At 38.2% G+C, this 288,358-nt stretch overlaps 1 protein-coding gene across 3 annotated transcripts; it reads right to left on the reverse strand.

Annotated features, from left to right (window-relative positions):
- Positions 1–19,632: 19,632 nt before the first annotated feature.
- On the reverse strand, positions 19,633–225,431 carry pik3r3b (phosphoinositide-3-kinase, regulatory subunit 3b (gamma)). 3 transcript variants are annotated; one of them, XM_079841717.1, is made up of 16 exons: positions 225,202–225,431; positions 224,002–224,894; positions 142,299–142,394; positions 141,712–141,789; positions 118,364–118,495; positions 111,524–111,725; positions 107,457–107,542; positions 28,677–28,788; positions 26,447–26,545; positions 26,176–26,356; positions 25,510–25,635; positions 25,171–25,313; positions 24,911–25,087; positions 24,746–24,820; positions 24,486–24,656; positions 19,633–23,822 (listed from the first exon to the last, which is right to left on the reverse strand). In XM_079841717.1, the coding sequence occupies exons 2-16, from the start codon at positions 224,318–224,320 to the stop codon at positions 23,621–23,623; spliced, it is 2,199 nt and encodes a 732-aa protein (XP_079697843.1). In that variant the 5' UTR covers positions 224,321–224,894; positions 225,202–225,431; the 3' UTR covers positions 19,633–23,620. The 3 variants fall into 3 exon arrangements, with proteins under 3 accessions (XP_079697843.1, XP_079697844.1, XP_079697845.1); XM_079841718.1 differs by lacking the exons at positions 107,457–107,542; positions 111,524–111,725; positions 118,364–118,495; ... (2 more) ...; positions 224,002–224,894; positions 225,202–225,431 and adding an exon at positions 36,187–36,657; XM_079841719.1 differs by lacking the exons at positions 107,457–107,542; positions 111,524–111,725; positions 118,364–118,495; ... (2 more) ...; positions 224,002–224,894; positions 225,202–225,431 and adding an exon at positions 32,871–33,039.
- Between the last annotated feature and the right edge of the window lie 62,927 nt (positions 225,432–288,358).

A 288,358-nucleotide genomic window follows, 5' to 3' on the forward strand; every position in this document is an offset into this window, starting at 1 on the left:
GAACGGTGTCTATCTTACATTAGCTTTGTGACAGTTTCATTTAACCTACTTTTTCTCTTCCTGTCTGGTGTAGAACACAGAATGATAATTTTTTTTATGCAGATAGGAACTTCAAAAAGCACATAAAAAGTACCATAAAAGTATGATAAAGTAGTTTGTATGACTTGTGTGCTTTATTATTTAGTCTTCTGAATCACACAATAGATTTGTGTGACATTTTTCACTGATATCCACTTGTGACAAGGATTGCATTTCCCAAAAGCATCATAGAGAACATTGGTGTCAATGGTTTTTATGATCGGTTTGGTCTTACATTGAGTCGAGAACTGGATCAGTCTGATTTGTGAATGAATCAGTAAAACTAGTTTTGTGAACTAAATTTATTCAAAAGAGCAATTTGTTCACAAATCGGACATCGCTATTTTTTTCACGAATACTCCAAAATGAGCTAGGACAGATGACACATGTCCAGATATGCAACGAATAACCATCTAAATTTTGGAACTGTTCCACACTGTTATCCTATGGCTTCACAAGAGACTCAAGTTGTTTGGATCACTTTTATGGTGTATTTTGGGTCTTAATAGAGATCCAAGTATAGTCCTCATTCACCTTCCTTATATTAAAGAAATTCTCTTTTTGTGTTCCAAGGAAGAAATAAAATCTTATATGTTGTATCCTGAAGTACCCTCTTTAAACATGAGTCAGAGTAATAGACTGGACAAGACAGCCCCAGCTTTCACCTCCTAACCCAGGAGGACAGAAAAAACATGGGGCCAAGACTAGAGCCCTGGTGTACTCCATTAAAGAGAAAGCTAATCCATTGGCCTGGATTTGAGTGGATCTTACCCGGGAACATCCTTGGTCCCGCTAACATAATCCGTACTAAACACAGAGCTCACTAACACTCATAGGACACCTGCTGTTCAACATACAGCCAATAGAGTACAGGCAGGATGATAGCATGCAAACTGATTCTCATTCTCTATCTGGAATGGAGTTGGGCAAGTGGGATGGCAGCAGTTTGGAAATTTTACACAAGTGAGAAACAGAAAAGCAAAGGAGGGAAGAGAAGGAATTGATTGAGTGTCTGGCAAGATGGTCTGGATTCTTCTAGCTATCCATGTCTGGTGCTTGCATAACTTCATCCTTGTGCTTGCATGCAAACAATACTAATTTAAACCAGCATTTCGCGCATATCGTTTTCAGAGTGAGAATTTGCAGATATTGATATCAATAGTGAAACCTCTTCTTAATGGGGCATTTTTCTGAGGAAAAATTGACAATTGTAACATTTAACAGTCTAAACTGGAAATGATCAGGCTTCAATTTTTGTTGAATGGTCATGAGAAATTACAGGCAGGTCATATGTCTCATAAGCATGCAATAGACAAACTTAGCTTGTCACCACATTGTGCGTGTCTATGTGTGTGGTACATGTGCTGTTAAGTGGGTTTCTGAGCTCTAGCTGGGACTAAACATGGGCGCCCATCAAGTTCCAGACCCGGGGTGAAAAAGAGCAGGAAATTTGGAAGCACATAGTGGAGAAAATAGTTTATGTCACTCCAGGATTCTGGAGAAAGTCTTCTCACGGCAGTGGAAAATAGAAGTGGAGGTTTTTTCAGGTGATTAATGATCAGACGCCTGCTCTCTCTCGCTCTCTGACTCTGTGTATATGTATCTATCTATCTATCTATCTATCTATCTATCTATCTATCTATCTATCTATCTATCTATCTATCTATCTATCTATCTATCTATCTATCTATCTATCTATCTATCTATCTATCTATCTATCTATCTATCTATCTATCTATCTATCTATCTATCTATCTATCTATCTATCTATCTATCTATCTATCTATCTATCTATCTATCTATCTATATATAGTTGGTCACGCAAACAGTGGCTAAATCAAAACTATGGGTCACATGTAAGAAAAATCCCAATCTTAATCCAATCTCAGTGGTTTCTCTTTGTATAGCTTTATATTTGTACTGTATGTCAATAATTGCCACATTTGTTTGTTTTTATTTATCCTAAAGAAAGTTCTTTTCCACTGCTTTAAAAAACAATATTGGCATAAAACAAAGGAGGGCAGAAGGACATTTAATCACCGGATTGCATATAGATAGGAAATTGGTAAACAGGGAATATTAGTCGAACAATATTGACATGAAAAAGAGAAAACCACTCACTGCTTTTGGCTGGTTTAATAATCTTAAATAAGCTATCTAAATCGGAATATAAACACAAAATTGGGCTTATTTTAATTGCATGCTTTCTCCTCACTCAATCAATCTCTGACAGTATTTATCTTTCGTTTCCATTAATCATTCAGGATAGAGAAACAGTTTACTTTTTCAACGTTAAAGCATAGCTTAAAATCTTCCATTGGTTGGATAAAATGGATAGCCCTACCCTGCCTATATTTTGGGACGTCTGCCTTTACATGCACATGAACTTTAATGACATCCCATTCTTAATCCATAGGGTTTAATACAGAGTTTCACCCTTTGCAGCTATAACAGCTTCAACTCTTCTGGGAAGGCTTTCCACAAGGTTTAGGGAATTTTTGACCATTCTTCTAGAAGTGCATTTGTGAGGTCAGGCACTAATGTTGGACGAGAAGGCCTGGCTCACAGTCTCCACTCTAATTCATCCCAAATGTATTCTATCGGGGTAAGGTCAGGACTCTGTGAAGGCCAGTCAAGTTCCTCCACTCCAAATTCGCTCATCCATGTCTTTATGGACCTTGCTTTGTGCACTGGTGCGCAGTCATGTTGGAACAGGAAGGGGCCATCCCCAAACTGTTCCCTCAAAATTGGGAGCATGAAGTTGTCCAAAATGTTTTGGTATGCTGAAGCATTAAGAGTTCCTTTCACTGGAACTAAGGGGCCAAGCCCAACCCCTGAAAAACAACCCCACATCATATGCCCCCACCTCCACCAAGCTTTACACTTTACACAATGCAGTCAGGCAAGTACCGTTCTCCTGGCAACTGCCAAACCCAGACTCGTCCATCGGGTTGCCAGACAGTCAACCAGTGTCGGCATGCTTTACACCACTGCATCCGACGCTTTGGTGATGTAAGGCTTGGATGCAGCTGCTCGGCCATGGAAACACATTCCATGAAGCTCTCTACGCACCGTTCTTGAGCTAATCTGAAGGCCACACAAAGTTTGGAGGTCTGTAACTATTGACTCTACAGAAAGTTGGCGACTTCTGTGCACTGTGCACCTCAGCATGCGCTGACACCGCTTTGTGATATTACATGGCCTACCACTTCATGGCTGAGTTGCTGTTGTTCCCAATTGCTTCCACTTTGTTATAATACCACTAACAGTTGACTCTGGAATATTTAGTAGTGAGGAAATTTCACGAATGGACTTATTGCACAGGTGGCAACCTATCACGGCTTGAATTCACTGAGCTCCTGAGAGCAACCCATTCTTTCACAAATGTTTGTAGAAGCGTCTGCATGCCTTGGTGCTTGATTTTATACACCTGTCCCAATACTTTTTAGCAATATAGTGTATATTAGAAATGCACAGATTTGGCCAATAATCGGTATCAGCCGATAAAAGCAATTATTTTCACCATCAGCCAATTTTTTTTTTTGCCAATGCCTTTCATCCAATAATCTCACAGAGCTTTGTGCTCTGTTACAGATAAGAAACAAAGTCTCAGCTTTTAAATTCTGTCCCTTTTATCCCGAAATTTAAACAATAAATGGTTTTGGTGTTCTTGACAGATAGTTCTAGTGCCTCAGTTCAAGTGGCTTTTTATATCCAAAAATATATATACAGCACCTTTAATTTTTTTCCCCCTCAAACCATCTTGCAAGCTGTGTGTTTCACACCACTGATCTACACAATCCATTATCAATACAGCACATATCCAATTACACATGATATCATTCAGACACACACAAACAAATTTGATTGGACAAATTTAGGAAATGGCTGAGCAACCCATTTGATGCTAATGCATGCACACACACAAATGGAGAACCCAATGGCAGTTACAGAGAGCGGCATTGTGCTGCTATCAGGTGTTGGCGTGACCTAGGCGTGTGATAAGAGCAGGAGTGCCCAGCTGACTGAATGTGTGGGGTCAGCTGAGCTCTTCAATGGGCTCCGGCTCCAACCAACACAGCCACTCTCCACTGCTGTATGGAGCCTTTCAGCTCACCCCGCTCCACTTACAGACCCCTCTGCTGGGCTTCTGGCCCAGAGGATCGACCCGGGTTCATCCGGAGATGTGTAACCGGTGATTCAGCAGGCGCAGACAGTGAAGCCTTTTGTCTCTGTTTGCATTCCCTTTCTGCGTCTCTCTCACTCTCACACAGACACACAATAGTGATCCAGTCATATGGCTAAGACTGCAAACACTGTGACAAAGAAAAAATCTCGTAAACCACTCTGTCCCTTGCCTCTTGTTTGATGATGTTTGCATTATGTGTTTGCACAATGTGTGTCTTTGTTGATGAAACTGATATTTAGTCTGTTTCTCCTCCATCCTGCTCCTTGTTTCCAGAATAACTCTAAAACTAGTTGAAGAAAAATATCCCTCTTTCATTTTTCTTTGCTTTCCATCAGAATAGGCCTGCTAACTGGAGGGTCTAAAAATACTCATGGAGGTCTGGCTTTTATGTATGTGTGTACACCAAGCTATAATTAGTTTGAGTGAAGGAAAGGTAGTGTTACTTGATGGGGTGGGGTCCACCATTAGGGAGTGATGGAGTGGGGGAGCTAGAACGAGCTGTCGATTGACACGCACACACTCACTTGCATACTTGTATATGCCCTAGCTTCCATGGAGTCATGTACAAACACAGATATCTGATGTCTTATCATATGCCTTCAAACTTTGGATGCTCTTAAATACATGTAGACAGTGATGTATGACAGAACACACACACACACACACACACACACACACACACACACATCCAAAAGTTTTAATTGAATCAATAGTCTAAATTATTTTAAATACATTCTCTGTAAATACTCACTGGACAGCAAATATTACTGATCTATGTTCTTGAATTTTACTATTATATAAACCATATTATATATTAACCATGTACTCGCCAAGGGGGGGAAGTTGGTTCGATTCTAAGGGCCCACGCACTTTTGGTGCCCCCAGAGATCGGTTTTATTAGTAAGCCTAGTAGTAATGTAATAAAAATTATAAATGTATAATCTACCAAAGAGTTACAAATAAAACGAAATTATGGAAATTATTACAGCAAAATCCTGCAAAATTCTCCACTCATGAACCGCTCATGCTCACCAGTAAAACTATGTTCGCTCAAATCTGCTCCGACAGGAAATTTCTCTGTACTGTAAGCTATTATAATTGTACCCATTAAGAAAATGTATTTACTTTCATATTTATCTTTAAATATTAGAATGTTATTTTTTGAAAGTTCTGTCGTTTTCAACATAAGTCTGTTTCCCGAAACCATAGTTACAACGAACATTCGCAAACAGCAACGCAATCTTGTGTGGTTGCAACGCGACCTGTGGTTAGAAGCATAGTTTCTTGTTTGCATGACATGTGGACTTAGCAAGCTGACATTTAATAAAATTTTATTTCATATCTATATATTTTAATACGTACAAATGTCATTTATGTCTTTTAGTTTGTCAAGAGACCTTTTTTGAAGAGTGTGCATGTGCGGATGTTCTCTAGTACGTAAGAACGAGCCTATATGAATCTGGAAATAAAGCAAAATAACTGAGAAAAATAAGAATTAGTGCTCAGGTGCCATGTCCAATTTATAGCAAAAAAATCTAGCATGAATTCGATCTCAAAATAATTCATTAAAAGCAGTTATTACTCCACCACCTGCGTGACATCATTAACCAACGTGGTTGAACGACAGATTTACGGCAATACGGTTTCACAACGAAACAGTTGTGACTAGCGAGTTGATTTCTTCAATGACGAAACGTACTATGGTAGTTAAGCAGTGAGTTACGTCGTTGTACGGGAAACGCACCCCAGCATGAGTAAGATAGGACACATCATATGCGCAATATGTCAGAAGACATGGAGCGGGTCAGAAATTATTTTGACCACTTCATTAAGTTATGGTTTGTAGAAAGTCTTTCTTTAAAGTGAATTTCCTTTGTATAAATTGTATCTTATTTTGAATCAATGTCTCATCAACCAGTTGCCTGGACTTAATAAAAAATAAGCAAATATAGCAGAAAATATAATTGTGAAAAAAATAATTTTCTCTAGTATATACAATATATATATATATATATATATATTTATGTAATTAAATTAATAAAAGTACTTAGTTGACGAATGGCTTAAATGAATAACGAGTATAGAAAAAACTTTAGTCTGGGGCAGCCTATTTGAGTATTCTCTTATGTTATACTATATGATAATTTTCATAAATCACATTATACACACACACACACACACACACGCACACGCACACGCACACACACACACACACACACACACATATTAGATTTCGTCTAAAGGTTCATTAAACAAAATTATATAATTTGTCTGTATGAGCAAAAGTACACATCCTTCTAAATGTAAAACTGTGAGGATATTTCAAGTAAATTTCCCCTTACCGTTATGTTTGTCTTACCCTGCCCTTATTTATTGTTCCATTCCTTCACTGCCATTTCCCTTATTTTGTTAGCGCTTTTGGTCTAAGGAAAATTCCTAAAGCGACATCTCTGTGTCTTCCATTAGTGTATCACAGAGGAAAGTTCGTGTAACTGCTGTTGACTCTTTAAAATGCACCTTATGTTGCAGTGTTAAATCTGAAGTCAGTTTTTCCTTTATAGTGAGGTGAATTTGTGCCTCATTGTGTGACATTTAGCAACACCATGAAATGTCATGCTATACATTATAATATAATATGACCGAGTTTAATGCTAATATGTTATTTCTGACGTCTTTAAATGTCTGTCAGACTTTTAAAAACCAAACACTGCCAATATGACATTTTGATGATGCTTTTACACTCACACACACACACACGCGCACACGCGCGCACGCGCATGCACGCACACACGCACGCACGCATACACGCACGCACGCACGCACGCACACACACACACACACACACATATGGGGTTTCATGTTTTATGGGGACACTCCATAGACATAATGTACAAACTGTATATTCTGTCCCCTAACACTATATATATATATATATATTTATGCTTTATGGCATTATTTGTCAAGTACCTCAATTTTTGCAACATTTCACCAGTAAAATACAGTACATAGTAGTACAAAACAGTAATTTAATGTCATATATAAAATCTAATAGTTAAAATTGTATATGATTTTGTCTTTGCACATGTTCACACATTCTGTTTCATGTGTCAGTGTACAGCACTCAGCAGTGTGTAAATACCTGAACTAATCTCCAGTCACACTGTTCGCACGTCCTTTCACATTGCTGCAGTCCAGCTAGTGAAAGCATAGACAGCCAGGTCTTAACATTAAATAAACATTCATTAAACCATTGAAATAGGAGCTGCACATCTGCTGCAGAGTTCTCATAATGTTGTGGCTTTCCTGTCCACTTCAGCCACCACCGGGAAAACTGGAGCTTATTTCAAACATGCGGTCTGGGTCGTAGCATCCAAAAAACAGGCTATGGCTTAAACAAATACTCCAGAGTTTCTTTAACCTGAGCACAGGGTGGACAAACATAGCCGTTAAAGTGTAACAGTCCTTCCCCCCGGTCCAAAAGAACACTAGCCCTCATTCAGAAACTGCCCAGTGCACCGCAAGCCAACATCACAGAACTTAAATAGACACAGGGTTAAAAGGAGGCCATTGAAAGGGACCTGTAGGTCACTGCTATATTTATAAACATTACTTTGCAGATTCTTTAGTGGCCTGACCACATATCCTGTAATTTAACCCTCTTTCACACACCCAGCACCACCCTTATGTAAACACTGTCACAGAGGATAGTGCTCCACTTTCCACCCAAGAGTCAGGTGACAGGTACAGTCTTGAGAACAAACGTGTACTGCTTTCATAAAAAGGCTGTTAAGAAATCATTCTGAACATCTCTTCTAGTTCTCATACCAATTTATGGAGCAGAGACCTCCTGTTACATTTTGTACAAAACTGAGTGCTAAATTTTAAACCTACATAGTACCACGTTTTTGTCAATCAAAAATAACAATTTTGATGTAGAAAGTCCTACACTACCACTACAAAGTTTGGGCTAAGTAAATTTTGTTTTTTAAAGATAAAGAATGCTGAAATAGATTCTAACAATAATAAAAACATGTTTCTTGAGAAACAAATCAGCATATTAGACTATTGTATAATGTGACACTGAAGATTGAAAGATTCGCCATCTCAGGAATAAATAACATTTATTCTATAAATGTAATATATATATTATTAAATAACATATAATACTGTAATAACACTATTACACTAATAACAATAATATTATAGTTTTTACTGTATATGATTGATGAGCATAAGAGACTTTTTATCAACAACAAAAAATGTTATATGTACATTTACATTTTTGCTTTTAACTTCAGCTTAAAGCTGCTGTCCGTAACTTTTTTTGTGTTCAAGATTTACACAAAATATATAATGAGAATGTACAACATGAATCCATTTTCCAAACTGTGCTTTTGTCTTACCCTGAATCATTATGGTACACTTATAGTAAGTGTTTATATTGGGACTATTTCAGACCGGTCTGGTAGGAACCGCTGCAGAGGAGCACAGTCCCTGCGTGACTCGCCATAGACATAAACAGAGAGAAGTAGCTCCGGCTACAATGTTCTTCCGCAAGATGCATACAGTTCTGTTTATTAACCGCTAGAGTGCAAAAAGTTACAGACTGCAGCTTTAACTTGATAAAATGAATACATAAAATATACACCGATCAGGCATAACATTATGATGATATTGTGTTGGTTCCCCTTTTGCTGCCAAAACAGCCCTGACCCGTCGAGGCATGGACTTCACTAGACCCCTGAAGGTGTGCTGTGGTATCTGGCACCAAGATGTTAGCAGCAGATCCTTTAAGTCCACTGTCCTTGGACCACTTTTGATAGATACTGACCACTGCAGACCGGGAACACCCCACAAAAGCTGCAGTTTTGGAGATGCTCTGACCCAGTCGTCTAGTCAACACAATTTGGCCCTTGTCAAACTCGCTCAAATCCTTACCCTTGCCAATTTTTCCTGCTTCTAACACATCAACTTGTTCACAAAATGTGAACAAAAATGTGAACTTGTGAACAAAATGTTCCCTTTCTGCCTAATATATCCCACCCTCTAACAGGTGCCGTGATGAAGAGATAATCAGTGTTATTCACTTCACCTAATGTTATGCCTAATCTGTATATAAAAGCAAACTTTTCTTTAACACATTTTCTTTTCTTCATAAAAAAAACACAAAAAAAAACATTGCCAGACCCACCCCATGACCCCATAGGTCTTAACTAAACATGTAAGCATGTGATTATTCTTCCTTTTATTGGAGGTATATGCAAAGCTTGGCTCTCTTCTCTGCTTTTCCACCTTCCTCCACTGCTGCCAACATATGTAGCTCCTCTGCCAACACAAACATCCACCTTTCCCTTCTACTCTCTTTCTACACCCCCTTTACACACTCTCTTTCTCTGTTTTTCTTAACCAGTCTCTTTTCAGTGGATTCTTGGTTCATCAACATCCAACTCCAGAACCTGATGAAGTGTATATGAGAGAATATACAGTATGTGTGCCTGTAGAAATATTGCAGCAAAGATGATCAATACTAGCCAGCATACACTTTCCCATCAGAATCATAGGAATAGGTCTTACAATTAAAGTTTTGTCAGCATTTACTCACAAGTTGTGGGCCTTGTGGCCAAGTCCCCATTGACTTTCATTACATGGAAAAGAGCAACCTAGATATTCTTCATAAATTACCCCCCCCCCCCCCACAAAAGAAAGAAACTGCTAGTTTTGGAATGACATAAAAGTGAGTAAATTAAAAAAAAGTATGTTTTGAGTGAACTACTCCTTGTAATGTCTTTCAACAGAAAATGTGTGCCATTTTGGCCAGTATTACCCTGAGTGCTGATGACTCACGAGCACAGCTTTAGTTACACGGCATTTTATTAGCATTTTACTGATGCTAATGTCTGTAAAGTTTGACTGCACTCAGTCACATCACCAGTGAGTCATTTTCGTTTTATGAACACACATTAATCAGAAGTCAGGCCTTGTGTGTGATAGCTGACAGGACACGGGGGTCTGCATCCCATCAAGCAAGGTTCAGAACAGACCTTTCTCTGAAGGTTGTCTGTCTGGAGCTGGAAAGATCCTTGTCATGATGTTGGAGAGATATGAGAGCTATAGGTGAAGAGGCTTCAGATGATTACTGCTATCTGGCAGACAGTGTCTTCTCTCTTAGCTGGGAGTAGCCGAGACCTTGGGCTGCCAGAACAGTCTGACACATGTCACCTGTACTTCCTGACTGCAGAGTCAGCAGCTCCCCCCTCAATGGAGCTCACTTCTGGGGAAACAGACTGAATGGATCATCTGTGAGGATGCCAAAAATATAGTTAAACGAAAACAGTTTTATAGAAACTATCATTATAGAAACTAGCATCCAACCTCTGAGCGGGGAAAGCGGACTCACTAGTTTTGAGGAAAAAGTTTTCGGAATAGTTCTGCTCATTTTATCACTTTCTGTGCACTATTTATTATCTATAGTAGGCTTACTAGGCAAGCTACTTTAAAACTAGCTTGCTATGCTATTCAAGCAAATCATGATTTCACTAGCTAAAATACAAGCTTCTATTGTAGTTAGCTACACTACAAGGGAGGGCAAGATACTCTTAATCAGTTAATTTATGGCTTTGTGAACTGCTTGGATGAGAATGTATTGAACTTTCTTCAATGAGAGATAGAAAGAGAGCGTCAGATGAAAATTTGCAATGTAGAATTTTGTTGCGCTACACTCTGAAAAACATTGTATAGGGTAAAACAGCTTGTCACTGGGACAGTACCCTTTAAAGGACATCTTTGTACCTTTTTTACTATGAAAAGGTTCATAGTAGTACCTTAAGATACATATTGCTACTCTAAGGTACTAACATGCACCTTTTAAGGGTGAAAAAGGTACAAAGATGTCGGGTACTGCCTCAGTGACAAGCTGTTGTACCCCTAAAGGTAAAGTGTTTTTTTTTTTTTATCTGCGAGTGTACAATGGCTTGTTACTGGGGGAAAAAAAACTATTTTAACAGCATTGTCTTTTAAATTTAGTTAAAGTTTTAGTAATTTAGTTAGTTATATATATATATATTTACTTTAAAGCTTTAATTAATTTTAGCTTTAGTTTTTGCAATTTTAGTACTTTAAACAAGGCATTTAAGTTAAGTTAAGTTTGTTTTATCTAATATTTATATTTTATTTTAACTTTTAATTTTATATTTTAATTATATTTATTTCAATTATCGATTTTTAGTCGTTTTCTTGAACTACTTTCACTACTGCAAAATATAATTAAGTTAGTAGTGTCTGCAGTTAGCTAGGCTAGTCTCCTACATCATTTTGCGCATACCCATGCATTTTGTAGGCAGTATTTTCAGCAAACGAGTCAGCACAACCAAAGGAGGGATGTGGAGAAATACAGTTTCTCCTGTGCCAGGTATTTGAAGCGCTCACAGGGAAATGTGATAGGATTGGCAGCGAATTCCAAAACCCATAACCTGTCAGAGAAAGGAAGTCATTGAATGGTCATAGCAGCTTCACACACTGTCTTTATACAGTCCACATCTGCCTCGGCCTGGCACCAAAACAAAGTCAACATTTAATTTGAAATGAAGGAAACTTTGTATGAATATGAAATAATGGAATGAGCAAGAAATGGAAAACTATGAATTTTTTTCATTAGGACTGACTGTTGCTTGTACATAGAGAGAAAGAGAGAGATCTAATGTGCGCCCATTAGGTAAAAGGATGATGCAATGACTAATAAGATAATTGAGTTATTTGATTGCAATCAGCAGGAAGCTATTTGGAAGGCTTGATAGATGATCACTTTATACAAAATATGGACATTTCCAAGGTGACTAAACTGGTTATCTGCACCGTTCTGATCCAATTTAATCATGGTGACATTTTAAAGGATGTCTTCATCCTCTTCAAGGGTCTGAACATGCTTACCTCCAATCAACAAACCAAGGACAAGCATTGTTTGAAGCTCTATCCCACTGGAAAATTGTACAAAAGTCGGGCTGTTTTAGGGACCGTTTACGCGACAGTTTTCAACTAAAAACGTAAATGTTTTTTTTTTTTATACGTTTCGGCTGTTCATTTACACGACAATGGCCCTTTGGTGGCCTGATAATGAAAACTTTTGAAAACGATACCATTTACAAAACGTGAATTTGTGAAAATGGTCATGTGTTCAGTTCGCATAGTGTTTCTTTACAAAGTGACATCGGCATCTACTGGCCTGACATGCATAATAAATACAAATTTTAGTTGTTTTCACAGATCCGTTTGAACAGGGATCGTTTTGAGTGTTGTCTTCTTACCTAAAAAACGCAAAGGAAAAACGTTTCCGTTTTTAGAACGATGTTGCCTAAACGTACCCTTAGAGAAAGAGAGAGAGAGAAAGAGGAAACCAAGGTGAGTTTATGACTTATGAAATAGTAACATCTTACTGTCTTTATAAAGTCATCCCCATAAGACTGCAATTCTTGCATTGTTACTGTGATATTTTGTTTTCATGCATTTTTTAAAAATAAATGTAACAACTTTAATGTAGAATTGAATCAACATTAATAAAGCTCCAATAAAATGAAAATGAACCATGAAAATAACACAAAATAGAGTTTTCCTGTTAAGTTCATATGTAATGAGACAAAGGCAAATATGACAATTTTAATGGACACGTCTAGAAAATCTCACCAGGGGCTCTTTCTCTTGCAGTTCGTTTGGATAGTGTTGTGATTTTTGTGGTAACCTCAGCTGACTCATCCGCATGTGAATAAGATGGGACTTTTCGACTTGGGAATATTCAAAGAGGACGTGAAGGCAGGGTAAGTGCCCAAAGCGATGGCCTGTTGATAGGTGAGATGACTCAAATGTGTCCCGGCATAATTTCTGACAGAACTGGGAAAAAAATGCTTTGGTGGCATTTTTAAAGGTTACAGTTGTGAAAGGCGATCATTTCTTTAAAGCGATCAAATCTACACAACTGAAGTAGCACAGGGAGACAAAAAAAAAAAAACTTCATGAGTTCAGCAAAACAATCAAATCACAGATTAATATCTGGGGTGAGGTCTGAGGGAAACTTCACCTTTTAATAACTGAAACTATCAACTCATGATATTATCGAACAACACGACTTGGAGGCTATTGATTTTGCTATTATTGTGTTTTCTGAAGTTCTAGCAAGGTGACACAAACTCCATCCCTCCCAATGACCCCACGCTCCCACTGGACGAGTGCAGTTGATAAAGGACGTAAAGATCAGCTGCCCCTTGGCCTTTATAGATTAACGAATATGAGCTGTCAGCACCTCTCATCTCCATTTCCAATGATTTACGTCAAGTTTAATGAGCCTGCCAGGGCCAGATAACACACTCACAATGACTTCTGGGTCTGCTGTATGCATTATGCACACTGTCCATTCTAGCAGCTATGCTCATGTGCAAAATCACTTCTTATAAAAATCGAACTGTATATATTGTAGGGCATTACCGTTTTAGATGAGAGCATCTGCTAAATGTACTATATTTAAATGATGAGGTTGTGCAATATGCAGAGAACCCGAAAAGCCAACAAAGCCTCTTGTTTTCATAGTATTTCAAGTAGCTTCTGAACAAATCCAGAGATTGTATCAGGTCACATAGTGAAGATTATCCATGCATCTGGACAGATACCTTGAATTTGATGTTTATGTTTATCATTAATTACAGCTGCGTTTAATGTGATACACGTCTTAGCACAGAGTGTATCACAGTGCTGACTGATAAAGACTTGGCTCAGAGGACTTAGCCAAAGCTTAGCCCTTGATCCAGAGTCATGAGCAGGTCAGAACAGTCTGGACATACATGAAGGCCAAATGAATAATATCCAGGAATCCAGGAATAATATCAAACTCTCTCTACCAAAACAATTTCAGGTTTCCACAGCCCACTGATTCTTCAGAAATGGGACAAAATGGTTTTTACCTGGCATTAGTGTTGAAAATAGGCATATTTACTTTAAAATTAATATGAGATTATTCAGTTAGACTTTATTTTAAGGTGTAGCTGTTATAGTGTAATTATACAAATAAGTACTGAGATATTAATTAAAGGATTAGTTGACTTTTAAATAAACTTTTGCTGATAATTTACTCACCCCCATGTCATCCAAGATGTCCATGTCTTTCTTTCTGCAGTCGAAAAGAAATTAAGGTTTTGGATGAAAACAATCCAGGGTTTTTCTCCATATAATGGACTTCAGTGGGCTACAAACGGTTCAAGGTCCAAATGACAGTTTCAGTGCAGCTTCAAAGGGCTTTAAACGATACCAAACGACACCAGACGATGAATAAGGGTCTTATCTAGCGAAACGATCAGTTTCTGCGAGAAACCGAGCAGTATTTATGCTATTATTTTACCTCTTAACAGAGGAACGCGATCGTCTCTGAGCTCCGCCATCACTTCCGGAGAGTGAGGTCAAATTAGATCGTGGTCATAGATGTATATGTAGATGCCTCATTAGCGACTGCACGGATCAGTAGAATGAGGCATCTACTATCAATATATCTATAACCACGATCGAATTTTACCTCACTCTCCGGAAGTGATGGCAGAGCTCAGAGACGATCGCGTTCCTCTGTTAAGAGGTAAAATAATAGCATAAATACTGCTCGGTTTCTCGCAGAAACTGATCATTTCGCTAGATAAGACCCTTATTCATCGTCTGGTGAATAGTGTTTGGTATCGTTTAAAGCCCTTTGAAGCTACACTGAAACTGTCATTTGGACCTTGAACCGTTTGTAGCCCACTGAAGTCCATTATATGGAGAAAAACCTTGGATTGTTTTCATCCAAAACCTTAATTTCTTTTCGACTGCAGAAAGAAAGACATGGACATCTTGGATGACATGGGGGTGAGTAAATTATCAGCAAAAGTTTATTTAAAAGTGAACTAATCCTTTAACAACATGTATTGACTATATAATAAGGGTTAGGGTTTGGTTTAGGATTAGTTGCTTGTAGTTATGTATAATATAATGGTATTACTAAGTACATGTAAGATGTGTAACAGGGACACTGACAAATTAATTGTTACTGATTATTCTTAAAGTAAAATTCTTAATAAATTAGCCCATGATTTAATCACCCTCAAGCCATCCTAGGTGTATATGACATTCTTCTTTCAGACGAATATAATCTGAGTTCTATTAAAACCTTTCCTGGCTAATCCAAGCATTAGAATGGTAGCCCGAAATTTGAAGCCCAAAAAAGCGCATCCATCCATTATAAAAGTAATCCACACTGCTCCGGGTGGTTATTAAAGGCCTTCTGAACCGAACTGATGGGTTTTTTGTAAGAAAAATATCCATATTTAACATGTTATAAAGTAATATAGCTTCCACCAGACCGTCTTCCGTATTCAATTTACGAAGAAAGTGTAATGCCTCTCGCAGTTCAAAACACTTGCACATCAGATGTCATATGTCGCGACAATTATGTTTTTTTTCGTAAGTTGAATACGGAAGGTGTCGGAAGCTAGATATTTGACTTCATAACATGTTATATATGGATATTTTTCTTACACAAACAAATTGCCTATCAATGATATCATAGCCACGTTACCCTTGATTTCCGGTTTTGTAGAAACCATGGAATTACCAAAGACACTTTAATATATTATGTGTTTTATTAGACAGGTGAGCAACTGTTTGGATACATGTGCCGACAGAAAACAAATCATTGTTCTATAGCTCAAAACAGACATATTGTTTAAATCTTGTCACTGCCATTTATAAAGCTTGGATTAGGATTAGCCGATTGTATTTGTCTGAAAAAAGAATGTCATATACACCTAGGATGGCTTGAGGGTGAGTAAAGCGTGGGGTAATTTTCATTTTTGGGTGATCTATCCCTTTAACACAAAAGTATTTTATATATGTTTAATTACATTGACTTTATCCCTTTACTCTTTACCCGTCCTCGGACCATAATTCAATGCGTGACATATAGATTCAAATATATATTAAACTTAAAGCAAAAATGTGTGTATCTTTAAAAGAAAATGTGTCCTGACAAAATGAGGAGGTTCATTTTAAAATATGCCTCGTATAACAGGTTTCACAGCTGTGTCCCTATACTTTTTGTCAACACTGGCTGATATTTTTGAATCAGGCAATATTAAAGCCAGTTTACAGCCTGAGGGTCCTTGACAAGGTTATACAGGCTCTGGTGAGGGTCATGTGTTTTTTTTAGGTATTTAAGTTTATATTTTTTATTTCTGCCAACACCCACTAGTTAAGAAATTGTTTTGGACATTTAGTTAATTGTCCAAATTTGAAATAGTTTTTATTATTAGCTGATAACACCATAAAACTGAACTAAAATGTGACATGCATATTATGCTTAGTCAACACCATAAACTGACGATATAGACTGTTGGTGGAAACAACTGAATAGATGAATCTGAAAATCAGTTTGAAACCATCATGTTGTCTCAATTAAGGTAAATAGATGATTGGTCAATATGTAAAATATTTGACATAACTCCACTTATGTATCTGTATCTGTTAATCCGATATAGGCCTATACATATTAGTTTTTTTTTTTAAACACTAAACCCCATTCTCTGAACCAAATGCTTAGTGGTTTAAACTAAAACAAACAAACATATTTGTCAAATAATTCACTAATTTGGCAAAACCTTAAACGAGTTCAGGTAGTTAGACACCATTTGCAATCCTCATGCACTCGTTCTGCAAAGCTCTAAACACATTCTCACTCATTAAAACACATTTCGCACTGTGATGCATGTGTTGGAAAACGGTAAACACAAGCGGCAAAAGTTAAACACAACTAAAACACAGTTCTCATCACAATGACACACAACAACTCTTATTGCAGTGATTATTATGTTTTTAGCACATTAATTGCCACCGCTGAATCCAGACCTTAAATTCAATGAACATCTGAAATAATGGAAATAAATGTTGTGATCTTGTATTATGTAAGAGTCAAGCAGTCCATAATCTCCAGCACATCCCAAAGACTTTCAAATAATTTAAGGTCAGGACTGAAAAAGATTCTTCACGCTCCCTCCCAACCATTCTTTCACAATTTTAGCCTGATGAATGTTGACTCCTGGAATATAGCCATGATGTGTCTTCCTACATGGTCGTTTAAGAACTGCAATGCTACACACTCCATCAATTAGGGTTAGAAGAACTGTTGCCAAACATATAACATGCTAGGAACATAATAATCACTGCAATAATGACAGTCATTGACTCTCAAGCATTTGTCTATTTAAATCCAAACCAACTTTTTTGGCCAGAACATTTTTTCATGCTCGCTGGATGCCGTGTTCTCCATTTTTTGATGTAGTGTCCAATGAATGAACTGTAGCGTTTATATATTGACTGACTATGTGTATGATCTGAAAGCTTTGTTCGATTTTGAGAACAGGCGAAACGGTTTTGAGGCACCTGTTTTATTTTGCCAGAAGATTTGGCTTTGTGTTGTTAATGTTGTGAGAAAAAGAGTGAAGGTTTCAAGAAATGTGTCTTAGCAATTGTGAAAAACTGCTCTAATTCATCCCAAATGTGTTCTATCGGGTTGAGGTCAGGACTCTGTGAAGGCCAGTCAAGTTCCTCCACACCAAACTCACTCATCCATGTCTTTATGGACCTTGCTTTGTGCACTGGTGCGCAGTCATGTTGGAACAGGAAGGGGCCATCCCCAAACTGTTCCCACAAAGTTGGGAGCATGAAATTGTCCAAAATGTCTTGGTATGCTGAAGCATTAAGGGTTCCTTTCACTGGAACTAAGGGGCCAAGCCCAACCCCTGAAAAACAACCCCACACCATAATCCCCCTTCCAACAAAGTTTACACTTGGCACAATGCAGTCAGGCAAGTACCGTTCTCCTGGCAACCGTCAAACCCATCCATTGCATTGCCTGATTCGTCACTCCGGAGAACACGTCTCCACTGCTCTAGCGTCCAGTGTCTGCATGCTTTACACCACTGCATCTGACGCTTTGCATTGTACTTGTAATGTAAGGCTTGAATGCAGCTACTCGACCATGGAAACCCATTCCATGAAGCTCTTGACACACTGTTCTTGAGCTAATATTAAGGCCACACAAAGTTTGGATTGCTTCCACTTTGTTATAATACCACTAACAGTTGACCGTGGAATATTTAGTAGTGAGGAAATTTCACGAATGGACTTATTGCACAGGTGAAAAACGTATCACGGTACCACGCTTGAATTCACTGAGCTCCTGAGAGCAACCCATTCTTTCACAAATGTTTGTAGAAGCGTCTGCATGCCTAGGTGCTTGATTTTATACACCTTTGGCCATGGAAGTGATTGGAACACCTCAATTCAATTATTTTATATATATATAATCTTTTTTTTGTTTATTTTTTTATAGCTTGTTTTAACAATTTAGATATCAAATGTGCAGCCTTAAACCACAGAAGAGAGTTTAAGTAATTTACACATTTCAAATGATAAATAATGATAAAATACATTTAAAATATTACTACTATAGGCTATAAACAATAAAAAGAACCTGCTGATCCCACAAACTAGAAAGATAGGCAGAGATAGAGATTTTGAACAAAATATTTTCTTTATTCTGCAAGAGAACTGAATATCGTGGAGTTCCATTGAGTATATACATGAGTTCACCTCATAACAAATGGAGAGTCTACAACCAATACAAACTATTGAAACAGATACAAGAAAATGCGTTGTGGTGGAAACCGTAACTGAATAATACCGACAGGTCTGAAGCGACAATGATATTCAAATACTGAGAGAGAGGATTTCTGACATCTATAACAGATAACAGTGTCTCATGCCCTTTTGTGCCATTACTTGTCTGAAGAAGACATGAAACACTTGTTATAGAAGGATATTTCAACCGGAGCTGAAGCAACATGTTTATTTTCATTGCGGTATGTTACTTGGACATCGAGGGCCCATGGCTTATTGCTCAAGCTGAGTCTATAAAAGTACAGAGATGAAAACACTGCTGGTGTCAAGGAAATATTTCGACTTATGCAGAATAAAGTGTGTATTCGGAGTGTGACAAAGAAAACATAGTAGCTTAAAGGTATCGATGAGATGCATTTATGCGTTACTGAGTCGGTAGGTTGTGCAAACGGTACAGAACACGCTGTTGTCTATTGCTTCAGCTCCTCGGTCTCAGTTTTTGTAAACATCATTCTGCTTTTAGTCACTGCAACAAAGGGCTCCAAATTATGTCATGTGAAAAAGCAGTCTTTTCTCAGAAGCGATATTAAAATTTATATTCGACTACACCATAAACAGACAATTAACAGTTTTTGTTCCACATCTTTTTTTAGTTTTACTTTTTTTGTTTCTTTATTTCTTTTTTTACACAAAACAACAGTCAAGAGTACCAAAGAAGCATGCTGGGTTTTACGTATGTCAAAGTGGGAAGGAGAGTGTTTTTTTTTTCTTTCTTTTTTTTGTGAAAACTTTTTTTTTTTAATAAGAAATGTGCTGGATATCATGGTGGGAGAGCTGTGGTAAGAACACAAAAGACTCCCAATCATATTCAAACCTGACTGCAAATAAAACTTTGCAGAACTGCACAGAGGGGGCAATAGCCAGAGCTAGTTAACAGTCCGGAAAAAAACATAGCCAGCTCTTCTAGTCATAACACCTGCTTTGTATCGAGTCTACGAGTCAAATAAGGTTGTTTTGGTTTATGTCTAAACCCTCCGAGCTTTTGATGCAATGCACTGTTGATTTTGTCAGCTTGTTCTAATGTGTGAGCTTCCCCCATTCCCACTTCAATACAAAAAAAGCACTCTAATAAATGTCTCTCATACGATTTCCCAATGCAATGCTTTTCGTGTCCCTGAAAACTTCCGGAAGGAAAAAGAAAAACAGAAGATTTCTTGCTTTCTATAGTAGGAACAAAAAAGCCAACAAACCCCACTGCTTTATGCCCTGAAGAGAATGACAATCACTTTTTTTTCTCTTAAAAACAAAACAAAAAAACATTTCTATGGTATAGGGTTGTCTATTTTCGTTATATGAGTTTTACAAAACAGAAAGAAAAAGCAACAATGACTCCAGCTGGAGTCAAGACTATTCTGTAAATAAAAGAGGCATAGAAACACTTGATTTTGGTGACTTCAGAGGTGGTTTAGTGACCAAACAGACAAGTTAATGACAAGGAAAAACTGATGGCACACACACAAAAATAAAGTATACCTTTTACAAATAGTGAGTGCAAAAATGAACAGCTTTAGGCCAGTCGGTTCACTTTGAGACTTAACAAAACTACATTTAATTTCAGTAAACAAATTGTCATCAGTTTTTAAATGGCAAAAAAAAAAAAGTACCCCCAGCCAATCCACAGTGAACCCTTAAATATATGGACAGTAATACAGACATTGTTATTTTACCAGACAAGCGAGGGGCTAGCGATAGCAAAACAAAAACTAAGACACAAAATTAAGTTTGCTTGAAAGCAAGGCAATCGAAAAACAAGGGAAGAAGATTATGCATCTCTTCAAAACTAGTACTACGCAAGAAAATAAAACAAACGAAACTTAAATCTTTGGTCTCAATGCTTGGGAAAACACTAATAAAAAAAACAAAGTTCTTCAATCAATGTCAGGTACGAACATGGCGTGAATTGTCTAACATAAAATAAGCTTGTGACCAGTCTAGTAAATAACTCTAATACTTTCAAATATGATGTGTGCTATATTGGACTCCAATAATCAGTCATATTTGAGCTCTGTGAACATAAATAAACCCCTTTACTTTCAACAAAACACACAAGATGAGTTCCAGTCTTAGATTAAAATGTTCACACGCGTTTTATACTCAATCCATTCATGCCATAAAAGGGATTTCCTGTGTATTAATAAATGCATCTATGTATTATTAAAAGACATTCAATGGTGAGTGATGCAAGAGTTCAAGTAATAGACAGGGGCCCCCTCAGGGGCCCAGCTTCAATCAAACAAACAAACAAACAACAAAACATGAATCTGAACCTCAAAACATTTGGAGTATAGAATAAAATGAAGAAAATAAAGTTGGATCTATGCTATAGAACACAGTAACCCAAAACTTTCCATAGAAAAGATGGCAACACCAAAGCTGCAAAGACGCATTCGCAAACGGCCGCGCGCACACACAACCAAAATCAAGCAGATGATCTGCTGAGGTTAGCGTGTTCCGAATGGTGAACGAGTTCATCGATGGTAGAGCACACAAGACAAGAGAGTCCTGCCAAGGACACCCAATCAACCCCCCAATAACATCCAAGCAACTGAAATGAATAGCGGATGGGAAAAACCTCCACCAGTTGCCCTGTCTGCATGTGGTTTTCATTAGGACTGTCGGTTGGAAGTTCATCTCAACAGCTGATCTGAACTGAATGCTCTTTCTGTTTAGGCCCATCATCATTAAACTCACCCACTAACCAGTTTTCTTTCTCAAATAACACAGTGAACACTTTATAAACGAACAACAACATGGTCTCATGAGAAACTATAACAATTTTTTGCCCTGGCATTTTCATTTGAATTTGTACGATTTGATTCACATGGAGAAATAAAAGCACCAACCATCAATTGGCGCCAAGCAGATTGTACGAAAACGTACGAATGAGATTGTACAAATTCGCTGCAATGCGTCAAAACATAAAATAGTTACGAAACGCCATTTTTTGACAAATAACGTCATTTTTAAGTTCATTTTCAGTATATACTACTTTTTGTGGTTTAAAAATGTAGCATGCTGTGCATTGAGGGGTTCGAGTTGGGTAGTTGCAGTGATTCCCACTGGCTGTCTGTGCTGGTCAATGGCCTGAAAAACGAACGTCTGCTGTAGCTCTTGCAACATATGACCAAATAGTAAAAAGGGGGAAACTGTGAGAGCAAAAGAAAAACAACAGTGTTGAAATTCTCAACTGGACACCTGCATGCCAGAACCCCAACAAGAAACAGGAAGTGACATAACGGACGTACCGACAGTGAATATTGTGCATATAGCTGTGAATATATTTTCATAAAGGTTTTATTGTGCGACATTAAAACCAACAGGCAGCCAAACAATGAAAAGTGTACTCTCTCTTTTCTGATACAGAACGAGTCAACCTGCTAAAAAAAAAAGAAAAAGAGAAGCACTAGGCAATAAAGGGGATTTTTTTTTTAAGAATTCTTCAAGTGATTATCGCTTTTTGATGCAACTGAGAGCAGTTTGTGTTTCTCTCTGACAGACCACTTCTCTACCATCAAAAGCTGGATTGCACTTTTTCTTCAAGTTACGTCCTAAAGCACATCTGCTCTAACGCTTCTCCCGCTTACTTTTTCTTGAACACATGTCTGACAGTTACACAAATCCAGTTGTTCTAGACCAGACATTAAGCATTAAGATGCCACATTAGTTAAAAACCACACATTAATAATTGTTCTTTCAAATTTGGTGTACAAACGTGCAGCGGTCATATTTCTATATAAGTGCTTTATGTCGCCTGTGTCTGTGCATGCGATTTTGGCTCTTAAAAGGACACAGATGCAATCTATTTTGTGTAGTTTGCAAACAATGTGTATTGCGTATCTTTCCACTTAATTAATAGAAGCCAAATTTACGGAAAAAAAAGTCCTCCCCATGCCAACTTTGGTCTCTGCACTGAACTGTAACAATCTTAACTGCTTAGAAAGGATAACATTTTTATCCAGCCAAACAGAAAACAAGGTCAAAAAAATAAACACCTCTAAGGTTAGTGTTAAAACAAGCTTTTCTTTTTAAGACTACAACACATTTTCACTTGTGCCCTCCCAAACTATCCCACAATCCCTCGTTCAGCAGCAGTCACTGTGAGAACACTCTGGAAAGTGTCAGTCGTCTGTTTGCTACATAGATTTTGCCTTTTTTAAACATAGAGAGAGATGGAGAAATTTAAACAAACTAAATCTTTTTCCTGCCTTACATTTAGTTAAGTACGCAAAGACAATACAAAGAAACAAAAGACAAAAAAGGAAAGGATGTGAGAAAAGAGATGCAGGAAGATAAAAAAAAAAAAGCTTAAGCTAAAAGCTAAAATGGAGCATGTAAAAAGTCCCAGCTGGAGTTTAGGTAGCAGCGCGGGTCACCTGAAACTCGCCTCCTCTGCTTCCTTTTGCTTTTTTTTCACATTCACAAACATTTAAATCTTCCTTGTGCAAATCAAGCAGTCTTTAGAAAGAATGCCCTCCAAATTGTTCTTGTAAAAATATATAACTCCAAGGTGGCTGACGTGTGTGTTGCAGCAAGTGTTTCTTTTTGTTAGTATGGTTTCTTGTTCAGAACACCCTCCCATGAGTCTAGAGTTTATTTTTTTGGGGGGGCGAGTCTTCATCTCCGGGGGCCTGAGGGCATCTGTGCATACACTGGGTACGCCAGCCGCACGTTGAGCGAGTCGTTGTGCTGGATCAGTGAGGTCTGGTGGTAGTGCAGGACCAAGTCTTTCAGAGTGCTGTACAAGTTGTAGGGCTCTGCGAAACCGTAGCCGCGGGGTGTGCTGTAGATGACGCAGTGCTTCACCTCGCCGTCCACACTACAGACAGAAACATGAGAGAGCTCATTATCAAGGTGATTCTGAAGCAGAATCTGACCTCAGACAAAGATAAAAGGCAATCCGTTTGCTCAATGACAAGCAAAGTTAATAACGCTTTAAAGGTGACTGATTCAGCCTTGCAGAACATAATCAAATGGGATCAATACATTGATGTGGGAAAGGGTACAGCCTTAAGAAATATTAAGTAAGATCTCGTTTTATTTATGCTAACTTTTTATAGGTAGAAACAGTGGAGATGAGATGGGAAATTATCGGGGACAGAGAATAGAAATACGAGACCAGATTTGAACCTGCATGTTAGGTCACCATTATAACAACAGACTGAACAGACCTGTATACCTCTATGGTAGGTGGAGGCAAAAAAGAGAGACTGAAACGGCCTTAATAAATGTAAAAAAAAGGTTTGGTCTGTTACAGTTTAACGCAAGTTAACAGGTTGTATATAATCGAATATAAACTATACCATTTTAGGGAGTAAAACTCGTATATTGACTTGAAAAATATTAATTCAAATAATAAAAATGATAAATGTTTTTAAAAACCTATGACATGGAGGTAAGGTCACATTTTGTAGATGCACAAATAAATCATGTTGTTTCGCTGCCATAACTCTCCCTTTACTATTCATCTAAAGATACTCACACAACAGAGCAGGCGTAACAGCCCTTCTTGCTGCTCTCGCGGATGAGGAAGGCTCCATCTGGTTTGCCGAGTAGCAAGTCCTCCGCCTGCGTTCGGTTCAGGTCCCCTACAAACCAGCTCTTCTCATCGTAATGTGGCAAATTCTCATCCTCCTCACTGACAAAGTAGGTGCTGTGATTACGAGAGGAAATGTGTTAGATGCTATGACGGAGCCAGTCATTTACTAAACCTGCGATGTCAAATTTAAAAGTTTAACTTACTCATCCGTGTTCTCGTTTTTGATCCCCAGCCAATCGTTTATTCGTTTCTGTCGAACCCCTTTATGATTGAGCCAACTGCATGAGAAAGAAGCAACGGAGCGTTTATACATGGAGGAAAACTGTCCACTCAAACAGGCTAATGGTGACAAAAGGAAGGTTTCTTACACAAGGTACTGATCTCTAATCTTTCGGAGCTGAATGAGATCTGGCTTTAAGCTGTTCATTTTCTTGTCCGTCTCCCTGTTGTCCAAAGCCTGCGTTTTCAGGTCCTGTTCAAGCCGGGTCTTACTGTCGTGAATCTCTCCTAAACGGGATTTGAGCTTCTCGTAGTTCATCATGATTCTGAGAAAGAAACAAGAACCGCTTGTAAACGCGTAGAACAAGGCTACCGACCGGAGCGCTCTTAATTTTTTGACTTTGCGTACCTCTCAATCTCTTTGTCGTTGCCCTCTCTGCGGAATCTCTCAATGTATTCTTTACTGTAGCGTTCCTGTGTGTGACATTGTTCTTCAAAAATTTTAATGGTCTCGTTGAAGGCCTCTATTGCAGTACGTTTCATCTGGATCTCCTGCAATCAAATGAAAAATAAATCAATGTATGTGATGTGACCTCAAAAGGGCTGCGCCTCTTAATAGACTTGGTTAATTGGTCAATGGGCTTCTGCAACAGACTAAATTGTGTCCACGTTGTACATGTGGCGTGCAGTGCTGGAGCAAATGGGTCGGTTGTCTATCGATCAGATAATGATGTTCTAAGAGGCTTACCTGTGAGGTTTTCGTGTGCTCCTCATAGAGTCTGTCATATTCTTTACTCTTCTCCTGATATTGATTGTGATATTCCTGGAGTTTCCTCCCCACTGCATCAATGTTGTCCTCTTTCACCAGCTGATCCTGAGAGAGCGAGAGTAAATGCATTGTTATCGATATGAATTGCAGAGCGGAGAAAAGTGCGGTGGGAAAAAGGACTGCTTGCAGCAACATACAGTAGGTTTTGCTTACAAAGTGAAAGCCATTTTTCAGGAATTTTCTTCCAGGAATCATTAATAAAAATCTTGGAATCTGTAAGTGCCTCTCGAGGGCTTACATTTGTGGAACCCCCTAAATAATGAGCACCTGTGTGTATGAGAAAGATACCGGGAGGGCGAGGGAGGAAGGGGGAAACAAATAAATGCCTGGATGGCCTTTCGACATTGTGGATGTGTGCAATTATTTAGGAGGTGCGCTGCTGTGGCAATAAACAAAGTAATATTTCATGCCAAAAGCATCCTGCTGCCTCTGCAGTTTCACTCACAACAAGCTGCACAATTCATTCAGCAAACATGCTCTTTAGGACCGGAGTGAGGGAGGGTGAGGTGGGAGGACAAAGAGGTAAAAGGAAAGGCAGGGAGGCTGTTAATATGATACCCCCGCCCATAACCTAAACCCATTTACCTGCTGAAAGCGGGAGACCGGATACATGAGCTTAACGTCCAGTTTGGTGTTGTACTGGGCCAGTGACTCGTGCCTGTAGTGACTGATGAGCTCCACTACTGAACCAAACGTGAGCGGGTCTGAGAAACCGTACTTCCCATCTCGGTGGTAGATCTTTATTAGCTTATTGTTTCCACCTTTCCTGCAGGGAAAAAAGGATTGCGTTGGACCACGGATCAATAAAGCACAAATGAGAGGCTTTGAAGAAGCTTTCTAAAATATTCTGCGTTACCTTAGCGTTAGCGTGTAATCTCCCTGCATCTTGGTCGAGGCGTCCCGTACCAGGAAAGTACCATCAGGCATGTCTCTCAGTTTGTCGTTCACCTCTTCCCTGCACAGAAAAGATGGAGAAAGAAAAGAGTGAGTGGTGCAAATACTCCACACATCAAATCTTGCTCTTGGTAATTAGTAATTACAGTTAAAATAAATTCCTTGTACTTCACTCTTCGAAAAACGCTGACACACACAAACAAAATTGTTTTTCCTTTTTCTTTGCCTGGCTGTATTTGGTCTGGCAGAGGGCAAAGGCATGGTCTGTGACCATGCTGTCTGCCTCAGCCGTCTGGGAGAGAGTGAGACATCTTTGAACAGTTTAACTGTTGACCCCGTCCTGCACGCCCACATGTACACTGATGCCTCTAGCTCTTGTCTAGAAATCAGACAGTCTGCCGCTTTAAAAGTGCCTCCAGACGACCAGCGGCTGAAGCGGAGGAGCTGTCAGGCTTCAAAGGCTTTCCTGCTTTTTTAGTCGGTCTGGGAGGAACGTCACACCCCTCGACTTTCAGATCTCCTCCCATTCTCCCGACAGCCAACAACCTAGTCATGCTGGAGCTCAGCTGACCCTGGCTCTCAGGAGGGGGTATATTTAGCCTAGTTTGGGCTGCTGAGGTAAGGAGCCTTTGACTAAGCAATGCTCCCACCTTTCTGTGGGAGGAGACATCTCTAACCTCCTGCACTGGGAGCTGTGGGAATCAGGTACATTTTTAGGCTGCAGTGTATCAGCAAGTTCACTGTTAAGGGGAGATGCCCTATTTTAGTAACATGTTTGGATTTGATAAGCTTTCGATTATTTTAGCAATCAGATCAACATAAAATTACATCCACAAGCATTTTCTCTTCCGTCATGTGACATTTCAAATGAAATGCTGTGGGATGTGTTTTTGCATTTAAAAAAACAGCTGGATGGAGGAGATACTTGCACAATAACCTTGCCTTAATTTTAATAAACCCTATGATTAAGGAATTATTAAGACAAACATATCATTGGAATAACATGCACAGATGAATTGTGCACAATAAGATCAGGAAATAAATAGTACATATTCTAAATAGAGACCATAAACTCAAGCATAGAAGAAATCAAAACCAAGACAGGTTTGATGATGATTAACATGGCTGAGAAGAACCATTACTACGTACTCAACTGAAACGGCCAGTTGTTCTAAATCTAAACTGTCATAAGTCAAAATCTTCCAAAACACTACCACTGCACAGAATATTGTATCATGTTCCAGTTAAGAACATTTTTACAGGATAAAAAAAAACAACCAAAATCTAGTATAATAGTGCAGTTTAACTGGATTTTAACACACATTATTCAATGTGTCATAATGCTGTCCACATTTGAAATGTAATGGTCAGCATCACTTTGCTTTGGCATTCAACTTTATTTGATGCCTAGAGTGACTAGTTAGTCTTTGATTCTTAAACTAGTAAATCACTGAGGACAGATTTGAGGCGAAGCTAAAAGAAGCTCTAGTTTATCTGGGAAGGCACTGTGCGAGTTAAAGGATAGCAAGACTTCAGAGATCGGTGAGCCCGTGAGCATCTCTGCAGAATTTCTACTCTCTCAACATCAAACGAGTCTAAAGCTGGTCACTAAGCAGCAGACTAATCTGCAAAAACCTGAGAGTTTTATGGGTTGTGTTGGAAACTGGCCAGACCGCTAGACATTTTGGAGATTTGGGCTCTTCTATCCCTCCCCTTAAGTAATGGCAACTAAACCAATCCCTCTCTTTTTTCTACTCCCTGCATCTCTCCCTCCTTTTCATTGCCTTTTTGCTTTTGTACAGCTGTGGCAAAGTGTGCATGCCTCCAGGATAAGTGAAAAAGTTTGCAGAGCAGTGCACAGTGGCCTTGTTAGAGATCCGACTGCTGAATGAGCAACAAGACATGCCAAAGCTGCATGTGAGACTCCACCTCAGGCTACCGACATGGAAGTTATCAGGTGGAGGGAATGGAAGACAAGGATCTGACATCTCCCGAGGAGCAAGAAGCATCCTGAGAACCCAGAGAGATTTTCATCTGATCTGCATGCCGTCTCATGACTATACAGGCCAACTACTGTATCACCTGACGTGTTCTACTATGAGCTAAACGCATGAGGAAAGATTTTCAGAGCAGAACAGGCAGAAATCCAATCAAGTGAGAAATGAAGTCAACTAGTGTCAAGTGACTCTTACCTTGATATGTCTCCCCAGTACCATTCTGCTTCTTGCAATGAGCCGCTGGCGGCTTCTTTCACACTGTTGCCGTTTACTGGTGTCATGGGTTTTGTTGGCTTGGGAGGAAGAGCTGCAGAAGAAATGAGAGAGATTTATCTTCAAGATAAGAATTAGAACAAAAAGTTGTGACCTAAACAGATGAAAACCTAATCTCCTTAGAGACTAAAGTAAGTGGACGTCTGTGTTAATGTATGGCTGTACATTATTCATTTAAAAGGGTTGGACACACGGCAGCAAAAAAGACAAGGATACAATAACCCTAGGCTCACTCTTTATCTAAAATACAGACTTATACACACACATAAAACATGACCTCATAAAACTATTCTCAATTTTCCCATAGAATGCCTTTCAATACACCTTGACGTCATCTGTAGACAAGTTTGTTTCGGAAAATGCAACAAATTCCACTGAAAATGCAAAAGATCAGTTTTCACGGAAAATGCAACAACAACATATTCCATTAGGCCCATGCGAAAGTGTAAACAAAAAACAAATGACCTTCTAAGCCAGTGGTGCTTTTGTGCTACTTGCTGAATCTGTAATGAACAAGTTCCTTTCCTTTGAGTGAAATGCTTCTTTGTTGATTGCAAATGCAAACAACAGCTGCCGCAACAGCACGCCGGAAAGCTAACGCTGATGTTGCTCTTGCCATCTTGTGGGTCAGGGGTCACCAGAATGTGCTGCTCAGCCACGCAGTGCATCACGATGCCCTCACTCTGAGAAATATTGCTGAGAGACTATGTGCTGTGCTACATGGTCACAGAATGCTTCATCACGTCTGATCTCCTGACGTGAATCTGTCAACCTTAGTAAGTCTAGTTTTGTCTCTAAGATAAAAAAGAAAGCTGAGAATGATGGTTAAATGACATGCAAATGGGGTGTTGAACCACGAAGCAAAATATTTAAATATTTTTAAAAAATTAAGCTACTTAAAACTAAGGATTTTCTTCAATAAAGCTGTTCTAAACAAGATGCTTGCGTGTTTGTGTGTGCAAGTGCTTCAGTGAAACCTGCAAATGCTCAGCCAGGTGCAAGCTGGCAAAGACTTACTAGTTTGAGACAAAAAACTGAAGGCTGCAACTCAGTCTGAAATGCACAAAGAAGCAGTGTTCAAGACCTCCACCTACCGCCAAGCCAAACTAACCTCCCCCTGACCTAGTTGAAACTAGCAACAGTGGCCTTGAAACCGCAACGTACCACTCTGTTCTCAATTCACAGGTTTATTCAGAAGGCTTTTAAGTGAAACCAAAGACATACTCAAAGAAAGAGGTAGCGACAACTTTTAAAAACTAGTTGACTGTTTAAGGAACACATGGCTCATGTAGAGTTAAGCAGGCTCATGATGAATTCAAATATGGTCACATCGTTATAACAGTCAAGTTTCTGTAAAAACAGTCACCCACCTGTCTTTGGCCTGGCAGAGACAAGGCTGCGTGAGAGCGGGTGTATATCTATGCCAGGACAGGGGAGGGGTCTATTGCATTAAGCAAAGCGGAAAGGCACGGATCAAGAGAGCCTACGGATGTCATAAAAGCCAGTGCAGATTCTATAATTCCCTGGACCCTTCTTAGGAAACTTCTATCTGGCATGTGAATGAAAAGAGGTGAGACTTAAGTGCAATACACCGGAGGTGAGTCACAGATATAAAAGCCCACAGGGACATGCAACGCACACTACAGCAAATGAATGAATCACTGCTGCTGGCGCACTGTGGAATGACCCACTGCTCTGCACGCAATTGGCCGCTTTAAAAAGAAATAATAATAATAATAAAGTCGTTAAAGATCAGAGAGAGTGTAAGACACTCTGGTGTTGGCACATTTCGGTATGTCACTGAAATCCAAAAAGGTTTCATGTACGATTTATTACTTCTCAACATTTGCAGAGTGAAGTTCTTTATAGTTTTTTTTTTTTTTTAAGTTTCGGTATGCGTGTTTGAATGGTTTTCTTTGAGAGTGTCATTAATTAAAAGCAGTGGCAGTTTTTGGAGTGAGAGAGCATAAGCGTAGTGAAAGTTAAAGGAGATCCAGGCACTGTGACAACTCCTCCCTCCATTGGCCCACAGGAAACACCTTAATCTGGTGGGGTGAGCAGCCTTAACCAGTCAAAGTGAAGCCAGCTTAACGGACACATCCCCACCCAAACTCTGCTCCTGCAGGTGTGCACACAAACACACCATTCCTACATTTCAGTTGGTCTGAGAGGAGATCGGCCAATGAACGTTACTTCAAAGAAAATGAACATATTTTCAAAGAAAAACTTATGGAAGCTTAAAATATGGCATAGTTTGTGCAGCATGGCATCTTACAAAGAGTCATTGGACGATGTAAAACCTTCTGTTCCCTCCACACCAACACAATAATCACCATATTAATATTACATTTGCAAATACCCACATGGCTCTCCTTCTCCACTCCCTAATGTAATTTAGATACACAATAAACTGAGATTCAATATCTCACTATTCAAGACTAACATGCGAGCTGAAAACACCCGCACAAACATTTTTCTATGAATATGTCTGAAGCGAATATTGTGGCCATATACATTTAATTTCGTCACAAAGCTTCTTTCAAGGCTACAGTAACAGCCAGCCACCAGAAAGGGAAATGACCCCCCTTTTTCTCGCTCACTCCTGCAGCAGTCAAAAGGCAGGTGCACAAGCCCGGCTGAAACCTTAAATTCCTGCCTACCAGTTTTCCCACTGTCAGCTCTTTCTGCAAGTGTGTGACCACCTTTGTCCTGCACACACACAGATTTATTTGTAAGCTACTGTTGGGGTGTGAGCACGGAAAGAACATGGAAACCGGAAGGAAAGAAGGCAAGAAAGAGACAGAGATGTGGCTAGGTGATCTCATTATGGAGGTCACCTCATGCGTGTTAGTGTCAGAGATATCGCAGCTGGGGGGCACACAATGGAAAGCCCACATAATCGCAGCTTGCAGTCGCTTTTAAAGCTACCATTCACCGATCCAAACTAGTTACAATCATGATTTACTGCAAACTTGAACAAAGGGGTCAATTTAAATGACAAAGGCAAAAGTATTTCTTTAAAATTTCTATAAAAGTAAACTAGCCAATCATGCTTCACAATGAATGCAAAACAAACTAGGTTTTAAAAAAAAAGATGTGTTTAATCATTTTGTAAGTCAACAGTAAACAGATATACCATTTTATTTTCTAAACTTGTAATGACAGATGAAAATGTAAATGTGAGAAAAAGAATGTGACCAGGATGTAGGATGGAAAGGATGAGAAAGAACGAGGAGGAGTGAGTGGCAATGCAACGCTGCGCAAGTCTGAACAAAGAAAACTATACATCCATAGGTGAAGCCTATGGCTATCGACGACCAAGCAGTCCATTGTTTAGGAAACAAACACAAACGGCAACGTGCTGCTCAAAGCATCATCTCAGGTTGTCATTGTTCTGCAGTTGTTTTTTGCACAGTAACAAAAAGACACGTTTAAACTTCTGGTTCTACAGGTGACATCTGATGGAACAACCGTACTTTGAAAGAGAACACAAACACGGACTGACACCAATACACACATAAAACAGTTTAGTTTAGGATTTGTATGTACAAATTAGGGGGTACATTAGCATGAGAAAAGACGTGTGGCTGAGAGTGATGACAGTGCCATTGAAGAGAGCAGCAGGCGTGGGCTGCCACGTCCCGATCCAGGGGGAATGAATTAAAAGTGTCACCAGGCACATGGGTGGTTTAAATAATCCGTCGGGGACAATCACATGTGAACCCATACGGGCTCGGTGCACATTTCATGATCCGCTAATTCTGTTCATTCATAATGAATAACTAAAAGACAACCTCTGCAGCTGACTTCTTACAACAGCCTCAAATCAATTTGACAAAACAAAAAATTACAAAACAAGAAAATGAGGTACAGCTATCAAGGATGACACGTTCTGGAAAATGCACTATTCTTGTTGAATGTTAATTCATGTTGACAAAAGCACATGTTTCCAGCCATAGAAGATCCAGGACACTTCCCACACAATAGAACAAACGCTAATTGTCATTGTGCTCCCCTGACAGTCTGCTCAGAGCATGAACAGACAGGAAAAAAGACTAAAGCAAAGAAAGCGACTGTGAAAAAAGCAGAAGAAAAGAAGAATAGTGTCTCCCTTACCGTCCTCCTCGGGATCCTTTTTGAGCTGCATGTATACAGCCTGCACTCAGCTGTCTGTGACAAGTCCTCTTATTCTCCCTCTCCCTCTCTCTCTCTCTCTCTCTCTCTCGCTCTCTCCCACTCGCTCTCTCTCCACCCTCGCTCGCTCGCTCGCTCGGCCTTTCAGACTAAAGCCAGAGGGAAAATCCCTGCTCCTAAATTCAGATGCTGCTGGCTTAACAAACCCTCTCAATGGAGAAGGCGGCAGCAGCCAATGAGAAAGCAGGAGGGGAGGTGGACACAACCATATGAGATGGAGAAAGAGAGAGCGGAAAGCTCTAGGGAATGATATCGGAGGGGGGAAGCGCTCCTCCCAGAGAAAGACAAGGCAAAGACGCTAACACACGCTGAGGCGAACACGAAACGGGACACATACACTGAAACCACTTCACAGCCGCATCGTTTGAATCAGATTACAAGATATTATTTTTTTAGCGTGTGTTTATATATAAATACAAACACACACATACATATATACATATATATATATATATATATATTTATTAAGACTATATACTATTTTTCATTATGTCTGACTGCCTATATAAAGAGAAATGTTTTCACATTCTGCTCTAAACATATATATATATATATACATACACGCGCATGCATACATACGTGTGCATGCATGTACGGAGAAATAGAAAAAGAAATAGAAGAATAGAAAATGCTGCTCTCACATTGTGCTAAAGAAAACTCTGCTTTCTCAACAGATTCATTTTCTGTGCACTTTTATGAATGAACAAGCTAAAATAAATGAAGGACTGAACAAGCTGAAAAGGCACAAAACAAAGAAAGAACCATGTATCAAGAGAGATACGGTGACATTTCCATCCCTTATGTCTCACGAATGCCCATTAAGGGATGTCAGAAGCTGACTTTCCCTTTGGTGTCGCTGCACTTTTGTTGTCCACCCAGAGCACACGGCTCCGGCAGCCTTTATTACACTCACACATCACTGGCCCTAAGAGACAGGGGCCAACTTTCCCCTGGGGGCAGCGTGGCACCTGTGCTCATTGGACACTGCAACGGAACAAAGCGGTCGCTTGCTCGTTTGCAGACGCACGCACATACAGGGCCGTACCTCTGAACCTTTCACATCTCAATTCAGCTGTAATAAATACTCTAATGAACATCTGCATGGGAACCTTGAGCAGTTTCTTTCCTTTCCCTCTCACCCTTACTAATCTAACCCATCTTCTCCCGGGCCACGCGGATTTCAGTGTCCCGCAGTGCCTCTGTAATGGCGTCTCGGAGATAAAGTGCCGCGAGTTGAGGAAGAAACAGATGATAAGTCAATGAGTGGCTATTGACACTACATGGGGACAAACGGACGGGTAGAAAAAAGGAGAGATCTGATAAACCTGTGTTCAGTGGCACAGAATGAAAGATAAGATTAATGTGTGGGTTGATCACACGGTGCTGTGCTCATTCATCCCCGTGGCAGAGCAATCGAAGTGCTATTCAACCCAGAATCCTGCTTGCCAGATCTGTTCAGTCCACCACAGCTCATTTTCTAGGAAATGAGGAGGTTAGGACCGAGTGTTAGGCTTTGTTCCTTTGAACAACGCAGAGAATGTCGTAAAAGTAAAAAAAAAAAGGATTAATTCTGCTCACTGTTGGAATTAGCCTGTATTTGGACCAAGATGTGGGTAGGTAAAGACAGCACCAGCTTCACAATCGACCTCCAAATGTTACAAACTGTTAAGGAACGTCCCACAAAATGTGTTTTGTGCTTTTGCATTAAACACAGTCTGCCTTAAAAAACATTTACAATGGTCTCACGGAAGTACAGCCTCATGCAAAACCGTCAAACCGTCTCTTTTCCCATTCCATTCACATTTCACGCCTCCAAAAGTGTCATCCGTCTCTTTATTGCAGGAATTAACGACATGAATTAACGACCCATTGTCAACTATGCCTGTGACTTCTGAATAGGATCCAGTTTCCAGTCTATGACATCATTGTTAATGGCAATAAAATGGTGTCAGCGCTTAATAAATGACACATGAATGGCACTGCATGTGAATAAGAAGTGCGGGGCACCAAAACTAACATTCAGAAAGTGAGGAAACTTACTCCAAAAGATCCATGAAGAGCTTTCACAAGGATTCGGTATATAATTCTGTAACTTCACTGGTCTACAAGTCCCTATCTGCTACAATGGCTAAAGAAAAGAGCACAGAGCAGGTCATGTATAACACCAATTAATGTGACAAACCAATTTAGAGAATGAGCATTTTGATCTCTCCACATTTTGCATATCAATACAATTTGTGGTGAGCCATGCAAAACGTCCAAATCTACTGAGGAAAAACTGACAGACTACAGCAGGACCTGTAACACAATCTCTCTAAAAAAAAAATTCATTTAACCATTTACAGGCCTAAATGACTTGCAGAACCAATATTACTGAATATATAGAGATATTTACACAAGTCCAAGAGATAATTAAACCAAAAGGACATATGCAAAATTACATCTTAGTCAACATTCACTGTATGACAAGAGATGCATAAAAAAGTGAATGGGGACTAAGGCTCATTCTTCACAACCCCTTATATTGTGTTCTACTTAAGAAAATAAAAAGTAATACAGATTTGGAACAACAAGAGAGTGAGTAAAGGACAGAACTTTAGTATTCAGATGAAATATTACTTTAAAATAAATGTATAGAGGGATGTAGACTGTTGCTTTCTCTTCAGGGAGAAATATTCTTTAATATGGCTCCTCTGTCTGAGTGAGAAGTCGTTTATCATGCATTTAAAACGCACACGATAATGTTAACGCAGACTGTGCATATCAAGTACGATTAAGGCATATTTAACTGACAACCTGACAGGAAAAGAATGGTTTTAAGATGGCGAAGATGGTTTTTGGTTAAGAACTAGAGGGGATTTTAAATGTCAGCCATACATGACTCATGGTACAGAACATTAAAATAAAATACAACAATGAAGAGGTGCTCCATTTGTCTAAGCAATGTCAGATAATGAGACTGTGTGTGTCAAATACGCTAAACGACATTCATTCATGGAACACAAAAGGAGCTATGCAGAATGACATCTCACTAACCATTCCCTTTCGATGTATGATAAAAAAAAGATACAATGAAAGTAAATGGTGACTGAGGCTGTCAGTACCTAGCATTTCCTTTTGTGCTTCGTGGAGAAAAAAAGTCATATAGGTTTGTAACAACATCAGAGTGAGGAAATAAGAATTTACATTATTGGAGTAAACCAAGCGTGTTGTTAGTTTAATTATGCTATATCTGTACCTGGCGGCTGGTCCATTTCAATGTAAAATATTAATTCAGTGGAATAGGGCATCATCACGTCCCTCCAGTCGTCATCTTCTTTCTCCGTATTCCACACTGTATTGTACATGTTCTGAGTCCTCTGGTGATCGACTAGGTTCTCATAAAATCAAATTTTTCAACACACGAATGAAGGAAACATAAAGGCTCGTATGACTGAACGGAGAGCTCAACTTTAACAGTCTGAATGCCTGCTTCAGAGTAACTGCGTGTCATGAAAGCTGTCAAAGCACCAGGCTTCACTCATCCGATATCACTTGATAAAGCATTTTTACATAAAAAAAATTATTTAACAGTCCGACAGAACAGAAAGTAGATACCAGCTCTACAATCCACCCCGTCCTACCATGACGAAACGGTAGTCTTCATTTCAATCAGCTCACCAGGTCTACCGGCCCTTTCACTTCATGAGGAAGAGTCCATTCGGCGCACACACAGCAAGGGGGGAACCCGTTCCCCAACGAAAACGCGTGGAACAAAGCACTCTTCCCGTGCTTACGTTTCAATGGGTAATTAATATAACACGTAATTAAAAATACGAAAAGACTGCGTTTATAATCATTTGTTCTCAATTGGTGTCACATGTGTAACGGTGTCGTTTCATTCACAAGTGACATCATTTTTCGCCACCCCTTCTCCGTTACGAAATGGACTCGCCTCAAAACGGATCACTGGCACTGTAGGTGCTGTGGAGCACGCACACTCCAGATTTGGGAGCCAATCAGAATGCCCTTCTCTTCCAACTAGTTGCCAAAGCCAGTTTGTACATTATTTGCAGCCGCGTGTTTCTCATGATCCAATAAACTTGTTCGAAGGGCGGAAGTCGACATCCTATTGGTCGAACCGTTACTAGGAGGTGCAAAACTGATGGAAAGAACAGTTCGAGTTGGAGGAAGTAATGATTTTGGTACTAAGCTGTAATAGGCACAGGTGGTAAGTAATGAAGTAAAAATACTTTGTTACTTTACTTAAGTATTTTTTTCGGGGATCTGTACTTTACTTGAGTATGTTTTATTTGCATTTACTTTCACTCTTACTCCACTACAATATTAAAGACAAAGTTTACTTTTTACTCCAATACATTTCCCCATGCCCGCTCCAAGTATTTATTACACTTGCTTTCCAAACCAACAAAAAACGTGGGTGCAGGAGAGAATCAAGCTAGTAAGCTGGTTCTCCCTGCATGCTGTCAATCGGTCATGGATGATCCAGTCGGGGCTTGATTTGGAAAAGCTGACTAGGTTTGCCACACTAACGTTAGCTCAGTGTTTCCCAAACTTTTTTCTTTCGCGGCACACTATGAAAGCATCGGTAACACTTTACAATACGTGTGCACTAATATGCATTAATTCATGCTTAACTAATGCACAGATAATCAAGAGTTAATGTATGACTCATGAAGAACTAAATCATTTATTAATGATTACTGCACCAGCAACTAATGAACATTATATATGATTAATAGGTTAAGTAATACATGAATTTCTATTAATTAAATATGACAATGTATTAATTCCCTAATAACATATTATATTAACTAATACATGTAAATTAATCTGTTAATTATCACAATGGGTCAAAGCCATGTATTTCAACTTCCAGTTGTCTGCTTTAATTAATCATTAGATAACGATTTGGATGAACAAAGGTTTCATTATGTCATGACTTCACTTGTTGATTCACATCACTATTAACTAATTGTTAAGTAATATGTCATTGTGGTTATGGCTTTTTAATTCATTTTAAATTAGTTAATAGTATCTTCCACATCTTCTGTTTGATGCAGCTAATGTTATGGAGCATGTCTATTTTAAGTTCAACCCCTATACTGTGTTAAGTTGCTTCATTGTCTCTTATGATTGCAAATCTAACAAATTCTTAATTTCAGTATCTAATCTTATAATTTGTTCAATTAAAGAATTGCATATCACTCCCAAAACAATTGATCTGCTTAATTATTGATATTTACAGTTAATTTGAATATTTACTTTTTACTTTCGGTACTTGAGTACGTTTTAAATTGGATACTTTTGTACTTTTACTCAAGTGATGTTTAAATGGAGGACTTTCTACTTTTACTGGAGTCATTTTTTATTTAGGTATAAATACTTTTACTCGAGTATAACTTTTGAGTACTTTTACCACCCCTGGTAATAGGCCTATGTAAAATATAGCTGCATGATTATTAGAGATATTGACACACTGTAACAATAAGTAGGCTATATTAGAAGCACCATTACAGTTGAAACAGCTGCTCATAAAAGTATATTATGGACATCTATGTTTGGACATACAAACTGGAATAAATCCTGGTGAATTATAAAATAAAATAGCTTACATTCTAATAATAAAGGAAAAGAACTAACCTTAACAAATATACTGTTTCAGTCATACACAAACACACTGACTTTGTGTGTGTATGTGTTGTTGGTCTATCTCTCCCTTAGGGGTGGCCAAATTCTTATTTCACGATGCTGTATCACGATAGTTATTTTATGTTATTTTATCTCAATTCTGTTATTAAAAATAAGAAAAAGGAAGCAAATAGGAATAATACAATATAACAAAAATGTGAATTAAAAAAAAAGTTTTTTAGGTACAATAGGTTTATTTAGAATTTGTACAGAAATGTAAGTCAAATATACAAAATAAAATATTGCATAGTCTTCACTGCTTGAATGAAATATAATATAATATAAATTCTGCTGTGTATCAGTTATTTTTCACTGATTATTGTGCTTATACTTATTGTGCTTTTTAACATCATCTTTTAAACATGCCCTCTAAGAGAGGTAGCTCTCTGTACTTTGGCAGTATATGCCGATCAGCACGAGCATACTGCCACGGAGTTCCTTTTCAGGATATATAACGCTTATAACAACAGCACGTCCTGACTTTATATTCTCATTTATGCATTTCAACACTCTGGAGTGTCAATAGTGCTATATTTACATACTGTGATATACATACATACCTATATATATATATACTCACCTAAAGGATTATTAGGAACACCATACTAATACTGTGTTTGACCCCCTTTCGCCTTCAGAACTGCCTTAATTCTACGTGGCATTGATTCAACAAGGTGCTGAAAGCATTCTTTAGAAATGTTGGCCCAAATTGATAGGATAGAATCTTGCAGTTGATGGAGATTTGTGGGATGCACATCCAGGGCATGAAGCTCCCGTTCCACCACATCCCAAAGATGCTCTATTGGGTAGAGATCTGGTGACTGTGGGGGCCATTTTAGTACAGTGAACTCATTGTCATGTTCAAGAAACCAATTTGAAATGATTTGAGCTTTGTGACATGGTGCATTATTCTGCTGGAAGTAGCCATCAGAGGATGGGTACATGGTGGTCATAAAGCAATGGACATGGTCAGAAACAATGCTCAGGTAGGCCGTGGCATTTAAACGATGCCCAATTGGCACTAAGGGGCCTAAAGTGTGCCAAGAAAACATCCCCACACCATAACACCACCACCACCAGCCTGCACAGTGGTAACAAGGCATGATGGATCCATGTTCTCATTCTGTTTACGCCAAATTCTGACTCTATACCATCTGAATGTCTCAAGAGAAATCGAGACTCCGTCTTCAACTGTCCAATTTTGGTGAGCTCGTGCAAATTGTAGCCACTTTTTCCTATTTGTAGTGGAGATGAGTGGTACCCGGTGGGGTCTTCTGCTGTTGTAGCCCATCCGCCTCAAGGTTGTGCGTGTTGTGGCTTCACAAATGCTTTGCTGCATACCTCGGTTGTAACGAGTGGTTATTTCAGTCAAAGTTGCTCTTCTATCAGCTTGAATCAGTCGGCCCATTCTCCTCTGACCTCTAGCATCAACAAGGCATTTTCGCCCACAGGACTGCCTTATACTGGATGTTTTTCCCTTTTCACACCATTCTTTGTAAACCCTAGAAATGGTTGTGCGTGAAAATCTCAGTAACTTGTAACAGTAACTCAGCAGATTGTGAAATCCTCAGACCGGCCCGTCTGGCACCAACAACCATGCCACGCTCAAAATTGCTTAAATCACCTTTCTTTTCCATTCTGACATTCAGTTTGGAGTTCAGGAGATTGTCTTGACCAGGACCACACCCCTAAATGCATTGAAGCAACTGCCATGTGATTGGTTGATTAGATAATTGCATTAATGAGAAATTGAACAGGTGTTCCTAATAATCCTTTAGGTGAGTGTATATATATATATATATATATATATATATATATATATATATATATATATATATATATATATATATATATATATATATATATATATATATATATATATATATATATATATATATATATAAATAAATATACACAATATAGTAAAATCAGTAACGATAGACTTTTTTACCGTGGTAATAACACGGTCATACTGCCCAGCCCTACTTCCTCTAAACATTAATTGTGCAAAAATGTAACCTGAATATTTTACTAATTGTTGCCTGTGGTTCAGGGTGTTCTTCTGTATGTACATCTCATTAATATAGCAATGGTTGGTGGTCTGCTTTAGGAACATTTATTTTGTGGATGGTAATCTGTCTTCCTGCACGCCTCTTTGTCAGGGGCGGCGTTTACATATGGCAGAGTATGGCAGTTGCCATACCCTGGCATTTAGACAAGCAGGGAAAATAAACGGCTTATGATGCTGCTCGGTAGTTCTGTTACAGCTTTGAAAAGCAAATTTAAACAGCCTAACGCCGTGTCCTAACCAGACACGATGGAAAAAGATTTTCAACAACAAACCAGACTCGACCCGAGATCAATCAATCGAAAATCACAGCCAATCAGAAGAGCGTGTGGGCGGGATCTCTGTAAGCGCATTGACTGCATTCGCAGTAAGTACAATGTCGAATTCCCAAATCGTACACAATTTTAGCATGATTAAAAATACATACTGAGTGACTGAAACATTTTTTTAAATCATAGAATACACATGTTTGTTCACCTTGACAGTTTGAACATAGTTGTTTCCTTCCTAATTTATTTTCAAGAGGTGAATTATCCATTGTTGCTTCCAGAAAGGCTATGTCAAAAAAGGTCACAAAAAATTATATTCAAACTCGCTTTAAATTCTTTTTACATTAAATAAAGCACATAATCTGCAATTGTCATACTTTGTATGTTGTTCCAGCCACAACGCAAATAAAAAACAGTAAAATAAATATTTTTATTTTCTCACGTGTCACGTTTGGTTAGGACAAAGTGAAGGCTTATATATATTTCAGTATTTGCATTGTTGTTAAGTCTATTTTCAAGTTCTTTTAGTGGATTTTTGTCCACATTTTGTTAAGATAATGTTATTATTTGGGAATGTCGTTGTTGTATGGCCAGAAAAGCTCATGCCATACCCTAGGTTTTTGTGAAACGCCGCCACTGCTCTTTGTGTCCCCCCTGTTCATCACACATGTGATCTATCCATCAAGATGGAGAATGTCTCTATGGCCAGGGCGAAAAAAAAAAAGGATCACAATGTTTGCATCTCTTTAATGAAGGACAGGGAGGACCCTCCAGATGGCCCGTGCCTGACAAAGGCCCTCCTTGTCAACTGTGTCAAACTTGCTTAATTGTCACTGTCTATGATTCAGTTCAGTACATGAGCAGATGGATCCAAAACAATGACAAGCAACCGAACAGCCACAGTAATCCATAAAAGCTGTGGGAAAATATTAATCATTTACACCCAATGCATAATGAACGAGTAATAAATGCCACAGGACTATTTAAATTACATCCATACGAGCTGTAAATTTAAGACTGATGCATTTATTTGAGGTCACTCTTTTTTTGTCTGGTTTGGACATGTGTTGCTAGTTGCCTCTGCAACACGGAGAAAGACACACGTGACCATGGGGATTTGAGCGTCAGAAAAGTGTGTGTGCCTTAGAAACCTTAGTGCACAACCAACTGCGGCTTGTTATTGGACCATGCCTGTCCTCTTATTGGACAGTGAGCTAAATGCTAACAGTGTTTCTATGGTATGTCTGCAGGGGATTCAGATTTGGCTGATCCAAGGTGTGTAAGTTACGAAGGGATAGAAATTGCCAACTATGTGTACTGCCAGTTAAATTAATCAGTAATAATCTATGAACTAAGACACAGTGAATGCCAACATTAAAAACCAAAAGTTTGATAGGTCCCAAAGTATTTGTTGTAAGTACATTCACACACATAAAAATTAATACAAATTCTGAGTTTTCTTTATCCGGCCTATCTACTGTGCTTTAAATAATACATTTGCAAACAAGGGTATAGAGAGCATTTGATTGGACAAATATCTTTGTATTGCAAAGAGTCATCACTATTTGTCCATATAAATTTAAAATATGTGCTAAAAGTGTTTTTTGTCACTGTTTAGGAGCAGCATAGTTAGCTTCAAAATGAAGGCTACAAAACTCTTGTGCTTATTTGCTTATGAAGCTTAGCTTGGTTCATGTATTTAGCTTTTGTACTGATTAGATTTAGGTGATGTTTCACACTATACCAGCAGGATTTATTATTTCACACACTTTTCTCTGATTACTTAGTTGAAATTCTCTTCCACATGGTTTGTGCATGTGAGCCCAAAAGGCAGGCATGACTAGCAGAAAGAGATTCTAATCTGCCTGACTACAAGACCCAGCTAAACAATGCCAAATCCTGTTGAAAGAATGAAGCAAAAAAGAAAAGCTAGGGGACTTTAAAGGTAAATCGATGACCTGTAGTTTTAAAGGACATTTTGATTACATGCTGAAATAAAAGTTGCCTGCTTGCTGAGTGACAATAGTCCGACTGTGCTGTGTCTGTATTGACTATGTAGCTTTGAGCATCTCATATTTTATCCGTGACTGTAACAACTAGAGTGGAAAGTACAATTTCAGTTCAAATGCAAATAGACGGCTTCATTGTTCCATATTTAACACAGACATAAGGGCGGCACTGGAGAGGCGCACAAAACCCAGAGCTATTGTGTGACCACTGGTGTGCATTATACATAATTCATAAAGGAGATGAAAGAAGCAATATCATTGTTCCCCAGCTGATATCATGGAGGGGGAAATTAATTTCAATCCACTGTAAATTACACACAGTGAGAGCGATCACCTTTTTCATTTTTTCTGCTGAGCTCATGAGAATCAGGCTGCTCTCTCTGTCACTGTCTCCCTGCCTAGAATAAGCCATAAGCTTTTCCTCTCAAAGCCAACTGAAAGAAAGGAGAAGAAGAGAACAACTAGATATGTTTCTCATGTAAAAATGAAAATTCTGTCATCATTTACTCCCTCATGTCATTCCAAACCTGTATGACTTTAGTTCTTCCATTGATTAAACACAAAAAGAGAATTATACTAGTCACTCTTTTCCATGTAGTTAGTCCCCATTGGAGCTGAAGCTTTTTTTTTTTTAAATAATGAAAAAGTACCCTAAAATGATCATAAAAGTGGTCCACATGGCTTGTGCGTTATATTCAAAGTCTTCTTAACAGTCGTCATACGATTGAAATCCATGTTATATTGAAAAAAGTGGCCAGGATATTATAATAATTAAAATTTTGTGTTCCACAAAAGAAAAGGAAAAACAACACGAGTAAGCAAAAAGCAAAATTTGGTGAACTATCCTTTTAGTGCTGCAGTCGGCAATGATAAATATAAACTATATATGACTAATTCACAAAGCTCATTACAGACCGGACACACATTATAGACACAGTAGTTCTTTATTATCGCATACACCTTCAAGCATGACTAGATATCAGTCTCTTTTATCCACAAGGCTGCACTAATGGGCGCACTCGGCAGAAGGAGTCATGTGTCTTGGATAATGTACGCTCTGATTCGAGTTAAACGATTAGGCATACTGTCTGGTATTTGTTCTCAGCTTTTTCTCATCCTGAATTGGCAGGATTTTCATGGGGTGCAAATATGCATAAATAACTAGTATGGCTGTGCTGGCGCATGCGCAATAGAGCAACCCGAAAATGACAACCGAGTGTTAATGACTCTGCAAAAAAAAGAGAGCAGCACACACCACCCGGCCCCCTGGCTTATTAGCTAGCAAAGGCAGAGGCAGCCTCCCTCCGTCTCCATTTCTGGGTGGCAGGCAGTCTGCGCTCCTGTGATGTCATCCTGCAATGTGAGCATCCCACTTGGACTGATGCAATACTCCGGTGACACTCGGTAACAAGCAGCCAGCGCCTGCCAATCCCCGCCCCCATGCCCCCTTCCTCGGTCTCATTGTCTTTCTCTGTCACTCTCCACCTCATGGCCACTTTTCCTACAGTCTTCTCAAGTTTTAATCAGCCTCTCTTTCACCTTTCTACCGTTCTCTCTATCTCTCTCTCTTCTCTCCTGGGTCTACTTTTCTTGTCATCCTTTTCTTTCCACACGCCTACTCCTCAGCTACCCTTCTCTCTGAACGGCCCTCTGGTTGTCATGGCATCAGGCACCATTGCTCAGCATTCTGCAGTTCAGCAGATAAAGAACGGCTGTTTAACTCTTACCCGTCTGAGCCAGAGCGGTCTGCAAGACACAAAGATAGAATATCAGCAGGCGTTATCCACATACCCTAGACTAATTAACAGCTTACGATGATGATTAAACAGTCCCTAAAACTAAATATCAGGGATGATAAGATGAAAAGCTCTGCAAACAGAACAGTAGAGAGTCGATCTTTGTTTTGAAGTTGCAATTAGCCCAGCCGCAGCATTTAAAACCACTGCAATAAAATGAGCCCATTGTTTTCTAGTACGACACCGGAGAAACCTGCTGGTTTTAATGGATATCTTTGCATTCTGTCATGAGACTGAAGTGGCTAAACAAGGTCTGCAACTATGAGAGAGTGTGTCAACTTGAGAAGCAAATAGATTAACCCTTTGCCATAATGGCAAGGCTGCACTTAGAAACCAAGTAATGAATGGACTCCATCAAAAGATTAGAGGCCGAACCTTGGGTGTGCCTCTTCAGGGTGGTTTGAGGTCTAGAAAGATGAAAATCCTCTTTCTGTTGTCTTATAGTGTCTTACCTACATCAATCTACTTGCTCATACTTTTGTCATTTTCCCAGCACTTCTGGAACTTCGTAAGCCAGTTTTGAGAACGAAAGAATTGGACCAGAATCTTCAATGATTGCATTTAATTCAAAAGAACAGCAAATCTTAAATAACTATAGGCCGCACATAATTTTTGTAGAGGAAAAAAAAACGGTTACCCTTTAACATTTGGTATATTTAGCAACTTTGCTGTGTTTATTGGATTTAGAGCCATTAACATACATTTTTAATGGCAAGAAATCTAATTCATGTGTACAGTTGACAAAAAATAAGATGCACGCTAAGAATCCGAACAAGATTCTCGATTCCCAACACCGTTGATAAATGAAGATTCGGTTTTGCCTGATGACAGCACTGAACTGTTTTTATTTTGGTGTAAAACATTACGTATGCAAGTTATAATGCATCCTCCTCCTGTGGTTTCAAAAAGGATGGGAGTCTCATTTGCATCTTTCCATTCTTTGTTTGGATGCAATTCAAATGCCTAGCAACCACAACCGTGGGAGTTGAAGGCAATCAGCAGTTGATACAATGACATGCGTGTGTCACTGCAGTTCAGTCTTCTATCAAGGGATGAAACAGACATCAGGTGCTGGTTATAATTGTAACTAAGAGCCAGGGGGAGAGAAGAGTAGTTTGATAGTTTGTTCACTTCAGCAAGAAATCTCATTGGAATGCGCACGTTTATCAGACAAAATTAATTACGCACACAACTTGTTACAATCAAGGGACGCATTAAAACCCTGAATCACTTACATTGAAGGGTCCTGAAATTATGTAATCCCGCTGGATTCGCACTTAATACAATAACACACCTCTAAAGACGTGGAAGGGATAACTTTAAGAGATCAAAAGTTTGATTAGTACAGTGGATCACAGAATGTTTAATCTCATATGCTTTAGCATTTATTAAAATGCACTATAAAATCAGTATAAAAAAACAGAAAGTTGTTGTGTCATGGTGTATATTTGATGCAGATACATACATGTATACATATATATATATATATATATATATATATATATATATATATATATATATATATATATATATATATATATATATATATATATATATATATATATATATATATATATATATATAGTAAATATATAAAGAAAATGTGCACCTACAAAGGAAAAACCGGGAGGATGAGTAACAAGGATACAAGAGGAATGCAGATAAAACAGATCTCTGTAGCCAAGAGTCAAGTACTTTTATACCAGTTTTATACCAAAGTCTAAGTATTGATATCAAAATGCATATATGATCAAAACCACATGCAAAGGCCCAGAAGCATAAACATATGTGTATGGGGGACTGGGAATAATATAAAACTTTTATATAGCTTTGCTCATTAATTATACAACATTAAGTTTGCCCAGTAGCCCAATATGGTTAATAATAATAATAATAAGTTTAATTTATATAACGCCTTTCCCAAGCTCAAGGACGCTTCACAATAACAGTAAATAACAAGCAGTTTACACATAGACGGACAGTGGACATTTGCCCAGTCCAAGTAATGAGCGATTGCAGTTGCAAATCGCACTACATTTGCAATACAACATGAAAAACAAAGGCAACAAACATTAATTACAGACAGCATGGTGGGCAGTTAGAGTAAAGATGCAACAGATTATTGGTAGTCAGTTAACATTGTGATTGTGTTATGTCAAGTTAACATTGTCATGACTGATAATACTGATTAAACAAATGTGTTTTGAGTTTACTTTTAAATTCATTTAATGTGGTTTTTGTCCTGAGAGCCAGGGGGAGAGAGTTCCATAGCTTAGGGGCTGTAACAAAGAAAGACCTGCCACCCATAGATGATAAGCGAAATCTCCGCTCACAGAGGAGTTCACAGCCAGAAGATCGGAGAGTTCGAGGGGGAATATAAGGAGAAAGTAATTCAGAGAGATAGGCTGGAGCAAGACCATTGAGTGACTTAAAGGTAAGCAGAAGAATTTTGTAAGTGATACGGGATAACACGGGTAGCCAGTGCAGTTTGAACAGAATTGGAGGGATATGGGCAGTTTTTTTAGTGTGAGTTAGTAGTCTTGCGGCTGAGTTTTGGATATATTGCAAACGTGAGATAGAGTGTGCTGGTAGTCCAGAAAAAAGAACATTACAGTAGTCGAGGCGAGATGTGATGAACGCGTGGACTAGTGCTTCAGCGTCTTTTGGGCTGACATAGGGGCGGAGTTTGGCAATACGGCGCAGATGAAAAAAGGACGCTTTACAAAGTTGACTAATGTAAGCGTCGAACGTCAGTGAAGGATCAAGAATGATACCCAAATTTTTGACAGTGGCAGATGGAATTATTGATGTAGCTTCAAGGTCAAGTCTGGGAATATCACTTACATTCTTTGTTAGAGATGGAGGGCCAATGATTAATATTTCTGTTTTAGTCAGATTCAGACTGAGAAAGTTGGAGTTGAGCCAGGTCTTTAACTCATTAACACATGATGATAGTGATGTGGTCTGGTAAATATAATCCGGTCGGCAAGCAGTATATATCTGGATATCGTCGGCATAGCAGTGATATTGAAAACCATGGCGGCGAATAATTTGTCCGAGAGGCAAAATGTAAATAATAAATAGTAACGGGCCAAGAACTGAACCCTGTGGAACACCTTGTTTGAGAGTGACAGTGGGAGATTTGTAATTGTGCATAGTGATGTAGTATTTCCTATCTGTTAGATAGGAGGAAAACCAGGATAATGCGGCCCCTGAGATACCAATCTCTGATAGGCGCATGAGTAGGACTTTATGACAGACAGTGTCAAAAGCTGAGCTGAGGTCGAGTAGTAGAAGTAAGGAAATGTTTCCCGAGTCACCAGCGAGTAAGAGGTCGTTGATAACCCTTGCTAATGCAGTTTCAGTACTGTGGTTTTGGCGAAAACCAGACTGAAATAAATCAAAACTATTGTTGAGAGATAGATATGACTGCAATTGGTTGGCAGAAATGCATACACTGGTAAATACAGTTGATGCTATCCATAGAAGGATTGATGTTTACAACATGCACATTCGTTAACTGAGACAATCATTTGGTAGAGGTCTTCACTTTGTCTTAAAGCAGCTGTAGGTTCTTATTTCCTTGCATTGTGGTCACGACAAAATAAAACTCTTTAATGATTATTTAATTATACCAAAAGTGGGTGGGACAAAATTCATCCTTTCAGTTATAATGCTTACTACAGTCCTACATACAGGCCATGGTTATCTGCATTAGACTGAAGTGTAAAAAAAACATTATATACACCGATCATGGATCGGGCACATGCTCATCACATGCTCAATTGGTTTGAGATCTGGGGAATTTGGAGGTCAAGTCAACACCTCAAACTCATTGTTGTGCTCCTCAAACCATTCCTGAACTATTTTTGTTTTGTGGCAGGGCACATTATCCTGCTGAAAGAGGCCACAGCCACCAGGGAATACCGTATTCCATGAAAGGGTGTACATGGTCTGCAACAATTGGGTAGGTGGTACGTGCCAAAGTAACATCCATGGATGGCAGGACCGAAGGTTTCCCAGCAGAACATTGCCCAAAGCGTCACACTGCCTCTGCCGGCTTGTCTACTTCCCATTTAGTGCATCCTGGTGCCATGTGTTCCCGACGCACACGCACCCGGCCATCCACGTGATGTAAAAGAAAACGTGATTCATCAGACCAGGCCATCTTCTTCCATTGCTCCGTGGTCCAGTTCTGATGCTCACGTGCCCACTGTTGGCGCTTTTGACAGTGAACAGGGGTCAGCATGGGCACCCTGACTGGTCTGCGGCTATGCAGTCCCATACGCAACAAACTGTTATGCACTGTGTATTCTGACACCTTTCTATCAGAACCAGCATTAACTTTTTTGATTTGAGCTACAGTAGTTTGTCTGTTTGATTGGACCACACAGGCCAGACTTCGCTCCCCACGTGCATCAATGAGCCTTGGCCACCCATGACCCTATTGCCGGTTCACCACTGTTTCTTTCTTGGACCACTTTTGATAGATACTGACCACTGCAGACCAGGAACACCCCACAAGAGCTGCAGTTTTGGAGATGCCCTGACCCAGTTGTCTAGCCATCACAATTTGGCCCTTGTCAAACTCGCTCAAATCCTTATGCTTGCCCATTTTTCCTGCTTCAACTTTTAGGATAAAATGTTCACTTGCTGCCTAATATATCCCAGCCACTAACAGGTGCCGTGATGAAGAGATACTCATAATGTTATGCCTGATCGGTGTATATGGTTATATAATTTTTTTTATTAAAAAAATTATTAGAAAGATGGTGGCAGAGTGGATAGCTTTGGCCATTGACAGAACAGCAGACAATCCACCCTAGCAGAGGAGATGTACAAGTAAGACACCATCTTGCAAGACACCATCACATTCACTGTACAAGCAAGACACCATCACATTCACCATCACACACGATGGAGCTGCGAGGCCAAACAGCCCTGTAACTGTAACGCTTGTGACTGCTAGGACTGGAAGAGCCAGGTGGATAAACAAGGATTCCATGAAATTCATAAACATGCTCTTGTGTTTGTCTCTCTCTCTCTTATACACACGTGCTGTAACACACACACACACACACACACACACACACACACACACACACACACACACACACACACACACACACACACACACACACACACACACACACACACACACACACACACACACACACACACACACACACACACACACACACACACACACACACACACACACACACACACACACACACACACACACACACACACACACACACACACACACACACACACACACACACACACACACACACACACACACAAATTTAGAAAAAAATTGTGTTTGTTTGCATAGTATGCAAATCCAGACTTCAACGCCACATACTGAGGACATGAAGCACTTCTGGGTAAAAGTAGAATAGTAACATAACAAAAGTCCCATTGACTAACATTAGTTAATGTATTAACTAACAATGTGCAATACACTTGTAACAGTATTTATTCATCTTTTTAAATGTTAGTTGCATTGCTGGCTCAGCAAAATACAGTTGTACAAATCTTAAAGGAATATTTGTGAACAACATGAAGCGCTAGTATGAGTTAATAGAAAATATGTTTGTAATACTTGTAAGTACTAAAGTATAGCAAGACATTAATTAATTGTGAAAAAAGCATACAATACAACAAGCAGCATTACATAGCAGCACAGCTTTTTACAGCTTAACAGCTTTACAGCAAAAGAGGTGAGAGGAGGTAAGGAAGAAAGATGAGGGCAAGATGAGTGGTGACAAGTGGGCAGAGTGAGATATGTGAAACGAAGTAAAGAGCCTGAAGTGACAGGCTGGATACACAGGCATAGAAACAGCCTTTGTGTTTTTAATGTTTTAAGACAACTCAAGGCTCCAAAGGGAGAAAAGGAAAATATAATGAAAGCAGCTTAAAACAGAGGATGAAGTAAGTGACTAACTGTGCATTTGAAACATGTTCAGACAAGCAGAAGGAGAAGACTACTAGAAAGGCCTATTTGAAATCAGCTGTGCTCTATTTTTTCAGCTAGGATGCATTAAATTGATCAGAAGTGACAGTAAAATCATTTATGTTATAAAAAAGTATATTTCAAATAAATACTATAATCCTGAACTTTGTTTTCATCAACAAATCCCTAAAAACTGCATCACAGGTTCCCCAAAAACATTAAACAGTTCACATAAATATAATCACATATTATAAATCACATATTATATATAATATAAAAAAGCATATTATAATGATTTCTGAAAGATTATCTGACACTGAACAATGGAATAACCGGCTGCTGAAAATTCAGCTTTACCACCACAGTAATAAATAACATTTTTAAAATATAATACAATTCAAAATGTAATACTATTTTACAATATTACTGTTTAAATAAATGCAACCTTGGTGAGCAAAAAAGACTTCTTTCAAAAAACATAAAAAAAATCTAGAACCAACCCTAAACTTTTGAACAGTAATGCCTATTGAAAATCGCAATTTTTCAGTAAATAATTCCCAGTTAATATTGTATTCACTGTGCCAGGTCAGTTTGACCGTATGCAACTATCTGACCATGCGCATGTAATCACAGGACACAACGCTCTCATCCAATGATGAGATCTATTTGTTCTAGCAGGTCCAGGAAAGTAGAGTGATTTACTTGTGATCGCTAAATTGAATTAGCCTGAATGAAAAAGGGGAATGGAGGACGACAAATAACAGAATGAAAGATTCACTTTTGTGCATGGACACAGTTACTGTGGTCAAAAGACAAGCCGTCTACGCATCTTACTGAGGACAAATGACATTATGTGTCTAAAATTGAGAAAATCATGCTAATATGCTTTGCTTTGCAGCATTATTCACAAACACAGAGCAGCTGTGAGACATGAGTTTTGGTGAATGTTCCCAAACCAGCTCTTGCAGTCCACCTCACATGAATTAGTAATTATAGCAGAAGTACATGATATCAGATTTACATCTGCGTTTAATCAAATTGTGATGTTTTTTATGAGATGGGTAACAAGAAGTGTAACTTTATCCATAATGCCTGGGCATGAATCCATATTCAGAGAAAGCAGAATAAAAGCCCAACTTATTTTGAAAAAAAAAAAAAAGACATACATGAAACAACTTTCTGTGCAGTTGTTTTTAAGACAACTTATGCTTCCAGTACTAGGCTTCATATCAATGTGTTGTTTTGATTTGACTCTGAAATGCAGAACTAGTATGCAAGAGTCAATTTGGTTTGACCCCTCAGTCCTTTTCTCTTTTGAGAGTTACGTGGATTTGGGTCTGGTGCAATGACATCACCTCAGAGCATGACAACTGACACCGCAGCTCTCATTGACCCAGTGCACTCTCGGCTTTGTTGACTGAGCAGCCAATCATTAGAGCACATCGTCAATTATTCAAGGTACTGCCATGTCACTTATCCTCCCTGATGAAGACGAATGGGGCCGTGGCTATATGGTACGAGATGACACTGGGGTCTGCTGAGGCCTGACATCAAGTGCTAAAGAGACGTACTCATGCGCTGAGAATCTTTAAGTGTCCTCTGTGATTTGACAATAAAGAAGACCCAAGCATGATACACTTAGATATACAGTACTTGGAACTGTGCAAATAAACAAAACAACCAACCAACCAAACAAACAACCAACCAACCAACCAACCAACCAACAAGACTCGTGAAGTACAGGGTCTGGCATTTACATGTGAAGCCATCATAAAAACTATCATGTAAATATTTTTGAAATAATCTACATAAGTATCTGCTAGAGTTCAGCTCTTTAGTGTTAGCTGGTCTATGATTATCCTAGCTTAAAGGCGCCGTATGTAACTTTTTCACTCTACTAAAGCATAAAAATACCATATGTTTGCAGATATTTAGGAAACATGCAAAGTTCACATACTCGTTTCTCTGAAAAACAATGCTACAGACAGTTATTCTACTTTCAAATGTGTGTTCCGTGTTGAAATGTCTGTTTTGGTCTGTGTGATTCCGCCAGCAGTCAATTTACCCAATAGTATTTCAACACCCCAGGTTGCTAGTTGGTGGAAAACACAGCTTATTGCAGCCATGGAAGCCAACAAACAAACTGGGTCTACCCGACATAAAAAGCCTTGGCATCCATCTAAAACTCTCTATGAACGGGAGCATATTAAAACACGGATAAATCAACTCATCAGCTTACATTGTAAGTCTCCTCGGCTTTCATTGTCAATTCACCAAAATTTGATTGAGAGGCGATCTGACCAATCATAATCCGCCATCCGCCATTTTTGTCAGCAGTCAAGAGAGTTTGTAGATTTACGTCGGTGCACTTGAACTTGAAAAACAGTGTATACTGATGTCTTTCCGCGGTTGAAACAACATTCCTTCTGAAGTTCATTCATGTTTATTTGATAATTAACTTGAAGGAAGAGATGATCGGTTCACGTGCAGCTTTAACTGAGGCGCTACAGCGACCTGTCACCATACATTAAAGAGCCACAAAACGTTATTTATTGTTTACATTTCTTTAAAAATTGACAAAATTTTAGAGTTGAGACTTTGTTTCATATTAAAAGTAACCTGCTCGGTCCTGTCAGTCAGTGCGTTGTCAGTATCCTCTTTGCACTGCAATGTATTTTCCACTGCGTGAGAGCATGATGTGTGGTGTGAGAGCGCGGTTTATCGGACATAGCAACAGTAACTAAATGGGGCAGGTCTTTGCGAACGGTCATTGCGCTCGTTCCTGTTGTGTGTCCTCAAGCTGGCAACCCACTTGAGCGTTGATTCCGAGGAGAAGGGGGCAGGGGAACAACTCTCTGCAATATTTTGAATTTGCAGTACCTATTTCGACCACTAACTGTCAATCTTAAATACTGCATGATGTGTAAAAAAGATATCAGTCAGAGCAGAGCACTACCTGGATGAACTCTCACATCTCCAGACTCTGGCAAACCAGACACCAAAACCACCATGGCAAGTCCCACTCATATGCTTCAAAAAGTTCTCTCTGCTTCCTGTGGTAAATATGGTGTGGCGAGAAACTAAATGAACTGTCAGAGAACAATGACACCTTTAGGGGTACAACAGCTTGTCACTGGGGTTGTACTCTTATCGATCCATTTAAAGTGTACTAATGTTCAGGATACAGACCAAGTGAGTAGATGAGTTTACTTGTTTGGCATGATGACGTACTGATGATTTTATATCATAAAATAAAATGTAAAAATATCTTGAGCTTGTGTTAACCACAGACCTTATTTCAGGCATCTAACCAAAAGACCATTCAAAAACTCAATGTCAGGATGATGAAAAAGGATGTGCTAGAATGCCAACTCATTTCTGGGTTGTCAATGCTCTCTATACACTATTTTTTACAGAAATTTGGGTGGTAACACTTTAGTTTAGGGTCCAATTCTTACTATGAACTAGTTGCTTATTAGCATGTATATTAATAGGATATTGACTGTTTATTAGTACCAATAAAGCACATAAATGCCTTTTTCTGCATGACTTTATTCTACATCCCTAATTCTACCCAATACCTAAACTTAACAACTACCTTACTAATTATTAATAAGCCATAATTAGGGGTTTATTGAGGAAAAAAAAATCATAGTTAATAGTTAGTTAATATTGAGAATTGGACCCTTATCTAAAGTGTGACCATTGGGGTTAGTAATATTTTTTTTCCCCAGCAAAGATGCACTGATCAAAAGTGACAGTAAAGGCATATCATGATACAAAATGCCTATTTAAAATAAATGCTGTTCTTCACAAAAATTATTTTCACATGGTTTTCACAAAAATATTAAGCAGCACAAAATGTTTCTTGAGCACTAAATCAGTATTAGAATCATTTTGAAGGATCATGTGACGTTGAAGACTGGAGTAATGGCTGCTAAAAATGCAGCTTTGCCAGCATGGGAATACATTACATTTAATTTTAAAATATATTAAAATAGAACAGTTATTTCAAATTGTTGTAATATTTCACAATATTTGATCAAATAAATGCAGCCTTGGTGAGCATTAGACTTTTTTCAAAAACATAAAATCCTACAGACACCAAATTTTGGAACGGTACTGTACTATTAGGAACTAGAGAGTATACTGAGACACAGCATTTGTTTATGATTTGAAAATTTGAACACATAAAATCTAACACTTAAAACTATAAATGGAAGCATTATAGAACTCAATCCATTTGGGATCTTTTTGAACTGAGACAACTGTGAACTCACTAATATTAAAATAATACCTTATAAGACAGATAGAAAATCAGGAAATGTTACAAGGGAAAAAGTCAAACTGAGAAGTGAGACAGAAGGATCAGCTAAAGATCCTCTGAGAGATCTTGCATAAGCTTGGGTGTTCAGGCTTGGAGATGTGGTTAGCCATAATGGGATTAATGGAGGAAAATCTGTGTGAATTAATCTGGCCTAACGAAGATAGAAGCTGAAAGATGCACTGTGATCCTCATCCAGCTGCCTAGCTGACTGCAGCACTTTTCAATCCACAGAACTCTTCCAATGGGAGTCAGGAACCACCATTCAACACATCACTACGCGTGGGTTAGTTTTAGTTTTATTCAACTGCACTAACTCAAACACAGAAATGAGTTGCAACGACTCGACTGGCTGTAAATTAATCACAGTTATGTAGCCTAACTGTGGGCTGTTTTTACAATTTCAGTCTGCATTTCATGCATAAATGAATTCAGAATAAATGAAAGTTTGAACTTTTAAACCGTAGACAACAAAATTAAGTTTCAAACAACAATTTAGAAATGCATAGCTTCTACAGTTGCTGTGGCAGTCACTGAACTAATTTGATACCGTTCCCGCATTTTAATCATTTTGTTTTAACATTATCTGGGTCAGGCTCTTCCTTTGGCTACATGCATATGCTTATGCATGTATGACTGGACCCAAAAATACCACACCCTACCTTGGGGGCTCTCGTCTGGTGAGATGGCCTATGGTGTCATCTGCTCTCTGCCCAGTGGGTATGAACAACCAGCATCTGCTGCATGTTAAACATTCACATGCACACTCATGCACATAAGCACGTACACATGTACACACTCAAACACACTGCTGAGAATACAACTTTCAAATCGGACCAGGTGGAACCATAAAGCGGCTCAGAACATTCTGGGATGTGACTATAAATCCTGTCAAAGATATGTAGTTCTCTTATGTTGATTTATTGAACTTACAAATTTAACTTAGTCCATTAAAACCTAATATTTGAAATATACATAACTTTCACAATAGTTTATTTTTTATAGCTTGAAATGTTTCTAACTTTTCTCTCTTTTTTTGTCGAAGGGGTCATGAATTGAGAAATCAACTTTCCCTTGAGCTTTTGATATATAAAAGGCCATGGTAATATAAGAATATCCTGTACGTTTCAAGGCCTTGTTCATCAAAGAAAAGCTTTTATTGACAGGCAGCTGGCTCAGCAAACGATCGATCTGCGAATGTTCTTCCCTGTGATGTCCGAAGAAGAAGAACACCTAATTCTGTAGCCCCGCCCACCGACTCGCGTCTGACATGTTACAGATAAATAACATAGGCCTACGTGGAGCTAAACCGGATCGAACTTCCAAGCAATAAACATGTCATATAAGATTCATTTTGGATTCCAATATTAGCAATGGATGTTGGAACTTTTTTTTTAAAGAAGATCAAGCTCATGTGAGTAAGACATTACGTGTTTGTTTGCCTCATTTAATTTGTAAACAAGAGACTGGATTTGCAGACAGGATAAGATTAAAAAACAATACTGTGCCTTCTATATTGGATCTGACAGGAATGATGCAACACACTTATGTGAGTAAAAAATGTTTTTTTATATGTGATAGTATTGCATTGTTACAGATCGTTTGATATCTACTGATTATGTGTAGACAGCCCGATCTGCCAGCGATTTGATTTCGCCCTGCAGCTCAGGATGGAAACCTGTACATTTTTCTATCCTGCTTCCATTACAAATTTGCAAGGACCAATCACAAACCGGCTTATCCACCTGGCGCGGTATTGACAGGTTTAACACGATGACGGATAGAGAAGCAACAGATCGTTGGTCTGATTGGTTGAAGGACTATCCAATTGACCTATCGGTAAGCCCCAACCCCCTTAGTTACTGTTGCTAACTCGGAATAAAATAAACGGAGTTGCTATATCTTACAATGACAGCTGTCATTGTGAAAACCTTATCCCAAGATGTTTTTGGACACAGAATGTAGCGTATACCCCGTCCGAATGATGGCCAAAATTTACTGATGGTTGATCAAGTTTATGTCATTTTTTACTCCAAAAAATCATCGTAAGAGCTGAACAAACAAAGTATAAGAAGTGCGCACTAACGTCTCATTCACAAACTATCTCTCTCCGTTGCATTACCATTAACATACACAGCAAATTACACAAAAACACTCATACAACTAACAGTAAACAAACATATACACAGAGCTTATGACTTTTCGGGGGTGCAGTTAATAACTGGTAAACTTTGTATCTGCAAAACAACTCCGATAAACTGCGTGCAAGCTCTCCCTTTCACTACTCGTAAACTATAATACCCATCAAAATAGGAGTCCTCCTTAGTAAGACAGATAATGTACACTTTAAACATATCTAAAATTAAATGAATTTACATTTAACCAGTTTAATATGGAGAGGCACTGAAATGTAGACCTTCGTGTTTTTGACCTACAGTGTTACATGACGTGAGAACGGTTAGTTATTTCGGTTTGTATGTTAGCAGGGACTTTAATCATAACTTAATGAGAGTATGACAAACAGAAAATCCTCTCAGGATCCCTGGAATGAGTGTTACAGTACCTCAGGCACGACATTTTAGCATTTTTGTAGTATAAACACCATCAAACCGATGAGAGCTTCGGATTTTCCAATGTTTCTCTATGGCGCTGAAACCTATAGATGTCCGAGTTCCAGTCCCAGCGCAACTGATACTCAACTGCCATAGGCACATCTGCGTTTGAGGGGCGGGGCTTACCGATAGGTCAATTGCGTATAGAGTAATTTGAACTATGCCCGTTGATCACGCCTCTTGTGCAGTAGAAAATACATAGCAGACTCCCCAGACTAATGTTCAATCTTAAAAGATTGAGCTTGGTCTGGTGATAGCCAGATAAGATGATGTGTCTAACTAAACATAACTTACCACGCTGACACAGGCTGGAGTATCCTTTGTATTTGAGGTGTTGTTGGTTCATTGTGCTGCGAATCGGGATCAGACTAGACCATGTATGGGCCAGGGCTCGCAATACCCGACGTCCCGGGGCTAATGTGTTTTCCAGTCGGGCTACCAAAATGTATCACTGGCCAGCCCAACAGGCTATCTTAAATAGTGAAATAATATTCCTTTCTTGATGTGCGTTGTTCACTCTCTTTACTTGATATTTGAAGGAAAAATAGGAAGTTTTGAAGATGCTTGTGCTTGTGTGTGTGTTAGTGATGCAGTTCGCTATTATATCCACCGATTGGGCGGGCCAAGTAATAAAAAATAACATTCCAGTTTATTGCGGGTGGATGAGAGATAAATCATTGTGTTTGTTTGATAAAGACATATTGCGAGACCTGTGGGCGAATTATTCCTGTTGCCGTTTTTCCAAACGTTTTCAAAACAATTAAAAACTGAGCGTTCCAGGAACTAGGCTCAAAACCAGAGTAGAAAATAGCCAATTACTTATTCATTATGTTTTCTGAATTTAAAAACCACGCGAATGTCATAAGTTGACCTCAGACAACAGTATAATAATAAAAAAAAGCCAGTTCATGACCCCTTTAAATATTTTGTAGTGTAATTATTTCAAATTATACAGTAAGTAGCTTCAAAGTAGCTTTACCTCCACTGTTTTATATACATATTGAGGGTCTAAAGAGCTGCTTATTATGTATATCAATAAGGCCTTGTTAGGGCAGGCCAGCTGGGAACCCACTTAGCTTCTGTTGTGCCCCCTTTGTTCGCGTGCAAGTGAATACATGTGTGTTGTGTGTCGGAGTAATGTGCTTGACATCTGCATGTCAACGGACTCTTTTAACACTAAGCTGAGTTGTCCATGTGTTGCATGTGTGAGATGCAAAATCAGATTAGATGCAATGCATATTTTTGGCACTATAGTGTATTTGAAGTGGCCAAATGCCATAATGAAATATTTGAAACACATTTTCCACTGAAAAGAGTACCAGTTCCCTCTTGATTTTCTTAATAAATGTTAAGACAATATTAGATTTTTTTCTCTGTGATTTACCTACACTGCATATCGTTATCCTGGGGCGGGTTTTTTTATTTTAACTTTTTATTTTTTTTTAGTTTGTTCTTCCAGAATCTTCCAGAAGATAAGATTTAAAAAAATTTAAGTGCAAAAACATAATTCATGCATTAGAGGGTTTCCACCGAAATAAGTTAAGGAACCTTTTTTTATAAGTTATATAAGAATAAACTAATTTTATTAGTCGAAATGACTTAAACATCCAAGTTAATTTGTACTAAAATGTAACTTTTTTAAAACTTATAACCCTTTTTTTTACAGAGTGAAGGCAAAATTACTATGTATTAAAAGACAACTGAGGCAGACATCAATGGACTAATCACAAAATATTGTTAAAAAAGTAAAAGAACCCAAGTAAAATACAAATAAAAAATTTACATTGTCTTATTTCCTGAAGAAAAGTTTTAAGAGTGGTCTACTTTTAACTTTTAACATTCAACACCTGATTTAGATTATGGTACAGCTCATGGAACAAGAGATGCTTCCAAGTGCTTACAAGGCAAGCGGATGAGGCTGCCATAGAGCGTATCTGCCAGGAGAAAAAGAACTTGAAGATCACTGAAAAATAGGCTTGACTCAGACATCTGGAGAGATGCTGACCTGAAAGTTAAACAAGGACTAGCTCACTAAAGTAGCAGATACTGGTGGTACACAAGTGCACTTTGTAGGTTTTAGACCTTTATGAATTAAGACAAGTTTGCATGCAGAACGTACTGTACTTCAATACAAACAGAAGTGCATAATCACTGGAAAAGGGATAAAGATAATAAAGATGTTTATGGTGGCTACACTGCCTTAAAATAAATTAGCGTTATGTGTTTGTATTGCATTAAAAATTAACTTGTCCAAAAAATAAAAAAAATATGAGAACGGTGCTTGTGTATGGGTTAATAAGAGGTGGTTGGCTCAACATTTTGTACATTTGTATTTTAACCAGAGTAGCTCATGGCTAACCTAATTACATAGTCTACTGAACATGTTGATGCTAATGACACTCACAGTTCTTGAATTATCACTCAGAGAGATTTTAATTTGAGCAATGCCGAAATAAATGACAGGGAACATTGCTTAGGCCCACTCCATTTTTTTCCCAGGGCATCCATCAGAAAGATAAGCCAGCAGGGTCTCCTCCTCATCTGTCTCTGTCCCAGTGACCCAGTCTTTAACCCATTCCCCCTATCATCACCCCATTAAAAGAGCTTGTGCGCTCAGAGGGTCCAAATCAGCCGACACACATGACAATTATGCATAAGGGACATCTTTCGTTGTGACATTAGCCAGAATGTAGGGAATCTCAAGAGTGAGTGATAGACATCAGGGCAGTGAAGGGTAGTGGGAAGGGAGTTTTGGGGATTAGATAGTGAGACATAATAAGAAGTTAGGAAGTGAAATATGTGCCAGAGATTGTTAAAATAAATGAAATAAATATGAATCAATGAAATAATTTTAATTGAATACATTCTGTCGCTATATGTACAAAAAAATCCTAAAGTTAGCTGTTAATAAATATAAACTCTGGAAGGATGTGTTGCAAGGCTAATGTTGTTTTCTGAATGTGATATAATTAAAGTAAAAGTATTATTTTGTATTTGACATTCAATATTTGCAACATTCACAAAGATCAATGTCTGTAACTGAAGCCTGGGATAAATCGTATTACAGTAATACACTCAGTCAGGCGGTCATGCACACATCAAGACATCTGTGCATCAAAGAAAACGTCAAACACCCCTTTCAATGGAAATTATGAGGATCACATACATGGTTTAACACGTTACATCAGCAGATCTTCAAATATGCCAATGTGCAGAAAGGCACGTAGCATTTATTCTCAGCCAAATAAAATGTAATGAGGCACAGCTTTGTATCACAGAGCCAGAAGCACATACAAGGAATTTTGAAATAGGACTATTACTATATACATGGTGATTGATCAGTTTATGAGAAATCCTGAGGACAGTGGAAGTAGTTGTTCTTCAAAGCCAGCATTGGGAAGCTGTAACAACTATATTTGGCTTATCGCTCGGACACAGGACACGATTTGGTCCAACAATAGCGTCATTATTTACACCCAGATGGAGAGGCCAATTGATAGGCGGAGTTGGATTTATGCTGTGAGCGTGAGGAGGGTTGACCTACACCCCTGACCTTCTCTCATCTGTCCCTGTGAGGGGGATTGATGTCTGGATGCACTAGTCCAACAATGGTAGACCTGGACACAAGAAGAGAGCCTCTGGGGGAGGGTGAAAGGAGAATGAGGTTCATCGGTGACAGCTGAGAAGGAAATAACCTCTGCTTTAGTGTGGTGATGTCTTTGTATTATTTCAGACTATCCATCATGAGCTATTGTAACCAAAGAGCATGATACTAGCAAAAGGTTATGAATTCTTTAGAATGACGGATCAAGAATTTTTCACATTTGCAATGGAAGAACATCATCATAAAGGGATAGTTCACCCCAAAATCAAAATGATGACTTCTTCAGAACCGAATGAAAGCCAATGGAGTCCAAAACATTGACTTTCATTGAATTTAACTTTTTTATTCATCCCTATCAACAACAGTGATCGGTTAGGGAAGCGTTCATGTACAGGGTCTTCATGCTCAAAAGACGAAGCATGGAAACAGGCCCCATAGATCAGACGGTTAGATGATGTTGTCAGTCATTGGTTGTCTAACTGACAATAAATAACCTCTTGTGGATCTACTCACTTTCCTCAGCTCGCTCAACAGGTAACTGCTACAATAAGTCCATGAAAGATACCCAGTTTATGATGAAGAATCCCCATCATCCCTTTCTCTCCACTTTCCCTGACATCTCAAGCCTTTCACTCACCTCACCAACTATATCTCCATTCTCATTCGTATTCCACCGTTTCATCAAAGGGATTCTTCATGATTCCATTCCTGCAAAATATGGGATACTTCTCCTTTTTGACTTAACCTGGTAAATCTCCTGGGTCCCTGCAGCTGCTGATATGCTCGCTAGGCTGTCTTGATGGACAAGGCCATCATTCTCTGTAATAGCCGTAGTAATCCACCAGATCAAACGCATACAATGGCAGCCTAGGGTCAATAATGCAAATCTGACAAGTTCTTGCACCATCCAAACACTGAAAACATTCAGATTATAGCTATATTTGATTAAACTCAAACATTGAAAGCCTGCTCATAACCGGAGTGAGCATGGTTAGAGTTCTTTTAAAAAGGAAGACAGGCATTTTGAATGGTGAATGGCAATTTGGATTAAGGAAAGAAATTATTCAAGAGCAAGACATATTGGACACAAGAAAGTGAAGAATCAGGGAACAGTATATTTTTAGATTCACTTGAACAGGCTGATCACATCTGCCTTGGTGTATTCCATCAATGGGTAATTGTTGCTTTGGACACTTTGGTGGACTAAAACCAAATGCTAGAGCAGCAGATCTGGCAGTGTGGGACAAACCAAATCTGCCTTGTCATCACTGCCATAATTTTCTTTGCAACGCTGCAAAAAGTAATCTATTTCTTTGCATTTGTGCCATCTGTTCCATATAACATGGAGACAAAGCTGGCATGCTCGAGGTACATGGATATTTCCCACATGTCATAGTTAGCTAAATGACCCAAAAATTTGATGATCCCTTTTAATCCCCCCACCCCCCTTTTTTTAAATATAAAAGGCAGCTATATTAAGACTCATTTATATTTTTAAAAACAAATAGTACGGTTGCTATTATAAAGACAACATTCATGTAATTGGTATTTTTTATCATTTTAATGCAGCCAAAATAAATAAATGGCAGTCATCAAACCCTCGACCATTGTACCATTGAATTGCCACAACACTTTTTTTTTTCAAGGATATTTTCATACATACATTCATATTTTAGCTTTTCATGCTCCCTAAAAAATGGGTTGGTCCACAATATGGACATGTGAGAGAATAATGAGTAGCACACTTTAGGAGTATGTGCATGTGGAGGCCTGAGGCAAAAATAATTGTGCCCGCTTAAGATATTGTGTTTAATCAAATATTTCTTTCAGGCTCCGTCAACTCTCTGACAGACCCTAGTTAAAATGTTTACATTTAATTTGATTGATGGTATGTTCAGCTCTGTTTTAAAACTGATATTTAACCTTGACCAACAGCACAGCTCAGAAAAGCAAGAGAAAGCTTTTTTTTTTCTCACAGAAAATAAGTCAGTATTTTCAACCTCCATATTTTGGCTGTTGTGCTCTGAGGCACAGTTCAAGTGAATCTATAATCAAAACACAAGCAGTTTCTGCAACAAAATCCAAAACTGAGGCAGTACCAATAGAAAATATTGGGAATCTTTCATGGGAACATTTTCATCCATGAGAAGTTCTATTATACTTCAATCCCTTCCAAACTCCCTTTTTCTCTAATTTTGCTCTACATATCATACTCAGTCATCATTGTCTCCCACACAGAACAACACAGCTGGTTATATGAGGTTGGACAGCGTCCCATGTCTCTTCTTGACCTCATTTAAACCCTCCTTCTTTCATAAGAGAGGAGTAACCAAACTTAGGTGTATATCCTTCATATCTGGTAGAGTTAATTAGCATTTCTTGTCTCGCCTAAATCCAAAGATAGAAAAACAGACTGGACTGGAAAAAATATAATGCATCATGTGAACCTACTTTATTGTTTCTCTTTGGCATTAATTTACCACTATTTCACACACATGACAGGTCAATTCAATGAGATATTTCTATGGGGACCCATTTCAAATTACATTATTCAATAGAGGGGGAAGAAAATGTTGCATTTGAGCCTGGAGGATAAAGTGACTGACATTAGAATGTAAATATTGCATTGATTTTTGAGACTCAACTTTGGCCCTTATAAAGAGTGCGCGCACGCACGCACGCAGACACACACACACACACGCACGCACGCATACACACACACACACACACAGGCTGACATTTCATGCTATTCAATCCACAGAATAAAAGCTTGAATGAGGGCTGAAATTCAAACAGAGAGAAAATCAAGTTGAAAGCAGTAAACCTTGGGCACACACGAACAACATCATTTGATGTGCTATAGGCCTTCCAGCTAAGTGGGTATTGAACACACAAAACACCTTTCTGCTCACACACAAAACACCTTTCTGCTCACACACACACACACACACACACACACACACACACACACACACACACACACACACACACACACACACACACGCACACGCACACGCACACGCACACGCACACGCACACGCACACACACACGCACACACACACGCACACACACACACGCATACACACACGCATACACACACGCATACACACACGCATACACACACACATACACACACACATACATACATACATACATACATACATACATACATACATACATACATACATACATACATACATACATACATACATACATACATACATACATACATACATACATACATACATACATACATACATATATATATTAGAGAGAGAGAGAGAGAGAGAGAGAGAGAGAGAGAGAGATTACTGTAATGTAAAATGAATATATTCTTAGAGATAATAGATAATATACATATATAATCTTAATATATTTTACAATGTAATTTATTCCTGTGATTGCAAAGCTGAATTTTTAGTAGCCATTAATTGCGTCTTTACTACATTTTTATTATTATCAATGTTGAAAACAGTTGTGCTGCTTAATATCTTTGTGGAATCTACATTTTTCCCCCTGGTATTCTTTGAGGAACAGAAAGTAATAATAATAAAAAGAAAAAAACCCCAGCAGCTATTGGAAATAGAAATCTTAACATTATGTCTCTACTGTCACTTATGCACTTATGCTAAAAAAAATTAATTTCAAGTATCATTGCATTACTACTGTTTGACCCTTAAAATAGTACACTATTAAATAAGCATTTGATCCCAGCAAATTAGCATTTTTTTGTTTCATATCGAGAGGTTTACTATTGTCAGCTTTAATAAACTTGGGTGATGCTTGTCTGATCTGACAAGAAACTTAGAGACTTTTTCAAAACTAGTATCTGAATTATATGTAAACTCAGGACTTGAAAGACATTGCATTAAGCATTGTGTAAATGGAGTTTCCCTTCACTAAAAATGCCATGTATACAAACCATGTGACAAAAGATAAGGGTTATCACCAGCTGCAGAACACATAATAACAATACACCAGCCATCACTGGACACATGACATTTCCCTATCAGATCAGATGAATGACCTCAAGTTGTTCTGTGGATGAAAACACTCATCTTGTCATTAAGGTTCCATGAGGGCAATTGGTACTACAGTTCTGTAAGGTGTGTGGCAGCTGGCCCTGATGGTGTCACATCACGTGCTCCACAAACATGTGCAGAGCAGCTGACGATTGCTTTCATTCACTGTTTTAACCTCTCAGTGTCTGAATTTTGTGGTTCACACCTGCTACAGAACAAGCATCACATTGGAAATCCTGATTTCAGTAAGTCTTGCCATTTTTGTGTGTGATATGCATCAGAATGTGGTCTGAGGATGAATTGCCTGAAGGTGACACTTAATCTTTGGATAGATTTGGTTTCAAGTATCATTCCAAAATATTTTTTTTCTCATAAACTTATCAATTATGAGAAGTATGTCAGGATGCTGTTTATTGATGTCATGAAACTCAAGATACTCCATACATGACCTTAGACCTTAGTTTATATAGTGGCATCTGATATCCTATCAGGTGGACCACAGGCATTCAAAATGGGAAATAACCTCATCAATATAGACTATAAAGACTGGCTGTTGCCCTGACCCTGGAGTGGACTCACTAATCATCTCGGATTGTCCTGCAACTAGATGATATAATTTGTTAATGACAGCTGAGTAACTGAGTACTCAGAAATAATAAGGACCATAAAGAGAAACAAGACAGTAGATCTGATAAAGTGGGGTTCCGAAATAAATAAAAATAAAAATGAAATAAAATAATAAAATGCTAAGTACTGCTAGCATAGTCCAATCCAATCCTTTCAAAAATTGATTTGTAATTTAACTTAACAGTATATATTGCACTGCCGACTGTTATTTACAGTACCAACTGTTTACATCTGTATTTTGCACCGTACTTCTAACTGTAATATGTAATCACTTTCCACTACACTTTTACACTTTTTTTCGGATAGCTTCTGTCCATAATTTATTGCACTACCTTAATCCACTACCATAATCCTCATTTTAGCCTAACATATCATTGTATACCTCTATCTGTAAAATTCTGTTTATAGTAATAGCCATCTGTATATTATATTATATTCATAGTACATATCCACCTGTAAATTCTGTTTATAGTAATAACCATCTGTATATTATTCACTGTACATATTCACCTGTAAATTCTGTTTATAGTAATAACCATCTTTCTATTTATAGATATATTTATATATATTCAGTACATATCCATGTCCTGCACTTATGCAAACGTTGTATATCCTGCACTTGCTGCTATTGCACTTCTGGTTAGACCTAAACTGCATTTCGTTGCCTTGTACTTGTACTTGTGTAATGACAATAAAGTTGAATCTAATCTAATCTAATAAGTAGACAGGTACATATTTAGATTTTTACAGGTAATGTGCAATTATGTGTCAGGTACACTTGGAAACATATGGTGCCAAAAGCTAGTTGTATTTATTGTTAGTTTAATAACTCATCTCAGAATTCACATACCTGATATTTATAACCCAAGGGATCAGAACACATGTCTGCTTTAAGTGTATTACAGCATTTACAGTAAGAGGTTTATATACAGCGAGCAGGCTTATAACTATTGAGTGTTTGTCCAGCACCCAGGAGAGATGAGAAGAGCAGTTCTAGATGCGCACTCTCTCTCTCTCTCTCTCTCTCTCTCTCTCTCTCTCTCTCTCTCTCTCTCACACACACTGGTAAGTGATAGCATGGGTAGTGCAGTATTACTATTATAAAACATACAGTAACAATGGACGTTTCTGCTCCTTCACATACGCACTCCCTCCTACTTGAAGGGGTCTTGACGTACCTTAACTTAATTTTAAAAGCTTACATACATACGCACAAGCCATAATTCACTCTCTTTCTCATACACACAACCTTCCAAGCTCATTATGTCTTTGGCGTCAGTACTCCATGTGGGTCACATCCCTTTGGCCCGAGAGACTTGTGGTCTGGTATGACGAGGCAGTGCTCATTTACCGCCTGGGGGAACAGTTGATGTTAGCCCCTCCCCCCTACATCTCAGGTTCAAACCGGGACACTGACCTAACTAACCCTTAATCAGCTTAAAGTGCGTCAGCCTTACTTTACCACTCACCCGATGTAAAGCTCACAGCCAGCGCAGACCTCAATCTCACGGCCCCATTCTCCCCCCCTCAGAGCACGAGTCTGAATCTTACATAACAGGGCAATTCTTCCCCAAAGCCCCCTCATACTGAGGAATTAGACCCCTGGAATGCATTAAAAGCCTTTGCTGAGAGCAATGAAAGACCTGCTGTATCCTCTGTTCAGAGAAAAGTAATTAGGTAGAATGAGTTTCATTTTTTTATTTATAGGCCATTAATCTTTCTGGAAAGTAGAGAGCGAGAGACAGGGAAATGATGTGCGATGAGATCAGTACATCTTTTAGGCCCGAATGTGAATGTCTGTGATAATCATGTGCACCACCAAAAATATGGGACCAAAATTTGGTCTGTGAATTGCAACTTTACATTACCATTCAAAAGTTTGGGTTCTGTGGGTCTTTTTTTTAAAGTAAAAAAAAGGGTTGTGCTGCTTAATATTTTTTTTCCATGATACATAAAACTGTCCGCATGGTTCAGAATGATAGTCTGTTTAACCCTTAAATGCATGAATGCTTCAGCAATCATTATATATTCGGGTCTTTAGCGACTGGGATCTATATCTAACACGAATGGACCTGTCGTGATAATATAAAACTCTCCTGGTATTAGAGTAACAATTACATAAGAATAAAATAAAGCATATTTTGTTATCATTTGGAACTCGGAAGGGTTCAGTTTGAGCAGATATTTTATACCGTCATCACTGTCCTCGCCAGAGCTCATTTACCAGTACATTTAGCATCTGGCTAGCATTCGCAATGTCAAACATATTCTCAAAACTATCATTTTCAACATCTCCAAAATCAATCATTTGATTGCTGATAACTTCTTTACCTGATCCACCATCAAGTGACAGTGACACTAATATTAGATTGCGTTCAGTACTTGCTCTCGCAGTAAATCACTGAGCCATTTCAAGTTTTGCTGATGATACTTCCTGTTCTTTTCTTTTCTGCCTGCAGTAATTATGAGTGAAACGTCACTTCATCATTGTGTATCAGACATTGCCACCTTGTGGAATAAATGTGAATTGTACTTATTCAGTCATCAAAGATTCAATTAGTATTGTTGTTGTGCAAAAAAATGAAACTGGAAAACAGGCATTCTTTTACAATTGTTTACTTTTTTTCTTGTTATAATGTTTATAATGAATTGATTGAGGAATACTAAGAAGGTTGATGTCTAACTTTAAAAAAATGAATCAAGTGGAGGGTAGTGAATGACGTCCTGGGTCACTCAAGACCTGAGGTATGCGTTTAAGGGTTAATGGCTGACAAGAAATATCTTTGGCTGGTAAAATTTCCCAATTCACACACCATTGGCAGGTGTGATAAAAACCCACTGTGCCAGAGCTCTGACAAATGACTGGCCTTTTCAAACAACACATAATAGTTCTAAATTGTTCTGCCTTAAAGGATAGTTCACCCATCATTTACTCACTCTAATCTTGTTCCAAACCTTTCCTTTTTCTTTCTTTATTTCTTTTTTGTCCATACAATGAGAGTCCAATGTTGTTTTGGACAAAAACATTCCTGTGTTCCACAGAAGAAGAAAAGGCATACCGGTTTGGAATTATATGAGGTTGAGTAAATGATGACAGTTTTCATTTAGTAGATAAGAAGTGATGAATCAGAATGAAGGGACTATAGGGACTCCTGCACAACATAATACCATAGCATGTAGGAGGCAGACAGCAAAGAGAGCAAGCCAGACGTCTCGAACCAAAACATCAAGGCTATATCGACTTAATCAAGGTCTCTGCTTGCTTCCAGCTTCAAATGAAAGAGGGGAAAAGAGGCTGGCTACTGGTTAGAGGGTAGTGGTAAGACATCCCTGGGCCTCTTCGCTGGAGCTTTCAGGGTTACGCTACAGGATTGAACACACCATTACAGACTATGTTAATGAAACTGACTCCTTCCAATGAGGGAAATGAGTAGTGGAGGGGGTAACAGCAACAGAACTTAAGGCTTTTGAAGTTTGCTCCAAAATCCATAACTAGCATTCAAGGAAACACACTAGGAGAGATCATGTTGCTTAAGCATTTAATAGACAAAGGGATTTTTTCATTGGCCTTAAAGGGGTGATGAATTGAGAAATTAACTTTCCTTTGATATAAGTTAATTGTGATATAAGAATATCCTGTAAGTTTCAGAGCTGAAAATGTCCTTGTTAGTCAAAGAAAAGCTTTTATTGACACCAGGCCCAGAAAACGAGGAATCTCAGAATATGTCGACCACTGACGTCAAAGAATGCAGAAGCACCGCCTCAAGCCCGCCCACCGACTCGTGGAGCTAAACGGGTCACGCTACCGAGCAATAAACATGCCGCTTCCAGCTCACGTGCGTAAGACATTGCGCGTTTGTCACAGGCTGGAGAAGGTGTTATTGGTTCATTCGTGGTCAGACTTGTAACGCCAGTACTCGCAAAGCCCGGGGCTAGGTGTTTTTCAGACGGGCTATCTTAAATAGTGAAATAACATTCCTTTCTTGTGTGCGTGCGTGTGTGTGTGTACGGTTTGCGGTTATATTCACTGATCGGGCGGGCCAAGTAATACAAATATAACATTCCAATCAATCGTGGGTGGATGAGAGATGAACCATTGTGTTTGTTTGATAAAGGCATTTTGCAAACCCTGTGAACGTTTCCCCTGATGCTTTCAAAACAATTTCCACATGTACGGAGGGAGCTGAAGCTCATTTAATATGCAAATTGTATCCAATCCTGGCTGTGGGCGTTTACTTCCAAGTCTTTAGTGCGGCATGCCCATCAAAACCAAGCGTTTTTCAGAGAGCCTCAAAACCATGGCAGAAAATAGCCTATTACTTATTCATTATGATGTTTTTGAAAGTAAAAACCACACGAACGTCATAAGTTGACCTCAGACAAAAGTATAAAAAAATGTAAAAAGCCAGTTCATGACACCTATAATGAAGTGGCATACCACGTCTGTGCCTCTGGTAATGAATTGACCACTATAGTACATTAAAGAGAGGTATAGATTCAATATGCATTGAATTCATTTTACCAATATGAGGTAACAAATAGCTACAGAACTAAAAAACATAAAACACATAGGACTAAACATGGTCAAATGAACCTAACTGAATGAAATAGATTGTTTCTGTTCCGTGAAGCCTCATTATACACAGCGTTAACCAAGCCAGTTTTCTAAAACAAAATAAGTTTGTCAAGATGTCACACAAGTGCCAGTTAGTGTCTGCAAAACTTCTCAAGTTATGGAGGAAATGACATTGATTAAAAAATGTCTGAAATTTCTGCCTCATTAGCACCGAATAGAATGCAAAATATCATGATTCTTTTAATGCTTCCCTGTCAGTCATTGGTCGACAAGCAGAAATAAAATAATATACTTCAGTAAAGGTTTCTGTGACACATACATATAAAATAAAATAAGATTTAATATCTTTATTGCAGCTGTCATATTAAACTGGAATAAAAGAAAGTATTTTAACATCCACAAAATGATACACTTCACCCTCACGAACTGTAATCATGGTGTGGTCAATGAGTAAGAACGATTATTCATTATTATAAAAGAATAGGACCCAGAGGTAAGGACAAGTCACACTAAAGGATGTGGCATGAAAGCATTAGACTGATGCTATAGGACATAGACCTCAACAATGATGATGATGCAGATGAACTACTTTACACAAACAGTGTGTCAAGGAGATTAGATCATACCAGTATGAAGAGATTATACTGGTTTCAAGAGATTACACAGAGTGGACTGATGAAAGAGCATGTTACACATCTGTATGTCGTAGTCAGCTTTACTGATGTTCAGTGACAAGGACAATGTAGGACTCCTGCATTGTACACACACATTGAAAGTATAGCCTATTACATGATATGTCTTGTAGCATTGTAAAGGCGCATTATACGGAGCTCACTCAAGGATCAAGGACGGAGAAGGAAATTCAGATGCACTATTGTGAAACAAGACTTCAGATTCGTGTTCGCATATACCTCAGAAAGCTCTCTGTGCATTTCAAAAGAATGTTAACATGGTAGGTCGCTTTTGTTTCCCACACAAACCAAAGCCTTCACTGAGGATGCAGGAATTAAGTTGAAAAGACGGGGTTTTCCTCTGTGCCTGGTTCAGAGGGAGGACACCTTCTTTTAGCGAGGCTTGAATTTCCCACAAAGCTCCATGGGTGTAATTTTGCAATGTAAATCCATTCATGGGAATACTTTATCCAGGAAAGTGATTGAGATATCCACCACACCAGCACAATGAGTGAATACTGTACTGAAGATGAACCTTAGCAGGGTAATGTCACCTGATCCTCTTCCTTTAATTCTAAACAGACAGAATGGTATACAAAAGTCTTTTTATACAAAATATACAAGCCAAGGACTGGTGGAGATGCAGCTATCTGGTCACCCTTTATAATATAATGTTTTAAAAAGAGGGGAAAAAAGCTTTTTTGCTCATTCAGAGCTTAACAAATTCATGATTAATGATATTTTATATTAAAAACATTATGAATTTTCAAGTATTGAAAAAATGTTAAAATTAACATTTAGAATTTGAGACGTGGCCTAGTTGGTAGTGTGGTGATGTTTGTGTGTGCAACTCAAATTAAAAGTTAAAATAAAACATATTAAACTAAATTTAAAAAGTAGTTTTTTTCCCATGATACATAAAACTGTCCCCATGGTTCAGAATGATACACTGTAAAAAATTTCAGGTCTCCAATTACAACCTCAAATCAGAAAAAGTTGGGACAGCATTAGGCTTGCTACGATAGTCGGTGTTGCCGGTGTTACCGGTGTCCAGACTCAACACCGGTTACATCACTTGCCCACCGTGCCACCGCCCACCATCTTTTTGATTTTTTTATAGTAATAAAATAATTTAGTTCAGTTAGAGAACAGACAATACAAATAAAAACTGAACGTATCTGCTTAATAAAGCAGGATCCGACCGTGAGTCTCGGCAGCGGCAGGAGTCATTCATCAGATTTAAGAGTGAGGAGCTGACTGAGATGATCGCGGAAGATTTGGTTTCAAAGCGAAACGTAAAAGCGGCTATTTAAGGGAGTTTGTCATTTGTTTTGTTGTTGTGTTTTTTATTAAAAATAATAGACTAATGAACCCATAATTCAAGCAACCGAATTGGCGCTAATTCAAAACCGAAAGTTAAATGTGCACGGCCGCACAGAGCGCGCATTGTTTACTTTCGCCTGGCTCCGCAGTGCGATCCTCCGCTACGCTGACTGCGCGCATTTATTTTTGCCGCGCGCACCCTCGCGCTCGTGCGGGCGCGTCGAGTATAAACGAGGCTTTACGGACGAACTGTTATTCATTCATGGCGTGCATCTCAATCATAGACTGATCAATGCTTGATCAGTGCCCTGACTACTGGACTAGGGAACTGATTGAGACGCACCCATGGCCTCACAGAGCGCGCATTTACAGACGAGCTGTAATTCACGGTGTGTGAATACGCAACACTGGCGCGTTTTCAGTTCAGAGCGGTCGTGTGCATGTTACTTTCGGTTAGATAGAATTATGATTTAAAAGCCTCCGCCGGTGATACCGGTATTACCGGTGTTGTCACACATCAATTAACCGGTGGGAAAATTTCCTCACCTTCACATCCCTAGACAGCATGGAAAACGCAAATAATACAAAAAATAAGTGATTTCTAAATTTACTTTGACTTGTATTTCATTGCAGACAATATGAACACAAAATATGTCATGTTTTGTCTGGTCAACTTCATGTCATTTGTAAATATGCATCCTTTCCTGTCATTCAGACCTGCAACACATTTCAAAAAAAGTTGGGACAGGAGCAATTTAGGGCTAGTAATGAGGTAAAATGGTTAAATAATGATGTGATTTGAAACAGTTGATGTCAACAGGTGACTGTAATTATGATTTGGTACAAAAGCAGCATCCAAGAAAGGTCTAATCCTTTAGGAGCAAAGATGGGCCGAGGATCGCCAGTTTGCCAACAAATAAGTGAGAAAATTATTGAAATGTTTAAAAACAATGTTCCTCAAAGAAATATAGGAAGAGATCTGGATATTTCACATTCAACAGTGCATAACATAATTAAAAAAATCAAGGAAGGAATTTCAGTGCATAAAGGACAAGGGCGCAAGCCTAAACTGAACAACCGTGATCTCCCTCAGGCAGCACTGCATCAAGAATCGTCATTCATCTATAAGCGATATCACCACATGGGCTCAGGACTACTTTGGCAAACCTTTGTCAAATACCACAATACGTAGTTACATCCACAAATGCCAGTTAAAACTGTAATGTGCCAAAAGGAAGCCCCATGTTAACAGTGTCCAGAAGCGCCGTCGACTTCTCTGGGCTCGGAGGCATCTGGGATGGACCATCACACAGTGGAAACGTGTCCTGCGGTCAGATGAATCAGTTTTTGAGGTATTTTTTGGGAGGAATGGACGCCGTGTGCTTCGGACCAAAGAAGAAAAGGATCATCCAGAATGTTACCAGCAACAAGTCCAAAAGCCAGGGTCTTTCATGGTATGGGGTTGTGTCAGTGCCCTTGGCAAAGGTAACTTGCACTTCTGTGAAGGCACCATTAATGCTGAAAAGTACATAGAGATTTTGGAGCATAATATGCTGCCTTCAAGAAGACATCTTTTCCAGGGACGTCCATGCATATTTCAACAAGACAATGCAAAACCACATTCTGCAAACATTACAAAGTCCTGGCTGCGGAGGAAGAGGGTTGCAACAAACTTCCCGCCTGCAGTCCCGACCTGTCTCCAATAGAGAATGTGTGGCACATTTTGAAGCGCAAAATGCGACAACAAAGACCCCGTACTGTTGCCCACCTTAAGACTTGTTTGCAGGAAGAATGGGACAAAATTACACCTGAAACACTTCATCACTTGGTATCTTCAGTCCCTAAACGTCTTTTAAGTGTTGTGAAAAGGAATGGCAACATTACAAAGTGGTAAATGCTTTACTGTCCCAACTTTTTTTGAAATGTGTTGCAGGTCTGAATGACAGGAAAGGATGCATATTTACAAATGAAATGAAGTTGACCAGACAAAACATGAAATATTTTTTGTTCATATTGTCTGCAATGAAATACAAGTCAAAGTAAATTTAGAAATCACTTCTTTTTTCTTTTTTTTTCGTTTTCCATACTGTCCCAACTTTTTCTGATTTGGGGTTGTAAAACATTTCTAGTGACTGATCACATCTAAATTTTTCAGTTGGCCAAATTGAATTTCTGTGAATTAAATTGCATCAATTCACAGAAATTCAATTTGGCCAACTGAAAATTTTTGATGTGACCAGTCACTAGAACATTTTTAATTGGAGAGGCCTGAAATGTTTTACAGTGTAGTTTGTTTAACCCTTAAATAAAGAAAGAACATGCTACATGAAAACACAACACAACATAGAACAGAACAGAACAGAGCAGAGCACACATATGCAGTTTGTTGGGTGTAGTAAATATTATCTACTTCAGAGCCAAGACAAAAGCCTGCAATAAAACCCAGACTGACCTCTGACCTTTGGCCAGGTTCTGTCAATTCAGAGCATCTCAGATGGTTTGGAAACTTGTGGGCAGAGTTCTCTTTTATCCCCAGATTGGATGCAGGTATTTCCATTCATGCAAGTGACAATGTTTACATACAAAACAAGCACCAACATTATTACAAATATTTAAAGGTGTGTTAAAGATGTGATTTATGTAAGACATAACTCTGCTAAAAACAGACAGACTTTTTGCTTTTGTTGCATCTGCTGTGTTTGGTATTCATGTGCCACCAGGTGAATAGATCAATACAAGGCTTCTATCAAATGAAGAGCCCTGTCAGTATCAGCTTGAAGTCTCTGGAGAGAGTGCTGGAGGTCAGATAGATGGAAAGAGGGAGGAGGGGAGCCATAGCTCTCAGCCAGACGTCTGGGCTCGCGTGAGAGGTTGGGACAGAAAGCACGCGATGGAATCCCTCGCCTGAAGTGCAACCACTCACAACATCTCTTTTTCTCGATCTCTCTGTCTCTCTCTCTCACTCACACACACACGTGAACACATTTTTACACACTGCACGGCAAGAACAAGTTGCGCTGGTTCACAGTGCAGCCTGTCAGACGCAGTGGCTTTGCTTGTCACTTTGGCATGATGGCTGCCGCTCTGGGACCTCCTGTCCAATGAATCCTTATGGTCCTGAACCCCTCCCAGCCCTGCTGTAGAGGGGTGTTGAACATGCACGCAAGCTGTGGTAAAAGACAGACGCTCCAGTGAAGCAGGAAATGCATATGTTTTCTCTACAGTGAGGATAGTGTCAGAAAATGTCCTGAGACAGTGTCTATCGAATGTGGTCCTGTCAAGGGACAAGACTAAAACAACATACATGTAGAAAATGCTTTAACTTCCCTTATGAAATCTATACGGTTTGCTTTTGACAACTGAATGAAAATTAGATGCAAATGCTATTAAATACGTACCCGTGACACATTAAAGCCAAGTGTACATTACCGTTAAGCCTCGTCTAGACAGACAATCTAGTGGTTGACCCATGTTAGCTGTGTACAGACTGTCAGCCTCTTTGCATAAATTGCAAGAAGAAGAAGAAGAAAAAAAAAAACGAATTTTGCATCATGTTCATTGCATCATTTTCATTTTAGGCAAAACATACCATTTTGTAATAGCACTATTAAAGGGGTGGTAGATTATGATTTTACTTTTTAACTTTAGTTAGTGTGTAATGTTGCTGTTTGAGCATAATCAACATCTGCAAAGTTACGATGCTCAAAGTTCAAAAGATAAGGGAAATATTTTATTTTAAAGAAATAGCTTTTTAAGGACTACCACAAACAACCGGTAGGGACTACAACAAGCTTCTTGTGGGTTAGTGACATCACTAACCCTAAAAATTTTGATAAACCCTGCCCCCGGGGAAACACAACAAAGGCCATGTTGAGAAGAGGAAACGTGAGTAGTATTGTTGCCATGCTGTCGAAACACTGAACCTTCCTGAACATTATAATTCAAATACAGCTCTCTGTGCTGCACATTTTACGGAGGACAGCAGTTCCCACTTTAAAAGCAGAAGCTGTTGTTTATGGGCCACAACCTGCAAGTATGTTTTATTCTTTGTTGATGTGTTTTCCATGAATAGTTTCTATCGTTATTTTTATGCTCTAGCAAGGACGTAAACAAAGGCAAACGCTGCTTGGCTCCGCTAGCCAGTTACCTAATTGCTAATTCAAATTTATCCGACAAACACCAACAAACTTCTTTTTAATCCCACTAGCGAACTTAAAATGTTGGTTTTTGTTGGGGTTTGTGATCAGTGCAAATACAGGCACGCTAAACATGGTTCTGTGTTTGATATGGCCACTGTAATAAATCCATGATTAGTCTTCGTAATGGTCTCATCGTTCTGGCGACAGATATTTGGCTATGCTCGTTGTATAAAGACAAAACTAACAGTTTTATACAGTCAGTAGCAATCACTATAGATCCAGTCTGTGATCAAATAATCCCTTCGAGAACTGTAGTATCATTTGTTAGAACGTTTATGTGAAAAAAGGGCTACAAGGCAATCATGTATTCTGCTGTACTAAAGCTTTATTTTGCCTGATGTAAGACATCTGCGCAACAGTCCGTGGTCATTATTGTCTGATTATCTTTTTCATGATGGGCCATACATTTTCAATAAGAGACAGATCTGGACTGCATGCAGGCAGTCAAGCACATCCATGGTGTAGAGTGCCAACGAAACACTCTTGTAGCATGTACAGAATGAGGCCTGCCATTGTTTTGCTTCCCAGGAAAGATGTCATCTTGATGGCAGACTATTTCTCTATACAATCCAAATGTCAATGGTACCTTCACACAAAAGCAAGTCACGCATGCCGTTTGCACTGATGCACTCCCATACCATGACAGATGTTTGCTTTTGCACCTGTCGCTGATGAAAGTCTGCATGGTCCCTTTCATCTTTGGGACTGAGAATTTGAAGTCTGTTTTTTTCCCCAAAAAACAAGTTGAAACATGGACTCATTTGACCACGGCACACATTTCCACTGTCTTTTAAATCATCTGAGATGAGCTCGGGCGCAAAGAACTCTGCAGCACTCTGCAGCATGTCAAGCACAAAACTCAACAGAGGTTTCCTGCCTTGCCCTACACAGAGATTTCTTTGGATTCCCTGAATCTTTTATGTATGGTAGATGGTGAAATACATACATTCTTTGCAATCTTGTATTGAGAAATGTGATTTTTGGATTGTTTAATAATTCTCTCATCATTCTCTCAATCTTTTCTTGCAAAGACTGAGAAGCTCTTTTACACCCAAACACGATACCCTCACCTATTACCAATTCATCTGCTAATTGTGGAGTTTAAAAACCAGTTGAACTTGCATACTACATAATCTTTTTACTTTTATTTTGTCTCTGTCAAACTTTTTTGGAGTGTGTTGCAGCCATCAAAATCAAAATTTGTTTACAAAATATAATTATGTTGGTCAGAGAAAGCATTGGAAATCTTTTCTTTGTACTTTTGTCAGATACAAAAAAGGTTCAAGAGAATAAATAAATCCCAGATTGTGGTTTTTATTGCATTTTACAAAATGTCCCAACTTTTCTTCAAATGGGGTTGTACAAAACTTCCCTTTTTTTTCTCCAATGGCAAAGTCACTATTATACACCATCCACTTTATTTGCACCCTGCAAAGGTAAGATGTTTTGCCAGCAAATATCCTTGCTTTTTAGTCATAAACCTTTATCAGGGCAATAAAGCATATCAGCTCCCCTCTTGTGTAAACACATCTTAACAATAAAACCCTTGGGTAATCCAAAGGCCATAAAAAAGATAAAAAGAGTAAGTACTTCAGAACCTACAGAAATCCAGACGCCTTAAGTCTCACAGATCTAAGGCTCTTGATCTGACTTGGTTAAAGAATTTGTGGTGTGATGCAGGTCAGTATTGGCTGGATTTCACTTTGATTGCCACAGTCAGCATCAGTAGGCAGTATTTTTTTTTGCCCGTTGTTCCAGAGCCACTTCAAGGAACAATAAACATGAATCAGTTAGCTATAGGGTCATTTGAGAATATTCAGATTGATTTCAAGACCAAGATCATTTTGGTGGTTCTTGTGGGATTCTGGTTTTTGCGTCTTCCTGAGCCATGCATCTAGGTAGGTGAAAATGAGAAAAATCTTGCGAGGATATTTCAGGATTGCAAACGCAAAGGTGTGCGCATGTTTTTGCATGCGCAGCAGGTGTGCTCTCTCTCACTCCCTTTCTCTAGCTCACTCTCAATCCTATCACCTCTATCCATCAACCATTTATTCACCAATATCCAAGTCCAAACCCATCATTTAATTGACCAATGCTAGCCCTGAGTAATTCTCTCAAGGTATTAAAGGTAAGGTATTAAAGAGGTCTCAAGCTGAGCCTCTTATTGTCTTTGCATATCTGCACCAAGACAGAGGTAGAAGTAAAGATCATTTGAGTAGTTAAGTTGGCTTCCACCATTAACAGTTGGATCTTGATGGATTAACATTATCGTTCATTTTGACTGAATGGAATTAAGTAATTTGCCATCTTAGCGATCCTCTGTAACAGAACTTGTCAGCCGGCTTTGGTACGGTAAGCCCATTTGACTTAAAGTTGTCTATGGATTGGGTATTAAGAAGGGACATTGTTAATTGTACAAGGAGGCCGTATTCATCTGTCTGTCTTAAAGCATATTAAAAACACCTCATTGACATATAAAGAACATTAAAACCTTGATTTTCACCACCATCAAATCCATCTTTGGATGTCTAACTTATCTAGACTGGTCAGACCACCTTGGATCTACAACAAACCAGCAATCAGCTGCTTGTACTAGCTTTTAACTTTCAAGCTGGTTCTGAAACATGGTAGCTACTAGCTAGTCTGCTGATTAATAATCTTAGACCAGATAGAAAGCGTGTTCCAAAACACAGCCTAAGCTTGATTTTCCCAACAGGGGAGGTCTTAAAAAGACAGATAAGGGGTTTCACAGCAACCACAAATGTTGATATTCCTCTTCCTTTAGGTGCATTTATGCAATGTAAACCTGGGTGACCTCAGCAATGTAATCCACAAGTAAACAAACAAGCCAGATAAATGTGGGAAGATACAGTGAAAGAAGCTTGGCACACCACTGGCCACGCACTGGAGCTGCATGTTTCTGTAAGTATACAGTACAAGCAGCACCGCATGCTATTCCTGTAGCACTTGCTGTGAATGCTGCAATACGTCATTGAGGGTGCAGCCTGGGAAAGAGCTGGTGGAACAGTGGCCCCAGGACTGAATAGTCTGAGGTTGAGGGGATTTTTTTTTTCTTTTTTTCAAAAAGTCTAACTCCCGACCAGGCCTCACCCTGACGAGACATCTCAAATACTAACAGTGTGGTGAAAGGAAGGCTAAAACTTGTTATAGGACATTTTGGGGTTGGGAAGCATAAGACTTGCTCTTTCCAGTTGTTCACATGCATGCATGGCTTTACATTTGCTTTACTAAACCAGCATATTTTAACGCTTTCGAGTAACATCAAATAATTATAGTTATTATAGTTAAAGGGTAAGTTCACACAAAAATTTAAATTATCCCATAACTTACTCACCCTCAAGCCATCCTAGGTGTACGTATATGGCATTCTTCTTTCAGACAAATGCAATCGGAGTTATATTTAAAAATGTCCTGGCTAATTCAAGCTTTATAAATGGCAGTAAATGGCAGCCCAAAATTTGAAGCCCAAATCACAATTGAGTCTAAATAATTCTGGACTGAATCATTAATATCTCTGTGGCTGCATACACTACCGAGTTTAGTTATGAATGGCACTTATTAGATTTCATATTTATAAAAATATAATATGATGCAGCTTAATGTAGCAAACTACTTTTGCCATGTTTGTAGCGTAACTAGCTACTATCTTTATCTTAGCGTAGCTAATTTTTCTTCAAAGTTAAGAATTGATTATCAACTTTTGTTAATGTTCTCAAGGACTATATGCTACAAAGTTTGAAAACCCCCCCCCCCCCCCGAAAAACTAGAGAGTAAATAAAGTAGAACAGAACATAAAAAAGTTTTTGGTTAGGTTGCGTGCAACGTCGAGAATTGGTGGCTTCTTGGGAGTACATTCTTCTCTGACAGCATCATTAGGCAAAACGAGTGTGGCCTGGGAGACGCGTTCTATCAATAAAGGACCAGAGACAAGAGGCAGACTGCCAAAGCCTGCCCAAAGAGAGTGGCTGAGCTGTGGGTGCAAGCAGTGGCTGGAGGCTGGCCGATAGCTGCATCCCTGGGGGGTTTGCTTGGAAACACACCCGGCTCTCGCTGCCTCACATTTCCTTGCTCCTTCCTCTCTTTATGACTCAACCGTAGATGTACGAGCAGAATTCTCCAAGATCTATGTTTATACTACCCCTCTGCAAACCACAGTTTGGTTTTTACCACCGTACTTGTGCTGAAAACACACATAAAACAACATAGCGAGTTGACAGCATGACAACAAAACAACATAGCAATAACAGCAAGTAGGGCAGAGTGAAGGTCTGATGAGGCCTTCGTGAAAGATGTTCTTCTGGCTTCGAGAAGCTGCTGGCAGTCTGCTCATTGCTGTTCAAGCAGCGTGAGAGAGCAGCTTTGATGACAGACCACAGAGTAAATTTCCATTAATCTAAAAGCAAACTCAGCTACAGCCACTGCAAAACCGACCAAAGTCCCTCAAAGTTCCAAAAAGTGTCTAAAAAATCAAAGTGCAGATGATACATGCTAAAACGGTGCAGCTGTAGTTGATCTTGAAAAATATTTTTTTTCACCCCTCAAAATGTAACTGGAAAAGGGAAAGATGCAATTCAGTGCACTGTCATTTCGTGATATGTGCATGAGGTGCATCATGTGTCCCTTTACTGGCACACACACTGTTGCTCAACTAGTAGAGCATGGCACTTAAAACCAAGGTCATGGGTTCAATTCAAAGATAATACACATACTGGCAAAACGTACGCCTCGTATAAATATAATGTGAAAGAGTAAATGGATAGTTCACCCTACAATGAAAATTCTGTCATCATTTACAGCATTCACCTCGCATCGTTTCAAACCTGTATGACTTTCTTTCTTCTGTGTAACACCAAAGAAAATATTGTGAAGAACTGTTTCTCCCTTTCAAGTCAATGGGGTCCAAAACAACAATGTTGGACCCCATTGACTTTTCATTGTAGGAAAAAAAGACATTTTTCAAAATGTTTTTTTGTGTTCCACAGAAAATAGAAAGCATATACAGTTGGAACAACATGATCATTAAGGCTTTCTTCATAGTTCTCAAAAGTTTTTTTTTGTGTGTCTGAAATGTTGCATTTCAGTGCATCATTCTCTATAAAAATGTTCAAAGGAAACCTTTGAAAAGTAAAAAAAAAACCTAAACAAAAACTATCCTAAGCACTTTTCTATTGATTTTCAGTGTTTGTTGAACTGATCCCTATTCAGCTAATAAACACACAAACAAGACACTCTTGCCTAAAGCCAGAAATTTCGACACACAGACAGACTCTAGTCTGGAAACTGTGCACAGAACAACAAGAACAAATTTTATAATCAGTTATATACAGCTACTTGGCAGCACAGTAGAAAGAGAAGAGAGATCATATTTTTCCATGCTTATATAACCCTGCTGGAGAATGGTGGAGGAGGAGGGGGAGGTAAATGAGACTTTGCTGAAAGTTAGCTCAGAGTCTGAAACTGAGAAAAAGTGGAGCAAAGAGATGGCGTGAGAATCTGCTGAGGAAGGCAGCCCCAGTCTGAGATCTGCCTGGGGGCCATCTAATGCCGTCTTTCCCTCTTCTCTTCCTCTATCCCTCCACCGTTCTCATCTGGTCCTGAGGGTCAGGACCATCACAATACCCTTGACAATTTCATGGAAGAGGTACTACTCTCATTATAAAGTTTGTTAGTGTTTTTACCACACTGACAAAGCCCTAAGCATAGTGCTTGCCTTTTCATTCTGCATTAAGAGTCCTTCAGCTCAAGGGCCTCGGCTTTCGGAATAGCAAGCTACTTTAAATCATCTACTACAGTAGCTGATAATGAAGAAGCCATTGAGAAGTTCTGCACTGCATCTGCAACAAATTTGAATAGTTATCACAAGGGCTGTCAATTTTACACATTCAAATTACCCCCTGACCAATTCAGTGAAAAAGGAATTGGAACTATGCAGGCTTAAAGGTATAGTTCACTCAAAAATGAAAACTCTGTCATCATCTGTCTCACCCTCAGGTTGTTCCAAACCTGTATACATTTCTTTGTTCTGCTGTACAAAGGTAGATATTTGGAAGAATGTTTGTAACCAAGCAGGAAACAAAAACCTTGAAAAATGATACACAACCCCGCCAAATCCTGACTAAATCACAGGACCTCGGTGTTCGGCGAAATATAGTATGTCATTTGCGGGGGAATTTTTACTTTACCAATTACAGACATGGCCGATTCCCATGGGAGTAAGATCACAGACAACCTCTGCAATTATTACAAATTACTAGAGGTCACCAGGTAATACTAATCCCGTGCAAATAGGGTTTAAGATTAATAATTGCTTTAGAAATATTTTTCATTGTTAGTTCATGTTAAGTTATGTAGTTAACTAATATTACCAAATGAAAACTTATTGTAAAGTTACCAAAAATTATTTAAAAAATCATTAATACCGAGCCTAAACTTTTTAATATCAAAATAATCACTTCATGCAATTTAATCAGAAATCAAATCACCAGTTCTAGTTTTTTGTTTTGTTTAGATGCCCTAGTTTTTTACCAATGTATGGAAAACATATGTATGGTTAAGATCCTCTTTGAGAATCACAATTTAAATATGTAACAAAATCCAATCCATCCAAAACATTCTGTCAAGAATCTTGACTGCAGATGCTCCCAAAATGCCAACGCTCAAATATCAATTGCCACCATAAAAAGCTATGTCCCAAAGCTTGCAAATAAATTATATCTGCTTTCTCAGGGAAGACACAATCTTTGTCTCTGTCTTGACTCCTGTGGGTTTCTAAAAGGGCACATCTTTGATAACACTCGACAAATCGGCCCTGGGGTTCTTCATTTGATAATTATCAGGTAATGTCATTGATGTAATTGGCACTCATTAGAGTACAGTAACTCTTTAACTCTCAGCCCTTCTGAACTTTCATTTTAATGACACACACACACACACACATTCATACATTTGTGGCTGGGAGGACTGGGACCTTTGCGGTGAGGGGGGTTATCATAATTACCACCGTAATCAGTTTCTCCTCCACCATGTTATCGTTTCAGTAATTATTCGGGTGCTAATCGGGATTTATAGTAATTAATCATATATCAACATGCGTCTCTCCATCAATTAATGTAAATAAGCAGCCGTGTGATGAGAGTCCAATTTTCTCTGCAGCTTTCTAATCTTTTTTTCTTGTGGTCTTAGGGGTTAGTGAGGGGGCCTAAGGGCCCTATAGTCATTGTACTCGTTTACCAGATTGGATTATTTTATGAGATCTCAGAGGCTAATAATTGGTTAGCCAAACCCACAACTCATGAAGTACATTTCATTTCAGTTTAGATTAAAGATGGGCGTAGTACTGTGTTAAATTGAATTATTGTGTGTTGATATTAAAAGATTAGTCCACACAAAATAAAAATGTATTCACCCTGATTTTGTTCCAAACACGTATTCATTTAGTTTGTTTCTCACACAAAGCTATCATATGGTTTCAGAAGAAGTGGAATATACAGTACTATTATTTGGGTGATAATATGAATAGCCATTATCTAATTACATTTTTTGTGTAAACTATCAATGTAACAAAACGCGCAGCATTATTCAATATGTTGATGTAATTTCCCCTGAAACAGGAAGACAGGACGGCACATATCAAGCAGCTCCTCCCCTTTTTTAAAACAGCCAATAGAGTTTTGTTTATATCACTGGAGCCTTTCAGCTCAGTAAAGCAGCAGTTTCCTCCTAATCTCGAACTGTTTCTCATCATAATATCCTCCATATCACTTTGAAATACAGCACTCTGCAGAATTCAAATGGGTCCAATATTGTCTGCGCTGACTCACGAATCATTCCCTATCCCCCATATAGTGCACTATGTGCCATTCACCATGAAGAAAATAGTAAATAAGTGACTGATTTGATTCCAGCCGCAGCTTCATTAGCTATTTAGGGGGTGGGAAGTTTCAGATTCTAGAGAGCATTTGATTGGACAGAAGATGTGATGAGAAGCTGAAGTCCACAGGGATGTCATAAAAATCTGTGATCCATTTTAGTGGAAGTGAGAGATAGTAAGTTTTGAATGCTTATATCTTCTAAATGTGAAATGTTTCATTGTTTTTGAACAGACCAGCTTATTCATAACCTATAACGTATTCATACTAAAAGCTAAAAGACTTACATTTTGATTTCAGGGGGCATTTAAAGACAAATAGATGGAAACTAGCATGGAGATGAGAAAATCTAAATACTGTGGGAGATCTTATCTGAGTTCTCTCTGCCAGACAAGCACATGATCTCTAACTGTAGATAATCTTTCACAATAGCACTGGTTATAAAAGACCAAGCTCATAAATTTTACCAGCGGGATATATTGACAATTTGTATTGATGTTTGATCACCAGGTGTCTCACATTAGCTTTGAAAGCAACAGGAGTCAGATTGCATTTTACTCTTTGATTCATTACTTTTACAGGGTTTTGGGTGGGAAACAGGAGAATCTAATAAAATGCAATCACCCGAGCAATGCAACTCCAAAAATTCATTTAATGGCATTCTTTCATTTGTGTTCGGTGTTAAAATGTGCAATGAATTTAGAGAATCTTAAAACAAGCCATAGTGCAAATGAGGCACAATGTTATCTTTAATCTTCTAAGTATCTCGTCAACTAAATGCAACTTTTATACCCATGCAAACAAAGTCCTATTGCACCGGCAAAGGCTTTTACTAACCTAAATGACTATGTATCAACCAACATGATTATGTATCTTTTTCCATGGATCTCGGGACATTCAAGGTTATCCTGCCATCTTGGCTTGCCATCTGTTCTTGGTCTGTCAAGTCTGGATCAGAGGCTAAAGACTGAGGCATCTTTAATTGTATTGAGCAATTGTCTTCAGCCAGGAGGGCTCTGAAGCAAAGCAGTTTCAAAGGTAATTGGTACCATTTAAAGAAACATGATTTATGAAGAGGCAGTCAAGCTATGCAAGAGTCACTCAACAACTTTGCAGTTTTCTGACAGAAAAACACAATACTGTTTTATTGGAACATAAACGTTATCTGTTTGGGTCATGAATATGAATTGGAATGATGAAAAATATGCCCAGTAGTCATAACTGGTTTACTGAAAAAAGCAAGTAAGTGAGCACTAGCCATATTAGGATTACCGGTTACTGACAGTGCTTTCTGATTGGTTTTAAAGCTGTTGTTTTACATGACCTGGAAACTTTTTCCTTTACACTATGTCTAAGATGAATTAAGTGCTTAGAAATAAATAAAATAATAAAGCAAAATAAAATAATAAAAAATAAGATGTGCCACATCTGTACTTGGCATTGTTGGCAACTGGTGGCAACAATGCAGCCACTCTCATATGCTAGTCTGGAGCCCTGCCTAAAGACATAATAATCATTAGACTATGTCCCGACATTTTAATTATGAACCAAAATTCATCATGATACGAGGTCCTGGATCTTCTTCTAATATTATCAATAGTCGACACATTCCCAACTCCAAAGATTCATGACATTTACAAAAAATCTGGCCTGCATGCCATTCAAAATGCCATTCATGTAAACTCTATTTCAATAAGTCACTCACCTTCCAAACCATACCTGATTCAACCCCATGCCCAGCAACACAAACCCTGTTCAACTGCTCTGGAAGCCAGACGGCAGCCCTGATTGGATTCAGAAAGAGCCTCTTTCAATTTCTAAGTAATGAAATCCAAACTCATTAGCACAGGGAGAATCCCTTTAGCCAACCATGCAGAATGCCCCTATAACAGCCAGTCAGATTAAGATCCTACAGCAGGCCAAGAGATGTCCAAAGAACTACCCATTTCATGCAACCTCCAAATCTATATTCATGCATGTGAATGAGTGAATGCTGAAATAGTGTACTAAAACACACACACACACACGCACGCACGCACGCACGCACGCACACTCACAAACGCACGCACGCACAGGTAACTTATATTATACACTGCATTACATATTATATATTTCAAATATACATACACATCAGAGGCAACAGTCAGCCTCTTTTGAATCCATATTTGTAACTCAACTCTATAAAGACTGCACGACTGAACGATCAAATGCACTTCTTGGTCAAAATGTTCACCTTTGTGAAGTGTGAAGTATTAAAGCTACACTATGTAACTTTTCCGTCCACTAGAGGTCGCCTGTTCAAAACAAAGGCGTAGTTTGATGACGCCACGTTTGAGCGCAGAATCTCGGGACATGTGGTCTTCACCTCACAGCCGGTGGGAAACAGTCAGGATAGGACTCGGGCAGAAATCATGTTCATGGATGCGATTATTAACATTACTGTAGTCTGAAGCAGAGCAGGACCGAGTGTTGTGGAGCTGAGCAAGGCCGCAGGAGCGATTGAAGAGCGGGATAGTGTGCATATGGCATAGTCGCTGTCGGGACTTTTATTATGACACGGTTGCCGGCGGCACTTTCTCTTCTCCAGTGCTGAGTGTGAGGTAACGCAGCTCTGTTTATCGTATTAGATATATCTGAGTGTGTTGAAAAGGAAGTTATGACGTTCGCTCGGCGGCTGCTATGACACTTGTTCACAATGCAGTGAGAGTAAAGTGTTTCACTGAATAAAACCGGAGACCGAGGGTGACGCAGATATGACGCAATCGACAGGCGACTCCCTCACACGCATAGCTCACACGTCCCGGCTCCTTGGTTAAAATAGCAATTTTCTCACGATTTACAAATAGTTGAAAACATTTGGGATATTCTAAGTACTCAACTGAACAAAATATATAACACTGGCCTAGTGATTTCTGGATATTTTACTGCAAAAATCCTACATAGTTCACCTTTAATGTAAACACAGTGGGTTTGCCTTCAGTGATTGTGTAGCACACAGAAAGCCAGATGAGTTAAAATACTTGATCTGTGCACTGGGCCTAGCAGTGCAAATTCAGTCTAATTATACATTTTATCTTAAAATTCAAATTAAACACAAATATTACCCAGAAAAAGACAAACTATTAATTATATCTTTGTTCTTTGTTACGGTTTATGAGAAAAAAGGCTATATTCCATTGATTATAAAAACTATGTAATTTATTTATATTAAGATTTAACATTATTTTAATTTGTTTACTTTTAAATACAGAAGTGTATTCAATAGCACATTTATTGCAGTTGTAAATAAACTTGTATAGCAAGAAGTGTGAAATTTTGCTGGTACTGCACTCAAAAAAATGATTCAAGCCCTTCATAGATGTGACACATTTAAATTCTGTTCACTTTACTTAAACATATCTAATTTCGTCACAACTTAATTTAATTGTGTTCAAACAACCTAATATATTTAAAACTTAAGTTTACTTAATTCAGTTGTGTTAAAACTACATTAAATATTTGTGTTGACATAACTAACTGGGCAGTTCCCAGCATGCTTTGCAAGGGACTCCATTAGGAGAGTAAATTTAGCGATTAAAGTGTTATTTTATATGTTTTTCTGTAAAGGGAATGATGTTGTTAGTAATGTTAGTGTTTAATGTTCAGTTATGTTGGACATTTAGAGAGGTTTCTGTAATGTTTTTTTAATTTTGTGGTTACCGTTATGCTGAAGAGTGGCGCCAGTGATCTATGCTAATGTCAAACCTCTTTTCTTATATATTCATTATATCGTTAGCCTCATAGCATAATTGCCTAAGTCATTTTTTGGCCCAATTGAGATATCTGCCTAACTTTACTGTCCTACCACTGCTGCATCATCCTGCCTTTCTGCCTATGTCCTTAGCCAATCACAACACTTATTAGAATCCAAAAACATTATCTGCCTAAGTCATCTCTTTGACTTAGGCAGTTTTGATACAAACAAAATGGCAGAAAACATGGGAAGACAGATGTCCAGAAGTGATGTATTAGCTCTTCTGTTTGATTCGTTTTCATCTGGTAAGAGTTCATATTTCTTAAATTTTCCAGACACTAAATGTAATTTCAGTCAATCAAAGGGATTATAAACTGTGTATTTAAACTTGACTTTTTTTGCTACAAGATATGATGAAGTAGCTAGCCAACACTAGCAAAATATAACCTCATTTCTGGTCAGAACAAATCTTTACAGTTAAGAAACATCACCATAAAAAGACATTTAGGCAATTTTAGGCAAGTGAAGTAATTTTTCAAGCATTTACTTTTTATTTTAAGGCGAGACACGGCAGGTGAAAACATCGTTTTTTCATGCAGTGGTCAATTTTGAGATTTTGGGCCAGTTTGCTCCCTTAACATGTAAGCTTTCATGTCAAAATAAAAAAAATGTCAACATTACACATTAAGGTGGTTATTTCATTATATTTTGTCACCGTGCGCCTTTAGATTTCTACCCGAAATCATCAAAAGTTATTACTCCATGCATAGCCTCATTGAGCGGCGCATCGTCAAAGATATTCACACTCCACGTGATTACATTGTCATCTTTGAGACTGCACGAATACATCCATCCCCATACAAGGTGACCCAGCTATACCACAATGACTTCATGAAGTTATCTGGGGCCTACGTCACCAATATTCGACCAGGTAAAAAAGTTGGTGACCCCACAGTCCTTGGCCTCCGGGCTTTCCAGTACTTGGCTGATGGTCGAATCCGGTACAAGTTGGATTTTGAGTCTGAATGGGAGGACCTGTCTCAGCGAATCAACATCCCCAAAGAACCATTCCACTGGGTCCCACTCTTTCCTGCCCAACTGCCAATTACTCTCAGGAAATTCAATGACTTGCAGGCAATGAAACCAGTACTACCAAGAGTAGCCCACCAGTACTATGACAACCTCCCTCATCAATAGACAGTGTGAAAATGAGTGTGCACAACACCTGAGTGGAACTTGGTGGGAAAGAAAAACAGTGGTTAAGGTTAAACATTAAGAAACAACTTGGTTAGGGTTGACAAGTTACACATCTTGGTTATATTTAGGAGAATAAAAAAAACTTTGGTTATGTTATGTTTGCACAGCACCTAAGTGGAACTTCGATTAAGGGTGGAAAAGGAAAACAGTGGTTAAGGTTAGACATTAATAAGAAACAACTTGGTTAGGGTTCACAAGTTACACATCTTGGTTATATTTAGGAGAGTAAAACAACTTTTGTTATGTTATGTTTGCATTTTTTATGTAAGAGAAAAAATGCCTAAGTCATGGCATATTCTGCCTAAGTCACTTTTATTGGTTAGGCAATTGATGATGGATCTTTTTCTTTTTGCATACTTGTTCACACATCTGGTTGAATTTACTGTTATAATATCAATAAAAAATAACAATGTGATTTCTAAAAAATTAGTTTTTTCTTGTTTACCAAAAACATTGAAATATGACTTAGGCAATTATGCTATGAGGCTAACGATATACATTGTATATGATGATGAATTAAATTGCTTATAATTGGTTTTCCAATTATTTTTATAAATTTATGTTTGACAAGAAAAAAAAGTAATGTTATACGTATATAAATATCAATTAAACAATTAGATAAAATTGAGTTGAACCAACTCAATTACATTTCATTGTATGAATTAGTTTTTTATGAGTTGGGGTTACACATATTTATTGAATGGAAAACCTCCCCTCAGGTAAACTGAGTTTGTCCAATGAGTTATTTTTTTGAGTGTGCATGTTCATTTAACTTAACCGATTTTATTTATAGGGAAGCAATTCCTCTGATTTAGTTCAACATTACTATTTCACATAGATTCTTCCCCATTCAGACGTGTTGTCCCAACACAAGGAGTTTACATAGATTAGAAAAATTCCATTAATGTTAATAAAAAGCAATTTGCTTGTGTGGAACCACTGTCCATAATTAAATTAAGTAAGTTTAACGAATCATTTTTTTGAGTGTGGTATTGTAACATCTTTACTTAAAGGATAATTTATACGGATAATACGGATGAAAATAAGCCAATCTGGCTCATTTCACATTTCACATTTTTTCCCATGTATTATTAATGTGCACTGTCCCTGATTAAATCAACCAATAAACAAACCTTTGTCGATTTTATACCAACTTTGTATTGAATGTCAGTAGTATATGTACAGGAACAATGTGTACTCTTTCTCTGTTATCTGCATCAAGGCATATCTTTGACACGTTCTACATCATCTGGCAGACTTTTAACAGCTCCAGGGCTTTTGTAAAAACTACAGATTGTACTTCCATATTTTTGTATTCCCACTCATGGACAGTCCAATCGAGCTCAGTGCATTATGAGGGTTGAATTTGTCCTTTTTTTAAAACGTTAAGACAACAGCCCCTTTTCTCTGTTTTCTCTAGTCATGGAGCAATGATTTAGAAAGGACAGTTTTAAAAAATAAATAAAAACACTGGCTGCATAGACAGCCAAGTTTTATTAAAAGCCTAATTTGTCAATGGTGAATTAACCCTTTAAGTACAAAATAAATTATATACAAGAGACATACAAGTCAAACCAAAATGTATTCAGACACCTTCAACATTTTCTCACATTATCACAGTATATTCGCTATAGTTTAGAAAATGGAAATAAAATATGACAAGAACTCACAGTTCAACTGTCAGAAAAAATTAATTGTGATAATGTCAGATAACTTTGATAGAAAGGTATGTAATGGATTGCAATCAAGCAATCAGCTGTCAACGGTTAGTACACAATTAGATAATATCAATTTAGATCAACCAATTACCAAGCAATGCTTCATTTTGTTCAATCTGTGGTGTAATCTGTAAGGTTGCATTAGCAATTAAAGAAAAAACACTTAAGCGAAACATGGTCAGATCAAAGTGTCTGAATAATTTTGGTCCCAAATTTTTATACATTTTACTGGTAGTCCACTGTATGAAGAATTTTTGGGTATAATGTGTCACAGTTTATTTTATTTTGCTATCCTCACTTAAATTAACTATAGTGTCCTGCACCCACTAGTAAAAAAAAAAAAAAAAATTGGTTTCTGAATAATTTTTGGTTTGACTGTATATCAGATTTTACCCTAGTGCATGCAGTCAATTACTAGGTTCAGATGACACAATGTGAAAAACACAATGGCAAGTTTGAGAAAGAAGAAAAATAATGCACTATTCTAAATTCACCCCGTCTTCAACAGGCTTATACAATAAACAGAGCAAGACATTCTGAACTTCTAGGACTAATTGATACATACATGGCTGCGTGTGCTACATACTGTACAACAAAATAATGGACAGGATATTCTTTTAGGCTCCTCATGCAGTGAAGCTCGCTGAGGATAAAGTGTCTCTGTTCCATCAGTAATAAGCCATTCAATAAAGAGTATCATGTTGCACATTCATAGCAGAAGCTGTTGGAGATGTCAGAGCCCACAGGGAGAGGTTTTTATTGTGAACTCAACCGCTTCTGTGATGCTAAATCGGCACACTGCCTCCCAGGCCTTTGTGCTGAGCCCACATCAGATGAGAAGAGGCTCTGTCAAGAGTTATCTTACAGTACTTACATAATCACATCAGCAAGAACGGATGCAATGCTTTCAATACTTTCACAGGTGAGGACGCTGGGAAACACAACTGCTATCTGAAATGTGTTTCAATATAAAAACACTGCTGTGTTGCACATTAAGTGTACTACAGTGGCCCCAGTAAACCACACTTTAAATACAACAATATCATTTATTTATAAAGCACATTTAAACACAATATGGATTGATCCAAAGTGCTGTACAAAGTAGATTTACACAAAAATAATTACAGGTTTCCAAACTCTAAAGAATAAAAATACGATTTAAGAGTAGATTTAAAAATGTCCAATGAAGGAGCAGACCTCACATGATAGGGAAGACCATTCTAAAGCTTGGGCCCAGCCACAGAAAAGGCCCGATCACCCTTTGATTTATAGCGACACCGAGGCACAGTTAAGAGCAAGTGAGTTAGAAGATCTAAGTGTCGTAGCGGGACAGTATGCCACAAGAAGATCACTTATATACCTTGTGGTCCCTCTTTTTAGACCCAGTCAGAAGTCTTGCAGCCGCATTTTGAACAACTTGCAATCGTGAGGGAGACCAGAATAAAGAGAGTTGCAATAATCTTATCGTGATGTTACAAGAGCATGAATCACAACTTCTAAATCTTTGCTTGAAAGGAGATGCTTCAACTTTGCAATAGATCTTAAATGGAAAGAGCTTCCTCTAATAACAGCACTAATTTGTTTATCAAAAAATAGTGAAGAGTCAAACATCACTCCAAGATTTGTGCATGGATGTCTTTGAATTTTATAGCAAAATAGGAAACCAAGTTGCCATTAATTTAAAGAAATATAGCTCGGAAACGTTATGAAATGTATTTCATAAAAAGCTTGTTAGGTTTAAAATGATAAAACAATACTGCTCAAAATAAAAATAAAACATTTGCATCTAAAGTGACTGTTTTCAGACATTTCAAGCGTGAATTCTACCCAGCAGGATTGCCATCGCAAGTAGGAAAGCACTAGAATGAAAGAAAGAAAGAAACCCCTGAAGGAAGAAATTTAGGGGAGGGGAAGGGGTTGTCAAAAATAGATACTTAGTGGTTGTGCATGAAACACATGGGTCAAATCTTCCAGACCTTTGGCACTGAGGTGAAAACCTCTGAGCAGAGTCATGGTCATATGGTCATCTCCATGTTATTGGCATGTGTGTGTCTGAGGACAGCAGGTATGAGAGAGACAGCTGGTCTAAGCTAAGGGCTATATGCCAGTCTGCCAGATATGACCTCATGGCCTCGCTCCGCAACTAGGATGAGATAAGCGTATACATTTCCCTGAACGTACACCAGACTAGTTTTACTACTTGCCAGGTTTTTTATATGCTCTATACCAATATACACATTGACTTGAACTAAGAAATTAAAAAAAGGAAATAAAAGCCAAATATGCCTTATTTTTTAACAATTGAGCATATGAAACTACTAACTAGGTTTGATTTATGACCTACCAGTATACAATTTATTTTACAATTTCTTTTTGTTTACTTTTTAAGATACTACTTTTGTATCTAACTTGGTCAAAACTATAAACTAAACTAAACTAAACTAAAGAAAAAAAGAAAAAAAAAGGATAAAATAAAATATTCAATAGATTTATCTAAAATAAAATGGTCTGTTTTTTAAATTTGGCCATATGAAGTGTCATAACATCATATAGATGGTATCAGATGAAAAAAATAAAAAAAATTAAAAATAAAAAAATATATATATATTTATATATATTACAATGATATTTTGGTTCATTGCACTCCCATGTATATATCCACAAAACAATAAAGAACCATGGTATCATGTCCAAAAAAAAATTTAATATGGAAGTACTATGGAAGTACAAATGGTTATTTTTGGTACTTTTTTTTGACTGGTCAACATGTAATATTACAGGCTTGCAACAACTTATTGCCCTAAGGTAAAACTAAAATATGATAACTATTTATAAAAAGAAAAAAGCCATCAATATCAAATACTCAAAAAACAGCATATAACCAGCATTACTACTCCTTTGAGAGCAAATTTCATTACCCATGCTCCTTCACTAGGGGTCAGGGCAATATATACAGACCACACTTGTGGACGTATGCATGCGTGCATGGGTGTTTATGAGGTTGTGTGTGTGAGGTCTCAGGGGCTCTGTGTGTGTATGTGTGTGTGAGGCTGAGATGTCATTGTGTGCCTGCTTCCATCTTGCCACCCCGACCATTACGATCCCCCGGCTGCCTATAAACCTTTCCCCCTACGAGAAAAAAGGTGAGGAAGCGGTTTTATTGAAATGTGAACAGAAATTAGAGCTGTTTCTACACATCTCAGCTCAGGACAATATCAGGGCTCATTTCACATCTTCATACGGGCTAACCTTGACCCCCTGCTCTAAGGGCTTGCTAAAGGCCCATAATGTCATGCCATTATTCTCTGCGGGCTAGAGTGAGATGGTATCGGCGACAGTGCAGATGACCTGATAAACTGCGCTGCACACACTGCTCAACCACATAAAAGCTGTAAAACCCCAGCCCGGGGCTGAGCCTCGTAAATCACGCTGCATTAGGGCCTCAGTCACAGCGGACAAAGTCTCCGCTGCTCATTTACACAGCACTAATCTGAAGTTCTCAGTGCTAGTCATATCTTGCAAGTTTGCCTTTCATCTCTTCATTCTCTTGCCCTCTCAGGTAACACATGTCACGGCAAACATCTTTTGACAGCCTGTACCTATCTCACTCTCTTCACATGCCAGTTTCTGACACGCTAACGTGAGGATGTCAAACCTAAGGCTCATGGGTTTAAAGGCAACTTCCTGTCATTTTTATTTTAGGTTTCGGTGTTATGTACTACAGGCCAGGGTTATTATTGTTAACTAAAACTACATAATGTTCAAATCTAACTTTTGTTTTGCTTGTTTTTAAAGCAATGCCAAGTTTTCCCAACAGTTATTAAAACATAATGTGATATAAAGTTAACTTGATGAAATATCCAAAAGTAAGTATTTTATGTTCTTCTCCAGTGAGTACAGGAAATTCAAATTAAAGCTGTACTTCAACTGAGTTTGACACCCTTGTACTTCTCTTAGTCGCTCTCTCTCCATCTATCCCTCCCTCTCTCGCTCTATCTTTCTCCCATTCGCTCGATCATCCACACGTTCCCAGTGGAAAAGAGTTATACAAGGCCTTGTACTTCAAAAGGCAGTGCTAAAACTGGAAGCGAGGCAAAACAAACAGATGCAACAAATATATACATTAGAGTTGACACATGCTGATGAAACTGACTGGAAACACCCTGTAAGCCGCAGATGGTTTGGAAATTTGCAATGGAGCACACACCCTCATTTATGACTGACCAAAAGGCTAGGAGTTTTTTTTTTTTTTTTTTTAAATCTAATAAGCACATGCATGTGCACGTACCATGGTATTAGCTTATATTCTGGACATGTCATTTTTTTTGCTACAGTTTTATTTTTTAACCAAAGACAGGTGGAATGATGGAAAAATATGGCATTTAACGGAAAAACATTACTGATTAGTTTGTAATTATCAACCAATTCTTACTGATACTACCCAGGACTTTACAAAAGCTAAATGTATGTCAGTTAGATCAATTTACCAAGATGACAAGTTTAAAAAGTTAGTAAAAGAAATGTCACAACAAAATGTCAAATGTTTAAGCTTGGAATGAAATACATGTAAATTATCAAATAATTGTAAGATAAAGCACTACACTGAAAAAAAGTAAAAGTAAAATGTACTTAATTTTTCTTTGTCAAGTTTTTGCATGCATATTTTTTATGTAAATTTCACATATGGCATTAAATACACTCTACTTAACTAAGTTAAGTAAAATGAACAAGGTAAAATAAGTAATTTTAACTTGGCCAGTAAAAGGTTGAGTAATTTATACTTAATTTAAGTTTTCTTTGAAATACTTTTTACCCAAACAATAAAACACTGATTTAAACAGTGTTTCCCACACATACACTAATTTGTGGCGGTGCACCACAGAATCAACACCGGCCGCCACATATTGCGGGTCATTATTCATTTTTTAAATCTCACACCAAACTGCCAAACATGCTTTTGATATGAAAGTCTAAGCTTTTAAAATTGAATACGAAATTCAAACAATAAATCGCGTTTTGGCGCTAATGTGGCATAACAGTTAAAGACAGAGGCATTGAAAAACAGAGTTGCGACACGCTCTCATCTCCCGGCGGCGCGCGCGGTCACATGGTTCACGGAGCTTCTAAACAAACCAGCGCTGTGTCAATACATTTGAATGGCTTAAGCGGATACACAACAGTTTTACTATACAGGTTTACCATACAACATTGTTAACATTAATGTTAATGTTTTTCTTGTATTTAGCCCTCATTGCTTATAATTGGTCACTCATACTCATTGATGGTCAAATGTGACCATACACCTTAACTATTTTTCAATTAAATAAATGTTCTATATTTTAGTTTAATAATATTTATTGAATATTTCGAGGATATCTTTTGGTACTAAATAGGCCCACTATTTGTGCATTAATTATCGTCCATTAATGACCACTTAACATATTTTTTATTATTTATATTACAATTAATGTAGTAATTAAGGTTAAAATAGAGAATTCCAATGCAAAGAGGCAAATTAGAGTCATCTTGTGGCTGGAAAAATAATAATTTTCATTTGTAAAGCCATGGTTTACCTACTAGGTGCTTGTATGGCTCATTAATAAATGTACATGTTTCTAGTCTGGTTGCTCAAAAAAGTATTGCAGATCATAACTTCTTACTTATTTTTAGGTTTTGCATTTGAATAAATATTTAGACATGATCAAACACTAGATTTCTTTAAATGTGAAAATTTAAAAAGTTAATAACTTGCATCCTAGTATTTGTAATGATACTTATATAAGCACACACAAGTGAATATTAATGAATGCAAACTAATATAATTTAACCCAAGAAAAGTTTAAAATAGTGATAAAAAGACAAACTTATTTTTCCTTATATGTACAGTAGTATATACATACGAATTGATACTGAATCAAGATCGAAATAGATATTTGTGCCAATTGTGCCCCCCCCCAAGTTTGAATTGAGTACTAATTTAGAATTTACTTTACTTTAAAGTTTTTTAAATTCTTGCCTGAACTAACTTTTTCATGTAGAAAGTACTTTTGTTTTTTTCTGTAGTATTTACTTTCAGTGTAGTATAAGATATAGTGACTCTCTTGACTACACTATACAAAAAGTCCCTAGAACGTCTATTATATGGGCATACACTAACATGTGTGCACAAAAAATATTTATAAAATGAAAGTCTCAACATAAAAGACGTGATTGGGGACGGCGATCACTATGTCATTTGCATTCCCAAGATCGCATTCATTGATACTCTGCTCTTTCCTGGCACATAACAAAAAATTCACGAGGCACAGGGATTTCTCTTTGCCAAGTTGAAACCAGGCTGTTTTTTCTCATTTATTTTCAGCCAATTCCCTTTGTTGGCAAAGTGCCAGTGTATCTGCATATGACATTTCTGCATGCGTGCGAGTAATTTGTTATATTAATTGGTCCGGATTGTCTCTCCAACTCTGCCCCTGAAGAGACAGAGCAAGACACAGAGAAAATAAAAAAGAGGAGGGGGTGGAGAGAGAGGGAGAAAGAGTCAAGGTCGAATAGCTGTGTGTTAGGATTTATATGCTTTTTATGGTGGTATAAATTCTTCTGTGACATGCACTTACTCACATTCACAAATGCACAAACACACGCTTACTCTTTTCATACACTACTGTGCCTTTTCTACGTCCCGTATGTGGAGTTGTTTCGCAATCAGAACGTGAGGAAATTGGTTCTTTTGTCTATTTGTTAATCTGACCAAATAAATCCACATGCGTACAGCATATGATGTCATGGCTGAGCAAACACATAATTGGATGAGAGGCAATGAAATAAGCAGTAAGCTGACGGTTGCGGAAGCAATGTAAATTCTTAGTTCATTAAGGGCTCACACAAAATTTCTACATAAACATACACAAATTAAGTACGTACATGCTAAGCAGTCTCCATGGTAATGAGCTTTGCATTTCTAAAAGGGACAGAACCTGAGCTTGCCTTAACACATATACTGAGCTGGGGTCAGTCACTGTGTACACAATCAGACCAAAGCTTTTAGAAACAGACAAATCATAGCGAAGCCTTTAGACAGCAGCCTCACTGGGTATATCTTCGACCGATAGTGGATTTTACAGATACCGATAACTAGGTTGGACCGCACTTGCCGATAACCGATTAATCGACCGATAGTTTTTAAAATGGATACTGGATCAAAAAACATAAGTAAAACAGTGCTGAACTTTAAAACAAGAAATAAAAAAACAGTACTGATCCATGAAAATTTGCTAAATTAAAAACGTATACATATGAATGTTAAAAAGAGAAGTTCTAACAGAACAAAATCTTCAGAAAATAATTTAAACATTAAAATATTACAGGTCAAATTTGTTTCTTTACCTATAAGAAACATGCATCTACATTTCATAGGTAACACTATGCAAGTCCCTATGCAACAAGGATGTATTAGCTTACATGAACTATACACTCTAACCCAGCAATTGGGTTGTTTTAACCTTTTCGCTAGGTTAAAACAACCCAATTGCTGGGTTAGTCCATTTTCAACCCAACTAGGGTTATTTTTGCCCCAGCATTTTTTAGAGTGTGTGCATTATGCATACATTTTTACAGCATGTATTAATTTACCTTGATCATTCATGTTAGTTCATAGTGCATTAGCCAAGGTTAACAGATAAAAATTAAAATTCAAACTCAATTTAATGTTGAAATGAACATACTAACAACGAACAACTTCCACAGCATTTATTAACCTTAGTTAGTTACAAATGGAATATTATTGTAAAGCGTTACCATTTCATACAAATCCAAACAGTCTGCTATTTTAGAAGGCAATCATCTAATAAAAAACGAATGAGTTTCTGATTTGTTTATGTTTCTGTCAGCAGCATGGCGATACAGTTTGCGTTCTCACGTCACTAGTTTTATATATGCAACATTTGGGTCGGACATGCGTGTGTTTTTATCACATTGTTTTAACTGCTTGAGGTACTGCTAATGTTAGCGTCCTTTCAGCCTCGTTGACAAACATACACACTGCTGTTATTTACCTGTTAATGCAGCATCTAGTCAACAAATGAATTACTTTATAATGATTTGGAAACACTTACTGTAGTGTTCTGTATTCATACCGTTTCGCTGTTATGTTTTAAACGCGCATCTGATGTGTCAGCACTCTCAGTGCAGCCCCGCGCGCAGCCTCACGTGTGAATGTAAACAACACAAGGTGTCAGTGAGTTTTTATTTCGCCTCTAGAGGCCGCTCTTGTGCTATATAATGCCAGCAGACCTTTCTCAGCGCTCTTGTACTGTGTAATGACAGCGCACCCGTCTCAGCCGCTCCAGCAATGGACGCAACCCGGAAAAACTATTGGTGTGGATTTTTGTCGATAACCGATTGTTCCACCAATCAGCTATCGGTGCCGATTAATCGGCAAAACCGGTCGACCTCTAGTATGTCTAATCCGAACAATGTGTATACCAGGGGTGTGCGGTCCATAAACTGCGAATGCTCTGCATGCCCAAGTTATTTGTGGACTCGCTAATTAATATTAACACAATAAATTACTTTACTTACGCATTACATTAAAATTACGATAACATTTTAATGTAATGCGTAAGTAACAGTTGGTCATTTATTTTTTTGCCAAACAACAGTGATTTTCTTCAAATATACCAGTTACGAAGGGTTTCAGATCCACAACAGCTTTGCCGCGATCTGTTGTTATGTTTTGTCATTAAGTATCTAGGTTACTTTCAATAAAAGTTCCAACATATTAGACATATTTTTAGGTGTGTTGCTATGTGTCATGAGAATAAGCATCTGAGTACTAGCTAACACTCTGTCTAGAACGAACAAGAGTGTTGGGCACATTTCTTTTTTTACGCACCACCCAGCATACCTGGTTAAAGAAGTTACTGCTCACCACTGGTGTATACCTGACATGCATAATACACTTATGGCTCTTGGGTCTCGTTACAAAACCACATATCATATGAGAGCAGCTATAGCTGGCAGCGAAAAGTTCATGTGTGTGTAAGCGAGATACAAAAGATATAAGTAGAATTACTACCTCAGAACAACAGAAGGACTGTCAGGACACCATAAAAGGATTTGTTTTTCACGAAAATGCATGTTATTAAAATCATCTGCTCATTTAAAAAAAATAAAACAGCCTAGTGGTAGAGAAAAACACATGAAATAGACCTTGGGGTAAATAAGAACTTCTAATGCACAACTACTGATAACAAGACAAACATAAACAGTAAAGTACCTGATGTGCCCTTGGCAGTGTTGTCTACCAGGAAGCACGTTTTAGGGTTCTCATTAAGTAAATAACTGCATCCCCGGTATCACAGAGCTAAAACGTGTGCTCATCCAAATAATTATAGGGAAATAAACATTTAAAAGAAAAATTTGGTTATTTTGAACTTGCAATGCTGTGCATTTTACCCATTGTAAATGAAGCATTCATGCAGATGCACTAGATACAGTTTTCTCTAATGTTTGCAGTATAGCACCTAAAAAAAGTGTTAATTCCACAAATCAGAGTCTCTTTTGTCTCTGTTGGATGGTAAGTTGGTGTAGTACATGACAGTGTCAGGATTTGTATCTATGTGCAGAGGTTGTTCCATCACTCTTAATGTGTGTAAATTATCGGGCAGACAGTAATAAAGTATCCTGGCTTCATGCCTGTTCTTTCCTCACTGGCCATTTCATATAAAATATTTGAGTAAGATTAGGTGGCATATCGCCAAAGGAAATGAATCACAGTGTGTATGCGTGATTGTGTGTGTCTATGGGGGTTTACTTTGCTAACTTTAGGGACCAATCTATCTACCAATCAGACATTAGCTATCTGATTGAACCCCCCTTTGAGGGATATTCAGGGAAAAACGATTAATAAATAAAGCATTTTTTTAGTTTTTTTCAAATCTTAAGGCTTGGTTTAGGCTTGTGCCATCACATAATTAATACTCAACAGGCCCATGCAGTAGACCTTCCTGATTTAGGTTTTAAATGTTACTTTTTTTAACAAAAAAAAAGCTGTAAATATATATATATATATATATATATATATATATATATATATATATATATATATATATATATATATATATATATATATATATACACTGTACATTATAATTTTTAACATTTCATATTTTTAACACCTGTTAAAATCGTACTGTCAAAATGCTACAGAACAGGTATTAACAACTTATATAAAAAAATACCGGACCATGCCATTTGAACATTCCAGGAAGTGCAATTGCAGATGCAAATGTGCAAAGAATCTAGACCGACGTCACACATCAGCTGTGGCTAAATTTTCTCCTGATCACCTTATCACCAGTGGTAAATGTAGCTAAACAGCTTAAGATCGACCACGTCATATTAATCAGTGCTTGATTTGCCCTGCGCTAAGAGAAAGCAGGGGATCCTTTAAGGAAGATTAATGTGTTTTAGAGTGCAACTGAGGCAACCTTAATGAGATTGCTATCTCTTTAATGAAGAAATGGTGTAATCAGAGAGAGAAAGCAAGGGAATAAGAGAGAGAAAGAAGGAAAGAGAGTGCATCTGCTCTTCTTAAACATTAAAGCTCAGTTGAATTAGTCCACGGCGTATGAGAACTACTTGACTCTAATACCATGTGAAATATACAGTCAAAAAGTCAAAAATGTCATGAATAGTCCAATCATTCATCATACCTGACCTCATCTACTCTCATGTTAACAGCCCACTCGTAAGACTTCAGCTCTCCGACTGCCCATAATGACCAGGCCTGTATGACCAAGCAGAATGCCAAATTTGAGCTTGTGCTTGTAAATGATCCTAGATGGATGAAGATAGAGCAAGGAAAAAAGGGCAGTGAAACAAAGGCCATAGAGTGAGCAGCTCAAAGATTATTACATGGTACATTGAAGCATGTGATTGTGTGCAGCTGAGAGGCTGCGGAAGAAAGCACTGGTCATTTTCACTGGGTCATCTGGGACACTGGGTCAGCCAGTGGGGAATTCCATGAGGCTGCAACATGACCTCAGGAGAGAACGTGTGCATGTGTGCTTGTGTATATATGGAGGTTAAAGTCAGTGCTTGAGGGCATGACCGAAACCAGCTTTGAGTGATGGGAAACGAAAGCTATTGGAGGGACAGGGAAACATATATAGAAAGAGAAAGCATGACAGATATAGATCTGACTTTTCAACAAAACATAAATGAGCACTCCCTCAGCCAAAACTTATTTTTTTAAATGTGCCAACTCAGCACATTACTAAATTAGATAAAAAAAAGAGGATAAAAACAGCATGCCGTTTCCTTTAGGTGATACAGAAATTTGAACAGCTTGCTACCTATTGCCTTAAATGGACATCTGTCTAATAAAGTACCTTAGCAACATGCTAAAGATTAGATTTTACAAGTGTTTAGCATTAGCGTATTGATCAGCTAATAGTGTCCATATTTAAGACTTAATATAAAGTGATTCATATCTAGCTTCCGCCAGACCGCCTTCCATATTCAACTTACAAAGGAAGTGTAATGCCTCTCACAGTTCCAAACGCTTACGCCGGTTTCACACTGCACGCGCAAGCAGTGCGATGGCAGCTCAGAAGCTGTGCGTATGGGGAGCGGGAGCAGCTGAAACGCGGCTTGTGCATTGAAAATACAGACGAATATCATCCATTCTGTCTTTTCCAGTGTTCTCCTCCGACCCCTGTCTGTCTCGTGCTTTGATTTATGATGGGCACCATATATGTGCTGCAAATGCGACTGTGTTCCCCTCTGTCCAAAACACAAATGCATATACCATGCTGTATATAGGTAGTTTACATGATAAATGTAAGCTTAAATTTAAGATATGCCTCTAGTTTTAATAATTTAAACAGGCCTTTGAAGTTTGGGCAAAAACGTCTGGCAGTGATCGTTTTCGTGTATTTTTTTTTTCTTTTTTCACAGCGCTGAATGTCATATGGTGATTGTGAAACGCTGAACTATTTTTCATGTTAATCGGGTCAATTTTGATCAAGAACAATGCACTGTGGCTTTAATTCAGGCTTCAAATTTCGGGCTCCCGTTCAATAAACTTAGCCAGGACATTTTTTAATACAACTCTGATTGTATTTGTCTGAAAAAATAATGTCATATTTACCTAGGATGGCTTGAAGGTGAGTAAATCACAGGGTAATTTTCATTTTTTCAATTTATATACAACTTTGCCTAAACAAATTACAAATAAAACACTACAAACTTTTAAAGTGAATCATCTCATCCCTAGTGTATTTATTTCATCCCTAAACATTTATTTTGGCTTGCCTGCCACCAAAATAAACTGCAATATCATTTCACAATATGCCTGTTTTTCCTGTATTTTCGATCAAATAAGTGACATGAACAGTAGTGTGCATAATAAAATGCTAGGTTTTGGAACAGAGCAAGTATGACTCCTACACACGTTCAAAATGCTCTACAAGTTACATTTCTTCTGTTGGTACTCCATAAAGAAAAAGAACAGAAGTCCCTGACAGTGACAGAAAAACTACAATATAAGAGCGACTGTGACCTTTCCTAAACTGTGTTTGTCATACTCTTCTCTCAGCTTTCTTGTATTTGCCTATTTTCCGTTTCTTTTCCTCTCTCACTTTCTCTCCAGAGTCCATGCTAACAGCCACAGTGAATCCATCAGCATTTGACAAGTGCAGTCATCCAAGAGAGAGTGAGCCTGACGTGGCCCCAAAAGATTGCTCTTTAAACGCAATGTTTTGCCAACAAACTTTACCAAGCTGGAACACATTAGGGCCAAACTGGAGAGCCGGAGGCACAGGAGGGGTCAGTTTTTTGCTAAAGCACTCCAAGTACATTACTGGCTGCCTCCAAAAAGGAAGTCATACATAAGTTGATGGGTTATGCTGTGAATAGACGTGTTCAAACCCTTTTTTTTTTTTTTGCTCTGGTTGCTCTTTTGTGTTTTGTATAAAAATCACATTTTGAGCTGTGAAGAGGTTCACTCTGCTCATAGGCCACCCATCCAGCCTTCTGTGCCTTCTGACCCGTTAATGTGGCTTTTGGTGAAAGAGATGATGAAACCATTAGGAAGGAGAGTCTGCGCTCACAGTCTCTGCGAAGTTAATTTATCCACACAAATTCAAGAGGATGCTTGAGGGCTAGTAGTACTGTGCATGTAAAATATGAAAAAAATGTTTCTATTGTTTTTAATATTTCTATTTTAACCAAGTATATGTATGTTTATTATCATCATTAATATTATTATTAATCTTCACGTATAATTATTTATGTTCATATATGTATTATTATTTATGTTCATATATTCCTAGCTTTGGCAATATTGTACGATTTACATTCATGCCAATAAAGCAATTTTTGAATTTGAATTTGAATTATATATATATATGTATATATATGTGTATATATATATATATATATGTATATATGTATGTATATATATTTAATAAATCTAATATATAATAATATAATAATAATAAAAGAATGTATGTGTACTGTACTATGTGTACTGCGCTAGATAAACTGAGACTTGTTACAGCACTTACATGCTGTTGGCCCTTGTTTGTCTGATTGCTTCTCTGCTCTCCTCATTTGTAAGTTGCTTTGGATAAAAGCGTCTGCTAAATGATTCAATGTAAATATAGTTTATTACATGATACGAATGTTGTATATTTTTTTAATCAGTTTCAAAGTTATTACATTTTTGTTCCTGAAATCCACTCTTCAGCTGGGATCAGTATAATCCTTTTTTTTTGGATCAAAGGATCTTACTAAAAAGTTTTAAACAACACAAACTGAAGATTTGCTCCAGATCGAAACCAAGATCTTTTGAACAACTGATTTTCAAAATTCGATCCAATCTGATAGCCAAAATACAATCAGATTACTTTTGAATAACTGGCCCGTGAAGATAGTAAAGAGAGATGACTGATAGGATGATGGCGGAGGATTTGGTGCGCAAAAGATCCTGAGCGTCATTGACAAATACAGTATCTTATCTTGTAAAATGTGTGGTCAGTAACGGCGCTCCCTATACACGGAGTACGCATGATCGCAAATTGAAAAGTGCAAGTAAAAAGCAATTTCAATAACCCGCTCCCAGATGCCCACAAATTATATACAATATAATTACCCAACCATATAATTGCAAGAGAACGCAAAAACATTGAAATATATTTTTTCCACCCATCTCATATTTTATCCATCACCATGTCCCGAATTTCCATTACATTACTGTTTTTACTCTATTTCAAAACAAATAAAATCTGTAAATAAATGCAGACTTACCGACCCCAAACTTTGAACGGTATTGTATATAACAACCAATCAAATTAAATCACTGAATATAGTTGAGGGGTAAAAGTCTGACTATGACTATTAGTTCTAAGTAAGACTCAGTTTTAGCTTGCCGCCCATATCATTACCCTTGTCTTGCCTTGGGGCTAAAGTTTTGACACCACATCAGCAAGAGAAGGTCACACCAGACCACATACATCTCTGTGTGTGTCCATGGGTGGTGCATTTATTAGCTCAAAGTTGTAGTCTGTTTCCTCATCCCAAACTGAGGCTCTGTGTCCGAGATTTAGTTGAGTAAAGTTTTGAATTACCTCTTAAAAGGAATTTACCTTCTGGCCAACTTCAATGCCGAGCTCTGTCTTTGAGTGTTGAGGAAATTGTGTGCAAACAGAACTTATGTAATACTATGAATTGAAGTATATGTCAGCTTTGTTGTGCACCTATATTGCTGGTTAACAAATCCAAAAATTATGTACAGCAAATTCAGAAATTAATGTACATCATTCATATTTGCTCAAGTTTAGTAGCTTAATTGCATCCAACTGATCTAATTCATATTTATTGTATCCTTTATTATAAAAATGTTAGCCTCCTAGGCAGTCTAGGACTTCTAATAGGCCCATATTCATAACATTTTATTGCAGGAAGTTCAATGACTGAAACTCAATGCTTGGATTGTACTGTAAGGTTGAAAATGAACAAAGACATTTCCTTTTCTTGTTCCAACCCCCTTTCCTTACCAAAAAGGCCACTTGGAATTGCTGATAAGTGATCAGGGCCCTGTAGGCCAAGATGTGTACATTGGGGTTCTGCTTGTTGTCACACCTTTAGTATTGCAGGGGAAGCTGTAATCTGCTGATTGGTCAGTTTGAATGTCTCTCTGGGTTTCAGTCACATGGTCAAGGAAGGAAAAAAGGAAGATTGTAACTGTTGCTCTGCCTCTTCTTTTCTCTCTTTTCTTTGTCTCTTCTTGGGGGCTTTGCTCTTTCTATCTATCTGAGCTCTGCCTTCCACCTTTCTTTCTTTCTGCTACACTTTCTCTACCTCTTTCTATCTCTCAGGTACAATTTTACATATATGCTGGGTACAATTTATGGTATATGATTACATCTAATACATCTATTTTGTAACTATTTCAAGTGTAACCATAACCAGATATTGTCATTAAACTCTTTCAATTACAAATGTGCAAATAGTCACACAATGCTCTCCCACACATTTTAGTATCCTATCCGCATTTATTCATGTCGTTGGTATAAGTAGCAGTGGGTGGTTATAGACAAGAAATGTACAGTTTTACACCATCATACTGATAACCTTTCTTTAGTCATTCAGCAATCCTGCAGCCAGAACAGTAGTGAAATCACCCTTACAGTAAATACATGTACATGTCGAGCCAGAAGATCCATAACAACATTTTGTCAGGCCTGAGTGGAGTTTAGAAGCAGCAATCTATGGATGTATCATGTGCATTTACTGAGCCCACATCAACTAATCACTTTTCTCAACTTCACTTTCTCTCACACACAATTTATTGGCCTACATCCACAGAAGACACTACTTTACATCTACTTCCAGAAATGTCCATCCTCACCGACATAAAAAAGAATGACTCTGTTAGGACAAACAGGACAACCAAGCTAACAAGTTATCTATCAATGTATAAATATAAAACCTCGCTGGATTCTCATAAAAATTAAGCATGTGGTGATCCAATAAGCTTACAATCACAAAGTTTACAAAAGTGAGTTATTAAAATTCAAGGTATACAAATAAAAGATTATCCGAGAAGGCAAACCTACAGAAGATAAAAAAAATTATGAGAACCTCTGATGTCCTACCTGGAGCGGCTTGTATCTCTACTAGGCCTCCAACCATGATAAGGGCCTCAAGAATCTTCACATGGTGTTCTGGGTTTACATCCGCACTGGAGAGAGAGAGAGAGAGAGAGAGAGAGAGAGAGAGAGAGAGAGAGAGAGAGAGAGAGATTTTAAGAGTAAGTACATATTGTCACGCTATGGTTAAAAGTGTCATTTGACCTAAACAAATGCTCTGAATTAGGGGAGAGCGGGTCGCAACCTAGCGCTTATTGACTTTCTCAGTTTATGTAAATTTACTTAAGGGTTCAGAGGATTTATTTTTCCCCAAATTGATTTCACACGTCTGGTACAAATACGTATGTTATCTTGTTTCATACAGTGTACTTCTTTCATTATTTACACCAAAAGAATGGAAGTGAAATGTGACAATATGCCCCATAGGTGGAGCATTTTGTAACATGTGAGGGGCACGTTTTAACATGACCATATGACAGCTTAAAATGTTATCTGATCTAATCAAAAAAATTTCGAGACAAACTAAAATATTTTGTCAATAAAATGGTCAATAAAAGGCATTTATTAATCTTTTTGTATTTTTTTTCACATACAGACATGAACAATTAACTTAAGAAATTTACTTTTGCTATGGTTCAATAAATGTTCAGTGATATCTTCAAAATATTTCTGAATTTTGTTCTCTATATAGTGTTGCTAAATACACAAAGTTGTGTCATGCTAGCATGTGTAGAAGTATTTAAAAAAAGGGTGATACAACTAGCCCCGCATTAAGTTGTGCCCCGCACACCCTTACAGCTATTAATCATGAACCGTGGAAAGTTCAGATCAAAAAGATACAACACACATCCAAAATCAAGTCGGTCATAATCTCTCACACACATAGGTCATGTCATAGGTTGCAGCAGCTGATCTACTTGGCGAACTGGTGACTGCTTATTTATAGTCAGAACTCGATTGGATTTTTAGAGATGAATGTTCGTTTGCTTATGTATTCAGATGTAATCCAGGGCTTGTGGTGCCTCAATGACCTCAGGTAGTGAGTGAAGCTGATGACTAACTAAAAACGACTGTTTGAGGCATAATGCATTCTCTCTCCCTCCCCCTTTGCCTGAACTGCCCCACAGCCATAAGACAATTGACAGGCCGCTAACAGAAGGGAAAGTCCCACTGGAGTCTCTTGGCAGAGGGAAAGGAAAGCATCTCACAATCGAATAAGAGCAAGGCGACTTAATGGACTACAATGTGCTGACTGAGTTAGCAGTGACTCACTTGCACACTACTCTTTATTATGTGCACTAAAGTCCTTCATTCAGGACGGCACTTTATAGAGGGTGTGATGTCACCCGCTATTTAGCAGCTTTATACTGGCTAGTTATACTATAGCCAAAAAGTACCATGTGATTATTTGGACCATATTATTTGGACCGTTTCCTTTAAGAAAGTACCATAGTACATGAATGTGTTATTTAATCGTTACCCCTGTCAAATGTTACCCCAATTATTATTGATTATTATTAACCAGTGATGCAATCACAGTTATCAAATCAAGGAATGTGTGGGAAAACAAACTGTGATTTATATTTTGAACAAACTGTACTCATAAAGTGAGCAACAATATGTGATTACTGCAACTGTCACTATTCATGCTTATTTAATTGCATCAACCATAATCTGATTATTTATATAATTAATGTTGCAGCACTAGTACAGTACTTCCACTTTCGCTTTACCATTGATCTACCATAGTAACCTTTAGTGGTCTCTATGGGCACCCCATAGAGACCACTAAAAGTTACTATGGTGGAACCATGGTAAAGCTCTGCAACCTCTTTTCCACAGTCAAGAATGAGAGAGATCACACTAATGATTAATTTATCCTGTGGCATGGAAATATGCAAAAATTGGTTCCATAGTCAATAATATAATCATGTATTATAGTCTGATACAGAGGTTTGGTACATAATAACAGTCAGGTTACATACATAGTGAGTTATCAACATTCACTCCTGGTACTCTTCAAACGGCAAGTACAAGGTATTGTAACATAGTGCAACACATTTTAATAAGCATCCCATCTGTTGTATGTTATGTGCTGTTCCTCTCAGGAGATTGTACTGGAGCTGCAGCCATTAAGGGCTGTCTTACAGTGGGCTGAGGGACAGATCAGAAATAACAGCTCCCTCATCTCTTTCTTCTCCACTTTAATTAAACTAGGGGAATAAAGATAGGCTTCGACATATGTTCAACTGGGCTTTCTGCTGAAACAAAGAACATGTATGCACATGCAAGTGAAAATGTGAGCATGTACGCCTTTAGTCATTTTTATAGGGCTGTTTTTTCCGCAAGTGCAACCACAAAATTGAACATAATACATTATTTTCCAGTCTCAAACATATTTATTTTGTAATGCAGCTGGTCCGGAAAAGTAATGACTTTTAACTAAGACCCAAATAACTTGTAATTTATCTTGTTACATAATTTGTTAAAAATAAGGGTTACGTTGTATTTTAAGGTGTCATTGTTACAGTGTAATTATATATTTAAGTACTGAGTAATATTAATTAACTACATGTACTTACTATAGGGTTAGGGTAGGATTGGGGTTTGGTTGAGGGTTAGTTGCATGTAATTGTGCATGATTTACTGTTAGCTTTGCCATCATATATTACATTTGAAAATAAATTTAAATAGAAACACTTTTTATTGCAATCCCATCTGTTGTATGTTATGTGCTGTTCCTCTCAGGAGATTGTACTGGAGCTTAAATTGCAATAATATTTCACAATATTACTGTTTACTGTATGTTGATTGAATGAATTACAGACTTCTTTCAAAAATAGTTCAAAAAATCTTTCTGTCCCAAAACGTTCAACGGTAGTGTAGCTTAACCCCTAGAGGACTGCACAGTTTTGGGGCCCTTTAGAAGTTCTGACATGCTTTTTTCAGTTGCTTAATAACATATTCATGGCTAAAGTGTCATTAAACTGTATTCAACACAAACTGGGCTACCATAATATGTGAGCAACATGTATGTTGTAATGTACATGCTTGTATTTTTGAGAGTTTTTGCTTCAAACTGATGTGAGAATCATTGTGCCTACTCATTCACATAACAATATATTGATTCAAATTTTGTAAGACACTTTTTCTTCTACAAAGCCCATATGCAAGGAGGCGTGAACGATCATTGATAATGCTGTGATTTATACCTGAAAGAACAAAAGACCCGCATAATCAGTGAGCCTTTGAGTCAGGTATGTGAGAGGGAGCTAAGGAAAAGGACAAAATAAATATATTTTGTTGTTGTTTATTTAGAATATAGTTAACAATATGAAGTGAGAGCCAAAGGCACATAACAAAGGCCTATTACATTAAATACATTATCAAAAGTTTTGACATTACCATTTTTAATGTTTTTGAAAGAAGTCTCATGTTAAAAAAACAGTAACATTGTGACATTGAACACAATTCAGTATTCAGTAAATACAAAAAACTGAATAATTGGTAATGATGAATGTTATAAGTAAAATATTTGGGATTTAAAACAACATAATGCAATGCAATTATAATTTCAAATATAGTATAGGGTGAATTCAGGTTGATTGGGACACATTTTTCCCAGTCATTTCAATTCAATGTCTCAATCACTTGATTTTGTAAACTATCCAATACACGCAATACTCAAATATAATTTCGAGTTTCGTTTCATTCATGAGACACGCCGTACAATGCATGATCGCACAGGCACCTATTATAGGCTATTTGCTTATTATTTATTAAATCCAGGCAATTGGCGGATGAAACATTGATTAAAATGAAGATACAATTTATCCAAAACGAAATTCACTTTAAAGAAAGGCTTTCTAAAAAACAAAACTTAATGAAGAGGTCAAAATCATGTCTGACGCACTGCATGTCTCCCGACATATTGCACATCTTATGATGCATTTCGTACCCGTGCTGTTCACTTTTCATAATCAACATAGATTAAATTAAAAAAGAAGAGACTTGTAGATTTCAATGTCTTAAAATACTGTAGATTTCAGTTGACTACAAGTTATTTACAGTACCTGAAGTGGTTGCTTTTGAAGATGGCCTCGCTGTAGGCCAGAGCCAGAAGCCTGGGGCTTGCCTGAGCTGCTCCTCGACTTTCGGCCACCTTGCTTAGGTGTCGGGTCAGATGAACCAAGAGCTGGTGGTTAGCCTGAGGGACACTGGGGGAGTCAAGGATTCTTTTCAGCTGCTGTCCACACTCCTCCATGTTTAGGGTCTCTGAGAGAGGGAGAGAGAGAGAGAGAGAGAGAGAGAGAGAGAGAGAGAGAGAGAGAGAGAGAGAGAGAGAGAGAGAGAGAGAGAGAGAGAGAGAGAGAGAGAGAGAGAGAGAGAGAGAGAGAGAGAGAGAGAGAGAGAGAGAGAGAGAGAGAGAGAGAGAGTTTTTGACTCAAAGGCCCAATACAATATTCAAACTCCCCCATATAAACTAAGATATTGATATATTATTCTTGGTGAGGCTTTTTGAAATGTTCAAAGTTTATTATAAGCCCAAAGGGAGATTTTTGGCACAGCATAAAATTTCTAACCATATCATTAAAAAAAACACACACAAAATACAACCAGCAAACACAACATTCTGACATCTTACAAGTTTAAAGCCTTACAGCAATAGGAATAAAAGAATGCCTATACCAATTGCTTTTAAGTTTAGGCATACAATAACGTATTCGTATCAGAAGGAAGCATTTTAAATTTGAAATGTATCAAAGTATTGCAACGTAACTTATTATCAATGATAAGTCCAAGGTAACTGCTAGTCCATTCCACCATTTGACCTTTCACTCTAGTTGGTTGAGGAGCCAAAGGACTAGATCTAAAATCAATTACCATATCTCTGGCCTTTTTTTACGTTTACTTGCACAAAGGCACTGTCATACCATGTCAGAAAATCCTTCACCACTGATAAAACATTCAAAAGTATCAGTGTATTTAAATCTGAAATATTTTATTATGTTATTGTAGATATTTTACCTGTATCCAATTCGTTTTTTGTACTTAAGTTATAATAATCAAAGATGCTTCTTTTAAAACCCTTTTCTAAATAGAAACTGGGAGCAGCCTATTGATATATTATTAATTTTTTATCTTGTTTTGTTAAATTGTAGTCCATTAATTGTTAAAAAGTACTGAACCTCCTGATCGAAACACAGGAAAAGAAGAAGCAGAAACAAGCGATATCATTATGCATATGTTAAATAACACGATCATCAACATTTAACATCATATAAATCAAAACGGCCTAATGTTACTGAATGAAAGGTCGACCCAGGATGAGCTGTGCAAGCATTGGAGGTGTTGATGGACATCTACCAGCAGGGAATAAGAGGCTAAACATTCTGTGGTTCTAATAATATAGGTGTAACTCAAACAGCACCAATGAACATTGGGGCACATAAAAACTAAAAACCAATGACCTGGGACTGGAAAGTCAGCTCAGCAGGAGTTAAAGTGCTAGCCTAACATTGCCCTCGAGTCCATTGTCTATGAGCACCCACAAGGACAATGCAGTTATTTTGACAGCTTCCAACATATTGATTAGCTCCTTTGAGAAGGGGTTTCCCACAGCAAAGAGGCTGGCATCTGTGTTTCAGACGTATTTAAGCTAAAATGGACCCTGGTGGCACTGCAAAGATATGAGCATTTCATCCCTAAGTCCCTTACACACAATGAATATTTGTCTTCATCAGCCAAACGGACAAGTATAGACTCGTATAGGTTATATCTCACAATTCTGACTTTTTTCTCTCGCAATTGCAACTTTATAATCACTTAATTCTGACTTTATAACTCACAATTGCAACTTAATATCATACAACTCTAGGGGGAAAAAAGTCAGAATTGTGATAAATAAACTCGCAATTGTGAGAAAAAAAGTCTAAAATATGAGATATAAAGTCGCAATCACCTTTTTTAATTTTTTATACTGTGGCGGAAACAAGCTTCCATAGCATTAACTTATTATTTTTTTTCACCACCATGTCCCTTTAGCAGGTCCGTACAAAACAGTATTTGTTGCAGTGTAACTTTGTTAATGTTAGTTAATAAAACGTTCATTGTTTGTTCATATTAGTTCACAGTGCATTAACTGACGTCAACAAATACAACTTTAAATTTTAATATTGAATTAGTGAACATTGAAATTAACTATTAACTAAGATTAATAAATGCTGTAGTAGAAGTATTGTTCATTCTTATTTCATGTTAACAAATGCAGTTAACCAATGTTAACTAATAAAACCTTATTGTAAAGTGTTACCTATGACTCTAAGCCACCCAAGTATATATATATTTATATTTGATTTATATTAAATAGATATAATAAATATATTATAATATAATATACATTTAAATAAATACATGAAAAAACATTGAATTATAATTCCAAAAATAAGTATTATTATATTAATTATATTATATTATGTTTGAATAAATACAAATAGATGTACTTAAATTAATAAAACAAACTAATTCATATTTTTGTTTTTGTGCTCATTGTTGAAAATAAAACAAAAGTGTCATGCAACAAATCACAAATAGGGAAAATTAAAACACATATACTCTTCCTATAAATCTTATTATTATATAATTAGCTTTCTTCATCCTTTAATAAAATGTAAACATTATTTTCTCATTTCCCTTTCATTTTTGACATAATAGTAATAGTCATAATTTTGTGTCAAGGGTGTCAGCTTGCAGATAGGCCAGTCCTGCAATACACTCAGTAAATCTTACCTGTCACAACACATTCAGTGATTACTGCCTAAAAGCTGCTCGCCCCTCCAACAAACACACAGACCAACTGCATTTCCTGCATGAATTATGAGCATGAACAAAGCCATTAAGGTGTTGGCTGGTTAAGGCGCTTCTGCCATAGTGCTTATAGAAGATAAGTGCTAAGAGGTCAAAGGTTATGAGTAGTGGGTGGCAGGGGGTCGAGTGATGAATGTCTTACAATCTGCCGATCAGAAAACGGATCAGTACTTTGACCTTGGCCTGAGACTCACTGACCATTGATACAAGAGGGCTTCTATCGGCAAGTTATATGCATGCCCTCAGTAATACATGCACAGACACAGACACCCATGTCCCCAGTCTGGAGCCGGACGGTCCCACCCTGTGCTGCCTCCTGGAGATTACCGATAGCGACTGACCCCTGTTCAATAAAGGTCAGCGTCATGGGCTGTAGGCCACGGCTGGGAACTTGGCCGAGTCCATCTGGACTCAGCACGACACAACCGGGGGAAGGGGAGCCCTGCAGACAGCCAATCACATTCCTGGAAGAGGGCACACTGGCTCCTGGCCAGCAGGATTGGCACCGGTGCTTAAGGCATGAGAGATACCAGTGAGTAATGCTCTTAAAAAGAGACTTGGACACTCAACGGTACTCAGAAACACTAAATGGATCCACATTTCCCAGAAAAAGACTTTTTGCACTTTTCTTCAACTAAATAAAATTGTTATGCTTTAGGAAGCAATACTTTGTTGTCTCATGTTAGATTTAAAGCTTGAAATGAATTAGATTTTTCTACCCTCAAGACATGCATCATAAAACTCCTGGAGTTTTGGATAACATGGTATTTAAAAAATGGATTTAATAGCTTGGATTGGTTTGTTGATTAAATTAAGGATATCAAACAAAAGCATGCCTGATTTCACAATCAAATGGATTTTATCCAGGAAAGAGGGAGGTAGAATTTGGCATTGTTAAGGGCACCCCATGACAAAGGGACTTTCCAGAAAAGCTTATTTGCCATAATAGCCCATTGATTTTTCAGAACGGCTATTGCATAAATGCTGAATATGCCATATGGCACATCCTACATTGACTTAGCATTATAAGATTTGAAGACACATTGACCCACTACAAAATATATTATAACCCCAAGTACATTATAGTGAGTCATTGTCTTGATGTTCATTTAATATTTCGTTTTTCGAAATATTAAAAATTAGTAGATCTTGAGATTTGTTTAAGTAACTTGCATATCTGAAGACAGAACATTTAAATATTAGGTGTATAAGCCAATCAATCAAATGTTACTATTGTATGATCTAAATGGAACTAATTAAACTGTATTTAGACTCTATGGCACCAATAATGGTTCTAATTGAGACATTATGAAGTGAATGATTTGTTATTTGTTTTTAGACTAGATTGCAGAACCACAGACACACAGGCCTACATTTAGTCAAAAGTAGATCATAGAGACACTCCTTGAAATCCTACAAATTATACAAGAAATAAATATGCAGTGCAAAAACCTTTCTTAGCATGTATTTTTTGTCATTTCCAGTAAAAATATCTAAATATTCGCAAAACAACATGAATTTAGTTATAGGAAGTTGCATTTTATATGATTCGAAAACTATTTGTATTACATATATCATAAAAATGTGGGGGGAAAAGTTGTCAAAAATGTAAGAAAAATACATTTATTTCAAGATATATTCTCCAGAAACTTCTTAAGCAAATTTTGTACGTTTATATTTTTAGTGGAAAAATATCGTCTTTACTTTGCAGTGTATATCATTAAATATTATTCAGTCAATACACTTTAAGTATATAAATTGTCTGCAAGAATTCTCAGGCATCAGAAACATGATGCAGCATTACTCAGTGAGGGTGCTTACATAATTCGGTTTGTCCTTACAAAGTCAGCCAACGCTTTTGAGCAACCAGGCATATCTAAAAGATGGGGCAGACTCTGTGTACGCTTGTTTCAATTTCAGTGGGAGTAATACAGAGCGAAGTCAGAGAGAGATGGTGTAAACCTACCCTCCGGCATAGTAGCGCCCCCACTAACACACGCACACGCACACGCGCACACACACACACACACACACACACACACACACACACACACACACACACACACACACACACACACACACACACACACACACACACACACACACACACACACACACACACACACACACACACACACACACACACACACACACACACACACACACACACACACACACACACACACACACACACACACACAACACACACACACACACACACACACACACACTCTGCCTCTCTCTTTCTACTTTCTACTACGTTTGTTCTCTGCCTCTCTCAAGCCTCTTTCTGCCCACTGAACATTTTGCATTTAGTGAAGAAGACAAACACACCCACCCAATTTAGTAATTTTGCATTTTAACTGGGGAAAATTTGTACAAATTTCAACTCTGAAATCATTTACTCACCTGCGTGTTATTTCACACCTTTATGACTTTGAAGTTTGAAGAATTGTAATGGATAGAAATCAAAGAATGTACACTGAGGCCTTCAAGCTTCAAAAAAAGTATAAAATGGATACCATTTATTACTCACTTAAAATGTATTTACATCCTAGATTTTATTGGCAGGTTTAGAGTTGATGAGAGATTCAGCATTGACTGAACAAATTCTTTCTTTCTTCTCAAAAATGAGAAAATGAGACTCAATGAGCTATTGCATGATTTTTGAAGACTTAGAATCAGGGCTGGCCCAAGGCATAGGCGTTTACAAAGCACCCTCAAATGAAAGAAGAGCACCCTCAGTTGATACTTTAAAATTAATGTTGGCGAAACTGATTTGACAAACATTCCAGTGCGTATTTGTGTTTGAACTTTGGAGAACCAATCTAAAGCCATGTTTCCACCGCAGGAACTTTCCCCAGGATTTAGGAACTTTGGGGTGGTACTCGTGTGTTTCGACCGCAGGAACCAGGGTCTAAATGAAGTTCCGGGGAAATATTTCCCCCTCCAAACGGCCCTGCTCGCGAGGTAGTACTTTTTCAAAGTTCAGGAACTTTCGGGGGAAGGACTTGGCCACTGAACATGCTGATTGGTTGACTGCACGCAGCATTTTACTTTAACTGGCATTTTTAAAAGTCTTTTGCGAGGTTCGTTCTACGTTCAGTAAATATCAGTCTTGCTCTTTCTGTCTGATGGCACGCGTTGTCTCAGCAATCGCACGGTCAATGTCCATAATAGCTGATAATAACATACGTTGTCTTATTTTAAATCTAGCTTTATGAGCTTTCAGAATACGCTTTAGTATTAGTGCTCGTCTCTTTTCCGCCGTTTTGTTAATTACCTCTTTAGTAAACCAATACATAACTAGCAAAAGCAGCGCTGCTTGCATCTCCTCCATACTTGTTATTGTTGCAGACAGTATCGCACAAAAATGATTATGGCTACTGTCCATCGGTGACTGGGAGGAACAGGCGTGCGCAGACCCATGTCTCCGGACTAATTTGCCTAATCTTCATGGTACTTTAGACCGCAGTGGAAACGCAGACAGTAGCAGGTCTGGGGGGAAAAAAGTTCCTGGTACAAATTGTTACGGGTAATTTGTGGAAGTGGAAACGGGGCTATAGATATGTCTGTTGATCTCTTGAATGCAATGGCCAATCAGAGGTGTTTAAGTTGTTGTCAGAATTCACTTACCGCTCAAAATGATGGCGATTTTGTCCTAAGTTCACGTTCTGAAATCCTCTTAATATAACAAACAAAGTGTAGACACAATGTAACTGGGTCGCGGGTTGTTTTGTGGGGGGCGCTATCTAAAATCTCGCCTAGGGCATGAACAGAGCCTGGGCCGGCCCTGCTTATAATTAAGAATACTTAGACTATAGTCAACAAGTCATACCTACTGTACCACTTATATGATACTTTTGTGCTGTATTTTTTTCACTTTAAAACTTGAAAGCCAAAGTCCCCATTGTAATTGCAAGAAAAAGAGCAACAAGAGCAACCAGTACAATTCATTTAAATATACCCTTGTGTTCCATGAAATGTATATATTAATTTTCCATAAATATAAAATTTGATGTTTACATGTTTTGTGCTCAGCTTACCCTGAGCAGTGTAGACCAGCTCACTGTACACTACAGCTGGGATGAGTGGGCAGGGCAATTCCTGAATGTAACCCCTAAGAGTATCAGCCAAAATCGACAATTCATATTGCTCAAAGTCCACCGCTGCTGGGTCTGAGAAAGAGAGAGAAAGAGAGAGAGAGAGAGAATGGTTAATTATAGGCTCCCAGAGTGCTTTCTCCATTATTTACCCTTCCAAACCATGTGCCCTTGGCAAAACCCTATAACGATTCACTTACAGTGGTGGTCAGATCCCCTGACCATTCCTGCCCCCTCTGGGGACAATGACCCAGTCACAAGCTTAACAAAGAGAGTAAATTTGAGTGAAAGTCTGCGGTCAATAACTCAAAGCCTAGGATAATGGCAGCTTGGAAGACTGCAATTATACAGTAGTAATTTTAAAGGGCCCTTCATTGTGCTGAAATTATAATGGCATATTGATGTATTGGAAAGGTGTAAAAGGCACTGACAGATCTCTCACATATTTCAGATCAGAGCTTTTTCATTTATAGTTTGGCTATGACTCCAGATTCATAAATACTTTCCTACTGTACAATCCACAATGCTTGCAGAATGTTGGACATTGAAACCCCATTTTTTAGGAAGTGAATAATGTAGGAAAAAATGTAGAGCTCAGAAGCATGTGAGTAATTTTGACACGTTCATTGCACATGTCAGACATCTGGATAAAACCGTGAATACAATTTGAACTGCCCATCTCTAGTTACTGAGACTTCAGCTTAAAAAAAAAAAACACACTAATTCATGAATTATTCTGATTCATCTCGCTCTCCTTTCTGTACTTAAAATAAGTAAATGAGTAGTCTAGGTAGGGTAAATAATTTATTTTGAATTTATTTTTATTTTTTGTTGCAAAAACAGAAAAAAAGATCTCAACAAAATCAATCGAAATACATCTGCATAGCCAGCCAGTATTCTCAAAGTAAGTTACACATTCTGACAGCACATACGTTCAAGTTCTCCTTTTTTATTTTTGTAATTTTTTTCCCTTCTAAAAACACTATTGGTGGGCCATCATGCTGTCATATGTGTCAAGAGTGTTTTAATTAAAATTGGTTTATTATGGCTATGATGTATCTTTTTCATCTCATCCTTGTAAATCATGAATGAATGAATGAATGAATGGAATGAATGAATGAACCTCTTCAATTCTTCACTGCTCCCCAACATCCCATGCCATTTTAATATAAGAAAAGTGACTGACCCCTACGGTTAAATTGTAATTGCATTGATCGTCCCTCTGACTAATTGTAAAATAAAGTTTCCCTGCGATCAGGTTCCAGTGAAATCAAAAACCCATTAAGCTTTGCTGATGACCTTTTCTCTCTAAATGTGATTAGTTTGTTGACTTGCCATTATGCTTCCAATGCAAAGCTTGGTATTCCAGATGAACCAGCTAAGTAATACAATCTGTTTGGGAGGAACCTACAATGGCAGATGAAACCATGAAAAGACCTTAAATAAACTAAATAGCCTATATCACAGTAACAGAAATAAAAAAAAAATTAAATAAATGTTGAACATTAAAATAATAAACAGAACATTATGTGTTGAGTCTTTTTTCTTCTTGAATGCAGTTTAGTGTAGCATACAATGAGGTTAGTGAAAATCTATTTTTGATTAAATTTTAAAACAATTAAAATGAAACATAAAAATTAAGAATAATTATTTAAGAATGTGCACGTCCCCCCTGAAAGTTGAACTTTTAACATAAGCATTCCAAAATGCCACGTTCATGCACAATACACTGCAAAAAATGCAACATGTGAACGCAGCGGTCCGTCTGTTTACATAGAAAAACAACAGAAAAGCAGTGCCGTGGAATGCAAAACCTTGTTCTCAATCTCAGTCTCACTTTCAACCTCAGTCTCACTTTCTTCAGATTTTTCAAAAGATCTCTTAAAAGGACGGCTGAACAATTTGTCTCGCCATCATGTTGATTGCACTTCTGAAAATTTGCAATTCATCAAGCCTCTAAAGAAATAGTGTTCTTCTACATTAAACTCACGTGGCTAACAAACTGTGCTGGACTAATATCAGGCTAGATTAGTGCAGGGTTTTTCCGTAAGCCAAGTCCCCCTCTATCACAAAGGAACAGTCATGCGAGAAACTACCACCTATTGATCACAGTTTCTCAATGAATCCCATTTACTGGTCGCAATGTCCATTCTGAGCTTCCACATGTATTTCTTATTTTTCTAATCACCCTGACAGTGGATGCCCATCTGCCGATCTTTAATTTCTTGCCTGCCAGTGGCCCAAATCGATTGTTTCCCCTTGCTTGGCTTGATCCATATATTGTTGGAGTGTGCTTTTAAATGCCCGGCTTGTAAAGTGTCTAATCCACTATAAACAGATTTGTTTAGGTCATCAAGAAGCTTTTGCCCCATCCCTATATCTCCATTCATTAATTTACATGCCTATCAGTTAAACTCACTGTCAAATTCAGTCCTCGAATCTGTCTAGCCTAAAACTATTGATCCACCAAGCCTTTGTTTATTGTGCCTAGCACCTTATGTTGGTCACCGGGACACATAATAATTTATGATTATTTGGGCTTTGCCCCACTCACCACATTGACCCTGTAGTATTTGCTTAAAATGTGTAAAGAGATGTCACATGGCGAAGGACCAAAAGGTTGTGATAATAGCCTGAAAACCTTCAGACTGGTTTTAGAGGTTAGTGCTGTAAGTTAAAAGCATTGAAACAAGTCATCACCATGATCCTTTGGGTAAAGGTCACCACTGGCTCTGGATAAAGCTGCCTCAGCTGGTCATTATCTGCTGTTAAAATTTTACAGATGGCTTAGTCCCTGTGGAAGCGCTGACCAACAAATCTTGCATGAGCTATGGAGGAAAATAAAGGTGTAAATTTTAGTGGTCCAAAAAGCAGGACATTTATGTCATATGCTCACATAAAATTGAGTAGGAAATGCAAACTTTTTGCCTTGCCTGGAGTCTTGTCATTACGTAGCGTCGGGGGGACTATATTAAGCGAAAAACAATACAAGGAAAAGTAATGGAGAGATGGATATAAATATATTTACGTATCAGGACTGTAGACTGTAAAAAAAGATGGATGACGTGCATTCACTCTCTTCCATTGAAGTAAGTGAAGCCGCCAGTGTCAAAATATGGTGCTGACATCTTGGGTCTCAAATCTGCACAGTAACAACTTGCAGCCTGAGTCTGCGCAGTAGTGAAGGCGAAGTGGAACCGCAATAAAAGGTCCCGCCCACACTCACACCTAATGATAACAGATATGGAAATTTAGAAATTAAAGTTAAAGCTCCAATCTCCTCCTGAAGTTCCCGAAAAATGTCCGTTGGGGCCTCAGTGACTACTTCACTTAGAGAAGCTGTCAATCACCCCTATTTTTACAGCACCAAATAACTAACTAAAACCAAACTTATTTAAAGAACGAAAAACACTTGAACTAACATAAGTGTGATAAAAACTGCCTAAAATGACAGAAAAAATGTATTTGACATGTAATTTGGTTGTTTCGTTTGTCACTTTTAGCAGCAATAATTTGAAGTAATTGTTTTCTATATGATTTTATCAGTCTCTCACATGGTTGTGAATGAATTTTGGCCTGTTCTTCTTTTCAATGTTGCTTCAGTTCATTGAGGTTTGTGGGCATCTGTTTATGCCACAGAATTTCTATCAGGTTGAAGTCTGGACTGGGCCAGTGCACTTTGATTCTTTTCTTTTTCAACCACTCTGTTGTAGATTTGCTGGTGTGCTTGTTATCATTGTCCTGTTGCATGACCCAATTTCGGCCAAGCTTTAGCTGTTGGACAGATGGCCTCATATTGGACAATACTTTGGTATACAGAGGAGTTCATGTTCAACTCAATGACTGCAAGGTCCCCATGTCCTGTGGCTGCAAAACAAGCACCACATTTAACAGTTGGTATGAGGTGTTTGTGCTGATATGCTGTGTTTGGTTTTCGCCAAAAGTGTCGCTGTGCATTACGGCCAAACATCTCCACTTTGGTCTCGTCTTGCGGTTTGTTCAGATGCAACTTTGCAAACCTAAGCCATGCTGCCATGTTCTCTAGAGAGAAGAGGCTTTTTCCTGGCAACCCTTCCAAACAAGCCATAATTGTTCAGTCTTTTTCTAATTGTACTCTCATGAACTTTAACATTTAAGATGCACTCTGAGGCCTGTAGAGAGGTGTAATTCTTGGGTTTTTGCAGTTTCTCTGAGCACTGCACTGTCTGACCTTGGGGTGAATTTGCTGGGAAGTCCACTCTTGGGGAAACTGTCTTGAATGTTTTCCACTTGTGAATAATCTCCCTCACTTCCTCACTTAAAATTGTTTGGAAATGGCCACATAACCATTCCCAGGTTGATGGCAGGAACAATTGCTTCTCTAAGAACATTGCTGATGTCTTTCCTCCTTGGCATTGTGTTAACACATACCTGAATGCTCTAGACCAGCAAACTGCCCACATTTCTGCTTTTATGGAGGTGCTCACACTTGCTGATGACCAATTAATCAAAGGCATTTGATTAGCAGTGATTAACTTGCCCTCTTAGTTCCTATGGAAGCAGTAAGGGTGTATTTAGTTTGTCACCCATGGCTTCTCCATTTTGGCTTCATTTTTTAAAATAAATAATGACACTGTGTAATGTGTCATGTGTTGTCCATCCAATGTTGTATTTAACTAATTTTAAGACCTGCCAAGGACCATATGATTTTTATTATGTCCTGAGACGTAAAACCATAGAATTCAATAGGGTGTCTTTTCTTTTTCACACTACTACAGTAGGGTGATTTCAGGGTGATTGGGACACTTTCTGCCATTGAGATGACTTGGAAAAAGTGTCCCAATCACCCTGAATTCACCCTATATATGGTAATGTTAGTAATATAGTAATGTTAACAAAATAATGCATCATATGCAAATCCTCTCAAACAATTAACCATTAAATTATTCAGCAACCAGAGTCTGCCATTTGGTTAATTTGTGGTCCATTCAAGCTGGTCTATTGAAGGAGAAAATGTCAAATGATCAAATTATTTTCAGAGAAGTTTTTACATCAAATCTAATAATCACGATTAAAGCTAATGGAATGGTCCTGATAAAATGTCCAGATGATGTGGATAGGTGAAACAGTGGGGCTTTTTTCTGCCTAGGGGAATTAGATTCACTATAATTCCATTTGCCACATTATCTCATCTTTCACTCAGCTGTGCCATGCCGGCAACCCAACTCCCTCACAATGGTAAAAGCTGTGACTGTGTTGCATAAAAAAAGAACAGTTGTCAAAAAGTCATTGGCCTCTAAATCAAAAAGCACCCTAAGTAAATTAGCTCCATGGAGAATAGAGATGGAATTAGTATGTGTTTGCTCTGTGGTTCTTTACAATTCCTTCTTGTCAGGGGGAAAGATTTTTTTTGCCTCATATTAGCCTGTTGTTTGGCCTGTTGTAAATAACACCAAAGTGTCTGCTGACATTCATTTGAGAGAGTCATCCAGAACTGCAGTTTACAAATCCTGATTGGGTAGCTTTGCAAGGACACGGAACCAGCTCAAGTTCTGAAACTATTTACAATATCATAATTTAAAGAGATAGCTCATGTCTTTAAATGTACCTCAGCCATTATCAGTTTTATTTCAAAACACTATTAAAAAATTAAAACAAAGCTCAAGTAAAGTTGCAAAGATTTGTTTGGGTTTGGAGAGGAGAAACTATCATCCCACTGTTTTATATTAATGAAAAATGGATCATTAAAGTTATTTGCGTTGACAAAAATAAAAATAAGGACAAAAATATAAAAAAAGTTATTTCATAACTTACTGTAATGGTCTGCTCAGTGGCATGTCCAGTACTATATCTAAATGACTTGTTTTATAAAGATAACTTGAGCTTGGAAAAAGCACAACACAAATAAAAGTACTTAATTTTAATAACACAGAATGAGTGGCTTCACTGCCTCGCATCTAAGGTTTTCAAGGAAAGTAATCAGATTTCTCACAGTGGGAATCACGGTCGGTGTGCGTTTGCATACAGAATGTTTGACTCGGCGCCACATTGTGATTTTATGTTTGAAGCTCCCACACCGTGACAGAAATGGATCTGGATTTTCCCATTTTTCCTTTTCTCTCCACTTGACTCACTTGCATTTTCACCCACACATCAAAGTGTTTCCTGCATGGCTTAGACGCCATACTGTGATCTCCTCATATGAACCAACATTTTTAAAACTGCGATCATGAATACAAAAAAGGCAGTTCACTCTGCTCTACTATCCAGGTCCTTTTTAGTGATCCAGTTAAGATCTAGTTCAAGAAAACAAGCTAATAATTAAGGCTGATTTATACTTCTGCGTCGGACCTACGCCGTATCCTCTACGGCGCAAGTTACGTATTGGTTTTCATTTATACTTCTGCGTTTTTGTCTGCGTCAATGTGCAATTACACATGCAGACCACTAGGAGGCAGTGTCTACGGGCATGTTGATGGTAACCCACAGTATCAAGGCAAAAGCTAAAGAAGAAGCGGCTTGTTTACATTGTCATTGCATGTGTCTCAATCAGCTCCCTGGTTCAGTAGTCAGGGCACTGATCAGGACATGCGCGTAATTTGCACGGGGGTTACGGGCCAATATCATCACATCATTAAGATTAAAATAAATATGAAATATTCAGAATGAATACTTTTGTTCGTTTTCTTTATTAATTTCATTTGCCAGCAAGAAAGATAGTATCATAATCATTTAAATAATCTGTAATGTACCCCCCGCCCACCGCACCAACTACTTGGTATTACCCAACCCGCGTTTGTTAACTATTTTGCGCAGTCGCTGGGATGAATGGTTGGAGAAAGCTGACGTAAAGATGAAAAGGACACTGATAGGCAGCCAGACAACGATTTTTCATTGTTGGTCGACACCAGCCAAAAAAAAAAGAAAAATCCTGACCAAACGGAGGTACCCCTATTGCTAAGTTAGCTGTTAAGTTAGCTCAGCGTTTCTCAAAGTGTGGGGTGCGGACGCGTCCTACTGGTGGGGTGGGAATAGAGACATGACAAGTGGGGCGCACAAACAGGTTTTGTGCCTATCTTTTTAATTCCTTTATTTATTGACCATACACTCAAAACAAAACAAAGACACATTTAAATGTAAGCCTTACTTAACCTTTTCACACGTAAGTTTAAAAGTTTTTCAAGGCGACCGTTATTGATCATAGTAGCCTATCACTTTATGGTTCCCATGGAGACGCGTCATTCACTGCTTGTCACACCGCAGCCACAATAGCGCTGAATGACTGATGATCTGCTTTTATTTCCTTTTTTATTCAAAATTTCACACATTTGTTAGCTATAGCAGGATATATCTGATATTCCGATTGTCAAATATGTGCAATTGAATGTGTTTTGTTGTTCAAACACCTTTATAACGATCGCGTTAGTCGAGTTGTATGCGCAACGTATTTTAGGTATCTATCTTATTAAAATACCTAAAAATGAAAACGTACATTATTAGGAATTTTTACCACCTCCGTCTCAATTTGAGATTATTATTATTTAAAAATATATCTATATTTTTGCATGGAGTTTGCAAAGTGACAAAATGAATCAAAGCACAACTAACGTTAACGTTAGTCCACACTTGCATTTTCTCAGTTTCTGAATTTGATGTTGTCAGAGGCTAAATGCAAACACAATTTTTTTAAAATCTACTTTTGAGTCTTATTTCATGCAAAGTGATAATATAATTGCACTTTCATTTTCTCTATTTGAAAGTTTTTAATGCTGTTATTTGATGTTAAGTTTTTAAAATGTGATGTTAATAAAATACATTTTAACAGTTAAACTTAAAGCCTAGTTTATTAACATTTTATTGGGAACAGGAGGGGCTCGGAACCCTTTCCTACCTCCGAAGTGGGGAATGGCAGAAAAAGTTTGAGAAACACTGAGTTAGCTGATGATTTGTTTTGTTGACTGGAGTTGGCTGGCTAGATGTTCGTTTGCCAGTGTCCTATGAGGTAAAGCCAGAGGGTGCCAGGGACTGTCTAGAACCAATGTCACTGAATTGTAACTTAAGTTGCTGTTTGCTCCAATACAGTCACACGTTTTGAGGGGGATTGCATACTTTACTTGTGACTAGAGATGTCATCCATTGTCAGCTAGCTGCTATGGGCTAGTTCAGAGGTTACGCCACTCCTTTTGAGCGTGCACGCCTGTACTGTACCTTTTACACAAGAAAATTATTCAATAAATAAATAAATTAATAAATATGCCGCGAGTTTAACCCCCCCAATGGCAGACCCAAAGTTACGCCCTTGGATCAGGACATAAGTCAATGGGCTGACTCCCTGATCAGTGCCCTGACTACTGAACTAGGGAGCTGATTGAGACGCACCCGAAGTATCAGCAGCAGTGATGGCGGCAGATTGCGGCTTTTCTTGCGGCTTGAGTTGTTGTATGTAATACAAATTAAGCATCTCTAGTTGATTATTAATAGAGTTACATAAGAGGCGATCTGGCGCTGGAGTGCGTTTGTGAAATCATGCAGAGCTCGTGCTGCTGTTTTCAGTATCGGTAGCTCGTGCACAGGCTATAGCGCTTCAAGCGATTGCTGTTGCGGAGACTTTATTCGTTCCATTGAAATCACACAACGAAATGCACCCATTGTGATGTGTCCCTGTTCTTGATATACAATCACTGATTAACGTCTTTGGTTTTAATGAGAAAATAAATAAACTATACACAGCGGATCTATGATTTTATTCACTAACATAAACAATCTCTGCACTACAAAATATTGTGTTATATAGCAGATGTAAGGATTAAACTATCATCCCATTTCTGGACACACTCCTATCGCAGATTTTTTTATTTATTTATTGACCTGAGGGAGGGGTTCTGGCAGACCAATCATAGCGCTTGCGGTCCGCGTAGAATTGACGCGTTGTTAAATTTTTGGAGAGGTGCGCGTCAGGGTACGTCGTAGGGTACGCGCGCATCACACCACCTACGGCGTAGCTACAGCGTACACTCGACGCAGAAGTATAAATTGGCCTTTAGGCTCACATTGAATCAGAATGCACAGTAAACTAAAGATACCAATGAGATTGTAATACTCCATTTAAAGGGATAGTTAACCTATTTTACATTTTATGATCATTTGCTCACTATCATATCAAACAAATGCATACAGTTTTGGAAGGATATGATAGTGAGCAAATGATCATAAAATGTAAAATGGGTGAACTATCCCTTTAAATGGAGTACTGTGTCAATAGGGCCAAATGTTTTTTGTACCCCAACATTCCACAAAATATCTCTGTTCCGCAGAAGATAGATTTGTAGGCGAACTGTACCTTTAAAACTTTTTATCACATTTAAATCCCATTCCACGAATTTCAAAATAAGTGCACAAAATGCAAAAATAGTCCACTGATTTCACGTGGGTCTACTAATAATACACTTTCAGAAGTGATAACTCCCATTCCCCTATGATATTCATGAAACTTTACCAGAATGACACACCCTTGGTGCCAGTCTGGACTGGAACAGTATATTGGAAAAGAATACCTGACCCTGTCCAGGACACTTTCTGGCTTCGCATGTGCACATAAAAGCCACGCAAATATACACTCACACCATGTCAAAGCATTCTGTAGGTCAATCCACAAATGTATGCTCTACTAAGCCTACTTTAACCCTTAGTGTTGATATCTGGTCCATGTTCTGTGTTCAACCGGCACTACCCTTGATCCCTCGCTTCAATTTCTCTGTCGCCTCCTCTATCTTCCTGTCACCAGCCACTCTCTGAGCAACACAAGAGTCCCAGAGGCTTTTGTTTAAGGTATTTACGAGTGCAAACAGGGAAAGGCATTCAGACACAAGGCTCGCAGAGGACATGCATCAGGGCATTTAAGGCCTTTGTACATGGAGAATAACCAAACCCCAAATGGTCAGTTACTCTCACAGTTTATTTCAGGTTATGGATCAATTTTATATATACTACATAGTATATATTACATACACTGTAAGTTTACTGTAATTGTACATTTCATCAGTTCATGTAGTTGTTTCCATGGGAAAAAACTCATGCAAGCACCAAAATCTACTTTTTGAGCTACAGAAATGCTTTAAAAAAACAACAAAACTTATGCTTTAAAAATCCCAACACTTAAAACACTTAAAAACAAAGCATGCAAATTACCCTTAGTTTACACACAATACGACTTTTACCAAATCCATCACTTTGTTAGATATGCGTTTTTATTTTATTAAAATTAAACAGACTGAAACCAGACTAAATCAACTAGGCTGCTACTAATACATTATCACAAATAAACATTATTAAACATTAACTTAATCCGTTTATTTAATTACGTTTATTAATCAAGCTTTACAACAAATGCAAATAATTAGTGTTGGGGGTAAAGCATTACAAGTAACTTGAGTTGCGTAATCAGATTACTTTTTTCAAGTAACTAGTAAAGTAACGCATTACTTTTAAAATTTACAACAAAATATCTGTTACTTTTTCATATAAGTATAACGCAAGTTACTTGGTTTTCACATTTACGGACAGCTCTCTTGTCACTAATCTCACTTGCACAAAAAAAGATTCAGTGTTCCTCAAAATGAATTAAAATCAGTGAAATGCAAAATCAGAATACTATGCAAACCTCCAATAATTACATTTTAAATAATAAAATGTGTAATAAAATAATTAAATGTGAATGCATTTAAATCTCACTTTATTGACCAATGTACTTGCTGCTGACTTTCTATGATTCAGTCAAACCATAAGCAAAAATGACTTCAGATAAGTGTTAAACATTATTTTCTCCTGCATCCTATTTATCTGCAATCCAGATCTGCAATCCGCATTATTGTAATGCATTACTTTTCAAAATAACTTTCCCCAGCACTGCTGGTAATAAATTAATTAAAAGTTGCTGCTTTTGGTCAATTATAATGATTTTGATAAAATTATATATAATTGTATACTACTACTACTACTACTACTACTACTACTACTACTAATAATAATACATACTGATAATATTATGCATGTATTTGTATTTTATTATTAATTTCTTTTTTATATTTATTTAAAGTTTTTTTTTTTTTTTTTGTCAACTGGAATCCCTCACAGACCAGGGGCCTATACCATGAAGCCGGTTTAGCTGGCTAGCCAGATATGTTTAAGCTTAGTTTGTGCCAATCCTGGGTTTTAGGTACCATTAAAGTGGTTTGGCTTTTAGCAGTGTTCATCTCCATAGTAACTTACGCTCCATGGCTAACCTGCTCCAGGGCAGGTTATGTTCTGGATAAGAGATCTCAAACTGAAATTAGACCAATCAGCTGTGAGCAAAGTGACACACCTCTGATGCAATGAAGTCACTCCCCCTGTTTCTACTCCAAATTAAAGGTCACTACATAGCAAATGGTTTTTAAAGACTAAAGTGTCTGGCTTTTAACAATGCTTATTTATTATAATAATAATTTTGAATGACTTAGATATCATTTAAGTAATTATTATACCCTTAATCAATTGCACATGTATAATTTTAGTTAATCAATCATTAATAGGCACATAGTTAAAATTAATATAAATAGCTGATATAAAGGTCATACAAATAAGCTTTAAAATCAATAATTAAAGCTATACAAATGACTACATGTGAGTTAAAATGTTCAATTCTCTCTATATATAAACTAAACTAACTTCACAACTTTTACTTGCACTGACTAAGTAAGATTTTTTTTAAAGTTGTCCACTTTCATAGACAGCTCTTTTCTTCTTCCTGAGTAAATTTGTTTAAATTTTTAATATTTTCAATCATGTAATATTCTGCAGAAGAGAGAAATCAATTTCGCTGCTTCTCTCGCGAGAAGTAGATGTCAGTTTCATTGATCCACATCGTGTGATTGGCTGTTCACTACTGATGTCACAGCTAAAATCCTAAACTCAGGATCAAAGCCTGAGTTGACAGAGAAAGCTGATGATCAGCATCATGGGACCAACAAAGCCTGAATAGATTGGTTTGGTTTTGTCAACTCAAAACTAATCCTGTAACCCTGAGTTTGTTAAACTACCATCATGGTACAGGCCCCAGTTTGAGAAATACTGGTGCATTTAAGACAATGCCAGCTTTATGTTTAAGCAATGCTTTTGTCACGGGCTGGTTCCAATAAAGGCAGTCAGTCATTATTAGACAAAAAACAAAACAAAAACAAAACCGCAGGACAACTAACACAGAACTGAAAGGAGGGTTCAATGCTGCCTTCATGTGCTATTCGAAAATGTCCTACTTCCCACTTCTGAAGTTGTGATTACAAGCTTGTCCCATTCAAGTGCTTTGTTGTCAGAAAGAACATGAATCATGGAGGACACCGGGTTTATTCTAGCCCATTTACTGGAAAAATCCCATTAAAGCCAATGTGATATTTAGCATCACATTCACTGTGCTATCTAGATAGTAGGTTTGCTGGCAATTCTGGAATTTTGGTCAAATATAGGTTATTTTTGTGAATAAAACATACAATAGGCTTCAAATGGTTATTCATGTAAATATGCACTACTTTAACAACAAGACAAGGTGATATATTTGTTGCGGCAAAATAATAATAAAGAATACCAGTCACAGCAGCAATCATTCTCCCCTATACGATGTTTAAAGTTTATGGCATTTGGGTAAATTAATCCCCAAGCTTCCCAGTGGTAAATACAACTACACTGTAAAACCGAATAAGTTGGGCTAACTCCAAAAATTGAGGTAATCAGTTACATCAAATTTCTTGAGTTATGATGTTCCCAATTTGAAGTAAGCAAAACTATCAAGTTTTGAGTTTGTAGTACTCATGCATGTTAATTGCTAATAACTTGAAGTAATGAGTTAGCTAACTCATACATTTTGATAGCAATTAACATAAAATATTTAGTTAATTGACTTTTTTCTTTTGAATTCTTGCACATCAAATGAGTTATTTACTTCAAACCCTATTAAGTTGTCAGAACTCAAAAAAGTTTAATGAGAATTTATTTTAAGTTACGAAGCAAAGTTTAAGTACGATTTTTATTTTGTACTCATACATTTTATTGTTCTTAACTAGAAATATTTGAGTACACTAATATATACATTTAACTTGTACATTTAAATGATCAGGTTATCTCTATTTTGCTAGCTATAACAAACTGATTCAGAAAATGCCAACTTGATAAATTTGCTAACATGTTAATAATAGCATAACACTTATTATATAACACTTACTGAATGAGTGTAGCAACTTAAAAATTGTAACTTACCTGCTCTCAAACCAAGCATGTGCCACTTGTCACCATACTCTCCAAAAACCCACATTAACAGAAACTCTTCTAAATTAGCATAACAAAACAACAACAAAACATGATTTAAAACTTAATTTTAGCATTTACTCTTCCTTTCGAATGCCATGGGCAAAGCATACTGGGACATGAAAAAAACCCAGCCCAGTTTCATTTAAACTTAAGTTAGTCTAAATGAAAGGAAATTAGTTAATACAACTCAAAACAATGAAACAGTTCAGTTTACTTGAAATATGTCAGTGCTGTGAACTCAAAAGAAAAAGAAAGTTCTAAATACTCATAACAGTTAATTTAACTGAACTTGTTTAATTTAAGTTTGTCCTACTCAAACCAATTTAAGAATTTTAAGCGTTAGAGGGCATTCATATAACATTTTTAAACTAGGAAACTTGTACACTGAAAAAAAAAGTTTGTTGGATTTACATGATTTAATTGTGTACATCGGTCCCATATGAAACAATTAAGTTAAACAAACATAATTTGTTCATGTAACTTCAAAATCATGGAATGAATACATTTCATGACCTATTTAATAGTCTCAAAGTGAGTTTTATATGGCACCTTGACATGATTCAGGCATTCAATTTCATATATTCATTCATCCACTTTAATTTCATATATTTTAATGTTACACAACTGAATTATAATAATGCACTAGCTAGTTGACAACCTTTTAGCTAGCAATAGCCCACATTAACATCTTAAATGCTAAGCATTAAAAGTTCCTTCAGCAAAGCCGTTATGACATTAGTTGTTTTAGTCCACAGCCTAAGCAATTGCTCCACTCTTCTCCACAATGGTAACCCACTGTCATTTAAATTGTTCTAATAGTTCCAACATAATTGAATATGAAACACTATTAAACACAATCAAGTCTCCCCCTTTCTCTTCTTTCTCAAAAATACATGAAATTACACTTTTACATATAAAATAACAACATTTACTCTTGATTTAGCCATATGCAAAGCATGCTGGGAACTGACAAGCGCCGTCCAGTTTCAGCTAATGCAACACTAATCATTCATGCAATCTCAACACAAACTGATTAAGTAAACTTAAATTTGACTTATATTTAAGTGGATTGAACACAATCAAATTAAGTTAGGACAAAATGTATAGCAATTGTGTTGCTTTAGCTCATTTTAATTAAGCAATTTGAACAAGCAGTAAAAAAATTATTTTCAGTGTATTTACAATAATTCCAATACACCTGAAGGCAGCATAAATAGACCAGACATTGGAGCCAAAAGAGACACAGGTGAACAATATGGAAAAAATGAGCACGCACAAGGGCAACCAAGGCACACTGGAACTAACACAGGGAAAAATAGTAACAGAAAACACAGATGACACCTGGCAGCTACAACGCTAGTACAAATGCCTGCTCAGTTGATCTCTTTTGACACAGAAAGCTCTATGGTTCAGCAATTCAGTGTTTTGTGAATGGCTATATATGTTTTTGTGTGCCTCTGGGAGATGTGTGCTGGCTGTTTTAGCAACAACTATAGCATGCTATGTTATCGTTAGCTTTGATGCTGTGTGCTCATTGGAGTGATGAAGAGAGCTGTTCCAGTAAAGCGCAACCTTTAGGGACAAGGAGGGGAAAATAGCTTCAGAGATGACAGCCCTCATTCCTGTGTGACCACAAGACCCACTGTGGACCCGGCCATGTTCCTCTTAAAACTGAACTCATTCACCGTCCTCCTGACCTGACTCACAGACACCAAAACAACCAGTCGGCGCTGTGATTCTATCATCAGAGAATAACAACTACAGTCAGTATAATAGATTTTGTGCAAATGTTTAATGATGACCAAGACCTTATGAATTTACATTTTCTTCTGTAGAACACAAAAGGAGATCTGTAGCCGGAAAGTTTGAGCTGCTCTCTTCAATACAATGAAAGTGGTCAATTTGCATTATATTCTTAAGCCATTGCTATAGCTTTCAGTGAAGAACAGAATTAATTAATTAATATTTATGTAAAATATAATGATGACATTTTTCCTAAAATGTAGCTTTTTGCTTAACAGCTGTGGTCAACATTCACTTTCATTGTATGGAAAATAGCCACTTGGACATTCGTCATTAAGGGATAGTTTACCCAAAAATGAGGGTATGCTAGAATACTTTCTTTCTTCTGCTGAACACAAAAGATTATATTTTTTCAGTCAATTTCAGACCGATCTCGAAACTTTTTCTTTCCAAGGTCCTGGAGAAGGTTGTTTGTATTCAACTGCAAAGTTTTCCAGTCTGGTTTTAGGGCAAAACATAGCACAGAATCAGTACTTTTAAGGGTTCACAGTGATATTCTATTAAATGCAGATTCTGAAGCTTCGCCGATCCTGGTTTTACTGGACCTTAGTTCGGCCTTCGATACCACAGATCACAATATCTTGGTGTCTCGGCTAGAAAACCATGTTGGAATTTGTGGTGTGGCCCTTAAATGGTTTAGGTCATATCTAATAGATAGAAGCTTTGCGGTAAAACTGGGGGAATGTGTGTCAACGCCAGTTCCACTAAAGTGTGGAGTCCCTCAAGGGTCTATTCTCGCTCCTCTTTTATTTCTATAGTATTTGCTCCCTTTTGGATCTATATTAAGGAAACATGGTGTATTATTCCATTGTTATGCCGATGATATGCAGATTTATCTGCCATTTTGTAAAGACAATGATTCTGCAATGAGCTCGCTTTTTGACTGCCTTAATGACATTCATTTTTTTAAACTAAATGAAAATAAAGCAGAGATTTTATTATTTGGTCCAATTGAAAATCACACACTATACATTCTATTCTTGGATCTTGGGCTGATTGTAAAAAAGTAGTGGTGAAAAATGTAGGGGTGTTGTTTGACTCAGATTTTAAATTTAACAAATAAACTCTGTGGTCAAATCATGCTTTTAAATTTGAGACTTTTAGCGAAGCTGAAGCCTTTGCTTTCTTGGAGACAGTTATTCACGCTTGTATTTTTTCACATTGGGACTACTGTAATACTCTCTATACAGGAGTTAGCCAGAAAGCCCTAACACGTCTACAGTCAGTTAAAAATGCGGCTGCGAGATTGCTGACAGGCACTCGAAAAGCGTGATCATATTACTCCGATTTTATCTTCTCTCAAATGGCTGCCGGTCCGTTTCCGGATCGAATTTAAACTTTTATTGTTTGTTTTTAAGTCTTTGAACGGGTTGGCACCAAAATACCTTGAGACATTAGTGAACTTGCACTCTGCTGTGAGGCCCCTGAGCAGAAGTGGGAGTAAGTCACATATGTGCAATTCTCAAGTCTTAACCTTCAAGTCTCAAACAAGTCCAAGTACATTTTTGTGAGAATCAAGCAAGTCAAGTCAAGTCACTGCCTTATGTCAAGCAATTCAAGTCAAGTTGTAGCTTGGGTCAAGCAAGTCATACAAAAGTTTGGTGATTCAACTGAATTTATATATTAAAATAAAAAAAGCAAAATGAATTTCTACTCAAAAGGTGTCCACATACAACTGAGTTGTTAATACAATAAAAAATAAAATAAATAAATAAATAAAAATTAAAACGACATAATATATTGGGTGAGATACGTTCTCTTTGTATTCGAATTTTCTCTCTCCTGCTTGTCCTGTACAGCGTGACCAGATGATTGTTATTATGACATTGTTGTAATGTTAACTGTAATTAACTTAAGAGAACTAAGATTGTGTTTGTTGCTCACACCCTGACGAAGGCTCATTAGCCGCAACGCGTAAGTGTGCAGTAATTGTCACCTGTTTTTAAAATATTAAAGCCATGATGAAATAAATGCTTTTTTCAATAATATTTTGAGTGCCTTGGATTATTGATTTTTATCAACTCTTATCTGTCAAGTGTTTTACCAGTTTTTTTCTGACCTTTGTCTAATTGATCGTTTTATTTTTAAACTTATATATTTTTTTCTTAATTGGCTTAATATGCTATTTATGTAAGCTACCTGGGTCTTTTTGACCCAAAAAAAAAAATGGCATGAGACTTGATGTGGTTTTGAAGAATGTTGGTTTTTTACCTGTTTTAGTGACCATTGACATCCATTGTATGGACAAAAAAAGACATTTCTCAGTATTAGGTGAACTACAGCTTTAATAAATACTTTTGTGCCCTACTTAAATTCATACCGGTTTTTGAAAGACACAAGGGTGAGTATATGATGACAGAATTTTCCATTTTGGGTGAAAACTAAAACTGGCATCTTTTATTCTGCTCTGTGCTGCAAGGTTTTTTTGGAGACCAAAAAACACATAGGCCTGGTTTCACAGACAGGGCTTAGACTAAGCCAGGATTAGGCCTTAGTTCAATTGTGACATTTAAGTAACTTTTATAAACGTGCCTTAGAAGAAAACATAGCTCATGTGCTTCTTGAGACAAAACAATGGCAGTGACATATTTTAAGATATGTCAGTGCAAGTTGCTTTCAGTTAATACAGCTCAAACATGTATTTTAGTCTGGTACTATACTTACGCCTTGTCTGTGAAACCGGGGGATAGACACAACAAAAACATCTTGCTCATTTTGTCAATATATCTGCCATTTTCCTTGTGTATACACAACAGTACAGTTCATGACGCCTGTGGAGCGCCACTGTTTACCCTCTGGGTTGGGACAGGAGTGCGGTGAACGTGCATTTGTGTATGTGCGAGCATGCATGAGCAAGAGTGGATAAAAGGTGATGAGTGTGAAGAATGACGGGGAGATTGTCACGTAAACATCTCAGGACAAGAAAAGCCAGAGCACAGAGAAGAGGGACACACATGGACTCAAAGCAATCAACAGACACTGACCTACAGAATACTGCACCAAATACAGTAGGCCTCATTATAAACAGACTAAACATCCCACTGATTAAAGCTGCAGGTCCCTAAACAACTCTAATCTAATAATGTGAAAAGATGGCAAAAGATGCAAAAAAATCAATCTTAATTATATAAAATTACTGGGCTGCTGATGAGATAATGTGTTTCGACCACAGATAATAGATGACAAAAGTCTAAAATTATTAAAATGACCCAAATAAAGAGAGACAAATAAGTAAACAGAGCAATAAGAAGAAATAAAGCAAGAAAGAAAAACAAGAAATAAAAAGAAAGTGATGCATAAGAGACGGACCCACTGATATGTTGTTATTCCGTTTAAGCTGCTGTAAACTAAAAATTTAATTTGCTCTGGTTTGGCACTGTGCATTATGTGTCCCCATCCAATCAAGTCTTCGAGGAGGACATGAAAAGGGAGCGGAAATGAGCGAATGAAAAGGAGTAGTTCAGAAGAGGGGAGAAATGAGAGAGAGTGGAAAAATTATGATACAATTGTGGCATTACACTGCAGAAGAAATCTTTGCCAGTTATATAACATGACTTTCATTGAGGGCATTTGGTTTTAAAAAGGTCATATCATGGATCATTTCCTTGATTTTTTAAAATCCATCCATCTATCCATTCTTCCATCCATTTATCCATCCATCCAACTATCTATCGATTCATTCATCCATCTATCCATCCAACTATCTATTCAGCTATCCAACCAACCATCTACCGACCCAACTATCTATGCATCCAATTATCTATCTATGCATCCAATTATCTATCTATGCATCCAATTATCTATCTATGCATCCATCTATCTCTCTATCTATCTCTCTATCTCTCTATCTCTCTATCTCTCTATCTCTCTATCTCTCTATCTCTCTATCTCTCTATCTATCTATCTATCTATCTATCTATCTATCTATCTATCCATCTATCCATCCATCCATCCATCCATCCATCCATCCATCCATCCATCCATCCATCCAACTATCTATTCATCTATCCAACCAACTAACAATTCATCTATCCGTCCATTCATTCATCCATCTATCCATCCAACTATCTATCCATCTATACAGCCATCTATCCATCTATCCATTCATTCATCCATCTATCCATCCAACTATCTATTCAGCTATCCAACCAACTAACTATCCATCTAGCCATCCATTAATTCATCCATCTATCCATCCAACTATCTATCCATCTATCCAGCCATCTATTCATCCAACGATCTATCTTCTCCATTCATTTATCCATCCATCTATCCATCCGACTATCTATTCAGCTATCCAACTAACTATCCATCCATTCATCCATCTATTGATACAATTATCTATCCATCTATACAGCCATCTATCCATGCAACTATCTATTCATCTATCCAGCCATCTATCCATCCAACTATCTATCCATCTATCTATACACACAGGAAGGGTTCAAGCATTTAAAAACAGAATAAAACAGAATGCATGTGTCCTGATACACCATTTAAAAAGTTTAACCTCTTTTGACTTGACACTGCATCCAACAAAAACACACACCTAGCGCATATACAATATAAAAACTATTTAAAAACAGTGCAGATGGTTGCAAAAGCACATCCTTTCTGAATGGGCCCTAACTCAGCGAAATAATCGATCAGAACATCTCTGTCAGGAAACTTTAAGAGCCAAAAAGGCTGAACTAGGGAGGAGTCTGGCCACAAGTATGTGTGTGTGTGTGAGAGTGTGTGTGTGTGTGTGTGTGTGTGTGAGAGAGAGAGAGAGAGAGAGAGGGAGGGAAAAAAAGAGCAATTAAGGGATGACATCATTGTTAGTGATCACTTCCAAGGCTGTATCTGCAGAAAAGAGGAGAAAGAGCTGGACAGAACAAAAGACATGGATGGATTATGCAGGTGAGCGTAAACAAAACTAGAGAAGCAATCTTGCAGAAAGGAGAGGAAATTTCCAGTAAGACTGCTGAAATGTCATGCTGATACATCTTAAGTCTTCAAGAGTGAATGATAATGGATATGTTAATGGTTAATGTAAAGGTGATTGTGCATGTGCATGTGATGCACTATATAAGTCAAACATACTATATACAATTAATATGCACAAATGATTACATTTCTGTGGTCTTTAAATGGCCTGAATTTACAAACATGGGGGGAAAAACAGCATCATTTACAATGAAAAACTATTATAACACCACCTGCAGTACAAAGTGTTCCCCGGGGGCACTGAACCGTCTCCCTCAGAAATCTTTACAACTTTAGGACGTATTAATCAAGACAATCGCTAAAAGACTCCAATAAAACTAAGGGTGTGGAAGAGCTCAAGCGGCAGAAGCCCCTTCTGCCCAAGCTGACTGTAAAACGCTGGACTCTAATAGGTTATTGACTATTGCATATGAGACAGGATGACATCACTGGCAGCCAATGGGAGAGCAGGAAGTGCGGAAGATGAGAACAGTGCTTTTAATTTGTGCTTTGCTGAGCTCAGCTTCTCTCACGCAAGAAAAAGACAAGAAATGCGAATGATGAATGTCGAAATTAATAAACGGAGGGGAAGAAGGGCTGTTGGCATGTTGTCGAGTGGACACGGGTCAGCCACGCTCTCCGTGTGCCTGTCACTGTATCCAGGGAGACTGGAGCTGGAACCAGTTTTATTTTCCTGTCGACTATGTGTGTGTGTGTGTGTTCATGCTTGTGTGCTTTTGCTGTACACCAAATGCATATTTCTCACACACATGCAAACGTTTGTCAATCCTCCTTGACCATTAGTCTGAATTTACTGCATATGCACTTGTCGATCTTCGATGCACCTGAATCATGAGTCATTCCTCTCTCTGCTCCTCTCCGCCTCCTACATGAAACCTTTACTCTCTCGTTCTTTCTCGTTTCTCTAAAATATGTATCCTCGTGGCTAAAACGGCTTGCCATCTCCATGACAACACACTGTTGATCCACAAATCGCTGGTTGGTTAGCACAAGCTCTAGCTGGGTGACGTAATGTTGTCTCTGGTCTTCTGTGGCCACTGGACTTACCCACTTCTTGGCTGGGCTTTTAAATGGCAACCATGGTGCGTATCTGCCAAAACACTTATGACGGTGTATGTAATGGTGTGAGTATTTCCACATTGAGTAACTAACCCGTTATATAATGACAGGAAATGGGTGATGGATACATTTTGTAGCGTTTCACTGTTGGCTTTATGGTGTTCATTCCAGGCAAAGGTTAAACTTATGGTTAGATGTGAATGGAACTATTTACAAACGGTTAGGCAAAATAAAAAAGGTGAATATAATAAACAGATCTCATACTCGTCAATCAAATACATCAAACGTATACTGTGGGGTCTAAAAGTCTGAGCTCTTATATAAAGCTTATATTTTGCATTTTTCTAATTTGATTTAAAAAAATATCATTATGGATTATACTAGCAGCAAAACAATTTTATACACATTTATAAATTTCATTACCTTAAAGGTAATGACTGAAGCACTCAAACTGACATGAACCCTAAGTTTGCTAAAGAATATGTTAAATATTATTGTATAATTTATAAATAACTTAATTCATAAAACTTTTTTTTTTTAAACTATACAAATATATTTTAATAATGTATAAATAACTTGAAATATCATAAAATGATGCAATATGCAATACATAAATTCATAACTTTAAGAATAATATATTTTATTTTATATTTACAGTATATATGTTCATAATTGAATATTTCTTTAAATGTTTATGTCAACTATTCTTTGCTCTAATTTTAGTATTCAAGTGTTTACATAACACATTAAAAAAATATTTGGTTTTAAAAACCCCACTGTGTTTTTTGCAAAAGTTGAATTACATGCGAGTTGTAAGTGGGCCATGTAACATGACAATTACCCAAAATCCAGGCAAATGAAAAAGCTCTGAAGAGGAAACTGAGTTGTGTAATGACCAAATCCAATCTAAACCTGTATGTTGATAAGCGACTGTACTTGAAGTACACACAAGAACATTCTCAAATATACTGAAGGGGTCCTAAAGGGCAAAAGCTCAAATGCTGAAGGTCGATATGAAAAAGGCTACCACTGTAAACTGGCCTTCCCACATTGTCAGAGCACATTCATGTCAGCCAGTCAACATCCTGACAACATCCCCCCCTACCCTCCCTTTACATATAGTTCCTCAGTTCCTGAGAGTGCTTGTGTGTCAGAAGACATATTTTAGAATCTGTGCAGCAACTCGTGAAAGACCTTTTGCCCCTTTATGGATTTGTTCATGAGAGCGTAAGTGTGCAGATGTGCTCCAAAGAAACTGACATGAACATACTCGGGTCATGTTAGTGCACATGTGACATTGTCAAACTGGAAATTATTTAAAAGGTTGTGATGCTTAAGTTGTGACAACTAAGGCTTTACCAATACCTGTGCACAGATGTACTATATATGGAGTCAGGATGTGGGGTTCTGCTAGACCGCGTATATCTGCACTTCAGTGGCATATGAAGCGCAAGCACAATCTCTAACAAAGTCTGTCCTTAAAATTTAATAAACGTCTCAGTCTGAAACAACAATAGTAAGTGATAAAAGGAGTTTTCTCCTATGGGAAATCCATGCTCTGCCTAATCATTTTAGTAGAGAGGAAGAGGATGAGCGGTGTGTGTGTGTGTGTGTGTGTGTGACTGTGCATGAATTTGTTTCATCTAATCTAATAGTAGTGCTGAGGTTTTTTGGAAGCAGCATTTCCCAAAAAAAGTACAGAGCCAGAGCACTCCCTTGTGGTGCTAAATAAGAACTTCAGCTAAACTTTTCAAACTTTAACAACAGTGGCCTAGATCTACACTGCCGAGAACAGGAAGACACTCCAATGCTCAAAAAAACTGTTTTCTTTTCATGTTTTCATCTTACACTTCAGATTGTCTTTCTTTAATTTCCTTTTGTGAACACACACAAGACAGAAAATGTACATCTCATATCTGTCTGAATAAATTATACCATTCATGATTAATGTATCACTTCATTTTAATTAAGCCTGTCAAGATTTGCCAAATAATCAATTCAACTGTGAACCTTAATGTTTGTTTAATAACTAGATGCATGTTACATCAAATGGGGCTGAACATACTAGTTTATAGATATTCTGAGATTAGCACGAACAGAATAAACAATTTTTTGACTCTGACCTGTTTCCAAAGCCTGAAGTAATTCTGGTGGTCCAATGGAGGTCTGGCCAGACCGGTACAGTGGCTCATTCTCCCAGTCTTAAAAAAAGGACAGAGGTCAAAGGTCAGGCTTATAATCTGATGTGTTATGTTAACCAAAACTTTACAGTAAATTGGATACATGAGCTACAGTGGCAAAGTGATGGTATTAGATGGTAAAAACAGTTATTTTAAATTGTAATAATATTTCACAATAATACAGCCTAGCAAATAAATGCAGCCATTGCGAGCATAATAGACTTCTTTCCTGTGGTATTTACACAAGAACTCCAAGGTACTTCAAAGAATACCATCATATTACCATTTGTATATACCAAAAACAACATGGTATTATCACGGTACCCTACTTCCATATAATGTTTTCTATGTAATGAACTAATTCAAGAAGTGTGATTTTTATGCAAATACTATTTCATTTATGAATAAACAAATATATAATTACTCACTTGAAAAATGACTAGAAGCATACCCCCCTCCCCCTGCTATACAAGTGTTTAACTCTCTTTGAATAGTTAAATTAGATAGGTGAGGCGGAGGAGCAAACTCACCCAGTCTCTCTAGAGCCTCCGTCAGCCTGAGCACCACAGCTGGGGTCTGGTCAGGCAGAGCACACTGCTCTACAACATCTCCCTTTCCACAGGGGCCTGTCAGAGAAGGAGGGAGAGGGAGAGAGATGATGATGAGAAATCCCACTGGTGAGACCAAATTCCCTGATTAGGTGGCTGCCTTTAAACCCACATCTCATCTCTCCTTAGGGAACAGTCAGGTTGTCATATTCTCACAAGCATGGTAGATATGCAACATAATACTCAAGCCTCAACCTTTTACCATTCAAAGTTACATTAAAGTACGGCTTCGTTCGGGTTACGGGAGCCGTCGGCAGCGCTGTCATTTTGTTTTTAGACCACAAAATCAACAGTGTCACTAAAGAAGTGTGTTTCTGATTGAGAGGAAAAGAGAACCTTGTACAGCTTCCCAAATAAGCATTTAGGAAACAGTGGATGCAGTTTTTTTTTTTTTGAGCAGCAACAGAGTTCTGCAAGTGTTCGTTTGTTCCCGGTCATGAGTCGAAACTGCAGGCGGTGAGTGAAACTGCATCAAATGTTGGTGTTTTGTTGACAATCGTTGTGTAAGTGCATATAATGTAAACAAAACAAACGTATAGTGAATCAAAAGTTATCCAGGGGTAATGCCTTGATGTATTGTGTATTGTGTGTGTGTGTGCTTGTGACTCTTCAGCTCCACCCACTGCACATCTGGCTGAGTTCGGCTGTTTTCGGAAAGAATCGGTACAGCATATCTGTCTTTTATAAATATGATAAAGACTCTTCGGAGATATGAAGGATGCTATAGGTACTCAAGATTAACATGAGATTGGCAGAAACTGTGTATGTAATGTACCCTTAAACCAATTAAGAGTAAAATATTTAAAAATTAAAATTAAAGGGAAAGTACACCCAAAAATGAAAATTGTCTCATTTACTCACCCTCATGTTATTCCAAACCTGTATGCATTGATTTCTTCTGCTAAACACAAAATACAATATTTTGAAGAATAATGATAATGTAACATTTATGGCTCCCATTGACATTCTTCAAAATATCTTCATGTCGTTTCACACAGAAGAAAGTCAAACAGGTTTGGAATGGCCCGAGGGTGAGTAAATGATCACAGAATATTAATTTTTGGGTGAACTATCCCTTTAAATGCAGTGAAATATAAACATTTTGTCCCAAAGGATTTTTAAAATTCAGTATATGACTTCCTACAGCAGAATGAAATACAGTGCATAATGTATCATAAGCACTATTGTCTCTTCCTGTCTCCATTGTCCTTCCACTGAGCAGCGACCTTCTGCTAAGGTTACACTTGGGGAGTGTGCCCATATATCTCTATATGTGCCCACTACTATGTGCTCAGACCACCATGGATACAATCCTGGATGGGGTCAGATTTTTAGTACCACTGCCCACTTGCAGAGCACAGTGTTGACACTCTGCTCATGTTTAAGAAACATGCCCCCCTTTATATGACACCCTGTCTATGCTGTCCGGAGACACTAAACCGGCTGTACATCGCCAAAGTATGAGAATGGTGCGGAGTGGAAGCGGAAAATGGAGTTGTTGATTTTTTTATAGCCTTTAATAGACTATTAGCCATTCGAATAAATGAAATATGGAATTTGTAAAATATTTCTGAAAAACTAATGTTTGAAGGTAGCACATTGAAATAATGTTCAACTGTAAGCTTCAGGTATCATAAACTAACATCAGACTTTTTTACAGCATTTATTAATCAGCAGTATTAGCAGTATTGTTTGTAACTTGTTAGACACTGCATTAACTAGCTGAACCGTATTGCAAAGTGTTATCTATTCAAAAAAGGTTAAATGTGAGGATGACAAAAAAAAAATGCAAACAGAAAAAAATGATGCAGTGTTCCATTTACATATGCAAAAAAGTCTAAAGGTCATATCATAGTAATGCATCGCCCTTGTAAAAATATGGAAATTACATAAACAACATGATTTTGTCTTGTGCCCAGACGTTGATGATATCAAAAGGCAAACAAACAAATAAAAAATAAATTAACCTTTTCTATTGTCACATCTGTTATTGTTTCGGTTTTGTTTTCATGGACTTTTAGTTGGTATCGCATTATTATTTCCTGTATTCCCTTCTGTTGTCATAGTTGCTAAACATGTTTTCATTTGTTGTCATGGTTTTTAATTGTTTGATTGATTTCTCACTCCTGTTCCTCATTTAGTTCATTAGTTTGCTCTGTATATATTGCCCTTAAGACCAATTCACACGCACAAATGCCAACAAACACATATTTTGGAGTTTGTTGGATAAGTGCGATACCCTTGTCAGTGTTTGTTGGCGTTGGTAAGGGTTTCTTTTCTTCTGACTGAACATGTTCAATTGGCGCTTTTTGGGTTGTGGACTGTCTGAGCAGTGTGGTATTATTTTCTAACAAACTTTGACAAAATCTGACCAGGCCACGAACCGTAGCCATGACGATGAGGCAAGTCGCTTGCAAAGACTGCTTGTAGGTGCTGGGAGTGCTTAAATAATCCTTGTAGTGTTTCTGGACAAATCAGAAGACAATTCTAGAGAAAGAGCAAGGAGATATTCGCAAGAGCACACTGGACAAAGTTTGAGCGTGCACGTGTGTAATCTTAGCGTGAGCAGAGCCATATTTGAAAGTGCGCGTTCAGTAAGTTATGTGCTAGAAAGTAAAATTATTCCACCTGCAAGTGGAGAGATTTGTTATCTGGATGCACTCTCACGTTACAATAATGTGCTCTTGACATTTAACGCCATAGAAGCGGCCTCAAATTAACTATAAAACGAGAAGAAAGTCGTGTCTGAAAGCTGCAATCTTTTATTTTTATTGCTTAATTAAAATGAATGGAGAATATCTCCATTTCCATGGGTGCTCGACCATTTCCGCGGGCGCTCGAGTTTGTCGATGTCTGTTGGGGCAGTGTGAACATGACATTTATTTTTCATAAAATTCTAAATCCAACGGCCAGCGTGTTTGTTGGCGTTTGTCTGTGCAGTGTGAATTGGCCTTCAGTGTACATTTACACAACAAAAAATGTTTCACGTACCGACAACAACATTATCAAAAAGATCCCTGTTCACATGGATCCGCAAAAACAACTAACAACGCTCTATTATTCAGGCCAGGCCAGTAGTTGGCATTGTCACTTTGTAAAGAAACACTACGTGCCTAATAGACTGAACACGTGACACGCATGCGCATGATGCCGCTGTTTTCAAAAAGTCATGTTTTTGTAGTTTACACGGAGACAATAATGGTCTCTCTTTCAAAAACGTGCACTTTAAAACCCATTTTCAAAAGTTTGCGTTTTCAGGCTGCCAAAACGCCATTGTCATGTAAATACATAAAAAGTTTTCCGATTTTAGTTGAAAATGGTGTTGTGTAAACGACCCCTTAGTTTGTTCAGCTCATTGTCTGGTGTTGACTGCACTCTAGCACACTGCTGCATTGTTTCTTGTGTTGGATTATTGTTTTTTAGTTTCGTAAAATAAAGTTATGCTACACTTATCGCTTCACCTGTGTTCATTTCTCATCCTAGAATGCTACAGCTAGAGAACTCAGAGCAGGATTTCTTTCACCTGTGAGCAGGAAACTGAACTGACATATACCAACAACATAGTTAAACTCATTTACATCAGTGTGCGTTTTCTAAAGCCATCGAGTGACAATTGGACAGATAATCTATCCATTTACATCGAATTTCCATTTGCGTAATAATGAGCGTTCTGATGAGAAATTCTGACGGAAGGTGTTTTTGCCCCATTATGTGAATGATGAGGTCCATGAAACTGTAGTGCTCTTGTAGTGCTGTTTGCAGACTCTTGTGAATTATCGTCAGTGACAACACTAATTAGCACTGATGTACCACCTGCTAATGTTTACACAGATACCAGTACTCTTTGGTTTTTTTGTTTCTTTGATTAGGAAATGGCTGTTTATTTAACAGAATCTCACACACACACAAGCATCTGTTGACAGCAGGAAAAGTTTGTGGTCTCATGCATGGGTGTAATTGGTGTGCTAATATGCACAGCAGTGGCCCCTGTTGTAGCCCGCTGCAATTTTCGCACAGGAGAATCACGCTACGAGGTGGCAATATGTTTATGGGCTGCGTTGATTTAGGTTTTGTTTGCATCGTGATTAAGGTTTAGTTTAAGTGTCAATCAGATCGGACAGTTTAAATCTAACCAGAAGTAAGCATCTGCAGTAAAGGAACTGATTAGACTCATCATTACTCTTGGACTTACCATATGCAAATGTATGTATGTTGCAGTGATCCTTTAGTAATAATATAGTCGAAGCTAGAGGAACAGGAAAAGGGGAGATGACAGTGATTAAAAATTAAAAAAAAAACAGAAAGATTAATGAAAAGTTCCTCTGAGGCTTTGATACAGGTGGCACAAAGACGTCGGAGGCTTGAGATTACACACGTTAACGGCGGAGCGCATTGGTATTCCAACAACACACGGTGCATTTAATTGCTCCACATCCTGCTGGTTTCTCTATGGACCTCGACAAGTGACGCCTTATGAATGAGCAAACAGGTCACAGCACGATGGGAGGAATCATAATTCTCTTTCTCTCTCTCTCTCTGACTTCCTCTTTCTCTCCCTTGTTCCTTTTGTTTTAAAAGCCTCCATTCCTTAATTATGGGTGAGCTAAGATTTATAAGAAAGGAGATTAATGTGGAGCTGTGTGTAAACTACAGTGCAATATAGCGTAACTGAAGATGTAGGAGTGATATTTTAAGTTAGATGGCTCGCTGATGAATTATTATACCCTAACTCAAACCCTTTACCATGGATTTCTGTGGAAATTGGCCATAAAATGTAATCTGATCTTCAACAGTCTGCATTAATAAGACACAAACAATGACGCAGTTTTGTGTCTTTATTGAACACAAAGTGCAAACATTCACAGTGGAGGGTTGAAAAAGTATGTGAATACAAAACAAAATCATGTATTTATATTTGTTTTGATTTAAGCATTTGTCTATTAATGCAAGGAAGATCAAATTTTATGACCAAATCATGCAGAGATGCATGTAACTATATTATATAAATGATTTCTGCAGCACACTCCAGTCTAAATCACTGTGGAAAACAACTGTATGAGGCATAATCATTTCAGACATCTGACTTGGTGTTTTCCATCGTATTTTTCCATGCCTTTCAAATATAAAAACTTTGCCCTACGATCTGTGCTAGCGTTAACCTACGTTTACATTTATGGCACTGCACGTGTGGGCAAAGACCTTCACGTTTACATTTGTGTGTGCGTGTGAAAGCGGACACAGGTTGTTTGGCTTTGTGTAGAAAGCGGTGGGCAAATTTCCTTTCAATTGGAGTGCTACTATGCGTTTGGTGCTTCGATTAACGTCACTGTCAGAAAACATCACTGAGGCAATTTCTCAAAACGTGAGGCACAAGCTGATGGGTGAGGGACAGCAAAGAACAGAGGAACAAGAGGGAAAGGACAGAGCACGGTGAAAGCAATCTAATAGAAAGATGCTGTTGTTTCAATACAAATGCTACTTTCGAGAAATTGTTATTATATATACAATCCATGTACAGCGATGAAAAAAGTATAAGCTTAGCTACAAAAACATAAAAATGAAACCGTGTCTTTACCAGGCAACAAGATAAAGCGACAAGTGAAAAGTTAGCATAAACGTGACAAGCAACATTTTCTGGATCAGTTGATTTCTATTTCTTCAGTCATGCTGGGTAGTCCCTCCTACCGTTAAATCTCATTGGCCACATAGCTAGATTGCACAATATATCAGTACCATATCGGTTATTGGCTACTATTGTAGAATGATGAATTTTGCATTATCATCGATATTGCTGGACATAAATTGGTCTACATTACATTTTAAATCAACATTTTAGATTAAGAATTCAATGCTGTTCTTTGGAGTTTTCTTGCACTATGACCACGACAGGTGAAGTGAATAACTCTTCATCACCTGCACCTGTTAGTGGGTGGAATATATTAGGCAGCAAGTGAACATTTTGTCCTCAAAGTCGATGTGTTAGAAGCAGGAAAAATGGGCAAGCGTAAGGATTTGAGCGAGTTTGACAAGGGCCAAATTCCGATGGTTAGACGACTGGGTCAGAGAATCTCCAAAACTGCAGCTCTTGTGGGGAGTTCCCGGTCTGCAGTGGTCAGTATCTATCAAAAGTGGTCCAAGGAAGGAACAGTGGTGAACCGGAGACAGGGTCATGGGTGGCCAAGGGTCATTGATTCACATGGGGAGTGAAGGCTGGCCCGTGTGGTCCGATTAAACAGACAAGCTCCTGTAGCTCAAATTGCTCAAGAAGTTAATGCTGGTTCTGATAGAAAGGTGTCATAAAACACAGTATATCGCAGTTTTTTGTGTATAAGGCTGCATAGCCGCACACCAGTCAGGGTGCCCATGCTGACCCCTGTCCACCAGATCTCAATCCAATCGAGCATCTGTGGGATGTGCTGAACAAAGTAGTCCGATCCATGGAGGCCCCACCTCGCAACTTCCAGTACTTAAAGAATCTGCTGCTAACAACTTGGTGCCAGATATCAGGGCTTGACAGGTCAGAAATATTTCCCAAATTAGCATTTTAGAATGATTTCTGAAGGATCGTGTGACACTGAAGACTGGACTAATGGTGCTACAAAGTTTGCTTTGCCATCACAGGAATAAATTACATTTTAAAATATATCAAAATAGAAAACAGTTATTATAAATTGCAATAATATTTCACAATATTATTTTTTATATTTAAAAAAATAGCGAGTGTGATGTTTTAGAAACAATAAAAAGCAAAATGTTTGAGTATTATTTTTTTTTTAAATCAAGAAACATGTTAAAATATATCATCTATCATATTAAAACACTCTATTTAGTTTTTAATGGTTAATTTTTTTTTATTATATAGACAAACAAACATTTTTAATATCGGTCATTTCTCAGTTATTAGCCATAAAATAATTATCAGCTTAGAATTTTGATGCATCTATACACATGAATGTGTCGATATACTCACAGTAAATTAAACATCAGATCTCTTCTGATTGGCTGTGTTCGTGTCATGTCATGCAGCAGATTCGCATTCAGAGCAGACAATCAAACTGCTTGTCACTGGAGGCATGTCACATAGCGCCTGCTGTTACATATTTGCAAGCATTTTTCCAAGTGCTTTGCAGTTCAAACACAAGCTAATTAGATTGCAGGTAACTTTAAACAATCTAAAGATCTGCACAAACGAAGGACAAAGCATACAAAACATGTGACTGTTAGTAAAGGACCTCTAGGGGAAATACATCACCACTTAATATCTATTGTTGATCCCATTAGTGGCATTTATGAGTTTAAAGTATGAGACTATGTTAAACCGTGTGGGTGTCGCTGTCACCGTACAAAGTGTGTGTGTCCCCACCCCAGCTGCTCCGTGAGAACACATGAGCCTATCAGATCTTATCCGTTTTCTATTAAGAGGACAGAAAGCAATTTCTAGGGTTTTCATTGCCCTGTGTGCGTGTGTGCGCGTGTGTGTTTTAACGAGCTGTGGTCAGGATGACAGGGAATTACTGAATGGATCAGCACTTCTGCACAAAGCCATTAAGTGTCCAAAGTCGGGGGTCAGCCAGCTGAAAATGTGGAAAACACAACATGCAGGTCTCTATACACAAACATAAGAACAAAAATATTCTCTCACGCCCAGTTTCCCAAAAATTAACATAAGTCTACCAATTAATTTTCTGACTTACCGAAGCATATTCAGGACCTTATCAGCACTATTTACACATATTCTGCACACATTACAACAATTGTCCTTTATTAGCTCATTCCCTTTGAATGTGCGATAGAGCGACCTGCTCTTTCATTAGATTGTCGACACGTACTGATTTTGCCAAGCTCCTAGGTCAACGTATTTTGTTGATCGAGGAGCAACACTCCTGTCCGAAAATGTTGTCCTAACCATATACCTACCCCTAAACCTAACCCTACCCATTAGTTACTTCTAAAATCAGAGGGAAATGATAGATGAACAACACTGATGTAGACGCACCTAACCTTGGCTGTAAGCCTAAACTTGGCATAAAACTTGTCACTCAAATCTGATTGGTTGATTGGAATGTTGTTCCAGGAACATGTTGTACTTGGTGAAATCAGGTTCTGCATATTGTCCACCTCACACAGAGCAATATATTACAGTGACCACTAGGGGGTGCCACACTAGCCACAGTGTCTCAGTGAGACAGATATATGAGCCTTTGTGTGCTGCAGAAGTGTGTGGGACAGAATTGTATGCTTTGAAAGGACAAAAGAATGGTGCAACTGGTCCACTAGTGGGATCTTATATAAGATTCTGGGAATATTTATACTTCAAACAAGTCAAATACACACACAAACTGGACAGGGGCTCAATATGAATGTTAGATCACATTACAATATTGACCATGGTGCATAGTATTATTCAAGTTTTTCCTACATTTTGATGCCAAGGACTCGCAAATATGATTTTTAGTCCCTTGTGAGGGACCCCCTTACAGTGTTGTTATTGTAAACTGAAACTATCAAAAATTGTTTTCAGTAATTGAAATAAAGCTGAAATAAAAGATAAATATTAGACGAAAAACTTGACCAAAAATTTTTTTTTAAAAATTTGGCAACTAACTGAAATAAATAAGTTTAAATTTAAGTACTGAGATTACTAAGACAAAAGCTGAAATCGATTAAAGCTAAATAATAATAATACAAAAAACAAAACAAAAATCACAAAAATGTAAACAAATTATAATAAAGCTGAAAACATAAATAAAAGCTAATTCAAAATATGAATAAATACCTGAATAGTATATAAATAATACTAAAATAGCACTGTCCCCTAAAATATTAAAGAAAGCTATGATTTTTTTTATGTATAAAGAAGACCCATTTGTACTGTGTGAGGAAAAAGTGTGATATTATGAAAGGCATTTTTTTTGGGCGAAATTGTATAACTAGCTTCTTTATTGTTACTGTACTAAAGCTAAAGCAAATTATTATTTGTATAATTATTAATTTGTTTTTAGATATAAACATTTTCGATTCAAATGTATTTGTATAGAACTTTTCACAATAAATATAGTTCCGAAAGTAATTTTACAGTAAACTTCATAACTTTAAAAATATAGAAAAATTCTGTCAAATTTCTTGCTGCCCTCTGGGGTCCCAAGACCTCTGATCAAGATCTATGTGCGAATATATTCACTTTCGCTGTCTTTCTTTACTTATATACTGTAGCAAACAGTGTGACACTCACAGCTTAATTCATTACTATAGCAACCGATGTAGATGCAACAGATATTGACTACACTGTCTGAACAAACGGATGAGATTACATCACTTGCAGAATGACAGCGGACCGCCAGACTGAATTTTGAAATCAAATGGGATTTGTGTGCACATTCCACACCATACAATCCATATGTAACACAACATGAAATAAAGCTCCCGCTTAGTGCCTCTACATAACACTCCCTTCATATCCTATGAAATGATGTCACACAGTAAATCGAGCTTTGTACATAAAACCCGGCGCACAATACATACTATTCAGACAAAGAGAGCTGATGGCTCTCGAATGGAAATGGAGTATGAGGAGGAGGAGGAGGAGCAGCGGTCAGACACATGAAGGCTTGCAGCTACAACGGTCTTGCCAAAGTGATAAGGGATTAGTCTCTTCCTGTAAATCTTCAGAATGTTTTTGAAGGATTTATCCTCCTTTCTCTTTTCTCCCTCTCTCTGTCTCTCTCTCTCTCTCTCTCTCACACACACACAGCTATAGCCATCTCCTCCATTACAGTGTGAAATTGAAACTCTTCTCTGTTTCTTTACCTGCTCTGCTCCACTGTGTCAATAAGGGCTGTTTAGCCTTTGACCCTGCCACCGGCTAGAGTGATGAAAGAAGTGGAATGATCAGCTCACACACTAAGGTATATGGTCACAAATATCCCCATGAACAAGTATGAACTCTGATTCAAATGCAGTAGAATGGGGCTTTCTGATAATTCGCCTTATGGTGACACACACACACACACACACGCACTCCACAGTTTTTAATTCCTGCAATCCACATCCTTATCAATCATATGTGATAGCGGGTGCCACCCCCTTCAACACGGGAAAGATTACCACAGCGTGCTTCCAAACTGCCTCACAACATAGCATTTTACTCACGCACACACACTGGCTTCAATGGGTTAGGAATAGTTTTTTGTAAGATAATGGCAGAAATATGTCATTGAAAATAATTGAATTTAGATGCACTATCCAAACCAGTTGTCCATATAGATAGAACCGCCCAGCTCTTCTCTCAGTATTGATTATGTGCTCATTGTCTATTCCTGAAGGGATAAGAAAATACATTACACAAATCAATAGTTTGCACAAATTTTATCAGGTGCATGCAGGCCGAGATTAAAATGATTATGAAGTGTGGGAAAGTGATGCCAAGAGGGAGACTGTCAATCTATCAAATTTGGAACCATTTCAGTAAAATTAAAGACCATGAAGAGCCCTCTGGGATAAAAGGGGTTAGATTCTCATATTGAATGCGTTATTGTGCTTATCTGGACAGATGTCTGTATTTTATCAACCAACCTAGGTTCACTGGAAAAACATGTCTCGGTTACACTTTATTTTAAGGTGACAGTCAAAGTACTGAGGAATATTAATTGAATAAGTTACGCAGTTATGAACCGTGATAAGTTACGGCTAGGGTTTGCTTTAGAGTTAGTTATTTAGGAAGTATTTATGCATAATTTACTGTTATTACTATAGTAAGTACATGCAGTAGCTTGTAACTATGTCACCTTAAAATAAAGTGTTATCCATGTCTCGACCTACATTTTTGCAATACTCCAAAAACGTACCTATACATACAATTCACTGCGGTTTCTAGCCGAAATGAACTCTACACTGTGCAAAAAAGTTGCTGCCTTAAATTAAGTACAATCAACTTGGATGTTTAAGTCATTTCAACTTAAATTACATTAAACTGACTTAAAAAAAGAAAAGTTGAATCTTATAAAAAAAGTTGTTTATTTTGACAAGTTAAAGCAAAGTATAAACATGTTGTCATTACGTATTGATCATATACAACAACTTTTATTTAATTTTCACACAAATTAGGATTACAGGGGCAGATTATTGATTAATTAAAGACTTATTTTCATGTAGTTTAGACCTCAAAATGCTTTTAGTGCATTATTTGTAAAATAATACATTTTGATGTTTACATCACATTATCGCACCGTATGTATAGTTTTCCTGAAATAATCAACTTGCTCAGTAGCTCACCTGATACAACACTGCACTTGTGTTGCAGAGAGAATCACGATAAAAGAGTTCAAAGACGTGTAGAAGCAAGCTAAAATGGCATGGTTGCTTCAGTAATGTGTTTTTAGTGCTATCAAATCGATTAATCGTGATTAATCGCATCCAAAATAAAAGTTTGTGTTTACATATTATATGTGTGCGTACTGTGTATAATTATTATGTATATATGAATACACACACATGCATGTATATATTTACAGAAAAAAAAATATATTTACGTATAATATATATATATACAATGAGCCTGGGTTTTTATCAACATTTTGTTAGCAAAGAAAGCATGAGAAAAGAACAGATAGTGATACGTTTTAAGTGCAAAAAAGTGCAACTACAAAATATCAACAAAGAGAAAAACAGAAGGAAAAAGAAAAAAAGCGTATCACTTCACGGAAAGAACAAAGAGGGGAAGGGAGAAGGGAAGAAAGAGGAATGTAAACAGCTCAAGAGTAAAACAGGTGATGGATCCAGGCAAAGGGGAGAGGGAAGTCGCAGTGTGGCCTTCCCAAAAAGATGCCACCTGGCAGGGGCCTGGCCTCGGATGTTTTGCCTGCAGCCAATGACAGAGTCCCACAAGAGGGGCGTAGAGCACATGCCTCTTCAATTAGAGCACTCCATGAGGGAGGAGAATGAGAGGGAGAGGGAAAGGATTCATAGTAGCTAAGGAAAGATTTGTGTTTTGTCAGATGAGCGGTATAAGAAAAGCGTTGATGAAAAGGGAGGAAACAGAAATGAAAGAGTCAGACGAGGGCTGTAGGTTTATATGACGAGGGTTAACATGTCATTAAACAAAAGTCAGCAGCAAATGGTATTACAGCTTCACTGGTTATGGTAGAAGGCTTGGAATTGAGAACCGGTTCTACTGCAGCCTTCACATGCTATCTGAATTATCGACAATCCTAGTTTCCAAGTTAAAAAATTGGAAATGAACCCCCCCTCAAGCCAAAACTTGCCAATGAGCTCATAATCACGACTTCAGAAGTGGGAAGTAGGACATTTCTGATAGCACGTGAAGGCAGCATTATTCACAACTAATTATGCATTTACATAAAAAATATGTTACAAAATTATCAGACCTTTTTTATAAAAGCAGATTTTTTATATAAAACAAACAATTTATAAATTTACATTTGATGAGCACTGATAAATGCACACCTGTTTACGCACAGTTAATATATTAAAATGTAACATTTTGTTTGGCAACCGTAAAAAGCCTGCAGTCTAATGAATTATATTACTTGGCAGAAGAATTATTTAAATTACTAATATTAATATATTTCATGATTTATTGAGCTTTCAAGCAAGCGGAATATGAAATAGAGTTCTTACATTTTTATAAGTTGTATGTATTTCTACTTGGTCCGGGTGATATATTGACAATATGAAGAGTTCAGATGCAAAAGCCTCTAAAAGCCACTTTGGTCAAAAATGAGATAATTCTGAGTGAATGCTCTCTGCACATAATATACGTTCATACGATACTTTCACTTCAAACCCACTAAATCCCAGCCTCAGCCCATTCAGAAGTGTCGGTACTTAGCCTGACAAAAATGCTTATTTTAAAGAAAAACATCAGACGGACTTAGAGGCTTTTGCATCTGAAGTCTTCATATATTTATATTATATTTGCGATGACTTTGCTCAATTTTACACTACCCTACACTAATAAATTAATACTTGTATTTAGCAATGAGGCATTAAGTTGATCAAAAGTTAGTAAAGATTTTTCAAATAAACGCTGTTCACTTGAACTTTCTATTCATAAAATAATCCTGAACAAAAAATCCAACAAAATATTAAACATCACAACAATTTTCAACATTGATAATAATTATTATTTCTGAAGGATCATGTGACATTGAAGACTAGTAATAATTGCTGAAAATTCAGCTTTGCCATCACATAAATAAATTACATTTTAAAATATTAAAATAGAAAACTGTATGGTCTGTCTAGTGTGTTTCATTGTGTTTTTGGTTTAGTCCTGTGACCTAGTTTTTCGTCATTCAGTTCATCCAAAGTTTATGCTATTAAAGTTTGTTTCCTTGATCTATTCCTCGTTGTGTGGTTTCTACATTACCATGTTACGTGACAGAAAGACGGACCTAAACCGGTCAGCATGGATTCCCCTGCTGTGCTGCTGCTTTGCTTGGAGCAGGAGCAGAAGAGCCTAGAGGCCCACACATGTGGATTCCTCTATGTGGCGAGCCTCACGCACTATCCAGACCGCTCCTTGTGTTCTTTTTTATTTGGCCAGTTTGAACAAGAACACAATGGCTCGCCTGCCTGGTGTAGGTGCTCGAGGATCATTCGCTGAGTTCGTTGAGTGGGTGTTGGTAAACTGTGGTTCAGCCTTCACCACCAGCCCCACTCCAAACACACTGCCAGAGACCAGTCATCCACCAAAAGCGAGCGACTGCACGGAGACGCTAGTGTCCACCGCAGACCGCGGGGACCGTCCTGCCATGATGGACGAGCCCAAACCAGAGAAGAGGTCAGAAGGAGTCATTGCTCCGAAGCCTGTACCACAAACAGAGTCTGACTAGGTGCGTGAGCTGGCAAGATCGTGGAGTATTAGTGGAGTTCAAAGGTATGGAGGATAGCCCTGCCCACACTCCCGCCGATGTGTGTGAAGTTGATATGGCCTCTGGAGGATATTTAGAGGATCTGATGGACATTTTCCAGGAGGATCTTATTAACTGGTTTGGAGATATACCCAAATATCCCTGTATCTCCAGCGTTCCCTATGTCTTCTGAATCCCTACCTAGCCTCCCTCTCCCACCTCCTCAAACAGCCAGTTCCTCTGCGCTGCCTCAGCTGATATCCTTCAGCCCTGTGCTCTTTTTTATTTGGCCAGTTTGAACAAGCACACAAAGGTTCACCTGCCAAGTGTGGGTGCTCAAGGGTCATTCGCCGAGTTAGTTGAGTGGGTGTTGGTGAACTGCGGTTCAGCCTTCACCATCAGCCCTGCTGAGGATGACATCGTCACCAGCCTCACTCCGAACACACAGCCAGAGACCAGTCATCCACCAACAGCGAGCCGCTAGTGCCCGCCCTGGATCGCGGGGACCGTCCTGCCATGATGGATGAGCCTGAACCAGAGAAGAGGACGGAAGGAGTCATCGCCCCGGAGCCTGTACCACAAACAGAGTCTGAGTAGGTGCGTGAGCTGGCAACATTGTGCCTCACGGAGGGAGTATTAGTGGAGTTTCGAATGTATGGAGGATAGCCCTGCCCACACTCCCGCCGATGTTTGTGAGCTTGATATGGCCTCAGGGGGATATTTAGAGGATCTGATGGACATTTTCCTGGAGGATCTTATTAACTGGTTTGGAGATCTAACCAATGTCCCTGTATCTTCAGCATTCCCTATGTCTTCTGAATGCCTACCTAGCCTCCCTCTCCCACCTCCTCAAACAGCCATTTCTTATGCCCTGCCTCAGTTGATATCCTTCAGCCCCTCTGCTGCATCTACGCCTTGTCTGTATCTACCTCAGCTCTTCAGGCCACCAGCTCCACCCGGCCCAGTGGATCCCCCGGCTCCGCATCCAGCCTCTGTGCCCATGGCTCCACCTTGGCTCCTCTCTACCTCGGCTCCACCAGAAACCATCGGCCATACGGCTTCACCAGGCTCCCTCGTTCCTCTGGCTCAGTTTTGGTCAGACGTCTTGCATCTTCTGGCTTCACCTTCCCCCGGCTCTGCCTCCATCATCGGTCCACCAGGTCCGCCTCTGTCCTCTGGTTCACCGGTTCCACCTCGGACACTTGTCGCCACGTCTCCTCCTCTGTCTCCATTACCATCGTTTTTGCGTGGGCTCACCGGCCTGTCCTCTCCACCTGGGTCTCCATCATCTGTGGCGGCATATCTGTCGGTCATCCCCAGGGTTCATCAAGGCTACACTTGGGCTCTTCCCATCTTCAACTTCACCCTCGTCCTCGTCCATGGCTAGCCTCTGGCTGTACATCTGGCTCCTCCTGCTCCTCACTGACTCCTCCCACCTTCCATGAATGTTTTTGCCCTGGAATCCTTAGATTTTTCCTTTGTTCTATGCCCAACTCCAGAGCCCCCGCCCTCCCTCTTCAGTTGGTCTATTTACGGTGCGAGGACGTGCCTTCCCGAGAGACGAACTTTTACATGTATAGTCTCTTATGCGTTTCATTGTGTTTTTGGTTCAGTCCTGTGACCTAGTTTAGTCATCATTAGTCATTCAGCTCACCTGTTTTCCCTTAATTATCTAATTAGCTCCCTTTGTTTGATCTGTACTTAAATTCTGAGTTTTCTGCCACTCAATGTCTGTCTTCGTCAATGTATATGCTGTGTAAGTGTCTTCTAGTGGTTATCTCCTGATGGTTTATGCTATTAAAGTTAGTTTCCTTGATATTTCGCGATTTCTACATTACCACGTTACGTGACAGTTATTTAAAATTATAATAATATTTCAAAATATTACTGTTTTACTGATCAAATAAATTGGTGCTTTGGTGAGCAAAAAAGCTTTTTTCCCCAAAAACATTATAAAATCTTATGAAGGGTAGTGTATACCATCACAATATCTTTCATATAGATATCACACAAAAAAGTTATCCACCCTCATCTCATGTCATACCAAATCTGTATGGAACATTACATATAAATAATACATATATGTGAAATTTGAAATCTCTCTTTTTTTTTGTCCATACAATGAAATTCAATAAGGTTCAAAAACAGTTGAAACATTCTTCAAAATGTTGTTTAGGGTTAGGGTAACTATAGATATAATCTCTGAATGGGGTGTCTGAATCAGGGTCCACATTATGGTGGTCTTCCATCCTTTACAGAGAGAACATTAATGCTCACTTATTGCAGGCCCCTTAATGAGCTATTAAAGACCTCTTCACTACCGTGAGAGAAACTGAAGTGTGTGTGTGCCGCAAATGTATTCATTCACGAGCGTCTGACCGAGGCCCACTGAGGCATGCATAATTAATAAGAAAAGGGAGATAAAAGCAGAGTGAAGTTATTTTTTTCTTCTTGATGAAAATGTATGCGCTGCCTATCAGCATGTATGCCTGTGTCGTCTGAGCCTGTGTGTATGTGCATGTGTGTTTATGTGCGGGAGATACGTCAGTAGTGTTCCTCACAGTTATTGCCATTCTAAAGTAAGACAGGGCAAATAGATGGCAAATGTAGGCCAACTCTCTCCTGCTGGCCACTAAATAATTATCACATATTACACATCCAAGCCCCGCAGTTTCATATTGCACATGAAATACAGATAAACACTGCGAGAGAGAGAGAGAGAGAGAGAGAGAGAGAGAGAGAGAGAGAGAGAGAGAGAGAGAGAGAGAGAGAGAGAGAGAGAGAGAAGAGTAAGGAAATGTAATTTAACGAGTAGACATGTAACTGAAAGATTGGAAAATGAGAAGAAATGAGAGATATGATGTGTGTGTGTGTGTGACCAGAGGGACACTTAACTCATCTGCTTCTTCCGCCAATCCCCATGGGTGATCAGCTATGCAATGACCAAATCTAATGCATAACATACTGTCTCCAATCTACACGTCACACAATGCAAGAGAGTGAAAGACGAAGGGCTTTTATCCAACTGAATGTAAATTAAATGAGAATACACAAAGGCAACCTTGAAAACTGAGGGACATTTCATGTGAGCTTTCAAATCCTTCTCTTTCCTCGAGGAAACAGCTGAGAGGGGAAATTTAAATTCATTTCATTTTCTGCCTTTTTATCGTTTCTTTTTTTAAAATATAATTCTATTCAAATCTCGCTGCCTGAAAAAGTTGTGGCTTTGTGGTTGAGCAACAATGGATCATTTCCTCACGTTTCCAAAGCGGTTTCATCCATTTGTCCGTTAATCCTTAAAGTGTGGTCTTTGCAGTTTTCAAAAAAGCAATTAATTATTAAATTAGTTCAAATCAATAGTAAAGGCATTTATTAATCTTTACTGTTCAGAAGGAATATCAGATGAGAAATATCAGACCTCATTTTTCCTTCAAACTTCAAAAGGCACCATTAGGGAAAAGAGACCAAAGGGATAGAGCTTAGTAAGAGGTTGAGTAGGCAAAATATTGGACAAAAGTAAGTAATCTAACAGATCTAACACTTTATACACTAAATAGACATTGCTGTTATAAATGAATTAAAGTGACGTAACTGACAGGAAGTGTCCGCTGCACAATCGGAGTTACAGCGCTCCACAATGAGCTCAGAGAGACAGGAAAGATGGTATGTGTGTGTGGTTCAGGGTTTGCCTACACTGTGGGAACCAAAGTCCCTACAAGGACAGTAAAAGCTAAAATCATCTACACTGTGGAGACCAGAAAAGGAGGACAACCACTTAAATAACAATGAATAATGCAACCCAGGCTCATTTGAAAAACATGCCTGTGGCAACATTTCTGCAAAATAATATTGCTTCTTGCACATTTTGCAGGAACATTTTAAAAGTGAAATATCTGGTTTGCTGCATTAAAAGTGCATTCAGTTTTATCCAAAACCAATAAACATGAATAAACGTGGCAACGTTTTATTACATTGGTTCTTTTATGTATCGTGGCAGTGAGGAAATTAAATGACTGACTGTGTGCGTGTGTTCACGGAGCGGCGGGATCATAATTTCACCAATTAAAACATTAAGATCAACTCTATTCTTTTCATGTAGATATCATATGACTTCAGAAGACTTGGAATGCAACATGAGTTAATACTTTTATACTGTTTTTGGTCAGTTTTTGCAATAAATACCTGTGACTGTACTTTTATTTGCCTATTACGTGTTTTATATTGTTTAAAAGTCAATCTTTTTTTTTTTTAAATCATGCATTACGGTACAGTATTTTAAGGTCACAACATTTGTGCAAGGAACCTTATTTATTAATCTGCCCCTGTAATCATAATTTGTGTGAAAAGGATTGTTGTTGGTGTTTTCCTCAGTGTGTTCATTTCAGCTGGAAACTGCAGTGAATTGTATGCAAAAAGTGAGATAAACCGCATACCAAAAAAAAAAAAAAAAAAATGTATAAACATTTTCTATATATTATTTAATTAAAGGGGGGGGGGTGCTGTTTCATGCATACTGAGTTTTTCACACTGTTAAAGACTTGGATTCCCATGCTAAACATGGACAAAGTTTCAAAAATTGAGTTGGACGTTTGATGGAGTATTTTTGTGCCAAAAATACTCCTTCCGGTTTCTCACAAGCTTCGTAAAGTTTTTTTCGAGTATGGGTCTGTGTGACGTCAAATGGGGAGGAATTTCCTTATACGGGTCCTAAGGGCACTTCTCCCGGAAGGGCGCGCGCGCACCCGTAGACCAGAGCGAGAGAGCGAAAGCAGTACGCCCATCAAAATGTTTTGCTCCGCTGCGCTACAGTCACAGGACTTCACGATATTAACAATGTCACCAAATAAGTGTGTTTTTGGTTGTCAGGGCAAGACAACCCTGTACAGCTTTCCAAAGAACCCAGCATTAATGGGACAGTGGATGGAGTTTGTTTTTCCAGAGCAGCAACAGAGTTGTGCCAGTGTTTTGTTTTTTCCCTGCATTTCGGCGACAATTGTTTTATAAACAAGGCCCAGTTCGACGCCGGATTAGTAGCTTGTCTAATGCTGAAAGATGGAGCAATCCCAGCGATTAAGGTTCATGGTCGTATGTTGGAAGCAGGCGGTGAGTAAAACAGCTTCAATTGTCTTTGTGTTGTTAGCTATTGACTCATTCATTCAAATGTGCTACTATTCCATTTTTTTTCTATGTAAACATGCACTAGTCTGAAATGCAAAACCGTTACGCTTGCTACTGCCAACATTAAATCACATATAATAGTCCATAAACCAAATTATATACTCATAAACCATGAGTAAACGCACACAAATTTTGTAAAACTCGCGCATGACAAGCCGCTAAGCATTTACAAGTTACAGACCATTGAGACATCCTGCTGTAGTTGTTGCTGCTTCTCCTGTTCCATTTCAGCCTCTAGATCTGATTCTGGATCATATATGTATAGCTAAATCTGATTGATCTCCATGGTTTATTTAGGATAAAGTTTTTTTCCTCACGTTTAAGGATGTCACAGCTTTCAGACGCTCTCAACACAATAGCTGCGAGCGCTCGTGGCTCTTTAGCCCCGCCCACACGATACGCCTCCAGCCGTTTGGTACAGCGTATCTTTCTTTTATAAATATAATAAAACTAAAAACTTTTTGGAGATATGAAGGATGCAATATTACTCACTAGGTACTCAAGATTTACATGAGAAGGACTGAGGCTCAAAGTCTCAAAAGGTTACTTTTTTTAAATTAATATAAAAATAATTATTTAGGACATTCAAATGATTAATGTGTATTTAAACAATATGTAATTCAACAAACAACACATTGACTTCTAAAATGACTTTTTGCCTATTCATCTGCCAAAATAATGTAATATCTTTTCAATATGAATTATCATTAATGATTATTTCTTAGCAAATATTGATACATGTGATTAATTATATATTGATTATTGATCAAATGAATCATAATTAATCTAATTAAATAGATTAAAAGTTTTAATTCATTGACAGCCCCAATAAAGACAATAGAAGTGTGGCATTTCCTCGTTTAGAGAGCTAAGAATAAGTGTGCGTGTGTGAGAGAGAGACTGTAGTTATGCTACAGTCCCAGTCCCTCCCTATGAAAGCTACAGACAGAGACAGATCACTAGTGACCTCCATCACAGCTACTGACCCAATCACTCTGAGCAGAGAAAAAGAATGAGAGCGAGAGAGAGATTGGATATGGGGAGGGGAGATCTAGCATGTCTGAGTGTCTTTTCTTGACCCCCTACCTCATCTCCAGCTGTACATCACAGATTGCATCTGCTTAGGGGGCTTTCTGCACACGCTCAGAACGGTGACTTCCCACATGATTTACCGTTCCATATCATACACACCTGTGCTAGGTAACTCATTAGTTGTGCCCTATCTCTTGTGTAGATTCATTGTCTGAGTTCTCCCCCTCACCGGCCAACAAACCGAATGGATAACATGGCACAGCTGGCCTTGATGAGAAGGCCTGTGCATTAGAATAATAGAAAAGAAGAGAAATGAATGAGAAAAGGGACAAGGATAGGGCAAAGAATGAACTGGTGCAGATGTGCAGTTCAAGTCCATGTGCGCAGACGACACTTCAGAGGCCAAGGTCCGCTGGGAAAGCAGTGCGTGTGTGTTTGTCCTGATTAGTGCACAGCAGATGTGCAATAGTAGGAGCACAAAGCAAGCAGAGAAAAAAAGTCCCAGCCAGCCTGTCATTATATTCCAGTACATCTCTCTCTTTCTTTCTCTCCATGGAGAAATGATTATGCTAACAGTTGTGGCCAATACACTGTGGCCTCTTTAACCTCAACAACACATCTCCCAGTGTCTATTTGAATCAACATCAATAACAGCTATTTCAGTTAGGGAATCTTACCCCTTTAATAAATTAATTTACATAGAGTTTCTGTAATAAATAACTAATGAATGTAATATACAGTGGGGTCAAAAGTTCAGAGAACACTAAATAGTATATAACCACACACACACACACACACACACACACATGCATGCACACACGCACGCACGTGCACACATGCATAAACATATACAATATGGATCATTTTCACAAAATGTTCATGGCATTTTGTATGAATATCTGAACATGCAATATATCAAAAGAACAGACCCTCTGCTTTTAAATAAAACAAATAAAAATAAACTTTTATTCTAGTTTAATGCATTCTTTTTAATCAACACTTCAATATGGATATGGATTCCATAAAAAAATAAAAATAAACATTTTGAGCAAAAAGCTGAGAAAAACTAGTTTTTGCCAAAGACTACATCCAGATCGGATTCGACCGATGATCAAAACACAGATGGAGTAGATCGAGTCCATAAACACCCCCAAAGCTTCACAGTCCTATAGCTCATCCTGGGTCGACATTTCATTCAGTAACATTAGGCAGTTTTGATTTATATGCCGTTTAATGCTGATAGTCGCGTTATTTTATGTATGCATCTGCTTACATATGCTACCACTTGTTTCTGCTTCTTCTTCACAAGTGTTTGTTCAGGAGATTCAGTACTCTTTCAGAAGATGTGTCATATCGCCCCCTACCGTATAACAGTGAAAACACAGAAAGCTGGGAATCTAATCCCAGATGTGGTCTCAGACTTTTGGACCCCAGGGTAAATACATTTCAATCAAAAGTTAAAAATAGTTCTATAGATTGCAGCAGTATTGTAAAATTCAGTGCAGGTATGACACACTGAAATGAATTGCCCATTTGGCCTAATTTGATAAACTTTCCTGCAGCTTTTTAGCCACGGAAAATGTGTTTTAATCAGTCCCCAGCATTGGATGCAACAGAGAGAGACCCTGAGAGTTTCTTTTGGTTTGAGATAAACCTAGCAAGAAAAAGGCCACATCATCATCATCATCATCATCATCATCATCTCAGCTGGATTCTGTTGTAATGTAACCGTTTCTAAGCCACAGCCTTAAGGGTACAGCACAAGCTGTAATAGAAATTGTGAAAAATAACAACAGCAATAACAAAAACACAAACAGTTTCACTCAAACTGAAAACTGAAAATCAATTTTAATTAAATAAATAGGTCGACATAGCAGTTCTTTGGAACAGGGTTAAAGCAGGACCTGGGCCTCCCCGCAGAGCCATACATACACACAATGTTGTAATTGATCATAGTTAAAGGGCACAGCAGGCATTCTTCTGTGTCCAAGCCACACTGGACAAATGAAACACGTGTTTCTCTTTCTGTTGTGTGTGTACGTGCACAACTGATGACATGGTGAAAGCAATGATAGCTGCAAATGAAACTAATACTGCATACTTCTGGCCTGTTAAGGGCTGTTAAACTTTTACACTCTACTAATAATGCATCGCAAGCCATCATCACTTAATGACCAATAATGAGTCACTGTCATTAAGCTATTCTGCCTATAATCAAACATTAGAGTTATGGTGCAGTCACACTAGGCTTTGAGCATGCGTGCAAAATTACATCAGATACCACAGCATATACAGGCAAAAGGCATATTATGTCGCACTAAATATTTAGGACATGTTAATTCAAAATACAAAATCTACCACAACACTGCAAAACATGAAGTTTTCAAGTTTGTTTGAGACTAGAGGTCAATCTGAATTTAAATATTTTGTTGGTCAAATGTGACCATGGACCACAAAACCAGTCTTACTGGTCATTTTTGATCCCTAAATTGAATAAATAAGCTTTCCATTGATGTATGGTTTGTTAGGATATGACAATATTTGGCCGAGATACAACTATTTGAAAATCTGGAATCTGGGTGCAAAAAAATCTAAATATTGAAAAAAAAATGCCTTAAAAGTTGTCTAAATTAAGTCCTTAGCTATGCATATTACTACTAATAATACATTTTTGATATATTTACAGTAGGAAATTTACAAAATATCTTCATGGAACATGATCTTTACTTAATATCCTAATGTTTTTGGGCATAAAAAAACAACTAAAGTTTTTTTGACCCATTCAATGTATTGTTGACTATTCACACAGAGAAAAAGTCAAAATTGTACTTTTAGGGGTACAACAGCTTGTCGCTGGGGCAGTACCCTTAAAAGGACACATTTGTACCTTTTTTACCACAAAAAGGTTCATAGTAGGACCTTAAGGTACGTATTTGTACTCTAAGGTACTAATATGCACCTTTGAGGAGTAAAACAGGTACAAATATGTCCTTTTAAGGGTACTGCCCCAGCGACAAGCTGTTGTACCCCTAAAGGTACAATTTTCACACCCTTTTTCGCTGTGTGTTGCCACAAATATACTCGTGCAACTTATGACTGGTTTTGTGGTCCAGGGTCACAAATGTCTTTTCATCAACATAAACATCTTAAAAAGAGCAGATTTCATACATTATAAATCATATAAGTCACAGCTACACCTGCAGAATGTTATTTTAACATTAGGCAAGGGACATTTAAACAACGTACTGATGATAAACAAATGCGCTAAAATTACATTATATGAATGAAAATAAAGATTTTGCATGCATTTAATTGCATTTACAGTATTTCAGCATAACATGTCATCAATTAATTTTTGTTTTTTTATGATTAACTAACAATACCTTTAGGCGCTAATTATTACTTTGGCACTGTGTTGAAGGCTTAGCATTCTCTTGGGGTTATAGGGAAAGATGCAATGCAAGAGAAAATAAAACATCTTAGGATTTGACCCAGTGACAAAGAATACAGAAAGCATTTCACATTATCTTACTGTGTTCTGCTGGAGCAATTAAAATATGTCCACACTGTTAAATATGATGTCAGCCTGAGTGAGGCAGCAATTACTTAATAAGCCCTATCTAGAGTATGAGGGCTTTACTAAATGAGGTCTTAATATAATTGAAACATTCACATGATGTAAATTAATGCGTAAATTAACCTCATACTACCGGTCAAAACTTTACAATAATTAAGATGTTTTAATGTTTTTGAAATAATCTTCTTATGCTGCAAAAAAATAAAGTTTTAAAATAATATTACAACTTGAAATAACTATTTTCTATTTTAATATATTTTAAAAGATATTCCTGTAATGGCGATTTTTTTTTTTTTCAGCATTATTACTCCAGTCTGATTTCTGAAGGATCGTGTGACATTGAAGACTAGAGTAATGATGCTGCTTTACCATCACAGGAATACATTTTATATTACAAATATTTTAAAATAGAAAACAGTTATTTTAAATTCTAATAATATTCCAAACCTTTGATTTGTAGTGCGTGTCCCCACACACAATGTACTAGTACTACAAATATCAGTAGATATGAAAGCAAATAACAGTATAGTGCAGTATAATACACTACAGTATTTATACTGTACCAATATCACCACAGTACTTCTTTTGACGGTAAAATGTATTAATAGCAGTAATTCCTTTCACACTTCCTACCCATTGACTGTTGTAGTATTCTCAGAATAAGATTTAAAGGAGTTAAAATAGTTGAAAACCCATGGTGTGAATCATATTTCTCACGGGTAAGGATTAATCAGTTTTAGAAGCCTGGAAATGGACCGGAAAATCATGCTAAATTAGACATCACTTTCTGTATCAGGCTATATCATACGCCAAGACAGAATCTCTGTGGGGCAGCTGCCATTAAAAGCCACCTTTGTTCTGGAGCTCAGATTGTATAATTGTCTATGCATGTTGCATTTGTGTGCATTTGTGAATTAGTAGCAAACTGTGAGGGACATGGATCAGCATCCTGCTCCACATGCCTCTCTGCAGTGCTTCAGTTTCACTTATTTTCCTGCTTTACCGTCACAGTTCCCTCACCGCAGTTCTGCTTCCTTTGTCACCAAGTGAGCCGTTGCACCTCTCTCTCCTCACTTCCCTTTCTAATCACCTCTCTGAAGGACACTTCCACCAGCTTACCGCACTCAATCTCCACCTCCACTGCATTACAGAAATTTTAAGGGTGTCTTGGAAATATCTGTTTGAATGGAGGAGAAAGTATGTGCATTGAAGTGTGTATTTGTATGTCTTTTTTTTATATTTTATAAACATAACCATTCAAATGTTTGGGATCAGTAAGTTTAGTTGTTTTGTTCTTTTTTTGTGAAAGAAATCAATACTTTTATTCTGCAAGTACACATTAACAAAGCGACAATACAACATTAACATTAAAGTTAATGTTGTTCTGTCGAACGCTATATTCATCAATCCAATTTCCCCCAAAAAATAGTAAGCAGCACAACTGTTTTCAACATTGTTATGTAATCTAATGTACTTATTATTATCAAAGATATTACAACGGAATAGAGTATGTAATAAAACAAATTTATTATTGACCTACAGACTAGCCAACATTTTTTTATATACATTTATTAAATATACTATATAAATATATGCTGAACTATATGAAACATGTAATAAACTGCCAAAATGAAATTATTCAAGATTTCAAGATTCAAGAGTTTTATTTGTCACATACACAGTTATATACACAATATACAACTGGCAGTGAAATGTAAACAGGTCCGCTCCATGGACAGTGCAAATAACAGTTACAAGAAATTAAATAGAAATAGAATAAAATTAGAATAAAAAGTATTAACATAAGTAGAATTATAAATAAATCAAGTAAAAGATAAAAATAGGAAATAAGATAAAAATAAAAATATAAAAAATATGTGGATATGATAAGTGAGATAAACTGTAGACTTAAAAATAAGTGGTTAACATAAAATATATAATATGTATATATAAAGAAGTATAATGTGCAAGGTTTATTACAGGTTGTTACGCAGTAACAATAGGGACGTAAAGTGCAGTGCAATTGCAGTATGTGGATGTTAATGTTGAAAGACCGTATGTTTATGCGTGTGCGGGGGTGAAGTGAGTCACGTGACTGAGTTCAGGAGTCTGATGACCTGGGGGAAGAAACTCCTCCTGAGTCTTTCAGTCTTTGCCATCAGGCTACGGAAGCGCTTACCAGATGGCAGCAGGGTGAAGTGAGAGTTTGCAGGGTGATTAATGTCTCTGATGATTTTAGTAGCTCTACCTCTGCAGCGTTTGGTGAAGATGTCCTGCAGAGACGGGAGAGCTGAGCCTGAGATGCGCTCGGATAAGCGCACCACTCTTTGCAGGGCTTTGCAGTCGTGACTGGTGCTGTTCCCGTACCACGCTGTGATGCACTGAGTCAGGACACTTTCTATCGCCCCTCGATAGAAAGTTTTCAGGATGGCTGGTGAAACCCTGAATTTCCTCAGCTGGCGCAGGTGGTACAGTCTTTGCCTGGCTTTTTTCACCTGTGTCTGGATGTGTGTAGTCCAGGTCAGATCCTCGGAGATGTTCACACCCAGGTATTTGAAGCTGCTCACTCTCTCTACCGGTGTCCCGCTGATCATGAGAGGGGAGTATGACCGATGCTGTCTCTTCCTGAAGTCCACAATCAGTTCTTTGGTCTTGTTAACATTCAGAGAGAGACAGTTGTCCTGGCACCATGATGTCAGTTGCTCCACTTCGTCCAAGTATGCCGTCTCATTGTTGTTGGAGATGAGACCCAGGACAACAGTATCATCAGCAAACTTGATGATCGAGGTGGAGCTGTGTGTGGACAAACAGTCATGGGTGTAGAGAGAGTAGAGCAGGGGACTCAGCACACAGCCCTGTGGAGCTCCAACACTCAGGGTGATGGAGGTGGAGGTGAACTGGCCTACTCTCACCGCCTGGGGTCTGCCAGTGAGGAAATCTTCAATCCAGAGGCAGAGAGAAGAATTCAGGCCTAGATCCAGGAGTTTGTGTGTTAGCTTAATGGGAACTATGGTGTTAAAGGCTGAGCTATAGTCAATAAATAGCAGCCTGACATAGTTCCCACTTTTGCTGTCGATGTGAGTGAGGCAGGAGTGAAGGACGTGAGAAATGGCATCTTCAGTCGATCTATTGGGACGATAGGCAAACTGAAGAGGGTCCAAAGTGTCAGGAATGGAGGAGCAAATGTTGTTTTTAATGAGTCTCTCAAAGACCTTCATGACTAAAGATGTGAGAGCCACTGGACGATAGTCATTTAGGCAAGAGGGTTTACTGATCTTAGGTACAGGGATGATGGAGGATTATTTTACATATAGTTAATTAATAATAATAATAAAAAACACATGGGAACAAATGGTGGTCATTTGGCCAGTCCAAAACTCTCAAAATGCTCTATATATATTTGGTGTTTGTGTGTGTTTGTGTGTGTTCATGTTTTTCAATTCCGGTGGGGACTCATGGGGACACATGTCACCGTGGGGACCTAAATTGAGGTCCCCACGAAGGAAACAATCTTATAAACCATACAGAATGAGTTTTTTTTACAATTTAAAAATGCAAAAAGTTTTCTGTGATAGGTACGTTTAGGGATAAGGTTAGTGTAAAGGTATAGAATATACAGTTTGTACAGTATAAAAACCATTACGTCTATGGAGAGTCCCCACAAAGATAACAAACCAGATGTGTGCGTGTGTGTGTGTGTGTGTGTGTGTGTGTGTGTGCTTTGAAACCTGATGAATGAAGACAGGATTGGCAGAGTGGAGATTGCTTTGTTACACACTGTCCCTCTCATTCCTTTGATTAATACAGAGGCCAGGCAGCCACAGAACAAGGGATGAAGGAAGTATAAAGAAAGAGCTGTACACTGACACCAGTACTCTTGTTGAGCAACACAGTGGGTTTGCAAGCAGTGCATAAAAAGTCTCTTGTGTAAACTGAACACACACTGAGATGTACCGTAACAATACACAGGCATTTCCATCCACACAGACTCGTGCAGGTGCACATACACCACACACACAAAGACATGCGGCCACACATATGAAGAAGAACTCCCTCAGAGCGCAAAGACAGATTCATCAAGAGAGCAACAGAGAAAGGAGGCATGAGCAAAAAGCAATTAAAAAGAAAACTCCTCCACAGCCCCACCTGTTTCACATCAGACAGCCCACTCGCTCACTCCCCATACCCTGGGACGCTTGTTTTCCCTGAGGAGAGGAGCCCGATTAGAGAAATGCCACCACAGTTTATTAGTACTGACTTCAGCATTCGCTCTTAACTACACAGATCATCCTCCTTATAATTAAGAAAAGATCCAACAGATGTTTTTGAAAGAAAACGTACTTATGCTCACTAAGGCGAAATACAATTAAAATTTTAAATAACTGTTTTCTATTTTAATATATATTAAAAATGTCATTTATTCATGTGATGATAAAGCTGAATTTCCAGCAGGCGTTACTCCAAATACAGTAATTTAAAAGATGTTTTTGATTTTACCATATGTTAACTTTTTTTTTTCTCCTATGATGGTAAAGCTGTATTTTCAGAAGCCATTACTCCAGTTTTCAGTGTCACGTGATCCTGAGAAATAATTCTAATATGCTGCCCAGGAAGAATTTCTTCTTATTACCAATGTTGAAAACAGCTGTGCTGCTAAATTTTTTTTAAATGTAATTCAGATTTTAAAACAAGTTTAAAAAAGAAGAGGTGCCTTTGTATGCATGAATTGCATTAATAATGTATTTTTAAATAAATAAAAAGAGTGTCATGATGTCATGCCAAAGATTTTGTTTTTCATTTAAAATCGCTTCTGGTGGGCATTAGTGTCAAATATTGGCAAAGCAATAAGCATTCAATTCATCCGTGATTGCTTTCATTGCTTTCACTTCCTCTGACTATACCATCATATTAGAATGATTTACATGACACAAAACTATGAAATGCAGCCAGTTCAATTAACAGCCTCATTTTATGACATTCTCTCCCCCTCTTTCTCTGAAGCAACTCCATCTGATGACCTGATCATAAAAGCAAAAATGAATTCAAAAGAACCCTCCTCCACAGATAAAGCCATAATGCTTTCACTAACATCCACATTTAAAATGACACGATGCTTATGCAGCACTTGTTTTCCATCTCTCAACCATCAAAGCATCCCTCTATTGTTACCTGCCCACCACAATAAGGACTTCCACCGGCGAAGTGGAAACAAAGAAATCCCATTTCTAGCTCGGAAATGTGCGGGAATGCAGTCCAAATAAACATCTTATCACAACAATGATGTAAACCCAAACATATTACTCTGGAAATGGATTTAGAAAATTCACAGTTTGGATGGTCAGATAGGCGGCCGCTTCTGAACACGGTCAAATAAATGGTGAAATATGTGGGAGATGGGACGGATAACATTTTATGGCTTGATAAAGGCAAGCTAATCCTTTTTTTTTTACCCTAGGATTCACTCCATTCCAACAGCTAAAGGATGAAAACTGGAAAATATGCTTATCTTTACCGGGAATTTAGGGGGGAAGAAAATGTTCCTGAGCTGACATTATTGTTCATAGGCCAAGATTCGATTCTATATGGTTAATGCAGTCAACAGCTGACCTGTGTTTTGAGCATAAATGAATTATAATTAAATAATCAAGCTAACTTAATCATACTGCAAAATATTCTGCCACATTAACAGAGAGAAGGATTACTAATTGGTCACAGTTGTGTGGTTGAACTGCAAAGAATATGTAATTAATGACAGTTTCTCAGAGTAAACCTACATTAAAAATCGACCCCCAACCCTCCATCCTCAAATATTGTTATGCATTTCATTTTGTCAGTTTGATTGGAGCCCTTCTTTTTTTCAGGTGGCGTTTACCGCCTAGGGACATAAATCATTGGTTGGACAGCAAACAAAGAGGGCTCTCTTCCTCTCTCTCTCCCTCTCTCTCTCTCTCTCTCTCTCTCTCTCTCTCTCTCTCCACACTTATTTCAACCAAATGATTAATGGAACATAAAACACATTCATCATCACTAATGTCGTTTTCCTTAAGACGCAATTTGTGCTGACCCAGTAAGTAAAAAAAGAGGAAAAAATTGAGATGGTGAGACCACATCATCAGCCAGACCTTCAAATAGAGAAATACAAAAAGCCATTCATGCATGTGCATGATATGTAGGGGGTATCCGTTTCATCCAGCCATTAAAGAGTTATTAGTCCTGGTAGACTATTGGTTGATCATCTCAACAATTTTCAGCATCCGTTGCAGAACTCATTACAACTGCACAGTGGGACATGCAGGTGTGCGCTTGACATCTGGACATGCTTTGTTGCTTTGACAGAGTGGAGGGATGATCATAGCAGCCCAGAGTGTTTGTAAAATGTAAAACAGGCACAGGATTCACATCTCCACTCTGTCTTTGTGTGTGCCTGTGCATACTGTGGCATGGTTTCTGCCTTTTCGCTCTTTCTATGCCTCTCACAGGGCAGTTATAACTAGGCTGTCAGGGGAAGGACTGCACTATCCATTAACCTCTGGCCTCATGCCCCCTGCTGCTGATGGAAGACATAACCTGCATTACAAGGGTCACTTCCAGCTGCTGACACTCACTCTCTTGCATGCACTGTGTCCAGTCTACCTCTCCGTGCTCTGGTCTGAACTCTCTGACAAAGAAGAACAGTGAGCCCACCTAGAGAGACAAAGATAGTTTCCAGGTCTCAAACTGCAGCTACGAATGGAATGGAAAATTAACTAGATCCGTTTGCAAATCAATGTAAGAATAAAGACCAATCACAGTTGACTATGGAAATGTTATAATGACGGCATCGCTATCTGCTACACTGCAAATCAGTAGTTTTCAAAATGTACAACCTAATGAAATGGATTCACACATTTCTATTGAAACAGGAAGTTTAGCTGGGACATATTGAAGGGCTGTCCAACAGATTTGCTACTTGCAAGTCGGTTGTAGGTGGTATTGGGTGGAGGGTTGATTCTAGAGAACATTTGATTGCACAAAAATCTCTGTAGTGTAAAGATAAATCATCTATTCTTTTGTTCCATACTCCAAGAAGGGAAATAAATGTAATGTGTATTTCCACTAAACTAAACTAGCATTTAAAATTAAACTATTAAATAAACTAACGTGAATGCTTGGTTCTGATTGGTTGATGAACGTTCTAATGTGTGCTGAGCAATTATTTTCAGGGAAAACCACAGCAAAAGTAGTTTGACCGCAGGTCTTGACCGCAATACAGTTCCATATAACTTCGCCAAATGATTTTAGTTATTTCAAAAGGTCCTTACAGCCTACAACAGCAAAAGAACCAAAACCCACAACAACACTGACCAAGCAAATAAATATAGTAAACAATCAAATTAAAAACACAAATTATTTCCATGTTTTTTTCCCAAATTACGTTTATGTACCAAAAGCAAATGCTCTCATTCCCACTCTCTCTGCTCTCTCACTTAAACACACACACACACATACAGTACGCAAGCGTTTTGTCAGCGCTGCTCTGACGATTTTATCCATAAAATAGTTTAGCAACTTAAAAGCTACATGACATTTCTCACTAGTGAGGCAATAATGGCACTGTTCTTACAGTTTCGTACTAGTAGACACTGCTGCCAAACACTGTTGAAAGAGACGCACAGACTGACATACACGCTTCTCTCTCTCTCTCTAATATTGCATTAGTCTGCTATCAGTGGCTCAAGACTCCGTTAATAGCTCTAAAATTACATTTTGGTATTAGCAACGGAGGCTTGGGTTTAGATGCGTAAGAAATGAGTCCTTTCTCACAAGAGAAAACCTGACAAAAGTCTTGAAAAACATAATTGGAACAATGTTTTGAGGTGTGGTAACCATAGTATAAGCGGAATATATATATATATATATATATATATTTTAATACATAAAAAAATCTTATGACCCAACACTTTTCAATGGCAGTGTAGTAAATACTTAAGTTATCAACAAAACAAGAGTGCTTCTCATCTGAGACCCAGTTATAGCTTAAGAAACAGTTTTGGAAGGGTCCCTCATCTCCCTCCCAGAAGTTGAGTCATAACATTAAGAATTCAGCCCATGAAAAACTAATGGAAGGGAGCTGCAAGCTTTTTTTCAGCCTGAGATAAGAGCTCTCTGAGGTGGCAGCATTGCGTTGGGGGGTTCAGACCTGTACATAAAACACAGCTGGACCTGATGTTCTCAGTTCACACAGCAGATGTGGGTTGAAATTAGAGGTAGGGTGGGATCTTTATGCAAACTAGGGGTTGTGCAAAGAGCGAGAAGAGGCAGACTCAACCTCCAGCCTCAGCAGGTGGATGGCCCCTGGGAGATCTCACCATTTGAGTAAGAGGCGTCAACTTGCTTTGATTTTGTTGGAAATAATGAGCGGGAGATAAAAAGATGGGATGGAGCAAACAGATGAAAAGACTCTAAAGTGAGTGAGATGACAAAGTGCAAAACAGCGTGGCGAGAATAACTCACTCCCATACCAGATGGGACCGTCTGAGGCACAGGGTGAAAAAAATTCTAACTTGACTGTAATCCAAACTAAGACCTAGATGTCCCATGATACTCCATTAATATTCCCTTATACTTCAATGATAAATCAAAGAGGGCAAAGAAGGCATTTGACGAAAGCAATAACTGTCTGTAGAGAAAGTTGATGCATGATAGGGCCTGAATATTTCAACATACTTCAGTGTCAAGAAACATTAAGGAACCTTTTTAAGTTTACAAATTATAAAACCACCTGATAAAGATGGTTGTTCAGATGTGTTTCAGTTTATTGAGTCCATTGAGAGCTTCTAAAGCCCTGTTTCCACCGAAATTACCCGGAACAATTTGTACCAGGAACTTTTTTTCCCCCAGACCTGCTACTGTCTGCGTTTCCACTGCGGTCTAAAGTACCATGAAGATTAGGCAAATTTGAGACGTGGGACTGCTCACGGCTGTTCCTCCCAGTTACCGACGGACAATAATAATTTTTGTGCGACACTGTCTGCAACAATAACAAGTATGGAGGAGATGCAAGCAGCGCTGCTTTTGCTAGTTATGTATTGGTTTTAGAGGTGTCCCCGACTAATGATTTACACATTCGAATCAGAATTGTTGAATCTTTCTATAGTCGACCGATAGTCGAATCATCTATGTGTGTGTGAATGGGTTGGGACTGGGAGGGGCACGACAGTCAGCAGGAGGGTAAAACTATTTTTATTTTATTTTACACACTCCACACAGCAACAACTTTTAAAGAGCACCTATCATGGAATTTTGAAATTTACCTTTCATGTAGTGTGTAACATAGATCTAAGTGAACAAAAACATCCTGCAAAGTTTGAAATATGACAGTGCACCGTATATATAGTTATTTTCTTTCAAAAGTAAGAGTCGACTCTGAGTCATTTTTAAGAATCGTTAGAAGACCGAAGCTTTTTCTCTGACTAGATGACGTCAACTTGTCAAGTTATTTGAATATGATACGCCCACTTATTGCGTTCCAAGACGCCAGTGAAAACTAGAAAACATCATGGCGACGAGACGCTGTGTTCTGAAGTGCGACTCAAAAGCAAACTTTTTTCATCTGCCCAAGGATGAGCATTTGAAGACTAAGTAGCTTGAAGACAAACCATACATCGTCGCGATTGAGTGTTTATTAGTCTTCAAATGTCTCTATTTGCATGTTTCGCGATCTCAGGAAGCTTTTATTATGGACTTCTATTATGGCACATGGTTCTTCTTCGTCTGTCTGTACCATACATGGACTACATGTGCACAGAGCGCCCTCCGGCTGCCAGTATGAATTGAAAACAACACATAAGAGACTCAATCGCTCATGATCAGGCTATGCATTTTGAGGAAGTATTGAATAAAAAATACTCCTCTGTTTAGAAATTTGACACAGACATATGAGAATCTATCAATATGTCTCCTCATCTGCACACTTTTGAACTAAAAGCCCTGAGGGATGTTGATTTGTCGCGAGTCTTCGTGAGGAGAAGTCCCACCCCCGAAAGTTCCTGAACTTTGAAAAAGTACTATCTCGTGAGCAGGGCCGTTTGGAGGGGGAAATATTTACCCGGAAACTTCATTTAGACCCTGGTTCCTGCGGTCGAAACACACAGAGTACCACCCCAAAGTTCCTTGTTCCTGGGGAAAGTTCCTGCGGTGGAAACGTGGCTTAAGACTCACATTAGTCTATTGTTCACTGACTGCTTGTTAAAAGGTACAGAGAGTAACAGTTCATTTTGGATCAAATATTACCAAAAAAAAGTACTTATGGTTCACTGACGGAATCAGTTTTGAATTGATTCGCTGAGTGAACTGATAACTCAAGAGTGATTTTGAGGCTGCTTCATGCATGAATCTTTTTGACTGATTCAATAAAAAGAATTGGTTCATTGGAGTAATTTGTTCACAAACTGGACATCATGGCTCTTGTGTTCCTGCAGGAAACTTGATTGGTAATATGTGAGGAAACCACATTTTAAAAGATATCTGGATTTTAAATTTTTGCAAATGTTTTATTTATAAAAAAACAAACAATCAATCACAATTTGAAAACACCTTCAGAATCGCAGACAAGATTCTAACATGGCAGATGTTGTTTTTGAAGTGTTCTACTAGGACCAGTCTGTAATGATTGGGAGTACAATGTGTATCCTTACAGTGCGGTGTGTGTCTGACTTTCCGACAGACAGAGAAATAAAGACTTTGTGTGACTAAATGATCATCTGTGATAAAAACAGAGAAAGGTTGTTGGCTATGTGTGGGGGACAGATTGTTTATGTAAGCCTGAATGTGTGTGTGCGTGTGTGTTTGTTTGCCAGTTCCACTCAACTGGGGTTGTGATTCAGGCCTGGAGGGAGGCGCTGGCTGACAAGACTTACAGGCCACTGCATCACGTCTTACATAAAACACTTAAGGCAGGGAGAATAAATATCAGATATCATAAAACGTCTCTGAATCCATATTTCCACAATCCAGAACGGGAAGAAAGAAAAAAGGCAGAGCAAAGATTGATGGGATTAGCATTTATTCAGAATGAGAAATTAATAAGGGAAAAAAAGTGTGGGAAGGAAATTGAGAGGAAGTGAAAGAGCAAAACAAAAAGTTCAAGAGAGGTGAGAGAAATATCACAGGAGGCATGCAGAGTTGTGTGTAGGAAAAAAGAAAGAGGGATAACCTTGAAAAATTAAAAAAAAAATTGTCCTGAGCCAATCAACTTCAACGAGAGCTGGTATTCTGATGCAAAAAGAAGAAAAAAAGAAAGAAAGAAAAGAGGAGATCCATCTCTCTTACAGGAATGTTCACAAGTTCAAACTAAGTTATAAAACCAGAGTATAATACAGTTAAAAAGTTAAAAAGTTTGGATCTGTAAGATTTTCAATGTTTTTGAAAGAAGTTTTTATGCTTAACAAGGCTGAATTTATGTAATCACAATCACAGTAAAAAAAGTAATGTGATTTTTTCCCCCTACATTTTAAAATAACTGCTTTCTTTTTTAAATATTTAAAATGCCATTTATACCGGTGATGCCAAAGCTGAATTTTCAGCATCAAGTATTAAAGGGTTAGTTCACCCAAAAATGAAAATTCTGTCATCCTGTCATACCCTCATGTTGTTCGACACCCGTAAGACCTCCGTTCATCTTTGGAACACAAATTTTAGTTGAAATCCGATGGCTCAGAAAGGCCTCCATTCATTGGCACAATGCACTTTACACTCTCAAGACCCATAAAAGGTTCTAAAGACATTGTTACAAAGTCCATCTCACTACAGTGGTTCTACAATAACTTTATGAAGTGCCGAGAATAGTTTTTGAGTGCAAAACAAACCTAAATAGCGACTTATATAGTGATGACGATTTCAAAACACTGTATCATGAAGCTTCGAAGCGTTATGAATCAGCGAGTCAAATCATGATTCGGATCGCGTGTTTAAAACCGCCAAACTGCTGAAATCACGTGACTTTGGTGATCCAAAACGCTGAATCGACTCACTGATTCATAACGCTTCGAAGCTTCATAATGCGGTGTTTTGAAATCGGTCATCAATATACAAGTCGTTATTTAGGTTTTTTTTGCGCACAAAAACTATTCTCGTCGCTTTATAAAGTTATTGTAGAACCACTGTAGTGAGATGGACTTTGTAATGACGTATTTAGTACCTTTTATGGGTCTTGAGAGTGTACAGTGCATTGTGCCAATGGAGGCCTTTCTGAGCCATCGGATTTCAACTAAAATATCTTCATTTGTGTTCCGAAGATGAACGGAGGTCTTACGGGTGTCGAACGACATGAGGGTAAGTAATTAATGACAGAATTTTCACTTTTGGGTGAACTAACCCTTTAATAAAAAGAAAAAAAAATTCCATGCAAAACAAAACTTTTACATGGAAGTGTAGAGAAATTATTAATTTTGAGCAAAAGTCAAAAAATTAAAAATCACCACATTATCATTTAAAATCTGTAAGAGAACAAAATATATTTTTACACTACTCTTACATAAAACACCATAAAATAACTCATATTCCAAGTTCACGTCAAATATATTTCAAGTTAACTGCTTAAATGTATGTATTTTCTTACAGAAACCTGCTTCAGTAGCATCAGAACACTTAAAATATGGTTGTAAGCAGGGCTCGACATTAACACCTGCCAAGCGCAGGTGGATTTCAGCATTGGCGAGTAACGCAGTCACTCCTACTAGCCACTTTGGATTTTATATATAACAGGCCGATATACATTTTTCAATGGTAATCTTTAAAAAAGGCATCTGTAATTAAGTAATAATAATTTAATAATAACTAAGTGCAATGTAGTGCTGTCAAAATATCGAATTTTCGATGCATATACTGAAATAGATGCACGATATCCACAGAATAGATGCACGATACCAGCTTCACTTTCTCACTCTCTCATCTCTCCGACACACAAACCTGCCTCCCCTCACTCACTCGTTTAATTTGTTCCCGATGAATATTGTCGCTGTTACAGGGCTTGAATTTCGCCGTGGTGTTGCGCGTATTGCGCATCATTTTACTAATTCCTGCAGATTTTGTTCTCACACCCAAAGTGTGCGTGGATAAAGCTGCATTTCAGTAAATTGAGTACTTTTTCGCTGCTTATTGCGCTTAAACAGTCAAATACACACAATGTCAAAATGCCGGTCTTGGCGAGTATTCACGTAAACACATGTTTGAAGTGAACAGTTGAGAAAGAAAACGCATGAGTATAGTGTTAGGTCTTAAAGTGACAGCAGCCTAATTTACCTGCTGCCAAATTACAATATAATAACTTTAGAAAACCACTAGCCACTGTGGCTGGTGAGCAAAAAGGTTACTGTAAAGCCCTAGTTGTATGTATACTTTTCTAGTAACTTTTTTTTAATAAGTTTTGGAGCTTGACAGCCCCTCATCCCTGTATGCGTTTGCTGTACAGAAAGCATTGAAAGTCTCCTGCTATGAACAGGTTGAAAGGTAAAATTCAAAGCAGAAAGAATGAAAGCAAAATATGCTATCCAGACACCTTGAAAGACTAGTGCAAAACAAAGAATTACAAAAAGAACCTTTGAGACTCATGTGAAGTAAAAGAAAGTGTATATGTGTACAGAGAAGGAGCAAACAACTGAAGACTAAAGGAAATAACACAAGGTTTGAGAAAGAGCGGGACAGCTGAAGATCAGAGGATGCAGGTGTCCTTGCCTGAGGGTGTAACTGCGCACTCCGCTGTGAGGGTACGTTAAGAGGAGAGCTGAACAGGTGCACGGTCCCATGTATCACTGGCACACACTGGCACAGGCCAAAGACTCAACATACTGCCCCAGTGAGGCATGACCAACAGGGAATATTGAGAGAGAAAGAGAGAGAGAGAGACAACAAAGCAAGGTAGTAGGGCACTGAGGCAAACAGATAACAGAGATACTTTGGAGCAGTAGCAGAAGAATCTCTCTCTTTATACATTGGGACAAGGATAAACTTCCCTTTCTTTGTCCTTTTCTCCTTCCCAATGATTTCAAACGCAAACTCGTGGATCATGCTTGGCTCCGGTAGAGCTCCAATCCCTCTTCTTCCAACCCTCCCTCCCAAAGTCAGGGCAGAGGTGCAGGGCGACTGTGTTTGTGAATGTAATTAACCTTATCGGCACAGTGCAGCACTGACAAAGGCCGTATGTAAGGATAAAGGATCGCCAGCATTGTTCTCCAGAGTTCAGCATGAATGGCATCTCAGTGGACAAGTGTGTTTGAATTCAGAAACATGTATGGGTGTTTCTTCAACTTACTCGATACTCGAGCCAAAAATGAATCACGTCATTATTTAAGTTACTCATGTTATTCAAAACTTTAATTCTTCTGAAGAACATAAAACGATTTTTGAGAAATGTCTCAGTGTCCATACAATGTAAGTCAATGGGCTCCAATGCTGTTTGATTCCTAACATTCATCAACATTTCTTATTTAGTGTTACGTAAAATCAAATCAAAGAGTGAAATAAGCATAAACAATAACATTATTTACCAACCCATTCTCACTCCCAAGGCTGAAAATCTGAAGTATGGTCAAGTGCCTTCGCTAAAGGTACCCCTAGGCATCACTATATCGATGCGCCGGGTGCTCCATTTATTTCAGTTGTTTGCCCAATGCGTCATATCAAGAAGCATTTCATTCTTTGCATTTGTTAAAGCAGACACGATTTTATGAATATTTATAGGCTTCTTTTATATTTTGGAGCAACTGACCCAACTCCTACCCACTTCTAAACAATATAAAACACATAACAGGCAAATAAAAGTACAGTCACAGGTATAAAAACAGTATAAAATTATTAACTTATGTTGCATTCCAAGTCTTCTGAAGTCATACGATATCTTCATGATAAGAACAGTTTATCTTAATGTTTTAATCGCTGAAATTATGATCCTGCCACTCCGTGAACACACGCATGCACTCAGTCATATCTCATTCAAATCATACACCCGACTCTTTAGCATGACGCAATCGGTCACAAGACACACACAAGAGCCAATGACATTTTACAATCAAAGCTGACGTAATGACGCAATTGGTCACGAGACATATGAGAGCTAATTTCACTGTGAAATCTGACTTAACGTTTTTTTCAGGCTGCAATTTTTGGAATTTGAATGTGCGCATGATCGTTGGCGGATGGAGACGCTGATTGCTTGTGGGGATTTTTTTCACACCAATCAATCGTTTGGTCTCGGAACACTTGGAATATTTGCACTTTTTGAATAAATTGTGCATGCACTTGTATCTGCCTGTTATATCCTGTGTTTTACATAATATAATACACAAAAGGGTAGGTTTAGGCATGGGGTGGGGTTACATGTTCAAACGTGTCTAAATAGCGTAAATAAAATAAATGTAAATACAATTATGCTGGAGAATTAAATTGAGAATCACACTCCAACATGACATAATGGCAAAATCATAACCCAAAATAATTTCATCATGATGATAACATTCCCATGCCCAACGCATCTGTGTATGACGCCAAAAGTTTCTCAATGAAATCAATGGAGCACCCTGCGTGTCGAAAAATTACGCCTAGAGGTCCCTTTGGCGTCTTCATTGTGACGCGGAAGACAGTTGATATGCTTCAGATTTTGACGCCTGAGAACGGGTTGTATTTACTTGCATAAGACTAATTATTTAATTGTATTTAATATTTCTTACACAAATTACCACTGTCAGCATTTCAAACTAACAATTTAGACATTTTAATTTTAAAGTTAGCCTAATGTACTTTCATTTTAAAATTTAAAAATTGTATTATTATTTAACTGTAACACTTTACAATGAGGTCTCATTTGTTAAGTTAATGTATTGACTAATAATGAGCAATACATTTGTTAAAGTATTAATCTTTGTTAATGTTAGTTAATAAAAATACAATTGTTCAATGTTATTAGTTCATGTTAGTTCACAGTGCATTGACTAATGTTAATACAACTTTTGATTTGAATAATGTATGAGCAAATGTTGAGATTAACTAATGAAGATTAATAAATGCTGTAAAAGTATGATTTGTTTTTAGTTTGTTAACTAAAGTAGTTAACTAATGTTAAAGGTGCTATATGTAAGAATGAAGCTAGCGGTTGAAATGGGTACTGTAGTCCAAATTCAAAATATTGTTTGCACCGCCCCCTCCTCCTCAGACTCGACGCTCACGCGTTTATTTTATCATCTTTTCCATCATAGAATACTAAACAATAGTGTTGTCAAAAATATCGATATTTCGATATGTATCAATACTGAAATATCTGAAACGATACGATACTCCTTTTCTACAGTATCAATACCAGCTGCGCTCTCCTCTGACCGACAGCGAGTTGACACGCACCCGCCTCCTCTCATTCAGTCGAGTTTACCCTCTGAACATGGCGAACGCGAGTTCTGCTGGATTTTTCCTCATGACAGCCTGTTAGTGTTGGTGTGACCGGTCTGAATCTCACGCGGTTAATTCTACTAATACCCGTGGATTTCGCGCTTGCATCTGAAGCACACACACACATACAATAATAAAGCCGCCTCTGACATACAAGTGCAAAAATGAGCTCCTTTTCCAGCTTATTAATGGTCAAATACACTCATAAAATGTCTCAATGCCCATCTTGGTGAGTATTAACGTAAACACAGTCATAACCAGCTCACAGGAACAGTGTTTGGGATCCATGCGTGTGTCATGTCTTAAAGGGACAGCAGTTATTTATTATTCAAACTACAAAAAGACAAACGATCACTTACTGTTCTTGACTGATTTGTGTAACTTTTATGGATTAATCTGCATTTCATTTTTTACAATGAAGATTATCCAAAGTTATTTTAAATTTGATTACTTAGTTTTATTTTATTTTTTTCAGTTTCTTACCTGAAAACTGTTAGACCTACCAGAAAAAATAAAGCAGTCTATGTCATTTGTTTCTTTATTCTATTATATGTATTTGTGCTATTGTTTGTAATTTGTTTATTTGTTCTTATTTTATTACAGTTTACTCGTCTTTTTAAATTCAATTTGAAATCAAGCTTCCTTGTGCTGTATGTAAGCTATTGCAACACAATTAGTTAGCAAATATTTGTGGGATAATTGTAATGGTAATTGATCAACATTTATATATGAGAAAAAGCTTTATCATATAAAGAGATCTCTTCAGAAGAAATGTTTAATTGCCTAGACTTGCAATAGACGGACAAAAAAAAAATTATATTAAAAATATCAATTTGACAGTATATTCAGCCTTTCCCCGTGGTTTCGAAAATGGTATCGAATATCGATACTTTCTTAGGTATCGTATCGAAGTTAGAAATTCCAGTATCGTGACAACACTACTAAACAATACATTATTCGAGATGGCACTGGGTGAGAAATGACAGTGGGGGGGGGGGGGGGGGATTCTTCATATACAGTATGCATGTATATGCTTTGCAAAGTGCATGCCGCAAATTGAATTGAAATGGAGGCCACAACCTCTTCCCATGGGAAACATCTGTCTATGTGAATATTTTGCATGTGATCATCTGTTTGTTTGCAATCGTGTCTGTTAATGCCATTTCATTAGAGCGGGTGTTCGTGCGTGATTATGTGTCTGCCATCTTGAAGTTCCTTCAGTGTATTGGAAGCCCAGGACTGCTGATGAAGTAATGGAAAACTGTGCTCTTTGGCTTATTGAAGGTCTTGCCTGGATTATATCCTAGTGTGCTTTACTCTCTTTCCTTAAACAAACACCTCTCTTCACTTGACACGCGCTAAATGCAAACCCTTTGGTCTTGACAAACAGCTCAAACACATTTGTAGCAGAGACCAACTCTTTTTTCCCACACAGGGGTTCAACTATCTGAAAATGTACAGATAGTTACATTTTTCTAATTCTGTATTCATGTATTCTACAAATACTGTAGGCTACTTTCATTATAAGAATCTTAAATACTTATTCTTCATTTTGCACCATAACCTTTTTTTTGTTGTTGCATTTTTCACAAGCCTAAAACGTTTGGTTTATTTCCAGGTTTAAATGAAAAACCCCATTGCACAACAAAAGTTGCTACCAAGCAACTACAAAATCTATTTTAGAATCGTATGTATTATATTTAGGTTATTGGTTTCAAGGAGAATCCTCCTTTTATAGAGTCAACTTGAGCCCAGGAACCGAAAGGAAGTCTCTGATCATTTGCAAAAGAATGAGTGGGATTCATACATGCAGAAACATGGAATGATCATAGCGTGTCCAATTACCCAAGGAAATATGTTTCTGTGAATATAGCAGTGAAATGTAAAATAAATAAACCTATATTCAGAAGGGTAAATGGTAACAGGCAAATCCATTCCAAATGCTGCCTCACAACAAAAAATGACCCATTTTATATGAAACCGTGATGCAGAAACTAGTTACACACACATATATATACACACATTTCACATTATCAAATGCCTGAGGGGAAGTTGTCTCTAACCGTGCCAATGGGGATGGTTAATATATGCATCTGCATTCGAGGGATCATCTTATTTACATACATATTAAATACGTATACATACAGTACCATGTTTGCATACATTGCACTTTCAGACATGCATTTAACAGGACTAGTCATCTGTCTTGGGTCAGCTTGCCTATTTGCAAGACATTTACTAGCGGGCAGTGGCGACCTATGCAAATCCAGTAATAATACGCCCTATCTTTTCGAATAAAAAAACCCCCTGCCAATGTCTGTACACACCTATGGTGTGGCAAACGTGTTAGACCTTATTTAATGATTCCAGACTCTCAATACTAACACTGGGCCAAGCAAAACCATTACACAAAACATATCCAGTAATAGCATAGTTGATGGATATTGGAAACATGCAAAGCATAGGCCTGTTCGACATTCGCATGTTCGACAAGTCTCATATTTCTACTGCTGAGACATCCAGGCACAAAGAACAAATACTCTAATGGTAAAGGAAATAGTTTGCTTTTAAGGGTGTTCACATTTGGATTCATTCTTTACCAGATCCGACATTATAATACAAATATGTATCTAAAATTCTAAAACCCTCAAGCTGTTAACATATAAAATCCTCAAGCTTTTGTTTTGGCAAATATTAATTTCTGTCCACAAAAATGTTGGAGATTGTGCGAATATGAATGTAAATAAAGTGAAGCAGCCTTTACTGTGAAGTTTGATCCAAGCCAAACTTTTTTTTATTCCAGAAAATTGTTAACTATAATTAGTATCTTTAATAATTATTCAAAATAATAATATAATTTAAATAAATATTAAATATTACTACAGTTGATCGATTCACTGGAGCTGAATAAAAGCCATCATGCTAGACAAATCAACACAATATCATACATTTGGAAACAGATAAAAGATTAAATGGTCCAAGTGTTTGGTTTGATTATTAGGAAGAGGAAGTATGTCATGTAACATACTCCTTTCCATGGGAAGCAAGGTGCTTCCAAAACTTTAGTAAAACTTCAAATATATTTAATTTAATTATAAATTAATGTTAAAACAATACAATTCAATTTAATCTTTATTTAATTATTTTATTTACCTGTATGCAAGCACAGTTCAGTGTTAATGTGCAAACTGTGTATTTACAATGTTAAAGTGGCTGACAACAATAAATATTCTTATTTATCCTGAATAGTTAGGCCTACAACGCCAAACAGCTTTAAACATAAAAAACAGCCTCAGTTGTGCTTTTAATTAGAATTACACTTCAATTTCTACTATAAAGCAGCTCTCTAGTGTTTATGTTTTCACTCGCTGACATCTGACCTCGACAAACTCAGAGGAAATGAACCGGAAAAGTTTTCCACATCAAAGAGGGCAGAGCCCCAGAGTGTTCCTACCCATTATCACTACGGACCAATAGCAGTTCGAAGGTGTTTACCAGCCGGTGCAAACTTTTCAGGGAAAGTTTGCTTTGGCTAACTGTTTCGAACTCCCAAACCAAACTCCAAGCTCGTTTCGGCCTGATTTTGTTAGAAATGACGTCACACCAGTTTTCCGATTTAGCTTGAAGTAAATCAGGGCCTTGATTAGCATGGCTGTCAATCAAACGCTCTGGGCTCAGAGATAATCATTTATCCAAGACACTGCTAGACAAGTGCTTAGTGATGTCAAAATCATCACAAGAAAACCCACGCTTGTACACATACTCATACAGAACATGAACAATCAAAATGCTACTATTTTTCTGTCACTTTGTTCTTATACGAGAAATACATTAGACTATAATTACACTGGGCTTCCCGCAGTCAACCAGTTACCACTCTCAAAAGATACCACATGCATGTCTATTGCAAGAAAAACACTCACTACCAAGCCAAGAACAAAGAATTCAGAAATGCATATGCAAGCAACATGCATTAATGTATAACCTCATCAAAGCTGCAATAGACTCGCAAAAAGCGCTAATTAAATCGGCAAATGGCTAATGCTACATCTTTATGACTATCTTAAAATGCTAATTAAAAAAAATGCAGAGACAAAGTTCCTTTTGAGCTCTAGACTATAGCTTAACACTACACCTCCGGCTTCTTCTGGGAGAAGAAATACAAGCCAATTAAAACAGCCCCTGAATACTGGACAGCAGCAATTAAACAACTGTCCCAGAATGCCTCATTTTCTTTTTGCAACCCCCCCTTTCGCTCTCCTCATCACTCTCTTGATTTCTTCAACTCTCCATCTGTCATTTGACTCATTTATCTTCACCTTCCTCTTAATTGGGTTTATGGAAGTGCATGTTTTATCTCCCAGCAGCTTCAAGGGCGATTTAAGGGGCATTTGGCTCAGAAATCACAAACTCGACTAGTACATGTGTGGATACAAGCAGTGCTGTTTGTGCACATCCCAGAATCTTATTTAGTGCACAGAGCCAAATACCAGCACAAACATACTCACATTACGCGATAACAGATCAGAACTGATAGCACAACAGACCAGTGACCTTTACAATACAATCAGACTGAAATCAACCAAAGCCATTAAAACACCACATTAACTTTTCCGTTTTCTTCCAAATGGAATAGTAAAAATAATGGGCTTCATTCAGGAAATGTGAATAACAAATTTCAGTGTAAATCATTTTCAAAATATGTAATGGTCACATTGAATTTAATTTTATGAATGAGTCCAATGTTTGAAAACAGGTTTCCAAAACCCTACCTTATCAACACTGTTCAGATGGATAGAATGACAGATAGATTGACTGATTGATAGATAGAACAAATGATAGAAACACATAGAATGACAACAGATAAAATGATAAGAGAATGAGAGATAGATATAATGGTAACACTTTACAATAAGGTTTGAGTAGTTAACATTAGTTAACATGAACTAATGATACTAACGACACTTCTACATTATTTATCTTAGTTAGTGTTAATTTGAACATTTACTAATACATTATTAAAATCAAAAGTTATATTTTGTTAACATTAATTAATACACTGTGAACTAACATGAACAAACAATGAACAGCTAGATTGTTATTAACACATTTGAATAAATACTGCAACAATTGCTCATTTGTTAGTTCAGGTTAGTTAATACACTAACTAATGTTAACAAATGAGACCTTATTGTAAAGTGTTACCGATATAATGATAGATGGACAAACGACAGACAGACACACAGACAGATAGACAAATACAGTAGATAGATACAGACAGACAGCTACAGCAACCGATACAACGACAGATAGAACGATAGATAGAATGACAGGTAGATATAATGATAGACAAACAACAGATAGAATGATTAATAGATAGATGGATTGATTGATTGATTGATCAAACAAACAGAGAAACTGACAGAATGACCAATTGATAGAATGACAGATAGATAAAAAGATAGAATGACAGTTAGATAAAAAGATAGAATGACAGTTCGAGCGATCAGTGGATAGCAATAAAGCAAATGTTAGAACGACAGATAGAAAGACGGAATGAACAGCAATAGATATAAATACAGATAGAACAAACAATACAACTTTAGAACAGAACAGATAGAACAAACAATAAAATTACAGAATCAATGATTAAATGACAGACATATCGACAGATAGATAGACAGATAGTGTTAACAGACAGAAAGCTAGTGTAACTGTATGCAATGAAAGAGAAACATTAACTATTCCTAAGCAAGAACAGAATAATGGAAGCTGAAATTTGACTGCATTATATTATACAGTCCTATTTTTTGTGTCGGTGGAGTACCAGGCACCCCTGCCAGTGGGTTTTACCGTGGTTAAAGGAGCCTAATGCCTAAAGCAACATAATACACCTGGGGCACAGATTAGGTTAATGGCTAAGAAACTTATCATCTCATGACAAAGAGGCAGATAAGCTCCTGCTCTCACGCTATGAGCGTGCAAAATAAATTAAAGCCAGTCCTACTAATAGCCTGCCCGCTTAGAGCGGATGACACTGCTACTTCAGTAATCGGAGAACAGCAACCTACATAATATAGCCCACAAACATTTTTTATGACTTTACCAGCCAGCTCCAGTTGTCACCATAAAGAGACAAAAGAAAGGGTGTTCGCTTTGTAAAAAAAATAAAACAGGCCTGTACACTACAGTGGTGTGAAACAAAGCAAGCTGCACTTCTCCAGCAGAGCGTCATTGAAGCTAAACACGCTCTAAAAGGGTCCTGATCGGTTACACTACTTAATCATGCTGCTCCGTAAATGATGCATAACTAATTCAGAAATGGCATCAGAACCTTCATCACGCTCTGCACAGGACAAATGGGCAGCCAGAAAAGCGATTTTCCACTCCAGATCTCTCAATATAATATCATGCATAGTAACTTTGACCCTAACTATTATATAGTAAAGGCATCAAGGTCTATTGTCAGGTGGGTTTTTTTTTTGAGCTGTCAAGATGGCATATTCAAATCAAAGTATAAATCTTAAAAATGCATACCGAATGGTAAATTGCACGTCGTTTGGATTGAAATGAAGCCAGTTGAAGGTTTCTCTGATCAGATACACAAAGCATTCAAATATAGTGTACAATTGTTATAAAGTTTTAAAATAATACTGCTTATAATTAGATATTGTTCTGGGCACTAGTACAAGAACAAACACTATACATCTATAGTGCATATTATTTTGTCTCAAAACTGTGAAAATAAATAAATAATGATTTTTATATCTGGTCATACAGTATACTTAAGTGTTAATACAGTTAATGCACATGGCATCTAGTCAAAGAGGCATGCTTTGAGATACAGTTCATGATGATCAATCATACCAGTTACTGGTATAAAAAGACTCAATATTGAGTCATAAAGTCTGAAAATATTGCTGAATCCTAAAACTAATTTTAAAAGTTTAAATGCATTTCAAGCCCCAGACCCCTAATGCACTTGTCATTCTTTCAATTATTTAAAGGGGGCATGAACTGAGAAATCAAATATGTCTTTTGACATATAAGAGGTAATCATACTATAAGAATATCCTGTAAGTTTCAGAACTGAAAACTTCATTGTTAGTCCAATAAAAGCTTTTATTGACAACAGACCCAGCAAACGACAGGTTTTTCTAAGTGGGGATCTATGACATCAAAGGGAGGCAAGCACCACCTCTGCAGAAGAATATCAACGCCTACTTCATCGCTGCCTGTTTAGCCCCGGCCACCGATTCACGCATGACTTGCAATAGAATAGGTAGCCTAAGCAAAATAGGCCTACGTGGTGTTAAACCAGATCGAGCTACCAAGCAATAAAAATGCCGTTGAGGATACTGCCTGGACTCGACAGTAAGTAACTGTGTAAATTCTAATGCCTGATCTGAAATGTAATGATTCATGTACAGTCAGATGTTCTTTGTCTGTGTGTCAGTAAATCAAACCAGTGACTAAACGTCAACTTGCGTTGATTCTCTTAGTAGGATGAAATAATCTGTTATTTAATGGTGATTCAGTTCTATAAAGAAAGCGATCATAGAAAGCTCCCATTGCAAGCGTTGGAGCAGCACGCGCTGAAGCTGTCAATTAAACAGTGAGAGTTTATCAATGACGCGTTTATCAGTGACTCCCGTTTTATTCAACGAATCTCTTAACTATATCACGTTTGCACTGTTAGTGAAGATGAAAGCATTTGTTAGTGTACAGAAACTGAGTTGCAATGACGAAATCACTGCTTTAATTTGTTCAGCATGTCTGTGATTAGCTACAATGTTCATCTCTGCAACCTTTCATGCCACAATCTTAATATAATGCCATAGATCTATATATAGTGCCATAGATCTAAATGTAATGCAACACTTTTCACGATTAGTTAACCATGAGAGCTGTAATAGTAAAAAAGAGAGAGCTAAAAGAGAGAGTAATACTTAGCCATTTCAAATGGAAAGACGTAAGCCAATCACAGCAGTGGGTGTTTACACTGAAGTCTCACAGCACACACGCCCCTTAAAGGATTAGTTCACTTTTAAATAAACTTTTGCTGATAATTTACTCACCCCCCATGTCATCCAAGATGTCCATGTCTTTCTTTTTGCAGTCGAAAAGAAATTAAGGTTTTGGATGAAAACAGTCCAGGGTTTTTCTCCATATAATGGACTTCAGTGGGCTACAAACGGTTCAAGGTCCAAATGACAGTTTCAGTGCAGCTTCAAAGGGCTTTAAACGATACCAGACGATGAATAAGGTCTTATCTAGCAAAACGATCAGTTTCTGCGAGAAACCGAGCAGTATTTATGCTATTATTTTACCTCATAACAGAGGAACGCAATCGTTTCTGAGCTCTGCCATAACTTCTGGAGAGTGAGGTCAAATTAGATCGTGGTCATAGATGTATACGTAGATGCCTCATTAGCGACTGCACGGATCAGTAGAATGAGGATCTACTATCGATATATCTATAACCATGATTAATTTGACCTCACTCTCCAGAAGTTATGGCGGAGCTCAGAGACGATCGCGTTCCTCTGTTAAGAGGTAAAATAATAGCATAAATGTTGCTCGGTTTCTCGCAGAAACTGATCGTTTCGCTAGATAAGACCCTTATTTATCGTCTGGTATCGTTTAAAGCCCTTTGAAGCTGCACTGAAACTGTCATTTGGACCTTGAACCGTTTGTAGCCCATTGAAGTCCATTATATGGAGAACAACCCTGGACTGTTTTCATCCAAAACCTTAATTTCTTTTCGACTGCAGAAAGAAAGACATGGACATCTTGGATAACATGGGGGTGAGTAAATTATCAGCAAAAGTTTGTTTAAAAGTGAACTAATCCTTTAAAACAGAGCGTTCAAACCAGAGGGCTAAAATCAGCGTAGGAAAAATGCCTTTTATTTATAAATTATGACAATTTTTGATGTAAAAAGCATTCTAACATTATGAGTACACCCCAGAAACATCATAAAACAATAAAACAAAGCAGTTCATGACCCCTTTAATAATTTTTTTAAATTCACCCCCTAATTGACAGTTTAACCTTCATTCTCTGTGATACTGAATGCCTGAAGAAAACCTTGGTGAAGTTTAGATGCAGAGTGTCTAATAGTAAGTTAGTTCAGTAAGCTATCTTGCTACTACCTTGCTTGTCATGTCTACGTGTGTGAGTTTTGTGCGTGTCTGATTGAGCGCATGCAGAATCAGCAACATTCAAAAATACCCTCTTAATGAAATATATTGATGTGCACAGTCTTCTGGAGCGATCAATGCTAATAATTGATCCAATAACTATGACGTGCAGGATTCAGTGACACAAAGTAAATATCTGTGCAACACAGTGTCCTGTGAGAGTACAGTAATACAAACTGATTTCATAGACATTCGGCTCAGTCAATTCTCAATCTGCCTCTCTTCTTACCAATAAAACAAATAATGGCACACTGTTTTGTTATGCAAGTAAACTTATTCCAATCAACTCATAATTTTGAATAGTGAGAACTTATGTAATGTTTGTTAGTAGAAGTAGAAGGCTATTGTGCATGCTCAGTTTGATCACTGAGTGTCAGTTCTAGAAAAACATTTGAGGCAGAACAATTCCACCTTGCAGCTAGTTTTGACTTGATTTGATTATTATATTTTCATATTTATTATGAAAAGTATTTCTGAAAATGTAATTTTTTTGATTTTTGTAAAGCAATTAAAGGCTAAGCACTTAGAATTTCTTATATTGTTGCATCTGTTACTGAACATGCCAACTATTGAAGCACTGAGGCCAGGGGAATAACCATAATCCCTTCCACCTGAATAGTTTAATGTTGTGTGTTTGGTCAAAACATGGGGAATTATGGGGATGTGTGCAACAATTGTCCTTTAGAATTAAAAGATAAAACATCTAGTGATTTGGTTAGCATCGTTCAATTAAACATGTTCAACTAATCACTGCTAAGTGAATGTAGTGGAGTTCATAAACGAACAGTTGTTTCATGAGTAAGTAATCATGAGTAAGTTTTCATTTTTGGGTGAACTAACCCTTTGAGCTAAGAAATCTCAAAAATTCTTTGTAGCTGGTTGCTTTATTATTATTTTTTAATACAGTGCATCACTACAGCTCAACCGAAAACATCAGAAATGAACAAGTAGAGGGAATACGACAAGGACTTCCAGGATTATACATCAAACACTTTCCTATTCTTCTTTACAATTAAGTAAAAGGTATATGTTGCTTAAAAACGTGATGCCGACAGCTTATCAAAGGCAACTGAATTTATGGCTGCATATCACAATTGAACCAGCTATTGTTCTGCTCTATTCTCTGTGTACTGTAAGTAATGTATCGTCGTCACTGTCTGCGAGCCATTTAGCTCTGCAACAGGCATCCCGCGGGACAGCGCAAGTCGGAGGCTGTAATAAGTTCCATTGTCTTACGTTCAGTTCAGCTTAAATAATTAATGGCCTGCTCAGGAAGATGGACATTACCACCTCCTCGTGCCTGTCTGGAGGGAGGGAGTATGGGATGGGTTAGATGTGTCTAAGAGGATTACCTCTAATGAGATGAATATCACTAAAGAGATAGAGCTTGATTAATATTGGGCCAGAATGGGAAGTGTTTTTGAGATCCTTGAAAGACAAGTAAGAGAAAAACAATATATGCAAACGCACATCCGCAAATCTCTTAACCCCTATTTCTGATTGCCAGGTGTTTAAGGTAATGAGATAAAACAACAAAAATGAGCCTCACAAATGCCACGGCTTTACTATAACCCAGTGGAGACCATATTGAAATGAAATGGAGATCTTGATAGGCCACTGCCAGTTTATGGCACAGTCCAGCTGTTTGTAAAGGTTAATAGAGACTCTCCATGCATTCACTGCACAATTATGTATGTATGCGGCAGAGTTACCTGGGGGTAAGCTGTAGGCTGTTGAACCGTAGAGTTTATCAAAGCATGGAAGAAAGGTGGAGGGATGAAGAATTTGTTGGAGGCCAGAGGGGATGTGGAGTGAGAATGGAGAGATGTATGGCAGGTGAGCTACACAGAGAGGTTTTAAAGGGCTCACGCTACACATCTAAACACTGATGTCAGCATAAACTGGGTTCAGAGCCCTGTTGGTGGTCGGTAAGTATACAAAGCCTCTAAAGACTTACCAGCACATCAATAAAAAGCTATCCTTTTACGGTTTCATTTCTTAAGATGACATGAGCAGCTGTTTCAAAAAGGGTTAAAACTTATTCCACTCAAAATCTTACACTTGTTCCTGTGCTACGCTACCGTTAGAAAAGTTTGTGGTCAAATGTGTTGGCAAGTCTCTTATGCTTACCAAGGTTGCATTCGTTTGATAAAAAATACAGTACAGATAGTATTCCTGTGAAATATTCTTACAATAACTTTATATAAAATATATGTTAAAATGTAATTTATTCCTTTGATGGCAAAGCTGAATTTTCAGCAGCCATTACTCCAGTCTTCAGTGTCACATGATCCTTCAGAAATCATTTGAATCAAAATTCTGATTTGGTGGTCAGGAGAAATTCCGGCAATGTTAAAGACAAGCTCTTAATATTTTCGTGGAAACCGTGATGCATTTTTTTTTTCGGGATTTGACTAATAGACCTTTTGAAAGAAAATAATTTATTTGACGTAGAAATCTTTTGTAGCATTATAAATGTTTTTCCAGCAACTTTTGAGCAATTTACTGTACGTAATATCCTTTCAAAATAATAACAAATATATTAATGGGCAAGAGAATTTGACAATGGCCAAATTGTGATGGCTAGACAACTGGGTCAGAGCATCTCCAGCTCTTGTGGGGTGTTCCCGGTCTGCAGTGGTCAGTATCTATCAAAAGTGGTCCAAGGAAGGAACAGTGGTGAACCGGTAATAGGGTCATGAGTGGCCAAGGCTCAATGATGCACGTGGAGAGAGAAGGCTGGCCTGTATGGTCCGGTCAAACAGCCAAGCTACTGTAGCTCAAATTGCTCAAGAAGTTAATGCTGGTTCTGATAGAAAGGTGTCAGAATACACAGTTTGTTGCGAATGGGGCTGCATAGCCGCAGACCAGTCAGGGTGCACATGCTGACCCCTGTCCACTGCCAAAAGCGCCAACATTGGGCACGTGAGTATCAGAACTGGACCATGGAGCAATGGAAGAAGGCGGCCTGGTCAGATGAATCACATTTTCTTTTACATCACGTTGATGGCCGGGTGCGTGTGCATCGCTTACCTGGGGAACACATGGCAGCGGGATGCACTATGGGAAGAAGGCAAGCCGGCGGAGGCAGTGTGATGCTTTGGGCAATGTTCTGCTGAGACCCCTGTCTACTGCCAAAAGCGCCAACATTGGGCATGTGAGTATCAGAACTGGACCACGGTGCAATGGAAGAAGGTGGCATGGTCTGATGATTCACGTTTTCTTTTACATCACGTGGATGGCCGGTTGCGTGTGCATCACTTACCTGGGGAACACATGGCACCAGGATGCACTATGGGAAGAAGGTGGAGGCGGTGTGATGCTTTGGGCAATGTTCTGCTGGAAAACCTTGGGTCCTGCCATTCATGTGGATGTTACTTTGACACGTACCACCTACCTAAGCATTGTTGCAGACCATGTACATCCTTTCATGGAAACGGGATTCCCTAGTGGCTCTGGCCTCTTTTAGCAGGATAATGCGCCCTGACACAAAGAAAAAAACGTTCAGGAATGGTTTGAGGAGCACAACAACGAGTTTGAGGTGTTGACTTGGCCTCCAAATTCCCCAGATCTCAATCCAATCAAGCATCTGTGGGATGTGCTGAACAAACAAGTCCGATCCATGGAGGCCTCACCCCGCAAGATACCACAGCACACCTTCAGGGGTCTAGTGGAGTCCATGCCTCGACAAGTCAGAGCTGTTTTGGCAGCAAAAGAGGGACCAACACAATATTAGGAATAATAGTCATAATGTCATAATATTAGGAATAATGGTCATGATGTTATGCCTGAATGGTCATGATGTTATTTCATTCTAACCGGATGACATCTGGAAAGGAGCACTGGAGATGGAATGAAATGAGATGAGAAATGAGAATACCGTTTCTGCTCAACAAGAACCAAAACGAGAAACATTTTGATTCAAAATTAAATCCAAGCTATTGAACACTGAATAAATGATGACCATTCAAAATCCACAGAGCTTTCTTCAGGATTCCAAGGGCACATACTCCATGCAAGATGAAGACAGTAGACAGATGAAGTTTAATCACACCACTAAGAAAACAGCTGTTCTGGTAATACAACAAAACGAATTGTGCTTATAATCAATAGTGTCCTTGAATGTGATATAATATGAATGTGTTACACTGAATCCAGAAAAGTGAAAGAGGAGTATAAATAATGTTAGCAGAAATAAGAGGATTGATAGAACAGCCCCTGTGAGATTAAATGAAGGTTGAGATTGTGAAGCATGTGTGCCAATGGTATATTGAGTGAGGGATTGTGTATACTTGCGTGATACATGCCATCAGTAGGTGAGGCATAATCCACAGGGAAGAGCTTCATTTGAAACTAAAATCTATAGCAAATGTGGGGCTGAATTCAAGAATATAAACCTCAAAGGCTTTATGATAAAGGGAATAAAATCGATCATTTTGATTGAAAAGTAAGCTAGTATCTAATATGTGTGCAACAGTTCCATCTGTGTATCTTCAGAAGTATTCAACCAGCCTGTTCCACACGTAGAAGCCCAGGTTTCATTATTTCTAATATTATAACTCTTTCCTATCCATTAACAAAGACAAAAAGTACAGAGCAGACACCTTGGAATATCCAGGAGCTTCAAAACACAAAAAGCCATAACATCCTGCTGGGAGTTTGATGGAAGCAAAAGACAGAGCGAAAGTATGACAGAAGCGTAACATATTCTGCACGTACCTCACAGGCCTGAGGCTTGCCTTTGTCTAATAGGCGAGTTTTCCAGACACTTTGAGAACAACAATCACCTGTCATCTATGAAGATGTGAGAGCCTTTTTTTCTTTCTGTGGCACACGTGTGCTCATAAAGAGCGGGTACAGATGGATGGATGAATGGATGACAGTGACAGGAAATGTAACAGTTTAGTTAAGTGTTGATTTTTTGTCCTCTGAAGAGCTTTGGGAGGGCTGGGAATGTGGAGTGAAAAAGAGGGTAACTGCCAGACAAAGGGAGAATGATACAGAGTTTCTTTAGCACTGTTCTTTTCTTCAGCAGGGAGACTATAATTGGCAATTAAAATAACAAACCGCAGTGCAAGTCTTGCTGTGAAAATGTGCTCGCTGAACTAAGTAGGAGCCACGTAAGGAACAACTCACTTATGGCACCTATCTCCTGCATGCAGCGGTGTATAACACAATTTCCCACAGGTCATTTCGTAGACTAGATAGTGGACTAACTTAAATATATTTTACTACTATGGGATTCATTTCTTTGCAGCACCAATTATTTTGCAGGGAAGAATGGAACATAGAGGAAGGAGAGGCACTGTGTTTAAATCAGAAATGGGAAAATGGGAACAAATTGCCTTTGATTAATTGAGTGAAAACTTTAATAATAGACAACCAGTTAATAACATTATTGTCTCTTTTTGATAGTGATTTCTTCATTCAGAATTCAGAAATGTAATAAACTTTTAAAAATGACACCACTTCCTGTTGCCCAAATTTTTCCATTGCCAGCAGGCTCCTGTGCGGACTATGGTGACTGAGCCATGGGATTCAGTTTTCACCTATATGAAAGGCAATGGGGTCCAAAACAATAATGAACCCCAGTGACTATATATAGTTTGGGACAAAATTAGGGTTTGTTTGTTTTTTTAAGGCCATGCCAGCTTCTGTGGCTATTTTCATGGAGAGAAAAAATGAATGGCAAAACTATATAGGTTTTAGGTAATAGGTTTCTATTTTTGCTTAAAGCTCTTAAACTATTATTTCTTCAAAAGTGTTAACGGAGTCAAAAATGCTTCTCTCAGGGTTAAAACCATAAAACATGCTTCTGGGATAAAGGGTTTTGACAGAAAGAACATGTTGGTGGATCTTCTCCTAAAATAAAAAACGGTGCATGTCATCGAGTGCGAATAAAATGTGTTTTCATTTGAGGAACTATCTCTTTAAGAGCAAACAATCAAACAATCAATCAATATTATTAGTATTTAAGTATTATTACTATCTTTTATTTCATTCAAACAAGTTTGGAAAGTAGCAGAACTCAAGAACTTAGACACAGTGTCACTGTCAGAAAACTCAGAAAACATTTCTGTTCTATTCCCTGATTCTACCATTATAGAATTAGAAAATAATTTAGAATACAGAGACTTTCTGAGGTTGTAAACAACTAAATGTTCCACAAAACCCCAAAATATATATTTTTAGTTTTTTGTGTCTTTTTTGTGTCTTCCCTCTTCTTTATGGCATTTCTCCATGCCCCTTACTGAGTTTTAATGTGAATACAGTCTAAACTTTAATTAAGCTTACATTTAGATTTAGTTACTTTTTTTATACACGACAGCAAAATCTGCTTCTATTTTAATAATAAAGGAGAAAACCATTCCTCCTGTGAGTCTCTTCTCTTCCAGTTTTAACTAAAACCCTAATCATTCCCCATGCCAGCGGCTTAACACGCTCTCTCCCACACTTCCCCCATCCCAGATCTCTACCATTCAACCCCGCCTCATCATGCCCCACTTCTACCAAAGAGAGAAAGAAAGAGAGACCTTCACACCATCCCACAGAGGACTGAGGAAAGGCTCTGGTACTGCATGCCGTTTGATCTTTATCCGTGGTGCTGCAGATCTATTTTGGGATGCGCCTAAGCTAAAGTGATGATTTCCTGTACTTAAAATGCTTCAGCAAAGAGAGGAGTGGGGGAAGAGAGGAAATATGGAGAAAATGAGAGAGAGAGAGAGAGAGAGAGAGAGAGAGAGAGAGAGAGAGAGAGAGAGAGAGAGAGAGAGAGAGAGAGAGAGAGAGAGAGAGAGACAAACAAACAAAGAAAGAAACAAAGAAAGAAAGGACCTCAAAGAAACAAAGAAATTCATGTATTATGAATAAAGTATGTTATTTCAATATTTTCAGGAAACTTCTTTTCTGAGCTGCATAATAGTTATAACTGGCATGATTCCCATCAGATTCTTACAATTATCTGGAGCTTCTCGCATAAGCCATTTTTCGAGAAGGGTCTGGCTACAGACTTGCACTTGCATGCTCAGACTTGCACTCTCTGTCACCTATCCTCTGCAAGTCACCGGGAATTGGCACCTGCATTCTGCGCTGCATGCGACATCATTTGCACTCGACAAATAAATTGAATGCTGTGTCCCAATTTGCATACCATTTGTCCTTAATAGTATTCGAATTAGAATTAGTGTGTCCCAAATCGTAGTATACTGAAATGATTTTTCCAAAGATACCCAGATGGTCTACTTTTTCCATTCAGAATCTGAAGCGCAGATCCGTGTACACTGTAACGGCTTATATTGCCCACAACCCATTGCGCGTTGGACGAGGATTTGATAGGAACTACAAACACAAATAAAAAGTGTTAAGAAGCGAATCGATGCATTTTTGTAAGAAAAATCCAACTTTATAAACTGTAATCACTGGCTTCCGGTTATGACCGTACGCCAGTCGAGTTCCGACGGAAGAGTGGCATCTAACCTGACGCATGACATATTGACGAACGCGAAAGCGCAGAGGATAGAACAAAACAAAACACTGGTCACGAATTAGAAGTCTAAAACGAGAATTTTTAAAGACAATTTGTGAGTTTGTTGCCCAGTCCTATTTGTTTGAACCATGAGAGAACCATCATACGCCAGTACTCGACTCTCTCGTGAATGCGCGTACGGCCGTCACCGGAAGGCCTTTAACCCCCTTGAGTCGGCGGTCACGCCGGCGCGATCGGCTCTCTTTTTTTCTTATCAGTTCTTATCTTTATCAAGTAAACTTTCGACCGATTGAACCCTGTTCAATTTATGGAAAAATTGTTGAAAGTTCCCCTGCTGATCGAAAGACTAATGTGACCAGGTACGCTCGTCATGGCGACACGTACGCATCTTGAGTTTCACTTTCAACATTCATCACTTTTCCATGGAAGGCGGTCGGTTGAAAGTTTACTTGATAAAGTTTTAAATATGAATATTTTTCTTACACAAATGCATCGATTCGCTTCAGAAGGCCTTTATTAACACAGAGGAGCCGCGTGGAGCACGTTATTTGACGGACAGATGCACTTTTTATGGACTTCAAAAACAGAGCAACTATGAATCCAATTCTAATGCTTGGATTAGCCTGGACTTTTGTAATATAACTGATTGTATTCGTCTGAAAGAAGAATGTCATATACACCTATGACTTGAGGGTGAGTAAATTATGGGCTAATTTTCATTTTTGGGTGAACTATCCCTTTAACTGAAAGAAGACAGTCATTTACACCTAGGTGGATGGGTTGAGGGTGAGTCAATTATGGGATAATTTTAATTTTTGGGTGAACTAACCCTTTAAATGTTGTTATTAAATATGAAATGTTGTATTTACAAAATCACAACATATATTTTGCTAATAAAGAACTATATGTAATTGTAATTTGATTCAGTATAGTTATTAAGTCAACAACACTAAGTAAGTAAGTCAATACTATCACCTCCATCGCCACAATTTCAATGTGAGAAAGTAAAGCAAAACATGTACGATAAACTATCCCACAGTGGTTTAACCGCATAAGTAATATAATAAACCTAATACAAATACAAACTATTGGTCAAATAGTTTATGTAATAAAGATAGTAACGGAGTGGTACTATGGTAGCATTGTTGGCTAGATACAATAGCGTCTGAACAAAAAGAGCAACGGTATGTACCTAAATCAATATAACTTTGAATTATTACATATCAGTGATTAAAAGTCTAAACATAGTGTATATTAACAAAAAAAATATTATACATACAGCAATGATTCTGAACTCCATTGGAAGTAATTCTGAATCTGTCATGATCCACGAGTGGTGTCGCAGGCAGCGGAGAATGCAGGAGGGAGAGCAGGTGGCTGAGAGTGCAAGTCTGAGAGTACAAGTGTAAGTCTCCAGCTAGACCCTACTGCATTTTTATGCTCTGTTGGAGTGTCCAGTTCGCTCTTTCACACTGCACGCAAAAAACAGTGTGCATTTATTTGTTCACAATGCCTCTGTAAGCAGCATGGTACTGCGAAACTGCGTTGGAATGACGAATTTGGGGACGCTCCCTAAGCAACAGCGTATCTGGAGTCTGAATGAAACTATTCCAATCCTGATTCGTGTTGCGTCATGACTTAGCTGTGACGGCATACCCGGAAGATACATAAGGGGAGCCGGCGCATAGTAACGGCAGTTATCGCTCTTCAGCATAGTGCTCTCTGTCAAATTGACTGTCTATTTATTGTTGTTTGTCAAAGAAAGAAAAAGTCAAAGTGTGTGAATGGCGACTCATAGAGAGTTTAAGCAGTGTGTGCATCCGTGTCCCCGTGTCACGTCGGGCTCGGACACACACTCGCTTTGTGTGGAGTGTCTGGGTGTTCAGCATGCTAGGGCGGCTCTCGAGTGAGCATTGTGAGAAGCTGACACTCAGACTGCTTCGCTCTTGGCTGGCCGTGTTCGATGAGGCCGGCCAGCCTCGTGAGCCCCATGGTTCTGGACCCACGGTCCCACAGATCATGGGGTTCACAAAGGGACTTGTCAGATAGGTTTGGGACTGCCGAGGCACTTTCCCACTCCTCATCTTACAGTTCTGATATTCTCCCTCCCCGTGTGGAAGCCCGCGCTGAGAATCCGATGTTCATTCTCTCTGGTTCTGAGGAACCGGATGAGGTGCACATTGAGGCGGGTGGTGAAGCACTAAGTGTGTTGCCACTTCATCCACCTGCTCAAGAGGAGTTGGTAGAGGTGTTGACCCGTGCGGTGGCCAAATTAAATATTGAGTGCCAACAGGAAATGCAGGAAATCCAGCCACCCAGCAGGCTGGATGATCGCTTTCTCACTCGCCGGGTTCAAACACCTCGCCGGGGCTTGCCATTCTTCCCTGATTTGCACAATGAGTTGTGCAAATCATGGAAGCAGCCGTATTCAGCGCGTGTTTCCAATCCCCCAGTGTTGGATTATGCCAACGTGCTGGGGGCACGCGAGGCTGGCCATGGGACGTTGCCGCGGGTGGAGGATGCTCTCGCGAGCTATCTTTCGCCCAAATCGGCATCGTCCCTTAAAGCCCCGCCGCTGCCCACCAAACCCTGTCGGGACACATCATCTTTGGTGGGCAGAGCTTATATGGCAGCTGGGCGGGCTGGTAGTACCCTGCATACATTGTCTATATTGCAGGCCTACCAGGCCGACCTCCTAAAAGAGCTTGATGAGGGCAAGGGTCCCTCTCCGGAGGATGTACTGGAGCTCCGGAAGGCTGCTGATTTGTCTCTCCAAATCACCAAGGAGACGGCCCGTGCTATCGGCCACTCCATGGCTTCCATGGTGACTGTGGAGAGACATCTCTGGCTGAATTTATCGGGGATGAAGTAGAAGGATAAAACCTTCCTCCTAGACTCCCCGATCTCGCCTTCTGGTCTGTTCGGTGACGCGGTTAATACCGTCGTCGACAGATTTCAGGAGGCGAGAAAGCAGTCAGCGGCCTTCCGCCAGTATCTCCCTCGCCGCTCAAAGCCTGGGAAGGCTGCCCCCAGCCGTCCGCCAGCTCCTTGCACCGGCAGGTGCAGAAAGAGAGCGTCGCCTCTAGAGCCCCTCCTCCGGGAGCTTGGCAAACGAGGCAGTGTTCTCACCAGCAGTCTTCCGCGCCCAAGGGCGATCTGATGAACGTCCTTCAGGCTAGGAAGGCTGCTGGATAGAAGTCCTAGCTTTGGCTGGGCTTCTAAGAGCGGTCCCCCCCCGCGCAGGGGCAACCGAGGTTGCTTCCTCCGCGGCACTCTGGGGAAATCGATGTGGTAATCCCGCCGTCACAGACGCTTCGGACAACATCGATTTCCTGCGAACGCACGCTGCTCCAGCCGCCTCTGGAAAGACCTGCGGCTGGGCAGCTCACGCGTCCGCACACCGAAAATCGTTCCCAACTACTCCCTGCCAGTCAGCTGCTTCAGGGGGTTGGGAACGAGGCTCGTGTAACACCCGAGGCCAGCCTCGAGAGGCTGGTTCCCTTAGTAGATTATCTCGGCGCATGGAAATGCCTTCCGAATATTTCTACATGGGTCCTGCGTACTGTAGAGACAGGTTACAGACTGCAGTTCGGTCACCCTCCTCCAGGGAAAAAGCTCCTGAGAGCCTTGTAGACCGCCATCATCTCCAGGCAATTTATTAGCCAGGAGGAATGACTGCCTTCCCACGGGCCCCTCGCAAAGCGCCCGTCCATGACCGCACCCCAACCAGTGAGGGAGGAGTCTGTTGAAACGGATTTCCGGCAACAGGACGCTCCCAACAATGGCCCCTGGGACAGAAACCAAGGTTTCTTCCATATGTGTCAGCCTGCTTCTGGTGGCACCTCGTTGGCCGACTCGAGTTTGGTTCTCAGATATCATACTTCTGCTGGCGGGTCTTCCATCTGCCATGGAAGACCCGCCAGCAGAAGTATGATATCTGAGAACCAAACTCGAGTCCCTCTGAGGAGGGATCTCCTGTCTCAGGCGGGGGAGCACAATATTTCACCCCCGGACGGAAATATGGAACCTTTGGGTCTGGCCCCTGAGGGGGTCAGGTACCTAGAGGCCAGCCTGCCGGCAGATGTGATTGAGACCTTGCTCAGTTCCAGGGCTCCGTCTACGAGGAGACTGTACAGCCTCAAGTGGAATGTGTTTTCCACTTGGTGCAGGGAGCGTGAGGTGGACCTAGTTAACTGCCCGGTGGCTTCAGTGCTGGAGTTCCTCCAAAATCGCTTCTCTGCAGGGCTTCCCCATCCACACTCAAGGTGTACGTGGCTGCCATTGGGGCTTTCCACACTCCTTTGGGTGATGGGCCTTTGGGTAGGCACCAGTTGGTTGTACGGTTCCTCGGTGGAGCTCGGAGGATGAGGCCTGCGGCTCGTTCCAGAGTTCCAACTTGGGATCTGGCAGTGGTTCTTGAAGGGTTGGCTGAGGCCCCCTTTGAGCCGCTGGAGTCGGCTGAAGCAAAGAACCTGACCCTTAAGGTGGCCTTCCTCTTGGCTATCACTTCTCAGTTTGCCCCTGGCGGAGTTAAGGCCATCTTACATCCTAGGGCGGGCTACTTGCCCAAGGTACCATCTAGTGTGGCCAGGTCTTTCTTCAGGCATTCCATTCTCCGCCTCACACAATGGCGGAAGAAGGGAGACTTCACCTGCTCTGCCCGGTCAGAGCTTTAAAAATATATTTGGAGAAGTCTGCACAGTGGAGGAAATCGGAACAGCTATTAGTGTGCTTTGGTTCACCCAAGAAAGAGCTGCCTGCATCTACGCAGACAATCAGTAACTGGATTGTCCAGGTATTAGCCACGGCCTATCAGGTGCGCAATTTGCCTTCACCTATGGCCGTGAGGGCTCACTCCACCAGAGGCATGGCCTCTTCGGTGGCCCTCCTTTCGGGAGTCCCTATGCAGGATATCTGCGAGGCGGCTGGGTGGGCTACCCCACACACGTTTATAAGGTTCTACAGCTTGCACCTCCCTGCGACGCCTGGCGCTACGGTGCTCCAGTCCTAGTTGTGCCCGGTCTCCGGCTTCACACTAGGGCAGGCGCGACCCTCGGTGTGGCCTAGTGGGTACTCGCTCCCCAAATTCGTCGTTCCGACGCAGTGCGAGTTCCCTCGAAAGGGAACGGCTCGGGTTATGTATATAACCCTTGTTCCCTGAGAAAGGGAACGAGCACTGCGACTCGTCGCCACATCTCGGCACGCCTGGAGCGTATGCTTCATCGCGATAATTGCCGTTACTATTCGCCGGCTCCCCTTATGTATCTTCCGGGTATGCCGTCACAGCTACATCATGACGCAACACCAATCAGGATTGGAATAGTTTCATTCAGACTTCAGATACGCTGTTGCTTAGGGAACGTCCCCAAATTCGTCGTTCCGACGCAGTGCTCGTTCCCTTTCTCAGGGAACAAGGGTTATATACATAACCCGAGCCGTTTGGTACTGAGCCCATAAATGTATTTATCTATCAATCTTTCCAACATATGATTTTATAAAACAGCAGAACCATTCAGGGGGTTTTAAAACATCCGTTTTTTTAAACTTTTTATTAAATTGACGTTCACAATTCACAAACCTATTTGAATATATAGTAGGGGGTAAAATTACACCCCTCAAAAATTCAAAATCATAATGCTATACATATTTCATTAATATTAATTAATCAACTTACATTTACTTTGACAGCACTAGATTTCTCTCTTAAATTTTCCACAGACCCCAGTTTCAAAACCCCCGACATAATGGACTGAATTACTCACTCCTTGTTTGAAAAAAATATGTCTGTCAGCAGTATCAGGCACACAAAGTGCACTTTTAATTTTATAAATTGTCAGGATTTAGTCAGATTTATGAATTTAAGCAGTTTAGGGTTAGAGGTTTGGCTTCCGTTATATGTAAATTAATTATCATCTGGATGTAAATGTGTTCCTTCCTCAGGCAAAATTCAATTCACACAACAGTTTGTAGTAATTTTTTCAAAGGTCAATTGTACATAATTGTACTTAAATTATAAAATGCACTTATTAAAAGTACTGTTTGCATGTGTAGCGTAACACAGGTCTAAAAGGAACAATGATTATTGAGAAAGAGCGCAGTTTACAATTTAAAAAAGCAGATATTGTGTCAATGTCATTGAGTCTCTTTACAGCAAATGCATGCACTCAGCAAGCCTCTGAATAAAAAGAGCTCAATGTCTATATCAACGAGTAAACAAAATGAATGTAGCCTTAAAAGCATTAATGAGCATGTTATGGAGGGGGAAAAAATTGAAAGCAAGAGTGAAATGGTCACTGTGGTAAAAAGAAGAACAGAAACAATAAATTATTACAGGAGGAAAATGTCCCTGGGCCGTTAAATCAAAGAGAGAGTGAAGGGGAGAGAAAAATAGAAAGAGGCCTGTAGAAGGAGACACATGGGTTGGGTAATGTATTGTGACAGTAATCAGCAGCTCCTGATCCAAGAGCTCTGCTTGAAAAGGAGAAAGCAGGTAAAACAAAAAGCGAGTATGCAGTCGCTCCCATGTGGCTACATTTTTGCTACTGCAGTCCTTCTCTTTTATGGCATACTTAGAGATAGATCAGTGTGTCCTCTCAGACGGGGATGGGAAAATAAAGATAAATAGTGCTTGTGGGCCTATATACCCCATCTATAAATCACTATAGAAACAAACATTAAGACTAGTCTACCCAGCATGCACTAATGGAGAAGCAACAAATGTTATTTCTATTAAATTCTCCTTTTTAGACAATCCTTGATACCGCAATATCCATACGCACATTGCACACTGCAGATTGATGTCTAAATAAATGCAGTCCTTGAAATTCTATGGCAACAACAAGTACTGATTGATCCAAACAAGTGAGTCTGCCAGGCCATGCTTCGGGTTGGCGTGTCTTTCGAAGGCCACACTGCTTTGAGCAGGGAGTTTCCCCTCAACAAGAGGTGTGACCAATGCAGCGTTCCCTTAAAGACCAATAAGAGGCCAAAGGAAGGCCATGGTGGGGACAGAACTAAGCATAGCCCACAATGATGTGGTCCACACTGGCCGCAAGTGTGTCCAAGAGCACTGCGAACATTCCTGAATCACCATGGCAGCAACCATTTACAATTATCAACAATCATCAGTGCAAAACACTTTGAGCAAGACAAATCTAGGCGTATCATCTTTGTGTAGCCAATATTAACTCCATTTTGGCAACTCTGTTCAAAAATAATACAAATCGTGTCTGATGTCTTTGATGATGTCACAGTATCTGAGCAAATTTTCGATTTGGTTTAAGGATTAATTCAATTGATCAAAATTGACAGTAAATACTTACATTGTAACACAAAATTTGAATCAATTTCAAATAAATATTGTTCTTTTGACCGGTTTTGCCATCACAGGATGCAGTCTTGGTGAGCATAAGAGACTTTTAACTAAACCAAAACTTTTGAAAAACAGTGCAATAGTACAGGTAGATAAGGTATAAATGTGTACCTTTAACCCTTAAATGCATGAATGTTTCAGCAATCATTATTACATATTCAGGTCTTTAGCGACCCGTATCTATATCTAACATGGATGGATCTCTACCTGTCGTGACAATATAAAACTCCTGATATTAGGCTAACAATTACAGAAGGATAAAATAAAGCATATTTTGTAACCTTTTGGAAATTGGAAGGGTTCAGTTTGAGCAGATGTTTTATACCATCATCACTGTCCTCATCAGAGATCATTTCCCAGTAAATTCAGCATCTGGCTCATATTTGTGATCTCAAACATATTCTCAAAACTATAATTTTCACCATCTTCAAAATCAATATTTTGATTGCTGACAGCTTCTTCACCGGATCCATCATTAAGTGACAGTGACACTAATATTTGATTGCGTTCAGTACTTGCTCTAGCAGTAAATCACTGAGCCATTTCAAGTTAAGTTTTTCTGATGATACTTCCTCTTGTTTTGTTTTCTGTCTGCGGTAACTATGAGTGAAATGTAACTTCTTCAGTGTGTATCAGACATTTCCACCTTGTGGAATAAAGGTGAATTGCACTGAGTCAAAGATTCAGTTATTGTTGTGCAGAAAGAAAATATACTTACACTGTTACACACCTCGGGTCAATAGCGACCGTGTACAATTTTTACCCAAAATTAATTGGAAAACAGGCATTCTTTGACAATTTTATATTCTATATTTTTATCTTGTTATATTGTTTATAATGCATTGATTGAGGAATACTAAGAAGGTTAATGTCTAACTTTTAAAAAAAATTAGAAGGAAGATAGTAAATTACATTGTTTAAGGGTTCAGAGAACCACTTTAGTGACAAGCTAAAGGTACATGTATATGTAAGGTACAATGACTCACAAATACCATCAATTATATCTTCCTTCCCATAAACATTCAGACTTTAGAGCTTTTATCTTGGGCCAAATACTTGGGGGGAAAAAGACAACTGTGGTCAAAACATACCCATACAATCTTTTTGTAAAACTAAGAAGGAAAAGAGCAAATGAAAGGTATTTCAGCCCTGGTCATTGTCAACAGGGAACAATAATCAGGAAGATGACTGCTGTGAACTTTTGTTCCTTTCTGAGCTAGATGATGTAAAAACTTGATCTCAGGCTAAAGCTGCCTTGGCTTTGCAACAGCAGGCAGACTTTAGAAGACTATTAGTACTTTCCAGTGAGCAAATAAATTGGTGATTTAATAGTAGTGTTCCTCTTTCAGCACCTTAATTTAGATGAGGACCACAAAAAGATGATATAGTCATCAAATCCAGATTTTAGTCTCCGTCCAAGAATGAATGGAGTTGAGGAATAGGAAAGGAGTGGAACATTTATTCAAGCCATGGATTTTAGGATTCAGGGGAATGGAGACATACTGTGGCCAAGGGATAGGACGAAAAACCATTAGAGGGTCAATAACATTTCAAGCTAAAACTGAAAAGAAAGAGAAGTGAAAAGAAGATAGTATAAAATACATAAATTACAACATTTAAAACATCTACACTACAGTTCAAAAGTTCATGGTAGGTAATTTCTTTTTTAAATAAGTCTTTTGTGTTCAACAAGGCTGCATTTATTTTTGATCAAAAATATAGTAAAAGAGTAATATTGTGAAATATAACAATTTAAATCTTACTAACCCTAAACATTTGAATGCTAGAGTAAATGCAAGGTTGAATAATTCAAGTAACATGTACAAAGAAATAAATGGGGGTCCATTTTGATTTCATTCCAACTTTTAGAGTAGTTGGTGAGATCTTGAATATCTCTGAGTCAAATGCAATTTACATGAAGAACTGAGGTTTTATAATAAAAACTTATGGAGTTTTATTATAAATTTCTCAAGCTTAGAGCTTAATAAACTTATGAGGAACAGACACATCACTTATTAAACAGATGAAACAGGACAAAAGGTTGTAGAATTAAAATAACAAATCAATTAAATCAATCAAATCAAATCAATCAATTTTCATTAAAGGTGAAGTGTCTAATTTCTACACTGCTAGCTGCATCAGAAAAAAGTACTGTCCATCTGCTGACATCAATTAAATACAATAAATCCACACAAAAAACACTTTGACATTCACCTGACAAGATAACACTCCTGAGAATAGAACAAATTAGCCTGGAGGAAAAACTAGCAAAAAAAAACAAATATCTAGGCCTATAGACAAGGAGTCGTATAGACAAGAGACAGAGACAGTTATGCCATTTGAAGGGAGACCGAGGGCACCGTCAATAATGCCTGACCTTTAAACTCCCCTCTGTCATGATGGGACATGTATAAATTTGACTGCAGTCTGTAATCATTCTGATTCTTTGATTTTTCTCGAGCAAAAAGCTTCTGGCATGTGTAGATTCTCAAGCAAGGCTGCATATATATGCATAAAAATATATCAAACAGCGTTCTGCCTCCTCAATCTAATCTTCAGAGCATATGAGACAACCATGACAAGTAAGAACTAGGTTGCCCTCAGGCAACCATCACTGTAGCACAGACACCCCAACAAACTTTCAATGACAGTGTCAGTCCGAGGTCAGGGATGTGTTCTCTAGTATTTGATGTTGAAAAGATACCACCAACGGAGAATGATTCTTCAGCTTTTAAATTCTCTGTTGTCAGTGAGAAATGGGGTTTGCTTAACCTAAGCTGCCTTAGAAAACAATGTTGTGTAAAAGTCTAATGTGGGTCGCCCTGAATTAGCTTGGGTGTTGTTTGAGCAAAATCAAATACTTTCTATGGTTTTCGTAAGCTTGGAGAAAAAAAAGCTCTTGCCTGTAAGTCAGGATTTTTTTCTGTGCTCCAGTCTAAACATTTTGAAGGTTGTGTAGCTTAGGACAGATGGGAAGACTTTAAACAAACTTGCTACTAGTAAAAGAGCAGCAAATTGAAGATGGAGCCAAGGTAAAAGAGCACCACCTGTGTCAACATGGCTCTGTGGGTCATATTTACTGATGCATCATTAATTTCCTTGGAGTGCTGTCTCCTTCAGAGACGCTGCAAATTTCCAGGGAAGATGAAAGAGGACAGAAGGTTAAGGATGGAGAGTAACTATTTAACTTGAGGGCAGCCTGGAAAACTATGAGCTTGTTTAAAGTACTTTTGATGTGTCTGCAAGGACAGGCTGCACGCTTCCCTCCAATTTCTGTGATGTTCGTTTTTAGTTCTCAGAAAAAAAAGTGTAACAGGGCTGACTGTCACAAAAGAAACAGTTCACATCAATCCACTAAAAAAGAGGTATATATATATATATATGACAGGGTCATGAGCGGCCAAGGCTCATTGATGCACGTGGGGAGCGAAGGCTTGCCCGTGTGGTCCGATCAAACAGACCAGCTACTGTAGATCAAATTGCTCAAGAAGTTAATGTTGGTTCTGATAGAAAGGTGTCAGAACCCACAGTGCTTCACAGTTTGTTGAGTATGGGGCGGCATAGCCTCAGACCAGTCAGGGTGCCCATGCTGACCCTTGTCCATCGCTGAAAGCGCCAACAGTGGGCACATGAGTATCAGAACTGGACCACGGAGGAAGAAGGTGGCCTGGTCAGATGAATCACATTGATGGCAGGGTGCATGTGCTTGGCTTACCTGGGAAACACATGGCAACAGGATGCACTATTGGAAGAAGGCAAGCCAGCAGAGAAAAGTGATGCTTTGGGCAATGTTCTGCTAGGAAACCTGCTATCCATGTGGATGCAACTTTGACACGTACCACCTACCTAAGTATTGTTGCAGACCATGTACACCCTTTCAAGGAAACTGTATTCCCTGGTGGCTGTGGTCTCTTTCAGCAAGATAATGCGCCCTACCACAAAGCAAAAATGGTTCAGGAATGGTTTGAGGAGCACAACGAGTTTGAGGTGTTGACTTGGCCTCCAAATTCCCCAGATCTCAATCCAATCGAGCATCAGTGGGATGCGCTGAACAAACAAGTCCAATCCATGGAGTTGCCACCTTGTAACTTACAGGACTTAAAGGATCTGCTGCTAACATATTGGTACCAGATACCACAGCACACCTTCAGGGGTCTAGTAGAGTCCATGCCTCGACGGGTCATATATGCTGGGAAAAATTAATTGAATTGAGAATTGCTATTAAAGTGTCTGAATAATGCATGCTCTGTATCTTGTCTGGGAATTGTTTAATGCTTTTTACAAATGCTTTTATTCAGCAAGAAAAGTAAAGATCAAAATTGACAGCAAATGCTTTTGCATTGTTACAAATATTTCTATGTAAAATAGCTGCTTCTTTTGAAATTCCTATTCATCAAATGATCGTGGAAAAAAAAAAATGTAACCCTGTTTCCACAAAAACAAACAACTGTTTTCAATACTGATATAATAAATGTGTAGGAGCTGGATTGATCCATTATATTTAATGAATAATCCAACAAGACCCCTCACACAAACATCAGAAAACTAAGTTGCCAAGGTGTTTGTGAACAATTCCCCAAAAGTTTGCCCGGGGTCCTTTTTTTTTTTCAATCCGTGGGTTGAAGCGACCCCCTGGAATGCGATTGGGCTAGTTTTGGCCATGACTAGGAAATTGGGCTGGTTTTGTTACACAAACCTGGCAACCTGGCAGAACTGGTCACTGATAACCATGGCAACAACAACAAAACAGAAAAGATAAGGTGGTTTACGACCTAAAGGAGTGAAGAGTCCAGTCTCAACAGCATTCCCTATTCAAACAGACACAATAAACACCCATAAAAAAAATCCTTCTGTCCATTCAGACAAACCTTTCTATGAATAAACATGCCTATCCCCATGACATTTTTTGTGTTTTTACTGTTTTGTATATTTTCTTTTGTATACAGTTTTATGCATGCCTTGTGATAGAACTATTAGATAATGTAACCTCATTGGTATCTTGCTTAATATCAAAATAATCCTTGTTTAACTTTCTACCCATCGGTGTATATCACCTCCTTGTAACATAGATTGTGTGCTTGTTATATTAAAGTATAAAAGGTATAAAACACTGCCAGCCAACTCTAACCAAGCAAATGATTCAGCTTCCTAACAAAGGAACTTTTCCCGCCAGAAATTACACACTTTACATTGGTCAAATCAAACTCGATTTATGACCTTTGGCTATTTTTTTCTGTGGCCATAATCTTTCTGGGAGTTTATGATTAATACTGAGTGTTCACTAGACAAACAGGTTAATTGCTTGTAATATTAATTGTGCTACATCAAGTTTATTCTATTAACTGATCAAAATATTTATAATTAATTATAACGAGTTATAATTATTCATATTTCCCTTTTGAGCTAATTTGCTATAAATGTTTCTTGAGCATCAAATCAGCATATTAGAATGATTTCTGAAGGATCATGTGAAGCCTGGAGGAAAGGCTGCTGAAAATTCAGCTTTGCCATCACAGGAATAAATAGGATTTTAAAATATATTAAAATGGAAAACATTTATTTTAAACTGTAATAATATTTTACAAAATGATTGTTTTACTGTATTTTTTATTTAAAGAAATCTGATACCACCACTGTACCACAACACACTAGGTCGAATTAATGCAAATATAGTTTTGTGTCTAGTTGTGTTTCATGCTGTGCCGAAGACATACCACATTTTTAAATGCCACAAACATTTTATTTACCATTTATTTCTCATGCTGTGCGGTTAGCCGCTGTATACTTCACTGTACACACACTTCCACACAACAGACAAGACCACAAGAATGACAAGGGAGAGAAAAAGAAAGCAATTTTTTTCTGAATTTTACCATGAATTTGAAACACTTTATAATGGAACAGTTTTATAAAAAAGGTAAAAGGCAAAGCTAACCTCTTGACCTTCAGTGATGTTATTTGTTCTTCCTGGCTGGATGAAGATCGCTTCTGCACAAAATATATCTAACCAATTTCTCTGAATCAAATCTATTTCACTACAGCTAACCTTATTATACGCACCGACATCTAAATTTATAGTGCTGCTGAATTGTATCTGCTGAATTGTATATTGAAAACTGCCTTGATTTGATTCATGCGTGAATGTAAAAAAACACAGTACTGACATACTTCTAAATATATGTACGACACTCCTAACACATGCAAAAGCATATCACATCAACCAGAGTTATATAACACTAGCCCCTTGCTTTAAAACAGGGGCTCTATTCTCCAAATCCCGACTGACAGTTGGCATACTGGGTATTTACACTCTCTCACACATACACAAACATGCAATAGCACTTCACCCGCTATACCTCGACTTTGAGTCTTAAAATGCCAACACAATAAGAGCATTCAACGTAAGGAATGTTGAAGCAGTAAAAGCTGGAGAGGCCAGGAACACTTTAGAATTTCAACCAAGATAAACCTCTGTAACTCCCTCTGTAAATATCTTTCACTCTCACCAGAAACATCTGTGGCATTTTCGAGAATGGCCAAGATTAACCATCAGCCTCCGGCTCATTGCAACACTCTTGTGGGGATACGATAAAAAGAACAGTTCTTAAAAGAGCCTAGAGTGTCCAGTGAATTGGTCCTGCATCCTAGATTTTTCTGCAACAAATGTTGCCATCCAGGCATGCATCAGAGTTTAAACCCAAGCCAATCTGCAGCACATCTAATGCTATAATGGAAACGCACATTCCCCACCACCACTCCACTCAAGTGGTTTGAAGGTATGTGCTGAGGCTAATAAAGGACTGGTGTGTTTTTAGCCGATCACCTAATGTGTATATTCCATTAATCTAATCACTCTGGAATGACAGGAACATGAAAAAAATTATTCTGAGCAGTGAGAAATAATATACTGTATCAGAATGAGCTTTAAAGGATTGGTTCACTTTAAAATGAAAATTATCCCATGATTTTCTCACCCTCAAGCCGTCCTAGGTGTTTATGACTTTCTTCTTTCTGATGAACACAGTTATATTAATAAATATCCTGATGTTTCCAAGCTTTATAAGTTTGAAGCTAAAAAAAAGTGCATCCATCCGTCATAAACGTACTCCTCACGGCTCCTAAAGGCCTTCTGAAGTGAAGCGATACATTTGTGTAAGACAAATATCCATATTTAAAACTTTATAAAAGCAAAATATCTAGCTTCCGCCAGACCACCTTCCATATTCAACTTACAAAGAAAGTGTAACGCTTCTAGCAGTTCAAAACGCTTACACTACGTCCTACATCAGTTACGTCTTTTTCGTAAGTTGAATATGGAAGGCACTCTGAAAAGTTTGGGGTCAGTAAGATATTTTTTAAGAAATCAATACTTTTATTCAGCAAGGCTGCATTAAATTGATTAAAAGTGACTGTAAAGACATTTATACACTTTAAAAAAAAGGTGCTATATGGCACTAAAGGTGGTTATTTGTCATAATCAAAGCGGAACCACTTTTGGTGCTATATAGCACCATATCTTAACATGTTCTGTATATGGTAGTCAGTGGTGCTATATAGCACCTCAGCCAAAGAACCGGTGAAGAACCACTGAAGCACCAAGATTGGTGCTATACAGCATTTAAAAAGGTTCCTCTATGATCACAAGCCAAGAACCACTTTTAGTGCCATATAGAACCTTTTTTTTTTCTTTTTAGTGTAATGTCACAAAAAAATTATCTAATTTACATACATTTCCATTCAACAAAGAATACTGGAAAAATGTATCACGGTTTCCACAAAAATATTAAGCAGTAAACAGAAACATTGATAATAATAAGAAAAGTTTCCATAACACCAAATATGCATATTAGAATGAACACTAACAGGTTTTAACAATAAGACTCAGTGTTAAGACTGAGGTCACACTATGCCTGTACAAAAAACAAAGACCCACAAAGATCCACCCTTGTTTATAAAAGGCAGTACACCATTACCCTGGTGCATTTTATATCCTTGCGTATTATGTTGGTTAAATTACACTGCAACAAATTTATCGTGAGCCTTTCGGTCACATTTAAAATGCACAGATGAAGGGGACATAAAATAAGGACATAAAAGGCATGAGTCTTTATGGGTGCTCATAAATAGCTGGAGAAAGTGTAATATTGAGAAGCAGTTTTAGCCGTTTTGTGCTTTTCTCTAAATTTCAGAAAACCACAATCAAATCCTGAGCCACAGCATAGAAATAAGGATAGAAACAGATTTATGGCGCAATGTTCTCCCAAGTGAAGGCAGTGTTTATCATCATCCCCGGGCTTCATGGAAAACAAGCAAGACAGAGAACACACAACAGCAGGATAAAATGGCACACAAAGACTGGGCTTTCGTCCCCTTGGCACGGCACTGAGTGGGATGGTGGAGATGGATTTTCAGAACGATATGACTGAGAGGGTCTGCATCAGCCCTCGTTGTCATGCTTAAAGCGAAATCCGTCAGACGTCTGTTCAGAAATGCACATGGGACAAAGAACTCTAATGCCGAACAGCTGCAAGAACAGAGATGCCTACCTGCATTGCAAATGATGTGTAAAATTAAACATGTCATGTAAATGTAAAATGATTACATGCCTGTTTCAGGTTTTGGCAATGCCAAAATGAAAGCTAGTGGGATTTATGTATGTTGCTTTGAAATTTAACTCATTTAAAACTTATTAATGCGGAACAAAAGTAATGATGACTTCACTACATACTCTACAGACACCAGATCTACTTCTTAACACGGACCGGAACCAGAAGTGCAAAGACCCTGTAGATAAAACTGTACTCTGAAGGTGCGGTCAGATTATAGTGAAATGTCATGGTCAAAAAATGTCCATTGTCTAATTGTCAATAGTTTAGCGATGTAAGAAGTCACTTTAAAACGAAGCAGCTTTCTGTTAGTAAGCATGGCTAATTTGTAATCCCGTAGCAGAATTTGATTGGGAAATATTCTTTGGTTGGACAAAAAATCCAATGTGTGGACTGGATTGAGCCCATAAAAATATAACCTGTTAATTGGGGGGAAGTTGTATTGAAATAGCTTGCCTGTTTCACCCAACAAATTATCATTCACTTCAGTGGCTACTGTTCATCATGAATAGCAATTTTTATTACCTGTCATCCTCACAGCTACGACTACAAGCCATCAATTCACAGTTCATCTAATCTCTAGAAAATGACATTCGAAACACTGGCTCTTTCTGGCTGAGACAATGAAATTCTACTATACATGCGCGAATAAGCGTAAAATCCATGTTAATATCCTATTTCCTAGCATTACCATTGCTGTCGGTGTTTTGGCGTTAACAGCTTTTCGCTGTGTAGGAATATAAAACCTTCTGCAGTGAGAAAAAAGAACACACAACGGGAGCCTGAGATATTATCTTCAGGAGAAAAAAAATCCTGCTTTTCAAAACTGGCTCTCAGTTTTTATGTGCTTTGGCCAAGCTCACATGGGTTGTGCAGGGCCACTTGGTTCAGAAATTATGCTATAAAAATCACAAAGTCTTAATTGGAGTTTAAAAAGGTTACGTTTTTGAAATCGCTCCACCACATTTGCAGCTAATGTGGAACCGAGCGCAGCAAAGAAGTGTAGGAGCCAACAAGTGTTCTGCCAGAGCCTTGGCCGAGTCTGAACCTCCCTGTCACATGGGAGCATGAAGCACAAGGGCAAATCAAGCCGAGTAGCATAAATGAAGCTTGCAACACTGAGTTTTAAAGGGGTCATGACATGAGAAATCAAATTGAACCCATTATTATCACTGACGCCATCTACACTGGATACAGTATACAGATGCCCGTTCAATTTCTGATGTGTTCTGACAGCAGGAGAAATGGAAAAGTAAATAAACATTTGCTTTGACGCAAATGGTTTAAACAGCTCGTTTGGGTCTCTGAACAGATCTTAAAAGGACACCCACATCAGAAACAAGTGGATGGTTTATTTAACTCTTTCCCTGCCAGCATTTTTCCCCCCACAAATGTAATGGCCCGCAGAATATTTTGTAGAATGAATATCTCAATATGCAATTAATCAAAAGAAAGAACTGCTTTAAAAAACAAAACAAAAAACTATTTTATTCTAGCTTCATGCATTATTTTATTATCAACACTTGAATGTGGGAAAGTTTCATAAAAAAACAAAACATTTTGAGCAAAAAGCTGTTTTTTGTTTTTGTTTTTCCTGTTTTTGTCAAAGACAACATCCAGATCAGATTCAGAACGATGATCAAAACACAGAGAGAAAGTATATCGAGTCCATCAACACCCCCAAAGCTTGCACACTCCTATAGCTTGTCCTGGGTTGACATTTCATTCAGTAACATTAGACAGTTTTGATTAATATGCTGTTTAATGTTGATGATCACGTTATTTTACATATGCTTTCTGCATCTTCGTCGCGTGTGTTTTGATCAGGAGATTCAGTACTCTTTCAGAATATGTGTCATAACGCCCCCTACCGTATAACAGTAAAAACATGGAAAGCCAGAAAATTCTGTCAATTTTCTCATAAATGACGGAAATTTCAATCAATGATGGGGAAAGTTATTGGCGGCCTGGATCACTTCAAATGATGACATGTTTGTTCGGAGCATTTGACTGCAGATTGTTTTGTACACAAGGCAGTGTAATGGAGAGTTTGCAAAGAAATGTTTTTGAAAGATGAAAAGAAAACATTTTTTATATTATAAATTAACTTCAAGGAACATTAAAATAATGCAAAATCCATGCCACAACCCCTTTAATCCGTGTTTTTGTTGTTGTTGTACGATTAGTGCCAGCATCTTCCATGGCTCTATATATTGCACAGTAGGGCTGTCAATTGTTTAATCTGTTGTAAAAACAGGCATGCAAAGAATGTTGCTTAGGTGTAAAATAAATTCTTAACTTAGTCCAAGGCCTTCAGTCAAATATAAATTAAAAAGCCTTTTATTGTATCATGATTATTAAGTTACAAAACATTACACAGAATGGTGTGTTGTTGCTTAGAAAGCCTTCATCAACTGTCACACTGACTGAAGACTTTCAAAGGCATTGATTTATGGAAAGTTTATTAACTTAATAGCATTATAAAATAGAGGCTTTTTAATTCATATTTAAATATGAAGGCCTTGGACTATGAGCTTATTATTAATACAATCAATCTTATAACTGTTTGTAGACTATGCGTTTACATATTCAATTCATTTTTATAGAGAGATCAAAAAAATAACGGCTTTGCCATCACAGGAATAAATGACGTAATAAAAAAAATAATAAAAATTTTAAAAAAGTTACTATAATAATACTGTATTTCACTAGCCTAGAAATCTAGACGCACCCTAGCGGCAGAATATTTATTTTGCCGCGAGTGTAGTCTAGCAACTCTCGGTAGACCTGAGAGCTGGAAAAACCAAACTCTGGTCAGGCCAATCACAGCGTGTGTAGAGTCGGTGGGCGGGCTTAACATAATGACGGCACGTCACGGCAGAGTTGCGGAGGTTCTGCGTGCTACTCGTAAACAAAGAAGCTGACGAGCAGCGGCCTTTTGAATCGGCTTTGGCCGCGACTCTGGAAGACTTGGAGTTAAGCTTTTCTTTGAGAAAAGAACAAAGAGCGGCGCTGAAGTCATTCTTAAAAAAGGAAGATGTGTTCGAAGTTTTGCCGACCAGATACGGCGAAAGTCTATCAACTAATGTTAGCTCGGCTTCACCTTCTTCTTTGCTCTGGTTGGTTGTAGCGTTATCCAATTGTGTGCAGAGGGAATTTGAAAGACAACCGTTTATCCCGCCCCTCGGATTGAGCCCTGTCAATGGCAAGTTTCCAGACCCAACATCTTGATGTGGCTCTGGCTTGTCAGGGTAGTAATTCACAATATTATTATTTTTACTGCTTTTTATCATCAAATAAATGCAGCTTTGGTGAACATAAAGGACTTTTCATGAAAAAAAAGTTAAATTAAATAAAAAAATCTTACCAAAACCCAAACTTTTGAATGGTACATTAAATGTAAATTGACTTTAAAAATAACAAACACAGCATAGAACTCATGAAAAATGTAGCTACACATACATACTTTGACACTTTTTTCGCTCATAGTTGATATTTCATACTTGATGATGCTTAAATCTGCCATAAGCAATCATTTTTGCATAAAATCTCACTATACCTGACAGATATCACTAGACATTATGTGGAATCACACCTGTTCCTGTGACAGCGCTAGAATCTGTAAACAGCAAAAAAGGATGCTAAATTGACCCACGCTAACAATAAAATTTTAATTTTGACAGCCATAGAGCCCAGCCATAGAGCCCAGCCCTAGCGCAATGCTGGGGTTATTTCAAATGTAGAAAAACATTTTTTTTTTTTGTCCTCAGTATGCTCAACGGAGGACTGTCGCATTGCTCAGTTCCTCATTAAGCCTAGCCGCAAAAACAGCCATGGTGCCTGACCTGCACGTCTGGAAAATTGATCGCAGAAAGAGTTGCTTCCAGAGGCGCTTCGGAAACCATCATCCCCACTTAGCAGCTTTCTGACTCATCTATTAACACATCACCATGTGCTTGATCAGAGCGTAACGCCAAAAGTGGCTTTTCCTCATCCAACATACAACTGCACAAGGCCTTTGAGAAATTAGAGTCAAGTAATCAGGCATCAGTGATCAAAAGAGATGGATCTAAAGTCAATAACAAGGATAATGGTGAATGTGAAGGTCGCAGGCTTTGACTGACACTTTCACAGAGCTGGTGAGCAGCTAATAAGTTGATCTTTGCCTCATTGTATCCATGGAACATGTCAGTTTATTCATAGTGGGATACAGACAAAGGGAGAAACCAGCTGTGGAATGCACAGAAAATTTGCCTGCCCAGCATTTGTCAGCTAATTGTATGTCCAGGAGACATGACATAGTGCTGTTATTAAATAAAATGGGCCACATTTTGTAACACTTGAACAAATTTGCTCAAACACAAAATGCTAATGATGCCTTTGCAGAGAATGACAGAGATAAGGGACACAAAAAAAAAGATGGCTGCTGACCTTATAAAACTATGCTAATACACAAAGAAACATATGGTGAATCCTGGAAAATCTCCATTTCAGCAACTATCTAGAGAAAATATCACGTCAGAACAGGCCACACCATGCTACAGTAGCTATGTTTCCATCCAAAGTTGTGAATATATCTAAATTGGAATATGGCATATAACATTTGTGAATAACGCACCATTTCCATCCAGTGAGTCAAAGAGAACAAAATCGTAATTTCTTGAAAAACTGCTGCTAAATATCACTAAGAAAATTAAGAGAAGCCACTGTATAATAATTTTAGTATATAATGAATTACTTGTGTCTCAGAGCGCGCAGACGAAACAGAGGCAGATGCCAGATGAGGGAATTATACTGAGCCACTTTGACGACAGATTTTGCTTTTCCATCCAGTGTTTTTTTATGCGATATCCCAAAATACGCATACAAATAGCCAGGTGGATGGAATCATAGCTAGTGAGGGTTAAATGGATCAACCCAAATTTCCTAGAGACATGGGAACAATTGTCATTGCCAGCTTTCCAACAATCGGTTTAGCTTTTTGTTGTTTGAACAGAATAAAAACACATGAAATTGAATATTTACAATCTATACAGTAACATTTGAAAAAGTAAGCGCAGAACGTGGAAACAAGAGTGAGGGGAAAAACAGCATAAGCATACAAAAATATAAATATAATGCAATTTGAATAACATGTTTGGGTTTTATGCAATACCATTTTGAATGTTTAAAGTTAATTCGTGCTTACAATTATTTTTTTATTCACGCTTGTCGTTTCGATCTGCGTTGTTTTCTAGTCTGATAACTTTGCATTCAATATATTTTTAAATGCTTTTTTACAATTTTGATTATTATTTTTTTTATTATTATCTTTTGATGGTAAATTGATCCCATAACTGACCTGCAAATTTGTGGAAATTTTAACTTTAACTTAAATTAAATCTCATTGATTGCAGTGTTGGGACATGAAATACATGCTATTTTATTCCTGTATTACAATTATTCTTCATTTATAACATTATTTAATAATCTAATTGTTGTTTAATTGATATTAATTCAAAACAGAGGCCATGGGGCTTGACATAATATCCTGTTGTCCATATTTCAAATAATTTTGTATGCTTAAAATTCAGTGTGAGTAGACTCTACATGTAGGTCAACCACACTTCTAGGAGCTAATGATATGAAAATGTATCTTTAATAATATGAAAATAATACATCAATGTAATTCTGAATTGGTGTTCCATATTTACAGTTCCAAAAGCTTATACTCTGTAATGCATGGTTAAAAACAAACAAACAAACAAACAAACAAAAAATCTGCAAAATTTAACTGACCCATTTGATCGATTCGGTAAACTTGGACAATTTGCTAGGCTCATAAAACTCTCTTCAATCAGGGTAAGTGTTTCGTCAGTGTTCCACAAGGATCCCTTGGCACAGGGTGAGTCTAATGATTGGCTGACTGTCAGCCATCCAATGCACCAGTGATCAATTATTCAACAGAACTGCATGTTTTTGCCTCTCCCGACACTAAGGAATGGCTTTGCTATGCTGTTTATCACCATCTCTGCGCCTTGGCTGAAACAAAGATCCTCAAGTCACTAAAATACGATCTACAGTGAATAAAACACATTAATAGTATAAATACAACCTAAGCCTTCACCATAAAAGAGACATGCACCATAGACAGCGAGAGAGAAGAACACTCTTGGAAAAACCAGAGTTGACTGTCTGACCTAGTTAGCATATGAACACCCCCACAAGCAGACTGTACCACAATCAGAAACACAGGGGCAACGCAGGCCCCATAAAGAGCTTAACACATTTGAAATATAATTTTGTCTTTTTTTAAAGTCACCATCTCTGCAGGTACTTATGTCTTATCTTTTTTCAGAGATATTCACAAATCCTTGACAGATCCCTAAATTCAGCATGGGAAGTAACGTTTCTAGTGGGAGCTGAAGTCTGTGATTTGCACACAATGTCCTCAAATTCAACTGGAGGGTTTTATTATAGGGTTGTGCTGCCTAATCTGAATGTAGGGAGGAGATAATTAGCCATCTTGCTCTGAAGATTGAGGGTATAAGATTATGGATGCCATAGAGATGTGGTAATATTTTTCACTCCATAATGATAGATACGTTGTATGTGTAAATATGTATGTGTGTGTAAATGTATACATTTAGTCTATGCAAGCATTATTTATAAAAAAATAAAAAAATAAATAACATACATACACATTTTTTTAAATGTGCGTGTGTGTATACAGATACATACATTAGGGCTGTCAAATCGGTTAATCGCATTTCATCTTAGTTAATCGCAATCGAACAAAAGTTTATTTATATACCGTTACCGTATTGTTCCGAATATAAGATGACCCTGATTATAAGACGACACCCCCTTTTTCAAGATATATCTTTTGGAAAAAGGCTTTTTGAAGACCAAATCTTGTATTTTACATAAAAAAAATTGCTTTTATTTGAAAATTAATTTCATATTTTTCACATTTTTGTATTGAAAGTATGGTAAATACAAGTAAAAACGATCACATTTAAACGGGCTTTAAGCGTAATTGGTGCCACCAATTGTTGCGGGTGTATTATTGACATGTAAAAGTCTACACCCTGAATATAAGACGAACCCAGGTTTTTTCAGATGCATTGTCTTATTTTCGGAACAGTATGGGTAATAATTGTACATACATATACATCAGGGACGTGAGATCCATATAAGCTACGAATGCTCTGCCTACCCAAGCCATTGGTGGACTCTCTAATTAATATTAACACTATAAATTCCCTTGTTAGAGGTGTATCATAAAGCTTACATGATAAAATGTTAGTAATACGTATTTAACTCTCCATCATTTATTTATTTGCCAAACGACGGTCATTTTCTTCAAATCAGCCACTTACCTGGAACACTGAGAGTTCCAGGTAAGCAGATCCATAGCAAATTTGCCGCCTACACTGTTATGTATCGTCATCATTGTCCAGCATTCTCATTGGTTTGCTGGCATATGGGGGGTTTCATGAACAGGGAAAGCTGTCCACAAGTTGCTCGCCCAAGCGGGAAAAAAGGCTGCTGCTCTTGATCAATGAAATTGTATTTGATACAAAACTAAATAGACTAAATCAAGTGAGAAAAAGTCATAACTGAAACTATTTTCATAGTATTTTGTTTTCTCCATATGGAAATTTATTTTTAATGAAAACTTTGTTAAAGACAGAACTACTGTAACTATCCGAGGCTGTTAATCGTAGTCTATGCATTTGTTAAAGTCATCTATTTGCATTATTTCAACATATTTTTAAAGAATACTTATTTTTTCATTATACTTATGTTTATTCTAATGATATTTTACTTATAATTGGCTACTAATATGGATTATTTTGTACTTATTTTTAACTCCTAATAAAAAACCACTTCTGGCATATATTTAAATTGACACCTGCCATGGTGTTTCTTATTTGTCGTCTTTGATTTAGATGCGCCATACCGTTAGATGCGCCAGCCGATGTGCCATACCGTTTAAAGGTGCGGTATGTAGGATTGGCAGCAAGTGGTCAAAATAGGAACTGCAGTCCAAATTCAAACTATTGGAGATCGTCGTTTCTGCACCCCCTCCTCCTCAGACTCAACGCTCACGCGGGTTGCCAGCTTGAGGACACGCAACAGTGAGCAAAATTGACAATAAAAAAGCCACACTGTAAGTTGATGAGTTGATTTATCCGTGTTTTAATATGCTCTCATTCATAGAGATTTTCAGACGGATGCCAATGCTTTTAAGGTCGGATAGAATCGGCGATATCTGACCCAGTTTGTTTGCTGGCTTCCACGGCTGCAATACACGGTGTTGTTTTCCACCAACTGGCAACCTGGGGTGTCGAAATACTATTGGGTAAACTGGCAGTTTCGCACGGAATATTCCGCACGGAACGCACTTTTCAAAGTAGAATAACTGGCTGCAGGATTGTTTTTCTGAGAAAGGAGTATGTGAACTTAGCATGTTTCCTAAATATCTGCAAACATATGGTATTTTTATGCTTTGGAAAAGTGAAAAACTTACATACAGCACCTTTAAAGGTGAAGTATGTAGTTTGTGCGACATTAGTGCCACCTAGCGGAATTACAAAAATACAGGATATTTTGTCCCTTTGATACATCGCGCCTGACTCAACTCATATAATATATAATATATACACACATATTATAAACAAACTTATGTTATATGCGATTAAACGTGATTAATTATTTTGACAGGACATATATATATATATATATATATATATATATATATATATATATATATATATATATATATATATATATATATATATATATATATAGCATTTCTAGTGTTAAAAGTACTTATTTTACCAAATTTAGGAATAATACATAAATTAGGTAAAATATACACACTAAATGGTACACTCACCTTCTGAGGCCCCCGGGGGCTGAGGCCCTACAGGTGTTGGCGGTACAGGTCTTGGCCAGGGCTTCCCTGAAGTAAGGCTCGTTCTCACAACCCCGACATACTCCACAAAGGTGCCAGGGAAGTTGCCCTTCTCCTTAGTACGTTCATTGGTGCCATGCAGCCAGCCCTTTGGACACTTCTCGTCACCCTCCTGGAATTCGGACGTCAGTAGTGCCATCTTACTGACTGTGAGGAGATCGCCAGGCTGCAGGGAGATATCGTCACCCCTCTCCTGTTTGTACTCGAACAGTGCACGGTACTGGAAGCTGTCAGAGCTCATGATTTGTTATTTACATGAGCTCAGAGGGGGGTTTTCGGTGTTTGATGCTTGTTTAAAACTGACCTGGATGCAAGTTCTTGGTTTAAATCCTGAGTGCTAACTCACTTGGAAAGTCCTTGGGTTAAATCCTGAGAGCTCAGTGACATTTAGCTTCTTGTAAGGGTTAAAACTCCAACAGTACCATATGTTGGGCAGAGGCTGTTATTGCGCAGTTCTTGATTTGGTCCATAAATAAAAAAGTACAAATTTATTTGAAACGAATTCTAGAAGTCTGGGGCAAGATATAAAACGGGGTCAGAAAAAGCAAAAACAGCCCCATGAAGCGAGGGATGAACAGGCGGGTGATGGTGCAGGACAGTGATAGCACAAATTTGGGGGCACAGTGACCTGGAATCGGGACGATGGGCTTTTCTGCAGCATTGGCACTAGTCCACGTATAGAAATGAAACATTTATTGAAGTAACCTCTCAGTCCATTAGCAGGTGTGGTCAGAGAGATACTAGCATGGACATTGCCTACTTATCAAATGACTGAGCAAGAGCCTTGGTCATCTTCTTGTTAAAGACCTTAAAACCTGAAAGCATTCATTTTACAGTTAGTTTCACAAATTACAACTTGATATTCCATTAAAAGAGCAACTTTTGCTTTCAATAATAGATTTATAATAATACAAACTGCAGTATTGGATTGTAGCTCAAAAGCAAAAGCACTGTATTGCATGCACAGCATCAAAACATCTAGGTGTTAAACAGTCGCAGAGCAATGCAATGTGAAATGACATATAGCCTACATGCCTGACTTACAGCGCGTGACTGGGACAGTGCCAACTTGTGTACAGCGTGCAGAAACTCGACTCGTTGATATTGCTTACTATAACTTACCTATTATCGCACTTCCCCAAACTGCCCAAAATAGAAGATGCACGTAGTCCAACGCAAGAGGAACGAGCGATGATTTATAGTCTGTTTAATTAAAACATGCGTTTAAAATATATTCCAAAACAACCTGCGTGGCTGAGTCAGACATCCAGCCAGACTAGTGCTGTAGTACGGTTCAGCCCAAGTGACGTCAGATACCACGCCTCCGCTGTCTGCTTATCACACCGTGGGACAAAGTTGGGAACTCGGGTGTCCTTATGTAGCGGTCAGGATGTGAAGAACGCACTGCAGCGTGAAAATGTTGCGTCGTACTTTTCATCCGCAAAGACACATTGTCACACGTTATATAATACTCGTCTGGCGTGTGCAGATCACGTTAAAAGCATCCATCAACATAATATGTTCTCTTGTCTAGATCAGGGTTTTTAACATTTACAGACCCAAAAGAACCCCAGCCATTTCAGGCAGGGACCACCCAGTATAAATGCATTTCTACAACAACATTAGCATTGTTCATTTGACATTTTAAGCAAAATGCGTTTTACATTTAGCAGCAAAACAATTTAAAAGGTAAAAAGGCACACATTAAAAAAGGTAATAGGCTACTTTACAATACATTAAAAAATGAACACTTCAATGTTTTTTGTTTTATGGTATAAGACATCTGCCATAATAGGCTAATTTTTATTTATTTGTTTTACAATTTTTCAAACAAAAAAAGCAATTTTGACAAGAAAGCACTAAAACTGGTAGGAAAGGACCTCTGTATACTTCTGATTACTGTAATACATATGCTATTTTTTGTGAATGTAGTAGCATAATATTCATGATTTAAAGGCATAGTAGGCTATGTAAGATTTTTGGATTAAGATATCCAAAAAAAACCTCTAGAACAATGTTATATATTTTGTAGCCTACTAACACGATACCAAATGTTTCCAATAATGTTTAAATCCAGAGAAATAAGCAATTTTAACTAGGACACGGGCTTGTCAATAACATAATTTCCTGGGTTACCCTTGATTTCCGAAACACCAAAGACACTTTAATATATTATGTGTTTTATTAGACAGGTGAGCAACTGTTTGGGCACATTCATCGACAGAAAACAAATTATTGTTATATACACTCAACTAAAGGATCATTAGGCACACCTGTTCAATTTCTCATTAATGCAATTATCTAATCAACCAATCACATGGCAGTTGCTTCAATGCATTTAGGGGTGTGGTCCTGGTCAAGACAATCTCCAGAACTCCAAACTGAATGTCAGAATGGGAAAGAAAGGTGATTTAAGCAATTTTGAGCGTGGCATGGTTGTTGGTGCCAGACGGGCCGGTCTGTGTATTTCACAATCTGCTCAGTTACTGGGATTTTCACGCACAACCATTTCTAGGGTTTACAAAGAATGGTGTGAAAAGGGAAAAACATCCAGTATGCGGCAGTCCTGTGGGCGAAAATGCCTTGTTGATGCTAGAGGTCAGAGGAGAATGGGCCGACTGATTCAAGCTGATAGAAGAGCAACTTTGACTGAAATAACCACTCGTTACGACCGAGGTATACAGCAAAGCATTTGCGATGCCACAACTCGCACAATCCTGAGGCGGATGGGCTCGAACAGCAGAAGACCCCACCGGGGACCACTCATCTCCACTACAAATAGGAAAAAGAGGCTACAATTTGCACGAGCTCACCAAAATTGGACAGTTGAAGACTGGAAAAATGTTGCCTGGTCTGATGAGTCTCGATTTCTGTTGAGACATTCAGATGGTAGAGTCAGAATTTGGCGTAAACAGAATGAGAACATGGATCCATCATGCCTTGTTACCACTGTGCAGGCTGCTGGTGGTGGTGTAATGGTGTGGGGGATGTTTTCTTGGCACACTTTAGGCCTCTTAGTGCCAATTGGGCATCGTTTAAATGCCACGACCCATCCTCTGATGGCTACTTCCAGCAGGATAATGCACCATGTCACAAAGCTCGAATCATTTCAAATTGGTTTCTTGAACATGACAATGAGTTCACTGTACTAAAATGGCCCCCACAGTCACCAGATCTCAACCCAATAGAGCATCTTTGGGATGTGGTGGAACGGGAGCTTCGTGCCCTGGATGTGCATCCCACAAATCTCCATCAACTGCAAGATGCTATCCTATCAATATGGGCCAACTTTTCTAAAGAATGCTTTCAGCACCTTGTTGAATCAATGCCACGTAGAATTAAGGCAGTTCTGAAGGCGAAAGGGGGTCAAACATAGTATTAGTATGGTGTTCCTAATAATCCTTTAGGTGAGTGTAGCTCAACACAGTTAGTCTCATTGTTTAAATCTAGTATTCTTGATTTACAGTGAGTACCATGTTTTACCATGCCTAATATCAATCTAGCTTACTGCAGTGTGCAACAAGTGTCTCATAGTAGCCGCCGAGTGAACGAGTAGCATTATAACCTAACTTTCAACACACTCAAATGTATCTAATATGATAATAGAGCACTGCTTTACCCCACAAACGCATGACCAGAAGAAGCGGAAGTGGTCGTCTGCGGAATAATAATAAAATCTCCACTGCTCTCGAGCCGTGTGTCGCACTTATCTCTCATTAGCAATCGCTCCAGCGGCCTCATTCCACTCCAACAGCTATCAGCCCCACCCTGCTTCATACTACAGTAACATTAATAAATATTTAATACATGAGCTTATCCATGAATATGATTTATTCCCAAGTCCCGTCGGATTCTTTTCCACTGTTGAAAACTACAACTCCCATGCTTCCACGAAATCAAGGCGTCATCAAGCTACGCCTTTATTTTGAATTGGCAACCTCTATGGCAGCGATAATTACATATTGTGCCTTTAATATGTTTTTCCTTGAAAAATGTTTTCGGGAAATAATAAAAGCATACTCAAATGTGTTTAAGGTGTATGGATCACATTTTATTACTTTCAATAATTTAACTTCTAGACATTTTAAGATTCTTTACATCAAAATGATCTGTTACATGGTTTACAAAAATGTATGAAACCCACAAACACAAATATTACAGTTTTTAAAAGATTTCTTCTTTTCATAATTTCTGCCATTCCTATTTGTCACTGATCCCTATATTGCCTTAGAAAATAATGTAATTTATATCTATCATCAACTAACCTGTAAAACAAATAACATGATCCATTTATCACATTCAGTGCATTTTTCATGTATCTCAGATATCAAACCCTCTAAAGCAGTAGGAAAATGTTGAGCTTTTATATTATTAGTAGTCATTGCTTCTGGAATACCACAGTCAGTTAAACAGAGCGGTCCAGGAAATAATTATGCAGTCTTTTAAATTAGTCTTCTACAGAAGTGATCATTGATGGGATTTTCTTTTCTTTTATTCAACGCTAACCAAAGCAAGACTATTGCGATTAAGAACTTAATCAGACACAGTAATGTAATATATATTTAATGCAGGTCTAGGAGCCACATTAAACACTGTATGTCTTAATTGTTATTCATCAGCACATATCTATGTCTTAAACAGTTGTGTGCCTCTTCATTGCAGGGTCATTACAGTAACCTGGTTTCACTTGTCATTGTCTACCCTTGGTGCTTGGTGCAATACCTTTTAATTCTCTGCCTTTGAATAATGCAGGTAATTTCAAAGGCCATAAGGTTGAAAGTGTAATTCTGGTACAAAAGACATCTAAACTCAGTGCATTAAAATGAAATAGTAAACGCCAAGACCTTACATGAATGCAACGTGACAGAAATCAATTTGTGGTGCAGAACCATAGATAAAGTTATCAAGATTAAGGGTATGAATGCATGTGCACAATCTCTGGCATATGTGCGGATGCATACTGAGATGGCTCACAGGTATAATAATAATAATAATGATAATAATTGTGTTTTGTTATACCTTAAATGCATACCTTGGGTCTTTAGTGACCCGGGACATCATTCACTACCCTCCTCTTCATTCATTTTTTAAAGTTAGACATCAACCTTCTTATTATTCCTCAATAAATTCATTATGAACAATATAACAAGAGAAAAATAATACAATTATAAAAGAATGCCTGTTTTGCCACTCATTTTTTGTAAAACATTGTATAGGGTCGCTAACAACCCGAGGTGTGTAATTTTTTTATGCACAAAAATAATTGAGGGCCTACGCGGCACAATGGACGCAAGTGTTTTTTGCTAGTTTCAGCCCAACGCAGTTATCATTTTCACATCCAGTGCCATGTTGTTTAAATAGCAAATGCACTCGCGCCCATTTGTTTGCCCATGGGAGTGCTGGTCTGAAAACGAGGTGTGTCCAGGCGCATTGTTGGCGCGTTGCTATTTTGAGGCAACTGAGCCATTGACCAACAAAAACCTGGACTAAAGTCAATAGCGCAGTGTTTTTTGTGTTATTTAAAGGTCTTGTTAGTAATGTGCACCTATAGGCGGGTGCGCAAAGCCCGCACACTATGCTTATTACACACACAGGGATGCGCAGCAGCACACAATCATAAAAAAAAAAAAAAAAAAAAGGATTCCTCTCTGGAGAAGCGTTCAGTCTTTCCGCTCACAAGTTCCGCCATGTAAATAAATCCACCATGGTGCAAGTGCAACTGGCTTTTAAAGGGAATGGGAGATTAGAATCTGATTGGTTTATTGCATTTTACGCCCAAAACACACCCATGACTCATTAAGAGACTAAGTGCAACCCTTTTGGACCATGCATCTGGCGCGCAGCCCATTTTTTCCGTCGCTAAACTAGCAAAAATCGATTCGGACACACCCTAAGGTCACCAGCGCCATGCACTTCAGACCATGCGTTCAGATCTTTAAAATAGGGTCCTTAATCTTTGATGCAAGTATAGGTATCTGCAGGATAGTAATAGGAGTTACTAGATCAGTGGGCGAGGCCATAAACAGAGGGCGTTTTTCACTGCTTTACCTGATTTGCACACGTCACAGTGTGGGTAGGTTTTAGGGGTGGGGTCGGGTCGGGTGAAGGAGATAATTTTCATTGCATGGTTTATAAACACCCATCAGTTTGAAAATACCCACCAATTTAGAAACGTCCACTTTGTTCTGCAGAGACCTTTGATGACTGAATAAGTGCAATTCACCTTTATTCCACAAGGTGGCAATATCTGATACACGATGATGAAGTGAAGTTTCACTCACAGTTACCGCAGGCGGAAAACAAAAGAACAGGAAGTATCATCAGCAAAACCTGAAATGGCTCAGTGATTTACTGTAGAGCAAGTACTGAATGCTATCAAATATTAGTGTCACTGTCACTTGATGGTGGATGTGGTGAAGAAGCTATCAGAGATTAAAATATTGATTTTAAAGATGTTGAAAATTATATTTTTGAGAATATATTTGAGATGGCGAATATGAGCCAGATGTTGAATGTACTGGGAATTGAGCTCTGACGAGAACAGTGATGATGGTATAAAATATTGGCTCAAACTGAATCCTTCCAAGCTCCAAAAAGGTTACAAAATGCTTTATTTTATTCTTCTGTAATTGTTACTCTAACATCAGGAGAGCCATCCGTGTTAGATTTGGAAGGGGGGGTCGCTAAAGACCCGAATATGTAATAATGATTGGCGAAACATTCATGCATTTAAGGGTTATTTATTTAGTTTTTTAGTTAGTTGGTATAATTATCCACTAGAGAGCATAATGACATAGCTTGTGTAAAGACATGACACAAATTGTTTAGTGTTCTGCTATTAGCTTTTCTGCATTAACCTTCATGGCATCTACAGCCTGAGATGCCCTCTTCAGCAATTCCAACCCTCAGTGACACAAAACTCCATTTCCTTTTCAATTGGTGACAGCTGAGCAGAAGGTAATAGCGCTCTTCAGTCAGCATTTTGTCTGTTCATCTGACCAGCTTGTTTTCACAAAATTTCAAGGACAGGAATAAAATAGGGAAAGTGATAGAATCAAACCACTTAATATTTAAACAATTAACACATTATGGCAAATAACCTACATTTTAGACACAATGTGGCCATTTATTTTGTTTATTTTAGCTCTTACTCTGGATAAACCGTTTTTTTTTTTTAGTATTGAGAAGGAAAATAGACCCTCTAAATCAATGTTTAGAAAAACAGACAATTCCACAATTTACATTTTAGACACAATGCGGCCATTTATTTTGTTTATTTTAGCTCTTACTCTGGTTCAACCGATTTTTTTTAGTATTGCGAAGGAAAATAGATCCTCTAAATCAATGTTTAGAAAAACAGACAATTCCACAATTTACATTTTAGACACAATGTGGCCATTTATTTTGTTTATTTTAGCTCTTACTCTCGTTCAACGGATTTTTTTAGTATTGCGAAGGAAAATAGACCCTCTAAATCAATGTTTAGAAAAACAGACAATTCCACAATTTACATTTTAGACAAAATGTGGCCATTTATTTGAGCTCTTACTCTGAGCTCTTATTTTAGACCCTCTAAAGCAGTTCATTGTTTAGAAAAGCAGAATATTCCAAGCTTTAAACATAACGGAAATGTGTCAATAAAGATGTGTTATATTGTGTTCCTACATTCCAACATAAAAGATGGAAATATATAAGATTTGCATTTCTGAAGCATAGTCAAGTTATGGATCTGCATTTCATTTAGGGATAATAGAACAACAACACCTTCTTTTGAAGTGTATTGGTTTAGGCCTGTTCCTCTTGTGGGCTTCAAAGCTTTATCTATCCTGCACAAACCAAAGCAAAGACTAATCCACACCATGCCAGATGTTTTTTTAAGGAACACATCTGTTTTCATTTGTCAAACCCACCAACATTGAACTTACTCTTCCAGCCACATTTAATAAACCAAAGACGGATAAAGACAATAGAAAAGGTTTAGATTATAGCAAACCTCCACCCACAATAATAAAACCATCTACATCTGCTGGGTGTAAAGCTGTGGTCTATATATTGGCGATGTACATCTAGCATTCAATTGTATTTTTATGTCGGTACTGTCAATATAAATGCATACCTCCAAGGCAAATGTTGGATATCATAGTCTATTATGACAACCGATGCAGACCCTGAAGTCCTCAGGGTCGATGTTTGCCTGAACGGTCCTATTTACTGCCCCCTCCAGTAGCCATATGGGAGATATATTTCACCGATCAGAGGTCAGGGGCATTTTGGTGGCCAATGTGTATGACAAGCATAGCGAGATAGACACAGTCATATATAGCAGAAGGTAATACAGATATTATGTTTGGAATGTAATTTTGATAAAATTACTGTAGGGAATGTTTGTTTCGCTTATCATACGAAAACATGTGTCTTCAAGAGCAGGTGATGGAAGAAAAGCTGCTGAAGTGTGTAATAGAAGCTCAGGCAGATTTTAGGTATCATTTTCAGGAGGTGGCAATCAAGAAAAGAGGCTTAACCTATGTTCTATATCTAAGATCTGGTATGAGCAGACTATAGGTAGACGTTGACATTTTTAAGCATGAGCGAACACATCTAGAATGCGAAATGGCTAAACATTCAGTTCGCAACATGACTGAAATTGTTTGGATTCGGGGCAAGGTTTTACAGACAGCTTGATAAAGTTTTTTAGGTTGATACTGACAATGTTGCTCTACGAAGGCTACTTTATGTGTTGCAAACCAGTGAGATGATACAGAATCATATTGCAATACCTTGTATCAGCTTCTTCATTATAAAAACTTGCATAGCATTTATTGATAATACTTTACAGTAAGGTTTAATTTGTTAACATTAGTTAATTAGTTAACATTAACAATGGATTTTGTTTTCATCTTAGTTAATATTAATTTAGACATTTAGACATTTCAAAAATCAAAAGTCTTATCTGTTAATAGTATTCTAACTATAATAGTTAATAGTGAGCTAACATGATATAATTATAACACAATATCATTTTTTATTAATTAACGTTAACAAAATGTATTGTTCATTTATAGTTAATTATAATGTTAACATTGTAACCTTACAATGTTAATAATGGACCTTATTGTAAAGTGTAACGTTTTATTCTCTAAGCTTATGGAAATTGAAGAAAAATGCTCTTTTTTTATAATATTGAGGACTTTGTGCCATTTGTTTTCTGATTGTCATATACAGATATATTATAAACGTTGTTGTTACTTGTTCTGTAAAAACAAATTTAAAAATACATTGAATGTGGAATATATTGTTATTGAGCATGAGGACAAAAGTATTGATAATTTTGTAAACTTTATAATTTTGAACATAGAATTTCCAAAACCTTTCCATTGTATAAGGTTTTCTGTTACAAACTTGATCTATTAGTCACTTAAAAATATAAAGGGTAAAATACTATGAATCTGTATTTGGAATTATGTGAATGTAATTTTTTTATCCCATGGAGTTACCAACTTAAAGCCTATTTTAAAATAAAATGTGTTTACTAAATAATAATAATAAACTTACATACATATTTGAACAATAATATACTGAATACATCACATTGCACTTTAATATCATGGTCCGAGAATGTGAGACGCAGGCCAGACAGTCGAATGAAAAAAAAAAAAAAAAACATGGTCTAGACTAGAGAAGCGACTGATCTATTGCAAGTTTACATAGAAAAACTAAATAGAAAAGCCATATAAAATGTGTTCTGTTTGAGCCCCTTGAGTTTTCCATAAAATGTCAGGGGAAAAAAATTGTGAACTATTCTGTTTCTTTTGAGGCATGGGCTATATAATCACATGGCACCTATAAAACAGGCTGGATGTCAATAACATCAAAAGTCATTGATTCTCACATCTCTCATGGCCAAACATCATAATGTCAATCATATTTTAGAGCTGCATACAGTTGTATTAATAGTGACTCAGTTCATTATCCGAATGGCTTCAGAAGACTTGTAACATAGTGCATGGGTCACTTTTATGGTGTTATGATTTTTTTCAAGCAAGCTTGCCAACTGTATTGCATTTCATGAAAAAGAATAAGGCATGGAATAAAGAAAGTCATATGGGTTTTTACCAGCATGAGGGTAGGTATTCAATTCAATACAAGTTTATTTGTATAGCTCTTTAAACAATACGGTTATTACTCAGAGAAGAGCGTATCAAAGTAATATCCGTATGACATTCACAGCTTTAAGATAATACAAGTTGTATGTTTAGTAAACAATGTATTCAATTTAGCAGAAATAATGAATGTGTTGGTGCGTTCACACCGGACGCGATTCGCACAAGTGATTTACATGTTAAGTCAATGCAGAGACGCGAAATGGCATTCTGCGGCGCGATTCGCACGAATGAAGGCCTTTGAAATTCGCATGCGAAATTTTCGCACGTCAAAAAATTTATTCGACCTCACGTTATGTCAATTACGCTTGCACACTGCCTCCGAAACTTTCGTCGGTCAAAAAAAAAATCGGAACAGGTTCGATTTTCTGCGTTTTTCGCATCCGTTTTTCCATCTACAGCCGATGCCCAACCTAAAACTGCTGGCAATGCTGGTGAATGAATCGCCAGTGCTCAGATACCTACAATTATATATACAAATATTATTGTATCAAAAATACTACAATATCACATTCACAGCTATAATTATAGTACACCAACTCCCTGTAAACCGTGTGTGTGTGTGCGCACGTGCGGATCCTAGACATACTGCCAGTCTCTGTTCAGGATTGGAAATTGGTGGTCTTCTTTTTAATATGTGGCTCCAGTATCGCTAGCAAAGCATCAAACGGAGCCACTGACATTCAACTTTGAATCGTTCTGGATTATCCCGCAGCTCCTTGATAAGGAGGTGGAAGTCGGCATTTTGTGTTGTTTTGCGTTTTTTTCCGTAACGCATTTATAAATATGCATCGGACTCAGTGTGCAAGGTCTCTGTGTGTGACAAATTTTTCGGATCACGAATACGAAAAAACGCATGCGAAAATTTCGGACTCAGTGTGCAAAGGCCTTGAGGCGGCGAGATTCGCACGATTGAGGCGGCGCGAAGGATGCGAATTGAGCGTTTTGAACGAGTAAACTCAAAATGTACAAGCGTCCACCTTTGCGCGATTAGCGCGAATTATTTGCGCGAATCGCGTCCGGTGTGAACGCCACATTAGGTGGCTATTGCAGCTTGTGATCAAACATATGGATAAAATGTGTTTTATATGTTGATCTAAAGTTGGCGTCATCTGAAGTCTTTGCAAAGGCTGGATCCAAACTAAAGATGGCACAATCTGTAGTAAGCATAACAGAATTTTGGGGTGAAATATTCCTTTAAATTGGCACGTAGGTATTTGTGTATGAAAGAGGCCCCAGAAGCTTCTAACATCTTTATCTGGAAATGTTAAAGGGAGTGGGTCGAAGGACAAAGACATTAGACTAGAGGACAGCGTGACTGTAAAAAAGGACAAAAAAGCACTGAAGAGGGGTCACCTACCGCCCACGGCATCACTTGTAAGGAGCTGTTACCCAACCAAAATAAACATTATAAGGTGCAATGAATTGAAAGGAAAGTCATAGAAAGAGAAGGGAGACTGCTGCCAAGATTGGCCGCCACAGGGGTGAGTGGATAAGAGAGGACAGCCAGAGCAAGGCAATGATGTCATCATAAGCCAGAAAAGAAAAACAGATCATGAAGGGCATGAATGGGGTATGGTAGAGTTGTGGGGAGAAAGCAATAACAGAACAGGTTTAAAGTTTGGCCCTGTTAGCCACTGTTGGTAAATGTTGAAACTACACCATCTGGTTCCTAATAGCATTTTCTCCATTGATGACCATTCAAAAAGTAAAAAAAAATAATAATTTCAAACTACATATATATTGCTGATATTTCGTTATATTATAGTATATGGTGGATGTAGCTTTCTCCTCTGGTGTACATATCTAAGAATAGTAAATTTGCTAACTGTTGCAGTCCACAAAAACAAACAAACACGATCAAATCCAACTCCAACGCTCCACATCACTCAAAAAAATGATTCAAGCCCTTCATAGATGTGACACATTTCAATTCTGTTCACTTTACTTAAACATATCTAATTTTGTCACAACTTAATTTAATTGTGTTCAATCAACCTAATATTTTTAAAACTGAAGTTTACTTAATTCAGTTGTGTTAAAACTACATTAAATATTTGTGTTGACATAACTAACTGGGCAGTTCCCAGCATGCTTTGCAAGGGACTCCATTAGGAGAGTAAATTTAGGGATTAGAGTGTTATTTATATGTTTTTCTGTAAAGGGAATGATGTTGTTAGTAATGTTAGTGTTTAATGTTCAGTTATTGGACATTTAGAGAGGTTTCTGTAATGTTTTTTTAATTTTGTGGTTACCGTTATTCTGAAGAGTGGCACTCAGTGATCTATGCTAATGTCAAACCTCTTTTCTTATATATTCATTATATACATTGTGTATGATGATGAATGAAACTGCTTATAATTGATTTTCCAATTAATTTTTTTAATATAAGTTTGACAAGAAAAAAAAGTAATGTTATACGTATATAAATATCAATTAAACTATTAGATAAAATTGAGTTGGACCAACTCAATTACATTTCATTGTATGAATTAGTTTTTTATGAGTTGGGGTTACACATATTTATTGGATGGAAAACCTGCCCTCAGGTAAATTGAGTTTGTCCAATGAGTTATTTTTTTGAGTGTGCATGTTCATTTAACTTAACCGATTTAAGTTACAGGGAAGCAATTCCACTGATTTAGTTCAACATTACTATTTCACATAGATTCTTCCCCATTCAGTTGTGTTGTACCAACACAAGGAGTTTACATAGATTAGAAAAATTCCATTAATGTTAATAAAAAGCAATTTGCTTGTGTGGAACCACTGTCCATAATTAAATTAAGTAAGTTTAAAGAATCATTTTTTTGAGTGAGACTTGTTGGTATTCCATGCTTATTTATATGGAGTATGAGAGAAATATAACCTCACCACTTCCTACAGAAGGTCAGTGTTACCATCACATGTTGAGCATATGTGTTGTCAGTGTGGGAGAGAAGCCAGACAGGATTCGTCTGGCGCTGAGAGAACCTAAGGTCTTTGAGTTGGCGCCATGACCTAGTAAATGTGTTCATCACAACACGCGTTTCCTCAATGGGTTGCAAACATGACTGCTGATTGGACCATTGACACTCATTTTCTTTGTTCCCATGATTCCCCTGAGACTATCATCAAATTTAAATTGCACATTTTGTTGTGTTCCATGGGACAAGTTTATCAAAAGATTATCTTCCCATTATCTAAATTTAGTGTTCTACATTTTAATGATAAAACCCATGCACTTTTATTGCCAACACAATAGCAGCATTGAAATAAGCTGTTAAACAGTAACATTTAACAAATAAAATAATAAACTTGCAAAGCAGGAGCATCATGCTCTTTATTTTGAACAATTACCAGTGGCAATACTGGTTCATTTGGTACACAAAGAGATAATTCAACATTTCAGCTTTTTAAAATAACTTAAAAATAACTAAAGTATTTATGCAAGTTTTTTTTTTCTTTACAGATCTATAGCATGTAAGAGCTAAATTCTGTTCTATTTCTGATTTCTGACTATTTTTAATAAACCAAGCAAAATTGCAGCAAGTCAGACGAAATGCATTGTTATAGTCAGTCTAGTCCTATAAATCATACAAGAGTAGAATAGTTGTGACAAAATCTTAACCATGTGAATGTATGGCAAGCCGTTTTGACTTTTATACATTCACATGATATGAATTCTATCAACAATTCAATTTTCACTAAAATGATAATTTTTGATATCAACAACTGAATTTCAACTAGTAAAAACTCTAATTCTTGATATCAGTAATTGTATTTTCACTAGTGAAATGTCACCATAGGCTGCCATCAACATTCAATTGATGATATCAGGAATTTAATTCTTGATATCAACACTTTAATTCTTGATATCAACAATTCAGTTGCTACTAGTAAATTTTTTTATTTTTCATATCAACAATTCAATTACCACTAGGGACAAAGTTAATTTCTGATATCACGAATGTAATTGTTACTAGTAAGAAAGCCATTTTAGATATCTGAAATTATATTGATATCAAGAATTAACATTGTTACTTTTCTGATATCAAAAATTGCCATAGACCCTTTTCACAGACTGTGATGACGCATTTTAACTGCATTTTAACTTTTAACTCCAAGATATCCATGTCTTTCTGTCTTCAGTCGAAAAGAAATGAAGATTTTTGATGAAAACATTTCAGGATATTTCTCCATGTAATGGAAGTCAATAGACCCCAAACGGTTCAAGGTCCAAATGAGAGGTTCAGTACAGCTTCAAAAGGGCTTTAAACCACATCAAACGGTACCAGACGATCAATAAGGGTCTTATCTAGCGAAATGATCGGTCATTTTTTTTTTAATAAATAAAGTTTACGTTTTATAAGCACAAATGCTCGCCTTGCTCTGTTCAGTGATGCGCGCTCGTGACGTCACGTAAAACGCAATTACATTGAAAAGGTCACGCTAGACGCAGGCGCAAAGACGTTTGAATATGTGGATACGGTCCTCCTTCCGCTCATTTGTAAACACTGACTCGGTACTTCCGCCTGCGTCTAGCGTGACCTTTTCAACGTAATTGCGTTTTACGTGACGTTTTAAAGCCCTTTTGAAGCTGTACTGAACCTCTCATTTGGACCTTGAACCGTTTGGGGTCTATTGACTTCCATTACATGGAGAAATATCCTGAAATGTTTTCATCAAAAATCTTCATTTCTTTTCGACTGAAGACAGAAAGACATGGATATCTTGGATGACAAGGGGGTGAGTAAATTATAAGCAAAAGTTTATTTGAAAGTGAACTAATCCTTTAAGTTGAAGTAAAAAAAAAATGTTTGTCTTTGTCAAAACTGCAATTTTCATTCAGTAAAACTTTTCTGTGATGACTGATCACTTTCTGCATTCTGTCAGAAAGTTTTATTTTGTGTGCATCCTGTCAAGGTGGTGCTCCGTTTTTTATCTTCCACGTTGATTTGTTTTTTTAGGGCCCTGTAGCTTTGCAATATTCTTTCACTTTCTGTCTGTCTATCCCCTTATGCCTCCGGAAATCCTGAACAACAAAACTTCAACTGTTCCTAGGTGAGGTTATGAGGAGTTCAAAGCTGTTTAAAGAGTTCTCAAGAATTCATCCAGGCATTCAACACTTCAGCCCCAATTCAAGAAACTGCTACTGTTGAGTTAACATGTTGACTTGTAAATTAATAATCACTTGTGGAAGACATGTCTCCGGATTCTGACAACTAGAGCTTCACTCACACAACCTGCTCATTAGTAGTGATAAGTGGAGCACTCATCAAGTGGGATTGCACACTGTCACAGAGCACTCACTCTTACTCTCCAACAGCAGCTCTTTTATTGTCCCTTTCCCTTATTCTTTTGTTCCTGTGCTTTTCCACAGTGACACTCCATATGCATTTCCTCGCTCTCATCTTTTACATTTCCAAACAGATGCTTAACATGAAAAGAAGAAAGCACACACACGCACACGCGCACACACACACACACACACACACACACACACACACACACACACACACACACACACACACACACACACACACACACACGTCACACATATGTATCTACAACCTACAACATTTGAACGGTTGCATGTGTGAATGAACCTAACTGATTAAAAAATACCATACTGAATAGCATTGGGATGAGGAGACAGACCACTCGTACATGTGGTAACATATAAATTACCTTTTGATTTTTGTCTGTCTAACCAAGTTTGTATGTATTTGCTTGACAAAGTGTTAAAACAGTTCGAAAGAATCAGCCATCTTCAGTATCATCACCTTGGAGAAAGAGAAGGCAAAAAGACAAGAGAGTGGAGTGTCCTTCTGCTCTGATGAAGCTGTGACGGACACAGATGGCTGCCTGGTTACATCCCAACTGGCTCACATTGAAGGCGTCCTCTACATTGGCTCACCCCTGATTACTACTCAAAAATAAATGTGTTTATCACAGAACATATGAAGGAAAGTTGGATGTACTGTTTATACACTGACTGGCCTATTGCAAAAGCTCAAACTGGAAACTTTTATTTGGAATAGTGTCATCATTTACTCACAGTAATGTCATTCCAAATCCGTATGAGCATATTTATTTTTTTCCGTGGAGAACAAAAGGGGAAATGTTAATTTCTTTAAAATCCCTCCTGTTGTTGTCACAATTACCTTGTCTCTGTTTTCATGGAATCTTATTTCAATGCCTCTTGTGCCTTTGTTCAGTTCCTGTGTATTTAGTTCCTGTTTCCTTGCTTCCATTATCACATTGGCTGCGTCTGAAACTGGAAAATGCTGCCTTTGGAGGACACATTTCAAGGCATCAAGGCACACCCGAATCCAATGTAAGCTTCACTTCCTGCCTCCTGAGATACCTTCATCTGATGGATTTTTGAAGGCAGCATAGATATATCCTTCGCTGCCTTTGATATCACACAATCCTGTGCTTTCCATTTGGTGACAGTTGAGCTATAGAAAAAGAAAGATGCATTCTGAAAGTTGCGGTGTCTGGTCAGTTTGTGTGTAATTGTAAGTATTTTATCAACGTTTTCCACTTCTGATGTCATTTCTAGCGATAAATTACTACTGTAGTGATTAAATAGTCCTTGCCAAAGCTCGCTTTACTTTGCTGTAGATCATTAAATTGTTACACTGCCTTAGAAGTCTGTCCGAAATCAGTTTCGTGAGTGCCTTAGTGTGCAAACGCTGCCTTACAAGTCATTGTCTAGTAAGGCAGAGAAGCAAAATGTGAAGCATGGTTAAGTGCCTTCCGCGTCACAATGAAGACGCTAAAGGCGTAATTTTTCAGTGTGCAGGGTGCTCCATTGATTTCAATGAGAAACCTTTGCCATCATACACAGACGTGTTGGGTATGGGAACGTTATCATGATGAAAGTATATTTGGTTATGATTTTGCTGTTATGACATGTTGGAGTGTGATTCTCAATATAATCAGCAAGCATAATTTTATTCACATTTATTTTATTTATGCTATGACATGTTTGAACATGTAATCCAACCCCATCCCATCCCTAAGCCTACCCATTTGTGTATTATATGATATAAAATACAGGATATAACCGGCAGATACGACTGCAGGCACAATTTATTAAAAAAGTACAAATATTCCAAGTGTTCTGCGGCCAAACGATTGACTTGTGAAGAAAATCCCCAAAAGCGATCAGCGTCTCCATCCGCCGAAGATCATGCACACATTCAAATTTCAAAAATTGACGCCTGAAGAAACGTTACGTCAGATTTCGTAGTGAAATTGCATTGGCTCTCGTATGTCTCGTGACCAATTGCGTCATTACGTCAGCTTTGATTGTAAAATGTCATTGGCTCTTGTTTGTATTGTCACCGATTGCGTCATGCTAAAGAGTCGGGTGTATGATTTGAATGAGATATGACTGACTGACTGAGTGCGTGCGTGTGTTCACGGAGCGGCGGGATCATTTCAGCGATTAAAACATTAAGATCAACTCTGTTCTTCACATAAAGATATCCTATGACTTCAGAAGACTTGGAATGGAACATGAGGTAATACTTTTATACTGTTTTTGGTCCGTTTTTGCAATAAATACCTGTGATTGTACTTTATCTGTTATGTGTTTTATATTGTTTAGAAGTGGGTAGGTTTAGGGTAGGAGTTGGGTTAGTTGCTCCAAAATATAAAAGTAGCCAATAAATATTCATAAAATCATGTCTGCTTTTACAAATGCAAAGAATTAAATGCGTCTTGATCTGACGCATTGGGCAAACAACTGAAATCAATGGAGTACCCTGCGCATCGATATAGTGATGCCTAGAGGTACCTTTAGTGACGTGGAAGGGACTTGACCATGGCTGCGTCCGAAAACCTAGGCAGCTGACTCGTTGCAAATTTCGGATAGACCTCTTAGGCAGTGTAACCGTTTAATGATCTACAGCAAAATAGAGAGATCTTTGGTGAGAACTAAACAAAAATTGAATTACTACATTAGTAATTTCTCGCTAGAAATGACATCAGAAGTGTAAGTGTTGGTAAAAAATTTACATTTACACAAATTGACCAGCGAACGCAACTTTCGGACACCATCTTTTTCCCCCCAGCTCAACTGTCACAGAATGGAAAGCACAAGATTGTGCCATATCAAAGGCAGCGAAGGATACATATATGCATCCTTCAAAAATCCATCAGATGAAGGTATCTCAGGAGACAGGAAGTGAAGCTAACATTAAATTCGGACGTGCCTTGATGCCTTGCTACCTTGAAATGTGTCCTCCGAAGGCAGCATTTTCCAGGTTTCGGACGAAGCCCATGCTTCAGATTTTGACGCCTTGGGAGTGAGAATGGGTTGTTTGTTACCATGAAAATGAATCACAATCCCGTCTCTCATTAGCCCATTGCCATCTAGTGTGTTTAAACCCTCCATCCTCTGTTCATTGTCTTGTGTTAACATTTCATACTGGTGTTTCCATGTATAGTTCCTGATGTTTATCAGTCCAGCCTCTTTGAATCTGAATTGTCAAGCCAGTACGTGCAGTTGTATTATAATGAAGAAAATAAGTCCTAAATGTTTGGAATATAATGAGTAAACAATGACAGATTTTTTATTTCAGGCTTTTCAGTTTAAAATAAAATCGCTCTACATTCCTTTAAAGAGAATCAGCTATGAGATCCCTGCAAACGGTCTGTTAGGAAAACAGATGCTAGTACTCAGGGAATCTTCCCGCTGGCTAATCAAAAGCTACCAAGTCCTGTGAAAGCAGTGTAAAAGCGTTGTTCTTGTCACTCACTTTCAGCATAACATCCTTAAGGCAGAAAGTTATCAGTTGGTCATGTCAGTGGTAAGTTTTCATTTTTTGTGTGTGCCTACATCTGTTATTCCCTCAGCTTCCTCTTCATGCACATGTCACAGGAGAAACGTATACATAATAAATATGTGATTATTTTGCATATTTTAAAGCGTCTTATTACCACCAGCATGAAGCTTTTAAAGTATCAAATATATTGTTATAAATAAACCATTGCCCTGGTGAGATAATCAATGTCAAACCGTTGACAGATTCCCCCTAGCTACTTCGGGTTTTGACAAATCTCATATGATGCTCCTCTGAAGTTCATTAAAATTGCACAAAAAACCCTGTATAAAATAACAATTTAAACATGTCTCCTGCCATTTTGCAAAAGTGCCTATGGAAATGTTCATCATTAAAGCTAAATTTCCTTGCCCTGTACATTTATGTAGTTGAAGAATACTTCTTGCTGCCTTGGCTTTAAATGGCCCACAAATGAGCCCTTGGATTCCCCCCGAGAGAGTCTACTTTTGCGGAGGCTGATCGAGGGTGTGCCCACAAGGCATATAATGTACTTGAGGGTTACTGGGGCTCTAATCACTGGAGAGAGTGATATTGGAGGAGAGGTGTGTGCCGTCTCAGAGCCGATGAGCTATTCACTGCTTGTATACTGCAGTGAGGGAACTCTCTGACCTAGTTGGGTATTGCCTTTAGTGCTGCTACTAATGAGTAGAGATGTCACAGGCTGTTGCCCACATCCCAATTATCTCTGCTTCTACTTCAAATCAAGAAAAACTCTGTTTAACAGACAACAGATCTGTGGTCAAAGATTCTGCAAGAGGTTACCATAGTTAAAAGAACTGAGGATATCAGAATTTACAGAGGCTGGTAACAAACAGGTAATCACAGCTGTGCTGATACTAGGAGAAACAGCATAGTTGCTAGTGTGATATACCTTTTATGCCAATAGTTATAGTCGATATTGAGTAGCTTTACTTACATTTTAAATGAAATATTCCAGGATTATCTTGGATAAACTTTATCTGTTTTTGTTCCACCAACGAAAATCGTTCCAAAAAAAGCCACAGCAGCATTAAGCATTTCCAACCGCGAGCAACTGTAGCGCGTCATTCATGAACAGTCCATTCATTTTGTGCCACTTGAAGTAGAAGATGCAATTCTATTTTTCATGATTTATCTTTGGCTGCATTATAATGATTTCCTAATTCAGAATATGATCAACGATTGCGGAATTTGGTTATTGAAAATATAACATTTGGTAACATTTTAGACTATGGTTTAATCATTAGTAAATAACACAGGAACAAATGAGTAATGCAATATTAACATTCTAGCAGGCTAACTACTATTAATAGCTTTTACTAGAATGTTAATATTGTCTTGCTTATTTGTTCCTGTGTAGTTATTCATCACAGATGGAATGGAAGATTATTCCAAAGTGTGGGGAATTTAACTTGAACAAATGTACAAAATTAATGAACTTACTTGAACAAAGTTCAAGATCAAGTCAATAAAATCATTTGATCTTCACATCAATAAAACACAGAGTAGGGTGGTGTTTCGTTGCTGAATAAATTAGTGTTTTTAAAAGAAAAAAATCAGTTCATTGAACGATTCAATGATTTAGCCTACTTAAAGACCCCCTGTGGTGAAAATCAAGTTCTAGGGCTCTGTTTTAAGGATCTGCATGTCCGAATCCACTTTTGCTAGTTTAGAGACAGAAAAAACTGTCAAAAAACTTGCAAAAAAAACTTGCAAACTAGCAAAAAACACTTGCAAAACTAGCACAAAACACTTGCGTCGTGCCTGGCATTGCATTGCGCTGGGTGTATGATAGGGCCCATAATGTTGATTATATGTGATGCTTTAAAACAGGCCATGTGCAAACTCATAAGTCAACACCATTGCTGTGTATTTTCTCCTTAAAACTGCAGTGAACCAAAGACCGTCTCAAAAACATCACAACACTACCTTGTTACCAATCCCATCAATGCGCGGGCAGGCTTTAGCATATCATCATTACTATGCTGCGAGGCAGGGGAGTCTCAAGAGAAGCCAGGTTATCCCGGTATATATTTTTGTTGATATGAAAAATCAGGTATAATAATATAGCGGGTGAATTATGTATATGATGTATATTACGAAGTTATGATTAACTATCTGCCTTTCTCCACTGACGTTCTGAGTTGTTCAAAGTGTTTCTAAGGATACTGATTAAGGCAAACTCAGATGGCGAATGGCAGCATGGCTCGTGTAGCATTAGTAACACATAATGTGTAACACATTATTAGCTGTTTGATAACATGGTAATTAATATGATTAGCCTTTTGCTTGACTATTATGGGTCCGACGTTGTAAAGAGCAATACCATTGTGCAGCGTTTACTACATATTCATGGATCCGTGTATACCAAATGAAGAAAGGATGTAGTGTTACATTCAACCTATTTTAAGGCATGAGAAAATGTTTTTAACAAGGAAAACTTTTATTTTGGTGATCAAGATGAGTTTTAAGGGATACAATTATTATAGACTACAGGGGGACTTTAAAAATTAATTATACTAATGCACAGAGCGACTATGCATCGTGTGGAACCTGCAAATAAAGAAAACAATTGAAGAATACTTAAAATGGAGGAAAACATGTTACACTGGAGCTAAATAAACAAACAAAAAGAAATAAAAAAACTTTTTTAAACTGGATTGCTGAGTAATAATAATACTGTATGAAGTATATTAATATTGTTGCAGTGTTTGTCTTTTTGTAATGTAGCATTTTTCTTAGTGTAGCTTCACAGCTAAAAGAACTTAGAATATGTCATAGAAAGGTTCTCTAAAAGTTGTGAAAAAGTTCTTCTAGTAACATTAACAGAACAGTTTTTTGCTGTCCTCAAAACATTAGCACAAAAATTACCATTCTCGTTCATGGAGTTTTTTTCCCCTTCTAAAAAAATATTTATAGTTGGTTAAAGTTAGTTCATAAGGTTCGTTTTTTAGTGTTTGTATTCTGTATCTACTCTTAACATTCTTAATTTTTCCATTGTATCATTTTGCAAACATTATGGGATGTTTCCCTTAATGTTCACCTAACCAAGAAAAAAGGGTTTTTTTTTTTACATTTTAAAAAAATTCAAAGAACTTTCAAAAATAACGTTGAGCATATTTTTGTTAGCTGGGTTTTAGCAGATCTACAAGTAAAATATGAATAAATCTGAATTCAAATACATTTGTCTGCATATTTATTTAGTAAAGTAGCCGTGCATCTCAAAATAAAACCCTTCAGGGCGATACAAAGACCCTGATCACCCTGTCATTGTTTATTGTCACAATGACCAGCTGACCATACAATGTCCATTACTTATGTTTCTGCTAGCATTCCCCAGCTTTCACTAATTTGCAGTTTTGCAGAGGAAGCACTGCAGTCAGCCTCTTTGTCTCCTTTGTCTCATGCACTGCACAAACCTCCCTCCTCTCCTAGAGGGACCCAGAGAGAAGAACACTCGGAACAAAGGGTTCTCTCCCACTCATACACACAAAGTCAACCAAAAAAGCACACAAAAGACCAAAAAAAAAAAGCAAACAGACTAACATTCCTACGTACATATCTTTCATGCTGTTTCATGGCTTTTATCAGATATGGCATGCCAAGAAAGCAGCAAACTACATTACACTTAACACAAAATGAAATCTTGGCCATGTATTGATGTTTTCACAAAGCAATTAATTCTGATTTATCGCGTTACTTGCTCAAGGATCTACAATAATCACCTTGAGAAACTCTAAATTACCCTGTCTATTTTAAAAGCATTCCACATTCAATACGCCTCTTTAACTACAAATTATTTTGTTACAGCTGCATTGCAGGAACCGAGTTATCGGCAAAATGACTTCATCAACTAAAATAATGAGGTATGAGGGTATTAAAATGCAAAACTGATCCAAATATGTCAATGTCCGTAATGCAGTGAGAAAACATCAATAAACAGTAGGTCTGTGTCCTAATATGAGAAATGTGGTGCAAGGCTCTCTTATAATGGCCTGCCACTGCTCCCAGCGTGAGTGTGGTTATACATTCAGAGATCCAAGAAAATGATCTTTGATGATAAGCAGGTATTTTCAACCATATTCTGAACTATTTATTTCCACTGAGATGTGGCGGTTAGATTTCATTCACTTATTCTCCACAAAACGTATCTTAGAAACAGATAAGAGCTGAATGCAGGGAGACAGGCAGTAGAAACCCAGTAGATTTCTCAGCTTTTTCAACTTCAGAGAAAGACAGAAAGATAAAAGGAGGTTGTACAGTTAGCCATTGGAGACCATCACAAAAGCGCAAACTCTCTTCCATCTCTGCTTAACTGATGCATTATGGGGAGATTCTATAGTTTCCTTTGTTCAAGATCAGCGGGTTTGTAAAGAGTTTTTTGCAATACTATGATACATCTGTGTTTGTGCACAACAGCAACCACAATGTGCACGTGCCATATAGGTGGGTAAATTATTACTTTTTAAATAATTTTAAATGGGTAAATGATATACAAGAATGTCAATGATAGAATAATCACAATGGTTTTGAAAACTTTATGGGTGTTTCTCAAATGGAAGGCTGCATCCTATCAAGACTGCGTCCTTCCTAGTTCAGTCCTTCTGAGGCTTGTAGGCTCGAGTCCTCCTCAGCAATTAAAGACTAGAATGAGACTGTCTAAGCCCCGATGGTTATTCTGGAAAAATACTTTGTATTAATGCAATATAGTGAATGACAAGCGTCTGCAGTCTTCCAGTGGCTTACATTAATGTCAGTTTGGTGTTAGTGATTCATTTAGGCAACAGCAAAACAAAAGATAACATCTATAGCCTGACGTCGTCATACTCAATTCTAGTCAGAATATGAGTCTGATACTGCTCCATTGGGCTGTGATTATGAGGCATGTTTTAACCGAACCAGGAAAGACCTCCATTGGATAGACCTACAACCAATCAGAACAACGGAGCGACGCATAACGTTAGTTGTCAACAGAACTCAACTGCACGCACGCTGGAAGAAGCAGAATAAGATGATCTTTGCCGGTGTTTTAAAAAAGAATCGGATCAAAACAGGGCAAATACATTAAAGATAATAAGCAAGTATGACTATCCAGGTGGAAACCGTCAAAACGGCAATCCCTCAGAAAAACACATTCATCATTTTCAATGTCAACAGTAAGAATAAGCCAATTTAAGTGCAAAAAGTGCCCAATATAAGAGATCGGAAGAAGCCATGTAAATAACAGGCATTCACACACTGAATACTTACCAACACGATCATCATTTTTGAGAGAAATAGTAAAGGTGAATGCATATGCGAACAAGTTCTCTGTTTAGGATTAGAACGAATTCAACCCAAGCGTTCTTTGGTGACGTGATGATTACGTTACTGTATATCATATGTCCATCGTCGTATAAAGCCGGCCCTGACATAATTGGTCCGAACAGCTCCTGTTCGGGCATAGTTGCTCCACAACGGACCGAATTTCCCGAACTCAAATGTTGTGGACGGGGCTAAATTCGGCTGGCATCCAGGCTACTTCATATTTAATGTCTTCCTGCATTTAATATTCACAGATGCTAACAGAATAAACTTAACAGAATAAAGCCTACCTTACAATCAGCCCTGAATCCGTTGCTTTAAGAAATTAACAACTTTTCATGAGGAGAATTATTCCTCAACGCGTCTCAAAACGATGTAGCTGAAGTAACGAAGAAAGACTGACTTCTATCCCTTTTCAACCAGATTTCATAAACACAGCATATTTGTTTTCGCAAAACATTTTGTTTTTATTGTGACTGTACACAAAAAAATAGAAACTTAACAGATTATAATGATGTGTAACACTTGCCTGAATGATAAAAAACAAGTCTGAGTCAAAATGAGTCTCTTTGGCACTGATAAGAAAAAAAGAGAGCCGAGAGTGTTAAGAAACACCCTATGCCATTTTTTTTAGGAAAAGTTTCATTTAAATACTCATGTGGTATCAAGTAGCAGTACATTTTAATCACTATTCCTAAAAAAAAGTTCATTTAAAATTTCCAAGGTTAAAAGTTTATATCATGAATTATTAGTTCATAAATAGTGTTACACAACCTGAACCAACCAAAGAAAGAATCAAAACTTTAATTTAGAATGATGTCATCATAAAAAAGGTGGATTCAAGGTGAGTTGTATGAATTGCATTTTTTATGCATGCATGAATAGTTAGGACAAAAAATATGCCAGTCGTTATATTTCATTTGTAATATCTTAATATCTCTACCTATCAGTGCAATCAGTCTTTCTTCATACATGTCCACTGTGCACAGGAAGCAACAATCAACCTTCAATCATGTGATAAATCGTTTCCCACGATTGTGAGAGCTGTGCAAGTACATTTATGCCGCCTCTGCGCTTTGAAAAGTCTGTGTAAATTATGTGTGTTCGTTTGTAATGAGATCACACAGAGGAGTCCTTGCATTGAAGCTCAGATTTTGCATTTAATATTCGAAGATTACACTCTCAGCTCACGCTGTAATGCTCCAGGGATGTTTTTCCCTTGCCGCCACCTTCCTCCTTCTCTCTCTCTCTCTCTCTCTCTCTCTCTCTCTCTCTCTCTCTCTCTCTCTCTCTCTCTCTTTTTTTAACAAGAAGCATTTTCTCACACTCTGTTCTGGGTCTCGCCATCACTTCAAAGGCCCTGATTGTCATTAGCGGAGTCTGCGTTATGAATATTACATCTGTGGCGTGAGGCAGTGCTGTGCCGCATAACCTGCCTCGACAACCGCATCAAATATTTAACTAGGTGACTGCAGGCACTCTTGTGTGAGTCTGTCTGAAAGAGAGAGAGAGAGAGAGAGAGAGAGAGAGAGAGAGAGAGAGAGAGAGAGAGAGAGAGAGAGAGAGAGAGAGAGAGAGAGAGGGTGGCTTTGAATGAAGTGTTTGTGGGGGTCGAGGGTTTAAGTTGTTCATCATTTACATGCTGGGAGTGCTGATCCTGACAGCAGCCACCACCTCATCATACCACTTAGGGAAATGAAAAGAACGAGACAGAGAGAGATGGTGGCAGAAGGTTAGGGGACAGGGAGGAGGGTGGGGCGAAGGGGTTAGTTTTAATCAACTTGCTGTATAAAGCTTACTTATGCAAACGGGTCCCTGTGTGGATGAGATGCGGATGATATCCCTGACAGAATGTCAAACAGCGATGAGATAACAGATAGCTGAGACGTGAGAGTAGATGTGTATTTCCGCTGTAAATGAACATAACAGCCAGGTTAATCATGCACACACAGTAGAATTGGGAAATATGAATAGGCGCAACGTTTGATCATTTATAGAAGCAAACATAGTATTGTCATGCATAATGTAACAGATTGTTTCTTTCTTCTTGTCTTCAAAAGTTTGGATTAATTAAGATTGTTTTTTTTAATTTTTTAAGTCTCTTATGCTCACCAAGGCTGCATTTATTTAATCAGAAATAAAGTCGTCATAATATTATTGTGAAATATTATTACAATTTAAAATAACTGTTTTCTATTTTAATACATTTTAAAATGTAATTTATTCCCGCGATGACAAAGCTGAATTTTCAGCAGCATTTACTGCAGTCTTTAGTGTCACATGATCCTTCAAAAATAACATGCTGATTTGCGGCTCAATAAGCTTATCTTGTAAAACACTACCATTTAAAAGTGTGGAGTAGGCAGGATTTAGGAAAAAACTAATCAAATTCAGCTAAGACATATTAGGGGCCCTATCATACACTCGGCACAATGCCACACTAGGCGCAACGCAAGTGTTTTTTGCTAGTTTCAGTCCAACGCAGTTATAATTTTCATGTCCAACGCCACATTTTTTAAATAACAAATGCACTTGCGCCAGTGTGTGGCGTGTATGGTGTGTATTTTGTGTGAGGAGTGAGGAGTGTATTTTTGTAAAAGTCGGAGTGTCGTGGTTTTCACTCGCCCTGAGAGTGCTCCACTGCCGCTCCATCACGAGTACAATTCATGGCATGCCAACGGCCCATTATATAACTGCATTTTTAACCAGAACTCACACATTAAATACATTTAACTAGATACAGATGGATCACTCAAATCAGAAAGAATGTAAAGTGGTGTGGATTGGAGTGGAGTGGAGTAGTGTTTCTGATATCAGTGAGCGAGGAGTGGAGGAGTAAATGCTTAGAGCGTGGAGGGGAAATTTCTGCCACTCCACTCCGCTCACATACTCTGACTTGCGCCCATCTGCCCATGGGTGTGCTGGTCTGAAAACGAGGTGTGTTCAGGCGCATTGTTGGCGCGTTGCTATTTTCAGGCAACTAAAAACGACCAACAAAAACCTGGACTAAAGTCAATAGCGCAGTATTTTTTGTGTTATTTAAAGGCTGCATTAGTAATATGCGCCTATAGGCAGGTGCATTACGCACGTACACTCTGCTTATTACACACACAGGAACGCGCAGCAGCACACAAACATTTTTAAAAATTAAAAATAAAATTATTCCTCTCTGGAGAAGCGTTCAGTCTTTCCGCTCGCAAATTCCGCCATGTAAATAGCGAATCCGTCTTGGTGCAAGCCTTTAAAGGGAATGGGAGATGAGACTCTGATTGGTTTATTGCTCGTTATGAACAAAACACACTCGACTAGGTATTAAAAGACTAGGTACAACCCTTTTGGACCTTTTGGACCATGTGCCTGGCGCGCCGACCGTTTTTTCCGTCGTTAAACTAGCAAAAGTGGATTCGGACACACTCTAAGTGCACCTGCGCCTTGCGCTTCAGACCATGTGCTCAGATCGTTAAAATAGGGCCCTACATCCCAGTAAGTAATTTTGTAGGGATGCACCGAAATGAAAATTCTTGGCCGAAACCGAAAACCGAAAAAGAGGAAACCAAGGCCGAAAGCCGAAAACCGAAACACCGAAAGAAATTATGCCAATTATTAGTACCATTGCATTTATGGCTATGACTGTGTACTAACTTTACTAAAATCAAGGCATTGCAATTGCATACATTAATATTAAAGTTTCAAAGAATAAATCAATTACAAGTTATGCCAATATTTATTTAGCACATTGCAACAATGCACAGTATAAAATAAAATTCAAACTAAAATGTTTAACTTGACCCCACTCATTTGTACATTAAATAATAATGTACAGGCCTACAGAAAGGTTTTTAAATTAAATGTTCTCTCATAAAAACAAAGTGCATTTAGGTCTAGTGCATTTAAAATTGTTCTCTGTAGGACTACTACAAGAAAGTGCAACTGCTTAAAGATACATTTATTTTCTCTGTAGGCCTTTAACATAATAGTGTATCAAAGCAAAGACTGCCATAGCCCATATGTTAACTGTAGAATAGGGGTGTAGCGGTACACAAAACTGACGGTTCGGTACAGCAGTTTTACAAAATGGCTTTTTATTTATTTTTATTGGTTAACTGAAAAAAAAAGTCTGTCCTTAAATGAATTAAATTATAACTAAAAGTTTATTGAATATATTGCTCTAAACTATATAGGGAGCCCTTACTTGCACATTAATATTAAAGGTTAAAAACAGAGCCCAAACTATTAGCCTAAATTCAGTTGCTATGTATTTTTAGGTCTAATAATCAACACTCAAATAACATCGTACACAAACATGTACACTTCACATAAGGCAGTTTTTGCAATAACTTCTAAATCTAATTATAAAATAGTTTTTTATCCAATTCGTTGTTGAAATATAATCATTTATACACAGTGTCTGTCATTTTATTTAAACATACATGAAATAATCAAGATATCATTAACAGGTTAAGTAGAATATAATGAATATAACGGCTAATATAGGTCATATATTTTGTGAAAGAGTTGATTTCTCAAGTGAACTAACAGCTGTGGACACTGAGGTGCCTGAGGTAAATGTGATGCTACATGACTGTTTAGTTTACTAGCAGTTATATCGAGGTCTTTCCGCCGTTGAAACACTGATTGAGCGATTACACCACATATATACACATGACAGTAAGTTGTAATGTATCCTCAACACACCTTAGATGTTCATTCATGTTTATTCTTTAGGAAGAGATGATCGATCGCGCTCACAGATGATCGCGTTCACGCGCGCGCGCTGCCGCCAGATTGAAGTGTGTTCCGCGCTTAAAACATGCCCACTGTTAAAGATTGCGTTCGGTTTCACAGTGAAGTCTGGTCCTCTTCTCATCGAGAACATGAACAGCTCTGAGCTCTCGCTGTCAGTGCTTGTGCATGAAGAAGACGTGGGTGTTTCTCAGATATACTGAAACACGTCCACACCGCTGACATGTTGCTTCAGACAAGCACGTGCAGGTCGCGGTTTCTGTTTGCGTCATCACAACATTTCGGCCATGTTGTTTCGGTGATAAAAGTATTTCGGCCGAAAACCGAAAATGCACTTTTGGGGCATTTTCGGCCGAAAATTTTCGGTGGCCGAATATTCGGTGCATCCCTATAATTTTGCATTTAAAAGACGTCTAATAGCCATCCAAACACAGCCCTGATGTCAAGGCTAAAACAAGGCAAAATTTGGGCTGTCAGTGAAAATTTAACAGACGTGTAACCATCACCCAAGAATAGACTAGTCATCTAGAAAATGTCAAAGAAATGAAACCCAACACCTTGTAATCACTGTTGACTTTGCTTACATGATGTAATATCATACATCGCATAAGGTATTTTGGCAAAAGCGACTTTATCATAGCCAGACTTTATCGGGTGTATAGTTAACCGAGACTGCTATTGCTTTCTAGGATTGATCCAAACATTTAACTTTCAAAACAGTGACAGCTAAATACTTTTAAAAGACTTCCTATTTAAAATAAATGCTGTTCTTTTTAACTTTCTATTCATCGTAGAATCCTAAAAAAACATGCATCCCGGTTTCCACAAAAATATTAAGCAGAAAAAAAATAATAAGAACCCTCAGTAATTGAACACCAATAATAATTGAGCACCAAATCAACATATTAGAATGTTTTCTGAAGGAATGTATTGTTTCAAACAATATCTTTATTATTTCAAAACTTTGACCAGTGAACCATCAACTAAGGTCTAGCTATAAGGAAAAGGATTCATATCTACTTTTGTTTGTTGTTGCATGTAGTTCAATGGTAGTTCAGCTATTTTCATAATAGTGTAGCTTTTTCCAGTAACAGGCTGCTTTATCAAAATTGTAGCAGAGTAGCATGACCAAACACATTGCTATTTTTAATGAGGGAAAAATGTATCAAACAAACCCACCAAATGCCCTCACCCTTTCTCATAAGTCTGATTTATTCTAGTGAATCGGTTAATCCTGAACAGTCCAGTGTCTCAAGTGTAGTGCTGCTGGACAGTCTGCTTAATTCTAGTAAATCGGTTCTCAAACTGTCTATCTCCCATATACCCCATGCCCGAATGTCCAATTCATTCGGATGATTCATTTAAACGAACAGAATCACAAAATGATTCACCAATTGGATTCCTGAATGTACAATGTTTGTTTATGCAAATTAGGGCTGTTTTGTTGTCTTTAGAATACACGTTCACGTTTGACACCGTCATCCCTAATTTTTGATTGTTGACTCCTTATTGAAAGAGCAAAAATAAGGCGAAACTTTTTAAAGTAGCTTCTCCAGCAGCATATTGGCTGAATAGAGTAAGAGTTCCCACATGTGCGTGATGCATACAATCCACAAGGAATACATTATGAATCTGTAATGTGCTGCTTTTTTGCATTCTAGGTAAAAATAAAAAATCTACTACATAAACTACATGCATGAGCGATATCTTTTAAAGTCTGCTTTATCTCACGCACTCACTCTTCTCCATAAAAAAAAACATCAAAAGCAAAGAAATTAGGTCAAACTCCAAAGAGGAAAGGAAGAACGAAAGTGAAGGCAAGGCAAGGGATACAATTGAATTGCTGTGTAGTTGGGTATTTTGGGCGAATCTCGTTAATTATTTTCACACTAATTTATTTGGTTGCCTTTCAAACTTGATAAATGAAGTGCAATGAAATGGAGAGGACAAAATGGCTTTAGCTGAGGTTCTTATATTTTAAAGCAAATGCATGACAGCCCCGACTATGCAGATCCTCCACAGTGTCAGGAGTCATTGCTGACGGTTTGCCTGAGGTAGTTAATATGCCAGGTGTTATTGCTGTTGTAAAACTGGTGAAATCTGTCAGCTAGATGATGCCTAAGCTGCTTGTCTCCGCACTCATATTGCATTAGCTCTGCGACTGCTCTCTCAGATCCCTCACTCAGCATTCTGGGTTTTTCCACCGAGAAAATAAATAAATAAATGAAATCAAATTTACATAATGTAAGAGTTTACAATGTCAATTCAGTCAAACTCAGTTAAATCACTATTTGATATACTATTAGTATTTTATGGTAAATAAGTGCTACTTAATAATTTTTTCTGTGTCAAACTTTAGTTTCCCATGATTATTTAACACGCAATCTCAGATATAATTCCTTTTTTTTTTTCTTTTTACTGCTGTGCTTTTAAGAGGCACCCCCTTGGCATGTGAAATGAACAACACTGGGGTCAGATCGGGTCAAATATAGTTGTTAACTGCTCCATCCTTCAATAACAGCCTCTTTATGACAGGTCTGTACTTAAATATGACATTTCAGACTTTTCAAATCAGGCTGAATTGATCAGGGCCCTTTGTTAAAAATAAACTTTGGCTTCTTATTTGTAGCTTTTGATGGACCAGAACAAGGTTTGTCAGGATTATTTGTTCTGTAAGTGGTTTGGAGTGATAATTTGGCTTCAGAATGTTACAGTATATTTTTATAGAACAGTGATTGCATGACGTTGGAATCGCATCTCTTTATACGTTTCATAGTAAGGGAAATAAATGATACTGAAGGGAGTTACTAAATGTCAAAAAGAAGAAAAAAAAAGAAAACGGAAAAATAAAAAGAGCGAGTCTCCACCATTTCCATCCGACAGTATACATGAATTATTTCTCTTCAGAATGTTGAACAAGATTTATTTTAAGGTAAAAGCCAAATAGCTAAGAGAGCTCTAGGCTTCATGTTTTATTAATGTAGGACTATTTACTGAAGTTGATGTCAGGTAAGCTAAGAAGCTCCCCAGGCCAGTCTAAGCGCAGAGGGCTTGTGTCCAATATTAGACCCTGTCTAATAAAGAGAGCAGGTCAAGGCCATAGGTAAACATATAGCTACCATAATTCCCACGGAAGAGGACACAGGGAGCAATAAGAGGCGCTATAATGGTAAAAAAGAGGGAAAGACACAGACAACAGAGCTAATAATCTCAGTATTGCAATGAACATGGTGAAAAAGCCCATCCATCTTTGGGTTTGGGGTCAGTGTGCTTATGCTGTCAGACAAAGGGTCATTGTGAGAAGGGATGGGTATGTGGTTAGGTAATGTTGCCTTTGTGGTGGCTCTTGGGGCAAATATGTTTCAAGTGTGTGCCTGTGTTTATGTACCTCATTTTTCAATCACGAAACGAAGGTGACACATTCTGGAAAACATTGAAGAGCATTGTTTTTATAATGCAGTAACAAAAAAAAATATCCGAAAGTCTGCTGCTTAAAGGAACAGATTGCCTGAAAATGTAAACACCATTTTGTTCCAAACCCTTGTGACTGAAGATGGTCTGTGCTGATTCGTTTTTTATGGAGACTGAAGCTTTCGCTTTAACATAGGACACAAAAGCCCCATAAAAAAAAGATGTTGTATGACTGCAGATGGCTTGCATAAAGCATTTGAGTCGTATGGACCACTTTTATGCTACTTTTATGGTGCTTTTTGTCCTTTTGGAAAACTTAAGTTTCCATTCATTTTATTGCATGGAAAACAGCAAGGATCTTTGGATAAACTATCCACTTTTGTTCTGCAATTGTCCTTTTATGTGGTCTCAAAGATGCATAGACCTCACATGGCACATCCTGCTGACCTTACATTTACATCTATATGAGAACATGTGAATCCTTCAAAATTCAATTCTTCAATGATTCAATATCATTTCGATTGGTTGAACTGTGTGGCGTGACTTACATAATCACTTCAATAGTACTTCAGTGTGTCTCTGTCTCAAATAAATGTGACCCACTTAAATTCAGCCAGCACTGATCATATTGGCTCACTTCTGTAGTCCTATAAGCCCCTCTGCAGGTCTCTATACTCCATTCAATCATCTTCAATTACAGCACATATAATCCAGGATATCCCCTTAATGGCCTGACGGCAAGACTTAACTGAATTTATCCTTTTAATTTAAGGTGTTAGAATTAGTCCAGACAAGTTTTCATTGAAGAATACTGCACATTATGCATTTGATTTGCATATGACCTTATAGGTTTAAATATTTTTTCATTAATTTTTACTTTTATACTTAAAATGTTCCATGTAGTCTCCCAGTTGTGATACTGATCATTTTATTTATTGATAATCGATTTATATTTTTGAAGGAAGTCTCTAGTGCACAGCAGGGCTGCATTTATTCGATCAAAAATACAGTAAAAACAGTAATATTGTGAAATAGTATTGCAATTAAAAAAGAACTGTTTTTATATGAATATGATTTAAAACATAATTTATTCCTGTGATGACAAAGCTGCATTTTCAGCAGCAATTACTATCACATAATCCTTCAGAAATCATTCTAGTATGCTGATTTGGTGCTCAAATTACAAATGTGTGCTTTTTAATATTTATGTGTAAAACATGTTTTTTTTTTTTGATGAATACAATTCTTTAATGAAAAAATTTAAATGAAATGAAAAAGTAAAAAGTGACAGTATTACATTCTATTAAAAATAATGACCTCAAACTTCTGATTCTGAATAATTTAATATAATATAAATTCAAAAAGTTGCATTATAACAAACGTACACAATGCCAGACTATAGTCGACCCTTCCACCATTGAGCTTTCAAGGCTTTTTAATGATCTGATTATTACCTCTCCTCAACACCTGCCACCAAAACCATCATGGGAGGCAGAGATGTTGCCTCATTCATTGATGTGTTTAGGCTGTGGAGGACTGACAAGTATCCAGCCTCTATAGATTCTTCAATGATTAGCTTATGTAAATGTCATGGAAAAAATTCGCACAGGACTCAAAGCACATGTACACACACAGAGGGGGCGCACCTGGGTGTCGTGGGTTTCCCACAAATGATTTTTAATTGCTTTACAGGAAGACACCTGCACTGGTTCTTAATGCTGCAAGACATTAAGATCATCATTATCATAGGGAAACATATTAATGGTCCCAAGACAAATAGCCCAGAGAAATTGCTTTGGCCAATTGGTCTTTGTATGTGACACTGTATATTGAAGTACATGTTCAATTATCTATGGTAATTGCTGTTTTTTCCCCCTCTCTCTCTCTCTCTCTCTCTCTATTTCTAAATAGGTAAAAGAAAAAATCACAGCAGTGAGCTGTAATGACCATTTTAAAACCAGGGACAGAAAAAAAGTTTACCAAATTAGCTGACTACCATGAACTTCTACAACCCATTTCTGCTGTATTTAGTTTTCTAGCCTGTACATTTTAAGATCTACAAGTTAATTCCACCACATTCCCCAGAAGCAATCATAAAAAGCATCAGACCATAACAGTGAGCTTTTCGATACCCAATTTTCTCGCGCTACTGGGTTAAAAGAATGTTAGCGCTCAGAACTTCCAGTAAGCTGTGAAGATACCTCTGACGTGATTTCTCTACAATCTCCTGCACAGCTTTACAGTGTAGGAGATTAAGCAGTTGGGTTTGAGGCTGTGCCTCTTGGCTGTTCTACTGAGAAAAATCAATAAGGATCAGTGATGTTAGCTTATAGGCCAGCTAATCCTTATCTTAACAAGCGCATCCTTCAGCCTGCTTCACCACTAACTCCTAACAATCACTAGTCAGCCAAATGAATGAGGGAGCACAGGGAAGGGACTGTGGCCCTTTAGGCAAGTGGGGTTACAGTTTCTAGACAACACCGCTGGGTATCAGAGGACATAATCCAAAGTGCATCTACACAAGTCTTCAGCCCAAATCCACCAATTTCTGGGACGAGGAATTATATCAACCACATCTGCATCTTATAATGGTGTTCAGGGTGTGTGGAGCGAACATGGAGAATATGAACTAAATCATGAGCTGGAGTGCAAGTCTGATAAAATAAAGTCTATGTATACACTTTGGTTAAAAAGTTTGGGGAAATTGATTTTTTTAAATACATTTATAGTTTTATTCATCATTATTTCAAATAATATATAAGAAATGTGGTTTATAAAAAATTATTTTAAATTGTAATAATATTTCACAATATTACAGTTTTACTGTTTTTGTGATCAAATAAATGCAGTCTTTGTGAACATAAGAGACTTCTTTCAAAAACATTAAATAATCTTACTGACATCAAACTTCTGAACGGCAGGAGAAACTAGTCTATAGTCTAAATCAGTTGATCTTCTCAACACTCAAAAAAATAACTCATTGGAAAAACTCAAATTATTTGAGGGCAGGTTTTCCATCCAATAAATATGTGTAGCCCGAACTCATAAAAAAACTAATTGATGCAATGAAATGACACCAATGAATGTTGGTCCAACTCAATTTTATCAAGTACAGTTTAAATGATATTAATATACTTTTGTATATATACTAACATGACTTTTTTATACTTGTCAAACTTAAATTAAAACACTTAATTTAAAAATCAATTATAATTTCATTTATCATCATACACTATGCATATAATGAAAATATAAGAAAAGAGGTGTCACTCCTGACATTAGTATAAATCACTGAGTGCCCACAGCCTAAGCACAGGCACCACTCTTCAGCATAACTGTAACCACAAAATTAAAAAACATTACAAACACTCCTCTAAATGTCCAACATAACTGAACATTAAACACTAACATTAAATAACAACATCTTTCCATTTACAAAAAAACACATAAAATAACACTTTAATCCCTAAATTAACTCTCCTAATGGAATCCCTTGCAAAGCATCCTGGGAACTACAGATCCACTGCCCAGTTAGTTATGCCAACACGAATATTTCATGTAGTTTTAACACAACTTAATTAAGTATACTTCAGTTTTAAAATATATTAGGTTGAGTGAACACAATTCAATTAAGTTGTGACAAAATTAGATATGTTTAAGTAACGTGAACAGAATTGAAATGTGTCATCTATGAAGGGCCTGAATAATTTTTTGAGTGAATTCTGGCCCTCAAGGTCCACTTTCCAGCAGAGTTTAGCTCCAACCCAAATCAAACAAACGTGAACAAGCTAATCAAGGTCTTCAGAATTACTAGAACGTTATAGGTGAAACTCAGAAATGAGGCTGAGAGGATCCAAATGCAGTGGCGTCTAATAAATCAAGAAACAATACACAAGGAACTATGAACAAAGTAACATAACTGTGACCTAGATGAACAAGACCCAACAATGAACACTGGAGTTATACACAAAGGGTAAAAGACAAGCAAGACACACCTGGGAACATTCAGAAACTACAAACTGACTACAAAATGGAGACCAGGCAGGAAGTAACTTAAAAGACACACACAATACAATATTTGTACAATATTTATTTAAATAAATGCCAATTTAATTAAAAATATAATGCTATAATAAAATATTCAAAACATATATATTCAAATCTACAGTATAGTCAGTTTGTTGATAAGGAAATAACAGATAAAAATAATTATTGATTATAGTGACAATAATCAAAGCGTTCAATCAGCAACAGCAACTTTACAATATAATTATTCTACTTGCTCTTAGGATACATAAAGATAAATATGAGGACACATGAAGAATTTTCCTTTTCTGCTGTCCCTTCACGTCTGTCTATGTAGTGTAGTAGGATAGAAAATGGTGTCCAGTGGGGTGTGAAATTTGTCTTGTGAAGAGATGAGGTCGAGATAAGGGGCCTAGATCTACAGCCTGATGGAAGGTGTGCTTGGAAGAAAAGACTTAATTTAGAGATGGGATACAGGGCTGAGCAAGGGGAAAAGTCGAGTGGAGGAAAACGAAGTCTGATGGACCCAATGTGGCTGGGATTTTTCGTTGCTCCAGGTTTGAGCACCTGTGGTAATGCAGGCCATTTGTCTCAGCAAGGTAAGGACCTGCCACAGCTTCCTCTCGGGCTGTCCACCGACACCTCTATTTGCTATGCAAGTCAGGTCATCGCCGTTCTCCCAAGAGAGAGGGGCAGGGAACAAGACAGAAGATTGAAGAGCCAAGAAGTGAAGAAAACGCCATGTGAGGGCGAGACAAGTGGGAGGGATGGGAAATATGAAAGTTCTCCGTACCTATTCGTACCATGTCGACTCTATGTATTACCTCGCCGAGATAGATTCTAATGCCACTGAGAGGCTGAGGACTTAATCTGCTGTCAATTTGATACAGCAAGGGGGCTCTCGCCCTCATTTTTTAACCCCACACCCTGCTGAGCTGCGTAGAGTTAATAGCCTCCCAGCAGCAGGAGCTAAGACAGGGGAGAGGAAGGAACGGGACAGGAGGGAAATGAAGAAAGATGGAAGAAAAGACTCACTAGGTCATTATGCATCCACTGTAGCTTTCAGGGATCATCTTTGCACACATTTTGACATTGTTTGGTGGAGAACATCGATCAGGGCGGAGAAAGCTCAGAGCTGTACCAACGCCAGTGAACAGGTGAAGCTGGAAGAAAATACAAAAGATGATGGTGATTGAAGATGATGATAGAGACCGTACCAGGTCACTTTTAATCAAACTCCTGCCCCATACTGTGCAAAGATGACACTGATGATGATGACAATGGTGTTGACGATTATGATGATGTTGATGATGATGCCCACCATTGGGGAAGTCTGTCCCTTTGGGCAGCAAGCAGACAATATGAAAAAAAAAACCCTGAAATGGTCAATCAAACCTGACAACTGAGTTCCTGTCTCGCACAGATGGCTTTGCACCATATACCCAGTTCAATCCCCAGTGCTCCAAATTAAAACCATTTCTGCTTCCCGTGATTGGATTGAGAGCATCGAAAACACCCTTGAGGTGATAGTGGCTTGCTCTTTTCGCTCACACACAAAGCTGGGCAGAGCTGTAACAACGATAGTACTGCAATAAAGTCATCAAAAGCCCCTGAAGTCCTATTCATAATTAAAGTTTTTATTAACAGCTGTCATGGGTACAGGAAGGCCAACGGGTACTTAGTTGACCTTTCGGAATGCGATTTCTTGAGTTATGTGCTGTAATCGCAAGCGGATCACACATCAACAAAAATGAAGGTTACGTTTCTCACAAACATGTTGGGTTTTGTGCCATGTTGTACGTTTTAAATGGGCTTTCGAGCTCAACCAGCAAGACTCTCCCCATGATACCTTGGGAACAATAATATTTTTTATCTTGTATTCCAGGACAAATATCTAAACATTCTTAAATCAAGATACATTTACTTGAGAAACGAAATGATCTAATGTCTTGTTTTAAGAGAAATTTATCAAAATTAAATGAGTTTATGCATAAAATAAAGAAACAAAAATCTGTCAAAGGGTGTCAGAGAAATACTTACAGGTGAAGTGAATAACACTGATTATCTCTTCATCACGGCACCTGTTAGTGAGTGGGATATATTAGGCAGCAAGTGAACATTTTGTCCTCAAAGTCGATGTGTTAGAACTAGAAGCAGGAAGAATGGGCAAGCTTAAGGATTTGAGCGAATTTGACAAGGGCCAAATTGTGATGGCTAGACAACTGGGTCAGAGCATCTCCAAAACTGCAGCTCTTGTGGGGTGTACCCGGTCTGCAGTGGCCACTATCTATCAAAAGTGGTCCAAGGAAGGAACAGTGGTGAACCGGCTACAGGGTCATGGGCGGCCAGGGCTCATTGATGCACATGGGGAGCGAAGGCTGGCTTGTGTGGTCCAATCAAACAGACGAGCTACTGTAGCTCAAATTGCTCAAGAAGTTAATGCTGGTTCTGATAGAAAGGTGTCAGAATACACAGCTCATCACAGTTTGTTGTGTATGGGGCTGCATAGCCACAGACCAGTCAGAGTGCCCATGCTGACCCCTGTCCACCACCGAAAGCATCAACAGTGGGCACGTAAGTATCAGAACTGGACCAAGGAGCAATGGAAGAAGGTGGCTTGGTCTGATGAATCACATTTTCTTTTACATCATGTGGATGGCTGGGTGCATGTGCATCGCTAACCTGGGGAACACATGACATCAATGATGCACTATGGGAAGAAGGCAAGCCAGCAGAGAGAGTGTGATGCTTTGGGCAATGTTCTGCTGGGAAACCTTGGGTCCTGCCATCCATGTGGATGTTACTTTGACACGTACCACCTACCTAAGCATTGTTGCAGACCATGTACATCCTTTCATGGAAACGGTATTCCCTGGTGGCTGTGGCCTCTTTCAGCAGGATAATGTGCCCTGCCACAAAGCAAAAATGGCTCAGGAATGGTTTGAGGAGCACAACAACGAGTTTGAGGTGTTGACTTGGCTTCCAAATCCAATAGAACATCTGTGGGATGTGCTGAACAAACAAGCCCAATCCATGGAGGCCTCACAACTTACATGACTAAAAAGATCTCCTGCTAACATCTTGGTGCCAGATACCACAGCACACCTTCGGAGGTCTAGTGGAGTCCATGCCTCAATGGGTCAGGGCTGTTTTGGCAGCAAAAGGGGGCCAACACAATATTAGGAAGGTGGTCATAATGTTATGCCTGATTTTTTTCATAAAACAAGACAAAATATCTTATGTAATTTTGCTTCTCAAGAAAATATATTTTGATTTAAGCATATTTAGATTTTCTTGCTGGAAAACAACACAAATATTGATTTTCTCTCTTTTGTTGCAGTGCATGACTGGGACAATTAATGCTTGATGAATTAGTCAGTGCCATCAATATGAAAGGTTAGCGTCTAACTATGGCTTTCTGTCTAACTTGGTACACAGGCAGATTTTATTCAAGACATCTGAAATCAATGGTATGAAATAGTCCAATCCACAATAAAGTAGCCATCCAAAGAGAGGTGAAGGGGGAGGGTTTGGCTTTGCCTTTAAGTGTAATGAAGTTGGTTGTTGAGTATGCAGAGGTAGTAAGATGTTTTAGTGGCTTGTGAAATGCAAGCAGTGGAGCCAGACTGGTAAAGTTTTCTGCTTGGCTGGTTCTCGCAGACTGGATTCAGGAGAACAGAACAAAAGAGCAGTGTGCGCCCACAAGAAAACAGCTGGCGCTTAGCACACTTGGCACATGTGGTGATACACACAGAAAAAGACATGCACGCATATACAGACACATATTTTATCCACTGTTAAATAGGCAAAGTGAAAAATGTTTCTCTTTTAAATCAGAATATCCAGAATATATTTTACGAGGTGGCTAATTTGTAAGAATTTGAATCGTATAAATTTGTATGAAAAAACAAATGTCACCAGGAAGGACCACCATTAACCCTGCCTCTAAACTTACCCGCCAATGGGGTCTAAACAAATTGCATGAAAGCAAGCTCGTCAAGTACTTCCGAATTGTTGTGAGATTGCGTTGGAATATCTTTATCATTTATTTAGGACACTGAATGCAAACTGAATTATGCATTACACAACCTCATCTCTAATGAACCATAATGAAACGTAATTTAACATTGATAGCCCACTGCATTAAAAACTGGTATTAGGGTCAATGACATGACGCTCATCTGGATGTATTCGTTTAATTAAAAATACATTAAAAATGCTATTCATACATAAAATGAATTTGACGGTGAGCATGTTTTAATTTCTGAATTAACATTAATTTTGTTATTATTTTGGCACATAAATAGCAAAAATGTCAGAATGATAAATCTGTGGTAATATAAAGAAAAAATATTAAAAGACATTCTTGAGAAATTGTTTGGCATAATCGTTTATTATTATTTCTTAGGCAAAAATATTTTACCCATTTTAAAATGACTTTAAATATTTTAAAACTGCTTGTTCATACTGACAAACATTTGACTGACAAAACACCATCTAATGCAAGCAACCCGCAGAAAGAAAAAAAAAACATAACAGGAAATTATATATTATAAAGGACTCCTGCAGACCCTCATGACTATGTCACGGTCTATAAGTGTTTTAAAACATCAAATACTGTAATTTGTCCTTTTTATGACAAGTCATGCAAAAGGTCATATGAAGGTCATATGGGGTCAAAGGTCACATATACTTATATTTATACATGTATACACTTTTTTGAGAGGCGTGTAAACTCACATGGTCAAGTTGTTTTGACAATAAAGACATATTACTTCTTTTTCCTTTATCATGGACATTATAAATGACTCTTTCATCCATCCATTACCATAATAATTAAGTTAAATTGATTAAGTTTGATTTCCAGTATTTACTACACAGTAAGATAATGGCAGTACAAGCAAGATTCAGTTTAAACTTCGGTATGTAGCAGCCAAAGCTCTTCTGCAGTTCAAAATGAGAACATATGAAGGAAGAATTCAGGTCAGTACTTAAGTATAGGCCACCATCTGATGAATTTGTTATATAGCTTGCTGTTTAGAGTTTCTCTATCCTGCTATCAGTGCCGGATGGGCTAAAAACCCATTTAATCCCCTCCTGCCCTTTTCCTACCTATTTCATACCATGGCCTCTATCATCTTAATGAGAATTCTTTATGGCAGAGGAGTGGATGCATTTGGAGTGTCCAACCGTAATGAAACCACAAAGGCTTGATATTGGGAGCTACACACACACACACACACACACACACACACACCACACACATAAGAAAAAGCACAAGGCAGTGGATTGTAAAACAGAGCTGTTAAATCTAATCCAGTTTGACACCACTTTCGCCAAGCATTCTATGAAATTACAACTTGTGTTGTAAGTAAGGAAGGCCTCCCCTGGATATTCGTTCAGCTCGCTATGGATACATATACATCCATACATTATCTAACACACACGCACATCTTCTCACCCCCATAAACATAGCAGCCTGACTTTTCACTGTGTTCTGTACAATCTCATCATGGCCAATTGCTGTAATCCATCTCAATCTGCAACCTCTGGCCCACTCTGTTGCTCTCTAATGAGGACTGCGGGTCAGGCCTCATTCAGAACCCCATCCCCCGTCTATACCCACGCCATGATTACCCAAACTGACGTGTGCCCCCCATAATAGCAAATTCATGAGGGACATTCTTGAAAGACTTATATCCATATAAGCCAGAAGCAAGCAGCAATTCCATGTCTGGTGGGTGGTTTGGAATAAGGGATTTCCGAGTATTAATGGCAGTTTGTGTGAGCCTATAATGAGATGACCTGTAGCAGAATGATGCATCATAATATGCTCACAAATAGGAACACAGTCCAGAGGTGGCCTTTTCGTTTCTATCGTCAAACATGCCACACATATGATCATGTTCAGGAGTAAGGCTATTGCTGAATTTTTCAGCTGTCAATCATCCATGCTTGATTGACAGTATCAGATGAGAGTATCACCTCTCACACTAAGCCATAAATAGTTTTCAGCCGTGGCTTTCGATGCGATTTGAATGCTTCAGCAGGGTGGGGTTAAAGTGCAAAAAATACCTCAGCTTATAAGAAGCATGTAAAGGACACTTGTACAAATGTTTTTAGACATGCCTATGTGGGGTCTATATTAATAGAATATAATACATTTCATTGAATCTTTTGATGAAAAAAAAGAGAATCACTTGATGGGCTGTTCTCACAGGAACATATTCTTGCCAGACGCAATGGAATGGTACAAAACGCAGGTTCTGTTAACAGTTTTCTCACAAGCATTCTTCTGCCGCTGTGATGTGAACAAAAAAATGTACACCAAAATATCCTGAAAGTGTTTCCTGTACTATTATTGAGCAGTGCTGTAACACCACCACTGAATCAACAGTATGAAATAGGGGAACGCGGGGCACAACCTAACAGAGGGTTAGTTGTAACACGCATGTTTTAACCCTTTCCACACATGCCAGAATGACGAAACTTTTAGGGTGCGTTCACACTTGTAGTTCGGTTCGTTTGGTCCGGACCAAAAAACAAAAACAAAACATATAGCCTAGTCCTGGTCCACTTAGCGTTCACACTGGCATTTTTAACAGCAAACCTAAGTTACCGAACCAAAGGCATACGGTCAAAACCTGATTGGTCAGCTTTTATGACGTATATTTCGCGACGGAGCTTGCTTACCGAACATTCAAAACAATGCTGTGTACTGGATTAAACGGCATCATTTTATGCATTTACATATGGTTTTATTTTTACCAGCTGAGAACTCACGAAGAGCTCATAAAATGTTCAAAACATTCAAAACAGCACTCATGACTCATTTTGGATACACCGATCTTTCCGCATCGTCAAATCAGCTAACTTGTAGCGGTATCTTGTGACAGCACATCCTGTTTTTGGTTCGTTTACATGTCTTTGGTCCGTGTTGCGTTCATATATCAATCGAACCGCACCAGAGCAGAGAAGCGGACCGAGACCAATCTTTTTAGCTGTCTCGGTCCGCTTGTTTGTTGCGCACCAGGGTTTGTATGGCAGCGTTCACATAATCAAATGAACCGCACTAACCGAGCAATCGCACCAGGGTTCGTTTTAATCGAACCAAACATGACAAGTGTGAACGCACCCTTACTGTGCGTTCACACCGCCGCCGGCGAGAGCGTCAAACTTCGCTCTGGCCGCCCTGCCATCGACCCTGTAGAAAGATTCGTGGACGCGCTGCCGCTCTGACGTAGATCGAATGCTTGGTCTTTTTTTTAAACTGCATTTAAAGGGGCTGCAAAGCAAACACTCATGTTGATCGGCGTTTGTGCTGACTGACCACAGGTAGGGTATAACCGTATAATATAACCTCATGAAATCATTTAAATGTGAAAGTTAAAAAAAGCAGATCGATGGAAAGAACTTAACAATTATAGTTACATTTTTGCTAACGAAATAAACCAATTAAAAGCCATTTGTGTGGTGTATAAATAATGTTGCGCATCTTCTTATCAAACCCGCCGCACCAGCAGGGATCAACCTCTCCTCTATTTTGCTTGGGAACTAATGTGGTCGGAACCAAAGTTTACAGCACTGCGTTCTCTGGAATCCTCTCAAGCGGAGCACTTCTACATTCCAATTGGTTGCTGCCGGTTGCCGCTGAACCGCGTCATAGCTCATTACCATAAAGTTGACTTGATTCCAACTCTCCTCGACGCCCAAATCGTTCAAGACGCGCCGCGCCGCTCTCGCTGGAGCTCGCCGCCGGGCTCCCATTGAGAATGAATGACTTCCGGCCACTTTGACGCTCTCGCCGGCGGCGGTGTGAACGCACAGTTAGTGTATTTACTATTTGCCATATCAACATTATTTAGAGAAAAAATACCGCCAAAATTAAAAAAATCTCTGGAAGATATCACTGAACATGTATTTAACCATAGCAAAAGTACATTTCTTACTTAAGTTTAGTTTTCATCTCTGTTTTTTGTGTTTATTTAAAATAAGACAAATTCTAATAATATTCAAATATTATTTAATCTTATATCTGTTATTTAACAGTTGAGATCGTTCTTTAATGCTCATCTAACCAGCAGAAGACACGAGTTGGGTTTAAATCCCAGTTGTACAGGTGGGGTGCGTTGTAACACTGCGTTACAATGAGCACCTATTAGAAATATGCCGTTATATTCTATACTTTTATGAATTCTTTTGAGAAACCATGAGAAAAGGGTGAATAATGACAGTTAATGTTCAGAAATTATTAATTATTATTAGGTTTTGAACTATGCTGTATAACTGTATTTAGCAATGTGTTTGTTGTCAAACTCAAAAATCTGTATATTTTTAATGATTAAAAAATGCCATTATTTTATTTAAAAAAGTTAATAATTGTATTTTGTTGACAAAATATTTTAGTTTGTCTTGGATATTTTTTTGATTATATCGGGTAACATTTTAAGCTGCCATTTGGTCATGTTACATTGTGCCCCACCACATGTTACAATGTACCCCACCTACGGGGCATGTTGTCACATTTCACTTCTGTTCTTTCGGGGTAAATCAAGAAAAAAGTATACACTGTATTAATGAAACAAAACCACATAATTGTACAAGAAATGTGTGCAGTTAATGTGGGAAAAAATAATTACTCTGAACCTCAAGTGGATTTACACAAACTGAGAAAGTCAAAAAGCGTTAGGTTGTGCCCCGCTCTCCCCTACCCAGCACAATCAATTCCTGAACAAAATCCTGACTTTTACAAACTGGTTATTTTTATGGTTATTATGTTTCCATCACCCTGTTTTTATTGGCACGAGTGATGGAAACGGCAAATTTCGCAAAAAAGTCCCTTAATTCACAAAAAAAAAAATGTTTACGCACACTTGAGGTGGTGAGAAAAAGAGTTAATGCGAATAATTTGAGAATGCTATGAATAAATTCTGAAATAGAGAACATTAAACCCATGTGACTAATCGTCTGTTTGGGGACATTCTAAAATGCTTAACGTGGCTTAATTTACTAAGAAAGTTATATTAAAAGACCAAACTCAGTAAACACAATACTAATAAAGCATACTATGTGCAGAAAAGCAGATGAGCCCAGAATATGACAAAAGAACACACATTTGTGTTCAGGGTGAGAGAGCTTGTTGGAATGGTTCTCTTTTTATGACAATCTATGAGTAATGTGAAAAATGTGAGTACAGATTTGTTTTTTGCAAATCACACACTGTGTTTTATTAATAATGTATAACATATTTTGTCTTTTTTATAACTGTTGGTCCATTAAGCCTCATTATGAGCGTTTTCTTGCTTTTCTATGAATCAAAAACAAAGCAAGTGTAGATAAATTCCCAAACAAATGACTTATGATCAAATGTATCATCAAGAAAAAACGAAATTACAATTTATTTGTCCAAATATTTCTTCCTCAAAAGTTCTCATTAATGGAACCAGACCACTACTCCTCATGAAGTAATGCCACTTTGAATTTCAAGTACATCAAGGGTGCGTAGTGGGCGCAAAGTGGGGGGATTTGGCTCATAGCAGTCATCGTAAGTCCCTAAAATATGTAATTTGGGACAGGGCCATAGGAGTGAGCAGGTGTGTGTGTATGTGTGAGATTTCACTGACACAAATACATAATTACTGTGGAACAAAGCAAAGCTACTGAATTATGAAGGATCAAGATTTAACATGCACGAGCGTGCGCATATGTGACATTGTTTGTGAGTATAATTCATAGCCGGGTGAGTTTTTACAAAATTATTGTTTAACTATGATAGAAAGCCTACAGAAAATGGCTGTACTGCTCTATTAGAAACATGTTCCTACTTAACAAATTTCATTTATTACATGGGTAAAAATCACTCAGCGTAAGTGCTGGACTGAGACTAATTAGACCTCCATCAGTCAGTAACTCAATTACCATATACATGCTTTTGAAGGCAGTACAACACCAAATGGATCAAAGAGCCAAACAACACAATGACTTAGCGGCAGGTGTATGAGAAAAACATTATGATATAAATGAGCTGATTTTACTGTCAGTTGAAACTGAACCAGTTAAACCATAATTATAAAAGACTCATGGGCAGTCTGGAATCATTTGAGAAGAGCAGCAAAGAAAGCCTCTTTTATTCAAGCTTCTTTCTCACTCTTCCCTTGTCATTCTTTTACTATCCTCTTACTCTCTCTCTCTCACTCTCTGCACTTACACACACGCTCAGTTTCTAACTGCCTGGACCAGCACACTGTTGATTTCCCTCGGGCACACCCAGTGTTCCCGCTTTTATTGTTATGGCCTATTAAATTCCATGATGGAGAGGCCAAGTTGGGGATGGCATCTGTTCTGCCGGCCGTCCCAGATGGATACTTGCACCAAGTTAACCAAAGCAGACGATTTCTGTAGAGCTGAATATATTTGCCGAAAAGGTCAGATCGATTTAGGAATCATTTATTGTCTACTTTAATGTCCTGTTCAAGGCTGTTGGCCTTTTTCCACCCAATATTTTATCTGGAGTTGCAAGGCCCTAGTGAGCTGTGGAGAGAAGGGTGAAATGTCTCGTTTCAGAGTGGCCCCAGATATCTGAAGACCTTACATAAGTCTTGGTAGGAGATGCCTGAAGATTACGCTATCTGTTGTAGTGTTTGAAGGTGCAGATTAAAGCTAGAGAGATGAAATCAAGAGCAACTGAATGTGCTGAAAAGACTGTAGCCATCGGTTTTGTCAGCTTATTGGCCTTTATTCTATCCCTATACCCAAGTTGATGTGAGGTGAGCTTTAAAAGAAATTCAAAACCTGTATGACTGCCTTTCTTCTGTGGAACACAAAATATTTTTTTAGGCCACACTGTGGCAAGCAGGGTGGGGGCGAGATCTGTGGGAACGGAGCGAGGTGCAAGTGCTAATGAGCATCACCTGCGCGCCACACCGATCTTTAGTCCCATGAAGGAGCTCCGAAAGGATAAAAGGATGAGTGACAACAGTGGAAGATGAGAGAGGACCACGACTGGAGCATTTATGTTGTTGTTGTATTCTTTTTACAGTGGTGGCCAAAATTATTAGAACACTTGGCATCTGGGAGTCGTCACAGATCTATTGTACATTCAAAGGAAAGCCTTTGGCTTCAGTTGCAGAAGGCATGGGATAACATTAGTGTTGAAGTTCTCAAAGGAAATATATTGACACTATGCCAGAGCGATGTGCTGCTGTAATTGCTGCAAAAGACCAAATATTACAGTTGGATGAAAACAGTATGACTCACTTCATCTGATATTTGATGGTCAGAGCAACCATCTGCATGTTTCATGAACATTATGAAATTAAATCATATTTTGGAGGCAAAAAAGGGTCAATATTTTCAGATCTGTCAGGTGTTCTAATAATTTTGGCCACCACTGTGCATGCGGCAATAGTCCGTGAGGGGCTGCCGCTTTTGATTTGTTGTTTGTTTATTTTATGATTTAACTTCACGTTTCGTGTTCACCAGTTCCCGCCTCCTTCTTCTCCTTATCAACAAACTTTGCTACACACACTTATTATTTCCATTAAATTTAATAAAGACTGGTGCTGTCAAGCTTTGAAAAAGGATAAAATGCACCACATAAGTATCATTAAAAAAATATCAATATGGCATGCTATATTCCAAGTCTTCTGAATATTTTTAAATGTTTTTCAAGAATTCTCTTATGCCCAATTCATTGTGTTATATGTTTGGCAACAGTTCTTCTAACCATAATTTATGGAGTGTGTAGCTTTTCATTTTCTTAAACAACCATGTAGGAAAACACATCATGGACATATTAAATTGACAATGTGCACCGATCAGGCATAACATTATGACATTATGACCTAAATTTGTGTTGGCCCCCTTTTGCTGCCAAAACAGCCCTGATCTGTCGAGGCATGGACTCCACTAGACCCCTGAAGGTGTGCCGTGGTATGTGGCACCAAGCCATTAGCAGTAGATCCTTTAAGTCCTGTAAATTGCGAGGTGGGGCCTCCATGGATCTGACTCATTTGTTCAGCACATCCCACAGATGCTCGATTGGATTGAGATCTGGGGAATTTGAAGTCCAAGTCAACACCTCAAACTCGTTGTGGTCCTCAAACCATTCCTGTACCATTTTTTGCTTTGTGGCCACAACCACCAGGGAATATCGTTTCCATGAAAGGGTGTACATGGTCTGCAACAATGCTTAGATAGGTGGAACGTATCAAAGTAGCATGACAGGACCCAAGGATTCCCAGCAGAACATTGCCCAAAGCATCACACTGCCTCTGCTGGCTTGCCTTCTTCCCATAGTGCATCTTGGTGCCATGTGTTCCCCAGGTAAGCAACGCACACGCACCCAGCCATCCACGTCATGTAAAAGAAAACGTGATTCATCAGACCAGGCCGCCTTCTTCCATTGCTACGTGGTCCAGTTCTGATGCTCACTGTTGGCGCTTTCGGCAGTGGACAGGGGTCAGCATGGGCACCCTGACTGGTCTGCGGCTATGCAGACCCACACACAACAAACTGCGATGCGCTGTGTATTCTGACACCTTTCTATCAGAACCAGCATTAACTTCTTGAGCAATTTGAGCTACAGTAGCTCGTCTATTTGATCGGACCACACGGGCCAGCCTTTGCTCCCCATGTGCATACAATGAGCCTTGGCCGTCCATGACCCTGTCGACCCCCGCCTTCCCTGTTCAATTTATGGAAAAATTGTTGAAAGTTCCCCTGCCGATCGAAAGACTAACGCGACCAGGTACGCTCGTCATGACGTCACGTACGCATCTTGAGTTTCACTTTCAACATTCAACACTTTTCCATGGAAGGCGGTCGGTCGAAAGTTTACTTGATACATTTTTAAATATGAATATTTTTCTTACACAAACGCATCAATTTGCTTCAGAAGGCCTTTATTAACACCCCGGAGCCACGTGGAGCACATTATTTGACGGACAGATGCACTTTTTATGGACTTCAAAAACAGAGCAAATATGAATCCAATTCTAATGCTTGGATTAGCCTGGACTTTTGTAATATAACTCCGATTTTATTCGTCTGAAAGAAGAATGTCATATACACCTAGGATGACTTGGGGGTGAGTAAATTATGGGCTAATTTTCATTTTTGGGTGAACTATCCCTTTAAGCTTGCCCATTTTTCCTTCTTCTAGCACATCAACTGAGGACAAAATGTTCACTTGCTGCCTAAAATATCCCACCCACGAACATGTGCCGTGATGAAGAGATAATCAGTGTTACTCACTTCCCCTGTCAGTGGTCATTGTGTTATGCCTGATCGGTGTATATTGTCAATTTAATGCATTATTAATGAATAAAAGTATTAATTTCTTTCAGAAAATAAATACAATTTTACTGAGCTTTAAGCCACTTTTACAGCATTTTTTGTCATTTGTAGCTTGACAACACTTTGATTGAATTAAGAAGAGCAGCCAGAATATTCTTTAAAACAATCACCTTTGTGTTTGATGGAAGAAAGAAAGTAATTTGGGTTTGGAACAACATGAGGGTAAATAATGACAAAATTGTAATTTGGGGTGAAGCATTCCTTTTATTATGTATTGTGTGGTTTGATGGGTGCACCAACAATAATGAAGTCAACAAAAAACGGTGGAATCATTCCAACTAGTTGGCCAGACACATTCCACAACTATCACACGGTACCCATTCCAACAGTGGGAACAATGCTACCATTTATCCTCATTCGGCTTTCCTTCTCCTTAGTGTCATTTCCATCTCAATGAGATTCGGTAATGACGGACCAAACAGTAGAATGGGAATTACAGAAGCAGAGCTTTTGAAGGATTAAGCATGCCGATGACTGACATCAGTAAATGTCAGCACAACAGCACAATTTAATATTCAAAATAGTCAAATTAATCAAATTTATGTATAACAAAAGAGAAATAAGCCTGCAGCATCTGGCTCAGTAGATAAAGGACGGAGCATATTGGGTTTTTATACAACATCTCGTTAACCTCCCTGCTGCCACTCTCATGAATTTCACATGATTAAAGCTGGAGTTTGGATTGAGAGAGTGGTATTGGTGGGAGGGTGGAGGTGACGGATCAGATCGGACAGCATGAATCTGTGCAGGTACAGTGAAACGTGCTGTGGAGCAGGTGGAGATTTGCATCTCCGTCAAGCTAAAGCACGACAGGCGGCTCATTTCGTCGCTTAATTCCCCGCTTAATTTCCAGAGGATAACCATTCTCCCCTGCTGTATCAAGTGCCGCCTTATCTACAGGCGGGCGGAAAATACAAAAGTCTATTCCTGAAAAATCCCCGGCACAATTATGCTTTGACAGTTGTATTATTCCAAACACTGACCGTGCTCGGAAGACAAAGGAACCTACACTGCTCACGCTGCACAAGCTCCTCTGATGCACAGCTGCCTCAGAGTAATGATGTCACCGGCACCATGGAGATGTCTATGAGAAATGCCATGGATACAAACGCTCTGTTTATCATTTCAGTAAAGCGCTCCCATATCGATGCGCAGGCATTAGCGGACAAATAATTGCTCGCGGCTTGCACACTCAATCCGATACAGGGCCTGGCGTCTGGACAACCGACATGCAAACAAACAGGAGAGTACCGCTCTCCAAGGCCAGCTGACTGTAATGCAATATTCACAGAGAGGACGTCAGCGAATGGGTCAAATCCATCAATCTAGCAGCCCTGGGAATCGCTGCAAGCTTAATGGGCCCACCCAATGTCAAAAGGAACACATTAGCATGGCTGGTGTTACATAAACTCCCTTAATGGATTATTAAATATCAGACTGGAGAGAAGTGAAATGCTTGTGAAAACCTGGACCATAAGATGCGCTTGGCCTCATGGGAATGTCTAGGTATACATGAGTATTATCCGACAAGGTCTTTGGAGCTTGAGGAAACCCGCAGACCCTTTGTGCCAAATGTAAGTCTGGAAGCAAGGCAACCAGTGGCAGATGGTTTCCCAAAAACAAAGAAATGCTTTGAGCGACCACACTAAATGTCCTACACAGGGGATCATGCATTTTCCCTTGCCTAGCGATGTTTTTGATTAATGTAAAATTTGCTAACCTTACTCAAGAGGATAAGTGAGTGGCTGAGATCGAAGGAACATGGTGTTGAAAGAACTCAAGAATTTCAAAGCACCATTCGTCAGATCTTACAAATCATCTATGCGTATTCTGGAAAAAACTATGTGCTTTTATACCCAACAGAATTATCATAAAAGGACCTAGAGCTGGATGTTCTGTCATGGATGATGGCCATGTGTAGTCAAACGAGCAGTCATAAACGCAGAGGGCTATTAGTGCTTAGTGCACATTATTAAAACCAGTTAAAATCAACATTTGATGTTGCATGCTGAGTAGCATGAATGCCCATCATAAAGGTCTGCAAGAAAAATAAACTATGCGCATAATAAACCTTATGTAAAAATATGACATGACTTGTACCGAGCTCAAATCACAAAGCTTAATATGGCATTTAGTGAAACGAACATCATGTGTCTTGGCAACATGACCATAACCATAGCAATTTCCAAAGTATTTTGTGATTTACAAACAGTTAAATGAACAGAAATGAACTGCCTTAGATAACATCTCTTTCTCAAGAAATGGAACTGAACATTTCTCCTAATGATCTGTGTCCATTTGGAGGGAGCCGACATCCATATAGGGTTTTACAAACACTGTTTGCCAAAGTCTGCCTGAACAAACAGAACATCAACAGTCACTGTGGCCGAATATCCCAGGTATCAAAAATATATTCTAATAGCATTTTGCTAACATTCCCATTAAAGGTGCAGTGTGTAGTAGGGCTGTCACTTTTTATTCGATATTCGAATATGCATTCGAACATGACGTGAAATATCTGTAATCGAACTATAAATAAACTATCCGGTTTTTAAAGTGCCATGTAGCTCATTTTTTACAGTCTATGATTAGACCGTTTGTTTTTTATTTTATTGTTTGCCATCTCATCTAATAGAGGGCGCTCTAAACGTATTGTAGCATAGACCCATGACCAAATCAAGCGAATAATAGCCCTGTTTTGAAAATGGAAGATAACTCTCAGAACGGCCAGCCTGAGCGGACAATTACGACCCCAACCCATCTTAAAAGTAGTGTCTGGAAACATTATGGGTTCTACACCGTAAACGGTAAAGTAACCGTTAAAGATAAGGTAGTTTGCCGAATTTGCAATACCTGTGTGTGCCAGGCACGTCTGTGCGCTCCGAACGAGTGTTCTCCACCGAGGGGAACATCGTTAATAAAAAGAGAGCCGCACTTGATCCAGATCAAGTTGATAGATTAGTGTTTCTAGCAAACAATATAAAGAAATGAATTAGGCTAGGCTATAGGCCGTACTCCTGCTGCGGTTTAAGTTGTCACGTTATTGTTTGTGCCTGTTCTGATACTGTTTTTTTCCATGTAGCCTTATGTTGTGATTGGCTATGCATAGTGGCACTTCATATCGATTAAGTTAATAACCTGCGGTTTCAAACATTAAGTTAACAATTTGTTTTTCCAGACAGGCTATGGCCATAGTTCTGTTTATGACGTAGATATTCAAATTTATTCGAATACATTGCTTGATATTTGATATTCGTTCTAATTAGATTTTTCTCAAAAATTACAGCCCTAGTGTGTAGTATTTACGAGTATATATTGACATCATACACTGCGGGTCCCCTTACAGTGAAATCAACATTTTGCGCCGTCATGTTTCTACAGTAGCCCTAAACGGACAAACTTCTCTACAGAGCACTAGTCACTCTCTGGTCTCTCCAACGATGACATTTTTGTCCTGTGTTGGCCAACATAGCTTCTCTATATGCTTCGAAAGAGAGGGGTGAGCGGTGGGTGATTGCAATTACCAACCTCACCACTAGATGCCGCTAAAATTTGCACACTACATCTTTAAGTTACAAAAACATTATATTTGAATGTTCCCTGAACATAAAAAAAACATTTTCTTGTTTATATGAATGTTAAGGAAACATTTCATATAATTCTAAAAACATTGAATATTCTATGAATGTTCTGAAACAAGTAGTACCATTAAAAAAAAAAAAAAAAAATTACACGAACATCCAATTAAAGAGTTTCAGAAAAACGGTCCATAAACAATGCGTAAGCAACATTTTTGTGCTAACATTTTGAGAATATTATTAAAGACTAGATAACTTTGAACAAACATTCTATTAATGTTACTGGAAGAACATTAGTTCATAACTTTATGAAAACATTTCCAGAATGTTCCAAAGTTCTGAGAACATTCGCTGTTAGCTGGGATGTTTCCCTAAACTATAATAAGACAGCGAATAAACTTTTTTTTTTTTTCAGTTACACTTTATTTTAAAGTGTCCACGTTACAGTCTAATTATACATTTAAGTACTGAGTAACAATAATTAACTACATGTACTTACTATAGGGTTAAGGTTAGGACTGGGGTTTTATTTTTGGGTTAGTTGCATGTATAGTTAGTACTACGGTAACTACATGTAATGTCTAACAAGGACACTGTAAAATAAAGTGTTCATAAAGTGTTTTTCTTACACACGTTCCTGTTACATTAAAGCTCCAGATAGCCAGATATCATTAGAAAAACAAGACACTTGGTCTGATAAAATAAGCAACCCCAGCTTTTATTCTGAAGGGCAATGGGGAAGACTCCCTAATGTTTGTTATATCATTTCGAAGGAGTTTTTAAATGTATAAATATCATTAAAATTTACTTTACATACTTATAGGATTATAGTAGATATCAAATTTTTCTTCTATATTATACCCTATATTATGCAAAAAATCAGTGTGTTAAATAAATTGGATGTCCAAAATGACTACTTTTAATACAACACATAGAAGACCTACTGTGTGAACTGACTGATTCTTAAGTGTGCAACCAGTGGACACCTTCCCATCCCATGATGCCTTAGAAGTTGGTGATGCAGATAGAAAGTCATATTCAAAATGTTGAAAAAAAAAAGGACAATGGCAACATTGCAGATAGTAAATGAGAATGTATTTTTACCACACACCTGCATTTTTACCACACACCTGCATACCTACAGAACATACTTTATCAATGGTTGAAAAGTAAGCGATTAATCAAATTCAGATCTGAATTTGCTTTCATGCACCCGAGACTAAAAACCCATCAAACAATAGCTCAGGCTGCCATCCCTGCCGTAGGAGCTGGGAAAACACTGCAGGCACCAACATCAAACAGTCTGGCACACAGATAAATCTATCTCTGGCACTGCTGCTTATTATAAGAACAATTAAGTGAGTATTCAGAAAAAAGTCATGGAGATACATGTGTGGATTATACTGCAATCATTCAATTTTAGGGCATTCCAGATGAGTTATAATATTCCCCAAATCCTGCCTAATGATAGCACTGTATGATAGCACAGTGACTTGTCAGAAAGCAATCTGGTTTCGATACTGAGCAGTTTTGCAGAAGCACAATGAAGTGAGAGCACAGTTATAAACTATGCAGTACTGTGACTGACGCAGCACAGCAGGGGAATAGAAATGGACTGAGAAAGAAAAAGTGATATGGACAAAACTGGTATCTGTATGGCCTCAGAGTAATAACTGCAACAGGTAATTGTGTGATTAAGTTTAAGGGTGCGTTCACACTTGTAGTTCGGTTTGTTTGGTTCGTTTGGTCCGGATCAAAAAACAAAAACAAAACATATAGTCCTGGTCCGCTTAGCGTTCACACTGGCATTATTAACAGCAAACCTAAAGTAACCGAACCAAAGGCAGGATACAGTCACAACCTGATAGGTCGGCTTTTATGACGTATATTTTGCGACGGAGCTTGCTTACCGAACATTCAAAACAATGCTGTGTGCTGGATGAAACGCGATAATTTTATGCGTGTACATATGGTTTTATTTTTACCAGCTGAGAACTCACGAAGAGCTCATAAAATGTTAAAAACATTCAAAATAGCACCAGGATTTCGCGTTGTCAAATCAGCTGACTTGTAGCGTCGCATCTTGCGACATCACGTCCTGTTTTTGGTTTGTTTACATGTCTTTGGTCCCTGTTGCGTTCATATATCAATCGAACCGCACCAGAATTCATTTGGAAGCAGACCGAGACCCATCTTTTAGCGGTCTCAGTCCGCTTGTTTGGTGCGCACCAGGGTTCGGATGGCAGCGTTCACATATGTTCAAATGAACCGCACTAACTGAGCAATCGCACTAGGGTTTGTTTTAATCGAACCAAACATGACAAGTGTGAATGCACCCTAAAAGGAGTTTTCCTGTAGCTAGAAGTGGAGCATGGTGCAAGGTAATGTCATGGGTTCAATTCCCATGCATGAATCGCATAAATTGAAAAAAAGTACACTTTAAATGCAATCTAAGTCACTTCAAATAAAAGTGTCTGGCAAATGCATAAATGACAATGTAAATGTAAAATAAGCAATAAACACACATTATATGTTTACATGCAACCAAATAATATGTTAGTATTTGGACTGATGGCTCAATCAGACTGAAATGTCTTTGTGGCAAGCAGTCGAGGCCGAGGGCCGCGAGAGAACGGTGCGAGGCCGGTGGCGTGCACACCGCACCGGTCTCGTATCTTTCACGGAGGAGCTCGGATGCATAAAAGGAGGAGCAACGACAGTGAAGGACGAGAGAGGACCAGGCCTGGACTTTTACGTTATGTTTTGTTTATGGTTTATTATGTGTGTGCAGCAGCCATCACTGAGAAGGCTGCCGTTTTTACTTTCATTTTGTGTTTATTTATTTATGAAAGTGTATGTTCGCCAGTTCACGCCTCTATCTTCCCATAACAACGAACTTTGTTACAGTCTTCATGTAAACATCTCAATCGATCCAATTGAGCTTGATCTGAATTTCGATCGGATTGGAATGGGTTGTCGACACTTAATTCAATCAATAGGAAAAAAATTAAGTAGGTAAAGACCGCCGGAAGCTAGTTATTTGAGTCTATAAAGTTTTAAATATGGATATTTTTCTCACACAAATGCGCCACTTCACTTAAGAAGGCCTTTATTAACCCCCTGGAGCCGTGTGGAGCAGTTATATGATGGATAGATGCACTTTTATGGACTTCAAAAACGACACAACCATTCATTGCCATTATTAAGCTTTGAAGAGCCAGGACATTTTTAATATAACTCAGATTTTATTCGATTGAAAGAAGAATGTCATATACACCTAGGAGGAGGGTGAGTAAATCATGGGCTAATTTTCATTTTTGGGTGAACTAACCTTAAAGCACCATTTTTGAAGAGTGCGCATGTGCGTACGTGCTCTACTATGTACGAAAGAGCCTATGATTGAATCTGAGAAAATAACTGAGAAAACTAAGAACTAGTCCTCAGATGCCATGTTCATAATTTATAGCAAAAAATCTAGCATTAATTTGATCTTAAAGAGATTCATTAAAAGAAGTTATTACTCCTCTGCGTTCAACCAATGAGGTTGAATGACAGATTTGCGACAATACGGTTTCGGGAACCAGTCGTGACAAGATAGTTGATTTCTTCAATGATGCATCATACCTTGGTAGTTAAGCAGTTAGTTACGTCGTTGTTTGGGAAACGCACCCTTGGTCAGTAGAGAAGACTGGATAGTTACTAAATATTTGCTAAAAAAAATGGCATATTCTGGCATATATGTCAGCTTTCTTCTCATCAAGACAAAAAAGGTAATTATACGGTTCTGTTTCTCTGGTTCTGAATGTGATGACTGAATATGTGAATTGATTTGCTTAAGTTGCTTAAGTTTAGGGTTCATATAAACAGAATTTTCATCCATTGGGACTGACGAAAATTAATGCATATAAACATACCTATTGTGAGATATAAAGCCACAATATAAAGTCTCACTATTGGGAGATACAGTAAATTTGCATTTTCATAAAATCACAACAACTTTTTAATTGTGAAATATTCCAATGCTATATCATGACCAATTCGTACGTATTTTACGATGTGGCTAATTCCTCCGGATTTGTACGATTTGTCTAAACCCCATTGATAGGTAGGTTTAGGGGCGAGGTTAGGGGGAGGTCATTCGTACGAATTCATCCGAATTGGGCAACTCGTCAAATATGTACGATTTAGCAAAAATTAGCTACCTCGTAAAATATGTACGAATTGCGATGAGATTAGGTTGAATATTCAGCCGAAACGTTGTAATTACCTTTAAATTTTTCACTTGAAGACAGAAAAGGGGCTTCCAAACAGAAAGAAAGATTAACTAAAAGAGGGATGAATAAGTAAAGAAGCACATCAGGCCATGATGACAGAGACAGATCTCTAAAAATATCTCCTAGACTCCAAAAAGCCCTGTCTATAGTTACATAACATGCAGATGTTAGCATTCATTAGAGCTCAAGAGCTAGAGGCCAGCCATGCATGCAGTGAGCAAGCTTACGCCACACCACAACCACGGGCTCTCTAAAAAAAGACTTAATATATATTCCCTATCTGGCACACTAACTCAACATAACACTCATGATGCACTTAAAACTCAAAGGACAATGTTCATGAGCAGAAAACTTGCAGTGTTGCAGTTTCCTGAGCATAAAGTCTGGTCCACTTGCTAATAGGAGCTTCAAATAAACTGGCTCCAGAATGTGTAGCCTATAGCGGCAATATTTGTGTGCATATACATCAGACAGTCAGTGAAAGGCTAATGAGGTTCACATTAGCATATTACCATTGGATTATATAGGGAAAACTCTGGCAGCAGGCCACAAAAAAAAAAAAAAACAGCACACGTCTGGATTCCACTGTGGCTTGCTCATAGTGAAGTGTGTGAACACAATTTATCTGTAGTGTAATCAAATTAAAAAAGAAGAGAATTGAAGCAATGTGTCTGTCGGAGCTTTTTCAGGTAGTAGGTGACAATGATGGTGAGTATTGGTGAAAAAGGTTAATTGAACTATAATTCACTGCCATGGATTGTATCAGCTGGGAGATTTAGGAGCACAGAAAGAGAACAGGGGAGATGTAGGTGTTATAGAGGTTAAGGCAGATGATTAATGTGCAGTCTCAGGTTAATTCACAAGCAAGGTGTGAGTGAGAGATTGGCCGACATGTACGACTTTTAAAGTAGCCAAGGAAGAAAGTATGAGGTTTGTAACTAACCAAATTAGCGGGGTGCTTCCAGCCTGTGTGTGACTGCTCATTTGACTCTGTTACATGGCGCATTTGTCATCTTTCTCAACAGGTTACATAATCTTGGCTGAATTTGAATGTGAACCAATCCAAAAGCCAGAGTCCTTGTGAATCATTCAGAATTGTAGGGGCTAAGACTGCTACTGTAAGACACACATAAGCTTGCAAGTGTTGTATCCAGTCCATGAGTGCATTAATTCACATTTAGAGGGTAAATGAATGGAAAGTTCAGAAGAACAGCATTCATTTGAAACAATTTTGCATGTTTTGTAACAATGGAAGTCTTTAATTTTGAATGAGTGTACAAAATGTTAGTATTAATTAATATAAAACTTTATAGTTATAATTAATTTGTTGATGTAAGGTTTTTTATGGCAATTTTTGCTTACTATTTAGCAGTGATTTTTGGCTCTCACACATCTCACACAAAAAGACAAAAGATAATGGTAAAAAACAATTCAGCACAAATTACTGTGGTAAATACATTGACCATAATATAAAAATAGAACTGTCTCTTTTTAATTGAGACTATAAAATAAAACTAATAAAAATATATAAGTATTAATAAAATATTACAAACAAGTTGAGGCAACAACAACAATAGGGAGTCAAAGACTTGTTTTGTATATAGGCAATAACTATGTCAAAAAAGTTTTTTTTTTTTCTGAACCTATTTCGAAATGTGTCATATTTGTGACAATAATACTTGTGACAGACAGATGAAAAATGTACTACGCAAAAACTAATTTCTTGACACAACCCACCACCATCACACACCAAAACAGCAATAAATGGCCTATTGTTTGTTTTTGTTCTTTTAGTTTTTTGCACTTGTGTTGGCCCGTAATGTCATTACCTCACAAAAAAAAACTCAGATTCAGTTATCTACTTCTGCACTGAGCTGTTTCAAAGTAATGATAAAGGTGAAAGTGCAGTGAGAAGGGCTTTGAATCTGCTGATGGTGTAAAGTAAAAACGATTGCCGGTTGGAAACAGACAAATGAAAGACAGCAATACAGGAGAGAGGTCAAGGACAATTGTCTGCTGTTCAATGCTGTCCATAGACTACCTCATTATTCAGTATTCTGTTCTGCTTGAGGCAGTTGTTGACAGTTGTTGTCTAACCCCGGAAATGCTCACATAACATTTCTCTTCCCATCTCCAACATCATCAGCATCCGTCACTCACTTTAATTGGTTAGGGGAAGCGATAATTGCGGCAATTAAAGGGCAAACCCTTTGTGCTTAGATTATGCTTGAATCTGTATATTTGGTAATTGCTCTATGATTGTTGTAGCCAATAGGAAATTATAAGGAGATGAATAGAGAATAGAGAAGTAAGGGGTCAAATCGATACTATTCAAATCACCTTTTTGCATTATTATCGCACAAATCCTGTTGTCCAAGTATTTTCTAGGGCAGGGGCTCTAGAAACTTTTTATGCTTGAGAATATTTGGTCTGTTTTAGTTTTAACATTATTTTCCCTGTCATTACAGTTGATAAGTAAGCGATAATCCACAATTTTAATGCACTTCACAGAGGCAACCACCCTCCACATTTTGTCGTGCATTAAAATCGTTTAATGCACAGCTAGCCATGAATTATCCTGCTTATACCATGGTCATTTAACAGAATTGACAACTTAAAGCTGTTATTGATGTTTGAATCAGACACAGAGATAAAGTAGTGTGTAAGATTGAATTAATTGTTGAGAGAGAGAGAGAGAGAGAGAGAGAGAGGAATTCGTACCTGTGTCTGTTAAACAACTCTCTCTCCATAACAACGAAGCTGTGAGTTTAATGATTTAATTACTTTGTAATTGTAGCAATATAACACCCTCGTTGCTGAGAAATATAATGTAGCGATTCAGTAGCGAATACATTTTAGAACTAAAAGTCATGGGCAGCGTTGATACGTTTCTGTGCACCTGAATGTTTCCCTGTGCGCAGCGCGATCTCCGCTCTCTGTATGTGAGTGACATAGGCCTATGAGTGTGCGCTTCAATGAAAACAGTGCATTAATATAGAATGGTAATTAAACACACTTGGAACTACCTGTGCATTAAACGGTTTTATTGCACCCCTTCCAGCCAATCAGAACCGAGTATTCAGACAGACCATGGTATAATACAAGTTATAAAACGGTTACTTCCAGTCCTTGATTCTGCTTCCTGCATTAAAGAGTATTGTGAGAGAAATCGAGTAAGCAAGTGAATTACCTGCATTCAAATTTAGGTCAGGCGATAGGGGAAAAAAATCTGTCTGAATGTCTTCTTCATTATAGTGTATTTTTAACAGTTAATGGGTTTCCCCATCCCCTTTGCTAGGCAAAGTGCTTGTCAGTTGTGTCTTGTTCCGCGTTCACAACAAGTTTCAGTCCTTTCAATATAAAAGTATTCGCTGACTGACTCACTCATAAAGACATATAATGACGTAATATGTAACTTCTGTTGCGTTTTTGGAACTAGCATAACTCGAGTAAGCAAGGTTTGGGTTAATCAACCGAGAGTTCAAGGTATATAGGTTCAAGGTTAACCTTGCTTTCTGGAATACCTCCCTGTTCACGGTCAGGGGCTATTTTTTTCCAGTGGAAGGAAGGCTTTTAGTGATGTTACTTCATGAAATTTGCATTGAGACATACATTTTTTGGCTTTAATATTTGTATATTCCGCTTCCCGTCGTGCTTAATAACACCCTTCAGCCGTGACTTATTGGTGGTGGGATTTGTGATTCATCGCAGTGACCCATGTCTTTTGTAAATATTTACTCAGATTACATATTTAAACCAGTAGGTGGCAATAAATTGGCATCTTGAACTGATGCATACATTCAAGAATCGCTCACAAACTAAATGCACAAATTCATAAACAAATTACTCTTATGGGTTCTTTTAACAAATTGTTAAAAAGACTCAGGGAGTTACTGGTTTTAATCTCTCTGATAAATACTTTACTGAATAAAAGTGGCTTCTTAATCAGTTACATGTCAATGCATCATTAGTCCCGTAGCTGATGGAAAGCAATGCACACACTTGTAGTACATCATCTGGGAAATATGTAAATACAAGTTATTAAAAAACAATTAGCTTAACTGAATTTGAGAACTGCTGAACTTGAGAATTTATATTATATACATTTCATGGCACACCTAGGCCACATAATAGTGAACATAGCAGTTGTACATGAAGTGCAGAGGCTTGAATTGTTTTGATAACCATGAAAGTACATGCACTTTTGTGATTGTTCATGAAATTGAAACCTTCCAATTAATTTTGAAGTCCTTGGCCATAATGCCCATATTGGTCAACCAGCTGTAATCCTAAAACCGCAAATCCCATGATTCAAAACTGTATCACATGGACTCTAACTGGAGCAGGTTCACATAATTCTCACACCATTTCCTAGACGCGCACAGTTCTACATTCCAGTGACATTCTAATCACTGTAACCCAAATATCCTTTTCAGAGTGAGAAATAGCCTTCTTCATCATCATCAGGGTGCAGCGTGGATCTTGTCCTTGGGGAGGGATACAGTATTCGCTTATATCCAAACCTGTTCACCTTCATATCTGCCACAGTTCCTCCTCTAGGCTATTCCGACACAGCCGGGGAGAAAATTGAGCTGTAACTCATCCTCTGCTCAGAGAACAGGTTTGTCAAACCAGTTAGACTGATTATGGAGTTTCTTTCCAAGATTGGGTTTGTGGGTTGGTTCACTCACAATGCATCTGGACCTTTGACCTCCGCACAAGATATGTAATGAAACTGAGAGATTGACTTAAAAGCACAGAGAGGTGAACAGGGTTTTACACCTTGCATGTGGGAAACATTCAGATAAGGGCAATAATTATCATATTAAATCCAGTAGTTGTTTCCCTTTTTGCCATATAGTATCAAGTAAGATTTGACGGCTACAAATAAAGCATTGGGTTCATTATTGTTAGATATTAAAAGAAAAAAAAATCAGATACAATTTTGTGTAACTAAATATATAAGTACATGAAAGAATATTATGATACAAGTTTATGTTTCATAATATAAATTTATCTTAAAAAACTCTGAACAAATGAAGTTCGGTTCCTTCAAATGCTCCAGCAATGTGGGCGGAATGCTATTGCTACTCTATTCAGTATTCAGTGGTAACAATGCTAACAAGTGTAAAACATACAGCACAGTCAGTGTAGGTTAATTCCTGAAGAAAAATTTTCACATTGCAGTGAGTCTTCAGATCACTGTTCTTTTCACACTGCATGACTATCTGTGGTAGAATTCAGTTACTGCTGTATGCACACTGCACGATGGATCAGTGACAGGGGGTTACACATTGCATGTCTTTATAATGGGATGAATCGATGACAACTCTGTCTGGTCCACAAACAACGTTTCACAACCAAGTGATAAGGAAATAACGCAAGATCACACGTGCATGAAACCAGAGTTCTCGCACGCGACTGGAATTGTTATTAAAAATGATAGCACGCATGAAGCTTGCATTCCAAACTGTCTGTGCGCTTATTTGCAGCGAAAAGGAGAAAAAAGATTATGGAGGAGGAAATGGTTGGGGAGACGCGGGGAGCGGGGAATTGTGTGTTCTGCAAAGAGAGTTGAAGGCAAATAAATAATTTTGCAATGTGCTGATGTTGCAACTGGTAAAGTTGGTAAACTGGTAAACATTTCACAAAGCAGGATTTTGAAATCGCAGAGGTCCAGATATTAAGCATGCTAAATATCTCACGGGTGTCGGCGACTCATCGTTGATTCTCTCAGATCGCGTCTTTGATAATGCACCGATTTGCCTCCGATGTTGGGAAATCGGGGCTAAAATCGTGCAGTGTGAACTCACCATTAGTCAATCAAAAACATCAGAATTGCTCATTGTTAATGCAGTGACTAACTAACCTTAACTAATGAGACCTTATCGTGAAGTGTTGACCAGTTTACCACTGACCAGATCAGACCACAGCCAATGATTTTGCCTGAGCTATGAATAAAACATAATAATTGAAATCATATTTTCTAATTTTATTTGTCTTATCATTTTAGTGTAAAATGAGTAAAGCTGTTTGTTGTTAGGATGACAATTGAAAAATGTAGGCCTCAGCGGTCTAAATGCACTTGTCAATGTCAAAATGATCGAGTTGGCCAATCAAATCAAAGAAGGCAGGTCTTACTGTCACAACACAACGAGAGTTTGTGGAAATATGTAAGTATTTATTCGACTGTTTTACGATACAGAAGTTCAGAGACCAACAGTAATAGCATATGATGCAAACCAATTGCTAGAGCCCTGCATTTCTGCCCGAGCCCGACGGGCCCCGACTTTTTTACACCCCTAGGGCCGGGCTTCGGGGCAATTTTTTCACGCCATACCTCAAACGCGGGCCAGGCTTCAGGCCATTTGTAGGCTTCTCCATCGTTTTATATTTTAGACATTAATTAATTAAAAGAAACAATGAGATGGAAGCGCTGGTGGAAACAACATGAGACCATGATACCGCGACTGTCAAGACTGGCTCGCACAGTGTTTAGAGTACGGCGCTATGCAACGCGCATCGCCGCAGTAAAGCAAGCCAACAGGCAAACTGCTGCAAGTGAAACTGAAAATAGGCTAAGTCTTAGATGCTCAAAAACACAATCATCT

Source organism: Gobio gobio (assembly GCF_949357685.1).
Source record: "Gobio gobio genome assembly, chromosome: 17".
Classification (NCBI taxonomy): Eukaryota; Metazoa; Chordata; class Actinopteri; order Cypriniformes; family Gobionidae; genus Gobio; species Gobio gobio.

What these genes read in the sequence shown, in the direction of transcription:
- pik3r3b (XM_079841717.1), bottom strand. Translation starts at nt 224,320, where the DNA reads ATGAGCTCTGACAGCTTCCAGTACCGTGCACTGTTCGAGTACAAACAG. An exon ending in GATTACACGCTAACGCTAAG is followed by an intron (nt 26,357 to 26,446) that starts GTAACGCAGAAT and finishes TTTTCCCTGCAG; the next exon opens with GAAAGGTGGAAACAATAAGC. An exon ending in TGTTACGCCTGCTCTGTTGT is followed by an intron (nt 23,823 to 24,485) that starts GTGAGTATCTTT and finishes TTCTGTCTGTAG; the next exon opens with TGTGGACGGCGAGGTGAAGC.